This window comes from Delphinapterus leucas, chromosome 5 (genome assembly GCF_059928025.1).
Source record: "Delphinapterus leucas isolate spDelLeu-1000000601 "Yukka" chromosome 5, BTC_Dleu_Yukka2, whole genome shotgun sequence".
In the NCBI taxonomy this organism is placed as follows: domain Eukaryota; kingdom Metazoa; phylum Chordata; class Mammalia; order Artiodactyla; family Monodontidae; genus Delphinapterus; species Delphinapterus leucas.
In genome coordinates, this window is record NC_143133.1 from 52954456 (window position 1) to 53242813 (window position 288358).

General features: G+C 39.9%; 3 protein-coding genes and 1 pseudogene across 3 annotated transcripts; 2 read left to right on the forward strand and 2 right to left on the reverse strand.

Annotated features, from left to right (window-relative positions):
• Nucleotides 1-28611: 28611 nt before the first annotated feature.
• LOC111171549 (ras-related protein Rab-5A pseudogene) lies at nt 28612-30587 on the reverse strand (annotated as a pseudogene).
• Nucleotides 30588-58055: 27468 nt separating this feature from the next.
• Nucleotides 58056-63850, forward strand: LOC149749129 (uncharacterized). Its single transcript, XM_089911738.1, has 2 exons — nt 58056-61610; nt 61952-63850. Exon 1 carries the CDS (start codon nt 60694-60696, stop codon nt 61381-61383), a length of 690 nt encoding a protein of 229 aa, XP_089767864.1. The 5' UTR covers nt 58056-60693; the 3' UTR covers nt 61384-61610; nt 61952-63850.
• Nucleotides 63851-64036: 186 nt separating this feature from the next.
• Nucleotides 64037-231397, forward strand: STIM2 (stromal interaction molecule 2). Its single transcript, XM_022566409.3, has 12 exons — nt 64037-64615; nt 130775-130905; nt 169424-169538; nt 197553-197664; nt 201612-201727; nt 204623-204800; nt 205321-205498; nt 210604-210771; nt 211448-211548; nt 211793-212031; nt 225003-225273; nt 229966-231397. The coding sequence occupies exons 1-12, from the start codon at nt 64210-64212 to the stop codon at nt 230441-230443; spliced, it is 2493 nt and encodes an 830-aa protein (XP_022422117.1). The 5' UTR covers nt 64037-64209; the 3' UTR covers nt 230444-231397.
• LOC149749130 (uncharacterized) lies at nt 81051-82974 on the reverse strand. Its single transcript, XM_089911737.1, is given in 3 exon segments — nt 81051-82081; nt 82083-82938; nt 82941-82974. Coding segments are annotated over 3 exon segments (1563 nt in total). The 3' UTR covers nt 81051-81408.
• Nucleotides 231398-288358: the final 56961 nt, after the last annotated feature.

The following is a 288358-nucleotide window of genomic DNA, read 5'->3' on the forward strand; positions in this document are numbered from 1 at the left end:
GATGTAGAGAACAAACGTATGGACACCAACGGGGGGAAAGCCATGGTGGGGGGTGGGTGTGTGTGATGAATTGGGAGATTGGGATTGACATGTATACACAGATGTGTATAAAATTGATGACTAACAGGAACCTGTTGTATAAAAAAACAAATAAAATTAAATTTAAACATTAAAAAAAAACTAATGTGTTCTTTCTTTGGGCAATAAGCACTTGAAAAACAAAATGGGGAAAACTGTTTCTTTCACAATAAAGTCAAAACTTTTCTAGAAATAAATTTAATAACAAGGACACAACCATAAATCAAAGTATCTAAGCCAAAATCTTAACAAATAGAAAAATATTTCATAGTCTTAGTTTGAGAGGATAACGTAACTTAAAAATCCACTCTCCCACAGGAATAAAGATTCAGACGTAGAGAATGGACTTGAGGACACGGGGTGGGGGAAAGGGTAAGCTGGGATGAAGTGAGAGAGTGGCATGGACCTATACACACTACCAGATGTAAAATAGACAGCTGGTGGGAAGCAGCCGCATAGCACAGGGAGATCAGCTTGGTGCTTTGTGACCACCTAGAGGAGTGGGATAGGGAGGGTGGGAGGGAGACGCAAGAGGGAAGAGATATGGGAATATATGTATATGTATAGCTGATTCACTTTGTTATACAGCAGAAACTAACACACCATGGTAAAGCAATTATACTCCAATAAAGATGTAAAATAAATAACATTCTTAAAAAAAGAAAAAAGAAGAAAGAAACATCTATATAAACCCAGCCCAGCCAGGCCCACAGCCATCAATCAGCAGTGCAAGAATTAGCTTTAATCTGTCTAAGAGCACACATTTTTATCGCCATAAATTTCTATTAGTAAAAATAGAAAAATCAGCCCTCCTTTTCTTCTAAAGGACTGATAAATTTGGAGGAAGGAATTATATGTCTGGTGAAACACTGTATTAAACATAAAAATCCAGTCTCCCAAAATTAAGATATAAGTCTAATGTGATCACAGTTGGAATGCCAGCAGTGTTAGGAAGGTGAGGAATGGTTACAATGATCTTAAAATTTGTACGGAAGGATAAGTGCCTGAGAATAGCTAACAGAAAATTTTGAATAGGCAAAAATATTAATTAAAGTTAAGGGAAAAATTATACAGTGAAAACTTTTTTCCCATCCTTGTCCCACACCTGCCCAGGTCCCCCCCACCCACCCCCCATATCCTTCCAGAATTTCTTTGTATAGGTATAAGCAGATACAAATACAGAATCTTGTTTTTTCCACACTTTTTACATAAAGCGTTGCATATTATTCATTCTGAATCTTGGTTTTCTGTTTACTAAGTCTCCAAGGTATTCGTAGTATAAAAAGAGCTTTTCTGTCCTTTACTATGTAGCTCTTCATGTTCTATTGCATAAATATACCTTAATTATGTAACTACCCTCTGCTATTGAAAGTTGATGTTGTTTCTAATATTTTGTTACTACAAACAATGTTGCAACTGTGTGTGTCACACCTTTTCTCCTTAATGAAAATGTATCTGTAGAATAATTTCCCAAAAGCACAGTTGCCGGGAAGATGCATTTGACATATCGCCCGATTGCCTTACCTAGGGGTTATGCTCTTATCAGAAATGAATAAGAATATGTTTACCCATAGCCTCACCAACACAGCAAACTTTTGGATTATTGCCAATTTAAGGGGTAAAAATGGTATCTTGGCACAGTACATTAGGAGTGAGATTGAGCATCTTTTAAAAGATATTTGTATTTTCTTTTCAAAAACTCTTCGTATCCTTTGCTCATATTTCTACTGGGTTGAATAATAGACAAATAAATCAGTGGAACAAAGCAGCGTCCTGAATGGATCTAACCACATACTTATAGTTCCTGGTAGGACCAAAGTGAGTTTTCACCTATAGAAAAGGCAAATTTATAAACACAGAAAGCAGATCTGTGGTTGCCTAGGTTGGAGGGTAAACAGGCATTAAGAAAACTTGTTGGGGTGATGGAAATGTTCTGAAACTAGATTGTGATGATGGTTGCCAAACTCTCTAAACTTACTAAAAATCACTTAATGACGGGTTTATTTTATATGGTGTGTAAATTATACCTCGGTAAAGCTGTTTTTAAAAGTCATTTTTCAATCCAGTAGGGAAGGATTAGATATTAAATAAGGTTGCTAAAACAACTGACTCTCCAGCCAGAAGAAAATAAAAATGAACCCCTCTTTTATCCCATATGCAAAAATAAATTCTGGGTGGATTAAAGCCCTAAATGTAAACAATTAAATAGGATAAATAATACTAGAACATCACATGTAAAATCAAGGATGGGTGAAAGCTTTTTAATCAAGACTGGAAACTCGGAAGCTATCAAAGGACATATATACATATTTGATAAAATGAAAATCAGAAATATTTGGAAAAGATACCATGAACTAAGTCAACAGATAAACACTAGATTGGGGAGCAGGGGAGGACTGGCAACCCAGAGATCAGACAGAGGGTAAATGGCTATAATATACAAAGAACTCTTACAAAACAAATAAATAAGACAGGGATAAACACCACAACAGAAAATTGAGCCAAGAATATGAATAGGCAATTCACAAAAAAGCAATTCCAGGTAGCCAACAAATATGTGAAAAGAGGCTCAAACTCACATGCAATCAAGGAGATGTGAATAAAGCCACAATGAGACGTCAGTTTGCACGGGTCAGATGGAAAAATTAGACAGCAACAATCCTTATTGCCAAAGGGGATATGGGGACTTTCATAGTACATTTCTGGTTGGAAATATGTATTAATGCAGTCTTTTTGGAAAGCAATATGGCAACATCTGTTATGATTAAAAATACATTCATCTTTGACCAGAAATCCCACTCCCGGGAATCTGTCTCTTAGGAATGAAAGCTTCCAAACCGAAGGACATATTTACATGGAAGTGGACTGCATATGATAAAAACAAACAAACAAAAGCCGAAAACTGGAAACAAAGTGAGTATCGTTCATATGGGAATGGTTGAATAAATTATAGTTCTGTCACCCCGTAAAGTTATATGTGGTCATTAAAAAGAATAAGTTGGGGCTTCCCTGGTGGCGCAGTGATTGAGAGTCTGCCTGCCGATGCAGGGGACGTGGGTTCGTGCCCCGGTCTGGGAAGATCCCACATGCCGTGGAGCGGCTGGGCCCGTGGGCCGTGGCCGCTGGGCTTGAGCGTCCGGAGCCTGTGCTCCGTGACAGGAGAGTCCACATCGGTGAGAGGCCCAATTACCACAAAAAAAAAAAAAAGAATAAGTTGGAGCTAAACTGAGTGAATTAAGAGAGATTCCATGAGGTGTTAGAGATTTTTTTTAAAAAAAGCAATGATTATATGAACATGGAGAAAAAATAATGGAAGGATAAGGTCTTATTCAGCTAGGGCTGCTGTAACAAAATACCATAGCTTAATTATCAGACATTTACTTCTTACAGTCCTAAAGGCTAAAGTCCAAGATCAAGGTATCAAGAAAATCAATTCTTGGTAAGTGCCCTCATCTCACCCTAATTACCTCCCAAAGACTCCACCTCGTAATACCATCGCATTCGGAGTTAGGACTTCAACATATGGATTTGGAAGGACAGACACATCCAGTCCATAACAGATATGTCCTAAGTGGTCTATACAGGTTGCCTGGGGTACCAACAATGCACTGGGGGTGCTACAGTACAACTAAAAAAGAGAAGAATGGCAAAAGAAGAAAATAAATCACAAGGTTTATCTGTTAAAATAAAGATTTATCTTGTTCCAACAGATTTCAGGGCACCTGACTAATAGTTGCAGCCCGTAAGGTTTCTCCCTGTTTTCAACATGGAGAAAGGCTAGCTCAGAGAGGATTATTTCCTGAGCCAGGGCCTCACAGCAAGGCAATTACTGAACCATAAATACCACCCAAGCCTCCTGACTTTCCCATGGCTTGAATCGGAACTATTCCCAGATAAATATAACCAAGTCATTAGCATGAAATCGATGAACACAAGCATATAAATGACAAAGGCTTGGCTTCACAGCCTGGGAGTTTGGAATTGGCCCCGTGACTTCAGAGAGTATCCAGTGTCGCTTCGCGGGGTGGAGGTGAAAGTGGCTTGCCTCTGTGTGTTTCCGAAAGAAACAGAACAAATGCGGTTGTGGCTGGAGCTGCACGAGTCAGCTCTGTGGCCCCGCTGCCAGTTGTCTCCAGCCCATTTGTGGCAAACGGTGCATCTGGAGGGATTAACAGGGAGTAGGAGTGGGTGAACAGATGCAACAGATCAGAGAGGAAATCTGTTCCTGGGTGGCTCTTGGCAAGCTGGAGGGGGTTCTGGCAGAACAGCGGGGAGTGAGAGAGGCTGGGGAAAGGAGGAGATGGAAATGTCTCTTTCATTTTTGATTTTGCAGGGCCCTCTGAACAAGAATTTTTACTGCTTGCATGCCCTCAATAAACTGCAGCTACATTATAAATAAAGGGGAAGGGGGGAGTTGATTTAGGAAGGGTGAATTTTCCGGAATTCAATGGATTCAAATGAATTCAGATGGAATTCAATGGGCAGCCTCAATTTCTGTTTCAGTGGGCTTGTCTCAGAGGGCCCAGGGATCTAACTCCTACAAAAAAACAAAACAAAAACAAGTAGCTAGCTGCCTTTTTCTGGGTTATTAAAAAGTTGACAACTGGTTATCTCTGCCAGCAGATCATGGGCATTTACCCTGGCATCTGAAAGTGTACCTGGGACGTGACTCCCTCCCCAGCCTTTCACCTGGGGTGGGGGGGGGCAGTTGGCGGACCTCAGCTAATCAAGAGCACCCTGAAAGAGCAGGGAAGCAACCTTATCCCACTAAAACGGGGGCTGGCTCTGATGGGCCAAGACGACCAGGCACGGCCTCAGGACTGAACCGGCTTTGCCTGAGCAGCTGCAGGAGAGGCCAGCCCAGGCTTGAGGGCCCCTCTCCCCTTCCGTGCGCGCAGCCATCCACTTCACTAGCACTTGCGCCATGTGCGATAAATGGAGCTCTTAAACGGGAAGCAGCAGACACAGTCCAGAGGGCAAGGTTTATTTTTATTTAGAAACGTTGAAGAGGAAAAATTTAAACCTGATTTGTATATTTACTCAGGGAGGCGGACAGCTGAAACATTCTAACCTAGACTCAGGAGGAGAAGCTGAAGATTGCCTTTCTGCAGTCAGCCACTGGCCACAGAGAAACCCCCTGGTTGAAAGAAAGAGGGTGTGAAGATTCAGGAGAGTCAGGAAATCAGTTTACAGTTTGAGGTCACGTGGCCCAGCCCCTCATCGCACAGATGCTTGATTGGACTTGCCATGAGACTCTGGGCGAATTACTTAGCTGCTCTCAGCCCTGGTGTTTGCGTCTGTTATAGTTGGAGGGGGAAATGCCTAGCTCATAGAGCTCTTATGAGATTAAAAAAAAGGGGAATGTAAAGTGCTGGCATATAGGAAGTGCTTAATAAAAGTGAGCTATTATTCCCTAACTCTACGTTAGGCCTAGGAAACTACAGTTTCCTGGACCCTCTTATATGAAGACTCATGGGTCTGAGGAAAGGCCCAGGGATCTGTATTTTGAATATGCTCTCCAAGGGTTTCTACTGGGCAACCAGGTTTGGAGACCAGGGTCTCACGACCTCATGCAGAAGTGTCCCCAGCCCCTACAGTGGATGCCAGTAATATTCTCAACCCAGAGGTCCTCATTAGGAATCGGATGAGATGCCTAACAGACCAATGGATGCCTAACAGAAGTACAGAGCTGCGTACTTCCCCTCGAACTGCTCCTACCTCGCCCACACCTCCCAGATCGCAGCCTTAGCCACACAGTCTCTCAGGCCTCGAGCTTGTGCTCTCTTTCCCCTTCCCCGCCTCCTACCCCAACAAATCCCATCACAGCCTCTCCTCCTGACCTCCCCCTTACCTGATCTGTCTCCTGTCTTTCCCTTGTGCTCCACTGCTGACGCCCATGCACAGGCAGAGAGAGCTCTATAAAGATTAAATCAGGCCCCCGGGCCCCCTGCTCCCAAGGCCTGCATCTCTCCTCTCTCCTTGCTGCCCTGCTCTAGACTTCAGCCACAGCCACCCCTCTCTCCTGTGCACATGCTAAACTTGTGCCTCACTCCCGGCCTTGGCACTGGCTCTTGCCTGTGCCTGGAACACCTGTGCTCCCCGCCACTCACCCCCCGGCCTTCCCGCAGCTGCTTTCTCCTCATCCAAGTCTCTGCTTGCAGGCCATCTCTTCAGAGAGGTTTGCTCTGACCGTCACAGCCAAAGGGACTAACTCTGTGAGGTTTGGCAGGTCACTCAGCTTTTCTGGAACTCAGTTTCCTCATCTGTAAAATGGGGATAATATTAGCACCTGCCCCTTAGGGTTGCTATGAAGATTCTATGAGTTTAAATGTAAAATTAATTAATTTTTTTCCTGTTTTATTAAGATATAGTTGACATATAACATGGTATTAGTTTAAGGTGTACAACATAATGATTTGATATATGTATATATTACAAAGTGTTTACCGCAGTAAGTTTAGTTCACATCCATCACCTCACATTGTTACAATTTTTTTCTTGTGATAAGAACTTTTACTCTCTCAGCAACTTTCAAATGTACAATACAGTGTTGTTAACTATAGTCACCTTGCTGTATATTCCATCCCCAGAACTTATTTATCTTACAACTGGAATTTTATACCTTTTGACCACCTTTACCCATTCCCTCCACTCCCGCACACCCCACTGCTGGCAACCACCAATCTGTTCTCTGTAGTTATTTATTTATATTGATGTTAGTTGATTTACAATATTGTGTTAGTTTCAGGCGTACAGCGGAATGATCCACTTATACATGTACATATCTATACTGTACATGTCTATATTCTTTTAAAAAATTATTTTCCATTATACTTTATTACAAGATATTGAATACAGTTCCCTGTGCTGTACATAGTAGATAAATCCTTGTTTATTTTATATTTATTTTATATATAGTGGTGTGCATCTGTTAATCCCATACTCCCAATTTATCCCTCCCCCTGCTTCCCTTTTGGTAACCATAATTATTTTCTATGTCTGTGAACTTCTTTCTGTCTTGTGAATAAGTTCATTTGTACTATTTTTTAGATTCCACATATAAGTGAGATCATACAGTATTTGTCTGTCTCTGTCTGACATTTCATTTAGCATAATGCCTTCAAGTTCCATCCATGTTGTCACAAATGACAGGATTCTCCTCTTTTTTATGGCTCAATAATATTATATATAATAATATAATATTTTATAGAAATAAATAAAATAATATATAATATTTTATAGAAATATGTTATATAAATAAATAAATATTGTATATCTTACATTTTCTTTATCTATTCATCCATCTATGGAAAATGTACATTGTTTAAAACAGTGCCAGCCACTTAGTGCTCAAGGTGTTAGATCATATTTGTCTCATTGAATTACAATAATTTACTTATGTGCCTATTTCATCTGCAGATTGTGAGAATATGGGGGATCTTACTCATCTTAACATTCAGGCCAACTGGCAGGGTGTCTGGCATAAAGAAGACATCTCTACTGGGTTGAATAATAGACCCCAAAATTCATGTCCACACAGAACCTCAGAACATGACCTTATTTGGAAACAGTCTTTGCAGGTGCAATTAGGTGAGGTCATACTGGATTAGGGCAGGCCCTAAAGCCAATGACTTATAAGTTCACATGGTCCTTATAAGAGGCCATGTGAAGATACATACAGGCACAGACACAGACACAGAGGGAAGAAAGCCATGTGATGACAGAGGCAGAGGTTGGACTGATGCAACTTGAAGCCAAGGAACACCAGAGATTGCCAGCAAGTTCTGGAAACCAGGACGAGGCAAGGAAGGATCGTCCCCCAGAGCCGTTGGAAAGAGCGTGGCCCTGCTGACACCTGGATTTCAGACTTCTATCTTCCGGAATTGTGAGAGAAATTTCTGTTGTTTTAAGCCACCCAATTTGTACTTTGTTATGGCAAAGTACAAATGAATACAACAGCCAGTAGCTGCTGTCAGACAGAGAGAGAATAATTCAAAGACACACTGTTCAGATTCTCCCAGCACACTGACACCCAAGAGAAGGCAAACGCTACTCTTCTCCTTTTCCCGCTAACATTACCAGGGAGCTCTTCGGGGTGCTGGCAGACAGGGTCCCCTCGGGATATACAGTTGGGGACCCAGAGTCCTTCCCACCTTCGATTTGGAGGTGGGGAGACCAGTAACGGGCTTGCATCAGCCAAGGTCAGCCCAACATAAACCAAGCCGCCATCTGTCATCAAGACAATGGCCTCTGTTCAAGGTGGGAGGAAGGTCTTCCACAGCAAAAGCGGCTAAAACCCATCCATTGGTTCGGCGACACCGAGTGAGTACCCACCCACCGACGCGTGCCAGGTACAGAGCCTGACTCTGGGCTCCCACAACCACTGCTCTGCCCTCTCTTGGGAAACCTCTCACTTCCTCTCTGAATCTTGGCTATTTATATACACTGAGCTGCCTCATTTTCCCAAGGGGGTCATTTGGCAAAGATAAAAATGGCTCGGCAAAACCACAGACCAAAATACGTTTCTGATGAGAACCGCCCACCCATCAATGTGCCACTTGCGGGTTGAGTTCATTCTCTCCCATCCACGGGGGACATTATCAGTTCGCCCAGGACACAGCACGTAGCCCCGGTCGGTTTCTCTCTCTCTGGATCTTTGGCTTTTTAAGGTCAATCCCTATATTCTCTAGGCCAGGTCACAGGTTGAGACATAATTACAGACTATATCAGGCTGATAGGACAATGGAGACTAATTAAAATAATGACAGCTGGTCCTACTGAGGGCTTACTCTGTACCAGGCACCGTGAACTCTATTTAATGTTCATCACACCCCACAGGGGTAAGGACTACTATTAACCCTGCTTTGGTGATGGGGAAATTGAGGCATGAGGAGGTTGAATAACTTATCCAGTTACACAGTGAATAAGGGACAAGTGACAAGCCAGAGTGTGATGATGGTGGTCTGGCCCCAGAGCCCAGGCTCCCAGCCACTGCTGATAGCAGAGCTGAAGGACCCATTTTTGCAAGAAGCATATTATGCTATCATTGAGGACCCAAAAATGATTTCTCTGAGGACTTACCTTGTTTGTATTTCTAAAAATAACCAGTATCGACTTTCTTAGCAATAATCCACTAGAAACATTTATTGAAGCATAGAAGAATATCGAATTTGGAGTCAGTGAGACATAGACTTCATTCCTGCCTCTGGCCTCACTAGATGTGTAACCTTGAACAAGTTACTCAGTCTCTCTGGATCCTGGTTTCTCCACCTATAAAGTGATGGCATTTACAAGTTGCCTGGCACATGGTAGGTATTCAGCATTTTAGTTCTGTCAGCTCCCTCTGCCTAAGTAGATTTTACATGAAATTCCACAGTTAAGGAGGTACGATATACCCACTGTCTTAGTCCTTTCCAGCCTCTATAACAGAATACCATAGACTGAGTGGCTTAATAACAGCAGAAAGTTATTTCTCACAGGAGGCTGGGAAGTTCATGATCAAGGTGCCGGCAGATTGGGTGTCTAGTGTGAGGCTGCTTCCTGGCCCTGTATCCTCACACGGCAGAAGGGAGAACCCCAGTCTCTTCAGACCCTTATAAGGGCACTATTCCCATTCTTGAGGGCTCTGCCCTCATGACCTAATCACCTCCCAGAAGCCCCACCTCCCAACACCATCTCCTTAAGGGTTAGAATTTCAGCACATGAATTTGGTGGGGGGATGCAAACATCCCATCTATAGAACTACCTTAGGTCACATCTAATCTAAGCGAGCTCATTATTAAACTAAGCTATTTGAAGCTAAAAGGGACCTCCAGGAATCAAGAAGTTTGGTTACTGATTCTAAGCACCAACTAAACAATTATAGAAGTGTTTAGTAAACACTCAGAATATGGTCATTGCTGAGCGCCAATAACCTTATTTTCTGGGAGGACATAGTATACTGGGGTGAATGCTGGACTTTGAAGCAAAAGAGAAGATTTAGATTCCTGGCTCAATAGGGAATGAGTGTTGATACCTGCTCTGCCTAGCTGACCCAGTTATTTTGAGGCAAAAGGAATCTGGGGTCAATGTAAAGTAGCTGTAACTATAAAGAGCTCACAAATATAAGGCATTGTTGGGTAAAGCTGTGTTTGTCATGAAATGGTGAGTTTTCCAGCAGCATGGACACTATTCTGAACAGTGCAGGTTACGTGCTACATCCTGGTGGGATACAGGTGTGCTGGATGTTCTCTATTTGCCCCGCACGCGGACTGTGCTCTCCACTCTTCTCCTTGCTCTGTGCCCCTGGAGACCCTTCCTCTGGGACCTACCACATCACTGGGGCTTCCTTGTCCTCTGGCTGGGGGACTGGGCGAGAGAGGGGACACGGAGCTTCGGTCTTCAGCTCCCTGCCTAGCAAGCAGGGCAGGGCTGCAATTCTCTACGGAAGACCACACTCCTCTTGGACAACAACCTTCCCTGGGCTCTAGCTCTCCATGTCTCCCACCAAGAAGATTCTTGGGTTAAGAAGGACTGTTTAGGGGAGTAGGGAGATGCGCCGGGAAAGGGAAGGTGGCGATACAGGGAGCATCGATGAGCTGCTCGGCTCAGACCTCGGCGAAACAGTGTCTAGGCACCTCCACGTTGTCCCGCCTGAAGGGTGGGGAGGCCAGGGTCCCCCTTCCCGTCCCGGAGCGCTAAGCGGCTGCACACGGACGCCGGCCTCGCCTGCCCACACCTCCGCCCCCATCGTCCTTCCATGCCGTTCTCTTCGCTCACCCCCTGGGCGTGCCTTCTCTTCCCTGCCTGACTCCAAAACTCGCCATGTTTTTCCAACTCGTTCTACCTGCATAACCATAGGGCGCGGATGCTCGGGTCCCGCCCCTAACCTATCCCCCAGGTTCCGAGGACAGCTTCTTCGCACGCCTGCGGCTCTGCCTGCGGGCTTCTCGGGTTGCAGGCTCCGCTGGCGCTCGCACCGGGAGCCACAGTGTCGCGAGCCAAAGCCCCTGGGAGCTGCCCTCCAGCAACGACGCGGGAGCCGATGGACAGTGCCCCCCGGCGTCCTCGCCCCTCGAGTGGAATAACTCCGAAGCACGCTCTGCAGTTTTCCAGGGGTCTGAGCCGGGCTGATCAGGGCAGTAACTGCTCATCGGGGCCGCCTTCCCTTTCCCGGCCCACTTTCCCAACCTTTAACAGTCTTTCTTGGGATCGTCGCCCAGCAAAGCTGCTGGCACTTGAACCTTTGCCTCAGAGTCTGCTTCTGTGAGAGCTCAACCTAGGACCCCAGGTAATCAGGGGTCCTGATTAATCCTGACCTCTGGCATCATCGAGAGCCTTCTCTACCCAGGTCACTTACCAGCCACTATGGACCAAACTGTCTAAATTCCATAGCGAGGTTGCTAAGATCCTCTCGATCAGACCCCAGCTTCACCTTTCCCCAGTCCTTTCTCCACCCCACCCTCCTGCGTGACTCCCACATACCAGCTACCTGTCAGTTATGTGGGGCTCTTGGAGTATATTCCAATCCTCAAGCCTCTGGCCCGGTGCCATGCTGGTCTCTCTGCCAGGCACGTCCTTCGCTACCGTTCATTTGTCTCCCTCCCACTTGGCTGCGAGGTTGCCGGCTTCCTTGGCCACCCCGACAAGCAAGCACCCAAGCTGGGTGACCTGTCCCTCTTCTGTGCTCCCAGACCACTCCGTCCTCATATTGCCTGTTTTCTTTCACTAGACTGTAAGCTCCAGCACGCAGGAACTCTATCTTATGTATCTCCAACTTCTCAAGCCTAGCACCATACCTAGGCAGAATAGGTTTTGAAAAAATGCTTGATGACTTAATGGGGGGGGGGGGAAGTACTAAATGAACAAAGCTTTTAATTTTGAAAAGGGAATAAGACAATTCTTCCAATACAGGGAGGGATATGGTGAGAGTCATGAGGAAAGTCTAAACCACTTTGTGGGCAGCCAGTGTAGAGACAAGGCAGCCATGACTTCCTTGTAAAAGAGATGCACTTTGGCTTTGAAAGTCATCAAGGATGGTGATAGTTGGGCGCTGGAATTGAAGAGGAGGTGTTCTAGAGAGAACGGTGAGCACAAATGTCCTGAGGAATGATCCAGGCCAGCAGAGTGCAGAGCTCCCAGGAGAGCTTTTGGGGGGAGGCGGTGAGGAAGGGGCCAATGGCGGTGCTTCCTCTGACCATGTAGACACCATCGCAAAACGTGTGATTTTACTTATTGTTTCATATACTGACCCTCCCCCGGCACTGCCATCTTTCCTTCCTTCCTTAGCTTCCTCTGTTAGTGGGTGAGGCTTCCTGTTAAGTTGTTCTGAGAACTGTGGTTTTCAGAGCTTCAGAGACCAGGAATGCCTGCCAGCAACATTACCACTAAAGATCCCCACTGAATTCCAAGAAATGATGCCTCACCCTGCTAACCTGGGCACTTCAGGGAGTGCCCACCATCCAGGGGGATAAGCTGTTCTCCTCACTGTGGGGTCCCCTCCTTGACAGAGTATCCAAGGGCACTCAGGAAGAGTCCTGCACCACTCCGCTTCTTGCCACAAAGCCAATCTGTAATGACCGGGATTCTTGCTATTTAAAGGAATCCTGCTGTGAATCATTTCCAGGACAGAGACTCTCTTGTGAAGTGGATCACCATTCTCTTCTATTTTTTAATTAATAATTTGAAAAACCTATATCGGGTAAATTTCCATTTTTCTAGAGTCCAGACAATATATGTATATATAAATAACTACACAGTAACAGAAAGACTATAAAGGACAATCAATCAGCGTTCATAATAATGACAAAATGCTACCAACTCCTAGGATGACTTCTGAAAATTTAACTACTGGTTAATACTTTCTTACCGACAGTTCCAAAAATCATTGGATAGCAAAAATTGACCCGAACTAATGAGAAGTTATTTATATTCATTTATCTCACTTAAAGTAAATATTCATGCCTTTTGCTTCAGATACACGAATATATTTTATTACAGGGTGCTGCCCTAGACCCCGCTGGGGGCATTATATAATATATAGTTCATGAGAGTAAAAATATTCTCAATTCCAACACCTCTGGCCCAAAGGGCTCCAGATAAGGGATTATGAGCCTGAGCTCCTGTAAATTGTATTCATCTTTATTTTAGTGTTAGTGAGAAAGGGAATATTTCCTGCCATATCAGTAAACAAAGGATGTCACAGTCATCAGCGATTGCAGCCAGTGGTGAGCTGGTGAGCCCTGAGGGAACTCAGGAAGGAAAGAACACCTGCCATCTACCAGCCATCAGACTGCAGCCACTCCCTACAGTGAGGCCTAAGGAAACTCAGGATATGAAAACACAGGATACTGGCCCCAGATAGGTGAGGTGCATATCAAAGGAACGATTTCAGTGAGCCCAGACTCTTTCATCTTCCCATACATAGAAAAGCACTAAATTCCTTAACTTGGGATATCTGGTTTTCTTTAATTAACAATACTCCTTTGACATTCAGAATACCTGCCCTTTGTTGCAAAACTTCTATATAACCTGGCTTCCTCCCTCACCTCCTCCTAGCAGATGTCCTAGGGTTACTTGAGATGCTGCCTCCCGGGCTTGAAGTCCTAAAAACTCCTGCCAAATAAAACATAATTCTCAACTGTTAGGTTGTGAATAGGTTTTTAGTTGACATTAGACATTTTTTAGGGTATTTCAACTTTGTGACGTTGAAGTGCTGGCTATCCCCTTTTCATTGCCTGCCACCCTCCTGTCGCCTCCTGGATCCATACTTCACGCCCGGCTCTCTGTCCCAGGTGGCCACCCACATGGACGGCCTCATTCTGGCTGACCCTCTGGGTGGCCAGTGTCAGGCGCTGGCTGGAGAACCAGATGAGAGGGAAGCTGGGGTGTCTCCTCCCCACTGCACCCCGCTTCAGTGCCCGTTGCTGGCACTACCTGCCTCCTTCCCCATGTCAGCTCCTGCCAGGCAGCCCAATTCCCATTCACAGCTCCAACCACTAAATCCCTCACTCCTCCAACTCTTAACGGTAGTATCTGCTCCCCAATCTTGCAGGAGGTGGATGTACCCACCTCCGTGTTTGTTCTCTGTATCCTGCCCACACCTCGTAAGTGGCTCGTTTGTTAGAGTTTCTCCATTTGAACCATCTGGAGTGAACACTGTTTCCTGCTGTACCCCAACCAATACGCTGACAAATCAGAGAGTCCCTGTAATGCCCTGTAAAATGCACTGAGCTTGAATCAAGAGGCTTGAGTTTCAGGATTGGCTGATTTGGGGCAAGTCACTTCACTCTTCTCCTCCTTAGTTTTCCTACCTTAAAAGGGGGCTGATATACCTATTTCAGAGTGTGCCTTGATAATAAAACAAATCAGTGTATGTAGAAATGTCCAGGAAACTACAGAAATACTAAGAATTCGAGAACGCTTAGAAAACTAGAATATTCAATTATTCCGAATAGCCTATTCTCCCAAATCTTCTGGAGAAGAATGTTTGCTTTGTGTCTTAGTCAGTTCAGGCTGCTATAACAAAAACAACATGGGTGGCTTAACCAGCAAACATCTTGGGACGTCCAATATCAAGTCTCAGGCAGACTTAGTGTCTGGTGAGGAGGCCCTTCCTGGTATGCAGATGGAGATAGCCGTCTTCTCCTTGTATCCCCACCTGGTGGAAGAGAGATCCCATGTCTCCTCCTCTTTCCATAAAGGCATTAATCCCATCATGAGGGCCCCTCCCTCATGATCTCATCTTACTCCAACTATCCTCCAAGGCCCCACCGCCTACTATCATCCCATTGGGGTTAGGGCTTCAAAATATAAATTTTGGGGGGACTCAAACATTTACTTCATGACACTTTGTTAAAGCAAAGTATACCTATGCTGAGACCAGAGGTGACTAGAAAAAGGAAAGCCCCCAGCCTTCCCTCTCTCTTTCCTAGGTGTCCACCTTCTTTGCTGCCTGAACTTAATTTTTGTCATCCAACTTCAGTGAGTGTCTTAGCCAGAAGCTTGTGTGTTTTAACCTGACAGGGCTCAATCTACATTTTCTTTTCCATCTTCTGCCATTTTGTAATTGTTTGGGCTCCATTTTTATGATCTTCAATATTCTGTCCTGTTTTGAGGGCTTCTCTATCTGCTTTAAAGTCACATATTTCCGTAGAGTGTAAAGTAATAATTTTTAGTAAGGACTCTATCGTTCACTGAAATTCTCTTCACTGCCTCAAGCCAACACTATCTCAGACAAGAATCTCCTGTGGATGGTTTTTATCAATGAGAAATTGTTGCTTTGGCTTTAGAAAAATCTAGATCAGTTTTCTTGTGTGGCCAAAATTCAACAGAAAGTTATTCTACTCTCTATTTTACTTTAATCATATAGACGTGGCCTAAAAATTTGATCTTTTCCAGTAGCTGGTCATTCCAACACTACATGGGTGTTCCCCATAAAAGGGAACAATCAACAAGATTAAGTTACTTTGAGTTCTTAATTGGTTTGCCAGAACTTCCTCTTCCTATCACGAAATGTAGCCTGAGCAGCACATTAAATTTTGCCTAATTCCGCCTGGAGCTTTAGCAAACAAGATGCATTCTGGAAATGAAAGAGACTTCACATGTAAATGACCAGTTAATACTTTTAACCTCCCAATAACACTTATTATTTATCTTTACCAAATCTACTGCCAAAACAGCTTTGAGAATTGTTCAAATTCGTTGATCCCTGGAGTTTTGTTGTACCAAATATTTGCTAGAAATAAAGAGGACATTCTTACAGGACTTGGCAATACTTTGAGATGCAAAGATTTTGATCATGCTAATTATGATAATTGTATTTAATTGCTGTGATTTGGTAATAATTTTCCTTCTTGATAATTTATAATTATACTCAAAAAACAAACGAAAAACCAGAATTACTCTCTTTTAGGTAAGACATTGCATGACACCTCTGTAGTGTGTGTGGTAGCCCAAATGGGGAAGCCCTACACATTCCTAGGTTCTGGGGCAGGAATGCATGTGACTTGCTGTACCCTGCTGTACCCCTCAGGGCCTACGGAGTAGATGAATGTTGCCTTAAACAGAAGTCCAGTTCAGCAGAGCTCTCCCCACGGGCCTTTTTATCAAGGGTCAGCAACCTTTTTCTGTAAGGGCCAGGTAGTAAATAATGGTAGGCTTTGAGGGCTATGCGGTCTCTGCTGCATCTTCTCAATTCTGCCGCTATAGTGTGAAAATAGTCAGAAATAATAGGCAAGCAAATGGGTATAGCTGTGTTCCAATAAAACTTTATTTACAAAAATAGGTGTTCGGCTAGATTTGACCCAGGGGCTTGTAGCTTGCCATCCCCTGCTTTACTTTACCTCAGAGCATTTGCTATATTGTACTGTAATTTCCTGAAACTTGTCTGTCTCCTCCATAAACCCATGCACTTCTAATGCAGATTCTCCCCTGTTAAACACTTTCAAAAATAAAGACCAATTATTGGGCAACCCATCATAAAAATAATTGATTCAGGCAAGAGTCATCAGTGGATACTAAAACGAGTGAGAGAGTTTAATGAGAAACAAGATATTTACATAGTCTCTAAGTATCTCTCCACAACATACTTATTAATTACAAAGGAGAAAATAGTAATTTTACAGCGGAGAAACTGGGCAAAAACCCCCTCAATCAAGTGATCAAAGTTAAGACACCTTGTCATGGGGTAAATCAACACCATACGTCTCACTTCTGTGGGATTCCTGCCAAAAATAAATAATCCAAGTCCAGTTGTGTGAAAACATCAAAGAAACCCATACTGAGGGACATTCTGCACAATATTTGGACTATACTCTTCTAAATATCAGTGCCACGAAAGACAAAGGCTGAGGACTGGTCCAGATTGAAGAATCGAAAAGAAACATGACAAGTGAAGGCACCATATGATCCAGGATTTTCTTTTTATAAAGAAAAATTGGGCATTATTGGGAAGATTGACAAAATCTGAAAAAAGGTCTGCAGATTGAATAGTACTTTGCATCAAAATTGATTTCCAGATTTTGATAATTGTACAGTGGTTATGTCTATGATTTTCGTAAATACACACTGAAGTATTTACAGGTAAAAGGGCATCACAGCTGCAACTAGAGTGATCAGTTGTCCCAGTTTGCCTGGTACTGAAGGAGCTCTCAGATGTAGGACTTTTAATATTAAAATCAGCAAAGGCCCAGGCAAGCTGGGAGGATTTGGTCAACCCAGCTGCAATTGACTCTCAAAAGGTTCAGAACAAAAATGTGTATGTGTGTGTGTCTTGGTGTCTGGTTGTGTCTATGTGTATGTGTCTGTGTGTATGTACATATGTAAGACAAATGTGGTAAATGTTAACATTTGGGGGATGTGAGTGAAGAACCTTTGTACTATTCTTGCCACTTTTCTATGTCTGAAATTATAGCAAAATAAAAAAGTTGAAAGGAAATAAAGTCCAACTCAGTTTGAAGAAATGTCCTCCTAGGTAGATTCAAATGTGTCTTTGGTGTCATAGTAATAAGTACAGTGGCCCAACATAGGAACCACAGTGATCTGAGTCTCTGGGTTGTGGGGTGTTACTCAAAGAGCGGCCCCCTTGACTTCAGGGGAGGGGAAGCCCTGCAGCACCCCAGCTGGATCACTGGAAGCCCGTGTTAGATACCATGCTTTTAGACCCAAGAGTTAGAGGCGAGTTGGAAAATAACTGAAAGTCAGTTATTGTTTCATCATCGATTCTATGCTGAGCACAATGTTACGGACTCTCTTTCAGGTACACTCTCTCAGTCCGCAGAACAGCCTTGGGGGAGACTGTTAGAAACCTCATTCTACAGACGAAGGGAACTTGATTAATGGAACACAGCTACAAGTGGCCAAGGAGGGATCCAAAATCAGGTCCAAATAATGAAAGACAACACAAATGCCTAACAGTGGGGGTGGGAGAATGGGGGTGGCACTTAAACACTGTCTGCTGATCCCTACTGGGGAATAGGAAGTGGCTGTTTAAAAATATGGGTTATTGCTGCATATACTGATACAGTGTTATTGAGTCTGATTAGCCCGGCCACATTCACTTTGTGTTATATGAATCCCTTTGTGCAGGCAGGTATGTGTTTAATCTGCGTGTGTGTGTGTTTGTGTAAAACTATATGTACACACGCACATTTTGTGTTAATAGAAAGGTCAAGGACAATCGACTTCTCAAATTTTAGAGTCGGTAAGAACCGCCTGATGAACTTGTTAAAATGTATGTAGCAGCACGCTCTGCTTCTACTAAAGAGGTGGGGACCCACGAATCTGCATTTCCAACAAGCTCCTAGAATCTGGAAGGCCTCCAATCTAGCTGTTTCTAATGGTTTCACCTAGAGAGTAAGAATTTTTATTTTTTACTTTAAAAAATATTGTATTGTGTGAATATCTTTAAACAGGCATATACCACTTTTATACTTTTAAAATTTATTTTTCACCCCTGCCTGGATGCCAGTCCTCTTATCAAACCCCACGGCCACCTGACAGCTACTGGACTCAAGACCAGCCCGTTACTGGCAGCTGAGACCCAGGCCCCAGGGGAAGCAGGGAGCTGTGTGGCCATCCTGTAAAAGTGAGTCTTTCCAGATGCCAGGCTTAAGTTAAGCCCAGAGGCTAGCTCATATGTAGAAAACTCATCTGAGCTTCTGGAAACAGCAGCTGTGGCATCTCCGAAGAAATGGATGCCAGGGAGGCCAACGCCCAACAAAGGCAGGCTGTGACCTCCCAGGGCAGCTGCTGGGAACAAGGATAAAAGAAATTCCCAGCGACTAACTGGTTCCTAGAAGAAAAGAGTAACTAGATTTTTTTTCTTTAGTGTTTGTGAGCAACTTGTTCTAAACTTGGGCATCTGTTTTCTCTCCCAGTGTAGCCTCCCGCGGAGGTTCTAGGAACCAGAGATGGTGCATGGAGATTGAGGTGCCTGGGATGGAATCTCTGTCACTGAGAATGACTGGGATGGAAGGGGTGTTGGGTCTTCTGGGTCACCTATTCCTGCTCTGTTTTGCTTCTATTTACCCTGAACAGAGTAGGGAATGCTGGAGAGAGGAGGGAAGCACCCATACAGAGAAAAAGGAAAAATATAAGGTCTAAATGGATCCAACGTCTTATCGTTTCTCATAATTTCCATCACACACACACTGGTCCAAGCCGCCCACGTCTCTCATCTAGATGACTGTGAGAGCCATAGACTTGGCCATAGCAACAGCAAAACTCATGATCGCCCTGCTTCTGCTTTAGTCACTTTCAGTCTGTGCTCAACACTGCAGCCACGGTCATCTTTTCAATACTATGTAAATCAGATTGTGGCACACTGTTGCCTCCAGTGGCTTCCCATCTCACTCAGAATAAAGTCTAAACTCCTTACGATGACTCATGAGGCCCTTCCCAGTTTGGTACTCAGATGCCCCTCTGACCCTATCAACTACTAGTCCCTGCCTTAATTACTTCTCTGTAACTGTGCTGACCTTCTGCTCTTCCTCAAGCTACCCAAACATTTCATGCCTCTGGGCACCTGTGCTTGCCCCTCCCTCAGCCTGGAATGCTTTTCCTTCCTGCCTGACTTTCTTCTTCACCCATTTCAGCTCTTTGCTCAGATAACCCCTTCCCAGTGAGGCCTTCTCTTGCCACTATGTCTATCTAGAACTGCAACCTTCAGTGAACTTCCTCTGCTTTACTTTCTCCTTAGCACTTACCGCCACCGAACATATTATACCTGTAACTTATGTGGTGATAGTCTTTGGCCCCATTAGACTGAAAGTTCCATCAGTACAGGGACTTGTTTTCATGGCTGTATTCTGAGAGCCCAGAACATCTCCTGGAATATAGTAGAATATAGCACATAAACGTCTGTTGACTGGTCACTAAACGGACAGGAATCACTCTACTCAGGTTTTCGTATGCCCTGACCCTCGTGCTGAATTTGGTGTAGGGATGCATGGGTCCTAATGTGATGCATGGAAAGAGGACCTTTGGACTTAAGCATGCATGTGACTAAATACTCAGCAGCTTCAGACTGTCCGAAAGGTCTTCAGGTCCTAGCCACCCTTACTCTTGAAGATCCCACATCTTGGAAAATCCTTACATCTTAGAAAATCTATTTAAACACACCTACCTTTCACATTAAACATAATTTTAGCTTAAATTTTTTTTAAAGGACTGTTATCATTTTGCTTTTGAAATCATTTGGCAATGAGTGACAAAGTTAATTTACAAGCGGCTCTGACTTTCAGCAGTCATGCTCTTGGGATTTCTTTTGAAGTGAAACCAAATCTAACTTTCAAATGGTCTCCAAATGTAATGAAATTTTTCTGAATAATCAATTCAACAGTTAATGAAACGGGGATAATGCTGCGCTTTGTGAGCATTTATGTAAGCACCTGTGAATTCGGGTTTTGCAATGCTCCTTGTGTGTATGAGAACCGATCATTGTTTTCTTACTCAGGGACTCAGCCATGTTCATGGGCCCCTGGAATCTCATTGCACCAGGTCTTGGACCTAGAAAATCCAATGGATAAAATAGTCATGGCAGAAGTCAGAGATTAGAAAATGGAATTGTCCCTTTACTGCCGGATAATGTAGGTCCTTGGCAATGAGAGATGTTCCATGAGTGTGGTGGGGAGCCTGGAGCTGTGGCGGGGCTCGCTGTGGTTGGGCTATGAGTCTCTGTCCTAGGCTGCCGGCATGAATGAGCCGGGTACCCATTCTTGATGTGTGGTAGACCTCTGGTGGTCAGGCAGACCACTCCCCTTCGTGACCTTCATCATCTCGTAGGCCCTAGTGAAGGAAATGTTTTCACTGACATTTTATGACACTTTTGCAGAATTCCATTGACTCATGCGAGACAAGATGGGGGATTTTTCTGCAGCAGTTGCCACCTGGGAAAACAGATCCGTTAGTCATATCATACGTCAAGCCCCGCTGCTGTCTATGCAGAGCATTTTTAATCATGTAACTTTCAAAGCTGTCCCTCAGCTACAATGACATTAGCCTGGGTGAATTTCTTCCCCAACTTAAGCTGTCAGTGGCTGAGCTTTTCTTGCTGCTCTCTCTGGAAGAGACACATATATTTATCACAGAAGAGTGTAGCTCTGAAAGGACCCATGCAAGCTTCCTTCTGGAGCTGAAAAGAAAACATCTCATTCCTAGCCTGTGCCATCCACTGAAAACCTTTCCAAACCCAAAGCTAGTGACTGTCCTAGGGGACAGATGTCATCCAAAGCAGGCATGGATCATTTTGCTTGTTTTTCTTGCTAACCCTGCATGACTTTGAACCCACCCTGTAAATAAAAGAGACAGGAGCACAAAACTCCTTACACTTCCTGCTTTCCTCCCAGTGTGCCGACATTTCAAAGCCCCATATGTTTCCCTAAACAAAGTTTCATGAAAATATGTATTCAATAATAATACAATGTTTTTTAGGTTATTACAACCCAAGAGGAGTGATACTGCCTGCCTGTGGCTGTGTAGGGCAGTTTACAGGGTGCTCTGATGGCCTCTACCTCTCTTGGTAAACAGGAGGCATGTTGGAAAGGCTTAAAATGGAGATATGGTTGAAGACCTGTGATATGTGTATGCTTCTTCATTTAGCCATGTAAGTTAGCAATTTTCTGCAACTAAGCCGCAGGCAAGATATAGGTTTAATAAATATTTCCTGTTTAGAAATGGACATCTAGACAGTATTTAAACACATCAGACTTCTAAAGAGTTGTTATAGACATTTGCTAGTCACCCCTCCAGCATGAATTCTTCCCTTTCCCATGTTGACATTCCTTGGGAATACACACCTCTTCCACCCTCACTGGTGGTCCAGATGGGATTGACCTTGGCCCCAGCTTCAGGAATGAACTATAATTGGCTCAAGCCAATCAATGTATCCCATTCCTCAGGCCATATGGATTGGTCGGGGATGAGTTCATGATTCAATTTAGGCCAATGATTCATAGCGATAAACACCTACATTAAGAAAAAAGAAAGAGCGCAAATAAACAACCAAACTTTACAACTCAACGTACTAGAAAAAGGAGAACAAACTAAGCCCAAGTTAGTAGGAAAAGGGAAATAACAAAGATCAGAGCAGAAATTTTCAATGAAATAGAGACTAAAAAGGCAATAGAAAAAAAAGACAATAGAAAACATCAATGAAACTAAGAGCTGTTTTTTTGAAAAGATAAAACAAAATAGACAAACCTTCAACTAGACTTACCAAGAAAAAAAGAGGGAGGACTCAAATAAAATTAGACGTGAAAGAGGATTCCAATAAAAATTAAAAATTTTTTAATTAAAAAAAATGTGAAAGAGGAAACATTACAAGTAATACCACAGAAATACAAAGGATTATAACAGACTACTGTGAATAATCATATGCCAACAAACTGGACAACCTAGAAGAAATGGATAAATTCCTTAAGCATAAAACCCACCAAAGGTGAATCATGAAGTAATAGCAAATCTGAACAGACTGATTACTAGTAAGGAGCTTGAATCAGTAATCAAAAACTCCACAACAAAAAAAGTCCAGGACCAAATGACTTCACTGGTGAGTTCTACCAAACATTTAGAGAAGAATGAATACTAATCCTTCTCAAACTCTTTCCATTTGGGCCAGTGAGAGAGGTGACAATCACAGGACTTACTTGAAAAGTACTAAAAGAGATTCTCTGTCCCTAGATCACACCTGGTGGGTGGTGAGGATGAGCAATTCGCTACCCTGGAGAGAGAGCCCAGAGTTGCCAGGAGCCTTTGTGTAGAATCTGGAGCTGAAACTGTCACCGCTGGAGACACTGAAAGAGCCAGATCCTTGGGTAGCTTAGCCTTACTGAAGCCAGCCCAGATTTTTCAGTTATGTAAACCAATAAATTATCTTTGTTGTTTAATCCAAATCTAAGTGAATTCTCTGTCACTTGCAACCACAAGAAATCTAAATGATTCAAGGCTGCTAATGCTACTCCTAGCCATGTGTAGCCAGCCTCTAAAGAAACTGCAATCTTGTGGTGAATGTGTCTTTGTTTTTGTGGCTTTTACCTCACCACGTATTCCACTCTTCTTTTTTCACATGGAACCAACCCCACTGTCTCTTAGGGAAAACACCTTCCCCAACTCTCACTCCAGCCATCCTAGCTAACCACACCTCCTGGCTCCAGCACTGGGCATGTGACCCAGGCATAACCAATCACGGCATTCCATTCACAGAGCTGATAGGATCACAGATGGGTACACTATCCTCAGACGGCCAATGAAAATAAGATTCAGGACTTTTAAGTCTTATTGAAAAGGCAATTGGTGGATTTGCTGAGAGAGGAGGATATAAATAGATTTGTGAACACGTGTACCACCACATGGAGAGAACATTCCTAAAAACGAAGCAATAGAAAGAAAAGAAAGACAAGAGATAAAGAGATGGTGAGAGGTCTGAGACCTGGTCCAACCATGCCTGGGACATGTTCAGGAATAACTTCCTTCTTGTTAAGACAATTTGAACTGGGTTTTCTGTCACTCAAAGTTTAGCATCTTGATTAATATAGACCTGAAATTTTTTCCACATTAAAATAAATATTTTTATTTATTATAATATGCTTATTTTCCCCTAGTACAAAAGTAATACATGATTAATGAAGAAAATCTGGAAAACACAAAGAAAATATAGCAAAATTTACTTTTAGTACTACAACTCTGATGTTATGACTGCTAACCTTTTAGTGTATGTTCTTTGAGTCTTTTTCATGTGCATATTTATGGACGTCTACAATATAATTTCCAAATTATGCAGGTGCATTGTAATTTCTTTAATTTCTCCTTTTTAACAAATGAAGTCATTTTCTTTCCTTCTTTCTTTTCTTTTTCTTTCTTTTTCCTATTATTTACTATTTACTAGCATAAACATCTGTTTTGGTAAATCTTTGCTCACATCCATGTCCATTTCCTTAGAAAAAAATTGAATTGCCATATGCATAATAAATTTCTCATGAGGTTGCTCCCAAGTTTTTATTATAAATAATGTTTAAATAAACACATTTATGCATTCTTTTGTATAGAATTAATTCCTAAAAGTGGAATGGCCAGGTAGAGGGCATGCTTGTTGAAGGTTTTTAAAATTTTTTTTTAATTTATTTCTTTTTGGCTATGTTGGGTGTTCGTTACTGCGCGGGCTTTCTCTAGTTGTGGAGAGCTGGGGCTAATCTTCATTGCAGTGTGTGTGCTTCTCATTGCAGTGGCTTCTCTTTCTCCAGAGCATGGGCTATAGGAGCGCGGGCTTTAGTAGTTGTGGTATGTGGGCTCAGTAGTTGTGGTGCATGGGCTTAGTTGCTCCGCAGCATGTGGGATCTTCCTGGACCAGGGATCGAACCCGTGTTCCCTGCATTGGCAGGCAGATTCTTAACCACTGCACCACCAGGGAAGTCACCTTGTTGAAGGTTTTTGATACTCTGTCAAACTGCCCTGTGGAAGGTTATTTGACCCTGAACCTCTGCTGCTCCTCCCCATGATCACACACACTGCATGTTACTATTACCACATTACTATCAAGATGAACATTTTCTTCATACATCGTTTGGCTACTTGTATTGATTTTTTTTTTAACTTTTTATTTTATATTGGAGTATAGTTGATTAACAATGTTGTGTTAGTTTTGGGTGTACAGCAAAGTGATTCATGTATAACTGAGCAGAGTTTCCTGTGCTATACAGTAGGTCCTTGTTGGTTATCCATTTTAAATATAGCAGTGTGTACATGTCAGTCCCAAACTCCCAATCTATTCCTCCCCACCGACCCTTCCCACCCTGGTAATTATAAGTTCGCTCTCTAAGTCTGTGAGTCTGTTTTTTTTGTAAATAAGTTCATGCATTGATGTTCATGTATTGACTTGCCTCTTCAAAACCCAAAATTTGGAATTCTTTTACTTTTCTTTCAGGAGTGATGGGTAGATAAGGCAACACCTCATTTTCAGTTATTTTAGTTATTTTTCCAATGACATTTTCTGTAGGTGAGAGAAACAAAAACAAAAAAACAAATAACCCTTTAGGCTCTAATGGATGTATTTTGGTTAGAAACACCCATTGCCCATGGCTTCAAATTTTTGCTGACAATTTTCTGTATGCCATGAGTTAAGTACAATGACTTGAGAATTACTATTGTCTAGTCACACTACTTATGTAAAAGAGATTTGGAGCCAGACTTTCTGGGTTCAAATCCTAGCCCTCTTACTTAGTGATTTTGTGACATTGGAAACATTGCTCAAAATCTTTGTGCCACATTTTCCTTATCTATAAAACCAGGATAAAACTACGTACTTCATAAGATTGTTATATCATTAAGGTAAGATGAGTAAAGTACTTTTAACAAAGCTTCCTGGTACAAGTTCAGCCATCAATAGCATTAACTATTAGTAATGGAATATAAAATAGCTAAACCATATTGAATGTTCACTGAGATACAAAAGACAAAAACATCCCACTTGATCTTCATCAACTCTCTGAATCAGCTTCTTTTGTTACATTCATTTTATAAATGAACTAAGATACAGAGGGGTTAACTAACTTAGCCAAAATCTCCTTGTTAATATGTGGAACTGGGACTAAAGTCCAACTATATTGCCTCTGGAAGAATATAGAGGACAGATTGTTCACATTTAAAAATTGTTTTTTTTTTATTTTAACATCTTTTTTGGACTATAACTGCTTTATGTTGCATTAGTTTCTGCTGTATAACAAATATCCCCTCCCTCTTGCATCTCCCTCCCACCCTCCCTATCCCACCCCTCTAGGTGGTCACAAAGCACCGAGCTGATCTCCCTGTGCTATTCGGCTGCTTCCCACTAGCTATCTATTTTACATTTGTTAGTGTATATATGTCAGTGCTACTCTCTCACTTTGTCCCAGCTTACCCTTCCCCCTCCCCGTGTCCTCAAGTCCATTCTCTACACTGTGTCTTTATTTCTGTCCTGCCTCTAGGTTCATGAGAACCATTTTTGTTTTAGAATCCATATATATGTGTTAGCATACGGTATTTGTTTTTCTCTTTCTAACTTACTTTACTCTGCATGACAGACTCTAGGTCCATCCACCTCACTACAAATAACACAGTTTTGTTTCTTTTTATGGCTGAGTAATATTCCACTGTACATATGTGTCACATCTTCTTTATCCATTCATCTGTCGATGGACACTTAGGTTGCTTCCATGTCCTGGCTATTGTAAATAGAGCTGTAATGAACATTGTGGTACATGACTCTTTTTGAATTATAGTTTTCTCTGGATATATGCCCAGTAGTAGGATTGCTGGGTCATATGGTGTTTCTATTTTTAGTTTTTTAAGGAACCTCCATACTGTTCTCCATTGTGGCTGTATTAATTTATATTCCCACCAACAGTGCAAGAGGGTTCCCTTTTCTCCACACCCTCTCCAGCATTTATTGTTTGTAGATCTTTTGATGATGGCCATTCTGACCAGCGTGAGGTGATACCTCATTGTGGTTTTGATTTGCATTTCTCTAATGATTAGTGATGTTGAGCATCTTTTCATGTATTTGAAGGCCATAATTTTGTTTAAAAAGTTTAATTGAATTCCCACTGTAGGTAGAACTTCACATTCTGTCTCCTACCACAAATCTAGCATTAGAGCATTTTTACCCAGCAACCTAATACATATTTAATGATGACAAGTATCACAAAAGGCAGGATATATTTTTTTTTTGCGGTACGGGGGCCTCTCACTGTTGTGGCCTCTCCCGTTGCGGAGCACAGGCTCCGGATGCGCAGGCTCAGCGGCCATGGCTCACGGGCCCAGCCTCTCCGCGGCATGTGGGATCCTCCCGGACCGGCTGGCAGGCGGACTCTCAACCACTGCGCCACCAGGTAAGCCCAAGGCAAGATTTATTTATTTATTTATTTATTTATTTATTTATTTACGGTATGCAGGCCTCTCACCATTGTGGCCTCTCCCATTGCGGAGCACAGGGTCCGGACGCGCAGGCCCAGCGGCCACGGCTCACGGGCCCAGCCGCTCCCGGCATGTGGGATCCTCCCGGACCGGGGCACGAACCCGTGTCCCCTGCATCGGCAGGCGGACTCTCAACCACTGCGCCACCAGGGAAGCCCTCAAGGCAGGATATTTTTAAACAATTTAAAGTTGATATATATATCAGTTCCCTTACTGTCTGGTTATAGTAGATGAACATTTTTTAGAAAAAAATATATGAGTGACATTACTACTAACCATGTATAAATGCTTAACAGACTCTCCTTATTAAGGTAGCAGGGCTGTTACAATCCTAAACACTTCTTGTGGCTCTTCAATACCTTTGGGTGTCATTGTTTTAATTGATGTCCACATGTATTTTGTTAGTTTGGATTTAAATAGGTATTCAAGCACCCTAACCACAAGTCCAATAAAGCTTGGCCCAATGACAGTTCAAGGATTATAACCCTGTTGGTAGGCAGAAAAGACAGTGCTGCTTTTACTTAATAAAGATTAGTGCTCCGATGTTGGGTAGATGTTTATATTGGTTCAGGGTGTGGGTGGTGACGTAGATTGAGAGGACAGAGCAGAGAAAGTGGAGAGTAAAGTGTTATTAGAAATAAAAGATAAACACTTCCGGAGAAATAATAATACTTTTGAAATAGGAATGAACCTCCCAGTCAGGCAGTTCAACCCCCTACTGCGAGGTGGAATCAGGCAAGTCTCTCCCCTAAACTGGTTGCATAATATTTTTTTTCCCCCTTAGGAGGTTTCACAACCTCTTTTATAAACTGTTAATGTGCTTATTCAATCGTATCATGGGGAAAGGTAACTAATTTTTAACTTTAACCAGGATGGCTTGACCTTCCCATGCTAAGTCTGGTGAACAAATGCAGGCTGCTGTTCCATAACCTTTCTTTGACTCATCACAAATTCCATCACAATAAATGATAAATACAAAGATTGAAAATGCTTTGTTTTCCCTTTCACTTGATTGAAATACTCAGCTTTAAATGTATTGCTATTTAAATGATCTCTCATCTTAGTCACCAAATCCATCATTTGGATCAAAAACATTAGGCTGGCACCCACCTACCCAGCCCTAAATCCAAGCAAATGTTTTCGAGGAAGGGACCATTTCACTGGGGTTTGAGATGGTTAGAGGCCATCCAACAAATCCATATCGAAGATTCTTAAAACAAAGAACTTTGAAATGGTTCCTTCAAGAACGAGTTTGGCAGATGTTTTGATGCCTATATGTTTAAAGGGTGGGAAGGAAATTGCCCAGCGCTGCAAGTCCGAATACCTCAGCTCTGGCTCTCATTGTGTGCTGTCCCAGGAGAAATGTCAAGTACTCTGAGCCTCAGCCTCCTCTTCTCTAAAATAAGCTTGTCAGAGGATCCATGGGCTACATGTGTGAACACAAGGGATGCCCGTTATGATTATTACTTCCGGGTAGACCTAATGTACGTCACCTGGGGAAATTAACGTCAGCCTCCAAGGCTGTAGCTTCAACTGCCTTGAATGGAAGGACCTGACCTGTGAACCCTAACTTGGTTTATTTTTTCTAATTAAAAAAAATTTTTTTTGTTTTTTATACCACTGTATTCCAACCTGAGTACCTCAATATAAAACTAAACCCTGGTGAAATGTTTTCCTTACTAATTTTGAATTACTGTGAATGTACAAGTTCTGCTAGCAGTTCAACACTTAAATAGATTAAATCATCTCTGACACATGGTAGATTTCATATAATGAAAATACCTAAAACAATTAGTGCAAATATACTGACCTGATCAAAATAAAATGAACTTTGGAAAACAAGGCTGCAAGCTTGTTACTAACATATCCAATACTTATGTTACAAATTACTGGTACATTGTTTATTATGGTTCTAGCCAGGTTGGAACAATTGAAGTCCCTTCCTTTCAAAGGAGGAGAGAAGGGAAAAAGTAGCTGTTTTAGTAACTGTACATTTGGTATACTTTTAAGCAACTCTTAAGTATTATAGAAAAGTAATAAACATATATGGAGACTGCAATGCAGTACCCTATTTACAGTACAGCTGAAGATCGAATTTAAAATAATCAAGTTTGAATGTACATAATTGTTAGTGCGTTGACTCTGTTTATGTCCAAAGGGCACAAAAGCCCCCTCCCTGCTCCCAAACAACAAAAGCTATGTAATGGCCAGCAGTGATTAAACAGAAATCACAGACACCTGGTTTGTTTCACTTTTGTTGAAGAACTTACATGTTTGAAGGGAACACTATCCTTTAAGATGCATTTTATTAGTTTTCATGCTCCTAAAATAAGACGGGGTTACATTTGATTTTTTTTTTTACCCCATTTAAAAAATAACAGGACTAGCTATAATTTAGATGCCACTAATGTTCATTTTTTTCCCCTTGAAGATGTGGGACTGTTTCCTTGTGGCTAATTTGTTAAAATGTGGAATGTATACTTTAAATAAGGATACTAAGAGAAATTACAGGTTGCCTAAATATGGTAGCTAAGCATAAATATCTTTAGAACCTCCTTCCAAAGAAAGAATTTTTTTGGAAAAGTCCAAATGAGTAAGTTCCAAATCTTTTTCACAGAACTGGCTGGTTAACTGTGGGTTCAGAATCATTTGTTTATATCACTGGTGAAGAGAAATGAGTCCCGCTAACCTTCCAAGGAAACAAGGGTACACACAGCTCTCATTTCCCCCTTCCACTGCTAAAACATTAGTCAGAGGGTCACATGTATGTTATTAAAAATTAAGTTCAAAACACTTAAAATAATTCTGTATTAGAAACTTGCCTATTGTAAGTCTCTTCTTTTTGGAAGTCATACTGGGCTGGTTAAATGCTCCAGTTCCACTGTTATTAACAATTAGGAAGCAGAAGAACATTCCAGTTAGTTTAAACTGGAGGTTTAGTTACTACAGCACTGACTCCTGGTTGGCTGCGTGGGTTCAGTAAGGTCTACTCCTCTTCCTCTGGCAGAATGTGCTCCTGGATTCTGTGGTTCATTCTTTGGCAACTTTTTAGCTATTGCCATGAATATTTCATTTACATTCATTGATGTTTTAGCTGATTTCTCCAGAAATAATAAACTGTTGTCATCTGCATAGGACTGTGCTTCCTGGAAATTGACAGCTGTTTTATTGGCGAGGTCAGCCTTGTTTCCTGATAAAGCTATTACAATGTTAGGATTGACTTGCCTCTAAAGTTCTGTAACCCAGTTTTTGGCTCTGACAAAGGACTCCTCGTTTGTGACATCATATACAACTATGGCTGCTTGCGCTCGTCTGTAGTACATGGGTGCTAGGCTATGGTATTGTTCTTCACCAGCTGTATCCCACATTTCAAACTTTACTGTTGTGTCATCAAGACACACAGTTTGGGCTAGAAAAGCAGCCCCCATGGTACTCTCTTGAAATTCATGAAAGTGGCCCTTCACAAAACAAAGCACTAGGCTCGATTTGACAAAATCAGACTCTCCCAGAAGTACTAGTTTAAACTGGCATATTTTATTTCCAGTATTTGGCCTGTTAGGTCTTGTTGCTCCTCGAGTGGCCATGTCCAAATTTGAAAGAAGTCTCTAATTTCAGTCTCTTTAATGAACTTCCAGGATGCAAGGTATCAGTTGTTTTCTTTCTGGAGGTAAAGAAACCTGAGACCGCAGCGCCTGGGGCCTAGGCTCGGAAGCTTCGGGCTGCAGGTCCTGGGCGGAGCCTGAGAGGCTAAGGCTGAGGCTCCCTAACTTGGTTTAAAATAGACTCCTTCTGGCAGTTTTTTCAGAAATTCACTATGGGAGCAGAGATAAAAAGAAAGTACTGAAACATCTCTGGCTGTTCCATAAAATCTTGGAGCTGTTGCATTTATGCTGATTATTATCAGCATAAAAGATTACTAGGGCTTCCCTGGTGTCACAGTGGTTGAGAGTCCGCCTGCCAATGCAGGGGACACGGGTTTGTGCCCCGGTCTGGGAAGATCCCAGATGCTGCGGAGTGGCTGGGCCCATGAGCCATGGCCGCTGGGCCTGCGCGTCCGGAGCCTGTGCTCCGCAACGGGAGAGGCCACAACAGTGAGAGGCCCGCATACCGCAAAAAAATAAATAAATAAAAAGATGACTAAATGGAAGGATTATTAGATGGAAATCATTTTGTCATTCCAAATCATCTCTAGATTAGCCTTTGCTTGGATGATAAAATACTAGATGAAATGACATTTTAAAAACTTCTGTTATAAAACATTGCTTCCTGAATTCATGCGTGCTGAGTATAATGCCCTGTGGTAAAGTGGTTGAGAGTCTGAGCTCTGGAGCCCTACCACCTTCAAATTTTGCTTTTGCCACTTTTTAGCTGTGTGACCTTGGACAAGTTACTTAAGCTGTCTGTGCTTTAGTTTCCTCGTTGTTAAACAGAGATAATAAAAGTACCTGCCTTATAGGACTGCAGGGAGAACTTGCTAAATTAACAAATGTAAGACTTGGAATATTGTGAGCGCTATGCTTAGTGTTAGCCCTTAGAACAGTGTTTGGCAATTAGGCACTGGGTAAATGTTACCTTTTACATTACTGTTTTAAATGATAGAGGCTGTAATGCAGGAGAGTGGGAAGAACTCAGGAAGGGAGATTAGGACAAATCCATTTGGTTTATATGCTTTAGTCATTGTATCTACAGTGTTTATCAAACCAATTATCTTTCTTGAGAGCTACAATTTCCTGGGCATCTGCAGATGCCCAGAACTCAAGATTGGAAGGAAACATGAAGCTCTAATAGTGGGTAATTAGAAGGAGCTCACTCTAAAAAATGTTTGTTTTTTAATACATTTATTTATGTTTTTATTTTTTTTTGTATTTATGTATTTATTTATGGCTATGTTGGGTCTTCCTTGCTGCGCGCAGGCTTTCTCTAGTTGCGGTGAGTGGAGGGCTACCCTTCCTTGCGGAGCACGGGCTCTAGGCGCACAGGCTTCAGTAGTTGTGGCACGCAGGCTCAGTAGTTGTGGCTCGCAGGCTTCAGTAGTTGTGGCACGCAGGCTCAGTAGTTGTGACTCGTGGGCTCTAGAACACAGGCTCAGTAGTTGTGGCGCATGGGCTTATAGTTGCTCCGTGGCACGTGGGATCTTCCTGGACCAGGGCTCGAACCCACGTCCCCTGCATTGGCAGGTGGATTCTCAACCACTGGGCCACCAGGGAAGTCCCAAAATATGTTTGTTTTTTAATGGTGCTTTAAATGAGCTCATGGGAAGTTTATTATAAAATGCTTGCCTGCACCAAATGCCTTAATGGGAGAAGCCTTATTGAAATTCCATTGTTTAAATAATATACAGGCCATGTCCCTCCTGGAACTCTGTTCCCTCTGTGGGAGTCAAAGATTCTTTGAATGTCCCAAGGTATTCCAAAGCAATCACAAAATCACATTTCAGAGCTAGAAGGGGATTTAGAAACCATCTCCTCCTAAGCTTTCTTTTTACAGCTGAAGAAACAAACCCAATAGGGTTAAAGGATTTGCCTGAGGCAACTCAGCAACCTTGAAGCTAAAGTCGACCCCCAGTTTCTTTAACTCTTAGTCCAGCCCCTTGCTACTAACCTGTCCCCAATCTTAGAGAGAGAGGGAGAGGGAAGGAAAGAGGGAGGGCCAGAGGGGAAAGGACCCTGCTACTTGCAGACTTGCAGATGGGGAGTGCTCCAGTTTTTTCCCTTTCACACTGAAAAAAGAATAAACTGATCACATACCTGTAGAAACAATTATAATTTAGCAGAGAAAATATCAAGGCTAAGCAATGAATCACCAAACATTCAAGGCGAAAGTTTATTACCTTTCTTGTTTATTTTTACTTCATCAGGACTAAAACCTGTTGCTATGTTGGGTCTGGGCAGCATTTTGTGATGCCTGCAGACAAACAGCGTGGCCAACTACCCGGGTGGTGAGGCTTTGCTCTCCCGGAATATTCTAGCAAACAATGTAACCTGACACGGGTGTGACAGGGCACTCCGGGTGGTTATAGTTTATCTTTGGCAATTCCTTCTGCACCCCTTCCACACCCATAAAACCATACAGGAACCATCCAGGAGCTGCGCTCGGCGAACAGGTACTCTGTGATGTGGGCCACTCCATCCCGAGGAAGTTATGGCTCCCCAGTCTAGGGTGCCCACCGTCCACAAAATAGATTTCTGTAAGAAGTGGATCCTACCAGAGGAGCACCCAATAGCACATATTGAATTTGGAGGGAAGAACACATAACTGTTTACTCAACTTAGAAGGTACTTGCAAATCACCCGCTCTCTTCCGTTGGTGAATAAACAAAGCTTATATGCAAATGATGAACACCGGTTTTGGCGAGGACTCCTGAGCAGTGTGGGTTGGCACGCCAGTGGAGACTTCATCGGAGGGTTCCTGTCTCCCATCTTTAACTTGGTGGGTTATCATTTAGTTATTCCAGTTACTTTTTTTTTTAATTTTTAACTTTTTTATTTTTGGCCGTGTTGGATCTTTGTTGCTGCGCGTGGGCTTCCTTTAGTTGCGGCGAACGGGGGCTACTCTTGGTTGCGGTGTGCGGGCTTCTCATCGCGGTGGCTTCTCTCGTTGTGGAGCATGGGCTCTAGGCGCGTGGGCTTCAGTAGTTGCGGCACGAGGGCTCAGTAGTCGCGGCTCGAGGGCTCTAGAGCACAGGCTCAATAGTTGTGGTGCACGGGCGTAGTTGCTCCGCGGCATGTGGGATCTTCCTGGACCAGGGCTCGAACCCGTGTCCCCTGAATTGGCAGGCGGATTCTTAACCAGTGCGCCACCAGGGAAGCCCCTATTCCAGTTGCTTTAAATGTATGTGACATCCTACCTCTGCAGAGATATTTCTGCAAACTTGACTTGCACTGCACACTAATGGGTAGAGAAAACTGAAAGAATTAAGAGATAAGTCCTTGCAATTAAGGGTGGGGCCCATACGGAACTCTCAGAGCTGTGCAGTGTTTGCATATTTCTGGGACGTTTATCACCTGACCTCTGCAGTTGCCTTCTATTACTGGAGATTCCCTAACCACCAGATTACAGCTTCTGCAATTCAGAGGCTCACAAAGGTTTTTTTTTTTTTTTTTTGGTACGCGGGCCTCTCCCGTTGCGGAGCACAGGCTCCGGACGCGCAGGCTCAGCGGCCATGGCTCACAGGTCCAGCCGCTCCGCGGCATGTGGGATCTTCCCGGACCGGGGCACGAACCCGTGTCCCCTGTATCGGCAGGCGGACTCTCAACCACTGCGCCACCAGGGAAGCCCTCACAAAGGTTTTTGTTTGTACCTCAGATCATGTAGAGCCAGCATCCAAACACTAGTGTCTGCAGCCTAAATACCCTTTAAGGCTTTACTTTTATAAAACAAAGAGGCTGCCTCTGAGGTGTGATTTTCCGTGCATGCTGGGACCCTCCGCATCCCCCTCCTCGGACCAGCTCGTGCCTGGAGTCCTGCCTGTAGAGACTCATCAGTCAGTAAAAGAGTAATTTACCTGGACTGTACAGGTAGGCTTCAGACCTCTGTGAACGCTTGAGATTATGCACAGAGTTTGAGTGCATTTGCCCATTTTTAGCCCTAAGGGAGGCTCTTTAGGCCTTTGCTGGTAACCAAAAGAGTCGGTAACCACCAAAAGTTTAAGAATGATTGCTTTTTCTCATAAGATGTTTTAAGTTATTTACTATTGAATGTCCCTGAAAACACATAAACACATGACCATAAATTTTATGTCACAAAGAGGGCCAGCTGGAAACTTTGCCTAAGATATTTTCTAGGAAAACAAACAATAATTTTATTAGCTTTCTTCCTATTCTTTATTCAAAACAAAATATCTGTACTTTTTTTTTTCTTTTTCTTTTTTTTAAATATCTGTACGCTTGAGAGAGATATTCACAACACAGATGCTACCTTTTCATTCTTCACTTCAAAAGTAAGGCCCGAGTGCAGGACTAATGGGGATTCTGAAACTGACTATGGAAGATGTTACCTCTTAGAGGAGAGATGGTCAAACTTCTGTAAACAGTCAGTAGTAAATATTTTCAGCTTTTTGGGCCATGTGGTCTCTGCTACAACTTCACAGTTTTGCTGTTGTGTGGAAAGCAGCCACAGACAATATGTAAACAAATGGAAGTGGCGATGTTTCAATAAAACTTTATTTACAAAAACAAGTGGCAGGCCAGATTGTCCCATAACAGCAGTTTGCACCCGTCTTAAAGGTTTAAAGATGCTATTGAATGAAAATAACAAGGCTCACATATTTGCCAGGTTTATGATGCACACCAACTTCAATCTACTTTGCAAAATACGAAATGCTGGATTATATTATTCTATTGATTGTTGTGTTGGAATGAAAGCATTTAATAATTTCAGCAAGTTATTCTACAGGCTGGGCAAGCAATGGGTGACATTAAACACCTGACAATTAAAATCAATAACTCCACATGCCACCATCAACAAAACGAAAAGAAAACCTACTGAATGGGAGAAAATATTTGCAAATGATATGACCAATAATGGGTTAATATCCAAAATATATAAACAATTCATACAGCTCAATATAAAAAAAAAAAGATTTAAAAATGGGCAAAATGGGCTTCCCTGGTAGCACAGTGGTTAAGAATCCACTTGCCAGTGCACAGGACATGGTTTCGAGCCCTGGTCCAGGAAGATCCCACATGCCATGGAGCAACTAAGCCTGTGTGCCACAACCACTGAGCCTGCGAGCCACAACTACTGAGCCCACGTGCCACAACTACTGAAGCCCATGTGCCTAGAGCCCATGCTCCGCAACAGGAGAAGCCACTGCACCACAACCAAGAGTAGCCCCTGCTTGCCGCAACTAGAGAAAGCCCGCACGCAGCAACGGAGACCCAACACAGCCAAAAATTTAAATTAAAAAATCAATAAATGTTTAAAAAAAAGATCAAAAGACCTGAATAGACATTTTTCCAAAGAAGAAATGCAGATGGCACAGGCACATGAAAAGTTGCTCAACATCATTAATCATCAGAGAAATGCAAATCAAAACCGCAGTGAGATATCATCTCACACCTGCCAGAATGGCTATCATCAAAAAAAACCACGAATAACAAATGTTGGTGAGGATATAGAGAAAAGAGAACCCTCATACACTGTTGGTGGGAATGTAAACTGGTGCAGCCACCGTGGAAAACAGTATGGAAGTTCCTCAAAAAACTAAAAATAGAACTACAATATGACCCAACAATCCCACTCCTGGGTATATATCCAAAGAAAACAAAAACTCTAATTCAAAAAGATACATGCACCCCAATGTTCATAGCATTATTTACAATTGCCAAGATATGGAAGCAACCTAAGTGTCCATCAACAGATGAAGGGATAAAGAGGATATACATACATACACACACAATGGAATATCACTCAGACAGAAAAAAGAATGAAATTTTGCCATTTGCAACAATGCAGATGGACATGGAGGGTACTATGCTAAGTGAAATAAGTCAGACAGAGAAAGACAAATACTGTATGATATCACCTATGTGTGGAATCTAACAAATAAAAGAAATGAATGAATATAACAAAACAGAAGCAGACTTCCAGATATAGAAAACAAACTAATGGTTACCAGTGAGTGGGTAGTGGGAAGGGGGAAGGGGCAAGATAGGAGTAGGGGATTAAAAGGTACAAACTACTGTGTGTAAAATAAATAAGCTACAAGGATATATGTGTAGTACAGGGAATAGAGCCAATATTTTATTAAAACTTTAAATGGGACTTCCCTGGTGACGCAGTGGTTAAGAATCCACCTGCCAGCACAGGGGACACGAGTTCAAGCCCTGGTCTGGGAAGATCCCACGTGCCATGGAGCAACTAAGCCCGTGTGCCACAACTACTGAGCCTGCACTCTAGAGCCCACATGCCACAACTACTGAGCCCACGTGCCTAGAGCCCGTGCTCCACAACAAAGACAAGGCACCAAACTGAGAAACCCGCGCACCGCAACAAAGATCCAAAGCAGCCAAAAATAAATAAATAAATTTATATTAAAAAAAAAACTTTAAATGGAGTAGAATCTATAAAACTGTTGAATCACCATGTTGGACACCTGAAACTAATATAATGTTGTACCTCAACTATACTTCAGTAAAAAAATTAAGTAAAATAAGTAAAAGACATAGCTTTAAAAAAGAACTCCACATGTCAGATTTTTCCAGGGCATAAGACAAAAATAAAACCAGATTCTTTAAACCGATTTGTCTCCATGCAACTCAAAGAAATCATATTTTTGGCAAATGACAATGATAAAATAATCCTTTTACCCTCAGGCCTCACTCCGGGTGGGAAATCCCTCTCGATCCTCCACAGGTAGACTTCTGTTTTTTCTAGAAACCTGATATGCTTTAGAATCATAGGCTTTTGGCAGCGCAAACACAAGCAGGCAGCACCTGCCAGGCTTCAGGCTGCTTCTTGTCCAACTGGGGAGAAAAAGTCATCTTTGTGATGCTTCCAAAGTCTGCAGTTTCCTTCATTTCCAAGGAAGAATAGAGAAACTCTGGTCTTCTTTTTACTTTCCGCATTCAAAATAAGAGTCATTTTATCTTTAATATTTAGTTTTGCATGCTGTCTGGTTAGAACCTTCATATCCGCACAGTATCAGATCGCGAGGTTTGAACAAATGAACTAAGAGGAAAAGGGAAAGGGCTGGAATCGGCACCCTATGAACCAGAGGCAAGTCAGTCAAAAGATGATCAAAGAGCCCATCAAAATTGAAATCACTCCTCTGGAAAATAGACACCCTCAGAATGAGTGAGTGCTGACTTACCTACAGGAAAAACAATCAAAATGTATGTAAGCTCTGCCCACTGTCCACAGGAGCAAACAGCAGTTGCAAAAACACAGAGAGACAAACCAGGAAAGATTTTACACTGCCGGTAACAGATTTAAGTCGACAAGAGTAGCCAGACTTCATACATGCCAAGGTAGGAGGTGGTACAAGAGAGAAATCAGGGGTGCAATGCAGGTGCAAGAGTCAGTAGGAAGGAAAGTTTTTTTTTTAAAGTTAAGCTTATTGAAGCATAATTTACAAGCAGTTAAATCACCCTCTTGAGTGTATAGTTCTATGAGTTTTGACAAACACATACAATCATGAAAAAATATTTCCATCACCACAAAAAAATTCCCTTGTCCCCCTTTGTAGTCAACCCCTCTGGCAAATCCCAGCCCCTCCCAACCACTGATTTGATTTGTGTCCCCACATGTATATTTCTGTCTTTGCCTTTTCCATAATATCAGATAAATGAAATTATACAGTGGGTAGCAGAAAAAGTGGGATTTTAATCTCAAGCAAAGAGGAGTGTTTTAGAGATCAAATGTCTCTAAAGCATCTTAAGACAGATGAGGCAGTTGGTAAAGGTGGCCTGTGCTATAAAAACTGCCATGGATAGTGGAACTTCTGCAGGTATGTTATTTCCACACAGACTTCCTAAGATGAATACCTGAGCATGCCACATCCTTACTGGAAACCTTCAATGGGTTCTCATTGTCTTTAGGATAAAATCCAAACTGTTTCATGTTGGCTCGCCAGGCCTTTCTTTTTTGTTTTTAAAGAAGATGTTGGGGGTAGTAGTTTATTAATTTATTAATTTATTTTTGGCTGTGTTGGGTCTTCATTTCTGTGCGAGGGCTTTCTCTAGTTGTGGCGAGCGGGGGCCACTCTTCATCGCAGTGCACGGGCCTCTCACTATCACGGCCTCTCTTATTGCGGAGCACAGGTTCCAGACACGTAGGCTCAATAGTTGTGGCGCACGGGCTTAGTTGCTCTGCGGCATGTGGGATCTTCCCAGACCAGGGCTCGAACCCGTGTCCCCTGCATTAGCAGGCAGATTCTCAACCACTGCGCCACCAGGGAAGCCCAGGCTTTTCTTGATATGATGTCTTTTGCCTCCTCCAGCCCCATCTCTCCTCGTTCTCCTCTTTTCCATTCTCCACTTCAGAATTTCTGTGCCACTCCGCCCACACCTGGTTCTTCCTCCTGAAGTGCATTCTCTTTCACCTCTGGGCCTTTGTACATGGGTTTCTTTCTATCAAGTGCATTTTCCCATGACCCCTACCTCTTTGGTTTCAGACTTTGGCTTCCTCTAGAAGCACTTCCTGACCCTCCCAGTTTGCTTTAAACACCATTCTTGTGTGGGCTCCCACACATGTGCTTCCCCTATCTTAGTGCTCGTCAAGCTACATTGTAATTGCAGGTTTAACGGTGTGTTTCCCCAATGAGACTTTAAATTCCATGAAGCTCCAGGGGAACAGAAGCCTAGCCTGTCCTACTCATAGTTGTATTTTCAGCACCTAGCATGGTGCCTGGTACCAAGTGGATTCTCAATAAATATACTTTAAATTGAGTCAAAAGGACAAACAAAATTTAGAAAAAATTAAGAAGAGGGAGCGTTTCTTTTAGCTAGGGGTGGTGGAGGGGCCGGGAGGTAAGGAATCAAGAACTCCTTTAGGAAATGCATGCTATTTGAATGGGGCTCTTGTCCAGTTAATGCCTGTTGTCTCACAGCCCCACCTGCCATTCTGTACTATGTCTCGAAGAGGTAAGGCTGAGTGTCTGAAAACTACATTTCCTAGACTCTCTTATGTGCTGGGCCCAGAAGGGAATCCAGAGGCAGCAGAGAGAGGAGTCCTGCTCTGGCTCTGAGAGTGAGGTGCTGCTGGAGCTGCAGCAGGGGTGGGGATCCAGACTGTAGCAGCCCAGGCCGTGGCAGCATCATTTCAGCAGTTCCAGCCTGGTCCAGGCAGCACCCCTTTGGCACATCCAGAACTGACGTGCAGTACAGTAGCAGGTGTGGACTGAGAGGCTTTAGACCAAGGGTGCTTAGCTGTGCCTTCTCTTTTACTCCTTCAGCTCCCGCCGCCTCACCTTTTGCTATTCTAACACTTCCAGCATCTTTGCAACCAATTCCCTGTATTAAATTCCCTGTGTTTGAAATGCCTAGAGTGGTTTCCATTCTCCTGCCTGGACCCAGACCAATACTGCCTTGAAATCAGGATGGGGGTAAAGAGAGAAAGGGAGAGACCGCCATGAGCAAAAGTCCAGAGTTGGAAGAGTTTGAAGGGACTTTTGGAGAGCAGAAAACAGTCCAGTTTGGCTGGGGTGTAGTGATTGAATAGGAGAGTGGCAGAAAGAAAAGCCACAGAGACATAATAGGCTAGCTTTCCCACTATACTGCTTGTTGACCTTGGTCTACAACTTGACAAAGATGTTGGGTTTATGTGACATGATTTGGTAGTCATCGGCACAGAAGTGAGAATCAAAAACATAATGCTGGATGACATCACTAAGGGCGAGAGTAGAGAAGCCAGTCCCACAAGGATGCACGTGGGAGGTGGGTGGGAGGATGAAGTGTTGGAGGTGAGAGAAAGGACATGGAGAAGTAGTGGGAACGTAGGTGGCAGGAGGACCAAGACAGTTCTGCGCCACAGAAGTCAAGGAAGAAGAAGACTTGATGAAAAATGGGACTTGCCAAGACTGTCACTTCCTGCAAAGCGTTAAAAAGAGTAAAAGTTGAAGAAAAATCCATGGGGTTTGCACATGTCAGTCTTAGTGATGTAGCAGGCACAGAATTGAGATTTCTAATGGCTAGAGTGGTTGGATAATGAGGAAGTAAGACAGTGAGAATGGCCTCTCGGCCCCTTCTGCACCCATTTTCTCTGCCTACCACAAAGCCCTTCCCTCCCCACACCCTTAGCCCCTTACCCACAGCTCCCCACACCGCCTTCATCCAAGTCTAGGATGGGTCAACTGTTGGGATTATGTATACAAAGCCAGCTTGCTGACTTGCAACTTTGGACTTCAGGTAGAGAGTATCAGCTTATTGTGGAGGCCAAAGCTATTCAATAGCATCAAAGAATGGTGCTCAAAGTTGCAGACTAAATGCCCTTAACATTATGCTTTCAGTTTTCCTTAAAGATGTCTAGCAATTTATTAAATAAAGGCTGGTTGCTATCTACAACTTCATTAAAAACAAACATATAAGAATTATACAGTTCTCCCTTCCCCTCCTTTTTTTAAATGAAGTGTAGCTTGTCTCATGTACTTGACATCCACTCAAAGTCACAAAATCTCATCGACACACATCATTGTGTTGAAAGCTGCATATCTTACAAGACCCTGGTGAACTCTGCAGACCACACTCTAAACAGTTGGTGAGGGGAGGTCACAGAGGGAGTGAGCAGGCTTCCTGTATTTTGATAGACTAGCGGAAGCCAAGGTTAAAATCTGATTACTTTGCAAGGATTCCAGAACTTGACCTAAATCACCTCGCAGAAGTCTGTTAACAAATCAGAGCATCTCCAGTAGCACCGAGCAAGAGGCATTCAATCCTCACAATTCTGGTAAGTTCCACTTTGTGGGTAGGGTATACTTGCCCAAGTCAGACCTTTCATAAAATGTAGAACCTACTAAATCCAGAGCTAACTAGTTCATGATCAACTCTCAGCCTCTAAATCACATTCTGTATGGAAAAACAAGCCTGCAAAACATCCAAACAATGGTGCAGTAGGTGGAAACAGATGTCACCATTTATTTTAAGATTAGTTTATTCAACAATTGAAAGGGAGAATGTTGCTTAGTCTACACAACAGCTTAGGATCTGAGTAGTTTACCTGTTATTTTTTAAAAATACAGGGCTATCAGATAGTTTTCTAGATTTTTAAAGCAGAACCTAAATGTTTAACTCTGTGTTGTGCTGCTATATTAAAAGAAAAAAACAAAAAATAAACAGGTTAAATATTTTAAAGTAACCGTAAAAAGAAAAAACTCTGAATTAGTCTCAAATGAATTAGTCTCTAATTTTATTTTTTCTAACTGCCAATAAGAAGCAATAAATACTCATGATTGGTATCTTTGAGAATGACACTTTAACACGGAGCAGGAAAATCTCTGTTAATTTCCACTTCTTGTCTTGAACTAATTTTTTTTTTTTCCCAAAGTGTAAAAATTTCAAGCAGAGATGTTGCTTTATGTCATCTTGCTTTCTTTCTTTATTTAGTTATAGAGAGTGTGTGGGAAGGAGAAAGAGGGAGGAATAGGGATAGCTGGGTGGGTTCAAACTACTTTTCCATCACCCTCCTTTATGACAAAAAAAAGAAAAATGCGTGAAAAATTAGTCTTTACCTTTGCTGCCTCAACTTCATCACCTCCCATTCACTTCACAGCCCACTGCCATCTGGCTCCCATCCCATTTGCTCCATTCAGACTGTTCTAACGAAGATGTCAACAGTGTTTTCCTACTTGCCGAATCCAGTGACCTATTTTTAGGCCCCCTTCTACTTGACCTTCCTGCAGCCTTGGACAGGCTGTGGGACCCCGGTTTCTGATCTCGGCGCCCACGGTAGTTGGCTTGGGGGAAGCGGGGACCGGGTGGCTGCACAGGCAGAGCCCAGTGAGTCCTGGGAGGCTGGTCCAGCAGCAGCGATGCAGCCCTTGCAGGGTAGCAGCGGCTGCTCAACTTTGGTTGATTTTCGCCATGGCAGAGTGTAGACACGGTGTTGTTAAATCTCTTAATTTTTTAAAGAAAAGCTTTTTTTTATGAGAATCCTTCTCATTTCTAAATATTGGCTCAAATTTTTAAAATGCTTGTGGAACAAGTAACCATATCTGTAGAGCTCCCAGGAGAAGCCTCGGCTGGAGGTGGTCCTCCCCTTCTCTTGGCTTCTGCACTTACCTCTCTCTCCCTGTTCATCTCTGCCTTATTTATTTTTAAACATCTTTATTGGAGTATAATTGCTTTACAATGGTGTGTTAGTTTCTGCTGTATAACAAAGTGAATCAGTTATACATATACATATGTTCCCATATCTCCTCCCTCTTGCGTCTCCCTCCCTCCCACCCTCCCTATCCCACCCCTCTAGGTGGTCACAAAGCACCAAGCTGATCTCCCTGCGCTATGCGGCTACTTCCCACTAGCTATCTATTTTATATTTGGTAGTATATATAAGTCCATGCCACTCTCTGACTTTGTCCCAGCTTACACTTCCCCCTCCCCATGTCCTCAAATCTGCCTTATTATTTTTTTAAAAAAATTTATTAATTTATTATAGTTATTTTTGGCTGCACTGGGTCTTCATTGCTGCTCGCGGGCTTTCTCTAGTTGCAGTGAGCTGGGGGCTACTCTTTGTTGCGGAGCACGGGCTCTAGGCGCACGGGCTTCAGTAGTTGCGGCACGTGGGCTCAGTAGTTGTGGCTCGCGGGCTCTAGAGCACAGGCTCAGTAGTTGTGGCGCACGGGCTTAGTTGCTCCGTGGCATGTGGGGTCTTCCTGGACCAGGGCTTGAACCCGTGTCCCCTGCATTGGCAGGCGGATTCTTAACCACTGCGCCACCAGGGAACTCCCAAGTCTGCCTTATTTTTGCTCTTGCTTTTTTTTTCTTCCATCTACCTCTCTCATGCTGGAGCTCCCCAGTCTTCCTTCTTGGCCCTCATCTATTTTCTTATCCTCTTGGGCAATGTCACAGGCCTAGGGCTGGTTGCACGTGTTTGCGATTAGTACAGTCGCAAAGAGTCCCACGCTTGGGGTTTCATGCTGCTGTCCTGAGATTCTTATGCTGTCCTTGAATTCGTGTTCGGGAGTGAAGCTTGATGGCCAGCGGGAGCATGTGCTGAGGGCTTGGCATCTCAGTGTACGTGCTATCTTTCCTCCTGTGCCTCCCTGGGAAGTGTTCTTGGCCACCAGCTCTCTGACCCTTGCGCCCTGGGTCCTGCCTGCTCTCCCTTACTCCCCCTCTCCCCAAACTGCTGCCGCCCTCTGCCCTGGCAAGGATCTGAGTGCGGTGTGAGGAGGTTTGGGGTCACAACAAGTGGCATCTCAAGGGCAAGGCCCGGCAGCGGTGGCTGTCCCCACCCCAGGCTGGCAACACTGCAGCTCCTTCAGTGGGCGATTGGCTGGGGCCAGCCTCTCCTTGATCCAAATACCCGGCACATCCTGGCACAGAGGTTGTGGTACCCTTGGGGTCGCCGATCTGCTGTGGGTTGGGACAGATGGAAATGGGAGATGCCTGACATCACTTCCCAGCTCCCTCTTGAGGCACGGCACATTGGTCTGGGGGCTGGTGGGAGGGGAACACAGCATCTATCAGGTCCAAGTGCATGCAGATCTTGCCAGTCCCAAGGCGGAATCCCCAGCACCTTCAAGGCTCTGAACTTACCCTGCAAGTATCCCCAGATCCTTTGGGCCCATACCGTGCCTGGGGAAACCTTTTCTTTCTCCTAACTTCTCTGAATCTGGCTAGTATTCTTTTCATCTGAGCAGCTTTGAGGCACCTTCCAGAGTCCATCCAGAAATATGAATTGCATAATTTGAGTGATTCCATGTACACAGAACAGTTGAACGTTCTGATATCTACATTTAGAACTGGCATTGCACAATATAAAGATGAATGATAAAATTCATGCCAATAATTTAATATTTTTATTTACTTAGAAGAACATTAAATAGCAAATAAAAACCACCATGACATGCTGAGAGACTGTGGAAGGAAGGAAAATGCTTTGTATTTTAGTACAAGTTTATTTAATAACTTTAATGGCACCCTATTCCTGCTTTGTGAACAAGGGGGACCACATTTTCTTTTTCACCAGGCCCCACAAATTGTGTGTCTGGTCCTGTCCAGGACATCATTTGCTGATGGCTCCCACCCTTTTTCTTCAGTCGGGACCTCCCTCCTCCTCTCAGACCCACATTTCTGCGGGCACACTGGACCAGTGTACCTGGAGGCTTTTCAGGCAACTCAAATTCAACATATTCTCATCTGATCTCACCCCCCTAAACTGCTTCTGCCCTTATATTTCCTTTTTCTGTCATTGGAATGTCATCCACTCACTCTCTTGTAGCAGAGTAGGTAATAAAATTGTTAAATGAATGAGTAAAATCTTAGAAGCGTTTTCAATTCTCTCCTTTCTCTCAATTTCCAACATCCAATTGGTCATCAGGTTCTGTCAGTTCTACCAAATATTTCATACCCTCTCCTATCTCTATGCCTATATATGATGCATGCTGCCTGCAATACCCCTTTAATGCCCACTCAAAACCCAGATCGGGGCTTCCCTGGTGGCGCAGTGGTTGGGAGTCTGCCTGCTGATGTGGGGGACGCGGGTTTGTGCCCCGGTCCGGGAGGATCCCACATGCCTGGGAGCGGCTGGGCCCGTGGGGCGTGGCCGCTGGGCCTGCGCGACCAGAGCCTGTGCTCCGCGGCGGGAGAGGCCACGGCAGTGAGAGGCCTGCATACCACAGAAAAAAAAACCAAAAAAACCCCCCAGATCACATACTACCCTGTCTAAGAAGCCTTTTCATAATTGCCCAGGAAGAATTAGTCATTCCTTTTTCTGTGATCCTATAGCCTGCTTTTACATTTATTATGCTTTATTATGATTATTCGTTTATATGTCTGTCTCCCTTACTAGCCTGGGAACAAATCAAAGGCAGGGTATATTTATTTATCTCTATATTTTTTATGTCTGGCATAGTATACTGGAGACTCTCAGTAAATGATTAGATGGTGCAGGGAAAATAAGACAGAATTTATGGGCACCAGAAAAAGCAGAATCTTATACAGAATAAACCTATTTTCTAGGAATACCTGGGCCCAGGGGGACCGAAAATGGAGGCAGACCCCACATCTGTGTAGCTAAAGGTTCATTTCAAGCACAGACATATCATGAAGAAGAAACATAGAAAGAGAAGAAGCAGGAAAAAAAATTGTTTTGCCACTTGCAAAAACATTATATAATGGAAATTAATGAGTAATGAAATAATTCCTCTATTATTTTTTGGAAAGCATTAACATGACACTTTGTATTTAAAGAAATGTTTTGACATACAAAAAGCTATACATAATTAATGTATACAACTTGATGGATTTGTAGATAAGTATATATCTGGGAAACCATCACTGTGACCTGTGCCATAAACTTGTCCATTACCTCCGAAAGTTTTCTCCCAACCTCGTATTTATTATTATTGTTGTTGTTATTATTGCTATTATTATGTGATAAGAACACTTCACATAAGATCTATCTTCTCAGCAAACTTTTAAGTATTCAATATAGTACTGTTAACCACAGGCACTGTGTTGTACAGCAGACCTCTAGGACTTATTCATCTTGTATGACTAAACTTTATACCCTTTGGCTAATACCTCCCTGTTTCTCTGGCAACCTTTATTCTACTCTTTCTTTCCAAGAGTCTGACTATTTTATAATCATCTTGTAACTGGTATCATGACACTTAAAGCTTCACACTTATTTAAAGTTCACCCAAGGAAAAACTATCAAGGCCATGTCCAAGTAAATTCATGTCTCCCCAAACTTTTTAGTCATAGCGTACATTTGATCAAGAATTCTCTATGTTCATTACATGTTTTCCCCCAGTGTCTTACAAATCCAGATACCAGATGTTAGGATTAAACATCTTAAGGAATCAGACAAAGTCGATGTGGTGCCAAAGCACGCTGGTGAAAACACTATGATAAAATGTTCTACTGACCCCAAAGACCGTTAATAACATACATTACATTTTTATCAACATTAACTAAGAACTTCAGGACAAGGTCTATTGTAACCCAAACTTTAAACTTTAGTAATAGCAGAGAGAGAGTTCTTTAAAGTTAAAAAGAGGGCTTCCCTCGTGGCGCAGTGGTTAAGAATCGCCTGCTAATGCAGGGGACACCGGTTCGAGCCCTGGTCTGGGAAGATCCCACATGCCGCGGAGCAACTAAGCCCGTGCACCACAACTGCTGAGCCTGCACTCTAGAGCCCGTGAGCCCCAACTACTGAGCCCGTGTGCCACAGCTACTGAAGCCTGTGCACCTATAGCCCGTGCTCCATGAGAGAAGCCACCGCAATGAGAAGCCTGCACACTGCAACGAAGAGTAGCCCCTGATCGCTGCAACTAGAGAAAGCCCGCGCATGGCAACAAAGACCCAATGATGCCAAAAACAAATAAATAAAATAAATAAATTTATTTTAAAAATAAATAAATAAAGTTAAAAAGAAAATCATATGCTCAACATCCCTAATCATCAGGGAAATGCAAATCAAAACCACAATGAGATATTACCTCACACCTGTCAGAATGGCTATCACCAAAAAGAACACAAATAACAAATTTTGGCGAGGGTGTGGAGAAAAGGGAACCCTCTCACACTGTTGGTGGGAATGTAAATTGGTGCAGCCACCGTGGAAAGCAGTATGGAGGTTTCTCAAAAAAACAAAAATAGAACTACCGTTTGACCCAGCAATTCCATTCCTGGGTATATATTTGAAAGAAAACAAAAACACTAATTCAAAAAGATACATGTACATTAATGTTTACAGCAGCATTATTTACAATGGTCAAGATAGGAAGCAACCTTAGTGTCCATCAATTGATGAATGGCTAAAGAAGATGTGGTATATATATATAATGGAATACTACTTAGCCATAAAAAAGAAGGAAATTTTGCCATTTGCAGCATGAAGCATGAACTTGGAAGGTGTTATCCTAAGTGAAATAAGTCAGAGAAAGACAAATACTGTATGACATCACTTATATGTAGAATCTAAAAAATACAACAAACTAGAGAATAAAACAAAAAAGAAGCAGACACAGATATAGAGAACAAATTAGTAGTTACAAGTGGGGAGAGGGGAGGGGGGAAGGGCAATATAGGTGTAGGGCAATATAGGGTAGGGGATTAAGAAGTACAAACTACAATGTATAAAATAAGCTACAAGAATATTTTGTACAACACAGGGAATATAGCTAATATTTTATAAATGGAGTATAACCTTTAAAAATTATGAATCACCATTTGGTACACTTGTAACTTATATAATATTGTACATCAACTACATCAACTATACTTCAATTAAAAAAAAAAAACAGAATTGGGATTTCCCTGGCAGTCCAGTCATTAAGACTTCGCCTTCCAATGCAGGGGGTGCAGGTTCAATCTCTGGTCAGGGAGCTAAGATTCCACATGCCTCACAGCCAAAAAACTAAAACATAGAACAGGAGCAATGTTGTAACAAATTCAATAAAGACTTTAAAAATGTTCCACATCAAAAAAACAAAAAAACAGAATCATAAAACCTTAACTAAAGTCAGTACAGGTGTGATCCTCAACTGCCTTAAAAATGCAGCAGGTTATTTTGGGTAGGTTAGTATTGATACTTTCCTTTAATCTAACAAGTGAGGCTATCTACCTCTTCTTATGCAGAGTAGCAAGCATTAATATGTTCTGGGTTGGAGACTTGATAAAGCAGAGAATTCACTAGTAATTCCTAAATTACGTCTTCATAGCTTGCTCCCACTGTTTCAGAATGTCCAGAACACATCATCTGGGGTGTTTGTTAAAAATGCCAGTACTTAAGCGCCATCCCAGACCTACTAAATTAGGATCTTTTGAGGAAGGACTGAGGACACTGCATTTTTTTTTTTTTTTTTTTTTTTGCAGTACGCGGGCCTCTCACTGTTGTGGCCTCCCCCGTTGTGGAGCACAGGCTCCGGACGTGCAGGCTCAGTGGCCATGGCTCACGGGCCCAGCCACTCCATGGCATGTGGGATCTTCCCGGACCGGGGCACGAACCCGTGTCCCCTGAATCGGCAGGCGGACTCTCAACCACTGCGCCACCAGGGAAGCCCGACACTGCATTTTTAATAAGCCCTCCACCCCATCCCAAGTGGTCATTAGGCACTCCAGATTTTAGGAAAACCCAATTTCCAATATAAACACAAGAATTTTAGATTGTCAAATAAAATAACTTTTAATTTCTCTTTAACAATATTGGGAAAATGAGGAGTTCCAGCTAAGTGAGTTTCCCAGAAGAATTTAATTTCAGTTTACCCCCGGAAGTCCTGGAACTTCTCAGTGTTTTAAACATTTTAATGAAAATCCTTCTAAACTGTGTTATATAATGCACCACCTTCTCAAACAGAATATATTACACTCATTGGGCATCGTTATGGGTGACTCAGGATCATTATTACAAATATCCATTATTATAAGACTAGCTCAAAAAGTTATGAAGTCTATAAAACTGTCTGATCCAACCCTAAATTCTACAGCCAGCTGTGTTTTTATGGTACTACAGCTGCTTTTTTGTGTTTTGTTTAGATTACTTTCCTGTTTTCTCCCTTGCTGGTAGGTAACTTTTATTAATGGCACCATTACTTTTTCTACTTTCCACATTTCTCTTTAATAAGCTCTGGGAAAGCATGAGGAATTCTAGATGAGAAAGTTCTTGTGTGGGTGTAAGGATCTGTTGGAATGCTTTCAGGTGTCATAAAGAGCCCCAAGTCAGACTGGCTTAAATAATGAAGGATTTCATTATCTCACATAACAAGAATCCTTGCTTTTGCATAGTAGTCGAAATCAAACTGTATCTACAAGTTTTATTCTGCTTTTTTCACTTATTATATCAAACCATTTCCTATTTCATTAAAATCCTTAATAAATATTCTTATACGTAACATTTCATCATACTAATTAATTCAGTGGAACTGTGCTGGGTAGCTTCTAGGTGCCAAGCACAGGAAGGAGGGTGGAGATGAAGATGAATAACAGACATGGTTCCCACTGTTCTGCACTTCCACTTTACTAGGAATGTGTCATTATTTACTTTATCATTATTTTGTTTCCAAAGAATTGTTTTACAATTATAAATAACATTCTGATAAGCATTTTGCTTAAATTTGAGTTTATTTCCACATGAGTAATTTCTAAAAGTGAAATCACTGGGTCATTTTAAGGCCCTTAATATATACACACACGTATATATATACATATAAATGTATATATATATATTTTAAGTTTGTTTGTGGTAAAATACATATAAGTAAAACTTACCATTTTAGCTATCTTTTTAAATAAATATATTTATTTATTTATTTTTGCCTGAGTTGGGTCTTCATTGCTGTGCACGGGCTTTCTCAAATTGCGGCAAGCCGGGGCTACTCTTTGCTGCGGTGCGCAGGCTTCTCATTGTGGTGGCTTCTCTCGTTGCGGAGCCCGGGCTCTAGGTACGCAGGCTTCAGTAGTTGTGGCTCACAGGCTCAGTAGTTGTGGCTCACGGGCTCAGCTGCTCCGTGGCATGTGGCATCTTCCCGGACCAGGGCTCGAACCCATGTTCCCTGCATTGACAGGCGGATTCTTAACCACTGCACCACCAGGGAAGCCCCCATTTTAACTATTGTTAAATGTGCAATTCAGTGGCATTAGATATACTCACAATGTTGTACAACCATCATCAATAACCATCTCCAGAGCTTTTCAACATCCCAAATTGAAACTCCACCCATGAAACAGTAACCTTCCACTCCTCCCTCCCCAGACCCTGGTAACCTCCATTCTGCTTTCTTCCTCTATGGATCTGACTATTCTAGGTACCTCATACAAGTGGAATCACACAATATTTACCCTTTCGTGTCTAGCTTATTTCACTTCACATAATGTTTTTTCAAAGTTCATTCACAATGTAGCATGTATCAAATTTCATTCCTTTCTAAGGCTAAATAATATTTTATTGTGTGTATATACCATATTTTGTTTATTCCTTCATCTGTTGATGGACATTTGGATTGTTTCCACCTTTTGGCTATTGTGAATATCTCATTCTATTTTTAAATTTCTTTCTGAAATAAATTGTACCCACTTAAGTCTCCTGACAGTATATAAGTATTTTTTTCATAGTTTATTTCCCATAAAAATTTTTAAACTTTGTTAATTAATAGGAGAAAAAAATCTTAGCATTGTTTTAATTGATATTTCTCCACTTGTTAGTCAAGTAGATCATTTTCAACTGTTTATATTTCCACTTTTGTGAAATGTCTGTTCATGTTTCTCATCCCTATATATATTAGAGTCTTAAGATTTTTCTTATTTTAAGAGTTTTTTCAATTTAAAAATATTTCCCCATTGTCAAATTTACTGCACATGTTTTCCCAGTTTATTTTAGCCTTCAGTTTTGATTAGGCTTCTTTTCGATGCAGAGAATATTTTTCATTTTAATGGAGTCAAATTTATCATTTAGTGCATTTGTAAATTATATAATTTATTTTAAGCTTAGAAAAGTCTTTCCCATCAAGAGCATATTTCTTCACTGATTCTTTTCACTCAACACTTTATCCATCTGGAATTGGATATGTTGGTGTAAGATGATCTAAGCAATTTTTAGGGACACTTTTTATTGCCAGTCTTAATCTTTCTGCTGCATTGGCTCCTAACCACTCTTTCTGGAAGTATGTCTACAATTTTGTTGCTCACGCTTTCCTGGTTCTTCCATATTCTTGCTGTTGGTTTTCAGGTTCTTTTCTTGCACCTATTTTTCTACTTGTTCCTAAAATTGATTTCAATCATTTATTCTTCTCATGTTGTACATACTCTCTAACTAATCAGCCCCTTGGACCCATACGTGACTGACACCTTCCCCCCTTCTTTTAATCTTTGGCAGAAAATCCTACATGGATCTATATGTTCAGTCATTAATTCATTTAATATTCACCAAATATTACTTGAACATTTACTCTACCAGGCACTTTTTTAGGCTCAGGAGATAAAATGCCTACTCTCATGGAACTTACATGAGGGAGACCGACAATATTCTAAGTATATACAATATATAGTATTTAAGGGCTATAGAGAAGTAACGCAGGCAAGGAAGTTAAAAAGTATCTCTGGGTGGATATGAGGGTGCAATTTTAAATTGAGTGGTCCAGGAAGGCCTGCTGAGAAGGGGACATTTATGCAAAGAGCTGAAGGAGAAAGATGAGGGAACAACCATTGTGGACATCTGTTAGAAGAACATTCCAAGCAGAAGGAAAACCAAAAGCAAAAGCCTGAGGCAATGTTGTACCTAGTTTCTTCCAGAAGGAGTGAGGGAACTGAAAGGCTATGCAGATTGAATCAGGAGGAGAGCAATAGGAAATGTGGTCAGAGATGCAACTGGGGCCAGATCTGCCATTTATTGCTTTTACCCCAAGCAAAATGGGCTGTTCGAGAGTTTTAAGGAGGGAAATAAAATGATCTCTGGCAGATGTGCCAAGAATAGCCTTTGGGAGAGCATGGGCAAAACAGGGAAACCATTTAAGAGGTGCTTGCAATAATCCAGGCAAGAGGTGATGGTTGCTTGGACCAAAGTGCTAGCTGTAGAGGCTATGAGAAATGGGTAGAGTCAACAGGATTTGCTGAGCGATTACATGCGGGAGTGTGAGGAAGGATCTCAGTCACTGACTGAGTTGGGGAGTAGAGAGAAGCAGGTTTGGGGAGAATATCAGGAATATGGGTTTTGAACATGTGAACTGGAGATGCTAATTAGATATCCAAGTGGAGATGTCAGAGTGAGTCTGGAATTCACAAGACAGCTCTGAGCTGGAGAAATTAATTTGGGGGTCATTAAACTATGATGGCATTTAAAGCTATGAGATTGGCTGAAATTATCAAAGAATGAGTGTAGCTAGAGAAGAGTTCTACACACTGAGTTCTGGGCACTCTGTATATGTATAAAACCACTATTTTGATAGAACAGAGGAATAAAAACTGAGAGGAAAGAGTAAGCTCTTATATAGGTTTAAGCTCTTATATGATTATTGAAATCTCAGAGAAAATTTAGCTTTGAGCTTCCTGGAAGCTAAAGAATGAATATTGCTCATCAAATTCTCAGAAGCCTTATTACTATTATTATATCTTTCTTTTACTTTGCAATGATAAGCCACTAGCTTTTCTAAAGATCTTCTCCCACCCATTTCTGCTCCAGTGGGTGTACACGACTGTGGTTTTCTTCCATCTGTCCCCATATTGTTTATTAGGTAGAAATAAGCTTTTAGGTTTAGATCTTTCAACTCATAATGTTGTATTCTAAGAACTTCCCAAATAGTTCAATGTTGAAATGTGCATGCACACACACACACAAACACACACACACCATCGTGAATTTGAGGCCTCATGATGTCAAGATCTAATTATCTACATGCTAATGTTGAGTGAAGTATGGTTCTCCAAAGAGTGCATATTTACATTTTTATAAGAAAGTTGGTTTTTAAAAAAAAATTTTATTTATTTACTTTTGGCTTCTTTGGTTCTTCGTTGGTGTGCGCGGGCTTTCTCTAGTTGCGGCAAGAGGGGGCTACTTTCATTGTGGTGTGCGGGCTTCTCATTGCAGTGGCTTCTCTTGTTATGGAGCACGGGCTCTAGGCGCATGGGCTTCAGTAGTTGTGGCACACGTGCTCAGCAGTTGTGGCGCACGGACTTAGTTGCTCCACAACATGTGCAATCTTCCCGGACCAGGGCTTGAATCCGTGTCCCCTGCATTGGCAGGTGGATTCTTAACCACTGTGCCACCAGGGAAGCCCTATAAGACAGTTTCTACTTTCTTTTTTCAGCTGCTAGTACTTCCGACTAGACTATCTTCCCCTTTCTCTTTGTCTTGTTACCCTTTAACTGGTAACAGCTTCCTAACCTTCAAAGCCATCTTAATTATTGTCTTCTCTGAGACAATGGTCTCCTCTATTGTCCTTCCTAGCACCCCAGTAGGACTGTGGTTATACAGCATTCTCTTTTTACCCTTATTACTATATTTGTACCCCATTATGACATTTTTACTGTAAATCCTCATTCATATGTCTCCATCACTAGGTAGAGTTTCTTGGGAGCAGGCAATCTGTCTTTTTAACTTCTGATGCTCAGTAAGTAGCACAGTGACTGGCATTAGTAATCAATTGATACATATATGGTGAAAAAATTAATGCCCTTTGCAAATGAAAGAGCTTTAATGAACACAGAAAATCAAGGTTCTCTTGTTGTTGGGTGAGCTTCTAATCCACGTCACATCAACTTTAATTTCTAAATTATTTTCCAAGTTTTAGAATAACCCAATACACTATTATATGCAACTTTTGGTTGGCTCTGAGGGAGAGTGACATTTTCATTATTTTTACAGCCAGCTCATGTCTGGTACCATGTTAATAGAAGGTTTTGTTAAGGGCTTATACTTAGATCCCTATTGTTTGCCAAACCGTATTTTCTGTTACCCTACAAAATCTGATTGCCTACTATATGCCAGGTACTATATTAGATACTGGACTTATTTGAGCTTCAGGATAGTCTTGAAACCTAGGTTTATTATTTTCATAGGCACTGCATTGGGTTGAATTGTGTCCTCTTCCTAATTCATATGTTGAAGTCCTAACCCCTAGTACCTGAGATTGTGACCTAATTTGGAGATAAAGTCTTTGCAGAGGTCATCAAGTTAAAGTGAGGTCATTAGGGTGGGCTCTAATCCAATATGATTAGTCCTCATAAAATGAGAAAATTTAGAGACAGACGTGCGTAGACAGACGGGAATGTGAAGAGACACAGGGAGAAGATGGCCATCTACAAGCCAAGGAGAGAAGCCTAGTCAGATCTTTCTCTCACAGCCCTCAGAATGAACCAGCCCTGCTGACACCTTGGTTTTGGACTTCTAGTATCCAGAACTGTGAGAAAATATGTTTCTGTTGTTTAAGCCGGTTTGTGGTACTTTGTCATGGTAGCCCAAGCAAATGAATACGGACATGTATTAATTTTCTCAATGACAAAGAGAGTAGGCTGATCCCAGGGTTGATTGGTGTCACAGACTTTTTTGTTGTATTGTGAAATACACTCCTTGACATTTCAAACTTTGGGTGAGGGGTACAAGAATATAAACCTAAGCTACTGAATTTTCTTTAATAAACTCACTTTGGATCATTTGGCCATTAATTTAACAAAGGCTTTGCAGTTATTTAAATACTTATTTTATGCTACTTCTAAGGTTAGTACAGTCTATAAATGAGTTCCTTGCTGTAATAAGTACTTTTTCTTTTATTTGCACCTGTTCAGTGCACAAAGGACAAGATAGGATGGGTACATTTTGGTAAAGTGTGGATAATCTCATGGTTTTATAGTCAATCTATATGCTGATGACTTCTACATGTATACCTCCAGCCTGGGCTTTTCCTCTGAACTCTAGACCTGTATATCCAACTGCTCATTGATGCTTCCACTCAGAAGGCTAATAGCATCTCAGATTGAACCTATCCAAAGCAGGCTTTTTTTTTTTTTTTTTTTTTTGCGGTACGTGGGCCTCTCACTGTTGTGGCCTCTCCTGTTGCAGAGCACAGCCTCCGGATGCGCAGGCTCAGCGGCCATGGCTCACGGGCCCAGCCGCTCCGCGGCATGTGGGATCTTCCCAGACCGGGGCACGAACCCGTATCCCCTGCATCGGCAGGCGGACTCTCAACCACTGCGCCACTAGGGAAGCCCCCAAAACAGGCTTTTAATCTTCTCCACCACCCACCCCTACCCCTGCCCTGCTCTTCTCATAGTCTTTGCTGTCTTAGTTGATGACAACTTCACTCTTACATTTGCTTAAGGCAAAAATATCCGTGCTGTCCTTGACTTTGTTCTCACACATTGTTTTCAGTTGGCTCAATAAAGCCAGTTGATTCTACTTCCAAAATTCACCAAGAATTTTACTATTTTTACCATCACTTCTGCCTCTATTCTGGTCCAAACTGCCATCACTTCTTGTCTTGGTTGTTACAGGAGACTCCAAACTATTGTCCCTGCTCCTGCCCTGAAGCAACTGGAGTGATCCTATAAAAACGTACGTCAGATCTCATCGTGCTATTCAAAACCTTCCACTGCTTTCTTTTAAGATTTTTTTTTATGTGGCCCATTTTTAAAGTCTTTATTGAATTTGTTACAACACTGATCCTGTTCTATGTTTTGGTTTTTTGGCCGCGAGGCATGTGGGATCTTAGCTCCCTGACCAGGGATCAAACCTGCACCTGCTGCATCGGAAGGCAAAGTTGTAACCACTGGACTTCCAGGGAAGTCCCCTTCCACTAGTTTCTGACCTCATTCAGAAGAAAAAGCTAAAATTCTTACTATGACCTGGGAGACCCTGCACTTTCTGGCTCCTATTTCTAGGTTCCTATTACATCTACTATTCTCTCCCTATGTCGACTCTAGCCATACTTACCTCCTTGTTATTCCTGGAACAGGCCATGCTTTTGTTTCCCCCAAATCTTCTTGCTTCTGGGATCCTCTCTCCCCAGATACCTGCGTGATCGTCTCACCCTGTTCAAGTCTTTACTCAAAAATCACCTTCCTTCACCTTGCTTCTTTTCCTCCTTTATTACTTACCAGCATCTGACACTTGACACATATTTATCTTACATGTTGTCAGCTTCCCCAGCTAGAATGTAATTCCCATGAGGTGTGTTTTTCTTTTCTTTTTATATTTCCCCATAGTCCAGGGCCCAATAAATTTTGGACAAATAGCACTAATTTGTCCTGCTTAGAGAGAGAACACTGAACTGTCATCTTCTTCCTTCTGGATTTGCAGTAATGCTACAAGAATGTGCTCCTCCATAATCTGAACCTCCACGTCTCCAGGCTGTTTTCCTTCTTTTCCATGTCAGAAAGCTGGTTCCCAAACAAGCCTTTAATCATTCCACTCCTCCAAACATATTCTGGAACACCTTTGTGTAAATATTAAAACATTCAGACAAATGCCTAATTTTCCAGTTCCTGGCAGCTGCATTATGTGAAGTATGAGATCATTCATAAACTCACTTGATATTAATTTTTTGAGGGAAGAACTTGAAAAATGAACTGTTTTCTTGGAAGTTTTATCCACACCAGAGATTGTAAAACAATCATTTAATGATGGCAGATATTATTAAACAAAGCACGAATAAATGAATGAAACACCTATTTTTTTATTGCTGTTATGTGACTGTGAGCTCCTTAAGTCCTGAACGTAAGGATTGTTTTTTTCATCTTTGATCCTAGCACCTAATATATTACCTGACACTTAAATTCAACGTTTGATGCATGAATCATGAAGGGCTTCTCTTAGTTCATAATGCCCTTTATGCCTTGGTCCTCCTATGTCTCTGCCATTACTGTTATGTCGAATCCAAGTTATGTATCTCCCTGAGTTTGCTTGGTCATAGTCTTCTGTTTGATGCTACATTTGCCATCCTGGAGCATTACTGCACTGCAACAGCACCCTTCTAGGTTGCAAAAAGGATGCTTCAATCTTCCTTGGAAGGAGGCTTGTTGAAATCTGTGGCTGTCTTGGTGATAGTGGCCAAGACACTGTGATGCTCTGCTTGCTCAGGTCCCTCATGCTGCTTTGGGGCATGACTTAGTAATGTTTTGCTTAATGCCTTGAATCCCCAGCCTTTTTTTCCTGGAGCCTTTCTGTTGCTGCAGAGGTGGTAGGCACTGCTGGAAGCTGCAGGCTGCGGGTGGACAGTTGGGGAGTGCTGTTGGCTCCCATTCACTTGCCGCCTCAGCTCATGCATGGATAATGCCACTGCTGCTGAGAGCGTGGCTTCCCTGGCAGCTGCCTGAGGAGGCAGGAGCCTTGATTCAGAAGTATGGGGGGTCTCACAGCTCCTGCAGGAACCTTTGCCTGAAGGGAGCCTGGAGCTCCATTGTTCTACCTTCCTCTGTTCCAAAACACTGTGGTCTCCCAAGTCTGCTACGGAGAAATCACACGAGACCCAGCAGCCAGTTCAGGAGTTCATCCCCTTGAGTTTTTTCTACTTCCTTCCCTGCCTCATTTGTCCTTTCCCCTCACTCTTGCTTCCCTGGCATTGCACGCCCCAAGGAATTGTTGTTATATAAGCCTTTACCTCAGATTCTGTTTTCTAGAGAACTGGGATTCAAATACCATCATTGATCATCCCCTCAGGCATAGGCCCCGTAAAGATTTTTATGCGCTTACTTTTGTGGTATGTGCTCTTATCTTTTTCTTGTGTTCTTTCTTTCCATGTTCCTCTTTTGCACAATTTAAGTGAAAACAAGCTCTTGTCCTTAACACCCTTATGAGCTTAGATACTAATAGCTATTTATGCACCAGTACCTTTACAACCATTTTTACCTCACAGCAAGCCTGTCTAGGTACTATTATTATGAACTTTTTACAGAAGAAACTGAAGTTAAAATGTTTAGTGACTTGGCCAAAGTCACACAGTTAGTAAATGGCTATGTGAACTCCAGAATCCATATTCTTCTTCTTTTTTTTAAAATTTATTTATTTTATTTTTATTTATTTTTGGCTGCGTTGGGTCTTCTTTGCTGCGCTCGGGCTTTCTCTAGTTGCGGTGAGCGGGGGCTACTCTTCGTTGCGGTGCGCGGGCTTCTCACTGCGGTGGCTTCTCTTGTTGCGGAGCAGGGGCTCTAGGTGCGCCCCCTTCAGTAGTTGTGGCTCGTGGGCTCTAGAGCGCAGGCTCAGCAGTTGGGGCACACGGGATTTGTTGCTCCGTGGCATGTGGGATCTTCCCGGACCAGGGCTCGAACCCGTGTCCCCTGCGCTGGCAGGCGGATTCTTAACCACTGTGCTACCAGGGAAGCCTTTTTTTTTTTTTTTTTTAAAATAAATTTATTTATTTATTTATTTTTGGCTGCGTTAGGTCTTCGTTGCTGTGTGCGGGCTTTCCTAGTTGCGGCGAGCGTGGGCTACTCTTTATTGCAGTGCACAGGCTTCTATTGCAGTGGCTTCTCTTGTTGCAGAGCACAGGCTCTAGACGGGTGGGTTTCAGTAGTTGTGGCAGGCAGGCTCAGTAGCTGTGCCTCGTGGGCTCTAGAGTGCAGGCTCAGTAGTGTGGGCACGTGCTTAGTTGCTCTGCAGCATGTGGGATCTTCCCAGACCAGGGTGCAAACCCGTGTCCCCTGCACTGGCAGGCAGATTCTCAACCACTGCGCCACGAGGGAAGCCCCATAATCCATATTCTTAAAGACATCAGAGCTCAAATAAGCCTCCAGCAAGGACCTGGCTTTCCTGCAACCAAGATACAGGAGCGTCTCTCCTTACAAAGCGTTTAGATTCCAAATGGCTGTACTTATGGCCATGTTTTTATTCATTCAAACTTAATGAGAAGGGGTTTAAATTTTCAGTCTCCAGATGAATTTTCCACAAAAGGAAAGGGAGATGGGAAACCCTTTGAAACCTTAAAACCTTTTGAAACTTTGAAATGTCCTTGCTCATATATGTTGTATGGCATCTTTTCCTAAAATAGATATGTTTTGTATATAGTAAGTCCCCTTCATATGAACGAGTTCCATTCTGAGAGCGCGTTCATAAGCCCAATTTGTTTGTAAGTCCAACAGAATTAGCCTAGGTACCCAATTAACACAATCAACTATATAGTACTGTACTGTAATAGGTTTATAAAACTTTTCACACAAATAATACATAAAAAACGAACAAAAAATAAAGAAAACATTTAAAATCCTACAGTACCTTGAAAAGTACGGTAGTGCACTACAACCAATGGCATACAGGGGCTGGCATTGAGTGAACAGGAAAGAAGAGTTACTGACTGGCGGAAGGAGAGGAAGTGGGAGATGGTAGAGCTGAAAGATCATCAGCAATAGGAGATGGAGGGCAAGCTGCAATTTCACTCACGCCTGACGTTGATGGAACGTGCGTTCGCATCATCGAAAGTTCGCAACTTGAAGGCTCGTATGTAGGGGACTTACTGTACTTTGAAATTGAGTGTAGGTAATTTCCTCCTAGATAATCTCTTCAAGTATTGAAAGGAACACTTTAGCAGCTTTGTGCCCTGTAACTCACAGGTGTTATGAACATTTGATCAGTGCTTTGAGCCCATGGAACCACACTTTGCCGGAAAACAAAAAATTTACCATCCTAAGCTTTAGTTCTAGAACAAATACTTGGTCTTAACTGACTTCAGATTAGGTTAGTAGGTATCTGACTTAGAAGCTTATCTCTTGCATCATACTCCAAGGTTTTTCCATTCTATCAATCACTTTTCCAGTCTCTTGCTGTCAAGAGCATAGGTGTATCATGTTTTACCTGTTGCATAATTTGCCTTTTTATCTTCAGAATTGTCAGTACTATCCAAGGAAGTCATCTGTGTACAAATGAAGGAATTCTCATTCTCTCATCATTTTCAATTATGAATATCTCTTCTTTTATCTCCATCACAATTCCACTCTTTTTTACAGGAACTGTCAACTCCTACTGCTTTTGCACTTATCAGATACTACATGATCATTATTATTCATGTAACACCTCAGATTAAGCAGTACCAGAGCCAACATCTTTAATAATAGAAATGACCCCAGATCCTGCTGACTCCCATAGCTTTGGTGGGCAGAGTTGACTTGCTTTTGCTCTGATGGGTGGCTTTTAAAAAAAGTTATGTTAATACATTAAAAATTCTTAGTTTTTTATTTCCTACTCTGGATGCACGACACCTTTTAGGAGACTTCCTTTCTCCACTCAAGCAGAAAGATGGTATGAGGTTTACCACCTTCCCTGGATTAGGTAATATTCCATGCCTTATTGGCTTTAGGGAGAGGGAATCTTGCTAATGAGTTACTCCCAATGTGTCTCTTTTTTTTAGTGCTTTAATTTATTCAACAATTTGAGGGCCATATTTATACGCGGAGCCTTCACTGATCAGATACTGGAACCATCATCTAAGCAGTATCACTTTGGACGTGTTTCCAAAGTTCTCGGGGCCTTGATTCCCTTGCAAGCTAGTGTGGGGAGTCAGTGGGAACACATAGAACGGTTGGTACGCAACGGTGCTTCCACCAAAGGGAGCTCTTTGCATTTCTCCAAGGTGCTTAACCAGGATGAGCAAATGAAGCGGGCTCTCGGATGATGTTCAGTCAGCCTCCGATATTCCAGGAACACGAAGTCGAAGGTGAGAAATCCTACTTGCAACCGCCCTCCAGGTTACAGGCGGACCGGAGAAATTCCGTGGGCGGTGCGAGTAGCAAGACAAAGCCCCTCTCGGTTAACTACAGGATGGAGCTCCCCACTTCTCCACCCCCATCCCTGCTCTCGCTCCACGCCCACCCACGGCCCGCCCGCGTCACAACGTCATCGCCTGGCTGCCGGGTGCAAGGACGCACCGCCCACGGAGGGGAGCCGGAAGCCGGGAGGGCAACCGCGCTCGGCGTCCCGGAACCGCGGGAGTCTGAGAGTCCGAGAGCTCGCGCACCTGGGGAAAAGCGGCAGGAGACAGCGGGCATGCGCGAGGCTGCCGGGCGGCGCAGGCGCGCTGCTGGCCTCACTCGAGGGACCAGATCCGGTTCTCCGGGTTGGAGCGGGTGGGGTGTTGTGGGTTGTCCTGGCTGCCGGGGAGAAGGGGGGAAAAAGGTGATGCGGAAGGAGGCAGACTATTCAGAAGGGCGGATTTGCTTCTGGGATGGAGAGGGCCCGGGTGGACGGATCCTAGTGTGCGTCTGTGCTGGGCGCCCCACAGAGTTAGGGATTTGTCGGAAGATGAAATTAATCCACCGCGCAAAGTGCGATGCAATTTTCCTAAGCCAGGAACACGCTTAGAATACACGCCCAGAGCCTGGGGCCAGTTCTTCCCTGGGATGACTACGTATCTGTGTGCCGGGCACCAAGCAATGGCTGACCTGTTATTTCAGTCTCCCGCCGCCACCAACAGCCCTGTGAGGCGGGTTTATTACGTGGCCCCCAGTTTCCCCTTTGGAAACCCAGGACAGATTATCTTGTCTACAGGTCGCGCAGCTGAAATACCGTGGAGTTGCTCTTGCCACCAGGTTTGTCTGATTCCAAAGCTCACTGCTGCCTATCAGAAGCTTGAAGTCATGAATGGGTGAAAATTAGACACAGACATTCTGTAAATAAATGGTAAATCGTGAGGTTTGGAGTAGGTAGGTGTCAGGGAAAAGGGGTCAAAGTGGATTTTGAATAGGATTTGGCTGGAGGTAAGAAAAGGAAAGGAAAGGCTTGGAGGTGGAACAGGAAACCTGAGAAGAAAAGGAAGCGATTGCTTCAACTGGAGCCTTGTCTTTACGTTTGGCTTGCAAATTGTAGCATCTGTAATTCTAGAGATAGGCTTGTCTTCCAAAGCAATGGACTTTCTCTTTTCTGCACCTAGATTTCTGCTCGATGCACAGTGATAACTATTCCTCTGTTCAGCAAGAAGATGCATTCTGGCCACCCGTTTAACAGCCGGAAACTTTGGTACCCGTGACAAAGAAGATACGAGATGGAGGATGTTTTGCTGAACCCTGGCCTGCCTGAGAGAGGTCTCTTTAGTGCTTGCAGGTTCTTCTACCTGTGTAACTCCTTTGTGGCTCCAGTAGTGAGAAGAATAAACAGTCATAAGCCCCAATCCAGTACCATCTCAGTGCCAACATCTATCTTTAAAAGAAAGAAAGAAAAAAAGCCCATATCATCTTTGTTTAAAGAAGCTTGGACCCAGTGATTTGTTAATTTGTTCGTGGTTTCATACTGCTATTGAAACAGCAGTAACAGCTTGCTCTGTCCAATTTAACAACTGATTAACTACTACCTTGTATTAGCCTCTAATTGTTTAATGGGTGTAAATTTTATCTGCTAAGCAAGATTGTAAGATTCCCCACGCAGGGACGGTGTTCTCCGTCTTATATCTCTGAACTGACTTGACTTTTCCAAGTGTCTCTCTTATACCCCCTTGAATCCCCACTACTAAGTACTCTGCCTGGCACATGCTAGGCACTCAGTTAATGTTGAATGAAATGTTGCCTTCTGGAGAGCAGAAAACAAGCCTGCTATTTCTTTATATTTTTCTGGCCCTCTAGTACAATTATCTCCGTTTGGAGGACATTCAGCAAATATGTGACTTGATTGCTGTGCCTTTCAGCAGGGGAAATATAATCTCCCTGATGCCTTATAAAGAATTGCCACCTAAACACCGTGTCCCCAAGAAGTCTGTCAAGAATTCATTGTTGATAGATTGATTAGCCTCAAAGAAATTCTTAGTTCTTTTCTGAAGTGTGCATCTGTCTTTCCACAGTCAGTGACATTCATGGTTAATGTTGGTCAGACTGCCTAAGAAATTATTTGGGAGATTGTGTAATTTGAGTATCTTCTTGACTTGAGAAGACAAACCAATAAAAAACCAAATGAAAACCCTAACCCAACAACAGAAACCCAATAACAAACAGGACCTTTGTGCTTAAGAACTCTATCTGCAAAACAACTTTGTGCCTCTGGAGAGAGAATGTGTGTGTGTGTGTGTGTGTGTGTGGCGTGCTTCTTTTGAGGTACGTGAAGCCAAATGAAATCTGAAACGCCGTTTTTGTCAACCTATTCAGCTGACAGCAAAGACTCCTTAGGGTGGGGTGCGGTTAGGGAGGTGATGAGTTCAGGCAATGTCTTAACATAGGAGAGTAAAGGCTAGACCAAATCCTTTTCAATAGTTACATTCAGTGGCGCTAAATCTGGCACCATCTACCATTTTTTAGCTGTGGAAACTGGGGGCAAATAACAACGTTTCTCAGCCTTAGTTTCCTCTTTTGTAAAATGGGGATGAAAACGATATCACCACCTAACTTTTAGAGTTACAATGTGTAAATCTGTAAAGCGCTTAGGACATTGCCTGGCACACTAGCACTTAGCAAGAGCTTTAAGTCTTTGGTAAGTAAGTAAAACGCTATGACCTCCACTTCCATACTGCTAGCCTCTTGTAAGCCCCACCTATGCCGAAATTCTGGAGACGCCGCTGTTTCCGATTACAAGGTTTTCTGACCCATGCAATTATTTTTGCTGCCATCTGCACGGTTAAAAGTCGCCCAAACGATTTCGGATGTCCGTACTCTTCTCCCCGTCCCCTTGGTTCCGCTTCCCGCTCCCCCGCCCCCACCGCCTCAATCGCGGTGGGGGCGTGAATGGGGGAGGGGGACGTGAATGGGGGAAGGGGGCATGTCCGCCTTCCTCCCCACCCCCTATCTTCGCCGCTCAGCGAAAGCCTTGGAAACCACCCCACGGCTCTCGTCCTACCCGGAACGCCCCCGGGGGCGGGGCTCGGGTGCCGCGCAGGCCCAATGCAGCCCCGTCGCGCCTGCGCAGTGGAGGGGCTGAAGGAGGCGGGGGATTGGTATGCGAGCGAATGTGTGAGGGGAGGAGGCGTCCGGGCCGAGCGTGGTACTACGACGGGCGCGGGCCGGAGGGGGCGGGGGGATGCGCCGCGGCGGCGGCGGCGGTGGCGGCGGCGGCGGCAGCGGCGGCGGCGGCGCGGACGCTGGGACTGGTGTTTGGAGGCGCCAGAGCAGCGGATCCCAGTCTTGCTGCCGCAGCAGCGCGAGTGTCGCGCGCGGCCTGAAGACGACGTACCTTTTTGCTCCTCACCTTTTTTTTAAATAACCGAAACCAATGAACGCAGCCGGGACCCGAGCTCCAGAGGCCGCCGGTGCCGACGGGACCAGGCTGGAGCCCGACAGGAGCTCGCGTCTGAGGCGGCGGGGGCGGCCCGAGGAGTCGCAGGAGGCGGCGGCGCCTCGCGAAGCGGGCGAGCGGCTGGCGGCCGGGGCGCCGCCGCGCTTTCCCCCCTCTCCTCCTCCGCGTCCTCATCCCGCCACGACGCCCGGCCCGGCCTCAGGCTGGCTGCGGCGGCGGCGCTGGGCTGCCCTGCTGGTCCTCGGGCTGCTGGTGGCAGGCGCGGCGGACGGATGCGAGCTGGTGCCCAGGCACCTCCGCGGACGGCGGACGGCGGGCTCTGCCGCGGTGGCCGCCTCTTCTCCCGCCGCGGCGGGGGGCGACAGCCCGGCGCTCATGACAGGTGAGGGCCGGAAGGGCGGCGGGGCGGGGCTCGGCCGGGCATTGCGGGACCCCCATCCCTGGGAGGGGCCCGCGCCTCCTGCCCGGCGCCTGCTATTCGACGGCCCTCGTCAGTGTGCGATGCCCAGCCGGGTGCCGAGACGCCAGCGCCCTGGCAGCTGCTTGGGCGCTGCACTCCGGACGCCTTCCCTCTCCCCCCTTGATACCCCGCCCTCGTCAAAGCCTCTCGACGGCAGTCGCTTCCCCGCCCTTAAGTCTGCTCTCCGGTGCTCCACGCTGAGCAATGCGGTGGTTTCTCTTCCGTGCTGCAGAAGAGCCAGCAGGGTCTGCAGGGTACTGGACTGATGTTTTTTTTTTTTTTTGAAGCTGCTAGAAGAAGTCAGCAGCAGCAATGCGGTATTGAGTCCGCCTTTGGTGCTGCTGTTGCAAAGGCAGCTGGCAGCGAGTCTCACAGGTTCAGAGACCCGCTGAGCACAATGTCCCAGGGGAGGCTGCTGGAGACGATTCTTTGAGAGTCATAATACCTAGTGGTATTTAGTGGTTCCTTATTAGTTTGCGGAAACCTCTAAGTCTAATATGGACTTTTTGAGGAGTGGGGAGAAGACCGTTATAAAGGATGGATAGATAGTATTTGCTGGTGGGAGCATCACTGGGTGCAAAGGTGCAGAAAGCTGAGCAGGTTACCAGGAATATACCGAAAATTTACCAAGTGCAGGATATTCGGTGCTCGTATTTGAGCAGCACAGTTCTGATAGACTGCAACAGCACTTTTTAAAAGTATGGAACGTTCTTGAAATTATTGAAAACTGGCGAACATATGTGGTAAGGTGAGGTAGAAAATTGAATCCTTTTAAAGCTTTCCATTGTCATGTACTACTGATAGGTTGTGGTTTAAGTAATGATGTAAGGATCTTGAAATGATTTCTTTTGGAAAAGTAGTGGAGTTTAAAGTAAGCTTTTTTTTTGTACTTTATTTTTAAAAGTACTTTGTAGATTTTCTGCATAATTGCAAGACTAAAAAGGAAAATAAAGTGGAACAAGATGACCCATCATTAATTTAACCAAAGTGATAGTCCAACAGGCGTTTGAAAGTTACTAACAGCTGCTGTGAGTGGAGCTCAGGAGGTCTATTCTTTAGAGCAAAGCAGCTATTCACTGGGTTCAATGACAGGATGTTTACTATTCTAGAGAGGAGGGTGTTGGTAAACTTTCCAAGCTCTTTGGAAGTTGTAGTGTATGGAACATAATGATAGGAATATTTAGCTTGCTTTACCGTTTAGTATATTAAGCCCTTTAAGTGGAAATTGAAACATCAGACTTATAGCTGGGTAATTTTGATAAAACGATTACAGAATGATCAGTATTAGGAGTGTAATAGAGTTTGAGTGAGAGATTAGATTGTATAGTTTTATGCTTCAGTAGTCTTATAGTGATTATTGGGAAAGTAGCAAGATAAAACTAATGTGAAGGTTTAATGCCTCATGCACGAAGGGAAGCAGAATTACTTGGGTTTCTAGAAGCTATAGGAGTGTGGCTCTTGGTTTCTTGAGCAGAAAAGTTTGGCTAATAAATAATTGGCTAGTGTTTTATCAATATGTAATTGCTAAAAGGGCACATGATTCGGAAAATGTAGTATTAACCACTAACAGTATGTTGTATATCGTGTAGATTAGGTCAAGAAAATTACTTAAGATCGAATTTTATTTTAATAAGCTGTTTATAATCCTTCCTTTTGAAGATTTAAATTCCTCTGAGTTACTTATGGTATTGTGAAAAAGGAAAGGTGATTCTTATTGGATGAAAAGTCTGATATATCACACAAAATTAGTTTGTGCTGTAGTGCTTTAAAATAAGTTTACTAAAATAATATTGACCCTGGAATTTATTTTTAATATTCTTAATATTCTTTCCCTTTGTTAGAATATTGATTTTTTAAAATAAATTTATTTATTTTGATTTTTGGCTGCGTTGGGTCGTCTTTGTGCTCACGGGCCTTTCTCTAGTTGCGGTGAGTTGCGGTGCGCGGGCTTCTCATTGTGGTGGCTTCACTTGTTGTGGAGCACGGGCTCTAGGTGCATGGGCTTCAGTAGTTGTGGCTCGCGGGCTCTAGAGCACAGGCTCAGTAGTTGTGGCGCACGGGCTTAGTTGCTCCGTGGCATGGGGGATCTTCCTGGACCAGGGCTCGAACCCGTGTCCCTTGCATTGGCAGGAGGATTCTTAACCACTGCGCCACCAGGGAAGCCTGAATATTGATTTTTTGAATCATGTAAATCACTTGAAATTTAAGATAATCAAATTATACAGTATACAAATTAAATTGGGTCATTTTAATAAGTTTATGTAAATACAGTCCACAAAGTTAGAGCATACTGAAAATTTCTTTGAATTATATGGTCAGTATGGGGCTCCTTCCTATTCTGATTGTATGAATAGTGCTTTCTTTTGTGGTTTCCATTTGTAAATGTTGTGCTAAACCCAGAACATAATTAATTATTGCTGTTGTACACTTCAGGAAGGAGAACCATAGACTGAACTTAAAAAATACTGTGTTATCATAATCTAGGCAGTGTTACTGGATAGAAATGGAATAGAGAGTTTTAGTAATGAAACTGAGCTTCATGTGAATGTTGAAAATTCTTGTAAGAATTTTGAGAGAATTGCTATCTCTGGCTCTGTATTAAAGATGTCATTTAACTGTGAATTCTTAATAGCTCTGAAAATGACAACCAAAGTCACTTTATCTTCTCTTTTTCTCTTCAGATTAGTATTTTAAATACTTACCTTGAGGAACTTCATAAGAGTTTGCCTCTTACTAATAAAATCTAGAAAACAGTCTTTTCCACTGAAGTTTGCCACTCAAGGGTTTTACTTTAGAGGTTTAGTGTATTTTAAGAATAAATTGCCTTTAAATCATCTACTGCATGCTTAGTTTTGAGCAAGCAGGTGTTCTTTTAAAGAGAGAGACTGTCACATCAAAATAAACAGGCCCGTTGTCATAAGAATATTGGTTTATATTTCCTTTTCTTTTTTTATATTACCTTTTCAGGATTCAGTGTGTGCAAATGTTTTGATAAGGTGAAACCATTAACTATTTACAGTGCTGTGTAGTAAGGGCTTAAGTTATATATATATGTGTGTGTATATATTGATATATAAAATTTTAATAATTTAATAATAATACATTTATATTTAGGGTTCTTACTTTCAAAGTGATTGAAATTTAAAGCAAGTTAGGGATTGGTGATTGAGTGCTTGTTGATTATAATCTAAAGCAGTGTTTGAATAATTCAAAACATCACTTTTTTTTTTCTTTTTTGCCTAACAGATTCAGAGTCAATGAATTGATCCCAGTAGGCAGTGATTGATCTCATCCAGATATGGCCCCTGAGAAATAGCTTATGAAAGGGCACACATGTATACAATAGACATACACACATACATAACTATATCGTATGTTTATAGAACACAATTATTTATTCTGACAAAATATGTATATTTTGTCATATATGTTATATATATACATATACATGTTGCTTTGAGTAATATTTTGTGAATTTGCACGTGTTAATGTTTTCATTGTGACAATAGTTAAATTCATAGTGTACTTCACATAGTGTTAGAAAATGTTTTTCCTCCTTTTGTGAAGTTACTCTTTTTGAATTTAGCTTAGGATTTCCTGAAGCTGCCTTTTGATGGCTAGGTTTTCTGCTGTATCCTTTTTTTTTCCTTTCCCATAGTTATCATTTACCAGTCCCTTTCATTTTTTTAAAAAAAAAATTTTTTTTTTTTGATGTGGACCATTTTGAAAGTCTTTATTGAATTTGTTACAACATTGCTTCTGTTTTTTTTTTTTTTTTTTTGCGGTACGCGGGCCTCTCACTGCTGTGGCCTCTATCGCCGCGGAGCACAGGCTCCGGACGCGCAGGCTCAGCGGCCATGGCTCACGGGCCCAGCCGCTCCGCGGCATGTGGGATCCTCCCAGACCGGGGCACGAACCCATGTCCCCTGCATCGGCAGGCGGACTCCCAACCACTGCACCACCAGGGAAGCCCTTGCTTCTGTTTTATGTTTTGGTTTTTTGGCCACGAGGCATGTGGGATTTTAGCTCCCTGACCAGGGATCGAATCTGTACCCCCTGTATTGGAAAGCAAAGTCTTAACCACTGGACCGACTGGGAAGTCCCATACCAGTCCCTTTTTTTTTTTTTTACTAGTCTTTGGTCATTGCTCTAGGTCGTTTTTTTCTTTTTCCTGTTGCTGACTACAGAATTAAAGAACATACTCGTATCCCTTTTGATCTAGTCTATTCTGACCATTTAAGAATTGGTAGTAATCTTATTGGTCTGGAAACATTGCATCCCTTGGTACTCTTTTTGAGAATGCTATGGCAGAACTGAGTGGTCTCTGTTGGGAATCCCCTGACACAGGAAAAACTCAGAGGGCCAGCTGGAAAAGTGGGTTCAGGATTTAGTTTAATTTTAACAATAGGATCCACACAGGAATTCTTTAATTTGCTAAAGGCTTGCTTTGTGATTGGATACATGCTAATGTTTTTAGATTAATTTAGACTTTTGAGTAACTGTATCAAGTATTTTGGATATTGCCCTACTCATTGATAATAATGCAGTGTGGAACATTTTCGGAATGATGCATGGAGATCTATATTTGTGTATAGGGTAGCTAAAGTTTGAACTCATTAAGCTAATGTTAAAATTAACACCTAATAATATGATTAGCAAGCCATTTTTGATATTTACCAGAATTTGGACCTTACCTTATTAAGACCTACCTAGGAGATTACTTCTGAATTGATCAGATTTCATCAACCAAGCAATTATTAAGCATATGCCTATGCCTAATACCATGTAGTACGAATGGGAAAAAATACAAAAGAGACTAAGACATGGGTCTGCCTATTGGGAATAATAGGTATATTTATTAAACTATTACTGGCAGTCAGTATTGTGCTAAGTGCCTTATATACATCACTGTTTTTGATTGTGAGATTAATTCTGTTAGATAGTTGCTTTTTTCATGTAAGAGATGAGGAAACTGATTCAGGATGCTCTTAAGTAACTTGTCCAAGGTTACATTTAGTAAGTAGCAGAGTCAGATGTTGACCTGTGTTTCTCTGATTCCAAAGCTTTGATTCTTAGCTGGTATGTTGTATGCTTCCTTATACACACAGCTAGACATAGTAATGAGATAGACTGTGATTAACAGTAACAGACCTAAAAATGTTGGAGAAAGAAAGGCTACTAGAGACTATTACTTGGAGGAGGGTTGGTTTTGAGCTGGACCTTGATGTATAGATAGGGCTTGTTGTGGAGATGAGTGAAAAGGCTTTCAAGGAGGAAGCGTATGCAAGAATAAGGAATAAGTTAATAGTTTTCTTTAAAGTTAAGCATAGGTTGTATGTAGAGTGGGAGAAATGCAAGGAGAAAGGTTTGGCCAAATTTTCAAGAGCTTTAATATTCCTTTGTTTATTCCCTGTGTATCAAAATGTCAGCACATCTAAAACTGGGGTACTCAGCCAGGTGCTGGGGAGTATGGAAAGCCACAGGAAAGTTGTGATACATTTTCTTGGCATATTCATTTTACTAGATTATTTTGAAAGCAAACATTAAATATTTAATAGATAGTAATTTAAAACATTTAACAATACTAAACATGCACAAGTTATGGAAAATGTAACTTTACTTTAAATTTTAAGGCCAAATGAAAGGCTTAAAAAGGTATTTTGACCTTTCAGAATGTTTTTTTCATGAACTTAGAGTTCTAAATCTATTATCCTGTCAGGGGTTGAGAAGCTGTGGTTTTTAAACATGGGAGTGACATGACCTCAGTGTTTGAAAAGCTAAGTCTAGGTGGATGGAAGTGAGGAGATAAGAGAGATAAATAAAGAGGCCAATTAGTAAGCTATATAGAAGTGGAGGTCTTGAAAGTTTAAAAGATACAGTGGCTATGAAAATGTTTAGAGGAAATTTTATAAAATTTCCTTTATGGTTAGATTAGAAAGGAATCTATTTATATAAAGTCTAAGAAATAGAAATTGCCTTTAAACCTTTAAACTCCTAGAGTTTGTAAAATGACTTAAATTGGTACAAGTCCTTGAAAATAGGCAAGAAGGAACACTTTGTTGTAGAGCGTCTTTCTTTCAAATGTGCCTATTTAATTAAAAAATTACTATGTTTTTATATGATTGGACTTATGTGATGATTTACAAACCGTTATATGAAACTTTTTAGTATTCCATATTTAAAAATGCATGTTTATTCCTTAACAAAGGATAACTGTTTCCAGATTGAACTAACATTACAATGCGTCAGGGTTGAACTCCCCCCCAGCTGCCATTTGAATAAGTGTCTCAGAGTACTGATATATTATTTGTTTCAAAATTAACTTTTGAATTTCATTGTGTGAATTTCACACTTGATCTGTAGATGATTTCAAATGCCAAATCTAAATGATTTGTTCCTTTCCTTATCCTTCTAGATCTTTATATTAGTAGGTATTAGATATTCAATCCATCTTGACACTTTCTAATCCTACCTTCAGTAATGATTCTCCTTGACTGGTTTCATTGCTGCAGATTTGAGGTTGGTTCTCCCCTAAGCCTGTGTCCTCAGTCTGTGTTCCTCTAGTCTACCTGAACATTTCCTCCTCAGAGAACTTCATTACTAGGAAAGTTCTAAATTGGGGGTGGGGAACCCCAAGCCAATGATTGATTTGACTTTTGGCTTTATTTCATTTGGCCCTTGAGGTGATACTGCACAACCATCATGGCTGCAGTCCTGAGAGTAGTTTCCTTTCTGTTAGGCTTTATCAGCCATCTCGTCTAAAGTGAAACAACTTTAGGATTAAGGCTAAGATTAGTTTTAGAATGTTTAATAGTGACTTTTCAGTGTTTTCTTAAGATAGTGGTAACCGCCCCCCACCCCCCACCCCAGGACCAGGAAACCAGAGTATGACAAACACAGTTTACTTGGACTAGTTCATTTTAGAACTCAAGTGCCTGTATCTGTCCCAGTGTTCTTGCAAATGAATTTATCTTTTTGTGTGCCTGCATCTTGGCATCTGTAACTTACTCTTTTTCCTCTAGTCATTTTCACTTTCTCTACCTCTCTCTTTGATTTTCCTAAACTTGACATTATATGGAACTGAAAATGTCAAAGAAGATTTTACTGAATTAAGTAAAAACTGGATTTTAAATTTTGAAAATACTTGAAGTGAGTATCTTATTTAGGTAATTAAAAAATAGTAAGAAACTTCATCACAAACCCCCAGAGTAATGAAAGTGATTCGTAATTGTTTCTTAAGTGAGTCTCAATAAGTGAAAAAGGTTTTAAAATCCTTACTTGAAATTTTTTCCTGCTATTCAGCACAGTGTATGGGTCCATGTTATTGCACTCATGTTTTCTTTGCACTATTGTTTTTCTTTCCTTTAAAAAATATGTGATGTGGAGTAATAGATAATCTTAGTTCCCCTTCTTCTTTACTCCTAGTCTCCAGCAATAAATCTTTTAATTTTTCCATTAATGATAAGTATGTAATTTTTCCTCTTTTCCTGCTCTGTCATCTTCATCTGTTCTTTCTACTTTGTCACAAACATTCAGACTGTGTTAATCCTTGATATTTCTTTCTTCTGTATTGCTGTGTACCAAATTAAAAAAAAAGCTTCTCCAGATCTTTGTCCAGCTGTGGTACAGGTATCCTTTGCTGTTTCTTGAATTTGCTTTTTTAAATATACCTTGCAGTGTGCATCCAGTATTTGGTTCTAGGTCGGTCGAAATGGATCCTAAAAAACCCAGAGGCTAAAAGTGAGAAAGTCAGACTTCAGTGAATGTGTGTGTACGCATATAGTTTTGAACATTTTTTAGTGACTGTTTTGTGTCAGAATGATGCAAAGAACTGGGAATATAAAAATTGAACATTTTTACTGTTGCAAGAACAATATAAACTTGAAAATTGCTATAGAGTGGATTATATAATTTTAAAAATATAAATATCATTTAAAAAATTGAGGTATAGATGATATACAATATTATATATGTTTCAGGTGTACAGCAGTGATTCACAATTTTCAAAGGTTATACTCCATTTATAGTTATTATAAAATAGTGGCTGTATTCCCTGTGTATCCTTGTAGCTTATTTTATACATAATAGTTTGTACCTCTTAATTCCCCACCCCTATCTTGCCCCTTCCCCGTTCCGTCTCCCCACTGGTAACCACTAGTGCTATATATCTGTGAGTCTTTCTTGTTTTGTTATATTCACTAATTTTGTTTTTTATAATTCCACATATAAGTGATATCATACAGTATTTGTCTTTCTCTGACTTATCTCACTTAGCATAATACCCTCCAAGTTCATTCATGTTGTTACAAATGGGAAAATTTCATTCTTTTTTTATGGCTGAGTGGTATTCCATTGTGTGTGTGTTTGTGTGTGTGTATGTGTACACACGCATACATACACACCACATCTTCTTTATCCATTCATCTGTTGATGGACACTTAGATTCCTTCCATATCTTGGCAATTGTAAATAATGCTGCTGTGAACATTGGGGCGCATGTACCTTTTCAAACTAGTGTTCTTTTTTTTGGATATATACCCAGGAGTGGAATTTCTGGGTCATACGGTAGTTCTGTTTTTAGTTTTTTGAGAAATCTCCATACTGTTGTCCACAGTGGCTGCATCAGTTTGCATTCCGACCAACAGTGTGCGAGTGTTCCCTTTTCTCTATGTCCTCACCAACATTTGTTATTTGTGTTCTTTTTGATGATAGCCATTCTTTTTTTTATTACATCTTTATTGGAGTATAATTGCTTTACAATGGTGTGTTAGTTTCTGCATTATAACACAGTGAATCAGTTATACATATACAGATGTTCCCATATCTCTTCCCTCTTGCGTCTCCCTCCCTCCCACCCTCCCTATCCCACCCCTCTAGGTGTTCACAAAGCACCGAGCTGATCTCCCTGTGCTATGCGGCTGCTTCCCACTAGCTATCTATTTTACGTTTGGTAGTGTATATATGTTCATGCCACTCTCTCACTTTGTCCCACCTTACCTTTCTCCCTCCCCATATCCTCAAGTCCATTCTCTAGTAGGTCTGTGTCTTTATTCCTGTCTTACCCCTAGGTTCGTCATGACATTTTTTTTTCTTAGATTCCAGATATATGTGTTAGCATACGATATTTGTTTTTCTCTTTCTGACTTACTTCACTCTATATGACAGACTCTAGGTCCATCCACCTCACTACAAATAACTCAATTTCGTTTCTTTTTATGGCTGAGTAATATTCCATTGCATATATGTGCCACATCTTCTTTATCCATTCATCCGATGATGGACACTTAGGTTGTCCCCATCTCCTGCTATTGTAAATAGAGCTGCAATGAACATTTTGGTACATGACTCTTTTTGAATTATGGTTTTCTCAGGGTATATGCCCAGTAGTGGGATTGCTGGTTCATATGGTAGTTCTATTTGTAGTTTTATAAGGAACCTCCATACTGTTCTCCATAGTGGCTGTACCAATTCACATTCCCACCAGCAGTGCAAGAGTGTTCCCTTTGCTCCACACCCTCTCCAGCATTTATTTTTTCTAGATTTTTTTTTTTTTTTTTTTTTTGCAGTACGCGGGCTTCTCACTGTTGTGGCCTCTCCCGTTGTGGAGCACAGCCTCCGAACGTGCAGGCTCAGTGGCCATGGCTCACGGGCCTAGCCGCTCCGTGGCATGTGGGGTCTTCCCAGACTGGGGCACGAACCCGTGTCCCCTGCATCGGCAGGCGGACTGTCAACCACTGCGCCACCAGGGAAGCCCCATGTTTCTAGATTTTTTAATGATGGCCATTCTGACTGGTGTGAGATGATATCTCATTGTAGTTTTGATTTGCATTTCTCTAATGATTAATGATGTTGAGCATTCTTTCATGTGTTTGTTGGCACTCTGTATATCTTCTTTGGAGAAATGTCTATTTAGGTCTTCTGCTCATTTTTGGATTGGGTTGTTTGTTTTTTTTGTTATTGAGCTGCATGAGCTGCTTGTAAATTTTGGAGATTAATCCTTTGTCAGTTGCATCATTTGCAAATATTTTCTCCCATTCTGAGGGTTGTCTTTTGGTCTTCTTTATGGTTTCCTTTGCTGTGCCAAAGCTTTTAAGTTTCATTAGGTCCCATTTGTTTATTTTTGTTTTTATTTCCATTTCTGTAGGACATGGGTCAAAAAGGATCTTGCTGTGATTTATGTCATAGAGTGTTCTTGCCTATGTTTTCCTCTAAGAGTTTGATAGTTTCTGGCCTTACATTTAGGTCTTTAATCCATTTTGAGCTTATTTTTGTGTATGGTGTTAGGGAGTGTTCTAATTTCATACTTTTACATGTACCTGTCCAGTTTTCCCAGCACCACTTATTGAAGAGGCTGTCCTTTCTCCACTGTACATTCCTGCCTCCTTTATCAAACATAAGGTGACCATATGTATGTGGGTTTATCTCTGGGCTTTCTATCCTGTTCCATTGATTTATATTTCTGTTTTTGTGCCAGTACCATACTGTCTTGCTTACTGTAGCTTTGTAGTATAGTCTGAAGTCCGGGAGCCTGATTCCCCCAGCTCCGTTTTTCGTTCTCAAGATTGCTTTGGCTATTCGGGGTCTTTTGTGTTTCCATACAAATTGTGAAATTTTTTGTTCTAGTTCTGTGAAAAATGCCAGTGGTAGTTTGATAGGGATTGCATTGAGTCTGTAGATTGCTTTGGTTAATAGAGTCATTTTCACAATGTTGATTCTTCCAGTCCAAGAACATGGTATATCTCTCCATCTATTTGTATCAACTTTTTTTTTTTTTTGCAGTACGTGCGTCTCTCACTGTTGTGGCCTCCCCCGTTGCGGAGCACAGGCTCCGGACGCACAGGCCGAGTGGCCATGGCTCACTGGCCCAGCTGCTCCGCGGCATGTGGGATATTCCCGGACCGGGGCACGAACCTGTGTCCCCTGCATCGGCAGGTGGACTCTTAACCACTGCGCCACCAGGGAAGCCCTATTTGTATCATCTCTAATTTCTTTCTTCGGTGTCTTATAAAATTCTGCATACAGGTCTTTTGTCTCCTTAGGTAGGTTTATTCCTAGATATTTTATTCTTTTTGTTGCAATGGTAAATGGGAATGTTTTCTTGATTTCACTTTCAGATTTTTCATTATTAGTGTATAGGAATGCTAGAGATTTCTGTGCATTAATTTTGTATCCTGCTACTTTACCAAATTCATTGATTAGCTCTAGTAGTTTTCTGGTAGCATCTTTAGGATTCTCTGTGTATAGTATCATGTCATCTGGAAACAGTGACAGCTTTACTTCTTCTTTTCCGATTTAGATTCCTTTTATTTCCTTTTCTTCTCTGATTGCTGTGGCTAAAACTTCCAAAACTATGTTGAATAAGAGTGGTGAGAGTGGGCAACCTCATCTTGTTCCTGATCTTAGTGGAAATGCTTTCAGTTTTTCACCACTGAGGACGATGTTGGCTGTGGGTTTGTCGTATATGGCTGTTATTATGTTGAGGAAAGTTCCCTCTCTGCCTACTTTCTGGAGGGTTTTTATCATAAATGGGTGCTGAGTTTTGTCGAAAGCTTTCTCTGAATCTATTGAGATGACCATATGGTTTTTCTCCTTCAGTTGGTTAATATGGTTTATCACATTGATTGATTTGCGTATATTGAAGAATCCTTGCAGTCCTGGAATAAACCCCACTTGATCATGGTTTATGATCCTTTTAATGTGCTGTTGGATTCTGCTTGCTAGTATTTTGTTGAGGATTTTTGCATCTATGTTTATCAGTGATATTGGCCTGTAGTTTTCTTTCTTTATGACATCCTTGTCTGGTTTTGGTGTCAGGGTGATGGTGGCCTCGTAGAATTAGTTTGGGAGTGTTCCTCCCTCTGCTATATTTTGGAAGAGTTTGAGAAGGATAGGTGTTAGCTCTTCTCTAAATGTTTGCCTGTGAATTCGCCTGTGAAGCCATCTGGCCCTGGGCTTTTGTTGGTTGGAAGATTTTTAATCACAGTTTCAATTTCAGTGCTTGTGATTGGTCTCTTCATATTTTCTGTTTCTTCCTGATTCAGTCTTGGCAGGTGGTGCATTTCTAAGGATTTGTCCATTTCTTCCAGGTTGTCCATTTTATTGGCATAGAGTTGCTTGTAGTAATCTCTCATGATCTTTTGTATTTCTGCAGTGTCAGTTGTTACTTCTCCTTTTTCATTTCTAATTCTGTTGATTTGAGTCTTCTCCCTTTTTATCTTGATGAGTCTGGCTAATGGTTTATCAATTTTGTTCTCAAAGAACCAGCTTTTAGTTTTATTGATCTTTGTTATCCTTTTCTTCATTTCTTATTCATTTATTTCTGATCTGATCTTTATGATTTCTTTCCTTCTGCTAACTTTGGGTTTTTTTGGTTCTTCTTTCTCTAATTGGTTTAGGTGCAACTTAGGTTGTTTATTTGAGATGTTTCCTGTTTCTTAAGGTAGGATTGTATTGCTATAAAATTCCCTCTTGGAACTGCTTTTGCTGCATCCCATAGGTTTTGGGTCGTCGTGTCTCCATTGTCATTTTTTTCTAGGTATGTTTTGATTTCCTCTTTGATTTCTTCAGTGATTACTTCGTTATTAAGTAGTGTATTGTTTAGCCTCCATGTGTTTGTATTTTTTACAGATATTTTCCTGTAATTGATATCTAATCTCATAGCGTTGTGGTTGGAAAAGATACTTGATACAATTTCAATTTTCTTAAATTTACCAGGGCTTGATTTGTGACCCAAGATATGATCTATCCTGGAGAATGTTCCATGAGCACTTGAGAAAAATGTGTATTCTGTTGTTTTTGGATGGAATGTCCTGTAAATATCAATTAAGTCCATCTTGTTTAATGTATCATTTAAAGCTTGTGTTTCCTTATTTATTTTCATTTTGGATGATCTGTCCATTGGTGAAAGTGGGGTGTTAAAGTCCCCTACTATGAATTTGTTACTGTCGATTTCCCTTTTATGACTGTTAGTATTTGCCTTATGTATTGAGGTGCTCCTATGTTGGGTGCATAAATATTTACAATTGTTATATCTTCTTCGTGGATGGATCCCTTGATCATCATGTAGTGTCCTCCTTTGTCTCTTCTAATAGTCTTTAGTTTAAAGTCTATTTTGTCTGATATGAGAATTGCTACTCCAGCTTTCTTTTGGTTTCCATTTGCATGGAATATCTTTTTCCATCCCCTTACTTTCAGTCTGTATGTGTCTCTAGGTCTGATGTAGGTCTCTTGTAGACAGCATATATATGGGTCTTGTTTTTGTATCCGTTCAGCCAATCTGTGTCTTTTGGTGGGAGCATTTAGTCCATTTACATTTAAGGTAATTATCGATATGTATGTTCCTATTCCCATTTTCTTAATTGTTTTGTGTTCATTATTGTTGGTCTTTTCCTTCTCTTGTGTTTCTTTCCTAGAGAAGTTCCTTTAGCATTTGTTGTAAAGCTGGTTTGGTGGTGCTGAACTCTCAGCTTTTGCTTGTCTGTAAAGGTTTTAATGTCTCCATCAAATCTGAATGATATCTTTGCTGGGTACAGTAATCTTGGTTGTAGGTTTCTCTCCTTCATCACTTTAAATATGTCCTGCCAGTCCCTTCTGGCTTGCAGAGTTTCTGCTGAAAGATAAGCTGTTAACCTTATGGGTATTCCTTGTATGTTATTTGGTGTTTTTCCCTTGCTGCTTTTAATATGTTTTCTTTGTATTTAATTTTTGACAGTTTTATTAATATGTGTCTTGATGTGTTTCTCCTTGGATTTATCCTGTATGGGACTCTCTGTGCTTCCTGGATTTGATGAACTATTTCCTTTCCCATATTAGGGAAGTTTTCAACTATAATCTCTTCAAATATTTTCTCAGTCCCTTTCTTTTTCTGTTCTTCTTCTGGAACCCCTATAATTCAAATGTTGGTGCGTTTAATATTGTCCCACGGGTCTCTGAGACTGTCCTCAGTTCTTTTCATTCTTTTTTCTTTATTCTGCTCTGGAGTACTTACTTCCACTATTTTATCTTCCAGGTCACTTATCCGTTCTTCTGCATCAGTTATTCTGCTGCTGATCCCTTTTAGAGTTTTTTAAATTAAATTTATTGTGTTGTTCATCGTTGCTTGTTTCATCTTTAGTTCTTCTAGGTCCTTGTTAAATGTTTCTCGCATTTTGTCTATTCTATTTCCAAGATTTTGGATCATCTTTACTATCATTATTCTGAATTCTTTTTCAGGTAGATTGCCTATTTCCTCTTCATTTGTTAGGTCTGGTGGGTTTTTATCTTGCTCCTTCATCTGCTATGTGTTTTTCTGTCTTCTCATTTTACTTATCTTACTGTGCTTGGGGTCTCCTTTTTGCAGGCTGTAGGTTTGTAGTTCCCGTTGTTTTTGGTGTCTGTCCCCAGTGGCTAAAGTTGGTTCAGTGGGTTGTGTAGGCTTCCTGGTGGAGGGGACTAGTGCCTGTGTTCTGGTGGATGAGGCTGGATCTTTCTGGTAGGCAGGTCCACGTCTGGTGGTGTGTTTTGGGGTGTCTGTGGACTTATTATGATTTTGGGCAGCCTCTCTGCTAATGGGTGGGGTTGTGTTCCTGTCTTGCTAGTTGTTTGGCATAGGGTGTCCAGCACTGTAGCTTGTTGGTCGTTGAGTGAAGCTGGGTGTTGGTGTTGAGATGGAGATCTCTGAGAGATTTTCGCCATTTGGTATTACGTGGAGCTGGGAGGTGTCTTGTGGACCAGTGTCCTGAAGTTTTCTCTCCCACCTCAGAGGCATAGCACTGACTCCTGGCTGCAGCACCAAGAGCCTTTCATCCACATGACTCAGAATAAAAGGGAGAAAAAGTAGAAAGAAAGAGGATAAAAGGAAAGAAAATAAAGTAAGATAAAATGAAATAAAGTTATTAAAATAAAAAATAATTATTAAGAAAAAAATTTTTTTAAAAAGTGAAACAAAAACAAAAGCAAAAACGGACGGATAGAACCCTAGGACAGATGGTGAAAGCAAAGCTATACAGACAAAATCTCACACAGAAGCATACACATACACACTCACAAAAAGAGGAAAAGGGGAAAAAATAATAAATCTTGCTCTCTAAGTCCACCTCCTCAATTTGGGATGATTCGTTCTCTATTCAGGTAATTCCACAGATGCAGGTACATCAAGTTGATTGTGGAGATTTAATCAGATGCTCCTGAGGCTTCTGGGACAGATTTCCCTTTCTCTTCTTTGTTCACACAGCTCCCGGGGCTCAGCTTTGGATTTGGCCCTGCCTCTGCGTGTAGGTTGCCGGAGGGCATCTGTTCTTCGCTCAGACAGGACGGACTTAAAGGAGCCGCTGATTCGGGGGCTCTGGCTCACTCAGGCCGGTGGGAGGGAGGGGTACGGAGTGCGGGGTGAGCCTGCAGCGGCAGAGGCCGGCGTGGCGTTGCTCCAGCCTGAGGCGTGCCCTGCGTTCTTCCCGGGGAAGTTGTCCCTGGATCCCGGGACCTTGGCAGTGGCAGGCTGCACAGGCTCCCGGGAGGGGCGGTGTAGATAGTGACCTGTGCTCGCACAGGGTTCTTGGTGGCGGCAGCAGCAGCCTTAGCGTCTCATGCTCGTCTCTGTAGTCTGCTCTGTTAGCTGCGGATGATAGCCATTCTTAATAGATACTCATTTATAATGAGGTGATATCTCATTATAGTTTTTTTTTCTGTCCTTAGTCTTATATCTCTCTAAGTATAACAGGTATGAACAGTTCATAAATTGAAGAATTTTTAAAATTCCCTTTCACAATATCATAAGATGTAGAAAATACCTGGAGATGTTTAAGTTACCTGGAGATGTTTAAGACCTACGAACAGAAAACTAAAGAAGACTGCTAACAAAAATTAAGCAAGATCTAAATAAAAGGAGATCTATCGAGTTTATCGATTGGGACACTCAGTATTTCTTTCTAAATTGAAGATTAAATGCAATCCCAGTAAGAATTCTAGTAGGATGTTTTTGTGATGCATAAATTGAAAAGTGGATTCTCAGCTTCATATTGAGGAATTCCCTGGAGATCCAGTGGTTAGGACTGTGTGCTTCCACTGCAGGGGCCACGGGTTCAATCCCTGGTCAGGGAAGTAAGATCCTGCATGCCACAGCATGGCCAAAAAAACCCACCACAAAAAATAAATAAATAAAGTCTTTCTCTGGAAAAGCGACTAAAATGAGCAGAACAAGTCTGGAAGAATATTGGTAAATATTTCCATTAGAGGACCTTAATCAGTAATCCATGAAGAAACATCAAAACTCAGTAATTAAGATGACAAAATTATATGAACAGAAATTTCAAAAAAGAAATATGGCTGTCTGATTCACTTTGCTGTACACCTGAAACACAACATTGTAAATTGACTATACTCCAATAACAATTAAAAAAAAAAGAAATATGGTTGGAAATTAACACATGGAAAACCACTCACATTGTGTCAACAGGGAAATGTTAGTTAAAATCACTAGATACACCTATGACATCACAAATTAGAAAGGCTGAACATACCAAGTGTTGGCAAAAATGTAAAAAACAGGAACTCATGTTCTGCTGCTTCTCGTGAGACTATAAAAAGATACTACCATTTTAGAAAAGTTTGACTGGCCACATATAAGGTATACATTCACCTACTCTACTACATAGGAATTGTGCTGCTAGATATTAAGTGAAGGAAAGCGGAAGGCATTGCCCCAGTGTGAACTTTGTTTTTTATGAGCTTGGAGCTGCCTACAAAGAACTACATTCTTAAGGCTTTTCTCTAGTGTGGATTCTCTGATGGACAACAAGACGACTTCTGTAGACAAAGACTTCCCCACATTCACTGCACATATAAGGCCTTTCTCCAGTGTGGATTCTCTGGTGGACAGCAAGACTTGTTTTGTAAGTGAAGGGCTTCCCACATTTGCTGCATTTAAAAGGCTTTACTCCAGTGTGGACTTTTTGGTGCTGAACAAGTGTATACTTGCGCATGAAGGCTTTCTCACATTCATTACACTTATAGGGTCTTTCTCCAGTATGGATTCGCTGGTGCTTAGCAAGTTTAACTTTGCCGTTGAGAGCTTCCCCACATTCGCTGCACTCGTAACACCTTCGTGCAGTGTGAACATTCTCATGTCTATTGAGGGCAAAACTGCTTGTAAAGAATTTCCCACATTTGTTACACCCATAAGCCTTTTCTAAAGTGTGAATTCTCTTATGCACAATAAGACTTCCTTTGTAGACATGGGCTTTCCCACATTCACTGCACATGTAAGGCCTTTCTCCAGTGTGGATTTGCTGGTGATAAAGAAGCCTTTTTTTGAAGACAAAGAACTTTCCACATTTGCTACACCCATAAGGACTTTCTCCACTGTGGATCCTCTGGTGTACAAGAAGGTTATTTTTGTACAGGAAGCACTCTACATTCACCGCACTTATGAGGATTTTCTCCAGTGTGGAGTTTTTGGTGCTGAACAAGTGAACCCTTGGGAAGGAAGGCCTTCCCACATTCATTACACTCATATGGTCTTTTTCCAGTGTGGATTCTCTGGTGCTCCAAAAGTTTATATTTGTGGGCAAAGACTTTCCCACAGTTACAGCACTCATAAGGCCTTTCTCCTGTGTGAACTTTCTGATGATGAATAAGACTGGAGATGTGTCTAAAGAACTTCCCGCAGTCACTGCACCCATAAGGTTTTTTTCCAGTGTGAACTCTCAGGTGCTCTGTGAATTTAAACTTTTTACGGAAGGCTTTGCCACATTCGCTGCACTTGTGATGCCCTTGCCCAGGGTGAGAGACCTCCCTGCTCTGCTTGCTTCTACGTGGATGCTCTCCATCGTGGGAGGGCTGGTGCTGGGGAAAGCCCAAGCTGCCTAGGAAAGCCTTCTCAACCTCTCCGCACGTGAACATATTGTCAGCCAAGTACAAAACATCTTTCTCCGCCAGGACACTCGTATTGGAAGTCAGAGGCTTCAGGATAGATGGCTCCAGCTTTGGATTCCAGTCTTCTGTCACTTGTTCTACAGAAACACATTGTTCAGAAACGGCCTCCTCAGATTCTACTCCATGCCAACAACCCAGGGAGGCTATAAGTGACAGGTTCTCCAGCATCACGTCACAGTACAGGAGTCTCTGAGCATCGTTAAGGAGATCCCACTCCTCCTGGGAGAAGGACACAGCCACATCCTCAAAGATCACATGGCTCTGTTCAGGGACCATAAATGCTGCTGCTACCATGGGAACCTGAAACAATAACCGAATCCAAAAGGATGAAGACTCCTTTCCTGGAAAGGACTCAGCCAATGAAAAGCCATGGACTCTGGGCCGGCTCCTGCACCGCGTTGGTTGACATAGGACACTGTGGGCGCGGTGGTGCCAGGAGATGTGCAGGATAATGGTGGAGACCTAGGCCGAAAATTCTGGAAGTGGGTTCCGCAACCCGCTCACTCCTGGGCAGTGTGGACGGCGCCCCTCGGGCTCTTTCCTCTTTCCGGTTTCTCTAAGCTCAGCTTCACCGAGTGATCCTGAGCCTCGGGTCCTGCAGCTCATTATAGTTTTAATTTGCATTTTTCTGATGGTTCATGATGTTGAGCATCTTTTCATATGCCCGTGGGCTCAGTAGTTGTGGTGCATGGGCTTAGTTGCCTCGTGGCACGTGGGATCATAGTTCCCTGACCAGGGATCAAACCTGTGTCCCCTGCCTTGGAGGGCGGATTTCCAACCACTGGACCACCAGGGAAGTCCCTCCATACACATATTAAAACTATTTGTTTTAATTCTGTGAAAAATGCCGTTGGTTTTGATAGAGATTGCAATGAATCTGTAGATTGCCTTGGGTAGTATGGTCATTTTAACAATATTAATTCTTCCAGTCCATGAACGCAGTATACCTTTCCATCTGTTTTTATTGTCTTCAGTTTCTTTCATCAGTGTCTTACAGCTTTTCGAGTACAAGTCTTTTACCTTCTTAGGTAGATTTATTCCTAGATATTTTATTCTTTTTGATGCAATTGTAAATGGGAATGCTTCCTTAATTTCTCTTTCTGATAGTTTGTTGTTAGTCTATAGAAATGCAACAGATTCCTGTTTATTTGTTTTTTAAAAGGAAATGACTATGGTAGCTTATCTAGGAGTGTTCCTGCATTTACTAAAAATATCTTTTAGGATTTTTATTACAAGTGCTTGTTATACGTTTGCAGTATTGAAAATAAGTCTCCTTTTCCTTTTCTTTGGAAAAAGGTATAATGTAAACAAACATTCTTTTTTGTTCACCCCTTTGTATTACTTTTATTCTTCATTTACAAAGAAACCAAAAACTACAAGCAAACAAACAAAAATCTTCAGTGACTTTTATATGCCAGTCACCAAAATCAGATGTTTGGGATTCCAGGATTAATAAGCTATTGACTGTGCTTTGTTTTCCAGGAGGAGATATAACCACTTAAAGGATGACGATACATTGTGATGAGGGTGTATGGACATTAGGGCATGTGCTGTATTTAGTACAATTAAATACAAAGTTGGGAGTCCCTAACTTTGATGTGAGGAGGTGGGTTATTAATGAAGATGTCCCCTCTTCCTCACAGTAGGGGTATTCACTGAGACTATATAAGAGTTTGTCAGATAGGGAAAATTATAATGGTATCAGAGAAGTAAGCTGAGTGGGGAATGACATTGATCATACACATTGGCATTTGAGAATGCTGGATGGTGATTGTGAATTACCAGATACCCAGGATGGCAGAGTCAGTGGTCAGCCTGCTTGTAGTTTACGAACATTTGTGTGTGGGATTCAAATTTATGCCCGGCATTTGTATGTTTTATCTCATTTAATCCTTATAGAAGCCTTGTGAAATTGTCATCTCTATGATAAATTATTCCGTATAATGGAGATTTAGGATTGCTTTCAAATAGTTTATGCCTTAAAAATCCTCCAGTGCCAAGGAGTGTTACGACAAAGCCCAGGGTGTGATTAGAAGTGAATTAGGAAATGAGGCTGGAGAAGTAGCAGAATTAAACTTTTTGATTAATGTTAAATTCTAGATCTTTATTGTCCAAGGAACTTTATGAGTTCTTTCTTCATTTATCTTTGGTAAATAACCAGTTTTTCATTTTTTAAAATTTTGCTATTAAATATTCTGAACTCTTAAAAATACACATTTAAAATGTATGATTTCTGGGGCTTAAGACAAAGGACTTTTTAATAAAAATTGGTATTCTCAATAAGTGGGTAATTCCTACTTGTGCTTTGTTTTCATGAATATTCCTTAAGGATGGAATGTAATTTTTTTTTTTTTTGCGGTACGCGGGCCTCTCACTGTTGTGGCCTCTCCCGTTGCGGAGCACAGTCTCCGGACGCGCAGGCTCAGCGGCCATGGCTCACGGGCCTAGCTGCTCCGCAGCATGTGGGATCTTCCTGGACCAGGGCACGAACCCGTGTAACCCTGCATCGGCAGGTGGACTCTCAACCACTGTGCCACCAGGGAAGCCCTGGAATGTAATTTTTAAGAAACATAGCATTTTATATCTTGAATTTTTATTTGGGCCATAAGTCTGTTCCAACTAGTGTGGTTAAGAGCATAGCCTCTCAACTAGAGCACGATTTCCTGGGCTTGAGGCCCAGTCTGGCAGTGCTTTTGTAATTTAGGGTTGGTAATTTAACCTATTAGTACCTAAATTTCCTTATCTCTAAAATGGGTTTAAAGTAAAAATGAGTTAATCTATGTAAAGTGCTTAGAGTATGGCAAGTGTTAAGTGTTCAATTACCGTTGACTTTTTTTTTAATCTGTAGATATAGATGTAGGAAAGTTGTAGAAATGTGCTGTGATATATTGAGTATTATTAAAATGTTTTATATGCATTTAGAAAAGTAAGTAGGCATAGTTTGAGCCACTTCTGTGATCTAAACAACCATTAATGGTCTGATATTAGTTAAAACTTTGTAGAAATACAAAAGTTAAGTATAGGCAGAGATTGAGAAGTACTGTGGTGTTTTTAAAAAGTTGGTTGTATCACTATCTTGTTTTGTACCTTTATTATTTTATATAATTAAAAGATCTGAAGCATTTAGAAGTTGAAATATCAGTCTTAAAAATCTTTAATTTCTGAGTATAAAGATTTATTATAGGAAAGTTAGAGCATATCGAAAAGTATAAAGTCAACATGTCTACCTCAATAACTAGACATAATAGTTGTCACATCAGTTAGTCTTTTAAAGATCTGTATGTATATTTATATATATTTAATAACAGGCTTATAGAATGATTTTTTCTTAATGTGAAATTACTCAATAAATATTTGAATGTTAAGTATATAACAAGCATATGATAAGTATTCGGGACATAATGATGAACAGGATTGGTGAGGTCCTTGTCCCTGTGGAGCTTGCATTTTGTTTGGGAAGATAGGGGAAAAGAATAGTATTTTAATTTGTGAGAAATGCTACCAAGGAACAGAAGAGACAGACATAAGATAGAAAAGAATGTGGATGGTGTGGGGACACCTATTAGTTTAGGTAGCCTGGTTAGGGAAGGCTTCTGAGAAGGTCACATTTAAGGTGACATCTGAAGGATAATAAAGAGCCAAGTCTGTGAAGAATTAGGGATGAGCATTCCACACAGGGGTGATAGAATGGACAAAGACCTTGAGGCAAGAAGTAATTTGAATTGTTTGAGGAAGTGAGAGAGCATCATTTTGACTGAGCATCTTGAAGGAGGAGAGTAGCATGTGATCTGGCTGTACAGGCAGGAAGGACCAGATGGTTCAGAGCCTCATGGACCTTGTTTGGAGTTTATCAGTGGGTGATAGGAAGCAGCTGAAGCATTTTAAGGAGGGGAATGAAGTGATATGATTTACTTTTTTTTCCTTTGGCCTGCTGTGTATGTATGTTATGAAAAAAATATAACATAAAATTTACCATTTTAACCATTTTTAAGTGTACAGTTCAGTAGTGTTAAGTATATTCACTACTATCTACTTTCTGTTTCTATGAATTTGACTATTTTAGATACTTCATATAAGTGGAATTATTCAGTATTTGTCTTACTGCGACTAACTTATGTCACTTAGCATAAGGTCCTCAAAGTTCATCCTTGTTGTATATGACAGGATTTCCTTCTATCTTAAGGCTGAATAATATTCCATTTTATGTTTATACCGCATTTTTTTATATCCATCTGTAGAAGGACACTTGAGTTGCTTTTTTACCTCTTGGCTATAGCGAATAGTGCTGCTATGAACGTGGGTGTGCAAATATCTCTTTGAGACTCTGCTTTCAATTTTTTGGTATATATATACTCAGTGGTGGGGTTGCTGGAGCATATGGTAGCTTTTTTTTTTTTTTTTAAATTTTTTAAGAAAACTCTGTACTGTTTTCCATGGTGGTCGTACCATTTTACAGTCCCACCAGCAGAACACAAGGGCTCTAGTTGCTTCATGATATATGTTTTAAAGATTTCTTTGGCTGCTGTTTGGGGAATGAATTGTTGGGAGCAAGAGTGACCACAGGGAGATTGCCTAGGAGAGTAATTGTTAAGAGTCCAGTTGAGAGTTAATAATGGCTTTGATTAGGATGATAGGAGAAGAGGAAGGGTTAACAAGGTGTTTTGGAATTATTGAATAGAATCAATTTGACTTGCTGATGGATTGGGAAACAAGAGTGAAGGAAAGGGAGGAATCAAGGGTAATTCTTAGATTGGTGGTTTCAAGGTTCCTAATGACATCCATGATGCTAATGCAGGTAAGAAAGTTTCCCGGAGCCCTCAACATATTTCTTCTCATGTCTCATAGGTCAGGCCTGGGTTATTGGATAATGGAAATAGGATTCCCCTTGTTTAGAACAATCAAGTTTCATTGTCCCAGGCCTAGGGGAGTGGCCCACCTTCCTGAGCACATTGCTGGCCCATATTTGAACAAAATGGAGGTTCCCTTAGGAAGGAAGAATAGAGAGAGTGACACATAACTAATTAACTTTGTGAGCTTTGGGGAAGCATCTTGACTTCTTTGCTTCATTTGTAAAATGAGTATAACTATCTCACAGAGTTGTTGTGAAGACTAAATAAAATAGCGTATTTGAAATGCTTAGGAAGGAATAAACGCTCAACAAATGTCATTTTCTTTACGTCATTCTCCCTCCACCCCATCTTTTTTTGACTTTGTATTTCTTTTAATTATGCCACTGTTTTCTGATCAACCAAACTCACAGTCTTGGAATTGTATTTGACCTTTTCCCCACTCTTTTCATTCTTATTGCTGCCATATTTGTTCTGAACTAAATCACAAATAACTAAATTTGTGTTAGAGGAGGCAATAATCTTATAACTCATCTTGCATTCTATTCTAGTTTCATTAATAAAGCTTTTATTATTTTCCACTTATACCAAATTAAATTTAAACGTGTTATGAAGTTCATAGTGGACACAAACTCCTGCTGACCTTCTGCATGTTATAAATATACTCCTGCAAAATTAGGCTACTCCGTGTTCTTTGAACACACCTTATTTCCTCCTTTATTCTTTTCCTTACGTGTTTCCCTCATGCTAGAGTGTCCTCTCAATCTCTCAGGGTCCATTCTAAATGTTTGTTTATTCAGTCAGTAAATATTGATAATATTCTGTGTTCAGTGCACTGTTGTAAGAGTTGGAGATGTCATAGTTGGCAAAAATTGAGATGGCTCCTGCTCTTCCGTGTTTCTGTTGTCATAAAGTCTTTCCAGAGTCATCTTTAATTTGAGGGCATGACTTCTTCCACCTTGGAACTTTCTTAACGGACTTTTGATACCCTTCTTACTGCAATTCTGACAGGCAATATCTGTCTACTTATGTTGTATTATAGTGGTTCTTCTTTATTTTTTACTCAATTGGGGTATCTTTCTCTTAAAAGTTGTACCATAGTCTTGTAGATACTTTTTGACTTGAAGCTTTGTCTTTGATTGTAATCTGTTATAGTTGATGGTACCTTACATTTATATAGTGATTAATCATTTACAAATATCACTTTGATACAGTGTGTCCAGCACTTTAAAGTAAGTTTGGAATATTGCATGATTTAATCATTGGCATCTGTTCTGATCTAATATGTCTTTGTTGGTATTGAAAAATTTTGTGTGTTAGGTATTTTTGGGAAGAACTGTAGCACATCTTCGTCTGTGACTGCTAACTTCTAATGGAAAAATGTTACAGGATTAACTTTGTTTTTCACTTTTATAGACTGAGTAGTTATAATTAATATATTACTCAGTTGGCTTAAGTCATGAACTCTAATTGATAATTTCACATCTTTTTCACATCTTTTTGGAAGAGTTTAGGGAAATTTAAAATGATGTGATTATTAAAAAGGATGGAATTTTATTCAACCTGTAATCTTACAGACTTTAAAAACATTTAAAAAGTGCTGATTAATGTGAAATTAAGAGTAGTAGAATCAGTAAGTATTAGGCAGGGACTGTGAGATTACAGTGTGTTATTTAGTTGGGGAGTATATTCAACAGATGTTTGAATGCCTACTTCAAACTACTAGACACTTTTTAGGTGCTGGAGAAATATAGAGAACTAAACAAATGAAGTCTCTGCTCTCATTTCACTTTTAATGCTCTGGTTACTTGTCATGCAGTTGTAGTTTTGCTATATACAGTATCTGATCTTTGAACAAATTGACAACTTCCTCATTTTATGGTTGCTACTGATCCCAGTGTTCACTAGTTCCCAGACTCCTTTGTAGTTGAAGCTAAGTGGCACATTGATTTTATTTATCAGTCTTTTTACTCATTTATAATATATAAATGAGTAAAAAGATTTATACAAGTCACGATAAGTCTCTGAGTTTTATACAAAGCATATACAAATACATGTTTTCTGAACCCAGCTTTAGTACAATATGGTAGACCTCGAACTAGAATCCAGAATCTATTAACTCCTGGTCCTGTGTTGTTTTTGCCATATGCTATATAATATTTCTTTATGGGACCTATTTTTTTCTCACTGTCCCTCCCCCCATCCCTCCATCCCTCCCCTGTCCCCCACTGCTTCCTCCTCCCACAGTCCACCCATAGCTTGATGCAGCTGCCTCTACCTGACATGCCCCATCTGCTCTCCTCCTAATGTGTGCTTCTGCCCTCAGCTCATGCTTCTGCCTTGTTAAAGGTGTGTGGTTAGCTTCACGTTTGATGTCTCCTTGGAAGCCTCTTTCTGGGTAGTGCGGGTGTGTGCAAGCATTAGGGTATCCATTTTTCTGAGCCTGTATCTTTGTCAATTTTTGTACTTTTATTTGCAGCTCTTGGAGTTTACTTATGTATCTTTTTTTTAGCTTTTATTCAAAAATTTTTTCTATAGTCATATGTTTGTTACCATTTGTAGGATCTTAAAAAGAAACCAAAGTTCATATTTTGTGTCTTAACATATATTTAAAAAATTTTACTGTTTTTACCTTTTGACTTTTTGGGGGTTTATTTTAAAATGTCATAGAAACATGCAGATATGTTAGCCCTCTGAATTTAGTCAAAACACATATGAAAATATCTGATAAATTGTTTAAACTTGTTTATAAAATTATCAACTAGTTTTTATGGTGTACTGAAAATTTAGGTTTACATTCTGAAGTCTTTAAAAATTTGTTTTCAGGTACATGGTGATAGTCATGACATATTCATTATAAGCCTTGAATACTGAACTGTTAATAATTAGGACTGTTTTTTTTCATATTCTACGTTAGTAAAGGAGTACAAAATTGCTATGATATTCTAGAATCTCTAATTTATAATGAAGCAACATGGGAATAGACTCTGCTTAGGAAATAAAAGATAATAAGTCTTTTTTTGTATTCAGTCATTTTTTCCACATTTCTAGATAAACAGCAGCTGTACTTGTTAAATACAAATTCCAAAGCAGGACATGGTATGTTTATAGATAATTCCTTTCTAATCATGCTGAAGATGTTCCTGAAAAATCTTAACCCTACCACAATTTGGAATTGAAGAACTAAGATCCTGTGGGAAAAATGGGCTTTGAAGTGAGGATCAACAGACACATGAAAGTCTATTTTTTAAAAATAAATTTATTTATTTATTTATGGCTGTGTTGGGTCTTTGCGGCTGCGTGTGGGCTTTCTCTAGTTGCAGAGAGTGGGGGCTACTCTTTGTTGCGGTTCGCGGGCTTCTCATTGCGGTGGCTTCTCTTGTTGCGCAGCACGGGTTTTAGGCACACGGGCTTCAGTAGTTGTGGCACGTGGACTTAGTAGTTGTGGCTCACAGGCTGTAGAGAGCAGGCTCAGTAGTTGTGGTGCACGGGCTTAGTTGCTCCGTGGCATGTGGGATCTTCCCTGGCCAGAGCTTGAACCTGTGTCCCCTGCATTGGCAGGAGGATTCTTAACCACTGTGCCACCAGGGAAGTCCTCTAGTTCATTTTTATGTGGAGATAGTAAATAATATGTCATATTTTTATGGGTAATAGAAAATAATTTTACAATATCTGCTAAATACATACTCCTCAGTAGCTAATTATTTCAAGCTATATCTTTATTGAAACCTTTTATTTTAAACTTGCTTGATATGAAATAATGATAACTTCACAATTTTAAGAGTTTACTGACCTCCTTGGGTCTGTGATTTGTTGTCTTTATTTAATTTTGGAAAATGTCAACTGTTATCTTTTGAGATAATTCTGTTTTTCTTCATTGGGACTCCAATTAAGTGTATGTTAGACCATTTGATATTGTCCCACAATCATTGGGTGCTTCCTTCTGGTTTCTTTTTATTTTTTTAAACACCCTTGTTTTCTCTCTTTGTTTCACCTATAGTTTCCATGTCTCTGTTGAAATCCCCCATCTGTTCATACATATTATCCAGATCCTTTTACATACTAATCTTTTCCTCTAGGTCTTTTAACCTGTTAATCATAGTTATTCTGGCATCCCTGTCTGACAGTTCTAGCATCAGGGTCATCTCTGTGTTTGGTTCTGTTGTTTGCTTTATCTCTTGACAATTAATTTGTTTTTCCTTTTTTATGTGTCTCATAATTTTTGATTGGATGACAGAACAGTTGAGACTGAGGACATAAATGTTGCATATGTCCAGAAAGGGGTATGTTTCTTCTATTAGACAATTAGTATGGTAGTTTGAGTTAGTTTTGTCACTTAGTTGAGCTGGGTATGGCTCTGTTGTTACTATTGTCATAGTATTGTGGTTCAGTGCACCACAGACCTGAAATTTCCCCAGTGGAGTATTGCTTTTACTTGGTGTTTTGTGTGGCCTGAGTATTGTTCCTGCTCCATTGGCAGCTATCCACAGCATGGCTGTACTACAGAGCGGCCCTCTTTGTGTGTGCTACTGTGGGAGTGGAGGAATTCTTGGTTCTCCTGATTTGCCTTCAGCTTTAGGTAGAGCTTTTGAGCTTGGACCTTGGCAGTTGGGCAGCTAGACTCTGCCTTGTATCTGAGGGAGGACTTAGACTTGAGAGAGTTTCCTGTCTTTTGCCCAGGGGTAGCTAACTGCTTAGCTGCGGTATGGGATCCTGGGCCAAGTGGGTTTCTTGTCTTTCTCCTGAGGCAGTGGGATTTTACTGCTGCCTCTCCTTTAGGAGCAGTGGATCTTTGCCTGGGCCCTGGGGATAGGAGAATTTCTTAACTCTATCCCAGAGGTAAATACCTGCTTCTTCTGGTCTGTGCTTCTCTCTCAGACTCTAATACTGGTTTTTGGTATACGTCTCTTTGCTAATGCTTTCCTTCCAGGTTTTGGATTCTGTTCTCTTATCCTGGTACTCACTTGTATTCCCTGTCTAGGTCTTGACTTCCTGTTGATAATTCTCTGCTGCCCAGACCCCCAAGGTCTAACTAAATTCCTAGTCTTGTGCTCTCTCTGCATTCTGTTCAGGTTGAGTCCTCAACATTACTGAAGTAGGGTACTTACTGAAAAGACAATAAGGTTTTCAGTTAATTCTGTGATTCAGAAATTGCCAATTATTCTAGTTAATCTACTTGACTGTGTATTATACTTAACCCTCTGGACTTTGGATTGTTGTGTAATTTGTACCAAAAAGTTTCTAATGAGGATTCCATCTTCTCCTTGGTTGATTTCACAGTCTAACAGTTTTTATTACAGTTTTTATTCTTCATTGTTCACCTGTGGTGTAGAGTGTATGGTTTTGTAGAGATTGAGTCAGATGACCTGGGTTTAAACTCCTGTTTCACCATTTCTTTTATCTGCCTATTTATCCATAAAATATTTATTGACTAACTTCTATTCTGGTTGCAGAGTCATTACTATGACTTCTGGCAGATTTAATTTATTGAGCACAGTCATTATGTTAAATAAGTGTTTTTCATAGGTTCACATTTAATTCTTCCAACAGCTCTGTAAGAGCAGTAGGTATTTTTGTTTTTGTTTTGTTTTGTAGTAATTATATGAGGAAATATTGAGTAATTGTTTTAGGAAACTGAAGGCCTGAATAGTTAAGAATCATGTGCGCTGCCTCTAGATAGTAAGAGAAGCAAACCTTCCACAAACATTAGTAATGTTTATCTGATGGATAGTTCATAATATACTTAACTCCTCCTCTGTTAGAAACACACTTTAAGTTTAAGTTTTGTAAGTAATGATTCAGCCAGACTCCTAGGAGCTATACTTGATTGTTCTGAGTTCTCATTTCCCACATTCTGACCATCTGTCAGTAAATACTATGGGTTCTAACTACCCACATATGTTTTGAGTTTCTCTACTTTTCTCTATTCCCATTGCCATCACTCTAGTCCAGGCCACCATTACCCCCCACTGAGATTCCTGCAGTAGCTTCCTAACTTCTTGTTATTGCTCTTGACATTTGACAGTCTGTCCTCTCAGAAGCCTCTAAAAATGCACATAAGATCATTTTCTTCCCCATTCAGTGGCTTTACTTTGTAAGTATAATAAAATAGCAACTTTTTACCCTGGTCTGCAAATCCCTGCTTGTTCTGGCCCCTACCTACCTCTCCACATTTCTTTTTGCCGTTTTATCCCACACTGAGTTCCTTTCTGCTGCTAGAATATGCCAAACTCTTTCCCTGTTTCTAAGTCTTAGCACTTGAGGTTTTCTTTTTTTACTGTTCCTCTGTTCCTCATCAGCTTTTTTGCATGACTGACTTTAGTGTTTGGTTTTGCATCTTTTTCAGAAAGATGTTTTTTGGTGATCACCTATAGGGGCAGTCTCCTTCCTATCTTCAATAAATTCATAAGTCACTTTTAATACTTAGATACACTTATAACTAGAAATTATATTTTGATATATTTATTAACTTGCTATCTGTACTTGCCCATAGAAATGTAAGCTCCTAAAAATTGGACCCCTGTCTGTCTTGTTTGTATATTACCTAAATAGTGTCTAATATGTCATAGGTAATCCATGAAACTTTTTGGATGATGAATGTCTTGATTCATGCCTTTTGTGCATAAGCCTTTTTCTGTATTTTGATCTTTTCTCCCCTGAAGCTAGAAAGCCAAAGTAGAATTAAGCTAAGGGAAATGTTTACTGTATTTTTAACCATATGTGGTAATTTAAACATTTCAGAAATGATTTCTTCTCTTTTTATTTAGATCTTATACTTAAAATGAGTGCTGGGCCATCTCAATTTTCATTCTTCTTTTATTATGAACTTGGAAAATACAGACAAGTGTAGCAAAGAGAATAAAACAAACTTCACCCTCAGAACCACTTTGGTATTGTTCTTTTTTATATACAGTATTACTGTATGTATATAGTTGCAGTCCTCTTAGATGCAGTTTTGCATCTTGCTTTTAAAAATCTAACATTCTCAGCTTTCTCCTAACTGTTAAATGGAATAAAAGACATACTTACTTGTTCTTATTGTTGGATAGATTCCCACTGTTAAATAGATCATCTTCAGTTTTTCCACTAAAAATATTGTTGTAAACATTTATGCGCAGAAACCTTTCTGGCATTTTGGATTTTAAGGGTACGTTCCCAAAAGCATACTATTAGATTAAAGGGTATGAATATTTTTTTTTTTTTTTTTTTTTTGCGGTACGTGGGCCTCTCACTGCTGTGGCCTCTCCCGTTGCGGAGCACAGGCTCCGGATGCGCAGGCTCAGCGGCCACGGCTCACAGGACCAGCCGCTCTGCGGCATGTGGGATCCTCCTGGACCGGGGCATGAACCTGTGTTCCCTGCATCGGCAGGCGGACTCTCAGCCACTGCGCCACCAGGGAAGCCCCAAGGGTATGAATATTTTAAGATTTAAAAAATATGTGTTACTGGCAGTATATGTATATTTTTGCCTAATTCATATATTACTGCCAAATTGCTTTCTGGAAGGATTGTGTTTTTGAGTGCCCATTGGTGTTTTCATTGAAAAAGAATCTTTGCTATTTTGGGTGAAATATCATGTTTCATTTCTTTAATTATTATAGTTGGAATGTTTTCCCCTTTGTGTATTGTTAAATACATCGTCCCGGGTGATCAGTGGTCCTGACAACAGATCTCTTAAACTAATGAGAGGATGAAGCCTGATTCTTTCCTGACATTCCATTATTGTGACTCTTGTAGAAGTGTGATATTAAAAGGGTTGCACCTTCTGATAGATTATTTATGCTTCCATTTTTTCCAATTTTGTTAAAGTTTTAACTATTGATAGTTTCCCCCCCTCCTTTTAATTCTCATTTAACCCGGAACCTAGTTTCTTGAATTTCTTGAATTTAGCAACTCAAATTTCTGACCAGTAAGTTACCATGAATATTACAAATGTTGGTTGCCTTTATTTTCTGTTGTAAGCTCCTCTTGACTATTCACTACTTTCTAAATGGTGATGTCCATGATACCTAATTGCATAGTTAGTCTGAAGTTTGTGTTATTCATCTCTTTTTATGACTTGAACTGTAATATGTAAGTCTAGGAACTAACTGTGTGTCTCTTCCACCATGGGGACTGGTGATCAGAGAAAACTGCAGAGTGAGAAAAAAGAAGGGTAGGGAGTAAAGATAGGCTTGGAATAAAGGAAAAACTAGGCTTTAGAGTTGAAAAACTAGGCTTTAGAGTAATGTAAACCTGCTTTAATTGTGTATCATTTACTAACTTAAAGTTTCTGTGCCTCGGTTTCTTTCTTGGGGAAAAAAGGAGATGATAATTCCTATCTTTCAAGGTCACAGTAAGGATCAAATTATACACACACATAGTATGTATATACCTGTGCTGTGTAATATATTATATGGTGTTCAGTAAATAGCTGTTTTTTCCCTTTAGAAATAGAGGGATTGTCACGATGTCTGGGAGGACCATATTGTATAAACACAGGTGTGAGTTGTACGAGCATATGTTAGGACATTGTCTGAGATGCCGAACATAAACAGTAAGTTACGTTGTGGTGAGCAAACCACTTCAACAGATTCGTTCTCTGTAACCAAGCTGTAGTGGAAATAGAATTGTATAATTAAAGTATGAAAAAACTCTTTGAAGTTTAATTAAAAATGAAAACTTCCTGCTACATTTATTAATTTTTTGGAAGGAGACTTAATGCTGTATCAAATAATGCTTCTTTGGTAATTGAAGGAAAAAAAGCAGCATGTAGGATACTGGAGTACTGTTGCTGTACTGTGAGGCATGTAAATCTGCAAGATTGTGTCTTTTGATAGGATGTTGATAACTTAATTTCATATTAGATGCCCATCCAGTGGATCCTCAGCATTTATCTTATTCTCTGAAAAGTATTGATGAAATATGATTATCAAAATATCCCCTGGATTAACACCTGGCAAATGGATAACCGTCTCAGCAAACCAAGCAAGTTACCTCAAATGGGACTGGGATAATGGGAATTAGATGCTTGAGTTCTTTACATTCCTCTTCTGGAAGTTAGAAGATGCTTGCTCTAGAATTCACTCAAACGCAGCTGGGATTAAGAGTTACAACTTTTTTTTTTTCCCTAATATTTATTTCTTTGGCTGTGCTGGGTTTTAGTTGCAGCACGCAGGATCTTCGTTGCGGCAGCGTGCAGGATCTTTTAGTTGCGGCATGTGGGATCTAGTTCCCTGACCAGGGGTGGAACTCAGGCCCCCTGCATTGGGAGCGCAGAGTCTTAACCACTGGACCACCAGGGAAGTCCCAAGAGTTACAACTTTTTAATGAGCCAGTTCCTGGAGAACATTCCTGAGTCCCTTCTTTGTGCTGTACTCTCTGCCAGTTCTGGGAAAGAGGAGTTGAGGTATTTATAACCTAGGGAGGAAGAGCAGGTATAGCTACAGAACACTGTGATACCTGAGGTGTATATAAAGACTGAGAGAAAAAAATTGTGAGAGAATAAGGTGAAGGAGATAAATGTAAGAAAGTGGGCTCTGAAGTAAAATGGACATGCCATTTTAGTTAGGGTGAACACTATATAATACCTATTTAATAGGGTTGTTGTGAATAAATAAGATCAGTATAGGAAAAATGTTTGGCACAATATTTGCCACATAGTAACTCTTAACAAAGTGTTAAGTACTAGTATTACTTTAAATTCTTACAGTTTCTTTCTGTGATGATGCAGTGCTCTAAGCGGTTATTTAATTCTTAAAGCTACTTGGAGTAAAGGATTAAAAAAGACCCAGAATGGGACTGGAGTATGATTTGTTGCTACTATCCCAACTTCTTTGGGTAATTCAAATATGAGGAAAGCTAATAGTTAATGATCCTGTTTTATAGAAAGAGTGTGGTACATGTTATTTTAAGAAGGGGCTTTTTGTTGCATTCTGGTGCCCATCTGTCAGTTGGCTATGGTGGAAACACCCCACCCTGTTTATTTAGCATCATTGGGAGATAAAGTATGTCACGTGAGTGAAAAGCCAGCACTTACCTGAATACTTACTTTGTGTCAGATGCAGTTATAAATGCTGTACACAGAGTAATTCATTTGGTCCTCACCACAGGCTTATGAGGTAGATCTCCATTTCACAGGTGAGGTAATGGTGGCCCAGAGAAGTTAAGAATACATTAACGGAGCTGGCAAGTGGTAGAGGCGGGATTCTACCAACAGCTCTCGTATCCTTAACCAGTACTCTTTTGATTCTTGAATAATTGCAGCTTAACTCTTTTGAATTATAAACTTCTTTTATTTTAAACATTTTGGAATCAAATTATTTCTAAAATTTGTTACTTACTTCCCTGCCTGGTACTGAGTGCAAGTTAACAGGCACATTGTTACTGCTGGTGCTCATGCAAAAGCACAGGTATTTTTCAGGACTGTTGATTCATGTAGAGTTGTTCAACCTTATCTCTCATGGCCTTGAACAGCTGTACTATTTATTTCTTCATGAACTTTTTACTTAAGTAGAACAGTACAGAAAATGGCATGAAATCTTTAGACAGCTCAGCTGTTTTTCACAAAGTGAATGCTCCCATATTCCCAGCACCCAGCTCAAGAAACATAATATTGCCCTCACCCCTGTTGTCCCTCATGCCCCCTTATAATCACTGCCTGCCTCTGTCCAGGGTTAACCGCTACTGTCCATACTTCAAATACTGTAGGATCGCTTTCCTGGTTTTGAATGTAATATAAATGTAGAATCATCAACGTATGATTACATCACAGTTTATTCATTGGACAGATGTATTTTTAAAAAATTTTTTGGTATCTGCTAAGGCTGGAAGATGGGTGTCAAGGCTTGAGTTGTCATACCTATTGGTAGTGTAAGGGGTCCTCCTTTGAGTAAAGCATGTAGAGTTTTTATGTGTGATATTTGTGATATCTTTTTCATTTCTGAGGATTTATTTGTAGTTTTTCAGGTTTATCTGTGTTCTGCCTAGGTGAAGTCAGAAGGAGCTTTCAGGTAAATGAAGTTTATCTGAGTTTAACTCTGATTATCAGACTAAGGAGTTTAGGAGCAGAGAAACTCAAAATGTGAGGTTCAGTGTTACTTGCGTTTTAATTAATTATTTTAAATTTAAATATTAAAAAATAACTATAGGGGCTCCCCTGGTGGCGCAGTGGTTGAGAGCCCGCCTGCCGATGCAGGGGACACTGGTTCATGCCCCGGTCTGGGAAGATCCCACGTGCCGCGGAGCGGCTGGGCCCGTGAGCCATGGCCGCTGAGCCTGTGCGTCCGGAGCCTGTGCTTCGCAACGGGAGAGGCCACAACAGTGAGAGGCCCGCGTACTGAAAGAAAGAAAAAAACCCACAAAACTATATACATATTGAAATAGATTAATTTCAGGGAACTACTTGTAACAATTCCAGTTTTTCTGTAACTGGTCACGTGGTCGTAGTTGGTATTTCTGCTACCTTCTTCTACTACCCATTCCATATTCTGTTTGTTCTCAGCACCTTAGCTGCTTGTGGTTCTTTGCTTGGTGCGGTGACCCAAAACTTTATTCCTGAAGGATCTGGGCCATTAGTAGTCCTGCCTGGATTGGGTTGTTGTAGTTTTCTATTGACTTTAATCACAGGGCATGGTAGTACTATGAGTTACCTTAAGGGATTGCCTGTATTTCAGACTTATTCTTTTTTACCATCCTTGTTTAATACCAATCCAGTCTCCTCTTGGTAATCAGGATTCCTCACACCAGTCAGTAAAGCAGCTCTCTTCTTTGCCTGTTGATGTACAGGGAGGAAGCACCTAAAGTGGCCGTTGCAGTTTAACTTCCAGTTCAATGTAATCGTTGTGTCTCCCAGTGGCAGCATCTTCCCTTTGGAACTAAGACCTCTAGACAATCAGAACATAAAGTCATGGGGACAGGAAGCAAAAATTTTGCTAGTGGACCTCTAGCGGCAGCAGTGAGTGGTGCCACTCTCATTTCTGCTCTTAGATTCTAGGATCTGTGAATCCTAGCCTTGGGAGAAAGGGCACTATATATTGGATGCTGATTTAGAACATATACAACCTCGTGGAGGACATTGCCCCAACCCTGCAAGATATTGCCGCCTAAGTAGCACCGTAACTGAGTCTTCAAAAGGCCATTCTGTTGTTCTATCAGCCAGCTGCTTAGGATGATGGGGAACATGGTAAGACAAGTGCTCTTACCAAGTGATTTCCATGAGCATGAGCCCGTGGCTGCACTTCTTCTGCTGTGAAGTGAGTTCCTTGATCAGAGGTAATTTTGTGTCTAATATCGTGATGGTGGATAAGCCTTCTGTAAGTCCATGGATGGTAGGTTTAGCAGAAACATTAGATGCAGTGAAGGCAAATCTGTATCCAGAATGTCTGTTTCAGTAAGGACAAAACTTCCCCTTCTGTGATGGAAGCAGTCCAGTGTAATCAACCTGCCACCAGCTAGCTGGCTGATCACCCTGGGGCATGGGGCCATATTGGGGACTCAGTGTTGATCTCTGCTGTTGGCATATTGGGCATTCAGCAGTGACTCTAGCCAGGTCAGTCATCATGGGTTGAAGCTCATGTTGCTGAGCCCACGCGTAACCTTCCTTCCTCCCATGACTACTTGGTTCATGAGTCCGTTGGGCAATGATAATAGTGGCTGGGAAGAGAGGCTGACTTGTATATACAGAACAGGTCATCTTATCCACTTGATTATTAAAATCATCCTCTGCTGAAGTGACCCTTTGGTGAATATTCACACAGACACAGGCATTTTCATGTTTTTTGTCCATTCAGAGAGGTTTATCCTTATGTCTCCTCTCCAGACCACCTTGTCACCAGTTTCCCAATCATGTCCTTCCAGGTCCCTGATTGTCTAGATAAACCATTTGCTACATCCTATGAACTGGTATGCAGTGGCACCTCTGGCCATTTCTGCTAAGCAAAATGATCAACCACATGCACTGCTCTAAGTTCTGTCCACTGGGAGGATTTCCTTTGCCACTATCCTTTAGGGATGTCCTGGAAAGGGGCTGCAGTGCTGCAGCCATCCGCTTTTGGGTGGTGCCTGCATATTTTACAGAATCATTTGTAAATGAGGCCCAAGTTTTCTCTTCTTCATTCAACTGATGGTAGGAAATGTCGCATGAGGTCATAAATGTAGGCTGGGAGAGAGAAAATAATGTAGCAGGAATGGAGACCATGGGCATTTGGGTCACCTCTTCATATCTTACTTGTGTATGTGTAATCTCCATCTTGTATCTACTATTTACTTCCATTTGATGCTGGAGTACCGATGTGCATGCCTACTCTTATGGCTTGATGGGTCAGATAATACCCAGTTCATGATGGGCAGCTCAGTTCGCATGGTAACTTGGTGGCCCATTGTTAAGCATCAGTCTCTGCTGAAGGCCCAGTAGCATGCCAGAATCTGTTTCTTAAAAGGAGAGTAGTTATTTGCAGAGGGTGGCAGGGCTTTGCTCCAAAACCCTAAGGGTCTGTACTGTGTTTAACCTATATAGGCCTGTCAGAGGCTCTAAACAGCATCTCTGTCTGCTCTGACACTTCAGGCATCATTAGATGTGTTAGATCACATCGTCCAGAAGCTTGCAGGGCAGGCTGAATTGTCCCAGAGCCGCCTTTTCTTCTGGGCAATACTCAAAACTAGTAGCTTTTTAGGTTACTTGGTATGTTGGATAAGTTTTATGTGTCAGCTTGGCTAGGCTGGCCCAGTTGTTTCATCAAACACTGCTGTAGATGTTGCTGTGAAGGTAATACGTAGATGTGATTAACATTTACAATAAGTTGACTCCCTAAGTAAAGGAGATTCTTTGATAATGCGGGTGGGCCTCATTCAATCAGTTGAAGGCCTTAAGAGCAAAAACTGAGATTTCCCAGAAAAGAAGAAATTGCACCTCTAGATTGTATCTAGAAATCTTGCCTGAGCTTCTGGTCTGCTGGCCTGCTCTACAGAGTTTGGACTCAAGACTGTAACATCGACTCCTGTCTGAGTTTCTTGCCGAATGGTCCATACTACAGACTTCAAGTTTGCCAGACCCCACAATCGTGTGAGCCCGTTCCTTAAAATAAGTGTGTATTCTCAGTGTGTATTCTCTCTCTTTCTCGCCGTGTGTGTGTGTGTGTGTGTGTGTGTGTGCGTGCGCATGAGTATATACATGTTTATATCTCCCATTGCTTCTGTATATTTGGAAAACCCTGACTGATGCACTTGGTTAATGGGCTGGAGTAATACACCCAAATGAGGAGTATGTTGCCTCTCAAATCCAAAGAGGCCCACTAGGTGTTCTCTTTTTTTGTGTTTGTAGGAGGGACCAGATGCAACTTATCCTTTACCTTAGAAGGGATATCTTGACATGCCCCATACCACTGGGCTTCTAGAAATTTTACTTAGGTGGAAGGCCCCTGAATATTTGTCCAATTTATTTCCTACACTCTGACATGCAGTTGTCTTTACCAATAAGTCTAGAGTAGTTGCAACTTCTTGCTCACTAGGTCCAATTTGTAGACTATCATGAATATAATAGATGTGATATCTTGTCTAAGAGAAAGGCCATCAAGATCCCTGAGAACTAAGTTATGACCCCCATCAAAGGGCTGGAGAGTCAATATACCCCTGAGTGAAGATGTAGTGTTGGACTTGCCAGCTGAAAACAAACTGCTTCTGGTAGTCTTTATTTTTTATTTTTTTTGCATTTCTATATTTTATTTTAGTTTTTATCTTATTTTATTTTATTTTTTAACATCTTTATTGGAGTATAATTGCTTTACATTGTTGTGTTAGTTTCTACTGTATAACAAAGTGAATCAGCTATACGTATACTTATATCCCCATATACCCTCCCTCTTGCGTCTCCCTCCCACCCTCCCTATCCCACCCCTCTACGTGGACACAGAGCACTGAGCTGATCTCCCTGTGCTATGCGGCTGCTTCCCACTAGCTATCTATTTTACATTTGGTAGTGTGTATATGTCAATGCCACTCTCTCACTTCATCTCAGCTTACCTTTCCCCCTTCCCATGTCCTCAAGTCCATTCTTTATGTCTGTGTCTTTATTCCTGTCCTGCCCCTAGGTTCTTCAGAACCATTTTTTTTTTTTTAGATTCCATATATATGTGTTAGCATACGGTATTTGTTTTTCTCTTTCTGACTTCACTCTGTATGATAGACTCTAGGTCCATCTGCCTCACTACAGATAACTCAGTTTCGTTTCTTTTTATGGCTGAGTAATACTCCATTGTATATATGTGCCACATCTTTATCCATTCATCCGCTGATGGACACTTAGGTTGCGTCCATGTCCTGGCTATTGTAAATAGTGCTGCAATGAATATTGTGGTACATTATTCTTGTTGAGTTATGGTTTTCTCAGGGTATGTGCCCAGTAGTGGGATTGCTGGGTCATATGGCAGTTCTAATTTTAGTTTTTTAAGAAACCTCCATACTGTTCTCCATAATGGCTGTATCAATTTACATTCCCACCAACAGTGATAAAAGAAACTGAAGAAGACATAAACAGATGATCTATATTTCTGTTTTTGTGCCAGTATCTGGTAGTCTATATTAATAAGTATTGCAAAGAAAGCATTTGCCGATCTATATCTGTATACTAGGTACCAAGAGATATGTTAATTTCCTCTCACATCTGGAATAGCAGCTACTGTTGGAGTCACCACCTGGTTAAGTTTATGATAATCCACTGTCATTCTCCATCTGTTTTCTACGTAGGCCAAATAGGTGAGTTGAATGGCGATGTGTTGAGAATCACCAGCCTTGCCTTTAAGTCCTTGGTGGTGGCACAAATCTGTGTAGTCCCTCCATGAATGCGGTATTGCTTTTGGCTTAATATTTTCCTAGATAGAGGCAGTTCTAGTGGCTTCCACATGCCCTTTCCTATCCTAATAGCCCTTACTCCACAAGTCTGGGAACGAGTGTGGGGATTCTGCTAGTTGCTGAGTATGTCTTTTCTAGTTATGAATTTTGGAACTGGGGAAATAACCACAGGAGGATTCAGGGGCCCTAATGGATCTATTGTAATATGGACCTGAGCTAAAACTCCATCAATTACCTGGCCTCCATAGTCGCCTACTGTGACACATGGACACAGTGACATTTTGGGTCTCTTGGAATTAGTGTCAGTTCAGATCTAGTGTCCAATTGTCCCTGAAAAGTCTAATTATTTATTTTTCCCAGTGTATAGTCACCTTGGTAAAAGGCTGTAGATCCTCTTGGGAAAGGCTGGGACAAAGATTAACAAAATGAAATTTTTGCTGTGTAGGAGGGTCTTTCCTCAAGGGGGCCTATTCCCCCCTTCACCCAAGGAGTTCTGAGTCTGTAAACTGGCTTAAGTTTGGGAGGGCCTTGACTGTGTTTTGGTTTTTCAAGTTAGTCTTGTGTTCACTTGACCTAGAACTCTTTTGCCCATATAGATCAAATAAGAATTTAGTAGACAGCCGATCTGTTTCTTTTAGAGGTACCATGATCAACTACAGAATGCCACACATGGGTCTCTGAGTCAGACTTTTCTGATACCCATTTTTACCCTGCTGTCCATTGTGGTAACAAAGTCCACTTTGTATTTGGTGATTAAATACTGGCACTTGGCCCCTACCTCCCAGGATGCAGTTTTCCCCATTGCATTTCAGTATCCCAGTTCACTGGTATCATTTCCCACTGTAATTTCTGATCTGCAGAGAAGAGCAACCATGGAGCTCTTCAGCAATGCTGACTCACCTCACACGTTTATTTCTGGAAGTTGTGGTGACAGGTAGGTCTTCTGGACCATTCTGGTGTGGGTGAGCAGGTTTTACATGATAAAACCGTTTTTTACGTTTCATTTTCTCAAAGCATTTGGATACCACCTTCTATATTATACCAAGGCAGTCCTGGTATTTCAAGTTCATTTAATGTAGGCCACCTTTTGGGGCATGTTTTATGCAACTCACCAAACTGCTAGAGCCTTTTCTAACCCCTTGAGCTGCAACATTGACTGTAGAATATCTGTTTAATTAGTCTCATAAAAATAAATTCGGCCTCATCCAACTTTATGTTTTGTCCATATTATCCCACATCCATAATATTAAATCCCCATATTCCTCAGGTTTGTATCTATATAAATTGGAAAAGTCAGGCTGCTCTTTTGAGTTGTAGTACATCTAGAGGTCACACTTTGTATCGCACCTTTTGGGGCCAGTGGGACTTGAGTCTAGTTGTAGCTCTAGAAGCAAAGGGTCGGTGTAGGTCCTGAGGATAATCAGCTGTGTCTGGCAAGGCAACTACCTAAGGGGAGGTCATTATAGATTCTTCATGCATAGCATAGTTCACCTCCGTCAAGGGTAGAAGGTCTGCTTCTCCTAGCAAAGAAGACCCAGCAAAATGTAAGGCTTCAGTGTCCCCAACTTCATTGAGATCTGCCCACATGTGCCCATTCCAGTTTGCAGGATCCCATTTCTTCCTAATCAGTGCCCTTACTTTAACAGACAGTATCTTGTGAGGTCAGGAATTCAATGTGTGTTGGAATTCAGCCACTCACAGGATGACACTCTGGGTTTGGTTTTTAGAAATCTCAGCTCTGAGGCTTCAGGAGATAAGGGTTTCTCTCAGGCAAGACAAAAGCTTTCAGGTCATTTGCATAGCATTTGAGCTAGGCGTATGAAGGTGCTGAGCTTATACTTTTACTTCCCCACTTTACCCAGCCCAGTTAGGAGTCACCAGCTAATCTTATTGTAATTAATAATTTGACAGATGTTTGACAGATGTTCTAAGGTGTCAATTGCATGTTCACCTAGAGCCTTGGTTTTTGTAAGTATTGATTAGGAGTATCCAGTGGTTATATTTTGTATATCTCTTTTGCTGTATCATGCCATGGATCACCAGTGCCTGCTTTGCCTCTTTAGTGGAAATGGAGTCATCAGTGCCTTTAAATCTACTCACAGTAGAGAACCAATTTCATAAACCCCAGAACCAATTCAGAAAACTCATCCATAAGTTTCTGTTCCTCTAGAACTACTCTTAGTACCCAAGTCAGTATCAGTCAGGGTTCTTCAGAGAAACAGAACAAGTATATATGTGCACACAGATTTACACATTACTTCTGTGGTAATAATTTTCTTCCTTTTGTTTTTACTTTTACCATTTGTATATGTATACCTAAACAATATTGCTTAGTTTTGTCTTGAAGTGTATATTAATAGAATCCTTGTATGTACTTTTCTCTCTCACTTATGCTCAAGAAAAGTATGAGTTTTGTTCATTTTATTGTATTTAACTTCATTTTATTGCTGTATTATATTCCAGTTTTGAATACTCCACAGTTTAATACATTTTTTTAAATTGTTTCTAGTTTTGGCCTTTTGTGAATAATGCTTCTGTGAATATCCTCTTATTGTACATCTATGTGAGTTTATCAAGGGGATGTAATCAAGGAGGTTGCTGGGTCAGATGATATCATCTTTACTTAGTAATGCCTAATTATTTGCCAAAAGAGGTGTATCAGTTTATTTTCCAGTATCACCAATATTGGTATTATACATTAAAAAAAATTTCTGTGATGAATATGAAAACGGTATTATTTTATGCATTTAATTTGCTCTTTACTATTGAAATTGAGCATTATTTAATATTATTGGTTATTTGGATTTCTTCTTTTGGAGATTGTCTTTCAGGTCTTCTGTCCATTTTTCTTTTGGGTTAGTCGTTTTGTTTTTTCCTTATAGTGTTTTTGGAATTCTTTATATTTCTATTCTTTGTTACAAAGTATTTTTGGAATTCTTTATATTTCTATCCTTTGGTTACAGTTGCCATATCTTTTTTCAATTTATGGCTTGTCTCTTTATTTACTTTATGGTGTGTTAATGTTAGTATTATCAAATTAACTGGGCTTTTTATCGTTAAATGCTTTTGGTGTCTTAGTTAAGAAATTCTTTCATACCCTGATGATATTGTCGTACATTATCTTAAAGCGGTGTAATTTGTATTTCAAATTTAAGTTTTAAATTTGCTAGTAATTGATTTTTGTGTGTTTTGTGAGAATCGGGTCTGGTTTCCATTTTTTTTTTCTATATGTGGATGCTCAGCCAGTTCCAGAACCATTTATTTTATAAGTGAATTTTCCTCACCAATTTGCATTGCTCATTCTGTCATATATCAAGTGTCTGTATATGTGTGGATCTGTTTTTGAGTTCTTTATTTCTTCCACTGATTTGTTTTTTACTTTGACAATACTCAGAATTTTTAAAGTTACTGTTGTCTTATAAGTCTTAATATTTGGTATAGAAGGTTTTCTCGTTTTTTTCAAAACTGTCTGGCTGTTCTTTGCCCTTTGCATATTCATGTACATTTTATAATCAGTTTGTCCAGCTCTAGGGGAAAAGAAACCTATTGGGTTTTGACTGGAATTGCATTGATTCTTTCAAATTGATTTGGAGACAGTTGACATCTTTATAACATTGAATCTTTCAGTCTAAAAATTTGGTGTATATCTCTATTGGTTTAAATTTATTTATTTATTTTTTCTTTTTTGTGGTACGCGGGCCTCTCACTGTAGTGGCCTCTCCCATTGCGGAGCACAGGCTCCGGACGCGCAGGCTCAGTGGCCATGGCTCATGGGCCTAGCCGCTCTGCGGCATGTGGGATCTTCCTGGACCGGGGCACAACCCGTGTCCCCAGCATCAGCAGGCAGACTCTCAACCACTGCGCCACCAGGGAAGCCCGGTTTAAATTTATTTTAATGGCTCTCATAAAGTTTTATAATTTCTTTCCTTAGGGGTCTTGCACATTGTTGTATTTATTCCTAGGTACTTTATGTTTTGATCTCCCCTTCTGTCTGAAAAAATAGTATCTTTATTTTAAAAATGGGATTATCGGTTCTTACGCTTTAGGATAACAAGTATTATAGATTCATGATTGTCTTGATTGTCTTTGTACTTCAAGAAACATGAACTTGTAAATATTCTCTTTTCCTGAAATTTTTTAGCATGGGTAGGGAAAGGCAGGAGTTGGGGCTTAAGTTGGGTTTTGGAAACCCTCTATGGATGTGAAATGTGAAAAACAGGAATTTGGGTCTAACCAAATTTCATCAGTTTTAAGTCTCTGTCTTGCTCTGTTGTTTATGAGTTGTAATCACAACCATGGAACTCTTTGGATGGTTTGTTCATATGAAACTTTCAGCCAGAACATGAGGGCCTAAGGTTCAGACAAATTTTGAATTAGTTTGAAAAAGTAAATGAATCTATTTTTGGTTTTATCCACTCCTCAAAGTCATAGTCTTTGCATGTTTGAGGAATAATTGTCAGACTCAGTGTATTAGTTATCTGTATTGCTGCATAATACATTACCACAAACTCAGCTGCTTAAAACAACGCGAATGTATTTTATCCTGGAGTTTCTGTTGATCAGGTGTCTCGGCGTGGCTTAACTGGGGTCTCTGCTCGAAGTCTCTCAAGGCTGAAGTCAAGGTGTTGGTTGGGCCACATTCTCATCTGGAGCGTAGAGTCCTCTTCCAAGCTCGTTCAGAGTGTTGGCAGAATTCAGTTCCTTGTGGTTATAGTACCAAGGACCTTGATCTCTTGAAGTCCTTTGGCCAGTTGCTTTCTTCACAGCATGATGGTTTGCTACTTCTAGGCCAGCAGGTGAATCTCTCTTACATGTTGTGTCTCTTTGACCTTTTTTATTGGCCTTTTTAATGGATGAGGTATTCCCACCCAGGATAAATTCTCTTTTGAAGTGAAGTCAGAGTCAACTGATTGACGTAACCTTAATGACATCTACAAAGTCTTTTCTGCCATGTAATATAACATAATCACAATAGTGATATCCTATTATATTCACAACTCCTCACATTCAAGAGAAGTGGATTGTACAGGATGTATACACCAGGGAGCAGGAATCTTGGGAGACATCTTAGAATTCTGCCTATCACACTCTGATCCATATGTGAAAATTCCAGTTTCTCATATCAAATGATACCTTGATTCTTCTTCACACCTGGATTGCTTTTATTTTGAACTAATTGTAGACTCAAGAAGTTGCAAAACTTTTACAGAGAGGTTCTATATATCCACCCTGATACTGAATTTCCAATCTAAAAATTGGAAGTTTTCCCCAATGGTGACATCGTACATAAATATAGTACATTATCAAAACCAGGAAATTGATATCAGCATACTATGATTAAGTAGACTACACACTTTACTCCAGTTTCACCAGTTTTGTATCATTAATTTTAAAATTCTGGTATGTCTCTGTATAATTCTATGTATAGATTCATATAACCTCCACATTCAAGACACAGAACTGCTCTGTCATCACAAAGAAGTTTCCTTGTGCTCCCCCCATGTAGTAACACCCTACTTCTGAATCCCTGGCAACCACTGTTCTATTCTCCACTTCTATACTTTTGTCATTACAAGAATGTTATATAAATGGAATTTTAGATTATGTAACGTTCTGAGATTGACCCTTTTCACTCAGCATAATGTCCTTAAAATTCATTCAAATTGCTGAATGTGTCAGTAGTTGGTTTCTTTTTATTGCTGAGTAGTATTCCATTGTATGGATGTACCACAGTTTGTTTAGCCATTCACCCACTGAAGGAAATTTGGGTTGTCTCCAGTTTGGGCCTGTTAACAAAGTTCCTGCAAGTATTTCTGTTCAGGATTTTGTGTGAATGTGTTTCTCTTTTTCTAGAATAAGTGTCCAGGAATGTAATTGATGGGCCATATGGCAAGTGTGTGTTTAACTTTTTAAGAAACAGCCAGACTGATTTCCAGAGTGGGTGTACAATTTTACATTCTCATCAGCAAAGGATGAGTGATACAGTTTCTCTGCATCCTTGCCAGAATTTGCTTCTATTGGTACTTTTTATTTTGACCATCCTAATAGATGGTGTGGTAGTATCTCATTATGATTTTAATTTGAATTTTTCTAATTGCTAGCGGTATTCAGCATCTTTTTATGTGTTTATCTGCCATCGCTATATCTTCTGTTCATGCCTTTGCCCATTTTCTAATTGGATTTTGATTAGTTTTTACTGTGGCCATTTTCAAATAAATATTAAAGTTGAGACCGTGGTATAATGAACCCCTATTATCAAGTTTCAGCAGTTACATTTTACCCTTTTGTTTGTTTTGAATATTTCAAAGCAAATCAGATACATAGACTTCATGACATTTCACTTGTAAGTACTTAATTTAATGATAATTCCTTAATGTCTAATACTAATACCTAATGGTATTAGTATATACTTAGTATATATTAGTACTAGTATATGTTAGTAGCTAGTATATCCTTAGGATATGTCACTAATAGATAATAGACATCTAATAGCTAATACTTGGTCCATGTTTATATTTTTCTGTTTTAAACATGTATTTTTAAAAGCGGTTGGTCTGAATCAGAATTCAGATAAGACCACTTACTTATGTATTCTTTTTTCATAGCGCTCCCTCCTTTATTTTTCCGCTCAGGCAGTTGATTTCATTGGAGAAGTTGGGCCATTGGTCTTCTAGACAAATTTGGATTTGGCTGATTCCTTTCTCTTTGTGTCAGTTAACTTGTTCTATGCCCTCTTTCCTCTAAACTAATAGATTTAGTGGCTCAGTTAGATATGGGTTCAAAATTTTAGACAAGAGTACTTCACAGGGATACTCTATACTCCCTGTTGCATCACATCATGAGGCACATGATGTTTGATTTGTTCTGCTTTTTGGACTACTAAGTTCAATCAGTTGGTTCAGGTATTGTCAGCCCCATCTCTACATTTAAGCGTTTTTCATTCATCTTTCACCTAATGGTTATGGCTTCTATTGATGATTGTTGCCTAGGTCCAGTATTTCATTTGGGGTTGCAGAATGATGATTTTCCAATTTAGTTATTTCTGCATTTATTTGCTGGACTGTTGAGAACTTTCATCAACTTTTTGGTTTTCATTAAATACACTCATACAGGAAAGGTAGGAAAAAATGCTCAATTCCCCCCACTCCCCTTTAATTATCAGTTCTCAGAGTAATGACTTGCTGCCCACGTCATCTACAGAAGACACCAATGAGGTGTTTTTCCCCCACCATTTTCTCTGTGTATTATTTTGAATTTGTAGATTTTTTAAAAAGGTATTTGATGCTTTTCAATGACAAAATTTTTAAAAAAGGTATTGGATGCTTTTAAAATTTCACTTTCTAACCATAGGTGTTTAGAAGTACAATTGATTTGTACATTGATCTTTTTAATCCATCAACCATTAAATTCTTGTTCATTTAAATTTATTTTTAGATTTTTATCATTGCAGATGGCAGTTTTTTATTCTGCTTTTCAAGTCTTTATACCTTTCATTCTTTCTTTGTTCCTTACTGTGGTAGTACAGTACTCGAGTATTATTCGAATAGAAATGGATAATGCAATCCTTTTGTTATTCCTTACCTCAGGGGCAACACTGTCAATATTTCACTATTAATAATGTGTTTTACTCTAGGTTCTTTATCTGATTAAGGATGTTCCCTTATATACCTATACATTTTATCATGTATTGATGTCTAATTTGATGAAATGCTTTCCTGTATCTGTTTCTATGATTGTATGAGTTCTCTGCCTTTAATCTGTTAATGTGAATTATGTTAATTGATTTTCTAATGTTAAACCAATCTTTCATCCCTGGGATAAACTCAGCTTTATCATGACGTATTATTATCCTTTTTGTAGTTTGTTAAATTTAATTTGCTAATATTTTCAGATTTTTACATTTATGTTCACAAGTGAGGCTGGATTTGTAATTTTCATTTTTAGTACTTCTTTCTTGGTTTGGTACTGTTGTTAAGCTATCCTCATAAAATGAGTTAAGGAAGTTTCTATTCTTTTTGTGTTAAAGGTAGAATTCCCTTTTCCTTGATTATTGTTAGAGCTCACAAATGAAAACATCTGGGCTTGGAATTTTCTTTGTGGGAAAAATTTCCAGGTGGTTTAGTTTTTAGTTCTTTGAAGAATATAAGGTAAAAGTAGTATCTTCCTGTGGTGACAAACTAGTAGTTATAAGTGAAAAATTCATTTTTTTTTTTTTTAGGATCCTGTAAACCTTTAAAAAAATTAAAAAAAAAGTTCACAGGAGTTCTTAGTTTTCAATTTATGTATGTATGTATTTATTTAAATTGAAGTATAGTTGATTTACAGTGTTTGTTAGTTTCAGGTGTAGAGCAAAGTGATTGTTTTATATATACATATATATATAGTTATATATATGTGTACTTTTCCAGATTCTTTGCCCTTATAGGTTATTACAAAATATTGATTATAGTTCCCTGTGCTATACAGTAGGTCCTTGATGGTTATCTATTTTATGTATAGTAATGTGTATATGTTAATCTCAGACTCCTAATTTATTCCTCCCTGCTTTCCCCTTTGATACCCATAAGTTTGTTTTCTATATATGTGGGTCTATTTGTTTTGTAAATAAGTTCATTTGTTTCTTTTTTTTAAAGAGTTTTTGAAGATTTTTTTTTTTTTAGATTCCACATTCTTTGATTAATATTTTTTACTGAATGGTTTGAGTTGAGCTATTTTGTCTCCGTTTGTTGAGGTATTGCGTACATGCTTTTTGTCTGTAAGTAACTCTTATATTAAATACAGTTACATTAAAAAATAGGTTATCTACTATATTGCTTTACTACAGTTTAGATTTGTGTTTTAAGCTTCTTACGTTTGTAAGGTTTCTAAATAACGAACCTTTAAGGAATCTTTAGAGGACTTTGATCTAGATACCTAAGTTCAGCTTCTTGCTCTGCCAGTTACTATCATGAGTATATCTCTTACTTTTTGGGCTTCAGATTCCTCATTTGTAAAACGCATATCTACTTCACATAGTTTTCATGAGGATAAACTGAAGTGCTTTATAACCATAAACTATATATAAATGAAAGGTTTTAAAGGTAGTGAATATAGATAAAATGTTCCAAGAAAGAAAGAGGTTAGAAGGAAACAATATTACATAAGTTATAGATATGCAACATAGTGATTCACAGATTATAGTCCATTTATAGTTATTATAAAATATTATCTATATTCCCTGTGTTGTACAGTATATCCTTATAGCTTATTTATTTTATACATAATAGTTTGTACTTCTTAATCCCCTACCCCTATTGTGCCCTTACCCCCTTCCTCTCCCCACTGGTAACCACTAGTTTGTTGTTTATATCTGTGAGTTTGTTTCTTTTTTGTTGTATTTACTAGTTTGTTGTATTTTTTAGATTCCACATATAAGTGATATCATACAGTATTTGTCTTTCTCTGTCCAACTTAAGTTCACTCAACTTAATACTCTCCAAGTCCATCCATGTTGTTGCAAATGGCAAAATTTCATTCTTTTAAAAATATAGCTGAGTAGTATTCCATTGAATATATATACCATAATCTTCATCCGTTGATGGACACTTAGGTTACTTCCATATCTTGGCAATTGTAAATAATGCTGCTACGAACATTGGGGTGCATGTATCTTTTTGAATTAGTGTTCTCATTTTTTTGTTTGTTTCTGGATATATACACAGGAGTGGAATTGCTGGGTCAAATGGTAGTTCTATTTTTAGTTTTTTGAGAAACCTCCATACTGTTTTCCACAGTGGCTGCTCCAATTTACTTTCCCACCAACAACGTAGGAGGGTTCCCTTTTCTCCACATCCTCATCAATGTTTGTTATTTTGTTTGTTCTTTTTAATGATAGCTATTCTGACAGGTGCGAGATGGTAACTCATTATGGTTTTAATTTGTATTTCTCTGATGATTAATGATGGTGAACATCTTTTCATGTGCTTGTTGGCCATCTTCATTTCCTCTTTGGAAGAATGTCTATTCAGTTCTTCTGCCCATTTTTCAATTGGGTTGTTTGTTTTTTTGATGTTGAGTTGATGTTGATGTTGATTTTGACTATTAGCCACTTATTGGTAATATCATTTGCAAATATTTTCTCCTGTTCAGTAGGTTGTCTTTTTGTTTTGTCAGTGCTTTCCCTTGCTGGGCAAAAGCTTTTGAGTTTAATTAGGTCCCATTTGATTATTTTTGGTTCTATTTCTTTTGCTTTAGGAGACAGAGCCAAAAATTATTGCTATGATTTATGTCAAGAGTGTTCCTCCTGTGTTTTCTTCTAGGAGTTTTATGGTTTCTGGTCTTACACTTAGGTCTTTAATCCATTTTGAACTTATTTTTGTACATGGTGTTAGAGAATGTTCTAATTTCATTCTTTTACATGTAGCTGTCTAGTTTTCCTAGCACCACTTACCGGAGAAACTGTCTTTTCTCCATTGTATATTCTTGCCTCCTTTGTTGTAGATTAATTGACCATAAGTGTGTGGGTTCTGGGCTCTCTATTCTGTTCCACTGATCGGCTCTATGTCTGTCTTTCTGCCATTACCATACTGTTTTGATTATTGTAGCTTTGTAGTATAGTCTGAGTAAGGGAGCATGATTTCTCCAGGTCTCTTCTTCTTTCTCAAGATTGTTTTGGCTATTTGGGGTCTTTTGTGTGTCCACATAGATTTTAAAGTTATTTGTTCTAGTTCTGTGAAAAATGCCCTTGTTATTTTTAAATTTTTATTTATTTTAAAAATCTAATTAATTAATTTACTTTTGGCTGTGTTGGGTCTTTGTTGCTGCACGTGGGCTTTCTCTAGTTGAGGCGAGCAGGGGCTACTCTTTGTTGTAGTGCACGGGCTTCTCATTGTGGTGGCTTCTCTTGTTGTGGAGCACAGGCTCTAGGCGTGCGGGCTTCAGTAGTTATGGCTCGCGGTCCCTAGAGTGCAGGCTCAGTAGCGCTGGCACACAGTCTTAGTGACTCCGCGGCATGTGGGATCTTCCCGGACCAGGACTTGAACCTGTGTCCCCTGCATTGACAGGCGGATTCTTAACCACTGTGCCACCAGGGAAGTCTGCCCTTGTTATTTTGATAGGGATTACATTGAATCTGTAGATTACCTTGGATAGTATTGTCATTTCAACAACATTAATTCTTTCAGTCCATGAACACGATATGTTTTTCCTTCTGTTTGTGTTGTTTTCAATTTCTTTCATCAGTGTCTTACAGTTTTCTGAGTACAAGTCTTTTACAAATTCCTTAGGTAAGTTTATTCGTAGATATTTTATTTTTTTTGATGTGATGGTAAATGGAATTGTTTCCTTAATTTCTCTTATACTGTTTTGTGAGTGTTTTGAAATGTAACAGATTTCTGTGTATTAATTTTGTACCCTGCCACTTCACTAAATTCATTGAAGAGCTCTGGTAGTTTCTGGTGGCATCTTTAGGATTTTCTCTTTGTAGTATCGTGTCATCTGCACACAGTGACAATTTTACTTCTTTCTAATTTGGATTCCTTTTATTTCTTTTTCTTGTCTGACTGCTGTGGCTAGGACTTCCAGTATTATGTTGAATAAAAGTGATGAGAGTGGGCATCCTTGTCTTGTTCCCAGTCTTAGAGGAAATGTTTTCAGTTTTTCACCATTGAGTATGATGTTAGCTGTGGGTTTGTCATATATGGCTTTGATTATGGTGAGGTATGTTCCTTCTGTGCCTACTTCCTAGACAGTTTCTGTGTAAATGAATGTTGAATTTTGTCAAAAGCCTTTTCTGTGTCTATTGAGATGATCATGTGGTTTTTATTCAGTTTGTTAATGTGGTGTATCACATTGATTATTTGCAGATACTGAAAAATCCTTGCATCTCTGGGATAAATCCCACTTGATAACAGTGTATGATCCTTTTAATGTATTGTTGGGTTCGGTCTGCTAGTATTTTGTTGAGGATTTTTGCATCTATGTTCATCAGTGATACTGGCCTGTAATTTTCTTTTTTTGTGGTATCTTTGTGTGATTTTGCTTAGAAGTAACCTTTGAGATCTGGTTGAGTCCCTCTGGTTTATAGGAAATAGAAGCTACTAGTGTATGTATAGAGCTGTCTGCACAACCTAGGCTTCCTGTTTTCCAAATCATTTGTTTTTCCTAGTTTGTCTTCCTTCAAATTAAACACTGGATGCTTGAGAGAAACTTTGACTTCTTTAGGCACATAGTTGAGTGTGTCATTCCCAGGAGGTTAGGTAGAAAAGTACATGTGATATTAGGGAGAAAAAGGAATTTTAAGACTTCAGTTTCTTAAGTTACCAGTAATTAAAAGTGCTGTCAAAGTAGTTATTGGTTTTTTTTTTTTCCACCAGAGTTTAAACAAAGAGAACCTTGTTATACTTTTCAGGGATTAAAATTCATGTAATGCAGTAAGAAGTAAGGCTCTGTGTAGTTGCTGCATAACTTTGTACTTGAAATTCAGTTGAAATTTTACTTAAAAGAAATTACTTCAGTATAATTTTAGTAAAATTTTACCTTATATTTAACATGAAAACTTTCAAACCAGTTGTATTTGTAAGAGTTAGTTCCTTGAAATCTAACTTGTCTGCTTAATTCCATATTGTCACTAAATATAGTCTTGAAGAAAATTGTTTCCTTCAGATTTAAGTTCATACTCATAGTGGGAAGGGTTGTTTTTATTTGAGCTTTGAAGATCCAGTATACAGTAAGTCCCCTACATACGAATGAGTTCTGTCCGAGAGTTCTGTTCGGAAGTCCAACAAAGTTAACCTAGGTACCCAACTAACACAATCGGCTATATAGTACTGTACTGTACTGTAATAGGTTTAAATATATTGTCTTGTATTTGTGGTGTCTTATCCCCGGGACGGGCTTTTTCCTCCCTCTCTCTCACTGCTGCAGTAACTGGAGACCCCAGACTGCTACTCTCCTTTGCTCCAGCTTAGCCTTCTCTCCCCCTTCTTCTTCGTTAGAACAGCACATATTTCAGTTGCTAACCCCTATCTCCAGTTCCTGTTGTCTGCTCTCATTTAAGAATTTCCTCTTTCCTTCCTTTCTTACCCTTCCTTTCCCAGGAAGTTTATTCCTTATGAAATGATGAGACACACAGGGACATATTAAAAGGACATATTAAAAGGGAGGAGGCCAGGTTTGCTGACGCAACTTTAAAATACCAAATGTCTTTGTAGAAAATATGTGTCCCATATTTTAAATGAATTTTTAAAAATTTTACTTAAGTCATTTTCATCACGCTTGTATATTTTTTAAAGGTAATGCTGTTACATGCTAGATTTGTCAGTAGTTATTTTGAATAAAGTTTCTAGGAACTGAGGCTGTGTTGTTTTTGTTTGAATGCTAATTTCTCTGAAGATTTAATAAGCATTTATATAAAATTAATTGTAATTTTGTTGATTTAAAGTTGAAGGTCACATTTAACATGGCTTGTTACTTCTTTGCTCTGAAAAGCAGGACATTTTACTTAAATAAAACTCATTACATATATCCTCGTCACAAAAGTAGGGCATATACCTTCTATAGAGAAGGTTTAGTTCCTTTGTATAATACATGTTAGTTTCTTTTTAGGTTTTATGGGTGTTGTTAGCTGCACTATAGTTCTCTAGGTTTACCAAAACCATGTATTATTTTTTACTTATATTTTTCAATGCTACTCATAAGAAGTTATGAGGGTGAATATTTTATGCTAATTTTGCAGGTGAGGACGTTAAGAACCAAAGATGTTAAGAGGTTTGCTGAAGGTTACATGGTTACTGCAGTGAAATTGAGATTAGAGGTCATATCTGTTGCCAGAGTTGATGGTATTATGATTATTTAGGGAATATATGAGCTGATAGGTAGACAGTTACATGTGATTATAATAGTTATGCATAAAAATGCTGTGAAAGTGGAGAATAGGAAATATCTGTTAAGCAGTCAGGAAGGCTTTATAGAGGGGGTTAATCACTAGTGAAGTGATTCTTCAGGGATCAGAATGTGCTTTGTATTTCATGCTGGGTTGAATGGGCTTTATTCTTTGGGGGATTGGGAAGTACTGAAGGATTTCAGCAGGAGGGATGATGTGACCATCTTCATATTCTAAAGATATGGTGGCCGTAAAAGGGGATACATTTGTAGCGTGGTAGTACTAGAGATGGGGAGACCATTACAGGAAAGCTGTGGGGGAAGTGATGAGGTTATCTCTGATGGCAGCGGTGGAGAGGAGGAGAGGAGGGAACTGGATTTGAGCTTTTAATAGTCAGACAACATACAAATGTTTTTCTCACTTCTTCCATCCCCCACCCACCCCACCCCCATCAGAAAAAGAGCTAAAAGTTTGCGTTTAGAAAACTGACCCAGTTCTGATCATCTTCAGGTTGCTGATCTGCAAAGAGCTTTGCTCTTAATTGTTAAGGGTATAGCTACATTTAGGATAGAAATCATGTCTTTTAGTGACAAAGCTCTTTCTTTGGATGGAAGCTAAATTTGTGCCTAGATTATGGTAATAGTGTAAATAAGACTTTTCAATATAGGATCTACACAGTCACATCATTTCAGGAAGCAAAGCTAACATTACTTAAAATGATCAGTACTATTTTATGAATGGCTTGTTTCATTCCATTTTAGATCATTATAAATCATTTCTTAGAAATTTCTGATTGAGTTCTGTAGGCAGGAAGAATGCTGTAATTGTCAGTCTCTTTGATATCATGTCCTTCTAGGCCAGATTCTACCAATTTGATGCCACCCTGTATCTTGTCCTTTCCTCATATCCTGAAATGGAAGAGACCTGTTGCAATGTTCCCATCCGTCATGTGGTAGGTGGAGTTTTCTTGGATTGTCTGTAAGAACAGTCTTCCTATTGCTAATTGGGCCAGACTCATAATAATAGGAATTTAGTTTTTAGTATCTAATCATTCAGAGATTTAGTTTATATATCTTTCTCTAAAATTATGAAACACAAAGGAAAATGATGCATAGTTATATTTATGCTTGATAATCAATGAGGTCTTTTTCTGATTGATAGCATATCTATTTGATGGAGGCTGCATACCGTAGTGGAATGAATGAGAGTTCTAGAAATTAGTAAAACTTACCTTGTAAATATTTTTGTAATCTGCCCCATTCTATATCAGCTTATTAGCACAATCTTAGTTCGGACCTTGTGGCTTGGCATAATAAAATAACTTGTCTCTCTGCCTTCAGTCTGTTGTCCTCGAATCCACACTCTGCAGCTACCTGAATATTCTATAGGAAACACAAATCTGACACCATCCCACCCATGTATCCATGAGTCTGTTGTTGCTAGTGAGTTCTGCTAAATGCTTGAATTTGTGGCATAACCGGAGTGGCTCCTTGAATATTTAATTTCCATGAAGTCTTGCTAGCTCCAACAATTTGACACACACACACCCGCACACATACTTGACTTCTGTAAAATATTTCAATGCATTCATTCCTTTTTATGCTTTAAGTAGTTTACTTATTTACTTAATAACTTGTTGATAGTATTTATTAAAATACCTGATATAGATTGATGTTAATTGAGATGGGTATAAAATTATGAAAAGATAGAAAATAGGACACATAACTGATAGTAAATAAGAAAGCGGCACAGATCTCTGTCAACCATCTTCATAATTCCTTTTTTAAAAAAAAATTATTTATTTTATTTTTGGCTGCATTGGGTCTTCATTGCTGCTCGTGGGCTTTCTCTAGCTGTGGCGAGCAGGGGATACTCTTCATTGCGGTGCACGGGCTTCTCATTGCGGTGGCTTCTCGTTGCAGAGCACGGGCTCTAGATGCACAGGCTTCAGTAGTTGTAGCACGTGGGCTTCAGTAGTTGTGGCTCACGGGCTCTAGAGTGCAGGCTCAGTAGTTGTGGTGCATGGCCTTAGTTACTCCATGGCATGTGGGATCTTCCTGGACCAGGGATTGAACCCGTGTCCCCTGCATTGGCAGGCGGATTCTTAACCACAGTGCCACTAGGGAAGTCCCTTTTATACAATTTTTAAAGGTTACTTTCCATTTACCATTATTACAAAATATTAGCTGTGTTTCCTGTGTTGCACAGTACATCCTTGAACCTATCTTACACCCAGTAGTTTGTAGTTCTCACTTCCCCACCCATATATTGCCCCCACCCCGCCCAGGCACTATAGAGCAGACTCTATATCTGAGTCTGTCTGTCTTGTTATATTCACTAGTTTGTTTTATTTTTTAGATTCCACAAATAAGTGATAGCATACAGTATTTGTCATTCTCTGTCTCACTGATTTCACTCAGCATAATACCTTCCAAATCTATTCATGTTGCTGCAAATGGCAAAATTTCATTCTTTTTTATAGCTGAGTAGTATTCCTTTTTATTTATATACCACATTTTCTTTATCCATTCATCTGTTGGTGGACACTTTGGTTGCTTCCATATCTTGGCGATTGTAAATAATACTGCTATGAACATTGGGGTGCATGCATCTTTTTGAATTAGTGTTCTGATTTTTTTTTTTTTTTGGATATATACCCAGGAGTGGAATTGCTGGGCCAAATGGTAGTTCTGTTTTTAGTGTTTTGAGAAACCTCTGTACTGTTTTCCACAGTGGCTGCACCAATTTACATTCCCACCAATGGTGTACAAGGGTTCCCTTTTCTCCATATCCTCGCCAACATTTTTTATTTGTGTTCTTTTTGATGATAGCCATTCTGACAAGTGTGAGGTGATAATCTCGTTGTGGATTTGATTTGCATTTCTCTGATGATTACTGATGGTGAGAATTTTTTTCATGTGCCCGTTGGCTATCTGCATTTCCTCTTTGAAAAAATGTCTATTAAGTCATTCTGCACATTTTTTAATTGAGTGTTTTTTTTTAAATCACCTTTTAAAAATTTTTTTTATTGATTTTTGGCTGCTTTGGGTTTTCGTTGCTGCTTGCGGGCTTTCTCTAGTTGCGGTGAGCAAGGGCTGCTCTTCGTTGTGGAGCATGGGCTCTAGGTGCACAGGCTTCAGTAATTGTGGCACGCACGCTCAGTAGTTGTGGCTCACGGGCTCTAGAGCGCAGGCTCAGCAGTTGTGGCACATGGGCTTAGTTGCTTCATGGCATGTGGGGTATTCCTTGACCAGGGCTCGAACCCGTATCCCCTGCATTGGCAGGTGGATTCTTAACCACTGTGCCACCAGGGAAGCCCAAGTGGTTTGTTTTTTGATGTTGAGTTATATGAGCTATTTATATATGTTGGATATTAATCCCTTATCGGTCATATCATTTGCAAATATTTTCTCCCATTCATCAGGTTGTCTTTTTGTTGATGGTTTCCCTTGCTGTGCAAAAGCTTTTAAGTTTAGGTAGGTCCCATTTGATTATTTTTGCTTTTATTTCCTTTACTCTAGGAGGCAGAGCCCAAAAAATATTGCTGTGATATATGTCAAAGAGTGTTCCACCTATGTTTTCCTCTAGGAGTTTTATAGTATCTGGTCTTACATTTGGGTGTTTCGTCCACTTTGAGTTTATTTTTGTATATGGGTTAGAGAATGTTCTAATTTCATTCCTTTACATGTAGCTGTCCAGTTTTCCCAGAACCACTTATTGGAGAGACTGTCTTCTGCATTGTATATTCTTACTTTGTTTCTTATAGATCAATTGACCATAAGTGTGTGGGTTTATTTCTGGGATCTCTATTATGTTCCATTGATCTTTGTCTGTTTTTGTGCCATTACCCCACTGTTTTGATTACTGTAGCTTTGTAGTATAGTCTGAAGTCAGGAAGCATGATTCCTCCAGCTCTGTTCTTTCTCAAGATTGTTTTGGCTGGAGTGTATTTTTTTTTTTAATTTATTTATTTTTAATTTATTTATTTTTGGCTGCGTTGGGTCTTCGTTGCTGTGCGCGGGCTTTCTCCAGTTGCAGCGAGCGGGGGCTACTCTTTGTTGTGGTGCGTGGGCTTCTCATTGCGGTGGCTTCTCTTGCTGCGGAGCACGGGCTCTAGGCACGTGGGCTTCAGTAGTTGTGGCTTGCGGGCTCTAGAGCGCAGGCTCAGTAGTTGTGGCGCACAGACTTACTTACTCCGCGGCATGTGGGATCTTCCTGGAGTAGGGATCGAACCTGTGTCCCTGCATTGGCAGGTAGATTCTTTTTTTTTTTTTTTGCGGTACACGGGCCTCACTGTTGTGGCCTCTTCCGTTGCGGAGCACAGGCTCCGGACGCGCAGGCTCAGCGGCCATGGCTCATGGGCCTAGCTGCTCTGCGGCACGTGGGATCTTCCCGGATTGGGGCACGAACCCATGTCCCCTGCATCAGCAGGCAGACTCTCAACCACTGTGCCACCAGGGAAGCCCACAAATTTACTATTATTCCCATTTTACAGATGAAGAAGTTAAGGCAAGTAAGTTAAATAACTTTCCTGAGGTTATATAATAAGAGGCAGAATGAGAATGAATTAAAAGTTCTTTTTCCTCCTACGGAGTGCTCATCATTTCTCATCTGAAAAATTGGGATAGTGATTTTATTTTTGACTGTTGTTAAGTTCTCGCACTGAGAGAGAAGTGAAACAGAGAAGTGAAACAGTTGGATCAATGCCTGGCAGTAACAGCAACGTTCTCTTTATTTCCTGAGGTGTTGATATAGGGAGAATGGTTTTAATGGTCTTTGTTCTCCATAGCTTATGTTTTGCTTATAGCTTTTTAAAAAATTGTGGTAAAATATATATAACATAAAATTTACCATTTAAACCATTTTAAGTATATAATTCAGTGCCATTAAGTACATGCACAGTGTTCTGGTTGTAACTTTGAATTATCATTTTCTTCCCTCCAAAACAAATAAAAATAAGCAAAGCTATTTCACTACTCTGTGCACATAATGTTGCTAATCAAAATGTTAAGAGTTTAGGGCTTCCCTGGTGGCGCAGTGGTTAAGAATCCGCCTGCCAATGAGGGGACATGGGTTCGAGCCCTGGGCTGGGAAGATCCCACATGCCATGGAGCAACTAAGGCTGCATGCCACAACTACTGAGCCTGTGCTCTAGAGCATGCAAGCCACAACTACTGAGCCCACGTGCCACAATTACTGAAGCCCACGTGCCTAGAGCCCGTGCTCTGCAACAAGAGAAACCACCGCAATGAGAAGCCCACATACTGCAACAAAGAGTAGCCCCCACTCGCTGCTACTAGAGAAAGCCCGTTCACAGCAATGAAGACCCAATGCAGCCATAAATAAATAAATAAATAGATAGATAAATAAATAAAGTTAGTGTTTATAGCATCCTGGGAAATTAGGAGTCAGTAAATAAGTGTATGCATGCATCTGTTTACTTTTGATTTTTGCACCTAGTCAACAATATTTTTCTGCATATGACAGATACAGCAAAGTTATACTCAGATATAGTATTGCTTTCTAGGAGGTTACAGTATAAAACACAGTGGGAAAAATTAGGCAGCTGTCAATGAATCTAGAGATAAATACAGCTGCATAAATACTTCTCATTTATTTACATACATTAAATGAACATATTGGTTAACCACAAATGTAAGTGTAGATATTTTTGGGTTGAGGAATGTGTTGGTAAATGAATTGCGTATTACGATAGTTTTGAGACAGAGGCATCACCTTGTCTCCTATCTTTAGAGAGGCTCTTTGAGAAGATTAGTGGGAACTTTTTGAGGTGGCAAGGACAAGATGCTTTGTGAGGGTGGGGGAATAAGTGGGAGTGAAATAATCAGAAGATGGTAAGTTGAAAAATATCCCTGGAAAGTGGGAAAGGACCTAAGTAACTGAGTTTGTATCAGATAGTCTGTTTAAAACATTTGGAAGGTATAATTGAACTTAGCAATTTTTAAGGGAAATTTTTAGCTAACAGATGAGGGGAAAGTTCTTTCTTTTTACAAGAGTCAGACTAATTAATGAGGACTTTGTAAACAAAGTCAGTGATTCAGAGCTCCAAGAGGCAGTCATCAATCAGAAAGGGTTTCAAAATAAAGACTATTTTCTTTTCAGTATAATACTTAAGCCATAATTTGATATATCAGCAGTGGTTTCTCAGCCCTGTTGTTGGTGAGGTCTGTCTCCTTTGTTGAACTTTTCAAAAATCTGAGTTAAACATTTGAGATTCAGAATCCACCTGCATTTTTATAGCCTCCTGGTATAGCGTTGTGTATACGAGTTACAATTTTCCTTTTCTCATTTGTTGTTCTGGCATGTAATATACTTTCAGTAAATATTAGCATAGTTTGAATATCTATGAAATTATATTTCCCGGTACCATATACCGGGAAATATAATAGATTATGGGTTGAAACTTCTCTTTAAAAAAGTATGTGGCAGCCTTTATTATTTATTTATTAGACTTTTTGAGAAACATCCATTAATCCTCCTGTATGCCAGGTGTTGGTGATATGCTAGACATTGGGATAATAAGAGAAATAAGGCAGACTCTGCCTTAAAGAGGATATCAAAAAAGAAGGAAGACATTATTCACTTTCTTTTTGAGTTTGAATCAGATTGTTGGTTTATTGAAAAGTGACACCAAACGGTTATCTCTGAAGATTTTAGAGAAGATTTGCTCTCAAAATATTCAGATTGAAGTGTTTGATTTGATAAATGCTTGAACTATTAGTGGAAGCACCAAGTATGAACAATATTTGTTTAAAATTTTTCTCTCTGGTAGTAATTAAGAAAATCCTAATCATGAGACTCATAGAAGTCGCCAGCGTGGTAAGCCATGTTCTTGGCAGTATATGATGTTGCACATTGTTAATGGGCTACAGTCATTGGTTTGTGATGAAAAGTCGGCTGGCTCTCCTTCTTAGTTCTCTTCTGCATGAAATTTGCTGACCTCAAAGGTATTATAGGAGGGAAACTAGCTTTAAAGACTGGATTTACTTTTTCAGTTTCATTTATTTCTAAAGCTCTTATTTTCTTACATTTCTGAACTATATTCCTTGCCTATATCAATTGACTGGGACAACAGAATATAGAATATGGCATAAATATTTATGCCTCTAGTGAAGGCTTAATGGAATCACATTTGGCGCAGTTTGTAACTCTATGTTGTTTGGTTTCACTCAGCCAAATAGAAGTGTACTTTTGTTTTACCTAGACTTTTATTAGTTCATTCTAAAAATGTAAGTCATATTTGTCTCCTTTCTCTCAGTACACTCAGTTGTCACTTCAGTCTGACCTCTTCCATCTATCCTCACTGCTGTGGTTGTAGTTTATGTTGTTACTTCCTGCCTGTACTGTTGGAATAGGCATTCACTGGTAACAAGCATGTAAACTGAGACTATAGTTTTTTCTCTAGATTAAAATAAAACTGACTATATGGGAAAGCATTTTTTGAACTTGAAAGCACTACACAAAATATAAGTTGTGATTTCTGTTATATTTGCCATCAAGTCACAGTTCACGTAAAAATGATCAGTGGCTTCTTTTAGTCTCTTCTTTCTTGGTTCATTGCCATTCACTGACGGATAACCCCAAGCCATCTTTCCAGATTCACATCCTACTGCTCCTCCACCCATGCTTGCTAGTGTTTTCTTCCTCCCTCTGGGCAGTACTGTTAGCTGGCTAACAGTTCCTTGTTATGTGGGACTGGCCTCCCCAGCCCTCTGCTGAAGGCCTGCAGCAGCAGATGGAGGAGAGGTGAGCAGCGAGGAGCCCTGAGTAGCACTCTCAGTAGAGAGCCAGTCTGCTAGCCAGACTGCTCTTTGTGGGTCCCAGATATCGTCTTATTTCCTCTTTGGGTTTGTTCTTGTTTTCTCTTTTACTAACCCCACTTATAAAATCCAATTTCTCTTTCCTAATACCACCAAAAATGCAATTGCTTGCATGTAAAAGCCAGTCAGCCATAATTATTTATTAGGAGTAGTACTGTATAATAATAATGTACATATATTATAACATATATAATAATAGTAATAATATGTAGTCATGAATAAAACAAGCTTAGTCCTTGCCTTCATGAAATTTTATCTTTGCTGCTAAAGTATAAGGGCCTTGAATCTTAAATATTTTAAAGTTCCCCTCCATTATTTTTTTATAATGTGTTGTATATTTTGTTCATTAAGTATTTAAACAGCAGTATTTGACAGTGAAAAAATAGACTTTATACTTTAGGCTCTTGGGGGCCACTGAATACTTTTAATTGGAGCAGGAGTAATATTAGTAGATTTCTACTAACACTTAGAGTTAACTTTAGTACTATAAAGAGGTGAGGGGTTTTACTGTCACTTTCTACATCTTAGTTTTCTAATCAGCCAAGTAATTTCGTGAAAAGTTTTTCTCTTCCAAACATTTATACTGGAAGCCAGTTAGGTAAGTAATGCAGTAAACATATATTTTGAGCGCTTACTGTGTGCCAGACACTGTTCTAGGCACTCAGAAAAGAGCAACAATCAGAAAAAAGCCTTTCATCTCATGATTGCATTACAGTGGAGGATTGGACAGTAAGAAAGTAAATACATAATATATGCACTGTGATTAAGTGCTGTGAAGAAAAATATAACAAATAGAAAAGGGGAAGGCTATTTTAGATAGGGAAATAAGATGACCTCTGAGGAGAAACATTTGTGCTGGAATGAACCAACAGTGGGTGTACTTGGGAGAAAGAGCTTTTTAGGCCAAGGAAACTGCAAGTAGAGGGTTTCAGTGAGTAATTTATTAACATTTTTTCCCCTTTATTGTCACTTTAGAATAATCTGTAGATCCCTCTATAGTCTGACCCTCAATGATATTGTCAGTCTTTTCTCTTAATTACCTAGTCAAATGGTGGTAATAATGCCTATTTTATAAACAAAGTGATATATATAATTTATATATAAATTTATGTAATATGTTATAGACACTCTGTAATTGATAGTTATTGTCATCATTATTTTGTTAGTATAACTATTAGCAGCTTATGTTCTTGCCTATTCATGTCTTCCTAGAGAACACTTGCTCATCTTTCAAGAATCAATGTGTAAATATCACTTTCTCCTCAAATCTTCTTGCTATACAGGACTACTCCCTTAGTTTTACTGCCATTATATATTTATTACATGTCTGTCATTGTACTTGCCATATTTAACTTTGTTTTTACCCTTTGTATACCTGGCTACTAACCTGAAGTCTGGCATTTATGTATTTTGCTAGATAAGTAACAAATTAAGAAGTTTATTTAGTTGGCTTCTAATATTTATATTTGTTTAAACTTTCAACATATGTCTGTTACTGTGGTAGTATACTTATTGTAAAGGTTTTTTCAAGGGGAGTGTGAATTAAAGATACGTTATTCTCAAAAGGAGAAGTAATCTAAGAAGTATAGGTCTGTATTTCAGATTATGTCTGTCATTTATGAGGTATCTAGTGATCCCCTTCCTTGGGACACATTTATGCTTCTTGGTTCTCTCTGCTTCTCAGCCAGGTTCTGGCAGTATCTATGATAGCAATCCTTTATTCTTCTCTGACACTGGTGACACTGACGCATTTATGTTCATTATACTGACACTCGAACATGAATTGGAGTCTTGAAGACTGGTGTGAATCCCAGGTCTGTCATTTCTAGGGGTGTGATCTTAAGAAAGCAACTCATTAGTCTCATTTCCTCATCTGAAAAATGGAGATAATATGTTCCTCACACAGGGTTGTAGGGATTACATTATGTACATAAAAGAGCATTGGCTTCTAGAATATATCAGATGTTTCTTATTAGGTGAAATCATTTTAATTCAGTAACTCTGTTTCTGCAGAATCAGATTGAGCGTTTGTTTGGCTTTGGGTGGAGGAAAACAAGGTGGAATTTAACAATGGTGTTGATTGCTGACTTTGGTTAAGTCTTACTCTGTTTCAGCTGATTCCTTTTTTTCTCAGTGGAATGTGCTGGTCTTGATCCAGAGGAAAGAAAGGAATGCTCAGCATAATAATGCTAGAAAGATATATCACACCACATTGCATTTAACACAAGGTGAGGGCACCAAGGGGAGGAAATTTGCCTTAGTTCGGTGTCCAGCACCAAGTACAGGGCCTGGCACGTGACAGGCACTCCATATCATGTTTAAATGAACAAGTGATTCTGTTTAGATGAGAAACCTGTTCTGGCTATGGAGTACATAGTGCATTTGGGGTAGCTAAGGTAGATGTCTGTAAGATGTTGGCAAAGGAGACTGATTTTGGTATTTTAGCAGTTGTCTTTGAAACCATTATACCTGATTCATTATATGTACAGTTCTTTTATATCATATTGTATATTTTAAAAGAAATTTAGGTCAGTTAAAAATGATCACTTGTGCTAAAGTAACCTAGAAGGGAAACAACTGAGAAAAAGTGAAAAAGACCTTAAGACAGGTAATGGAGCTCAGAATTCACAACTATTCTAAGTTAGATTTCTAGGCCTTAAGTCACTGTACCAAAAGGAAATAAAATTTTATGTGGAGAAATGGATCACTCTTGCCATATCCTCAACCCCTGTCTTTCCTTTCCTTCTGCTGTTCCAACTTGGCAAAACACCAAGGAGCAGCCTTGATCATTTACCTCCTCCATTCCTTGGGGGCGTGGACTGTTGAGTGCGGCCAGGATTCCTGAAGCACTTCCCGACAGCTGTGGCTCCCAGGCTTGCTTCCATCTTGTCTATTTTCCACTGTCACCAGAATGGTCTTTCTGTAATGAATCTGGTTGTGTTGGTTCTCTCCTTGAAATCCCTTATGGGCTTCTCAGTTTTCAGGATAAAAAGCCAAATTCCTTAGTATGGAAAACCACTTTTAGAGATTTGACCCCTTCTTACCAATCTTCTCTTTTTTTTTTTCCACCCACATATTATCTGTACCAGACATATTAACCAGTTGCCTTTCTCTGAGTGTTTCATGTTCTTTTCATGCCACTGAACGTATGATGTTTCTTTTTCCAGGCACACTTTTCTCTCCTTCCCAAGGTCATCAACTACAGGTCCTTTAAAACTCCCCACAGTTACCTCTAGAAAACTTCTGACTTTTCCTTTCCCAATCTGGATTAGGTGCCCTTTCTCCATGCTCTCGTAACGCCCTACAATTAATGTTCTCAGTGGTACCTAACCCAATAACATGCCTTCTTCCTCCCTAGACTGTGATCGAGTACAGGATACTCTTTAATTTCTAATGCCTGTCACTGGTTAGCACAGTATAGAAGCCTAGAACTTTGTGATTTAGTTAATGTATGAAGTAACAATTTATCAGAGGTCCAGATTGTGCCCAGCTAAGTCCTAGGTATTATGAGCATGTGAGAAATGGAATAACATGGTCCCTGCCCTTTTCATAAGCTTAGTTGTATGGACAAAATGACATTAAGCAATTAAAGGTTAATTAAAAGTACAGCATTAAAAGATGATTTGAGAATAAAGATACAGTTGAAAATTTCAAATCCCTTGGCATTTCATTATCTGCTTTTTGCTCTGTTTTTCCTTAATATTTACCATTACTAACATGCTATGCCTTTTATTTATCTTATTATGCTCATCTCCTCCACTAGAATGTAAGTTTTATGAGGAATTCTTACCTCTTTTGTTTACTGTGGTATTTCTAATGCCTGACACATGGTAGGTGCTCAATAGATATTTGTTGAATGGGTGGAATGGTGTTCAGAGAAAGAAGTACTCACTAGGAGTTAGTATTTATGAAATACTTCATGGAGAAGTTACATCCAGAAGTAGACCCTAAAAGATAGTGTTTTATTAACTAAGTTAATTTAAGTAAAAAACTACCCATTTTGTTTATATATGAGTTTTTTCCAGATCTCATGTTCCTCCTGATTTTCTCTTAAGCTTTTTAATGTTTCTGCCATCCTCACTGTTGACTTCGCTTAGAGTCAGAGTGAGTGATGCTGAGACTTTCCTTATTGTACTAGTTGTAATAACTTTCACTTCATATGTTTGTTAGCAAAATAAATATGTGTTAAAAATATGTCTGCTGGAGGCAGTAGCATGTTGTATACACATCTTCTTCACACCATGTGTTGTTGTGATACCTGAGAGCTTATATTTTATTTTGCATCCATTTAGAATAACTTGTGGGCATATGAGGGTTCTGGATGTCTTGTGAATTAGGGATCGTAATTGACCATTATGCCTGTAAGTTCTTAGATTTTAGCAAATCTTAATCAGAGTTTTGAATATTTATACACATATTTATGTCACATAACTTATAATTTCATTTTTAGAGAGTTTCCTTTTCTGTTTCCTTCCCTTCTAAGATTAAAGGAATCAAAATTAAGTTTCAGATTAAAAACTTAAAACTATTAAATGTTAAATTGCCAAAATGTTCTATAAGTAGAACATGCAGGTAATATAGGCTTAAATTGTTTTTTTTTTAGAAAATTATTAGTTGGTCTCCAGGACTGGCTTCTTTCCTTGTAATTTTTTTTCCTAAATGCAGAATTAGATATTCTTAGGCCGTTATGGCTGCAATAGAGCTTAGTAAACATCTAGTCTACTTGCTTTATTTTAGAGAGGTAACTAAGATACAAGGATGAGTGATTTGTCCACAGTCAGTTAATTCATAACAGGACCAGATGATAAACTAGATTTTTAACTATTGTTGAGGAGATAGCCAAACTGTGGCTAACCCTTCTGTTATGCTAATAACCACTTTAAACTTTAAGACCATACTGTTCCTAGAAATACGTGTGGATCTGATGATGTTTTAAAAGGATATTATTTTAGTGACCTGGTAGAAGTCAGTTCCTGGAATTTGTCAATCCAGCAGTCAGCCAGATTGGGTGTGAGTGAAGTTTTGGCAGTACTTTTCCATTTTGGAATGTAGACTGTTTACTAATTGAGTCAACAGGAGGTAATTTTTACTAATCTCATTTTAAGCCATGAAAAGCCCCACATTCTCTTTAAATTGTTAGTTTTGACAACCTAGATGTGAGGATTCACTCATTTTCCATAGGAAAAGGTTTAGCCAATAAATGTATGTTAAGAAAAACATGAAAAACAAGATTTTTAAAAATTCAGTTTTTCCTTGTTGAATCTAAGAAGTTATACATTTTATTTTAAAAAGTCATATGGTGGACTCTTGGATTCTGTTAGATAGAAAAATGATAAAAAAAAATGTCTAAGGATCATGTGAATAGTCTGCATTTCTTTTTCTTGTATTCTTTGTGATGTTTCCCTAGGACTTACATTTTAAACTGGACTATATAAAAGTAGCACCTTGTACTCTGTGATGTTTAGTTTTTTCTTCTTTTTTTTAAAGGAGAGAGTTTATCTGTTTTGGGGGAGGAATAATTTATAAATATAATGATCTGGATAAGAAGAATGTAGACAACCTGAAATTAGTACTGGTTTTAGTTGACTAATATCAATTAAATTGAATTATTTATTTTTAGTCAGTGTGTTCATATATTATACTTTTGATGTGAAGAATACCCTACTAGACTTCTTAAAGCCTCTTAGTTTGACTTAGTCTGAAATTTAATTTGTTGGTTTTGTTTTAAATTACATTCTCTTGACTATAGCTTGTGTTTGGGGATTGCAAGTTAGTAATTGCCCTTTGTTCTATTTCAGATCCCTGCATGTCACTGAGTCCACCATGCTTCACAGAAGAAGATAGATTTAGTCTGGAAGCTCTTCAAACAATACATAAACAAATGGATGATGACAAAGATGGTGGAATTGAAGTAGATGAAAGTGATGAAGTAGGTGGAAACCCTTTTTCCCTGGTATTCTCTTAAAACAGAATGACCAAGTTTTTAGTCTTAAATTTTCCCATTATTCCTTGTATGACTCAACTCCTTCATCTTCATCATCTTTAGTTTTTCTCTTTACATTTTAATTTTACCCTTTGTATTTACATGGTTTTTCTTTTTTCTTTTTTTTCACATCTATACAAGTCTTCTCAGTTTTATAAGAATTCCCAGTCTGTGTACTTGGGTTTCTCAAACATATATCCTATTCTGACTATGTCAGTTATCTATTGCTGCTTTACAAACCACCACAAAATTTAGTGGCCTAAAACAACATTTTGTTATTTCTCCTGATCCTCTGGGTTGACTGGGCTTTGCTGAGCACTTTTTCTGTTCCCGTAGTTATGGCCTGAGGTCACTGTGGCAGTTGCATTCAGTTGCCACCTCTGCTGGGCTGGAATATCTCAGATGACCTCTTTTCCATCAGAGCCTCTCTCCATCCAGTCTCTCATCATTCAGGAGTCTAGCTCAAGCTTCCTTACAGCATGGCAGCCAGCTTCCAGGTGGCAGTGCCCCATGTGAAAGTGCTTATCATGCCCCTGCTTGCCAATGCCTGTTAATATCAAATTGGCTTAAAGCAAGTTATTTGGCTGAACTCAGAGTCTGTGTTGGAAAGGATTATACAAGGATATGAATACCAGGAGATGTGGTTTACTGGGGGTCACCAGTGTCCTCATCTACTGTACTCACCATACAAATAAATAGTACTTTATTTCTTAAGCATTCTCATCTTACCCCTGTCTATTGTCCCTTTTAGTTTTCTTCTTAGAGGTTGTTTTCTTTATTTGACTATGGTCTCATTCTAACCAAATTCCCCAGTCATTTTTTAGTTCTTTTCACTCTTTTTGTTGTATTTGTCACTGTTGAGATGCTTCTCTTTTAGTTTACATAATACTAAATTACACTATTTTCTACATTATTATCTAATGTTGTATAGCAGTGACATCCTCTCATCACATTTTTATCTAATCACATTGTTATGTAACAGAAACATTCTCTAAAGATCGATTTTTGACCTGCTGTATAAAACATTTACCTTGAGAATGCTCATCCACTTTTAGGTTACTCCTGATTCCTCCATCTCTAAGCCAGTCCAGATCCTGACCTACATATATTGCTTTCTGCCTGACATCTTTTGAGGGCTCTTTTGTTTTCAGCTTAGTTTATCTAAAGCAAAATCCCAGATCTTCTCTTTGAAATCCCTCACTGTTCAATGGCAATTGTGGACCTACTTCTCCTCAGTTTTTACTCTTTTATTTAATATTTTTAAAGTTCATTTATTTTAAATTTTTGGCTGCGTTGGGTCTTTGTTGCTATGTGCAGGCTTTCTCTAGTTGTGGCGAGTGGGGGCTACTCTTCATTGCAGTGCGCGGGCTTCTCATTGCGGTGGCTTCTGTTGTTGCGGAGCACGGGCTCTAGGTGCGTGGGCTTCAGTAGTTGTGGCACATGGGTTCAGTAGTTGTGGCTCGTGGCTCACGGGCTGTAGAGCGCAGGCTTAGTAGTTGTGGTGCATGGACTTCGTTGCTGTGTGGCATGTGGTATCTTCCTGGACCAGGGCTTGAACTGTGTCCCCTGCGTTGGCAGGTGGATTCTTAACCGCTGTGCCACTAAGGAAGTACCAGTTTTTACTCTTTTAAATTAGGAGTTTGCAGACTTTTTCTGTAAAGGGCCAAATTATGGGTTGAAATATGTCCCCCCCCAAAAAAAATATTTTGAAGTCCTAACCCCCAGTACCTCATAATGTGACCTTATTTGGAAATAGGTTCATTTCAGATGTAGTTATTTTAAGAGGAGTGTATATTGGAGTAACATGGGCTCTTAATCCAATATGACTGGTGTCCTTGTAAGAGAGGAGAACACCATGTGGACAGACAGACACAGGGGAGAAGATGATCATGTGACAGTGGATGCAGAGATTGGAGTTACGCAGCTACAAGTCAAGGAATGACAAGGATTGCTGGTGACACCAAAAGCCAAGAGAAAGGCATGAAACAGATTCTCCCTTAGAGCCTTTCAGAGAGCATGGCCCTGCTGACACTTTATTTAGATTTATAGCCTCCAGACCTGTGAAAGAATAAATTTCTGTTACTTTAAGCCACTCAGTTTATGATACTTTGTTACAGCAGCCATAGGAAACGAATATAGGCCAGCTAGTAAATAGTTTACATTTGTGTGAGCTGCATGATCTCTGTTGGATCTACTTAACTCTCCCATTGTAGTGCCCAGCAGCCATAGACAGCATATGAACTAATGGTCATGGCTGTGTTACAATAAAACTTTGTTTGCAAAGACAGCCATCAGTCTGTAGTGTGCCAACCCCTGCTATAAATAAAATTTTGTGTTCTTAGAATTTATTCCTTTTTCTTCCTTTTTCATTTACCTGTTTTATTTACTTATTCCATTTTAATCTAGGTATTTATTATCTTATGCCTAGATTATTACCTCTAATTTTTTCCTGTCTAATCATCATGCATATCACTTTGAGAGTGTCTTTCTCTAGCTAAGAAATTTAACAGTGATTTCTTAGTACTTATTAGATCAGATATTAACTCTTTAGTTTTTCTTTTTTTTAACTATCTCTGCATCAGCTGATTCATGCTTACTGAGAGATAATCTCTTCTCATTGTGGTTAAATCATTTTAATTAGAGTTCAGTTCTATTAATACCAAAATCATGGCTTTCACTTCAAAGTAGTCAAATTTATTTCTTTCATTTTTGGAACTGCAGATGACAGGATAGTCCTATTTTACATTGTTTTCAACTTAAAAAGTAGTTGAAGTATGTAAATATATTCTGTTGGTCGTAAAGTAGAGTAAATGAAATGAAGTTGATGATTATTAGGAGTTTTACTTACTGGAATATAACAAAGTAGTTGTCATTTATTGAGGGTCACTTTATTATACTGAGTAATTCATTCTCTCAACATCATCACCATTCCTTCTCTTTCTTCCAGTACAAACACACACATACACACAATAAAATCAAGCTATAAAACTACTTTTTAGAAGTAATACTCTGAATTATTAGTGATGAATTGTTCTTTCTAATCCTCCCAAGATTGTCTAAATTGTTTACTTAGTTGCTAATATGGTTGCTTAAGATTTTGATTATCAAATATTCTAACATAAATTCCATTTACTCCATAAATTTTTACTATCTATATGAACTATGGAGTCAATAGAATTTTATGTTCATATACTTGATGCTCTTTGTAGAGGAAATTATTCTCTAGACTAAACAGATTTTCTGAAATTATTGTTGTACATTTTCTTAGTCATTTACAGTATTAGTTTGATCAAATTCCATGTCAACTCAGAGAGAGCATAGTCTTCAGTAGATGAGTACTCTGTGCAGTTTCATAATTCTGTCCATCAGATTGGAGATAATTTACAACACTAATTCTTGTACTGTGTTGAAAGGTTATAATTTTAAGTTATTACACTGATGGTGCTAAGTTTTCCTTTGATTTTGGTATTTCTGAGGAACTAATCATTGCTTAGATTGTTTTAGGTTAAGAAATATATTAATTCAGAGGGATTATTATTATTTTTTTTATAATTCAATTTATTTTTTTGGCTGTGGTGGGTCTTTGTTGCTGCACGCAGGCTTTCTCTAGTTGCGGCGAGTGGGAGCTACTCTTTGTTGCAGCGCGGGGGCTTCTCATTGCTGTGGCTTCTCTTGTTGTGGAGCACGGGCTCTAGGCACACGGGCTTCAGCAGTTGTAGCTTGTGGGCGCTAGAGCGCAGGCTCAGTAGTTGTGGTGCACGGGTTTAGTTGCTCCGCCACATGTGGGATCTTCCTGGATCAGGGCTCGAATGGGTGTCCCCTGCATTGGCAGGCGGATATGGTTAATTTGAAGAGTTTTAGTATTATAAAATGTTTGAGAAGAGTGGTGTGCACTTTCACTTTTTAAAGCTGGAATAGTTTTAGGTAGCCACATTTCAGAAGTTACAAATTAACTTATTAAGATTGGTTAATTCTGAGCCTAGAATAAGGCTAGATTCTTTATATTAAAAATCTACTTAATAAAATTACTTTTGTTATTAATTGATATATCAAGTTATAAATATTACTACTCTGGGGTGTTTTCTGACACCAACCAGTTCTTCAGTTTTCCAACACCAACTGCATTTCCAACAATTCAATTCAATTCTGACGCTCTCTCCCTGATCCCACAAGTTAAAGGGCTCAGTCTCATAATACTGCCCTTACCTCAGATCCCAGTCACAAGTCTCTGGTTATGTTTTTGAACTTCTGACTGACTGGCGATAAATCTGGGGTTCCCATGGCTCCTTCCTCAGGTTTGAACATTTGCTGGGTATGTATCTGAAAAAAACAAAAAAACACGAATTCAAAAAGATACATGCACCCCAGTGTTCATAGCAGCATTGTTTACAATTGCCAAGATATGGAAGCAACCTAAGCATCCATCAGCAGATGAGTGGGTAAAGAAGATGTGGTACATAAATACAGTGGAATACTACTCAGCCATAAAAAGAATGAAATTTTGCCATTTGTAGCAACATGGATAGACTTGGAGGGGTGTTAGGCTAAGTGAAATAAGCCAGACAGAGAAAGAAAAATACTGTTTGATAGCACTCATATGTGGAATCTAAAAAATAAACTAGTGAATAATACAAAAAAGAAGCAGACTCACAGATATAGAGAACAAACTAGTGGTTACCAGTGGGGAGAGGGAAGAGGGGAGGGGCAATATAGGGGTAGGAGATTAAGAGGTACAAGCTATTATATATAAAATAAATAAGCTACTGTACAACACAGGGAATATAGCCAATATTTCATACTAATTATAGAGTATAACCTTTACAAATCACCATATTGTACACCTGTAACTTATATAATACTGTACATCAACTGTACTTCAGTAAAAAAAAAAAGAAAATTTGCTGGAATGGCTCACAGAACTCAGGAGAACACTTTACTTATGTTTACTGGTTTATTAAAAAGGATATAACTCTGGAACAGCCAAGTGCTGTATATGTATAGGACAAGGTATGGTAGAAGGCACATGGAGCTTCCATGCCCTCTCTGGGCATGCCGCCCTCCCAGCACCTCCCACACCTTGATATATTCACCAACCTGGAAGCTTTCTGAATCTCTAAGTTCAAGAGTTTTTACAGAGCTCAGTTTTCCCAGAGGTCAGGTAGCTGGGACTGAAATTTCCAGTTCTCTGATCACTTGGTCTTTCTCATGATCAGCCCCATCCTGAGGCTATCTAGGGGCCCCTCCCTTAGTCATCTCATTAGCATGAGCTCAGGGGTGATTAAAGGAGGAAAGGACACTCTATCACTGAGGAAATTCCAAGACTCTTAAGAGCTCTGTTCTAGGAACCAGGGATAAAGACCAAATATATTTCTTATTATATCACAATTTAAAAAATATTTAAATACGGAAAAAATAGCAAAAATTCATATTTTTAAATTATTAAAAATACCTTCAAGAGAAGGATCTGTTGCAATTGTGTATAATATATAGACAGAGAGGTATTAAGTAAGCTTATGCAGATATTTGACAGCCGATTTGAATGTATTTGATTGCATAATAATTCCTAGAATTACAAGTTATTTTAATCTTTTTATCTCATCATCAGATAGTAAATGCTCAAATGTGTGAAATATTATCATTATCACTGTGCCAAACAAAGTAATCACGCATGGCTGTATAATTTATACTTCAATGGAATTCTTATTGAGTCTTTTAAATTTTAGTGGAATTCCAAATATTTTGTAATAAAATAACTTTATGTTAAAAAGTAAAACTTATGTTAAAAGAACTTAGAATTCTATCAGTATAATAGGTGAACTTGAATGTTTAAAAACAGAAGATATCTTTCTGTATTTCTTTTAATATGAATATTTAAAAGCAAATATAGTATGCTTCTGTTTTATTAGTACCCCCAAAAATCTAGAAATCCATTGTACAGTATGGTAGCTACTAGCTATATTTGTCTATTGAGCACTTAAAATTGAGGTGTGTTATATGTGTAAAATGCACTTCAAATTTTGAAGATTTACATAAATATTGATTACATGTTGGAAATGATTATATTATGGGCATACTGGGTTACATGAAATATAATATAAAATTAACTTCACTTGTTTTTACTTTTTAATGTGACTCCTAGGAAATTTTTAATCACATATGTAGATCACTATTTATATTGGACAGGACTGATCTTAGAGACTATAGTGTGTTGCAGGCTTTAAGAGAATGGGTTTTTTTTTTTTTTTTTTTTTTTTGTGGTATGCGGGCCTCTCACTGTTGTGGCCTCTCCTGTTGCGGAGCACGGGCTCCGGAAGCGCAGGGTCATCGGCCATGGCTCACGGGCCCAGCCGCTCTGCGGCATGTGGGATCTTGCTGGACCGGGGCACGAACCCGCGTCTCCTGCATCGGCAGGCAGACTCCCAACCACTGCGCCACCAGGGAAGCCCAAGAGAATGGGTTTTTAATTCTGTAGTTCTTGGACCAGTTTGGTGCCTTCAGTTCATTATTGCTACATCTTGATTTGTATTTCTTGTTAAAGTGTCTTTTTTTTAAAGAAGTGAATATTAATACTGTTATAGGTCTCTAGTAGCCATCATTAGGAAACTTCATGAATTTAATAGGAAACCTTAGAAATTTAAAAATACTTAATTTCTTGTGATTTTTGAATGGAAATATTGCTTTTTAAAATTTTAGCAAAATATTTAGCATTTGAAAATGCTGGTTGGAAGCTTAATTTTTTTCTCTTTAGTACCTGTTGTTTTTGGTCATGTGAGAAAGCATTTACTTTTCTAGTTTATTCATTCATTTGATATTGAGCTAATATTTGAGGATCTATTCCATGCCAGATACTCAAATAGATCTTGAAATATGTCAGGAAAAAAACAGACAAAATCTCATATAAATCTTCAAGCCCTTAGGCTAACATTCTGATGGGGCTTGTGACTAAACAAAACAAAACTAAACAAGACTAAACAAAACAAGACTAAACAAAGCAAGACTAAACAAAAAGCTAAATAAGCAGGAGAAGGGGGATCAGGACAGGTAGATAATGGATGGCTGTAATTTTAAATAGGATGGTCATGGCAGGCCTCATTAAGAAGGTAACAAAGTGTGTACTGTTTGCAGTGCTTGGACAAGTAAGAGAATAAATATCTGGCAATTTTCCAGAGCTATTCTACAATTGAAATTGGAGGCCTAGGGGTGTTTCAGATTAGGAACAGGATATGCAGCTTTTGCTCTCTAGGTCATTGTCTTCTGATGCAAGATCTAGAAGATTAGATGTCAGTGTATGCTGAATTTGTGACCTGCTTAGATTGAGTTATTGATTACAGTTAAGTTTGCCTGTTCTGTCAATATTGAAGATATTTTGAACAGTGTAGGTACTTGATTAGCCAATAATTTAAATGAGAGTATTGAATGGTTTTGTGGCCCTGAGCACAGCAGTAGGAGGCAGTGAGAACTGACATTGTTATTGCCTACTTCATGACTGGAAGTTTTATTATAGTTCCTAGTGTGTATGAACCTTGTTTTCTGTTTTTATTTTTCCCCCTTTTTCTTTTATATTTTAAAAGGTTTCTTCCCCTTTTTCTACTTTTTCCTCCTTTTTATCCATTCTTCCCGTTCATTTATGTGATTCCAAATAGTTTTAGAGTGTTTGTTATCAGTTGGTTTTGTATACATATGTATATAAAACCAACTTTAAGGCCAACTTATGTGAAAAATCTGGTTGTACCTGGTATTTGTTTTTCTTATATTAGCTATTCTGCCTGAAAAACACCTTTGTCATCATTTCTCGGTACACTTCTCAGAAAACTTAGTTTTAACCACACAGATGAATCTGTCTGAAACAAAGAGAGTCACTTAAGAAAATAGGCAAAAGTAGGGTTAGAAAAAAATAGGAGAAAATACATTTTAAAAAAGGATCGCTGAGTTTTGAATACGTGGAGTATTGTTTCTAAAGGAATAACTGCGTCTGTTCTTTACTGAAGTTTTCTAAGTTAAAATTTCAACTTAGGTATTAGTTACCTATTATTGTGTAACAAATTCTTCCCAACTTAGTGGTTTACTAAGCCACTCACGGTTTTATCATCTCACGGTTTCCGTGGGTTCGAAATCCAGGAGCAGCTTAGCTGGTTCTTGCGGCTCTGGGCCTCTCACTAGCTGGGGTTAAGATGTCAACTGGTATTGCAGTCACCTCAAGGCCTGATTTGGGGAGGATTCACTTCAAGGCCTACTCATGTGGCTGTTGGCTCCACAGGTCCTCACTGGTTGCTGGTTGCAGATGTCGGTCCCCTGCCACATGCCCCTGTCCATAGGGCAGTGGTCTTCCCTGAGTGAGAGGGGCTGAAGGGGGTGGGGGGAGCACGGGGGTGGGAGAGAGAAAGTCGGGGGAGGGAGGGAGGGAGGGAGAGAGAGAGAGAGAGAGAGAGGGAAAGGACAACATGGAAGTCAAAGTTTTTTTGTAACCTCATCTTGGGAGTCATGTTTCATCACTTTTTGCCATATTCTGTTTGTTGGAAGTGAGTTGCTAGGTCCAGCTGATATTCAAGGGGAGGCAGTTAACACAGGAGCACAAATAAGAGGATGTGGGGATCATTATGAGCCATTTTATTTTATTTGTTTATTTTTGTCTTGTTATCTCATTTTATTTACCTTTTAGAACTCTTCCTATGAGCCATTTTAGAGGCTGCTTACCGTGGTTTGTTTTTGTACTCTGCTAGAGAGATTTGATGGGAAATTCTCAAGCCATGGAATTATAAAGTATAAAAGCAGTAAAGTTATATAACTTCCTTCAAAAGGCTTTGCTTTGGAAGTGACCCACAATAAGACTTTTCATGTTTATCTTTGTATTAGGATATGTCTAACATTTTAAAGCATGTTAAATTTGATTAAAATTATCTACTGAGTAGTACTTTACATGCACAAATGTACCGGTACAACTTATTTGACTGAAGGATCACTTGGCGTTCACCTGAAAGGACAGGCAGAGCAAAGGTAAGGTGAAGAGAGTAGGTGCTAAAGAATTCTTGCTGTTAAATTATAAGTATTGAGGTATTTTCCTGTATACTGAAATTTTCATAGTTTAATTAGTTAAAAACTTGATGCCGTAAAAGCAGGCTTTAATTCTTTCTGGAAAATAATAGCAATAAGCATACAACTAGAATAGCAGAGAATGTTAATAGTTATTCCATAGAAAAAAGGGTTAGATGGCCCAAACTGGGAAATGATGAATTAATTTAGTTTTGTTACTGGAGGACTTCTCAAACTTGTATTTATGGATTTATATACTAAAATAACAGAAAACATTTATTTAGCATTTACTGTTTGTTCCATACTGTAAGCACTTCGCATACACTATGGAATGGACTCCTCATAGCAACCCTGTGAACTAAGAATATACCATAATTATCTATTTGCAGATAAGGAATAGGCTTAGAGAGATGAGGCAAATGCCCAGGGTCACCAGCTTATAAATGATAGAACAGACTGAACCCATGTTCTTGATTTCCAGTCTGTGTTGCTTTTCTATGTTAATATATATCATTAATCTCCATCATTATGCCCTCCCTGATACAATTTATAAATAAATAGTTGTATATAAGTAGTATGTGTATATAAAAATATTTTTATTATATATACATTCTGTTATACCAGTGTTATGTCTTTTTTAAATGTTCATGAAAATATAAATTAAAAATGAGATAAAATTAAATATAAATGGAAGTTCTAATGTTTTCTCCCTCTAAAGTGGATTAGACTGTACATCCCTATGGGGTCTGGGCAACCGAATTTGGAGACCACTGCTGTAATGAATTGTAAAGCAAGGTCTGTTATTAGACACATAGGCTTCATTCCATTTTTATAAGAACAGGCAACTGTGAGAATTTTTCAAAAAAGCAATTTCCAGAAACACTGATAATGCTGATATTCTTTTCTAAGTTCCACATTTATTGTATACAGGTCTCTACTATACGGCACATCAATTACTGATACTCTTATGATGACCACTCTGCCTTTCATGACTGACATTAGCTCTGATACTGTGATATCTAGAAGAAATGATATTGTAAGAATAGAGGAAAAGTCACACTCATTTATAATAATTTAGAAAAAAAGGTAGGGAATGACTGAGACAGAAAATTTAGATATCATTTTGATGAGAGAAGGAATGATTAAAATCTACACTTTATTTCCTTTGTTTGAAAAATACCTTTTTCTGTACATTTGCCTATGATTTTTTATTTTAGCTGCAAATTCTACATTAAAAAATTTAATTTTTAAATTTAATTTTTATTTGGAATGTGTCTAATTATTGATCTGTAGAGCTCATAAAAGAAGTAATGATTTTGAACACCTTTAAGTAGGAGTCTGTGCAAGAAACATCCTTCTCGGGCTTCCCTGGTGGCACAGTGGTTAAGAATCCGCCTGCCAATGCGCAGGGGACACGGGTTCGAGCCCTGGTCCGGGAAGATCCCGCATGCCGCGGGGCAGCTAAGCCCGTGCGCCACAACTACTGAGCCTGCGCTCTAGAGCCCACGAGCCACAACTACTGAAACGCGCATGCCTAGAGCCCGTGCTCTGTAACAAGAGAAGCCACTGCAATGAGAAACCTGCGCACGAAGAGTAGCCCCCGCTCGCCGCAGCTAGAGAAAGCCCATGTGCAGCAACGAAGACCCAACGCAGCCAAAATTAAAAAAAAGAAAAGAAAAGAAACATCCTTCTTTTACCTAGGAGGAAGTCATCTCCTGGGGTTTGTGTACAGTATTTTGATCAAAATCTGTTAAGTACCTAATATCTGTTTGTCACTTTGCTTATTACCTCTTCTCTGTTTGCATGTTCTTAACTATGGCTGGAGCTATTCAAAATAGTGTGGAGGCTGTATACATGTTTTGGAAGTAAGGCAGAAGTAAGGTTGGGGCACTCTTCCATTCAATACTTTGTTTGCATTTAGCCTACAGAATGAGGAAAGAAAGGTAGTGAACCCGTAAGACAGAGTGGATTACTGCAGCCAAATCTTTGGGCCTCAAGGGAGAGAAGGGGAAGAAAAAGAAGTTGGTATAGTTTTGAAAGATTGCTCTAAGGAATAAATCAAAGTGTGCTTCTGGGACAAGCAGCAACTTGTTAGAATCGTTAGGCCCCCTCCCAGCCCTACTGAATCAGAAACTTGGGGGTGGGGCCCAGAAATCTGTTTTAACAAGTCCTTCCATGATTCTGATGCCTGCTTTGTACTTTAATAAATTTTAACAGCTGTTTTTGCGCTATACTTTTGTAACAGTTTTTATAATCTCAGGCATTATATTTGGCTATTGTGATGGTCTTGCAAGAGACATTTTTTCCTGCCCCTGTACTTTGTGATTTCACATTGGCCAAGTTCCACCTTAAGGAGGTCATGGACTTGCTGTTACTATAAAGCAGGGCTATATGTGTATTTTTCTGGGTAGAAGATTCTTTGCTTTTGTGAAAGTAAGATGGTTCTGTAGCCTAGAATGGTTAAGAACCACTGTATGAATTAATGGGATGTATCTTAAGAAAATATCTCATTTTATAGTTATATAAGCGTAGCTAGAATATTTCTTAAGTTCTGAATTTTCTATCCTGCCTCAGCATTTATTTACTTGAGTACCTGGGCTCTTATGTCTTCCCTTGACAATTATAGTACCTATTTACTAGACTTCATCCTCTATCTCTTTCTTTTCCAATTCATTTATCACCTGCTGTTGTTATCTTTCTCTTTATAGATATTTGATAAGAACTAATTCTAGAGTATTTCAATTCATATACCTCTGTCTCCTTCAAAGCAACCACCGTATAAACCAGAAGACTTTCTCTTTTCTTACCATCCAGACTGTCTCACCTCTACCTCTTCAGTCTCTTCTTGATGATTCCTTAGTCACGGGTCATTCGAGAGCACCGTTGGTACTATATAGTTCAGTTATATATAGATTAAATATTAGGCTTTTGTTGTAGGAACTTAAATACCACAACAGTTTCTGTAGAAAGATGTGTTTCAAATAGCAAATAATGCTCTTAAACGCAACTGGCTTAACTGGGAATGAATAGTCTATGGTTATGAGTTCTGTCTATAAAGAGCCAAAAACTTCTGAGTTATTTTATGGCCATGAAACATTCAACCCAGGACCTTTTGCCTCTTCCTGGGAATTACCACAACCCCTGCTTCAACTGGTACATATTTTAGCCCCTTCCTCCAAATTATATCTGCTTTTCTTAGTCATACCAAATAATAATCATTTAAAAATACCATTTCCCATTCCTGTTCCATTAATTTTTAATTTACCTTACAAAGAGTTTCGTATTAAATACCGTTATAGGCTGGAAGGGAGCAGAAGCATGGGAGTGTGCATCAGGACCTGCATGTGTACTCCTTCGGTTCCAGCCCGACCGGACTGCCAGTCCTGCCCTTTCCTCCCCCTCCTTTCCTGGGCATTTTTAGGATCACAGCATGGCATTGCATTTATGTAATTCTTTTTTTTTTTTTTTGAGAGTTTAGCACACTTAACATATTGTTTCATATTGTAAAAGGTCTCTGAGTTTGGGTGGGTACAGAACGTATTTATTCCCATTTCACAAATGAAAATAAAATTGTACCTTCACTATAACATTAACTCCATCTGCCTTATATTGTTATTATAGATAGGATGACCATATAATTCATCATCCAAACAGGAATACTTCTGAGAGTGAAAGAGGGTGCTATTAGTAATTATACCAGGACAACAGGTGTAAATGAGGAGTAACCCTGGCAAATGGGGCTGTATAATTACCTTACTATGTGTCTTATCTCAGTCTGCTTTCTATTGTACTGCTTATCTTTATCTTTGTTTTGCTCCTTTACTAAGTTGTTATTAAATTGATCTAAGTTTATGCCAAGGTTTGTTCTGTTAGTAAAGCTCGGCTGGATCTATTTCAGTTTATTTTATCGTCTTAGTCTTTTTACATGGTATAGTTTGTTTTCTAGTAACATGACAGAGATTCGGGCATTTTTCTCTTCCTTTTTCTTAGAGTTAAGTGATTTTGTCCTGTCTCTCTTTTCTTTAGAAATACTATAACTTAACAGTATTTCTTTATTAACTTAAAATAATACTCATTGACCCTTTCATTGATCTTTACAATTACTTTTTTTTAGTAGTAAGTTTTCTGGCTTTCCCTAATTTTCATATCTGAAGAATTTAGTCTGACTTTTCCTATGGACCTGTTCAGTGTTCAGCCTGCTAGGCAGAAGGGAGCAGAAGAAAGAAGCGGATTGGTTGTGTCAAGGTAACCTTCCTTTAGGGGACAGTTGTGGGTCTGTCGGGCAGCTTACCTCAGTAGTGCTGGACCAAGTGATTTCTGATTGACTGGTTTAAGGTTCCATTCTTGGGAGAGGCGAAAACTGTAATTAAATTAAGTATTGTCTTGGTTTGGTGATGTGGGGCTTACCGTAAGTGACTCCATTATGGGCCTGTTGTCCTGTTTTTAACAGTTCCCCCCTTTTGATCATGCCTCTCAGCCTGAGAGGTATGATCAAAATTTAAGGCATTAGTGCCACTGCCAGCTACTGCTCTGAAGTTCTTGCAGTTTTTACTGATCCTCTGTGTGGTATTCACAGGTCATGACTTCAGGTTCACGTTTTTTAAGCTGGTCATTCTCTTCATTCCTTTCTGATATTCCAGTCTTAGGGAGATCATTTGTTTGGTGGTTAGGGGCTGCAAACATGCACTTAAAGCTTTTGAGAGAATACAGCATACCAGGGAGACTATTGTGGTTATTATAAGCAGGAAAATTCTTAATACCTGGAGTGCATTTTGGAGCCATGGTCCCCAAGACCAAAACCACTCAAAGTCAAAGAAAGACCCTGTTGAAGGAGTCACTTTCTTAAGCCAAGTGGCTTGTTCAGTGATCTTACATAACTGAGTTTCAGCTTCCTCAGAAGTGTTAATCCAGGTGCAGCAGGTGGTGTTGGCCACAGCACAGGCACCTTCTTGCTCGGCTAAAAGATAATCAAGGGCTATCCCATTACCAAGAACAACTTTGGCCAGAGAGTTGAGGATTTTTGTTGGACAACTATTGGTTTTGCAGCAGATTCTGTAATATGTTCAAGAATTAAGGAGGGGTTCCTGATCATAACCTCATTTGTACTCACTCCTAACCAGGGAAGTAGGGACCTGCCAAAGGAAGCAAATCCTGAATCATGAATGCTTCCTGTTAGGTCCCTTCTAACTTGCTGATATAAATTCAGGGGAGTTGACCAATGAGGTGTCTCACTTTGTGGACAGTTAGGATTACAGTTAGATCACCTCAGAGGCATTGCTCAGTTATGTGCCAGCCATCTAGGCATAAATAGGTCCAAGGAGAATGATAACCACCATAGACAAAGATAAATCCTGTCAGGGCACAAACTGTTCCTGCTAAGCTGGTACTGTTAGTGGGTTCATTCACAGGGATGGTTGGATTTGCCTCTTCCAAGCCATGGGTCAGTTAGGTTTTCAGTGCATTTGGAAAGTAAATCTCCTAGCCTGAAATTAAAAAAAAAAAAAAAAAGTTATAAATTCCTTGCAAAGATGGGTGCTGCTGGTGAGATCTTTTCGTGATTGGGGGCAGATCCAATTTAGATATAATCATAAGAATGTGAGGTACAAATGTACCATGATTTATGTAGGCATTTGTGTCTAATTGGGAAAGTACAGTTATAATTGGAGAAAGGTTAAAACAAGGCAATGGATGTTCTGGCTATAAAAGTCGGGACTCTGTAAGTGACTTCCAATGGAGTTTGACTGTAGTTCATTTGTTCGTTCGTTCTTCCCTCCCTCCCTTCCTTCCTTTTTTATAGTTTATGGTGACATTGGGAATAGAAGAAAAATTGGTCACAGGGAGGACCAGGGGGTCTCTAGCGTCATGGATAAATTGGAGTATTTGATAAGAAATCTAGCAGTTTGAAAGGTTACCTCTCTTAGCAGTGGCTTGGGAGATACAGATGAGACATTATCTTCCCAGGCCAATGCCAGAGTAAAGGAAAGAAAGAGAAGAAGAAAGTGTTTTCATGTTTAGCTAAAGCATGAAGTCTTGACCCAGCATCTTGGGTGGAAGCAGTCTACTTCGATGTTGGCTACTTCTCTTCCTAGTCAGTTTGATTTGGAGGTTTCTAGTGTTTGTACAGGACCAGATGTCAGGTGGAGCCTTCTTCAGCTGTGAAATGTGTACCCAAGTTTTAATGCCTTCTAGTTTCATAGTAATGTTAGTGGTCAGAAGCACTTGGTAAGATCCATTCCAATGGGGCTCAAGGGTTGATGACATTTCCAGAATACCCGATCACCAGGCTTCAGACTGTGACCAACAGGATCCTTTGAATTGGGATCTGGGAAAGCTTTTTTAACCTGTTGATAATAGGCTTTAGCATAAGACATTAAAGACTTACATTAGGTAGTCATATTAGCATGTGATAACAAGGGATCAAAAAGTTGTATACCAGTAGCTCATGTGGAGTGAGGTAGTTTCCTAAAAGGAGTACTGCAAACAGTCAGCAAGACCAAGAGGCAGTACCTTAGGCCAAGGGAGACCAGTAGTTTCAGCAAGTTTTGCAATGTTTTTATTAAGGCTTGTATGATTTGCCCAGTGAAGTGGGTTCCCTAATTACTGGAGGTTGTGGAAGGTATACCCAAATGCGAGACACGTTTTCTAACAGTTTCTTTGCCACTGTGAGGGCATTAGCCGTGTGGCAAAGGAAGACTTCAGGCCAGCCAGAAAACATACATAAAATAACAAGAACATATCGATAACTCATTCGAGGTGCAGTTGAATGAAGTCCAGTTGCAGGTGCTCCAAGGGTCCAGAGGGATGAGGTTTGAAGCCTCTGGAAACAAAAATAGTTTTCCCAGGATGCAGATCTGACAGGTCAGACCTCTGTGGTAAACTGTTTTCATAGTTTTACAGAATTGTCCTCACTCATGTTTATTCATAATTTGAGTCATCTTAATTGCACCGTGGTGGGTAAAGGAATGTAAAAACTGAAAGATGGGGTTTGCCAGGGAGCCGGAAGAACCAAGTGGCCATCTTGGGTTTCCATAGCCCCAACTAGTCATTTAATTTGCAACCATTATTTGCCCATTGTGGTTTCTCTGATTCAGGAGCAGATTGTTGCCATGTTGCAATGACATCAGGATGGCAGAAGTATGGCAGCAAGGGGTCAGCTTTTGCAGAAGCAGAATGGACTTTATCCACATGTGCTGCAGTCTATAGATTCCATTGCTGCTGTCTGTGCAGGAAGATCAGCCAGGGCATTTCCCTGATAGCCAGGTTCAGTCGTTTTGGTGTGAGCCTCAGTTCTGATACAGTTTCAGAAAGTAAGAGAATGGTAGTAAGAAGGACATTTATGTGTTGTCCTTTTTTAAAAAAAGTAAATGTATTTATTTATTTTTGGCTGAGTTGGGTCTTCACTGCTGCGCGCGGGCTTTCTCTGGTTGCGGGGGGTTACACTTCGTTGTGGTGCGCGGGCTTCTCATTGCGGTCGGTGGCTTCTCTTGTTGCGGAGCACGGGCTCTAGGCGCACGGGCTTCAGTAGTTGTGGCACAGGGGCTTAGCTGCTCCGCGGCAGGTGGGATCTTCCCGGAGCAGGGCTCGAACCCGTGTCCCCTGCATTGGCAGGCGGATTCTTAACCACTGCGCCACCAGGGAAGTCCATGTGTTGTCCATTTTTGATTGGAGTCTCAGTGGATGTAAGAAAGCCCCTTTATTTCCATGACATCCCCAAATCATAGATGACCCCAAGGCACATCAGCTGTCAGTATAAATATTAACAATTTGTCCTTCTGATAATTGGCATTCTCTGGTAAGGGCATGGAGCTCTGCTTGTTGGGCTGATTTAGCTTGTGGGAGGTTTCACCTCTCAAGTAGCTCATGTCAAGTAGTAACAGCAGAGCCAGCTGGGAAATTCCCATTTTCATTTTTACAGTATGACCTATCAACAAACAAAATTAGATGAGGATTAGTCAAAGGGGCATCTCATAAATTGGTGTCATGAGATGGGATGTTATTATCTCACAGTCATGGGATTCACTCTGATCAGGCAGGGTAGTAATGAAGCAGAATTAAGGAACATTGCAACGTTTAAGAAACACATTAGGTGATGAAAGCAGAAGGCTCTCATAAGAGGTTAGACTGCTTGCAGAGAAATGCTTAGTCAATTCAGAATTAAGAAGACTTTGGACAGCATGTGGAGTTTGTAAGTAAATATCATTTCCTAGGCTTCTGAGGCTTCTACTAACTTTGCAGCTGCAGCTGTAGCCTGTAGCCTTAAGGCAGTTGGGATAGGCACAAACAGCTGAATCGAGTTCTATGCTATAATAGGCAATAGGCCTGTGTTTATTGCTGTGGTCTCCCATGAGCATCCCAGAGCTTGGTTATATTGTTCATGCACAAATAAGGTGAAAGGCTTTGAACAGTCTGACAGCCTTAGGGCAGGTAGCTCTTGCAGCCCTTGTTTAAGTCTTAGGAAGGCCTGCTCTTGTTATCTTCTCAAAGAAGGGGTTCAGGGGCTGAATTTTTAGTAAGTTCATAGAGTGGGGAAAGCTGATAGAGAAGAATTAGGAACCCATAGTCTACATTAGCCGGGCAGACCTTGGAATCCATGAAGCTGTTGCTTAGCTGTGGGCCTAGGAAATTCTTGGATTAATTTAATTCTTTTTGGAGATAGCTAGATTCCTTTAGTGCTTAGATTATGACCTAGGTGATGAACAGTATCTAAAGATAATTGTAATTTTTCCTCAGAGACTTTCTGTTTTCAGCTGTTGCAGCAAATTAATGGAATCCTTTATGGATGCCTCTTTGGTGACTGAACATAAAAAGAGGTCATCTACATACTGTAGAAGGGTTGATTTCCTGGTGAACTGGAGGGTACTTAAATTTTGGTGGGGCACTTGGGAGAAATGAGAAGGGACCTTAGTGAATCCTTGAGGTATGACTGTCCAGGTATATTGTTGATTGTTCCAAGTGAAGGCAAATAGTTATTGACTGTTAGAGTGGAGTCTACAGGGGTGCTGAAGAAGGGTGAATGTAGGTTCTCAACAGTCAACCATTTTGAGTCAGGTGGAACTTGTGACAAAAAGGTGTTTGAGTTTGGAACAACTGGGAAATGGGGAATAGCTTTCTTATTAATAGCTGTCAAGTCGTGGGCTTATAACCATCCCTGCCTGTTAGTTTTACAGACTGGCAAGATCTGTGTGTTACAGGGGCTGGTTCAGGGAATGATTAGCCCTGGAGTGATTGGGTCTCCTGTTATTGGTGTGAGGCCTTGTATGGCCTTGGGCTTTAATGGATATTGAGGCAATTTGGAAAGAGATATATGTGTATCTGAATTTTCATAGGTTCTACACTTTTATTCTTCTAGTGTCAGTATTGGAGGTAGCCCACAGATTTTTTTGTTAACCTTGATTAACTTAGGGCTTTTTGCTGGAATTCTTTCTCTTCCGTATCAAGGACAGATAGTAAGGAACATAAAAGATCAGGTGCAGATTGGTCAGGAAATTCTAAGGTGAGGTCTCCATTGGAGGCAAAATGTATCAGCCCTTTTAATTTAGAAAGGGAGTTTTTACTGAATAGATTAATTGGAGCTGTATCACGTAGCAAAAAAGGAATGTTTTTCAGGGAAAGGTCCCAGAGGCATCTGTACTGATTGAGATAGTAACTCTCTTTGGGTTTTATTAGATACACCCACTGTAGAAACTTCTTTTTCACTCTGAGTTATTTGTTGTTCTATGAGACTAGGGTTTAAAGTAGAGAGTGTGGCTCCAGTATCTACCAGAATTTGGCAAGGTTTTCCATCTATTTTAACTTTAGTTTTTTCTCAGCTGTCTACAGAAATTACTGGTAGCAGTTTACTGGAGAATTCCAGAGTCTTGTCAGTTCTAGGAGGGGTCCATAGGGGGGCCTTCCTTCTGGAGTACGCATGGGGGCATTGAAGCTGGTGATGAAGAATTTGCATAAAACCTTTGAGGACAATCTTTTTTCTGGTGTACCGGTTGGTTACAAATGAAACACTGATTCCTGGGCCTGCATTTTGATGATGAACCCCTAGGAGGGTACAGTGGGGGAGGCCCAGGTATTGTTTCTGGTTTCTGGCCTCAGAACTGTTGTAGCTGTAAGGCTCATAGCTTGGCGGACTTTTGTTTACAGTCTTATCCCAAAGTTCTTTTCAAGTGCTCAGCTGTGGTCATGAGTTCAGTCAGATCAGACCTGTGGCTTCCCATCCTATTTTCTGCCTTTTTATTAATCCACTTATCTCAGGAGATAATCCATTTACAAATAGCGCAGCTAGAGCAGGTCAGGTGACATCATTTTTTGTATGGAACCTAGAATGCTGTAAGAAGAGAGGTTCCAGATGGGCTTCAAGTCTGCCACAGATTCAGCTTTCTTTTGTAAATGACCATTCAGTGCAGGCAAGGAAGACTAGGAATAGCTTTGAAAAGATCGGTTGCTATTTTGTGAGCTTTTCCTGTTCCCTAAGGGAGAAGACCAAGTTGAAGATTGAGGATCTCAAGTGTCACGCTCGGGGTTATGCCATTCTCCTTCTTTTTTTTTTTTTTTTTTTTTTTTTGTGCGGTACGCGGGCCTCTCCCGTTGTGGAGCACAGGCTCTGGACGCCCAGGCTCAGCGGCCATGGCTCACGGGCCCAGCCGCTCTGCGGTATGTGGGATCTTCCCGGACTGGGGCACGAACCCGTGTCCCCTGCATCGGCACGTGCTGCGGAACAACTAAGACCGTGCGCCACAACTACTGAGCCTGTACTCTAGAGCCCACGAGCCACAACTACTGAAGGTGGCGCACCTAGAGCCCGTGCTCCGCAACAAGAGAAGCCACCTCAGTGAGAAGCTCGTGCACCGCAACGAAGAGTAGCTCCCGCTGGGCACAACTAGAGAAGAGCCCGCGTGTAGCAACAAAGACCCAACACAGCAATCAATCAATCAATCAATAAAAAAAAAAAAAAGGTAAATAAATAAATAAAAATAAAAAGAAAGATAAATAAATAAATAAATAAATATGTGTATATGATTTTGTCCATATAAGTCTTCCCTGGTTTTGTTGGTATTTTTTTCTATCCTTTTAAGCCAGAGTAATCCCTTACATTGCACTGTGTTTTTCCCTTCTGGTATTTGTTGGCTTATAGTTTAGCTTGACCCTTATTTCATTTTATTTCCTTCTTTCAACCAACTTTTTATGTTTTCCCTATCCCACATTAGCATATGTGTGTTGATTGAAGGAAATTAAGCTCCTTCTGTAGGCTATAACAAGGAGGCCTAACAAGCCAATATTCCTTGAGTACCAGTATAGGATTATCTTATTCAAAGAAATGGATTACAGTTACTACCCTGAGTCTCACTGATGGAAGTATTTTAAGCTCCTCTTCTATTCTCTTTTCTACAATTAAAAATCAACAAATGATAGAAAAGGACATTTAAAAATTACAGTATATGACAAATTAATGGAATCTCTTAAAGGTTGGCTTTCTTAATGATCCTGAGATATGAGCAGTACGTTTAAAGTACAGTATATGACAAATTAATGGAATCTCTTAAAGGTTGGCTTTCTTAATGATCCTGAGATATGAGCAGTACGTTTAAAGTAAGTATATTTTTAGTGAATAAAATTGTGCCTATAAAAGACAATGAGTTTTCTAACATTCTTGTTGGTTTAAATATTTGAGGTATGTTTTACATTCATTTTAATGCAGAGATTTTAGCTATCAGTTTGATGGATTTTGACAAATGTGTACACCCATGTATTTACCACCCCATTTGAAATACAGAACATTTTGCTTCTCAGATTTTGAAACTCCCACTTTCTTTTGTAGAAGACAATGAAGAGAAATCTTTGTGCTGCTTTAAATCTACTAAGTGTAATTGGTCGGTAATTTTCCTTTAACTTCCCATTGCTAGTTTATTTCCCATACTTTGTGGTATGTTTAAAATCTTATTCCAGTGATTGAATGACTAACCAAAGATATTAGGATTGGGGTAGGGAAGTTTTTTCCTCTCTCATTGTCAGAGCCACATAACATCTGGGGGCTCATCCACCTGTATTCGTGTCCATAAGCTCTATATCTTTCCTATTACTGTGCGTTGACTGTGCTCTTGAATTCCTCCACCTGTGCACTCAATCTCATCTCCTCTTGGCCACTCTTTAGCAATTTTCCTCTCTTCTTCAACAACCATATTTTCCACTTTTCTACTGGATTTTTCTCATCTGACTCAAACCTGCAGTTACTTTCCCACCTTATAAACACAAGAGAATAAAAACTTCTCTTGATTCTACTTTTCCCTTTGGTTATTGCCCAATTCCGTTCTCCTTCCTTTACAACAAGATCCCACAAAAGGACTCGTGTACTATTTCTCTCATCTTGTTCTTTCTTTAACTCACTTAAGCTTTTGCCTCTTACCCACCAGAGATGTTCATGTTGCTATGCAGTGGTCAGTTATCAAGCTTTATATCACTTATCAGTATCATGATAAAGTTAAACATGCTTTATTTTTATTTTATTTTATTTTTTTGCGGTACGCGGGCCTCTTACTGCTGTGGCCTCTCCCGTTGCGGAGCACAGGCTCCGGATGCGCAGGCTCAGCGGCCATGGCTCACGGGCCCAGCTGCTCTGCGGCATGTGGGATCTTCCCGGACCGGGGCACGAACCCGCGTCCCCTGCATCAGCAGGCGGACTCTCAACCACTGCGCCACCAGGGAAGCCCTAAACATGCTTTATTTTTAAACATGATGTTTTTCAGTTGCTTCCAGGAAACCACACTTTCTTTCTTTCTTTTTTTCTCCCCACACTTTCTTTATTTCCTTCTGTATTAGTTGCTTCTTTTCACTTTCTTTGCTGATTTCCTCTTCATCTCCCTGCCCTCCTAATGTTGAAGTGCTCCTGAACTTAGTCTTTACACCTTTTGCCTATTTATACTGCCTTAGTGATCTCATCTAATCTCAAGGCTTTCAAATATCTTTTTCTGATTGGAGTCCTGAGCTCTGGTTTTATATATCCAACTGCATCAGCATCTTTATTTGGATGTTTAATAGTAAACTTAGATTTAAGTTGTTCAAAATTTAGCCCTAATTTTCTGCTTGACTCAAATCTCTTCTCAGTTATCTTCATTTCTAGCAATGAAATTACTGTTTAAACAGTATATATAACAAACCTTGAGTGCCCCCCCAAATTTGCATCATCTCTAATGTTTTGTGATTTTATCCACTGTTGCTAATCATATCCGAGATCCATTAATCTATTAGAGCTGCAAAATGTCGGTATTTTAATGCCATTCTTCTTTCTTACTAGTTGGAATACTTCTTTAGTGAAAAATTTCAGTATATCTGTTATTGGGTTTCCTGTTTCTATGGGAAAGGCAGGATAAATCCTTGATTCTTTCCCCTTATTTATAGGTTTTCAAAATAACTAGGTGGTTTCCAAGGATTTACCAAAGGAGATAGAAGAATATATGTATGTGTGTGTGTGTGTGTTTGTGTGGGTGTCTGTGTGTGCGTAGTATCATGAACTTATGGATCTAAATGAATTTCAGGCTATTATTGTTGTTTTTAATCTATTTTGTTGTTTAAATTGTCCCATATTTGGCCAGTGGAAGCTTATTTAAGCTTTCATTGGATCCTTTTGACCCAACTTGAGTAGTCTTTGATAGGTTTCTTGCTTTCTACTAAGATGTACCAGGCTCTGTTTGTACATAGGGGCCCCAGAGTTCCATTTTCTTTAGCCATTTCCTTTAGAAGACTTGATTGCTTTTATTGGAAAACAGTATCTGACAGACCATAATCAAGATGCTAGCAGTGCTGAGTTAGTCATTGTTTCTATGTCTTTTCAGTGGACAGAGCCAAGAAACATTTTATTGTTACTGTTGTTTTTTTTTTCCTAAAGATGATACCCACTATGAATTCAGCTTGATACTTAAGATTCAAATTTAGTACTACAGGGTTTTTAACTTTATTGATCTCACCCCTACAGTCACAGGATACTCTTGGTGCTTAACAATACCAGCATAATTACTCATTAGAATTATCCCACAGTATGTACCCAACAGTCTCAGGATAACAATACTAATATTAAGTCCAAGGTATGGTCACTAAAAATAGTTTAAGCCTTTTTTCTTTTAGTTCTTGTTTTTGTTCACAGGGTGTATCCTACTAGGGATATATGATTAAAATCATTGGAAGATGGTTCCTAATTATGTTGTTATACTACTAACTGGATATACAGTTAGGTTCATTTGTTTTATTTTACTTGTGATTCTTAGGGGTTACATTTAAAAATTCATTTTTTCAGTAATTATAAAAGACATTTATATGATTCCACAATTCTATCTGTAAAACAAAGTATATGCAAAAAATATAGCTTCTGTCTCTGTGTCATAGATCATATTTCTTCCATTTCCTTTAAAGGAAACCTCCCCCCCCGCCCCCCCCCCCGCCGACTTTATGGTTTACCTGTCCTTTAATATTTTTAAAATAATAAGCAAATATTTACATATTTCTGTTATCTTCTTAAAAAATCAACCTTGTTTCAAGTAACAATATACTTTTAATTTTACTTATTAATTTCTGGGTTCCCCATGCTAGGAAGTATATTCTTTGAGGGTAGGAATTTTTTTTTTTTTTAAATAAATAAATTTCTTTATTTATGTTTGGCTGCGTTGGGTGTTCGGTGCTGCATGCGGGCTTTCTCTTGTTTTGGCGAGTGGGGGCTATGTTTGTTGCAGTGCATTGGCTTCTCATTGCGGTGGCTTCTCTTTTTGCAGAGCACAGGCTCTAGGCGTGGGCTTCAGTAGTTGTGGCATGTGGGCTCAGTAGTTGTGGCGCACGGGCTTAGCTGCTCCGCGGCATGTGGGATCTTCCCGGACCAGGGCTCGAACTCGTGTCCCCTGCATTGGCAGGTGGATTCTTAACCACTGCGCCACCAGGGAAGTCCCTTGTTTGTTTCATACTGTATATTCTCACAACTCAGAACAAAGTCTAGTTCATAATAGATACTCGTTAAATATTTATATGAATAATTGGTGCATTGTGCTTTCATCGTGTTTTATCTTAATGCAATTTAAAATTTCTGTGTTTATTAAAATATAATGCATTAGGATTCTTCAGTATATGCAAATCAATCAGTGTGATACACCATATTAACAAATTGAAGGATAAAAACCATACGATAATCTCAATAGATGCAGAAAAAGCTTTTGACAAAATTCACCCATTTATGATAAAAACTCTCCAGAAAGTAGGGATACAAGGAACTTACCTCAACATAATATCTTAAGGCCATATATGACAAACCCACAGCCAACATCATTCTCAGTGGTGAAAAACTGAAACCATTTCCTCTAAGATCAGGAACAAGACAAGGATGTCCACTCTCACCACTATTATTCAACATAGTTTTGAAAGTTTAGCCATGGCAATCAGAGAAGAAAAAGAAATAAAGGAATCCAAATTGGAAAAGAAGAAGTAAAACTGTCACTGTTTGCAGATGACATGATACTATACATAGAGAATCCTAAAGATGCTACCAGTAAACTACTAGAGCCAATCAGTGAATTTGGTAAAGTAGCAGGATACAAAATGAATGCACAGAAATCTCTTGCATTCCTATAGACTAATGATGAAACATCTGAAAGAGAAATTAAGGAAACAGTCCCATTTACCATTGCAACAAAAAGAATAAAATACCTAGGAATAAACCTACCTAAGGAGACAAAAGACCTGTATGCAGAAAACTATAAGACACTGATGAAAGAAATTAACGATTATACAAACAGATGGAGAGATGTACCATGTTCTTAGATTGGAAGAATCAACATTGTGAAAATGACTATACTACCCAAAGCAATCTACAGATTCAATGCAATCCTGGTCAAACTACCAATGGCATTTTTCACTGAACTAGAACAAAAAAGTTCACAATTTGTGTGGAAACACAAAAGACCGTGAATAGCCAAAGCAATCTTGAGAAAGAAAAACGGAGCTGGAGGAATCAGGACCCCTGACTTCAGACTATTCTACAAAGCTACAGTAATCAAGCCAGTATGGTACTGGCACAAAAACAGAATTATAGATCAATGGAACTGGATAGAAAGCCCAGAGATAAACCCATGCACATATGGTCACCTTATCTTTGATAAAATAAGGCAAGAATATACAACAGAGAAAAGACAGCCTCTTCAATAAGTGGTGTTGGGAATACTGGACAGCTACATGTGAAAGAATGAAATTAGAACACTCCCTAACACCATACACAAAAATAAACTCAGAATGGATTAAAGACCTAAATGTAAGGCCAGACACTATCAAACTCTTAGAGGAAAACGTAAGCAGAACACTCTATGACATAAATCACAGCAAGATCCTTTTTGACCCACCTCCTAGAGAAATGGAAATAAAAACAAAAATAAACAAATGGGACCTAATGAATCTTAAAAGCTTTTGCACAGCAAAGGAAACCATAAACACAACAAAAAGACAACCCTCAGAATGGAGAAAATATGTGCAAACAAAGCAACTGACAAAGGATTAATCTCCAAAATATACAAGCAGTGCATGCAACTCAATATCAAAAGAACAAACAACTCAATCCAAAAATGCACAGAAGATCTAAATAGACATTTCTCCAGAGAAGATATGCAGATTGCCAACAAACACATGAAAGGATGCTCAACATCACTAATCATTAGAGAAATGCAAATCAAGACTACAATGACATATCACCTCACATCAGTCAGAATGGCCATCATCAAAAAATCTCCAAACAATAAATGCTGGAGAAAAAGGAATCCTCTTTTACTGTTGTTGGGAATGTAAATTGATACAGCCATTATGGAGAATAGTATGGAGGTTCCTTAAAAAACTAAAAATAAAACTACCATACGATCCAGCAATCACACTACTGGGTATATACCCTGAGAAAACCATAATTCAAAAAGAGTCATGTACCTCAATGTTCATTGTAGCACTATTTACAATAGGCAGGACATGGAAGCAACCTAGGTGTCCTTCGACAGATGAATGGATAAAGAAGATGTGGCCCATATACACAATGGACTATTAGTCAGCCATAAAAAGAAATGAAATTGACTAATTTGTAGTGAGGTGGATGGAACTAGAGTCTGTCATACAGAGTGAAGTAAGTCAGAAAGAGAAAAACAAATACCATATGCTAACATATATATATGGAATCTAAAAAAAAGGTTCTGATGAACCTAGGGGCAGGACAGGAATAAAGATGCAGACATAGAGAATGGACCTGAGTACACGGGGAGCGGGAATGGTAAGCTGGGATGTCGTGACAGAGTAGCATTGACATATATACACTACCAAATGTAAAATAGCTAGCTAGTGAGAAGCAGCTGCATAGCACAGGGAGATCGGCTCAGTGCTTTGTGACCACCTAGAGGGGTGGGATAGGGAGGGTGGGAGGGATATGGGGATATATGTATACATATAGCTGATTCACTTTGTTATACAGCAGAAACTAACACAACATTGTAAAGCAATTATACTCCAATAAAGATGTTAAAAAAATAGAATGCATTACTTTATACTTCATTTAAGAGTGATAATATGCTGAAGAGCTCAAATTAGTATTCTAAAGTTTATTTTTACTGTTGTGTAATAATCTTTCCCAGGAACTAGTGAAAACAGTTTCTTAATGAAAGTAACAGAACATTCTTTGTAAGTTAACAATCACTGAATGTGTTTTTCTCATTGATTACCCAAATAATATTTCCCCAAACTCTGTGTCTGTTAAGTCTGTGCATATGTGTACATATGAACTGGTTTGTGAATATGGCTCAGTATAGATTTTAAATCTAACAGTGTATGGAGAATGTTTATATGAAAAAAAGCATGTACTGTGGGGGCAGAGGATATATGGGAACTCTACTTTTCTGCTAAATTTGCCTGTGAACCTAAAACTGTTCCAAAAAATAAAGTCTAAAAAAAATCATGTACTATTTTAGTACTATTAGTACTACTAATACTATTTGAATTGGAATCCATGGCAGATTTACAAAGTTACAGTGATATCATTTAGTTTTGTGCCAGGAGCCATGTATAAAATTGTTGTATTTGTCTGTGATGTCATTATTTTAAGTTGCACATGCAAAAATCATTTTTCTAATATTAGTATTAAAGTGAAACAAGTAAATGCATTTAATAGAACAAGTATCCCGTAAATAGAACTATGTGTATGATTAGGTTGAACAGTGTAAAAATACTGATATCTGACCATGTTTAATTATATAAAGGTATATTGTAGATCATTGGAGATTTTAAAGTTATTTCAATAAATAATACTTGGATAACTAAGATTTGGAGAAAAATAAAATTAGATTCTAACCTTTCACCTTACATCAAAAATAAATCAGATTAAAAAATTTAATAAAAGTGAAACCATTCAGGAGTTAAAAGAAAATATAGGTGAATACTTATTAAAAATTACTAGAACTTATGACTAAGAACCTGTCAGTTCCCTTAATTAGTCTGATTAAAACTTGGTTCTTAATATTGGCAAGGCAAAAAGAGTATCAGATGGAAGGAACTGTTCAATTATAGCTCTGGCTTTTATCTCTAGATATTTTTTCTCTCCTTAGGAAGGTCTCTCACTGTTTACTGCTGTGATTGCCTGGCAAACTTGTGTGTGTGTGTGTGCGCACGTGCGTGCGTGTGTGTGTATGCATGCACGCTTCTGTGTATTTGCACTTCTCTGCACTCTTCTTTTTCCTTTATCTAACTGTAATATGGAAGTATGCCTTTCCTTGAGTTCCCCCAAAGCTGAAACAAATTTTGGATGGCGTCATATCCTTTAGTTTTGATTAAAAGAATATATAGACAATAATATGCAGTTGGATAATTAGTTTATAAAGTCAATTTACCAGTTTGATTTTGTGGTTCCTTATATTTCTAATTCCCTATTTTTCTCTTGCTTTATTTTCCTATGTCAAAAGTCATCTTTGCTTATTATTGGTCATTAAATGAGTGTAGACTTTGGGTAATGAGTGCCGGATGGGACTGGCAAGCTACAGAAGTTTTGTTACTTGAGGATTGTATATTTTAGGATGATTTTGGCTGCAAGTTATATAATATCTGAATTAAAGTAGCTTTACAAGTAGGAGTTTAGCATTTGAAAAGAAATTACCATAAGTCTGTGACCAAATGGTTTCAAGGTTAGTTCAGAAGCTCAGTGATGTGTAGGACTCTGTGTTAGCTTTTTTTCATTTTCTTGGCTTTCTGCTCATGCTACAAAGCTCCAAGTTTTGTATATCCTCGCATGATAACATCAAGAGTGAGGAGATTGGAGGGCTGTTGTTTTGCCTTTATCTCAGTCTCTCTTTCTTTGTTTTATCAGAGAGGAGTCCAACACATATTTCCAGATGTAAATTAAGTATGTAATATTTCATAAAAGAAATACAGATGGTTAGTAAACATATATGAGAATTTTAATCTCATTAAGGCTCTGGGAATGCCTGATTTAATTCTGTGTTGTTCTTGGAAATTATCAGACAGTGCCTTGATGAATCTAGCTAACACCTTCCTGCATTAGGATAGGAGTTAACAGATAGTATGAAAATGTACATCAGAAGCTCTGATTGATTTGTTATAATTTTGTTTTTTAATGTATTAGGCATGTAACAGAGCTTCTAGTCAGCATGAAAAAATATGCAAGGTAATCATACTCAGTGAACATAATTTTATTAAGTATCAGATTTATTAAATGTAAGCTTCTCTTTTTTTAAGGATAAATAGACCTTATTTAAAATTTTACCATGGTAGTCCCATAATTTGTTTAATAATTCTCCTAATTATTGGCAGTTTGGGTGTTCTCAAATTTTTATTGTTGGTTAAACGATATTGCAATGAAAGTTCTTGACCTTTTTTATAGTTTTGGGAGTGTTGCTGTAGGATAAATTCTGAAAAGTGGAAATTCTGAGGTAAAAGCAATGAGCATTTAACATTTTAATTGATTTGCTAAAATTATCCTCCAAAAGTGTTGTGCTAGTTTGTACTCCCACAGATGTATGAATGTGCCATTTCCTACACATCCTGTACAGGCTTTGTGTTTTTTTCCACCAGCTTGAGGTATAATTGACTTACAATAAATTGCATATATTTTTCCCATGTAGTTACATTTCCAGCAATCTTTCTTCTGCTTATAGGGCTTGTTTTTTTTTTTTGCGGTACACGGGCCTCTCACTGTTGTGGCCTCTCCTGTCACGGAGCACAGGCTCCAGATGCGCAGGCCCAGCGGCCATGGCCCACGGGCCCAGCCGCTCCGCGGCATGTGGGATCCTCCCAGACCAGGGCACGAACCCGTGTCCCCTGCGTCGGCAGGCGGACTCTCAACCACTGCGCCACCAGGGAAGCCCTGCTTGTAGGGCTTTAAAAACATTTCTAGTGGTACAGGACTTCTTGTCTGAACAAACTCTTCTGGTGTTTGTATATATGAAAAAGTTTTTATTTTGCCTTCATTTTTGAAAGGTGCTTTTGCTAGGTAAGAATTGTAGGTTAACAAGTTGTTTGTTTTTTTTTCCATACTTTAAATATGCTGCTGAAGTATTCCTTGGGTTGTATTGTATATGATGAAAAGTCTGCTGTCCTCCTTTTCTTTCCCCTATACTTAATGTGCCTTTTTTCCCCTCTTCTAGATGCTTTTAAGATACTCTGCTTATCCCTCATTTAAAGCTGTTTGACTGTCATGTGGATTGGTGTAGTTTGTGTCTCTTGTCTTGAGGTTTATTGATCTTATGGAATCTATAGGGTTCATAGTTTCAATAAAATTTGGAAAAATTATAGCCATCATTTCTTCCAATAAGATTTTTTGTCACTCTTTCTTGGTTCCTCAGGGACTCCAATTACACCTGTGTTAGGCTGCTTGAAGTAGACCCACGGCTCATTATCCAGTTTGGATAGTTTTTTTTTTTTTTAAATAGAGTTTTTTGGCTGCGTTGGGTCTTCGTTGCTGCGCGCAGGCTTTCTCTCGTTGTGGCGAGCAGGGGCTACTCTTTGTTACGGTGTGCAGGCTTCTCATCGTGGTGGCTTCTCTTGTTGCAGAGGACAGGCTCTAGACATGCGGGCTTCAGTAGTTGTGGCATGTGGGCTCAGTAGTTGTGTCTCACTGGCTCTAGAGCGCAGGCTCAGTAGTTGTGGCGCACGGGCTTTGTTGCTCTGTGGCGTGTGGGATCTTCCTGGACCAGGGCTTGAACCCGTGTCCCCTGCATTGGCAGGCTGATTCTTAACCACTGTGCCACCAGGAAAGTACCTGGATAGTTTCTAATGCTTATTGTATTTAAGTTTGCTAATATTAGTCTGCCATGTTTAATCTGTCATTAATCTCATTTAGTGTATTTTTCATCTCATTCATTGTAGTTTTCATGTTTAGAATTTTGATTTGGGTCTTTAGAAAAGAACTTTAAACATGTCTCAATTAACATGCTTAATATTTACCCTAACTTAAATATCTAGAATATAATTGCAGTAGTTATTTTAATATGTTTATTAATTCTCTCATCTGTGCCATTTTTGGACTGGTTTTAATTGATTTTTATCCTAATTTGAGGTTGTATTTTTCTGTATCTTTGCATGTCTGGTAATTTTTCAGTGGGTGCCAGACATCGTAGATTTTACCTTGTTGGGTGTGGGTATTCGTAGTTATTCCTATAAATGTTCTTAAGCTTTGTTCTAGGACAGGTTTAAGTTACTTGGGAACAGTTTAATCCCTTTGGCTGGTACTTACAAGCTTTTTAAGCAAGACCAATGTGGAGCTTAGTCTAAGGTTAATATTCCCTAGTACTGAGGCAAAACCCTTTTTAGTATTCTACCTGGTGACACACAAATTACGGTTTTCTACTCTGTCTTGTAGTTATAAGCACCATTCCCCGCCCTGTGAAATCTTCAGGGATTGTTTTCACTAATTCTTTTGCATGTCTTTTTTCTTTGGCTTGCTGTAGCTTCCTTGCATGCATGAGCTGATCGGTAGTCAGCTAAAGACTCAAGGCACTCTTTCTAGATACCCAGGCTTCTCCCTCTGTGCAGCTTTACTCTTCTCTGGTACTTAGTCCTGTATTCTCTACCCTCCCTTAGTCTCCTCAGCCTTTCAGTTCCATCTCTTCAACTCAGGACTGCCAGTCTCTGCCTGGGTTCTCTCTTCCTGCACCTTGTTCTGGAAGTTCTCTCCAGGAACTAATTTAGGGCAGCCATAGGGCATACTTTGTTTGTTTCTTGTCTCTCAGAGATCACTGTAATTTGTTGCCTAGTGTTCAATGTCTTGAAAGCTGGTGTTCCTTACATTTTGTATGGGTTTTCAGTTGTTTTGGGGGAGGATGGTACATCTGGTCTCTATGATTTCATCTGTGGCTGGAAATGTAAGTTCTGACTTACTAAATTTTCACCAAAAAAAACAGAAGGAGATTTTTTGTTTGTTATGTCTTGAATGCTTATCACTACTTAAAGTGAAATTCACATATTTGTGTTAAATTTGAGTGACTTACTTTATATATATTACTGATGTTATGCTGATTGGATATAACTTTAATTTATGTGATCTTACGAGTATTGATCACACACAAATTCATGGATAGCAGAAAGACATGTATGTAGGTATATGGGTGTTCAGAGCTCTGGAATCTGAGACCAAATCCTAATGGTAGGTTTTGTCAGAGGAAACTAAGGCCAAAACTTGACTTTGGTCTATCTCTAGTTGGCACAGTACCTACCTGTTTTAACTCTAGTATATATTTTCACCATATATTTGTAAAGCTGTGCTCTCTTTTTTATCGTTATAACTTTGTGAGATATCTTTTACCTTTTATTTTCCAAATGAGAACACAGAAGGTAAGTCATTTTGACTCTTTTGTGTTCTTTTTAATGACAGTACAGTGCTATTTTCCTTTTTTAAACTAGTAGGCAGACTGATGGAATCATGGGTAATTTTGTTAGAGATTTTTGGGTTATGATCAATAATAATCTTGAAGAATAACCATGATATAGGTCATGCATTGGTTTCTGTAAAACAAATGGCAGGCCGACTTCAGTTGATAAAAACATTGTGTTTTACAAGTTTCTTTGTAAATTAGTTGTTTGACTCTGACCATGGGTCATCTCTCTGTCTATTAACTGGTCCATCAATTGCACCAGTGTCATAAATAATGGTTAAGTTCTACAATTAGCTTAAAAAAGGCTATGGTCTAGCTTAAATGGTGTTGACAGTAATTGTGGAACCAGTTGAACCCTGAGCTGTTCAGAGAACAGGATCCTAAGGAGGTCATCATTGGATTTATTATTTCAGGTAAACTGGGGATTGACTGGTGGTTTTTTGATGTTGGAAGCTCAGGGAATGGGATTAAGGGCTCAAATGGTACTATGGCAACACTACAAGGAGTTACCCTGGTGGGAGGTGGAGCAGAAATGTAAAGTTATGCTTGTATTAAAATGGAGAAACTATCCAAATCAGCCTGAATTTTTCATTAGCATATAATTTAGATGTTTGAATTTAGGATCTGAAGAAAATTTTTTCAGATGTTAAATAATTATACTGTTTTTTTTCATTCTTAACTTTCATGAAAACATATACCAGTTTGCCTGTGTTCTCTTGTGTTTTTGTCATCATCCATCTTAGATGATAAGATCAAGGTTATTAAAACAAGGAATGTGTTAGTATACTAGAAGTAGCTCACACTTTTGAGTGTTTACTATATACCGGGCACTGTTCTTTACACATCATATGAAATAAATTAATTTTCACAACCCTTTGACGTATGACTTTTATTACCATTTTGCTGATGAGAAAACAGGAGCACAGAGCATAAAGTAACTTACTTAAGGTCATTTGACAAATAGTAGATTTGGGATATCTGTGTGGTCTGGAGACTGAGTCTGTGCTCTCAGTCACTGTGCTGTTTGTTTTAACAATTTTGGGATGAAGAGAGAAACATAGGCAGCTCATGCTTAATTGTTAATGTTATCATTTCTGAGAGTTTGGGAATCAGTGAATTTTTACAGAATATCCAGGTTAGGATGATGGTGAAGAACTTACGTTTTAGAATTATTTAGAATTTACTTTCACTATTAGGTCTTCTAAATAGCTATATACAAAATAGAATAAATTGTTAACCCTCTCATTGCCTTAGCTTTTTCATTTTTAAAAGTTGAGATTAACAGTAGTTACCTTTCTTGTTATGCATTCTTTCCCCTCTGAAGCATTATGCTAAGCTATTTTAGTATTATTTTCAAGACAGGAAGACCCTGGAATTGTTTTCAAGGAACGCATCTGCTTTGACTGACTCACGTGTCAGACCTTGGATGATAGGTGTTGTTTTGATGACAGGTGTCCTTTGGGAAAGTCTCTGCTTACATTGTCAGTGAAAAGACTGGTTTTCCTCTCCATCTCTGTGTTACGTATTTTGTTTCAGAATATGTGAAATGGTACTTTAAGAGTATTGCACAATCTTTTCTTCATAAATGTCTAAGTTCCCCAAAATGTGTATTAAACCTACCAGTATAGTTGGGGTGAAACTCATTTATTTAGGCTTTAAACTTCAGCAGTAATAACATTGATATATAAAAACCAATTACTTTGGTTAGAAACATTTTTATTGTCTAATACTTCTGTGCACTATGAACGCATTTTTAATTTAACCTTTTTCATAACCATATGTAATGGGCAATTTTATTTTCCTCACTGTACAGAGGAGAAATATGAGGCTAGAGAGAACGTAAGTAGTGAAGTCAGATTTTGAATACAGTCTGTCGCTTCCAGAGTCTGAGTGCTTAACTGTGATGATAAATCACCTCTCCTGGGTTTTGAGGTCTTAAAATTGTGTATTTAAGAATAACAGAGGAAAGACAGATTTATCATTGTTACATCATGGCAATCAGGACAAGAATTGTATAGCCCAGGCCTCCGGAGTAACTGAGACTGGAAAGTCATTGGGAACCGAGGCAGTTCTGTTGCTGTATCTTTCTGTGTGCTCACTCCTATCTCTTTTATTATTTTCTCTCTCTGCATATTGGCTTCCTCCATTCTCCTCACCACCTGGCCCACCTTGACTGCTCATAAAATGGTACCTTCAACACAAGTGTCTTTACTACCTTAAAAATCCAGAACCTTGGCCAAGTGACGCAGCTTTTCATGATCTGATTTGTAGATCAGAATTTTGAGATAGAATTTTGTCATCCTGGTCAGGCTCTGGATTATTTTCTTCTGGGTCGAGTGTCTGTCCTTTGATCACATAGCTGTGGCGGGGGTGATAGGTTGAGGGAGGGGACACATTCAGGGATCTGCACTAATGTTGGTAGGTAGTTCTCAGGGAAAGAGGTAGAGGCTGAATAGAGTCCCAAAATATGTCTATATTAATATGTATCAGATTTTATTAAGCAGTATCATAAAAATACACAATACAAATATCAATACAAATGCAATAAATAGCATAAAAATAAAACAATAAAAGTAAATATAACAAAATAATGCACAAATACAAAATATAAATACAAATATAAAATGCAAAATAATATATATGTTACAGGCACAAGGAACTGAAATCAGTCTTTCAAAAGGTGACTTCCTGTAAGGTTGTGACAGTCAAGGAAAGACTTATGAACTGTTCTCAATTGAAGGAGACTAAAGGGACTAAATTTAACACATGGTCCTAGATTGAATCCTTTTGCTACAAAGAATATCATTGGGGCAACTGCACATATGGAATGTGTTCTGTGGATTAAATAGTAGGGAATATAGAGTATCAGTGTTAATTTCCTAATTTTTGTGGTCATACCATCACTATATAGGATGACATCATGTTTATAGGAAAACATGCTGAATTATTCAGTGATAATGGGACAACATGCCTGCAACTTATTCCCAAGTGATTCAGCTGGGGGGAAAAAGCTTTTTGTTTATTCTGCAACCTTTGAAAATATTTCAAAATAAAAAGTAAAAAAGAAAAAAAACTGTAACTTCTTTAAACTGGATATGTAATTTCTTTAATGGTACCAGAAGAATTTATATAAAAGAATCCTCTGGGTAAATGTTTTTGAATATTCAATAGTCATTTATTTATTGAGCATTCCTTTATTTGTATTGTCAGTGCAGACTTTCCTGCAGTAGGTTTGCATAATTGGATATGTTTACTAAGGAACTCTACATTGTTTGCTGTACGTTATTTGAAGATTTACTTCATGGGATTTCAGATTCTATTTTCAGATTTCTTAATTCACAGATTTTAATGAATAAGAAGTATTTATAATTTGCTCATGCATTTTCAGTTATTGGTGACTCTTTTTAAAATTTCTCTACTAGCCTCCCCCATTTCTAAAATCTGCAGTTTCCTGTGAAGTTATAAAGTGTGAGCAGTCAGAATTGTCTGCTCCTTTGTAGGATATTGGGAAAATGGTTTAATGGAAGCTAATGGTTTGTATTGTATTTGGTTTAAGTATTTTCCAACTCAGTGTCAACATAAAGTAATTCTAATTATGGTGCTTTCTAGTCATATTTTATGATCAAAATGTTGACGATATATTAGATATAGAGTATACTTTTGTTATATGAATATACTCTTGTTTTATTTTGAGGGTTATATTTTATTTTATTTTATTTATTTATTTTTTTTGTGCTATGCGGGCCTCTCACTGTTGGGGTCTCTCCCGTTGCGGAGCACAGGCTCCGGACGCGCAGGCTCAGCGGCCATGGCTCACGGGCCCAGCCGCTCCGCGGCATGTGGGATCTTCCCAGACTGGGGCACGAACCCGTGTCCCCTGCATCGGCAGGCGGACTCTCAACCACTGCGCCACCAGGGAAGCGCTCGAGGGTCATATTTTAAAACAGAAGTATGTATTAATTTTTGAATGATAATTCCAGAGAAAACATAATTCAGTGTATTTATTCAGTTTACGCTCAACTTTCTTAGGAGTCAGTTCTTTTATAGCAGATGTACTATAGATATCTTTATAAGCTTTTTAAATTGTCTTTTTTATATCTTAATTATTTTGTTAAGCACATATTTTGATAGATATCTATACACTCATTCTAGGCTTTCTAGAGTAATTCAGTAGCTGGAAAGCCACACCTAGTTTATATATGGTAATTAGCTTTATTTTCTGAAATATGTTGATCCTAAAGCCACAGAACTCTACTTCTGGGCTCTTTGTGTTCACGTGGTAAAAAGAATTTCCTAGGACATTGTTTTTTTAATGTGTCACATAAATGAAACAGTTGCCATTTGTTCCAACTGACTGGACCATTTCCAAGACAGGCTTCCTCTCTGCTCTGTCAATCATCATGTTTTTCATTCTAGAATTTCTCTCTAACTCTTGGATCTCTTCCAAGATAGGGGCAGTTTCTGAGCATCTCAGTGGCAGATATTTTCCAGGTATATCTACAGGTTTCAAAAAATGTCAGTCAGAAGAGGAAGAGGGATGGGCAGAAATAGGGAAATAGAAAATGGGAAATAGAAATAGACAGGAGGAGTGGAGGCAGTGAGGCAGGTCCCTTTAAAAATAACTTTAAAAAAGAACATTTAGGGGCTTCCCTGGTGGCGCAGTGGTTGAGAATCTGCCTGCCAGTGCAGGGGACACGGGTTCGAGCGCTGGTCCAGGAAGATCCCACATGCTGCGGAGCAGCGAAGCCCGTGCGCCACAACTGCTGAGCCTGTGCTCTAGAGCCCACGAGCAACAACTACTGAAGCCCGTGCGCCTAGAGCCAGTGCTTCACAACAAGAGAAGCCACCGAAATGAGAAGCCTGTGCACCGCAGCGAAGAGTAACCCCCGGTCGCCGCAACTAGAGAAAGCCAGCGCACAGCAGCGAAGACCCAACACAGCCAAAAATAAATAAATTTTAAAAAAAAGGGGGGGCATTTAGGAAAAAAAAGAGTAAGGCATTGTTTAGAACAATATAATATACAAGTGCTAAAGTGGGCCTTCTAGATTAGTGCTTTCCAGATTACCTCTATGGTGAAGAACCAGATATTTTGTTACCAGTTCATTATGGATAGGACCTACATGGCAAGTAAATTTACCTCATGCTTGGGGTCAGATTCCTTGAAAGCATTGTCTAATTGCTATAAAGGTTTCTAAATTCTGAAATTTCTTCATTTCTGTGTATATTCTACACCAGTGTCAGTTTGCTGATTGACACTAGTCTGCTGACCACATGCAGAGTAGTGGTTTTTCCTAAAACTTTGTTTCTTCATTGGTACCCAAGGTTATTTAGCTTAGAAAAGTGAAATGATTTTCTCTATATTTCTCTACAGCTATTAAAGTTTTCTTTTTTAGTTTCAGTAGAGAACAGCTCTACTCAAAAGTAAAATTTGGTCTTTTGTTTGAGGGTGATGTTCATTGTCAGGATATAAAAGTCAGAAAAATATGCCTCTAGGGTTTGGAGCTCTAAGAGATTTCTACTTTCTGCATTATGGATTTCTGAAATAAGCTTTTGTATGATCTTATAATTTTGGAATCAGAAAAAAAAATTAATAAAGATACCAAATAAAACAATACCAAAGCAAGAAAGATCAGAAATATTGAGGTAGAAAAAGCATAATAATTTATAAAAACTATTAGTTTTATATAATTAGAGTATTGGGTTGATTTGGGGAAAGTGTCAAGAGTTAAAGCCTAAAAGATTGTCAGGGACAAGATTGGGAAATGGTATGTAATTCTTAAAAAGTTAGCTTTTTATTTGCTAGACAGTGAAGGGCAGTTGGAGAATTTTATATAATGAAGCAATACGGAGTAGGTTGGTTTTTAGCAAAGAAAATTTTTAGTGTTTTCTCTCTGTATATACTTTAAAGTAAGATTAATAGAGGATCTACTTCAGTTTTGTAGAATACTTTAGTTCTAAACACTGTAATCATGTCTTTCAACTATAAGTAATGACTTAAAAGGCAGAAGAACAGAAATACGATGCAGTAATTGAGGTTAGTATTTAGTGTGTTCTGAAATACCCCTGTCACTAAGTATTTGGTAAAAATGTATAATAACTGAGGCCGTACATTATGCTGTTGAGTGTAACCAAACTGCTTGGGTTGGAATCTCAGCTCTGACCTTCATTATTTTTTCAACCTTAGGCAAATTACTTAACCTCTTTGGGCCTTGGTTTTCTTATCTATAAAATGGCAATACATAATACTTTCCTTATAGAACTGTCATGAAGTTAAATGACTGTGTGTGTGTGTAGATATGACATATTTATTATATAGTGTGCAATAGGACCTGATAAATAATGAGTTAAATAAGTACTTTTACTGCTGCTGTTGTTGTTATGATTAGAAGACATCTCATTAAATAAATTTTATAAACATTTAAGAATGTGAGTATAAAATACCAAACATGCACCAGTTATGATCAGAAAATTACCAGCTGCTGTATTTCACATTTTACTTTCTTCTGTTTGTAGAGAATAAAATAATGAATTTAAGTATACTTAACTTAGTGTTTTCTCTTTTATAGTTTATCAGAGAAGATATGAAATATAAAGATGCTACTAATAAACACAGCCATCTGCACAGAGAAGACAAGCATATAACTGTTGAGGATTTATGGAAACGATGGAAAACATCAGAAGGTAAGACTGTTTTAGTGATCTGAATCCCTGAGCTGCTTTTCTCAGCTCACTAATTGCATATGATTTACAAACAAATCAAAATAACATTTCTGTGAGGATATTTATATTTTAGTAAATAATTGTTCCATTTTTTATTTTGAAATATGATTTTAATTTTTCTTAGGATTTATTAAAGGTCAGCCTGTTTTCAGATAATTTGATACCTTATACTAGAATAAATAAGGTAACGCATGTCTGAGAGCTTAAAGTTGTAGAGCATTGTTTCATCTGTTAAATGGCATTATTATAAAAGGTTTGTCAAATAAACATGTGGATCCCAAAGTTTAATTTTTTTAAAAATTTATTTAATTAATTTATTTTTGGCTGTGTTGGGTCTTCGTTGCTGTGCGTGGGCTTTTTCTAGTTGCGGCAAGCAGGGGCTACTCTTCGTTGTGGTGTGTGGGCTTCTCACTGTGGTGGTTTCTCTTGTTGTGGAGCACGGGCTCTAGGCGCACGGACTTCAGTAGTTGTGGCATGTGGGCTCAGTAGTTGTGGTGCACGGCTTAGTTGCTCTGTGGCATGTGGGATCTTCCCAGACCAGGGCTCAAACCCGTGTCCTCTGCATTGGCAGGCGGATTCTTAACCATTGTGCCACCAAGGAGGCCCCACCGAAGTTTTTTTTTAATTACGGAGAACAGTTCCTAAAGTCTTTAGAAGGCAAAGTCTTCTGATGATAAAGACTGCGTGATACAGTTGTGTAATTTATATTTTATTCCTTTTTCTACCCTTAAGTCCTCAAGCTGTCTTACGGATAGTAATTTTTTAGGGCAGGAAAAGTGTATGGCCTAAAACCTCAACTTGATCCCCAATTGTAGAAAGCTACATTAAAAAAAAAGTCTGTTAAGTTTTTTTTCTTTTTCTTTTTTTAGTGGCAGTGTCAAACAAAATGTCTTCTTCCTACTGTTTCTATTCTTTTGTCAAAGTCAAGCAATTATATTGTAGCATATATTTTTCTCTGCCAGTTTGAATAGTGAAATGAAATTAAAAAGAATGTGGGACAGATTACCAAGTAGGAGTTATGAAAAAATAACAAAGTTTACTAGACTGTCAGTGGTAACATTTGGAAATGAGAAAATACAGGGAACTGTTCCATCAACTCAGTATTATTATTAATATAGAAGAAGGTTTGCTTGGGAGGGGAGGGATAAATTGGGAAATTGGGATTGACATATACACACTACTATGTATAAAATAGATAACTAATAAGGACCTACTGTATAGCACAGGGAACTCTACTTAGTACTCTGTAATGACCTATATGGGAAAAGAATCCAAAAAAAGAGTGGATATATGTATATGAAAACTGATTCACTTTGCTCTACACGTGAAACTAACGCAACATTGTAAATCAACTATACTTCAATAAACATTTTTTAAAAAAACGGTGTTCTTATGGTTTTGTTTTCACTTTCTAAAAGAGGCATCTGATGAAATACTCCGGGAAGAAGAAAAAGAAAGAAGGAAAAAAATACCACTGACTTTAATGAAAGATACATAGACTTAAAAAAAACCTCTCCATTTCCTTTCCCCATATTATTTTAAAGTAATATGAACTTGGGTAGGAATAGAAATAAATGAGTATAAGTTTCATGGGGGAAAGTGCTAGAATGGTCAAAAACTCAGTAAGACTATTTATATGAGATACCTCAGCAATATGTAGATATTAGTAAGGGACTTGGAGATCCAGTGGAGTCTGTTGCCACTAGTATATTCTAGATTTGGAGTTTGTGGTAAGCTGAATGGAGCCCACAAAACTAACTACGTTTGAATGAAGGAAAAAAAAATATTTGACCACTTCTCACCACCTGTTGTGCTACCACCCTGGTTCAGCCCTCATCCCTTTCCTGGATAATTGTGGTAGCTGCCTGAGGGTCTCCTTCTGTATACTTGTGCTCTTTTGAAATTTGTTCTTCACTTAGCAGAGTAATCTATTTAAGATATAAATCAAATTTGCTCAATACCCTGTAATGGCTCAGAGTAAAAGTTAAAATCTTTACAAAGATCTGTAAGGCTCTACATGATCTGTCCTCTCCTGCAGCCTCCTCTCTTCCGTTTTCTGTCTTTTCCATTTCTCTCACTCAATGTGCTCTGCCCAGATGGAATCCTTGCTGCAGGAATGCAGATGTCCTCCTGGCTAATTCGTTATCTCTTTTTCGGGCTCTTCTCTCCTTGAGGCCTACCCTGACCACTCTATTTAAAATTGCAAATTGCAAACCATGTCCCCCTGCCCCCCTCTTGGTCATTTGGCACCCTTGTTGATCCCTCTTACTTAGCTTCACACTTTCTTTACCCCATGTCAGGAATCAGCTTCTAAGTTATAATATAATTGACTTATTTGTTATGTTTGTCTCCCTTCTGTCCCCTACCCCTGAAAATGTTAGCCTCAGAAAGCGGGGTGGGGGGAGGCCTTTGTCTATTTTGTTTATTACTGTGTCCCAAATTCAAGGGGATTCTGTACTTAAACCCCATTTTGATTTCCCACCCTGGTGAGTTTTGTGGGATCTTTTGTGATTTATGAGAATGTATGTTTGTTTTCAGCTTAAGGTCTTTTCAAGTTAAATAGCTTCTTAAGTCTCTTTTTTCCTAGGCTTTCACCTTAATTTCCACCCCCTAAGATTTTACCATTATGGTGGTGAGGCGATTTCCCCCTAAGCCTTCAAAGAGTTGGCCTAAATTATCTGCTTTATGCTTCCTTTTCTCCAAACCCCAGTCTCTCACATAACCTTCTTAGAGGATTAGGGCTTGGGAGGAAGTATCTTAGGGCTCCTACTAAAACAGCTGCATGGGAGGGAAGAGAGAGGAGTTGAGTGAAATAAACCTCTACTAGAAGCTTTACGGTGACCTGATTGATTTTCTCAGTGTCATTTTTCTCAGTTGATTTTACCATGTCATAGTCTTTTTATTTATTACAGGCTTCATGTAAAAAGGCAGAGCATTGTTGTTAGACCAGTGGTTTTTAAATCATAGCCTGACAAGCCCCGGGTTTCCTGGAGATATCTCAGGGACAGGGATAAATGGGTAGAGTTCTGCTTTTATCTGGTATATTCTGTTTCTGTTTAAGATTTCTCTTGAGAAACAAAAAGTAATTCTTCTGAAAAGGTTTGGAAATTGTTGATAAAGAGATTAGAATGCAATAATATGTAATTTAAGATTGTTTAGTTGAATATGAATATAGGTACATACACACATATATGCACACACATGCATACACACACAAACATACAGTCATACTTTGCCCGTCATTGTTGTGTCTTCAGTGCCTGGAACAGTGCCTTATTTACTTTGATTTTCAGTAAAGATTTGTCTAATGAATTGAATGAATGAGCGTATAGTGCCCCATGAGCATTGCATTCTCAGTAATTCAGTTCATACTTGAGTACAGGCATTTCTGCCATAATGAAATATATGCACTCCTGGAAAACTTACGCTTTGCAAAATTATGAACTTAAAAATTAGAATTTATGGGAAAAATCGGGGTTGGAGCAGACTACTGAAAACCTGTGCAATGTTGTAATCAGAGCACTAACAGTACTAATAAAACTACAGGTAAAAAAGACGTGTTAAATCCCTAATCAGTAAATACTGTAGTAGATATAGGACTTTACCTTAAAAAATAATTAAAGATAACTTATTAAAAGGAGGTATTAGGTAGCGTTGAAGTTGCTAAATTATGGAGACAAGGGCAATGTGCACAAAGATGAGAACTGAGCAACAGCATTTCTAAGAGCCTGTGGCCAGATTGAGCTAAAAGGAAGAAGGAATGGTGAGCAGACATCATGTTCATAGCTTTGTTGTTCTGGTATGGAAGGACTAATGAACTCTCTGATAGGATTATACACAGAAGGTGGTGTTTGTGGTAGGCTGTGAGGGTTGACCAGGAGTTCTGGAAGGGGATAATGAGGTAGACCATAAATGGTAGCCCCCATATAGCTCCTCCTTCAGTTACCTGAAAATTTGCTAGAAATGGAAGTGTAGGTAGCATACTAAAGGAGACGTGTGGACTTTTAAGCTGTACAAATTTAAATCCTGGCTCTTCTGTTTATGAACATTAAGACATTTGGCACATTTAAAAATTCACATGTAAAATGCAATTCTTGTGTGATTTAAATGAGTAGTGTAGTAAAAGTGCCTGGCATAATTCCTGGCAACACTCGATAGGCACTAAGTAAGTGTTGACTTACTTACCTTTGTAATAATGCTGAACGAACTAAAATGTTCAGCTCTATTTAAAGTTTTGTAAGGTTTTTGATTCAGTCTCTTAATATTCATCAATAAAATGAATAGATATATTAGACTACATACTTACCATTGTAGTGTGCAATTCTCTGGTTGGTAAAACGTACCTGAGATCTTTATGGAATATTGTCAGTGGGGAAAAAGTAAAGTTGTGTTCCTCAAAAATTGATACTGATCTCATATAGAAAAATTTCAGCATGACCTGAATGTACTTTTGTGTGTGTGTGTAGAGAATGCTTGGTTAATTTGCACATGGCAACAGTCCAATACAAATGAAAGCTATTTAAAAAACTAGTATTAGATTTCAGACAGATTTTGATAAACTGGATCATTTGTTAAAATTAATGAATGAGCAGTTAAATAGTAGCCAGCTACCTCATGAAGGAAAATATAGATAGAAAATTATTGGTTATGTATAAGATCTAGGGACCATAGTAGATTAAAAAACTGATTAAGTAATGTACTGTTTTTTTTTTGTTTTGTTTTGTTTTTTGCGGTACACGGGCCTCTCACTGTTGTGGCCTCTCCCGTTGCGGAGCACAGGCTCCGGATGCGCAGGCTCAGCGGCCATGGCTCACGGGCCCAGCCGTTCCGCGGCATGTGGGATCTTATCGAACCGGGGCACGAACCCGTGTCCCCTGCATCGGCAGGCGGACTCTCAACCACTGCGCCACCAGGGAAGCCCAGAAATGTAATTTTTTAGTGTACGACACAAGAATAAATCATTGTTTTAATATTTGTCTTTTGCTATTAACATGTAGTGCTTAACCTTTCTGTGTCTTGGTTTTGTCATCTGTTAGGGGTAAAGGTTATCTATTACATCAAAGTGTTGAGGATGACATGAATTTGTACATGTAAAGTGCTTAGACTAGTGCCTACTACATAGCAAGTGCTCAATGACTGTCTGTTGTTACTATTTTTGTAAGGCAGGTGTGAAGGTGGCACATGGTGGGGATGTTGGAGACTAATATTTCTGAGTTGGGAAATAGTAGAAAATAGGGTTAGTTAGACAGGGAGACCAGACTAGTGAGCCTTGATGTTTAAGTCTGATGAACTGCTTTAAGAATGACAAGTAAGATTCCACTGATACACCAGTGCTTACCAAATGATAGTGATTGCCTGGAGGACTGTATTAAGGATGCTTGATCTGTGCCTGGTCTCAATAGCAAAGAAGGATATTACTGTAGAAATTACTGGTTGGCAATATTTACTACGTATGTGGGAGGTGGTGTAGTGTATTTTAACATTTTTATCATCCTTGCACTAAATATTAGGAGATATTACAGCTTCTTGTTTTAGAAAGTCATATAATATGGAAGAGTTATAGGATGATGAATTCACTATAGGCAGGAAAATCAGCTGTGGGTTTAATGTAATGTGGATTTGAGTGGGAAGAATGAAAATACACAGATACTGAAGATACACAGCTGAAGAATATGTTTTCTGTCCTCCACCTGACTGTAGCCTATCATTGGAGAAAGTTCTGTTGACAAGTAATTAAAGGATGTGATACTATCTGTAATCAAGATAGGTAGTAGGCACTGTGGGTTAATAAAAAAAGAAGTATGTTAGTCTGCCTGCAGAAGTCAGGTAAGGCCAGAGGAGTTAGTTGTGTATAAAGGGACATTTACTTTTTTCACCTTTTGTCACCCTTCCCTGGGAAGGACTCTACTGGATTAATAGCTTTCAGGATATTTGTAATTAATATAGCACATTTTAAAAACACAAGGCACTTAATATGCTTCAAATGCTTATGCTGTTTTATTAGCCCAGATGTTTAACAGTTTTCAACTTTTATACAATACTTTTAGTTCTAGGAGAAGCCGTTGTTGGCCATCTATAGAGGTGCTGGGTTTTCATTGTCCACAGAAAGTGGTTTATACAAGGGAAGGCCTGTCCTTGAGGTAGAGCCTGGTTTCAGAATGACAGATGTCATTATTTGCACCACTAACAAAAGTCTTTTGTTGTCAAAGTTTCTTTTATGTAGAGAGTAGTCGACATGAACGTATTGTTCATTTATTCTATCAACCAACATTTAAGTGTATTAACATGGGTTTTTTTCTATAACAGTAGCATAAGTATTACTTGATCAGTTGGTAAATTGATCATTTTGCAAACACTGCTTTATATTAATCAGGATTGATTTTTGTACTTTGTATAAAGTATGTTTTTATTCCTTTTAATCAGATAGCTTTCTTTGTATTATATAATTATCCAAATGAATTCAGAGCACTCGCAATAAATTGCTAATCTTTCTTAATCTTATTCTATGTTAGTATTTCAGTCTTTCTGTACCCTTAATTTCAGATCTCTTCGTCAGGACTGTTTTGGTTTTTATTAGTTTAGTTGTCTTCATTTCTCTCTCTTTCTCCTTCTCTTTTATTGTTGGCACTCTTCCTGTTTTACTTCAGGATACTTGACTTTTGGAGACTTAGGGTCATTGCATGTACTGATTTTCTGGGATTAATTATGACTTTTTAATCTATAGAAGATACTTGACTTTGAGATAGCTAGCTCTGTCTTCCTTTATAGTTCTTTCTTGGTTTTGTTCTGAAATAGAGACCACCTCTCAGAATAGGATGCAGCGACCGACTGCCTATTACATCTCTCTGTACTTTGGGCTTTAGAAAACTTGACAATTTCTATTCTGTGTGGACACATGAATTAGATACATTGTGAGCCTTCATTTTTTCTCAAATAACAAAAACCCAACTTTTATATATTCATCATATGATGACACTTTTCTTATAATTTAAGGAAGTACTATTCTAAAATTGTGAATTTGCCTTATGGTTTTCTGTATTCCTGAATTATTCTACATTTCTCCTCTGCTGTGTTCACAGACTCAAGGGATACCTCAAGTTTGGAGTACAGTAACAGAACCTTCTGCAGAAGGTAAAAGTGAGGGCTGTCCACTTTTCACTGTGATGGACTATCTAGAAAACAATAGGCTTTCTTGAACATCTTATTGTTCTTTCCTCCCTTACCCCACCAACTGGGAACCAGTTCCACATGGATGTGTGTTAAATTTTGCTTTACTAATCCTTGGTTTGGCAAGGGAGTGGGTAGGAGAACTCTGGTTCAAGTTCTGGTTGTTAAAATATATGTTATTGCGGGAGATTCACTATATCAAATTCTGCTTTAGGTGGAACAAATATTTTGTTCCTGCTCTTTTGGATGAAGAACTTGTTCGTTGGTAATAATATTTTCCTCTTCAAAGATGGTCAGTTTTACAAAAATCTTTTCTCAAACAAATTTTATGCTTACTTGGGTCTTTTTTTCAGTTCCACTGAATATTACTTAGCAATTTAGAAGCAACTGTAATAGAAATAATGCAAATTACAATGAAAATAAAGATTTCACAGATACTAGATAACCATTTCGATTTGAATATGACGTATTTCTAAAAATTCATTTCTATAATTCTGAAACATATGTATACATATAATCTGTTATATTACATATATAAATATGTCTCAGAGGGAATGTATGATTAAAACATAGTATAAATCACATAGCGTTTATATTATGTCTTAAAAATCTTTTCACTCTGTGGATGGTTATGTATTCAGATAGGGTACAAAGTACAAATAATGTTTATTGTCTAACTTTCTCATCTGGTTAAGGTGCTCTTAAATAAGAGGTCCTTAATAAGCATTCCTCTGACATTTGGCCAGTCTTCTGTTTCTCTTTAGCTTTGCATCAGTGTGAGTTCTTCCGAGGTGTTGAAAATGGTGGACATTTAGATACTTTTGATTCAAAGTGTTTAAAATCAGCTGCTTACTTAAGTTATTAGTTTAAAACTAAGAGTCTAGATCAGTCTAACAAAATGAAACAGCAAATGTCAGTTGCATTGAAGGAAATTAAGTTTCTATTTCCATCATCAATTTTCTTTCCTTACCAGGTAATAGCTAAAAAAAAAAAAAGTATAAAACAGGTGTTTATCACTAGGAGCTTATGGCTGCTTAAAGGCTATGTTCTAAAACAGAAATAACAATATAGAGTTGTGATTCCCTCATATAAAGGTAACATAGTTAGAGTTATATGAATTAAGAGTTCACTAAGAGAAGGAAAAGGAAAGAGAATAGCCCCTTGGGAATACTGCTAATAAGACAAAAGCAAAGGATTAGCTAATGAAATAAATAATGGCCATGAGAGACATGGGAGGTGAATCAGGGAGGTGCACTTTCTTGCAAGTCTGTAGAGGAGAGTTTTCAGGAAGTGACGGATGGTTGTATAGTTGAGGGCGTAGTCCACCATATTGCAAAGTATCTGCTGAGAGCCCTCATGAAGAATCTTTTTTTAGTTCTCTGTAATAAGAATAGTTGTATTCCTCAGGGGATGATTTGTGACTGATTTTATTTCCTTCTTTGTCTACTTTTTGTAGCTTTTATTAAGGACCTCATTTATATTTTGTGCATGCTTTTAGTTTGATTTTATTTCTCTGGTCCATTAACATCCTTCATGTTTAATTCTCTTTATATTATATGAATCTTTGTAAGTCATTTCTTCTCTCTCTCTGTCTCTCTCACTGGAGGATAGAGAGAGGAGAGATGAAAAGTGGCCAGTAGTGCTAAATAGAGAAATACAATGTATTGGAAAAAAGCCATTAGATATGACAAGAAGAAAATCATTGACCTACAGGATATCACTTTAAACATTGGTATGGGGAATTGACTCACATATACACACGGAATAAATCTTAAAAAAGATTTAAGTGGAAGCAACCCACATGTCCATCAACAAATAAATGGATAAACAAAACGTGGTATACAGTGGAGTATTATTCAGTCTTAAAAAGTAAGGAAATTCTGACATATGTTATGACATGGATGAACCTTGAAGACATTATGCTAAGTGAAATAAGTCAGTCACAAAAAGGCAAATACAGTATGATTCTGCTTATATGAGATACCTAGAGTAGTCAAAATCATAGAGACAGTAGAATAGTGGTTGCCGGGGGCTAGGGGGAGGGGAATGGGGAGTTATTGGTTAATTGGTACAGAGTGCCCATTTTGCAAGATGAAGAGAGTTGTAGAGTTGGATGGTGGTGATGGTTACACAATATGAATACTTAATACCATTGAACTATACACTTAAAAATGGTTAAGATGGTAAATTTTATGTTATGTGTATTTTGCCACAATAAAAAATGATTTGAGAGAATGAGTAGATAGGAAGTAGATATATGGGTAACCCCCTATTTAAGGGGTAGGCAAGAAAATGGAGGAAATTGAATGGTAGTTACAAACAGGTAGTATGATCAAGTAAAGGGTTTTCTTAAGAACTGGTAGATCTGATTATGCTTAAAGAAAAAGGGAAGTACTCTACTGACATTTTAAAAAGTTGAACATTTAAAAAAATTTTCATTTCAGCAAGGATTTTGTTCAAAAAGTACTACCACTATGTATAAGAGTTGGAAGTTGGGATTACATCTTATTACATCTTAATGTAATAAATGTCAGTATTTATTTTCTTTATGGATAATTATGTTGGTTATGGATTGAAAAGATATTGTTAGGTTAATAAAAAATGAATTTAAGCTAAGGCAGGCAAGAAACTAGTTGACAGAATAATTCTTCATTGCTAGATGGCACTATCACTAGCCATTTTCAAATCCTTCGCAGAATTTACTTCTCGTGAAGAACTTGAGTGACAGTTCTTTGCCTTGAACTTTTTGGAAGGGGATAGAGGTGACCTAGGAAAAGGGGAAATGGGAGGGTGAGTAATTAGAAAGGGGAGGCCCAAGAAATTCTTTACCCTTTACATATGCTTATTTGGTTTCTGAATTATATATTGTAAGAATATAGAATTCTAACATCCTTATTTTCCATGTTTTGACCAGTACCAAGTATTTTGTGGCAGAATTTTAATGATAGTGCTACAGCTCTACTACAATGAATAATAATAGGTTTCTGTGTGCTAGCTGCATACCCACTGATCCAGAGCCTGTGACCTTAGCAAAGGTAAGCATATCCCAGATTGCAGTGTGAGATAGTTGAAGATTGATCTGCTTTGGTAGTTGTTTAAATTTCTCTCATCTGTTTTTAATGAGCATGCTCAATTGCATGAATCTGACCATGACTTTACACTGCATTCTCTTTTAGATGTGTTATTGGAAGCTTTTGAAAAAAAAGGGAAGCTTAAGTTTTAAGTTAGTGGATATATGTTTTAGGACTGTGTCTAGACTCTTTGAGTGTTCTTCAGTAATGCCCCAAAAGTAATCACTCTAGTTTCTAATGGAACCTGCACTATATTAAGTACTGGAGGCTGAATTTATCACAAAACTAAACACTTAATAAGTTACTGTGCATAACTGATTGTTCAACATGCTTTGTTGATTGGCTTGAAATTACAGTATACTATGTCTTCTTTTTTTTTTTTTTTTTTTTTTTTACTACAGAGCTTTATTTTAAAGTTTGAGCAGTTTGTATGTCTTAATAAGTCTTTTTGTAGTGGCAGAAGTTAAAGAGAGAGACTCAAATTACTTCAAGTAATGGGATATTTGTTGCAAGGATACTCTGTCATCAATGATTTTATTAATTGCAAGTGACTCACTGGCATTATTCTGGGTTTTGGGGTTAGAGCATTGAGCAAAATAGATATCCTACCTTCATGAAGTTAGAACTCTTTTAGGAAGACAGATAATGAACAAGTCTGCGTGTGTGTGTGTGTGTACATATATACACACAGGACTGCTGGAACAGATTAGTGATATGATACAAGTAAAGCAGGGTAATACATGGTCGGTGACTAGGTAGGGTGGGGGCTATTTAAGTAACGTAGTCAATGAGGAACTTCCCAAAGAAGTGATATTTGATTATAGACCTGAGTGAGGAGAGAGAGTAAGTCACAGGATGGTCTGGATGAAGTATATTCCAGGTTTAGAGATCAGCCAGGCTAAGGCTCTGAGGCTGAAATGACCTCAAAGTATTTAGGGGACTATAGAAGTCTGGTGTAGCTACATGGTCATTAGGAATGGGGAGAGTGGTAGGAGACAAGCAAGATCACTGGGATAGACAGGGGCCAGATCTCATAAGGCCTTGAAGGGCCTAATAAAGAATGTGGGATTTATTTTAGGTATAATGTCAGTATACTTACTGGAAGTCTAGCTCCATTTAAGAGTTTCGAGCTAAGTAAGGATGTGTGGTCTATCTTTTGAAAAGATTATGTAGTTACTGCGTGGATATTAGACTCTGCAGAAAAGAGGCAGGAGTAGAAGCAAAAGGCCTGTTGAGGGTCTTGTGGTGAGCTGGTAGAGGGAGGTAGCAGAGAGGTCTGATTTGAGATATAGTTTGAAGGAATAGCTGGCAGGATTTGCTGTTGGATTAGATTTAGGAAGTTGATCGGGGTGGGGACAGGAATTAAGGACGGTGCCTAGGTTTTATGTATTATCTGTGGTATTAAAATTTCTTGGAGATGGAGGCAATTAGGGGAAAAAGAAGTTGAAACAGGCTCAGTTGGGCCTGATCAATAATGGGAAAAAAAAAAACAAAACGTTGAAAAACATGGAGATCACGATGCAAAGAAATGAAGGACTGAATGCTGAGAGAAGGATCCTGGAAAGAAGAAAGAGAAGACGTGACCAGTGAGGTATGAGGGGAACCGGGAGAATCTAGAGTGCTGAAGTATATGAAGGAAATATTTTAAGAAAGAAGGCATAGTCAGTGTCAGATGCTCCAGAAGTTTGAGTAAGCTCACGACAGAGACCCACCATTGGATCGGCAAAGTAGAGGCTGAGGTTGCTGGTGATCTCGACAAAGCAGTTGCACTGTAGTGGTGGAAGTGAACGTCGGATCGGAGTGGATAAAAGAGGAAGTGCAGACAGTAAATATATTGTTGACTTTTCAAAAGGAGAAGAGAAGTGGGGCTGTGATAACCTGAAGATAAATATGATATGAAGGCAGTTTTTTTTTATTTTTTAAAAGGTGAAAATATATAAAAGTGTGTTTTTTAATGGAATGACCCAGTTGAGAAAAAATTGATGTAGGAGAAAATCAATCTATATTAATTAAAAACTATATTTAACTTAAGGAAAGTGTAGGTATGTAGTCAGGGGCTTAATCTACCCTGGTTATCTGCATTTCTCTGTTTCTTTCTGGATTTTGCTTTTATTTTCTCCTACTGCATTTCCTAGAGGCTAAACTCTGTGGCTGTGGGCAGTTGTAAACTTACCTTTTCCCAGGATCTTGACCAAAGAGAAAGGAGTCTTTCCTGCCTGCTCTAGTTCGAAAAAGTTCAGGAAGTAACTGGCTTAGGTCGTGTGGCAATATTCTCTGATTACTTCCTTTTCTGACCCCCTTTCCCTGGTGATCATGAGTCTTGTCTCAGAAGATGACAGAGAGAAAAGGGGTACCTAGTTGACAAACAGCTATAACAGATTGATGAGCAAGAGAAACTAGACTTTGACAAGAGTAGGTAGAAGAAAAGCTTAAAAGGTTATTCTGGATCCAGAAGTAGGTGTGTGGGGTCTGGCAGCATGGGTCCCAAGATGTAAAATATAGCCACTCCTTCAGAAAATCTGATATGTTCTTGACATTTTCAGGCCAAAGTTTTTGGATTATAAATGGATTTTCTCATATACCTCTTTTTTTCCCCACTCTGAATTTTATGATGAGTATATTATTTCCCAAATATACATGCTTTATTAAATCCCATTTTGGTATTTTAATTAAATGAGCTAATATAACTCTCATCACTGGACACTATATCAGTAAATTTTGCTCTACTTCTGCCCTTTCCAAAATCTTCCTCGTGGGCTTCCCTGGTGGTGCAGTGGTTGGGAGTCCGCCTGCCGATGCAGGGGACACGGGTTCATGCCCTGGTCTGGGAAGATCCCACATGCCGCAGAGCGGCTGGGCCCGTGAGCCATGGCCGCTGGGCCTGCGCGTCTGGAGCCTGTGCTCCGCAACGGGAGAGGCCACAACACTGAGAGGCCCGCGTACCGAAAAAAAAAAAAAAAATCTTCCTCGCTGTTACAAATTTTCACCTCTGCACAGCTCTTTTTACTTTGACAAGGTGAAACCCTGACTTTGTTCACCTAGATCACCAGACATGTCTATACTGTGCAAGAGGAAACATAGGTGTTTTTAAAAGCATCATTGGAGGATCAAAGAAGTGAATTCGAGGAGGCAAAAACTAGGTGCTGTCATTCTGAGTTAGTTTGGAAATCTTGAGGAAGTGATGCCCTCCAGATACATGTTAAGTTTAGGGAATATATGATTCTTGGCACATGACCTAAACACCCCCAAAAGGCAAATAGTATTCATCACACTTAAGTAATATCTAAGAATACCAACTACTGTTCGCAACTACTGGTAACTTTACTATAAAGAGCCTAAGAATGTAGAAGGTTTTTGCAGTGCTGTGTCTTCATGATGTCCTAGAGTTCTTATCTTTTGAGTTACTCATGAATTTTTGCCAAGTGAGGTCTTTTCAGTAGGGAAAAGAACAAATATAACATTAGAGAGTCAATGAATATAAAGTTTCTAAAGGCGTCCAGAGAATTGTCTAGGAAGATATGCTTTTATGAAATTATAAAAAGAGTTATTAAATTGTAAGTAGTTATAGGCAGTACTTTGCTGTTATCAATTCTAGGAAAAGCGCTTTTATGAGATTTAGACTACTATAAGAAATGGAAGTTTTATTTAGTTTACGGTGCTGTCTTCATTTATTTGGCTACCCTGGGTCTTAGTTGCGGCTCATAGGACCTTTTAGTTGCAGCATGCATGCGGGATCCAGTTCCCTGACCAGGGATCGAATCCGGGGCCCCCCGCACTGGGAGCGCGGAGTCTTAACCACTGGACCACCAGGGAAGTACCTTCTATATTTTTTAATGAAAAATTTGGATAATATTTTTTCAGAAATTAATTTGATATTGTGATTGTCTTTCATTTTTCTTAATAGGAAGCAAGGAGCAGAATTCTCTGAAATACCAAATTGGTGTAATATTTTTATTAGTAGCATTTGTGTAGACTGAAGACATGGATAAATTATGAATAGATATGGTATTTGTATTCTGGACTGTAAGAATTTGTTTATTTTGCAAATAAATTGGCTAGGCAGGACTTAGAGGTCACTTCTATGGTTTTTGGTTTGTCAGCACTTCCATTAAAATAGATTATCAGGGCTTCCCTGGTAGCGCAGTGGTTGAGAGTCCGCCTGCTGATGCAGGGGACACGGGTTCATGCCCTGGTCTGGGAAGATCCCACATGCCGCGGAGCGGCTGGGCTCGTGAGCCATGGCCGCTGAGCCTGCGCGTCTGGAGCCTGTGCTCTGCAACGGGAGAGGCCACAACAGTGAGAGGCCTGCGTACCGCAAAAAAACCCAAAAAACAATAAAATAGATAATCATTACTCACTAGAAATAAGAGGACAATTTATAATTTAAGAAGAACTCTGAATTTAATTATTTGGAAATAACTTCTTGTTTTGTCTCCAACACTGTTTCACCAAAGTAAGCAGAATTACTTTCTTCCACATTGACACAGCTGGGGCCTGAAAAAAAAAAAAAAAAAAAAAGTTAAAGCAGGAAAGCGCTTCTGGATCTGGGAAATAAGTCAATTCAAGAGAACAAAGAAATATAACTGGGAATTATTGAATAGACAATTAGAAAAGGCAAAAAAAAAAAAAAGGTTATTTCAACTCCAGCTCTACTTTTACAGTAGTGAAATAGTAAAGTTTAAATGTTTTAGTGTTTTAAACGAATGTAATCATGATGTTCCTAAAAAAAAAAAACTACTTAAATTTCAGGTTATTCCTGAATGCAACCAAAGTTAAGAGAAGAATTGGTCTTCTTTAAAGCCTAGTTTTCAAAAGTATCATAAATATTTTTTTTTAATTTTTAAAAAATTTTAAATTTTTTTTGCTATACACGGGCCTCTCACTGTTGTGGCCTCTCTGTTGCGGAGCACAGGCTCCGGATGCGCAGGCCCAGCGGCCATGGCTCACGGGCCCAGCCGCTCCGCGGCATGTGGGATCTTCCCAGACAGGGGCACGAACCCGTGTCCCCTGCATCGGCAGGCGGACTCTCAACTACTGTGCCACCAGGGAAGCCCATAAATATCATAAATATTTTTGTAGTAATTTATTATTAGTTTTTTGCTAAATAAACATCATAAATCTGTACTAGAAATTTCCAATATTATGAACTTAGGATCTTACATCTTTTCAACCTGCTACTAAATGAATGTTGAACAAGAAGTAAATGTTTTATGGATTCTGAGGCTTTATAATCACTGAGGTCTCTCATCTTTTAGTTACTGGTATCTTGAGAAACTCCAAGGTACAGCTGTCCTTTCCTAGAGAGACAGTATTCCATAGAAAGTGTGGAGCTTGACTTCTTAGATTCAACTATTTGTGTAACACTTAGTATATTTTTTTTCCCCTTGGGCAAGTACCTTAATCTTTGTCTTTAACTTTCCCCATCTGTAAAATGTAGGTAGTAATAGTACCCACCTTAGAGGATTGTGTTGAGGATTAAATGAGTTAATCAATATATAGAGCTTAGAACAATACTTGACAGCTAATAAGGGCCTAATATTTGCTATTATCATTGTTAGTGTTAAAAGATTACCATACTTTCTTGAAGAAAACCATAAAATACAAAAGTAATGAAGAAGTTAGCAATTATTAGAACTTTCTGCCTGCATAATTGAAAAAGAAAGATTATTAATACAGTTTTTTTAATTGAAAGCAATTTCAAATTTAGTGAAAAGTTGCAGGACCAGAACAAAGAACTCATATACACTTTGTCCAGAGACCCTCATTCCAATTTTGCCTTTTATCCTCATAATGACTTTTATAGCCAAAGGATCCAAGAGTGTTCATTATACCCAGTTGTCCTGAATTTGTGGTCTTCTTTAATCTGGAACAATTCCATAGTATTTCCTTGCCTTGCATGTCTTTGGCCAGTAATTGTCAAAAGTGTCATTTTGTAGATTGTATCTAAATTAGGATTTGTTTGATGTTTTCATATGATTAGATCCCTGTTAGGCATTTTGGGCTGGACTGTCACAGAAATGATTCTTTTCATTAAATCCTTTTGAGTGGCACATGGTGTCAGTTTGTCTTATGTAGTGTTACCTTTGATCACTTGATTAAGATAGTGTCTACTCCGTTTCTGTAACTGTAAAGTTACTTTTTTCCCCCTTTGTAATTAATACCTTGTGTGTGTGTGTGTGTGTGTGTGTGTGTGTGTGTGTAGAGAAACTTGGAGACTTTGTAACATCACATTCCTCATAGCACTTTCACCGACTAGTTTCAGCATCTGTGAATGTTTCTTGCCTGAATTATTTATTACTCTGATGGTTGCCAAATTGTAATTTTTCAAATTCCATCATTCCTTCTATTTATTAGTTGCATTTTACTATAAGGAAGAAATTTAAACAGCGTATTGTCAACATCTTGGCCTGTGAAAATGGTGGGAGATGACAGACATATCTTGAAAATAGAAATTGGGGAAATAGTGAATCTCAAAATCTTATGACTGTTCTGAAGATTGATCTGCATTTATTCATTTATATCAGCATGGACTCCTGGATTTGTTGCTCTCATTATTTTAATGCTTAAATTGTCCCAACTATGGCTAGTGGGAAGCCTTTCAGGCTGGCTTTTCTGTTCTTTCATATGTATGTCTCTATCATTTTTTGAGCTTTCCTTGTATTCTGGCACAAAAAGATGTTCCAGGCTTATTTTGTTATTTCTCAGCCCTACCCCTGGAAACAACCATTTCTCCAAGGAGTTCTGGTTACTTTTAGTTGAGGTGGTATTTAGAAACCAAGATTTGCACACTAGGTGTTCTCATTGCTACTGAGGTATTATTCCCAGGCCTTCTTAGTGGACAGAGTTAAGAAACACACACACACATCTCTATTTACTTCTCTCTCTATATTAAAAGTCACGAGTTCTCACTGATACCTGATACCAGTTCACATTGATACCAGTCTAACACTACTGGATTAATTCTAGCTGGTTAATTGTAGTTAACTTCTTTCCCTATTTGTATCTCATTTCACTGACTATGAAACACCTAGCTCTGTTATCTTCAGTATATTTTCTAATTTGCTGAGTCCCCCTGTACATATTCAGTCCCTTGACACCATTGGGCTGCCCCCTCACTCAGAAGCCTGCCTTGAAGGGACCTAGTGTTCCCATTGTCCTCATTATGCAGACTCTGCCCACCACTACCTATCTTCCCATCCTCACATGGAACCCAGCTACTGCTGGGCAATTTGAGAATTAAAAAAGACTTTGGAGAGAAGTTGAGTGAGCACTATACAGTGACATTGTATTAAGGAGTTCATCTTTATGAATTTATTTTTATCACTGAAGCACATTATTCACATTTTTCCTTCATCACATAACTCTAGCTATTGACAAAGGTCCCCTGTGAATGGGAAGGCTATTTAGTATTTTAATGTTTCAGTCATTGTGTCAGTAGTACTCAGAAAACAAGTGAACTTTTCCTAAATTGTTTTGGCATTAATAGTAATGAGTTAAACCACTACTCTATATAGTAGTTGAAACCTAAATTGGAAAATGCTGTATACCAAGTAAATGCAGCTAATAGCATTTGTGAACTGTTAGAATTTTAAATGCTACATGTACTAGAAAAAGTCATATCAAAGTTCCTAGGTAATATTATCTTGAAAATGCTTTTACCGTTGGAATTGGTGAATTTTTCTATTCTAGGAGAAATAAGGATTAACACATTTTGCATGTGATGTCTCTTCTTACCTGGAGATGTGTGACAAGAAGCTGTGAAAGCTCCATTTTTAGCTGGCCTTTGATTTAATACCCTTTAGAAATAAGGTATTTATTAACTGGGCTTTGTGCTCATTTTTGTTGAACTTCCTCTTAAAGTCCATACATTTTCTTACATTGAGCTTTACGTTAGTCTTCGTAATAATTCCTTGACTCTGATGTTTTACGTTTATTTTATTTAGTGCCCAGGAGTAATTACTGTGCACTCAGTAAATATTTGTTGAATATAACAATCCCAGGTCACCTGTGCATAGATAGTCTTTTGAAGAAACTCCCAAATTCCAAGAGAAAAAAACTTGAGCATTTTTGAAATCTTAATAGAAAATTAATGCAGACATTTGTAAATATAATAATTATAATTATAGAATTGTTGTTCAACATATTCTTTGAAAAGTAGCATCCTTTCTTTTTTATGAAGCTTAGCCGTACTTTTGAAAAAGTTGGTTGCTTTATCTAGAAATGCCACTCTTTTTCAAAGTGAATGCAAAGGTGACATTTTCCTGGCAGCCTTGGTTAATAAATCATTTTGTAGTTCATTCACTCATCTAGCAAGTATTAATTGAGTTCCTAAGAAACATCTGCCATTCCACATTTGTTTAGTGCCTGCTGTATTTTTGGCATGGTATATAACATGTTGGGAATATACAAATGAATAAGAGATATTGTCTGCCCTTAACTTATTTTCATTTGATGTGAACTACTCTTTGTAGTCTCAGTTCAGTGTTTTAAAAAAAAGAAGGTTGAGGGCTGAGTGTCAAGTGGAAGATGCATAACCAGAGATTCAGCCACGCAGCCCCTAATGTCTTCGATGACATTGTAATGAGATGTTTAGGAAAACTTAATTAAACATTTAATTCCCTTATAGCTGTTGAGTCCACTGATTTTGTGGACTTACTTTTAAAGAAAGCAAATTCCTTGAATTTACTTATTTATTATAAGTAACAATATTTATTATATTATAATAATTGACATTTGTGGAACAGTTTTACCATTCCTAAGAGTTATTTCCACATACATTTTGTTCGTTAATCTTCAGAACAGTCATACAACCTTGAGACTCAGTGTTTCTCCAGTTTCTATTTTTTAGATATGTCTTTGTTATCTTTCATCATCTTCACGAAACTAGGTGTTGATGGTATACTCCGTTTAAATGATAAGAGTGCAATTTACAACAGGAAAAATATTAAAGCCTTCCCTTAGTGTCCATTATACCACTGTTGGAGAGAGAACACCTGGTAATTTTTGAGTTCTGAACATTCAGACATTTACCAATATTTATGTAGAGTGTCTAAAAATTACATGTAATTCTTGCATGGTAAAAGGTAAGGAGCTCATGAGAGAAAGTGTGTACTTATTTCTCTTTGATACACCTACTAATATCTGCTAATATCTAGACTTCCCAAGTTCAGGGTGTGGCTTTTAGGTGTCCAAATATAGCATGGTGCAGGAATTTAGTCCTGTTAACAGAGACATGCCCCACTGACCACTGTGCAGATGAGGCGCTCACGTGCTGGTTCTGTTCTAAAGATAAGCCTCTCTTGACTATGCTGAGCAGCTGATCATCTGAAGTCTCACTCAGAACTGATACCGCACGCCTGAGTTGAGATTAAGTGTGGAAAGCTTTAAACATTTTCATTTTTTATATTTTAAAAAGTTTTTTTTTTAATGTTTATATTACATTTAGTTAAAATTGCTTTTCATCAAAGTCCTGCTATGTTGAACCTTTGGTTAGTTGCAGTTTCCCCAGATAAATTGTCTGTCACTGTAAGAACTTCTGAGGCTTTTGTAACTTAAAATTCTTAGTTGAAATTGAATTTAGAGAAGCTGTGAATACTGGTCTGCACCTATATTTTAGAAATTATAACGTCACATAAACATGCCAGTAATTCAAATATTTTTCAAACGACAAATAATTTTTAGCTTGTGTATCAGAGTAGCTTCAAAATGTAGAACTTGTTTTACTAACCATTTCATATGGCCAACTTTAAGTATAGTTACTTTTGTTAACAATGTTTCTTCTTTCTCCTTCCTGACCCCCTTACCACACCTTTTGTTACTTATAAAGAAGTTTTCATACTTTAATAGAAAGTAGTAAGTGTGTAGTAACTGTACTGTATGTAGCTATATGGTACTGTATTAAAATATCACAAGTTGATTTCTTTGAAATACATTAGTTTCCCAAAAGAAACTGTTAAAGCAATGTTAGTTGCTTTCCTAACATTAAGAACATTACAGGGCTTCCCTGGTGGCGCAGTGGTTGGGAGTCCGCCTGCCGATGCAGGGGACGCGGGTTCGTGCCCCGGTCCGGGAGGATCCCACATGCTGTGGAGCGACTGGGCCTGTGAGCCATGGCCGCTGGGCCTGTGCTCCATGGTGGGGGTGGGGGGCACAGCAGGGAGAGGCCCGCGTACCGCAAAAAAAAAAAAAAAAAAAAGAACATTACAAATGTTTTTCTCATAAATTTAGAAGATAGCAGTTTTTAAAAAGTAGTAGGAGATATTAAGAAATGAAATGCAGAGTAAATGTAAATGGTGTGTCTGTTATACGCAAGGTGTGACAACAGCTGATGGTGGCTTTGAAATTTTCTCAGTATGCAGAGGAGGGGAGGAGGAAGTGCATAATGGTTAAGAGTTGGGGCTTTGAAGTCGATGTAGCTTTGAACCCTATCTCCACTGCTTACTTGGTGTGTGAATTTAGACAAGTTACTCATACTCTCTGAGACTCAGCTTCCTGATCTGTAAACCAAGATTATAATATTACTCCTAAAACCTAGTTCATAGGGTTGTTGAAAGGATTTCATGAGATAATTCATGTAAAGCACTTAGCACAGTTCCTGGAACTTGCCAAGTGCTCACAAAATGTTAGGTACTGTTTTGTTAACATGTCTGTACATGCACACTAATGCTTTATAATTAGAAATTAGTTTTCTCCCTCACAGTATTTAGGTGATTTCACAAATCATCTTTGAAGGCTTTTAGGACAGCATGTACTTAATATTAAATACAACAGATGAAAACTCACATCGTGGTACTTCACTAAGCTGTTTTGTATTTTTAGGCCTGTAACTTAATACAAGTATATGACTAAGTGCACTGGGTGCATTGGTTTTATAAGATTGCCTTCTGCAGATGAAATGAGCAAGTAAATACATATATTTAAATCTTCTGAAGTTTCTCTTTTACACTGTTCATGTCTGTCACATTTGTTTAAGGCAGAGATGGACTGGAAACACACAAATTCTCCTCTCATCCAGCTGTCAAACACATGGCAGTAAAACTAGCACCTTAACCTCCATTGTAAGTCTCTGTGATCCTCTTTTGGAGTCAGGGATTCTCTCTTTGAAATGGGATATCATGAAAACAGTATTGTTTGTCTTTCATTCCACTATGGGATAGCAAGTAGACACAAAAAACAAAACAGGTTCTTTAAGGAAGAAAAAAGTCAGTTATATTCAGCTAATACTTAAATGGCAACTTTATGCTGGGCTGCTGGAAGCTTACAGTATGGTAGGAACATAAGATGTAATTAAGCAAACTGTTACAAAATAAGGCAGCACATATGATATGCCATTTGGTAGAAATAGTAAGTACTATAGAAATTCAGGGGAGGGAGAGATCACTTTCAGTTGGAGTGTTTCTTCTACTTATAACCTAGTTTGTACAACTGAGCATGTACCTATGCATGACTCATGAGTCTCTTTTAGAAGGCTGATTTTGCTGGGTAGCCACAGGAATGCTTGATTCTTTACCTCTCTGTTACTGGGTATTTCTAGCCCTTACTATCTCTCTTTTTTTTTTTTTTTTTTTTTTTTTGCGGTACGTGGGCCTCTCAGTGTTGTGGCCTCTCCCGTTGCGGAGCACAGGCTCCAGATGTGCAGGCTCAGGGGCCATGGCTCACGGGCCCAGCTGCTCTGCGGCATGTGGGATCTTCCCGGACCGGGGCACGAACCTGTGTCCCATGCATCGGCAGGTGGACTCTCAACCACTGCGCCATCAGGGAAGCCCCCTTACTATCTCTTCAATCTCCCCATTACTATAGCTTCTACTGCTGTCTCCTCTGAGGCCCAGTTACTGTTTTTCATCTTTTCAAAGTGTTGGTCCAAACTAATTATATGGAGGTGGCATTGACAATAGCAAGTAGGAAGGGCAAGAAAGAGGAACTGTTTTGGTGTAGAATCAGGATTCTCATTCCCTATTACAGAAAGAGCCCTTTAGATAGCAGCAAAGGGAGCATGGAAAGGAGAGTCCTCATAGTGCCTCTGTTCCTGTGAAAAATCCATAAATGTGTTCTCCCACGCCCCCTCATCTCCTGGAGATTTGGTTCTAGTCACCATCCTGTCCCCACTCTCCCCTGTCCCACACTACTTCTTTGGCTCCAGAGCCCTGCTCCAGCTCTCAATCCCCTGACTCTTTGAAATCTTACCCTTCATGCTATTAGAGCCCCCTTTTCAAGTCCTAGGAGTCAGTCCCATGATGAAGAACTGGTGTAGCTCCATTGGGCTACTGTGTTACTACTCCAGGCCTTCAGTAGGCCATGATGCTTACTTAATGCCTTTAGTGGAATCCTGAATCCATTAACGCAATTACCCACAGCAGATTGCTCATATGTAATGTTTAACTCTTGAATTACTATTAGTACTGTACGTCTGGAAGCTTTTTTTCTATGAGAAAATGTGTTTTGAATTTTAACGTTAAATAGTGAGCTCTTCTTTTAAATCAGGAGCCACCTATATTGGCAGTGAACTTGGAGTCAGAAGATTTGAGTTCAGATGCTAGCTGTGTAACTACATTGTAATTACATGGCCTCTCTTGGCTAAGGTTCTCTCTATAGACTGTAGAGGGTAACAGCTGTCTCTCAGATGTGGTTTGGAGGTGTTAAATGAGAATGTATGTGAAAGTGTGTAGTAAAATGTAAAATCCTATATCAAAGGAATGTGGCATTATGGTGTTAATAATCACTGTGCTAGGTAAAAGAACAAGTTCCTGCCCACACAAGCACGGACAATTACATTAGAGTATGTGATAAATCCTTTGGCAGATATAGGTACATGTGATCAGGGGCGCAAGGAAGAGCAACTGTAATCTGGAAATGGATAGATGGGGAAAGCTTCGTGGGGGGGGGTGACTTCCTGATCTGAAGGCTAAGGAAAAGCAAGCCTGGCAAAGAAGGAAGAAGGGAAAGCCATTCCAGGTTGAAGGAGTGGCATGGGGGAATATGGCAGATTTAGAAAGCTGCATATATGGTTTCAAGTATGGAGCATAAACCGTCTGCTTGTAGTGCCTAATTTGATTATGAGGACCACTTACCTAACTCTAAAGAGGTAATGTTATTGTACAGTGGTGGACAATTCTAGAAATGGACTTGGTCTGAAACCTGGTTTGACCATTTAGTAATCTGTTTTATCTAATTAGAAACTTCACCTTCATGAACTTATAGGTTCAGTATGATGATGAAAATACCTACTTCAAAATGGTTGTTGTGGGCTTCCCTGGTGGCGCAGTTGGTGAGAGTCCGCCTGCCAATGCAGGGGACACGGGTTCATGCCCCGGTCCGGGAAGATCCCACATGCCGCGGAGCGGCTAGGCCTGTGAGCCATGGCTGCTGAGCCTGCGCGTCTGGAGCCTGTGCTCCGCAACGGGAGAGGCCCCAACAGTGAGAGGCCCACGTACCGCAAAAAAAAAAAAAAAAAAAAGTTGTTGCAATGGTGGTTTGAAATAAGTTTTGCAAATCTCCTGGTGTCTAATAAACATGTAGTAAATGTTAGGAACGGTTTTGTTGCTGTCCTAAAAGTTCTTAGAGTTACTTTTTCCCTCTCAGTATTCTATAATCTACTGTTCTAGGTTAACAGTTTAGCAATATTTTAAACGTTATCTCTTGTTCATTATAATGAAATCATAAAAACAGAATTTGAATGAATTTTAAAGATGGTCTAGCTGAATTTCATTATTTTGTGTGTGTGTTGAGAAACTGAGTCACAGTTAAATAATCTGGCTATGATATCACAATGAGTTAGTGACACAGCTGGGACTAGGATCAGGTCTGTTTGAGTTCCAGAGTTCTTTCTATTGGTCTTGGAATAAATTGCCAAAAATCACTCAAAGACACCAACCTATGGCACTGGCCACAATTTCTAGCAGAAACAATATAAGTTAACAATGTAGAAACTGACATTTCTGTAGCTTTAGATAGGTTTTAAAAATCTGTATTTTTAAAGGAGTATCATATCCTTCTCTGCCTGCCCTCTGGTGGGAATGGTATTTAGCAACAGCACATGTGAAGGAGCAGTGGGAGGCAGATAATAAGGAGCTGGATAATTCTGTTTTTTAAATTTACTTTTTTAAATTGAAGTATAGTTGATTTATGGATGATTCTTAAATGAATAATTCCTTTGCCATCAAAAATTTATCATACAGATTCTTATTTCTGTTTGAATCTCCTTTCTAAAATATGAAAATAGATTTTCATAATACTTCTCAATTAAACACGCTCTACTTTGTTTATTCAAGAGGATCCAATAGATAATTTGTTTAGTGCCTTTTGTGTACCAAGTGCTAGGGCTAGAATGGTGAGCAAGAAACTTATGCTTTAGTGGTATAAACAGATGTTGAAACAATAATCATACAAATAAATAATTAGTTAAATGCTATGCCTAAAAGTACAGTGATATATGATCATATAGTAATGTTTGAGGAGGCTCCCCTGAGGAATTAAAGTTTTAACTGAGATATGAAGGCTTCATAAAGTAAGTAGGCAAAGATGAGTCAGAAGGATAGAGAAAAGGAAAGAGGAAACAGCATGTGCAAAGGCCCTGAGGAAGGACATAGTATATTATCTGTCCTAAGAATTGAAAGACAATTTACTGTAATTGGAGCATAGAAAGCTAATATAAAATACAGCTCCTGCTCATGAGAAGTGAAGGTATTTCCTAGGCATCACCGAAGAAACCAAATAGCACAAGAAGAAGAAATAAACCTCCCCCCCACCAAAATAAAATGTGTGCTCTGTGTTAGAATTTTGGAGTTTTACAGATTCATTGAAAAGAAAATTACTTTAGAACCACTATAATATTCTATTTATTAGATGGAGTAATACTAGGATTTGTGTACTTTAAACATGTATTATTTTTCATTTGATTTTTCTTACTTTCTATCTTGGTTCATTGGGAATTGATGTACTGGAGTGTTTAGATCAGGGACTTTTGCTTTTGATCAGCTGAACAGCCATAGAAATGACAGAGAGAATCTTATCCTGTTTTCTTGGCTGAGGTTTTTGTGTGGGTGTGTGAAGTGCAGCTGCACCGTCGGTTTCTTGGCAGTCAAGGCAAGGCAATTCTCAATGCAGTTCATCTTGGATGGGAAGAAACTTAAGATAAAAAGGCTACTTTGCATGTATTAAATTCAGTGGAAAGCACCCAGGGCCTGAACCTTTGGCTGATATTTATTCTAAGTTATTTGGCTAAATGGATACAGCAGCCTCAGGCACATGCCCAAGCTTATGGCAGGAACACATGAAAGAGAGATCATTAAAAAAATAGTCAAAGCTTTATCTCAGTATAAAATTATCAAATACCATATGTAATTTAAAAATTAATTTTTGTTAATTTTTTGTTTATGATTTAGTTAATTAAGCTTTTCCTCTAAAGAACACTTAATGAAAAAGGCAGATTGCTAACACCCAGCTTTGCTTGTAAAAGTTAATTCATAATCAGAAAGATCTTATCTCAGATTTATCACAGATGGATTCCCATCTCTGCTTTTATTGCTCATTTGTCTTCTTCACTCTCCTTTGGCCTATTCTGTGATCTATAAGCATTTTGTTTCTCCACACCCTCAGATGAAATGCAGACGAATATGGAGCTCTTTTTTTAAGCACATTTGCATCCTTTCCTTTGGATAAACTTATCATTGTTCCTCCTACTCTTCAAGTATCAACAGAAATGTCTGAGTTGCTTCCAGTGTTTAACTGCTTGCTTATATCTCTACTATTATTTAATATTATTGCTCTTAGAGTAGTGTAGAATCAGGTCCTGAGGTCAGTTGGCCTGGGTTCAGATCCAGTTCAGCTACTGCTATCTTGGTCCCGTTAACTTCTCAATTTCTCATCTCCAAAATGGAGATAATCATGTTAGTGCCTCATAAGTTTTTTTTTTTTTTTTTTAAGGTTTAAAGGGAAAAATGCATATAAAGGGCTTAACTCAAAATAAGTGTCTAGGGCTTCCCTGGTGGCACAGTGGTTGAGAATCTGCCTGCTAATGCAGGGGACACGGGTTCGAGCCCTGGTCTGGGAGGATCCCACATGCCGTGGAGCAACTAGGCCCGTGAGCCACAACTACTGAGCCTGCGCGTCTGGAGCCTGTGGTCCGCAACAAGAGAGGCTGCAATAGTGAGAGGCCCGTGCACCGCGATGAAGAGTGGCCCCCGCTTGCCACACCTAGAGAAAGCCCTCGCACAGAAACGAAGACCCAACACAGCAAAAATAAATAAATCAATTAATAAACTCCTACCCCCAACATCTTCTTTAAAAAAAAGAAAAGTGTCTAGGAGAAGAGACATTAGCTATTCTTTTCTTCATGATTTAGAACCAATCTCCTAGAATCCATTAACAGCTATCTTCAACTCTTCTGGGTGATTTCATTTAGTCTAAAGACCATCTGTATGCTCATGACTTCTAATTTATATCTCTGTTCCTTACCTCACTCTTCCCCAAGCTTGAGATTTGTATAGCTGACTGCTACGTATATCTGCACTTAAATATCTAATACATACTTCAAACATAACATGTCTAAAAATAGAAGTTTCGACCTCTATCACCTGTCCCTACTTGCCTCCCCAGTTTGTTCCTCCTCATTCTTTCCTATCTCAGTTAGTGGCAGCACTCTCCACACTTTTTCTGACTTTCCTCTAGCTATCAGACCCCATCCATTTCATCAGAACATCTGAAAGCATTTTCCCCAGAATATGTCCTGAATCTGACCACTTGTCACCATATCCTCTACTAGTACCTTAGTCCAAGGGAATATAACCCCTTTTGCTTGGACAGTTATGGAAGGAATGGTCTCCTTATTCCTCTCTGTTTTCATCCTTGTCTCTCACAATTCATTCTCCACGTTGGATAGTGATATTTTAAAAACATAGATTATTTACGTCTCCTTCTTCTTATTGAAATTAGAAAAATATCCAGAATTTTTGAAAGTATTTTTTGACCTGTCCCCTCTGACTACTTTCTTTCTCTCAAACACAGCTAGTTCATTTCTTATCTTAAGGTTTTTACACCAGCTTTCTCCTGTGTTTGGATTTTTTCTCCTAGATCATCACAATGTTGACTCCTTGCTATTTTTAGGTCTTAATTCAGGTAACAGCTCCTCAGAGAGACTTTACCCTGACATCTTTTCTTTCTTAATAGCTGATCACTATCTGAAATTTCCTCCTCTTTTCTTCCTCCTTTTGTTAATTGCCCCTCCCCACTCCCAAGAGAATTTGTTTTATGAGAGCAAGGACTTTATCCATCTTCTTTATTGCCATATTCCCAGTGCTTAGAATGGAACCTGATACTCAGGTTTACAGTATTATATGGATGGATGGCTAAATGAAAGAATAAATATATATCTGGTAAGTTTACAACCAGGGAAATACTGGATTATTTCGTCCTGTTCAAACTTTGCATAGATGCTTGTTTTAGAATTAACCATGCTAATATTTTATCTTTTCCTTTATGTGTCTTCTCTGTTCTAGATTATAAGCCCTTAAGGGTAGGAGGTATGTCTCCATTGTTTTTAGCTTTCCATAGAATGCTACATATTATTGTAGTACTTATTATTGATTGAATTGAATTGAAAATTCAGTCTAACATCTTTATTTCCTCTGAAGTTATAGTATTGTTATACATATGTGTATGTATATAAATTTATATATATAATTTATATAAATTCTGAAAGCAGATGTGTTTAAAATATTCCTTCTCTTTTAATCTTTTGCAGTTCATAATTGGACCCTTGAGGACACGCTTCAGTGGTTGATAGAATTTGTTGAACTACCCCAATATGAGAAGAATTTTAGAGACAATAACGTCAAAGGAACAACGCTTCCCAGGTGGGTCTTTATTACTCAAATGTATTTTTTGTACTCCTGGAGAATAATGTTACTTTTCAAAGCAAAATCTACAAGTTACTTCTGTGGCTAAGTGCTCAAAGAAAATATTATAAATATATCCATTCTTTGATATCTGTACAGTGTGAATTTGCGAGCTTTAACCAATTTTTCTTGCCTAAATAATCTGGCCTTTTAAAAAAATTATTCCTAAGGAAAGTAATTTTGAAAATTAGAAGGTAGGTCAACTACATCTTTTTTAGGTAACATCAAAGGGCCAACCTCTGTGGAGCAGCTAAGCCTGCGATCTGCAACTACTGAGCCAGCGTGCTGCAACTACTGAAGCCAACACACCTAGAGCCCGTGTTCCACAACAAGAGAAGCCACCGCGATGAGAAGCTCGTGCACTGCAACGAAGAGTAGCCCCCAGTCACTGCAACTAGAGAAAGCCTGTGCACAGCAACGAAGACCCAATGCAGCCAAAAAAACCCCAAAAAACAAAGGGCCAACCTCTGACCCCGTTGTCAATGTAACAAAAGCTTATTCATTTGATATGGATCCACCTTTATGAAAAGACCTATTTGAATGGATTAATGTACAGATCCTTAGTCTTAATTGGTATTCTTTTAATAACAACTCTTAATTTTAGTGACCATATGTTAAACCTCAAAAAAATGAAGTTTAATAAATAAATTGTAAGTAATAACAACGATTTTTGAATGTATAGTACATAGAGGTACTGTATATTATCTCATGTAAGCTTCATGGTTAAAATGAAAAATTGAAAAACCAAGATTGAAAAAACCAAGTCAGAGAGAAGTTAAATATTTTGCCCAAGGTAGTATTTGAACACAGATAGATCTGATACCAAAGTATAGAATGCCTATTTATTCCTTAGATGTCTGGAATTAATTGTCACTACTTTTCTAAATTATGTTTTAAAAATTCCATTAGCTAACCTAATGATCGTTAAAGATTTAAATGTTAAAATTTGCATAATTCCACTGGAACTTGACCCTTACGAGATTCTTATGTTCCATTCCAACCTAGATTGTTTCTTGTACCAAAAAAGTCTGTCATAGTGCTATCTAATTATTATATGCATGTCATATTTCTAATCAATTTACTTATACATCCTATTTAAATAAGAGGCATTTGTTGCTTTGAAGTTTGTATTTTGGATCAAGTTGAAAGTTTTCATATCTTCTTAAATGTATTCTGAAAATCAACATCAGTATTTCTGATTTTACTGTGCACATGACTATAATGATGAAATTATGGAGTTAAGAGTCAAATCAGCAAGTGCATATTAAGTGTCTTTTATGTTCATGGTGCAACTAGATGCTGAAAAGAAGGAAAAAAAATAAAATAAAGTTCTTGCTTTTAAATAAGACAAGTTTCTAAGTTAAAACAGGATAGTAGAGCATTGATGGGATTAGGGTTTTTCAAGTTGTTTGTGTTACCCTGGAACGTATAGAATTTTTCTTATCCTGTCTTTTGGGAAGTTTCTTTATATAACAACAACATGAAATAAAATAGGCTGCTTGATTTTGTTTTTTTGAGCTGCATTGGGTCTTCGTTGCTGCACACGAGCTTTCTCTAGTTGTGACGAGCGGGGGCTACTTTTCGTTGAGGTGTGCGGGCTTCTCATTGTGGTGGCTTCTCTTGTTACGGAGCACAGGCTCTAGGTGCGCGGGCTTTAGCAGTTGTGGCTCGTGGGCTTTAGCAGTTGTGGCTCGCGAGCTCTAGAGTGCAGGCTCAGTAGTTGTGGCGCACAGGCTTAGTTACTCCGTGGCATGTGGGATCTTCCCGGACCAGGGATAGAACCCATGCCCCTTGCATTAGCAGGCAGATTCTTAACCACTGCGCCACCAGGGAAGTCCCAGGCTGCTTGATGTTTTGACCATAAATGTTATAGCCACTTTTTTCTTTTGTTTAAGTAAAGGTTATCAGAGATTACCTCAAATTCTGGTAGAATTGTTGAGATAACATCACACACTTAATCAAAAGATCAGTTTTTTAAAAATAGTGAACACGTTACTACAGAAGAAAAGCTTATAAATGTGGAAGTTCAGCTTTCAGGTCAGCCCACTGGAGGCTGTTTGAATGGAGGGGAAAGGAAAACTAGAATAGCCTTCATCAAGCCCCTTTTATATGGTAATAGAAATTAGATGAGTCCATTTAAAAGCTTAAAACTTTTATATGGTAATAGAAATTAACTTCACAACTTTTAAACTTAAACTTTTTTGTAGGGTAACTGTAGATATAAGAGCTATTTATAAGAATGTATAAGAAAATGTATTACATATTCCAGATGTACACATACCTACAATAATTCATTATTTTGTTTCCTTTCTGTGGCATTAAAATATATTGTTACATCTGCAGTAGGTAGGTAAAATTATGTTAGTTTTATGTCATGGTTATCTTTAAGCCTTTTATTGTATTTTCTATATTCTGTAATTCTTGTTACCAGAGCTTATATTAAGGCTCTCTTCACCTGACACATGCCTCCTCATTCCTTTCAGACCTGTGTGAACTTTCCTGACATCCTCACCCACTCAGGTAGAATTGCTTCCACCTCTGGGCTCAAAATGAACTTTGCATAAAATTCTGTTTTATAGTTTCCTTTTTACTACATCTCATTGTCTGTTTTAAATTTAGTCTACCGATAGTATTGCTGTTCATTCATGCATCCATCCATGCATTCATTCATCTGTTATATAAACATTTATCAAGCATCTGCTTTTGCCAAGCACCATGCTAGGTTTGGGGATAAAGAGATGAGACATAGTTTGCCTTCAAGCACTTTGGTAAGTGTCGTACTGAAGATGTAACAGGAGCATACACAAAAGTTTACCTGCAGAGATGATGAGGGAAGGCATTTTCTATAGGGCAAGTTAGAGTTCTTTACTCTCTAAAGTTTTGTAGAAACCTCACAGGATTTCTGTAACCTGAAATCTTCCTAAATAAAATATAGTGGTTCAGAGTACAGTCATTGGGATCATACACATTTGGGTTTGAATCCCTGCCTTACTTCTTACTAATTAGTAACCTTGGGCAAGTTGCTCAGCCTCGCAGTACCTTAGTTTCCTCATCTATAAAATGGCAATTTTACACATATTATAGGTTCTTTGAATTCTAAAAACCCTTGGCACAGTACCCAGCGCGTAGTACATGCTTGTTTTAATCGTCATTGTTATTAACAATTTTATTATTATTATTACGCTTTGTAACCTAAGATTCTTCTTGGCATCATAGTTGGTTGATAAGAAATCTTAACTACTGGGATACTTGGATTTGAAGTCCAAAACAGAGTGATTTTATTTCCTTATTTCACCTGTGCCTTTCGGCACCCTGCATACTTTCTTCATTGCTAATGAAATGGTTCAGTACTTCTTACTGCATCAGTCCCTCAGTTTACTCCCCCAGCCAGCGATGACTTTTTACTTTCCATTTATGACTTCAGTGGACTTTAACATTTAAATAGTTTAAATATTAGAATGTAAAGGTATAGGTGTTTTAAAAGATATTTATAAAGAAAAGCAATATGATCTAAATTGAGGATGATTTTTGAAAGTCTGCTATGTTCAGTAAATTACTTACAATTTTCTTGTTGTTTACGAAATGATAGTAAAATGCCAGAGGTAATTAATGCTTATAAAATATTTTGAATTTGATAAATTTCCAAATCATATTGTTATAGCATAAAGTAACCATAGAAAACAAAAACATCAATATAGCAACTAAATTATTAACATACAGGAGTGTTTGCACTGCTGAGTTTTCACTGAAAAGGTTTTCGATACATGTAACAAAGTGTTAAATTGCACAGGATGAGCTCTTAAAGTAATCATCACTAATATGTAAAGTGTTAAGTATGTTGCTGAAATATTTAAATTTACATACTAGTAATATTTTTAATATATATGTATTTTTTAAATGAACAGGATAGCAGTGCATGAACCTTCATTTATGATCTCTCAGTTGAAAATCAGTGATCGGAGTCACAGACAGAAACTTCAGCTCAAGGCGCTGGATGTGGTGTTGTTCGGACCTCTAACGCGTTAGTATTCTCTCTCACAAAATATGGTGTGAAAGAATAATCAGATCATCCATTGTTGTTTAAAGAAGGAAAAAGTAAGAAATGTGGTAGGCCAAGAAGAATCCTCTGTTAGCTATGAAAGAAATGTAATACTATCTTAAAAGATTTATAGGGTGAGATTTTCTGTCATTGAAATACGGAGTGTGGAATTTTCAAAGCTGGTTACTGATGTAGAAAGTTGTAAAAACTATATGCTAGTTGATGATTTAGAATTAAATTTCTAGATTTAAAGCTCTTTACAGCAGTTTTAATGTTGATGTTACTATAGCTGGATATTCACTGAAGAGTCCTTAAAAAAAAGTTGCAATCTAACCATCTTGATAACAAGAAGTAATAAATCCTAACCTGACTTTATTAATTACCAGGAAAAGGATTTTTAAGATACAGATCAAAAACAGAGGCCCTAGAGGCCTGCTTGAAACTGTACAAAGTAACAGACTATTCTGGCAGAAGTACAAGGTGGAGAATGTTATTTGATTGTTCTAAAGAAGAACATTTAAGAAATCGCTTTGTCATATTTGTACGGAAAGTGAACCTTGTTCTTCTTTACCGTGAGAGGAATACTTTCTTCCCAGAAGGGAAGTTTAATATGTTTACTTCATTTAATTTCAAATTTCAGAAAGCTTTGGGGGAAAAATGTTTGAAGAGTACACATTTTAGAGGAATTATATTTTATTTTTCAGAAGCTAAAAAGGGATAACAAAATTAATCCAAGAAAAATGGCTTTCACAAATTATAAATTAAGAAACGAATGTTAATTTTACCTCAGTTCTTGAAGTTAAGAGACTTGCAGGTTTCTATAATACCATGTTGGGGGTGCCCCTGCTAGTAAAGGGTTACTGGAGTGGTTGGATGGATTCCATGACTTTACGGGTGGTTCTTTTTTGGCTCAGGCTAAAAGGGCAGCTGGTGAAACAGCTGGAACTCTCCTTTGTGAGAGTTGGTGGAAATTACAAACCCTATGAAATAGAACACTGTTGAAATGCCAAGCATTCCATAAAGATGATACCCTTTCTAACCTTTTCCTTATCCTAAGTTTTCAACTGAATCTATTGGGGGTTGTCTTCTGTGAGATTTGATCTAGTTTTTTCATGTGAATGATTGGTGAAAATAGGAATTAGACTATAGAATTTGTCTCTATATACAAACTGGTCAGGAATATTTATATTTTATTACTCCAAGAACAAACCACTCTCTAAGCCAAACAGTATTATCATTTGAAAAGAAACCAAACTAGTCTCAAAGAATGTTGAAAACAAATGTTTTAATAACAAACCAGTTTAGAAGTTAATGATGCGTAACCTTTTTAATGTGTTTGTCTTAGAATTATTATTTGAGTGAATGAGCCCTACAGTTGGAACACCCACATTAGATTTATAAAAAATTAGCAGTGTCAAGTGAACAGAAATACATTTTAAAGGAGTTTTCACTGAAATCTTTTCCAGTTTGTGGTACTTACTGTACAGTTTGAGACTTGTCCATCTGTTTATTCCTGGTGATTATAGTTCAGCCTAAACAAGGCTTATATTTGGACTAGAGCCTGAGCTGAACCTCTCAGTCTGAGGCAGAATAAAAATAAATCCTTTTGAGACTTTAGCCTTCTGCCAAAGAGTGAATAGTGAATCTCTTTTCACTATAGGTGAGGGCGTGCACTCTTGAAATATGAAACACTGAGAGTCTCTGGCGTAGAACACATGCTGTTTATCACACAATGTAAATGTATACGAACGCTAGACTTGTAAGCATGAAAACTTTTCATTTCTATAGAGCTCTTCATCTCATCAAACATGCAGAATATCTCCTTACTTCTGGAGGTGTGGGCAGTTAGGCAGTTTTTCACTGAAAAACTGTATCTCTTTTCAACAAATAACACACTATATTGTATTAGTTATCATGTCTTCCCCCACTGAGCCTCCACACTCAGATCAACTAGGAAATTATTTGCCTAGCGGTTGCTGTGGTTTGTATTACTGAGGACAGTAGGCCTGGCTCCCGGCTCCTGACTTTAGAAAAAATGTCAGGGGTTACTGTCACGCTTGGTGTGCCACAGGGGAAGGCGATCCCGATGTTTCCCTCTAGTAACCCAGATCTCTCTGGCAGATAACCACCTAAAACGTTACTAGTTATGATCATTTAACCCATGGTTTCTCAACCTTGCCACTATTGACATTCCGGGCTGGATAATTCCTAGATGATTCTTTGTTACCGCCAGACTGGGGGCAGGAAAAGAGACTGTGTTATGCATCATTGGATGTTTGGGAACATCCCTGGCCTCCACCTACTAGATACCCATAACAGACACCCTTACTTCCACCTTCCAAATTATGACAAGCAAAAATTGTCAGATTTCTGCTGGAGGGAATATCACTCTTGGTTGAGAATCACTAATTAATCTCGTTACATGGCTGTGTGCTTGGGAAATTGCTTTTTGGTGAATGATTAGGATTTCAGTTTGTGTATCAAAGCATGACCACTGCCTAACTTGTCTGAAGGAGGGGAGCTGGTAATGGTGTTACTCTTCATGACTCCTTTCACCCCACAGAGGACCATCCTCTCTATGTGATTGGAGATACTGTTGCTTCTTCAGAGCTCCCCAGGAATTCTGTCACTAGCTCCTGTAGCAGCAGGGGGCATGGTGCATCCATGTGGGTTTATCACTGCCCTCCTGTAGGTCTAGTATATCAGGTAGTTATAATAAGCACATTGATTATTTGAGGAGAACTTGTATATGGGAGGGACATCTTCATATTTTGTTTTGTTTTTAGATACCTACTATTTTTTAAAATAAGTGGCTCTGTGTACTGAGATTCTATGATACTCAAAGATTAACTTAACCATCTGTAATTGTCTTCGTAGGCCCTCCTCATAACTGGATGAAGGATTTTATCCTCACAGTTTCTATAGTAATTGGTGTTGGCGGGTGCTGGTTTGCTTACACGCAGAATAGGACATCAAAAGAACATGTTGCAAAAATGATGAAAGACTTAGAGAGTTTACAAACCGCAGAGCAAAGTCTCATGGACTTACAAGAGAGGTGAGTAGGTAAAAAAGACTATAAAAGTGGGAAGATACAGTTTGTGAATATGTAATATGGGCATGTGCTTACCATTTATATTTAGGTTGGTACATACATCAGGAGTTAATTTCATGTTTTTGGAATAGTATCATATTGTCATAATTATAAATTTATTATAAAGGTATGCACTAGGGAATAAATGGGCAGAAGACCAGTGGAAATAAATCAAATATAGGTAGAATTATAAGTGAAGTTAAATTTTATTTTTAACATGATTTAAATAATTATGAATTTCTTAAAAGCTTCTTCCTGAAGAGTGTTTCCCTTCTATATCTTGTATTTTTAGCTCAATATAAATCAAAATAGCTATATAGTAGGTTACCTGATGTTCTTGTTGTCCAAATTTAAGATTAATAGAAAATGCTGTGAATTCTGATTGAAACATGTATCTTATTGCTTGATACATATTTATTGTTCATTAAGATAATGAAATTTTGGAAACTTTTGTGAGGAATTTTCCTTTTTATTGTTCTGTAAGGCTTGAAAAGGCACAGGAAGAAAACAGAAATGTTGCTGTAGAAAAGCAAAATCTAGAGCGCAAAATGATGGATGAAATCAATTACGCAAAGGAAGAGGCTTGTCGGCTGAGAGAGCTAAGGGAGGGAGCTGAATGTGAATTGAGTAGACGTCAGTATGCAGAGCAGGAATTGGAACAGGTATTTATGTTTTAAAAAAGTATTTGTGAGGATATTTGTATTGCTACCCTGAGGAGTTTTTTGGGTTTCATTCAATCTCCTACATTTAGTTCCATCATATACTCTTCCTTAGTTAATAAAAGAGTCATCTGTCTATATTGTTAGCATTGGTCAAAGTTCATTAGCAAAAAACAAAGTACCAACTAAAAGAAAAAGTTACCCTCATGTTCACTCATTCATGAAGTCCTATCCCATGCCATGTTAATTGTCTTGAGTGAATCTAAGATGTTTATGTAACAACTGTAGTATATTTCAGTTTCTGACTGTAACCTAGTAAAGTATATCTACTGTTAGAGTTCTCTGCAAATGTTAAGAATCTCTATTAAACATCCATTTGAATCCTGTTAAATGGTTTTAGAACATAATCTGCTACAAATTCTGAAGTTGTTCAAAAGGTGGGTCCTTTTCAATATCTGCTTCTACTATGCATTTACTCAGGATGGAGTTCAGGCATTGCACAGTCCTTCAGAAAAGGTGGGGAGGTCCTGGGAGAATTTAATTATAGGCAGATGTATTAGTTTTATAATTCTGCTGTTAAAAATTACCACAAACTTAGGGGCTTAAAACAACACACATTTATTACCTTAGAGTTACTGAAGTCAGAGTCTAAAATAGGTCTGCAGGGCTGCGTTCCTTCTGGAGGCTCTAGGGGAGGATCTGTTTCCTTGCCTTGTCCAACTTCTAGAGGCTGCCTACATTTCTTGGCTCATGGCCCCTTCCTTCATCTTCAAAGCATGTCACTCCAGCCTCTGCTTCCATGGTCTCATCTCCTTCTTCTGACTCTTACCCTTTCTTTACTGATAAAGAAGTTGAGGAACAAAATGAGGACGAGAAAACTTGTTCAAGTTTAGAGAGTGACTCGGTTGTAAAGCAGGGCCAGGAACCTAGGTATTCTGCCTCCCACTTTGCTTTATGCACTGTTGTCTTCTTAATCAAGTGCTAAGTAAGAATTATGTAATGGATGAGTTTCAGTTTCAACTCATGAGGAAATGTTCAGGGTACATTACTAATTCCTTCAAGATTGTCATTTTGGTAGGAGCTGTCTGACTGAATGCACCTATCTCTTTTGTTAACAGTTAACTGTTCTTTCTCTCATACCCCAGATACCTGTCTTTTGGGTCTTTTCCCTGTAAGGGGTTTGTTCTCTTAAGTTGACTCCTAGACCTATTTTGCAGTCTGGTCCTATTTACCTGACAGATCTTGTCTATGTAGAATGTAGTAAAGAGCCAGGGAGTTAACAAAAAAGGCGTACCCAATTACCAAAAAAGGCGTACCCAATTACCAAAAAAGGCATAGCCAAATTATACTGTGTCCAAGAATTAGATACTATGTCCTTTTCTCCTGTGAGAACTCTGTGCCTGTTCCCACCCAGACTTCAACTCTTGGTTGTTCCCAGTACTAAATAAACTAAAAAGCTTGTTAGCTGTTTTTCTGAACTTTGCAGATGAGAAAGAACAAATCAGAAAGCAATAGTGGGGATTCTTCTATAGAGACATAAACTGGTAGCAGTATTTTACAGGAAACTGCCTCACAGTGTGGGAAAAAGACACAATATAAAGAAGGACCCCTAAATCAGAAATATTCTAGTCTGGGGTTTGGGACATAGAGACCTTGCATCCCTTAATAGACCCTAAGATTACTATGATACTACATCCCAGCACAAACGTAATAATCCTAATGAGATCCTGAGTAAGAGGTGGTTTAAAGGAGAGAACTGGGTATTTAAAAAAACTCTGTCCAACATGATTACAGTAATAAGAAACACAATTTTATGAGTGCTTACTCTGTGCCAGAACTTTATGCTGTGCACATCATTGCAAAATTTTAATCCTCACTATACACAGACATTATTCTCATTTACAGATGAGATGTGTACAGGTTAAATAACTTGCCTTAGGTCACACAGCTATTATGTGGCAAAGGCAAGATTATGTGTGTTTTATTCCAAAGTCCATGTTTTCCCATACTGCTATTAAAAGCTTTGTTTATAAAAGTAAGCTTAACTGGGAAATTAATTTACATATGTCACATAATCCACAGTTCCACATAGTTTGAAGTATTATTGTATCTTGTCGAGTGGGTAATCAACTTCTCAAAGTTAGAAGGCAGGAAGATCTGGTACATATTTTGTATAATGTTATTTTCTGTTAAACAAAAGCTTTTGGGTGAATAATAGTACTGCTTTATATTTTGTGTGGCTTAAATACTTTTCACATAAATTATTTTGTTCTTAAAGTCTCAAGAAGCCTAAAGTTAAGGCAAGTCATAGTACCTCTGTTGTACATGCAACAGTAAGTCTCCGAAAGTAAAGAACTTGCTGAAGGAAACAGAGGTAATAAATCATAAAGTTGGTCCAGAAACCAGGTTTTCAGATATTTAGACTTTCTTCTGTGATGTCATGTTTTTACTTGTTGCTGTTTTATTCCTAAGACACAAAAATTATATAAATAATTATTGTATTTTTAAACAACTTAATAATTCGTCATTTGTAAAACCTATTAACTACTCAATTTTCACTACATCTATTTCCCTGTAAATAACAATGTTAATTTAGACTGAGGGTTGGAATTCAGATCAAGTGATAAACTTAAGAATAATGGCAGAGAAAATAGTTGCTGTTATTGGAAGTTCAGAATTTCCAAAATTTTGAGACATTATTTGACAGTCAATCAAAACATTGGTCAGCCTCAGTTTATACTAGAACTATATCAATTCTGTGTTAAATGTGTTTATTGCGCTTGTTTTGGGGAAACAAATTTATGGATATAACATTAAGGAAAATCTTTATGGTTAAAGAGAAAAACACGAGTGAATTTGTTCAGATTCTCTGTATACATCTTTGTCAATGAAAACTGTATAGAAATTTTAGCTTTAAAATCTTGTGAGAGCTTCCCTGGTGGCGCAGTGGTTGAGAGTCCGCCTGCTGATGCAGGGGACATGGGTTCGTGCCCCGGTCCTGGAAGATCCCACGTGCCGCGGAGTGGCTGGCCCCGTGAGCCGTGGCCGCTGGGCCTGAGCGTCCGGAGCCTGTGCTCCGCAACGGGAGAGGCCACAACAGTGAGAGGCCCGCGTACTGCAAAAAAAAAAAAAAAAAAAAAAATCTTGTGAGAAGAAGGGCCTGTGACCTACACTTTGTAGTGTTATATACAACTCTATGTCACAGGACCTGAGTTCAAATTCTCTCTTGAGAGATTAGCAGGGACGCCACACAGCTCTGCCAACTGTCTTATTAAGTGCAGTATTGTCCCAAGCACATTGCACAGGGAGTCGCGTCAGGCAAGTGTTGCTTACGATTTGTCTCAAGTGAGTAAGTCCTGTTTTACCCTTCCTGTTAATATTTTGAATTGTTTACTTCCTGTCTGACGGTTTTAGAGTTTTAAAGTTTTTAGAAAACTTTTTAGAAGTTTTAGAGTTTTAAAAAATACCTTTCTACATTTTTTTCCTGTAGTATCTGGCAGCTGTTCTCTTTATCAGAAATTTGTGTCTAGTACTCTAATTTAGTTTATTCTGGCACATGATAAGATTTATTTAAATAAATTGGGTTTGATCAGATCCAACGTTCTTCTGCACATTAGTTTAGGAATGAAGTTTTAGTTACTTTACTTAACTGTGGGGAAAATTAATTTGTGGTTATGGTGCTCCAGAAGCAGGATGCCCCATGGTTCATTTGTCACTTTGTCTGAAGGTCTTGAGTGTGTGTATGTAATTTCATAAATTCCATCATGTATCTTTTTATTTTTAAGAAGATGTTGGGGGTAGGAGTTTATTAATTAATTTATTTTGGCTGTGTTGCGCCTTCGTTTCTGTGCGAGGGCTTTCTCTAGTTTTGGCAAGCGGGGGCCACTCTTCATTGCGGTGCGTGGGCCTCTCACATCACGGTCTCTCTTATTGCGGAGCACAGGCTCCAGACACGCAGGCTCAGTAGTTGTGGCTCATGGGCCTAGTTGCTCTGCGGCATGTGGGATCCTCCCAGACCAGGGCTCGAACCCGTGTCCCCTGCATTAGCAGGCAGATTCTCAACCACTGCGCCACCAGGGAAGCCCCATCATGTATCTTTATACATCCTTAGCTTGAGCTCTTGCTAGTTTTTAAGTGAATCATTCCTACAATGGATTGTCTCTTAATTCTGTGTCATTTTCTTAGTGAGACTTTCCTTAAGAGTTTTTTCCTTAGCATGTAATACCACCTCATACACTAAGCATTTTAGTTTTCTGTTTATTGTCTGGCTCCCCTAAAGGGAGGCTAGAAGAAAAACTTCCACATTCTGACACTGAAGCTATTCATAGTTTCCCATGGAAAAATCAAGAAGACTCTCACTCAGAATCTGTTTTCTCGAAATTTACACTTGGTCTGCATATGCTAATTTATCAACTTTTTGGTATGTGAGAAGCAGGAAAAAATTAAATAGAGGTGATAAAACAGACTATAATAGGCAGATATGCTCATAACAATGAGAAATAAGTAGCCATAAAGATGTCTGTAAAACTTTTTAAAAATGGTATAATTACTTTAAAAAAATGAGTGTATAGTTAGGTAGCTACAGCAAGGTCTTTGGGGAACACTAGAAGGGGTAGTAGAACAGGTATTCACCCTATTTTGGATACTTCTTCATATCCTGTCCATAAACAAAGAAATACAAAAAATGTAATCCATTTCAGTTTGTACATGCCCTGCGTTTTTGTCTGTCAGTGAGTCTGGCTATTATAAAATATAAAAATGCAGTATTGCAACCTAAGATATATGCAAACTCCCTTTCACCCTCTGGCTTTACAAACTTGCTTAGTGAGTTTAAGAGGTACTTAAAAACTTCAGCTTTAGTTTTAATGTTAGAAATATTGTTTTAGACTGTGATTTAAAAAGATGTTTACAAAGAGCATAATTCAAATTGCCCTTTCTCTTAATTTTGGTACTAAAAAATCTTAGTTTAAATATCTTTTAAAAAGAGAAATTTCTCTTTCTCTCTCTAACCTCTACCGCCTTCCTCTACCCCTCTTTCTCCCTCCCTCCCTCCCTCCCTCTCTCTCCTTCTCTCCCACTCCTCCTTTTCTTTCCTACCTCCCTCCCAGGTTCGAATGGCTCTAAAAAAGGCTGAAAAAGAATTTGAACTCAGAAGCAGCTGGTCTGTTCCAGATGCACTTCAAAAATGGCTTCAGCTGACGCATGAAGTAGAAGTACAGTACTACAATATTAAAAGACAGAATGCTGAAATGCAGTTAGCTATTGCTAAGGATGAGGTACTCTATTATATTGCAAAATGTACTACGCTTCTGAAGGGATTAACCAGTTGGTATACAAAGATCTGAATAAAATTTTTAGTATTGCAGATTATTTTTATGAATTGGAACTTATTGCATAGATTGACTCTCATAAAAGTTTAATTTATTTAAGAGAAGTACATACCTTTCAGAATGACCTTAGTATCATTTAAAAATCATCCCTACTATCATTATCATAAATGTTTTATACGGAGCTTTTCTCCTCTAGGTTGCTGCCTCATATCTGATTCAGGTTAGTAGTTACTAGAAATTAATGTCTGACTCTTAATAATTGTGTGAAACTACTGAGTCTTAATCTGATTTCTAGTGAAACAACAACAACAAAACACTCGGTGCACTCACTAACACCTCCATTGCAGTAGGGTATAGTTTATGTTATTCTCCTAGTTTTAAATAGAAGATTCAGGTCTTTCTGATCCATAGAAATAAGGGAAAAAATTCTCCAGAACAAAGTTTGGCTTAGGAAAGCATGCTTTCTCCCTCATTTGTTTTCTTTTTTGGAAAATAGGGCTATATCTTGGCTAATAACTCCCCATTGATTTTATAATAATATATTCAAAATAAAATAAACCTTATTCGTATATGTGTATTTTATCCCAAACCTAGCCTTATTTTTCTCTCTTTGGGTTTCTAGGCAGAGAAAATTAAAAAGAAGAGAAGCACAGTCTTTGGGACTCTGCATGTTGCACATAGCTCCTCCCTAGATGAGGTAGACCACAAAATTCTGGAAGCAAAGTAAGAATGTTACTGTCAATATCTGTCTATTTTTATTGTGTTGAAATGTGTAATTTATAGGCAATTTATGTTTTAACTTGTCATTTAATTATGTACTATTATATCATTTATACTAATTCTGAAAAGGGGTAATTTCTTCTTGAAATTGGTTAATTGCCTTGGTCTGTTCATGTAGTTGACTTTTTTCAGTGCTGTATTAAAGACTCTTTGATGCAACAAGTAATTCCTATATTGGCTTTTCCAGGAAAGCTCTCTCTGAGTTGACAACTTGTTTACGAGAACGACTTTTTCGCTGGCAACAGATAGAGAAGATCTGTGGCTTTCAGATAGCCCATAACTCGGGACTCCCCAGCCTCACCTCTTCCCTTTATTCTGATCACAGCTGGGTGGTGATGCCCAGAGTCTCCATTCCACCCTATCCCATTGCTGGAGGAGTTGATGATTTAGATGAAGATACACCCCCAATAGTGTCACAGTTTCCCGGTAAGTGGTGAGTTCAAAAAAGAGAGTTGGTACAGTTTTAAAGGTAACTTTCTGCCATGCCTTTTATGAATCATTTGCTTTGAAATCTATGATAAAATTTGTGTTAATTCTTCATTTTCTCTTTTTTCTTGATCATTGTGTTTACTGTTTGACATACTATATGAGCTATGTGTGTTACACACATATATATATGTACACATATATAATAACACATACATGCTAAGTCACTGTATGAATGAAGTGCTGAGCTTTGAGGGAAAACATCCTTTCATATGGCAGCTTAATCTATAGTAGAAATTAAAAATTAGAGGAAGACCTTGGAAACCTGAGTTGCAATCCTAGCTCTGCCACTAACTAACCAACTGTGTGACTTTGAGCCAGTCGATTTATTTTAAATTGAGTTGCCTTCCCAGTAGGCATGTTTCATAGTATTTTGTTTTGCTTCTCCAGTTCTATCCTTTTATTGAAGGAGTATTATCCAGCTGTATTTAACTCATAAAGCATTAAATCCACTCACCTTTACACAAAATTAAATTGCGTTTATATTTAGAAAACATACATTTTTTTGTTGCTAAAAAGTGGAGCTTCTCCCAAAGGTGGTTTTTTTTTTTGTTGTTGTTGTTGTTGTTTTTTTTTTTGCGGTACCCGGGCCTCTCACCGTTGTAGCCTCTCCCACTGTGCTCCCGGAGCACAGGCTCCGGACCCGCAGGCTCAGCGGCCATGGCTCACGGGCCCAGCCGCTCCGCGGCATGTGGGATCTTCCTGGACCGGGGCACGAACCCGTGTCCCCTGCATCGGCAGGCGGACTCTCAACCACTGTGCCACCAGGGAAGCCCCCAAAGTTGGTTTTAACATGTACAGTTTTCATTATAATTGCTTGTTATGCAGTATTCTTTGAAGATGTTTACAGTGTAAAGAATACATTTTGGTAGGAAGGTGAAATTTTACTATTTTAGATTTTATTAATAAATTGTAGAATTTATTAATAAATATTTGGAATTTTTGCAAAGTTATAGAGAGTGTAAATTTAAAGTGGTGTATTTCTTGTATTAGAAATCATTTGAAAAACTGTTTATCCTTATTACTGCTTGCCTGATTCATTTTCCCAATCTTTGTAACCTTTTTGAAACAGTATAGCTAGAACAAGATTCCAAAGAATAGAGAGCAAAATTTAATCTTTAATCAGTTGAAAACTCACACAGAAATTTGAGTCTTTGAGACACAAATCATGATATATGAGCATTTTGCAGTTTGAAATTTTCTGTCCAATTGTTACAACTTTCCTAAAGTTATGATTTAGAAAGGGTTCTAATGTTAAAACAATTTTATGAAATAAAGCCCTAAGTTTGCAAATAATTGATCAGTGACTGTGTGCTTGTGTTCATTTCTGTGATTTTAATTATCTGGTTTAACGGCAGACATAATGCAAGCAGATTGGGGAGACACTAAACTCTTACAAGAGGAAGGGGGAGAGGACAGATTGTAAATGCAGTGAATACTGGGAAGTATGTGACCTCAATCATTTCACTTGCCCCATGCTGCAAGATAGTGATGGTTGCAAAGTTTTATCTAGATATGGGCTAGCTCTGCTGTTTGGATACTGTCAACTTGTGTTTATTTGAATTATGTGCCCTTAAGCTTACCATATATGCAGCACTGATTCATAAGTGTATGATTTTGTTTGAAAATGATAGCTTTTTAAAGTTGCAGTTCCTCCTTAGAAACCATAATTATTCGATATCAGAAGTGTGTATATATGTATTCCCTAAAATTAACTAGTTTTTTCTTTACTTTTTTTTAAGTACTTTTTGATGGGGCAAGATATCCACATGTGCATTAAAACACTTATAACTAAATGTGAATAATTTTTTAGTGATTGTGATACACAGAGAAATTTGAACTTTTTAAAATTCAGTATGATGCTTTAGAAATGCTGAAGTTTATTATCTCTGAAAAATAACTTTTGCCAAAGATTACACTTTGAGAGCTCTGTCTCCACCCAGTGGCACAAAAGTAATACTCCACTCTGTTTAGTTATAAAAGCGTAATTTCTGGACCTGACAAATAAACTCTTGGCAGTAGTACTAGGGTCTAGGGTAGGATGAAGGCTCTTCATTATATACTCTTTTAAGCAGTTTTAAATCTGCACCATGGATATGTGTAAATTGTCTAAGAGTGAAGGAATGACAAGGAAGCCTGCCTGTGGTATGTTAAGAGCGAAGTAAAAGATTATAAAACCATATACAGAATAATATTGTCTGTGTTTAATTATGTGTAAATAAAAAAGAGAAAATATTATCAAAGGTTAGCTCTGTATGGGTTTTCCCAGTACCTTTATAGTATCTACTAAATATTCATAGTGGGATTGTGGTAGCAATTTATTTAAAATTTCTTATAAAGCTCTTCAGATATGCTTAAAAATACTGAAAATAAATTGCTCATTTACTACAAAGATAAACAGATTTTAACATTTTGCTTTATTCATCTTTCTTTTTCTCTGAAAAAGAAAACACATCTCCTCCCCTTCCTACTAAAGTTGTATATCTTCTAAAGCCTGTTTTACTTGTATTACATGCAGCTATATTTATAAACAATAGATACAATTGTTGTTTGTTTAAAAATGTACATAAATGTTATCAAACTGTGGGTATCATTTTGCAACTCTTTTTGGTCAAAAGTATGTTTTAGAAAATTTCCATGTTTATATACAGATGAATTCACTAAAACTGTTTAATATGAGTCAACCACAGTATATCTATTTATCTTTTGTAATAATAAACCACAGTTTATCCATTTTTCTACTGAGATAGGTTCTTTCTACTTTTTTGCCCTTGCAAAAATGAGCATCCTTATCTCTATCTCCTTGTTTCTAACTTTGAGAGTTTCTCTGGGTGGACACCTAGAAATGGATTGCTAAGTCATTGGGAAGGCACCTCTTATTAGTCGTTGCCAAGTTGCTTTCAAAGTGGTTCTATCTGTTTACATACCCACTGTTTATAAGAATGCCTGTCTGCCTGTATCCTCACCGTACTAGGAATGATCTGGTTTGTTTTGTAACTTGAATGCGTGTAATATGATACCTTAGTGTTATTAAAATTGTAATTTCTTTAAAGACTACTGAGGTTGTCTTTAAAGACTAAAAAGACTACTACTACCATTTCATATTTATTGGTGTTTGTCATTCAGATTTTTTCCTCTCTGAGTTGCTTGTTCCTGCTGTGGAATCTCCCTCCGAGATTCCTTACTTACCTGGAAGAATTTTTATTATTATTATTATTTTCTGGTTATTTGAGGGTTGCAGATGTCTTTTCCTAGGCCTTGGCTTTTCTTTTTTACTGTGCTATGTTATTCATTTTCTTTTTTTAATCAAATGGTTTTTTTTCAAAAAACATTTTTAATGACAAATTTACAAATCTGGTTTGTGTTTTTATGTCTTTTTCATAAGGCGATAGATTGTTGTTTGCTCTACTAAAAGTTTTTAACTTTCACTTTAATCCTTTAGTCTTTTCATCTACCTGGAAGTTATTTTTGTTCCTATTGTGAGTGGAATCTAAAGATATCTCTTGATGTATGGATAAACAGTTGTCCTAGTCTCATTCCTGCTCTATCCTTGCTGGTTTGTAATACAACTTCTCTCCATAGATACATAAATGCTTCCAGGCTCTTTATTTTTGTTCCATTGATCCCATTTTGCTTTAGTTGCTATATGTAGCTTTATAGTAAGTATTAATATTTGATGGGTTTAATCTTCCTCTATTAAATTCAGAATTGCTACTCTTGGCAAGTTATTCTTATGAATTTTAGGATCAGCTTACGAAACGCCATGAAAACTTCCATGGGGCTTTTATTGGAATTTCTTTGAATTTAAAGATTAATTTTTAGCTTGTTTTTTTTTTATAGTTACATGTGTTACCTTTCTTTAAAAAGTTATACTTCAAATTGCTTGTTGCTGATATGTAGGGAAAAGCTGTTGATTTTGGTATGCTGATTTTGTATATAGAAACATTGAATTTTTCTATAAGAGTGTTTTGGATTTTGCTTTGTGGACAATAATAATGACATTCCCCCCCCCTTTCCATTCCTTGTGCTTTTTTCCCAAGGCAGTCTAAGACCTCCAGTAAAATGTTGAATAAAAGTGCGAAAGTGATTGCAGACAAATAGTGATCTCCATTTCTAACTTTAAAGAGAATGCTTATTTCATCATGAAGTGTGTTTTTTTGTTTATTTGTTTTGTTTTTTGCTCTGTGTTCGATGGGTTACATTTTTATTTTGGCCGAGCCACGAGACACGTAGGATCTTAGTTCTCTGACCAGGCATTGAATCCACGCCCCCCTGCATTGGGAGCATGGAGTCTTAACCGCTGGGCCGCCAGGGAAGTCCCTGATGGATTATTTTTAAATTAAGGAAATTAATCTCTATTTCTATTTTGCTAAGAATGATTTTTCTTTTAAATCAATGGATGTTAAATTTTACCAAATTATTTTTCTGCATAATTTGAGGTAATTGCTTGTTTTATTTTTCTTTATTCCGTTGAATTTTAATCTGTTTAAATAAATTCCTTTAAATGTCAGTGAAACTGTTTTAGTCACAATGTTCTGTTTTGATAATAATTAGATTTGGTTTGCTATATTATTTTATTTAGGGTTTTTACGTTTTTAATCATAGATTAGTCAATAATTTTCCTTCTCGACACTCTGATTTTGGTATCAAGGTTATATTAGCATCATAAAATAAGGCAAAGAATACCCCCTTTTTCTTTCATTTCATTTTTTTTTTTTTACTCTTATAGTAGTAGTTAAGAATTTGGTCTCTAGAACAAGATTGCTAGAGTTTGAATCCTTACTCCTCCATTTAACTTATATGTATGTAATGTTCTCTAGTATTTTGTTTTGTTTTGAATGTCCCGCAAAACATTATTATTATTTTTTTTTTTGCGGTACGCGGGCCTCTCACTGTTGTGGCCTCTCCCGTTGCGGAGCACAGGCGCAGGCTCAGTGGCCATGGCTCACGGGCCCAGCCGCTCCGCGGCATGTGGGATCTTCCTGGACCAGGGCACGAACCCGTGTCCCCTGCATCGGCAGGTGGACTCTCAACCACTGCGCCACCAGAGAAGCCCAAGACATTATTTTTTATTTGTGTAACTTTGTGGGAGGTACTCTCTCTGACTCTAAGCTTCCTTGTCTGTAAAATGTAACCTACCCTATGAGATTATTTTGTAATTTAAACTAAATAATATTTGTAAAACAATTAGAACATACCCTGGCCCATAATAATCCTCAATAAATGTTTTGAATTTTATTCTGTATTCTGAAATATAAGATACAGATGATTCTATGAAGATTTTGAAGAAATTGCCTATAGGCAGTTTGAGTTTGGTGTGTGTGTATGTTGGCAGAAGAGAAGGAGACAGATTTAAATTATTGATTCAGTTTCTTATAATGGTCGTAAGTCTAGATTTGTTAAATTATATATTTCTAAAATATTGCTTGTTTTATCTGAGTTACAAAATTTGTGGCTTAAAGTTGTCCATAGTATTTTATATGATTTTAAAAATCTCACATCTTTAAATTTTCTTTTCATTTCTCCTCCTTGATTAATCTGGTATGATTTGTCTATTATATTTCACTCTGTCATTCTTCAGAGAGCTAACTGTTGGTTTTGTTGATATTCTCCATTTAGTTCTGCTCTTATCTTTTATTTCCTTTATTGGAATTTGCTTCATTTATTTGTTTTTAATATTTAGACAGCTAGCTCATGAATTTTCAGTCCTCCTGTTTCCTTAATGTATGATTTTTATGGCTGTGAATTTCCCTCTAAGAACGACTTTAACTGAATCTACCTAAAGTTTGGATATGTATAGTTTGATTATCATCTAGTTTTAAAATGTTTCCAACTTTTAATATGTCTCTTCCTTGAAATATGAATTATCTCGAAGTATATGTTTAAGTTTCCAAATGTAGTATGTTTGTTTTGTTGTTTATTTGGTCATTAGTTTTTAAAGAATATCTTTACTTATCATTTCTAGTTGTATTATGCTTAGAGAATAGCATCTATATAACATTTATTCTTTGGTATCTTCTGAGACTTGCTTCATGACCTAGTATTTATTTGATCGAATATTTAAAAATTTCCACACATATCTGAAAAGTACATTTTCTTAATTGTTAGTTATAGGATACTATATTGTTGGTTAAATCATGTATTAGTTATGAAAAATCTCTATATACATTTTGGTCTACTTTTCTGTCATTTGCAGAAAGAAGTTTGTTCAGATCTCTCACATTTATCAATTTCTTCTTGTAATTCTGCTCATTTCTATTTTATATAGTTTAAGCCAAGTTATTTGGTGAATATAAGTCCAGATGTATCTTTTTAAAAGATTAACTATTCTTCTATGATTATGCGGAGACTGCTTTACAGCTAACTGTACTTTCTGCCTTTAAGTTTGTATTATCTGATATTAAAATAGCTATAGGAGCTTTCTTTTGATTAATATTTGCCAGCGTAACTTTTTCTTTACTTAAAATTTTTTTCTATCATCAGGCTCTAGATATGTCTGTATAAGAAATAGCAATAACTTACTATTTTGCTTTCTATTTGAGGATCTCTGTTGCCAGCGAAGTCCAATTTAATCCAATTACATTTAATCTGCTTGCTGATCCGTTTGGATTTCTCTCTGGCATATTATTTTGTGGTTTCTCTTTTCTATACCTCTTTTCAGCTTCTCTGTCATTCTCCTAAAGGATCTTCAGATGCTTTAATTTTAGACACTACCCTCCGCATCTTATATATTAATGTTGTCTAGTATTTTGTTTTGAATACCCTGCAAAAGTCATTTTTTATTGTTTTATTCAGTCGTTGTTCAGAAAGACTTATGTGTTTATCTCTTCATCATTGTATTTTGTTTTTTACTCTTTCCTTTCTTTTTGCTTCCTTGAGAATATGTTCTTTGGTAAAAATTCTTTCAGTTAGCAACTGGGAGTGGTAAATTCTCTGTCTTTGCCTGAAAATGTCTTTATTTTCACTCTCACTTGAGAATAATAGTTTAACTGGATATCAGATTCTAGATGAACAATTACTTTTCCCATAGTATTTTGAAAACATTTGTTGTTATTTTCAGCCTCTTATTTTTACTGTTGAGAAGTTTTAGTAAGGCAGATTGTTCCAGTTTCCTTTTAGGTAATTTCTCGTTTCTCTCATCACTTAGAAAATGTTATCATTTTCTTTTGTTACACGTTTTTACTATAATATAATTAGGTGTACAATTTTTTCCCTGATACTTGGTGTGCTCTTGAATCTGAAGATTATTATCTTTTTTCAATTACAGAAAAATTATTAGTTGTTTTCTCTTTTAATATTGTTTTTCTTTTCTCTCTTCACTCCTACTGGAATATTAGTTGTATAGAAATATAAGACTAATATTAGCCTATAATTATATGTTTGATTTTATTTTATCTTCCACATCTCTTAACCTTTCTTTTTATCTAATTGTGCTGCATTCAGAAAAATTTCCTTAGATCCATCTTTGAGATTACTTACTCTTTCTTCAGCTCCAATTTCGTTTAACCCATTCTTTGAATTTTTAATTTCAGTGACTGTTTTCATTTCTATTAGTTCTCCTTGATTCTTCATAAAATCTACTTGTTTTTTAATGCCTTGTCCTTTTTTCATTTTATTTTATAATTTAATGCCCTTAAACATCTTATATTTTAGTTTTATTTGATAATTGTATTATTTGATGTTCTTGATTGATTATTGCAGCTGTTTCTTGAGTTTGCAGAGCAGATTGCCTTCTCCTGTTTTATAGTGTTTTACTGAACTATCTTAAAGGAACTTCTTTTTTTTCTTCCCTCCAGGGAAACACTTTGTGAGGAGTAGGAGCGCTCCTCAATATGATTTCTCTTGCTTCTGGCAGTAGTTTCAAGGGCTTCACCTACTCAGGACCATCTTTTTTTTTTTTTTTTTTTGTTAACCTTTCGGATTTGGGTTTCACAGACCCTTCTGGTAGTATAAACTTGAACTCCAGGGTAATATGAGTTAGTTTGTATTGAGTTTGAGTATTGAACACCCAGCATATTGAGTTTTTCATAAGAACCTTTTTAAATTCCAGTATCCAGAGAACATTCATTGAAGGAAGTTCCCTTGTTCATTGGTCAGATTTCTTTTCAGTACACCCTCCCACTGAGGAGTGCAGCCATCTAGGCCCAGGCTTTTATCCAGAACACTCACAATTCCTATTCCTCACCTTCTGTGGGCTTAAGATGTCATTTATATCCCCAAATTAAAGCGCAAACCCTTAAATTACTGAGACCGAGAACCTCCCACAGCAGTTCCAACATCACTCACAGGCCTACTAGCTCTGACTTTTAGTCTTTGTGTTTTGGCACCCGAGAATTTTCTCTTCTTCCTTGCAAACTCAACTATGCATTTAAAACTGTTATATTTTATTCAGCATATTGAAGCACTTGAGGCTATTTAAAGTGTGTGGTTGGGGGTTGGAAATGGTGGTCAGGTTATCTTTGACTGCCATATTGCTGGAACCAGAAGTCCCTATATTACTTATTATTTTTGGTTGTTGGTGGTGGGGGGGACCCCCTTATTTAAAACCAAATTTTATCTTCTTTGCCATAAGAAAATACAGTTTGCAAAATAGTGTCTTATTAAATTGTTATGCTTCTGTATATAATTATTGATATTAGAATGAAAAATCACCTCAAATAAATTTCTGTACAGTGAACTTCAGTGTTTCATTTAGCTACTCTTATAAATCACAGGTAGGGATGGCTGTCGGCTTTCATTGGGAATTAATAATAGCCTGGAGATACTATTAAACATGTTCACCTTTTGTATAGGAGAGCTTGTTACAAGGTCAAAGTGAACTGCTTTTTAATCCTACATGAGTTTTATGGTGTTGGCAATATGTAAGAAGAAAATTTTTTGAAAGGATTGTAGAGTTGTAAACATTTTCTAGATGTGACCCATTTATGAGTCTCATCTTTATGTTATATTCTTTATTGGATTACTTAGATTTTCCTCATATAAACTATTTGCTTTGTTTTTAAACCTTCTTCATGCGGTATCTTTCCATCTTTGTGAGTAATACAAAAAAAATTTTTCCAAGCAGCGAATCCTGATTCTTCTCAGCCCTTCGCATCACACCTAGTCATGGCTGAATGTGGCTATGTTTTACTGTGTATACCAAGTAACCAGTGACTGATGAGAATGGCTGCATTATATGCTAAGAGTTGTAGAACTTAATCATCTGTGTCAGTCTGGACACATTCTTTTAGTATTTGTAGGATATTGTTTCTTCTTTGACAAAGTGAGAACATTGGACTAAAGATTTCCAGGGTTTCCTCCAGTTCTGTAATCTATGAATCATTATAAATAAGTAAGGGAAAATTCTAATGTTTGTCTACTAAATTATAAATAGTTTCATATTATATAATTTGTGTTTAGAAAAAGCCTTGTATGGTATTTATGGAGGTAGTCAAATATTCTGAAAATATTCCCTTTAATTTTACCCATTTTCTTTTTTTTTTCCCAGTCCGTCAAGTTATTTCAGTGGCTCTTTCTGTTTGAATTGTTTGTTAATTCACTCAGTAAATACTTACTGTACATCTACTTTTTTTAAAAAATAAATTTATGTATTTTATTTTTGGCTGCGTTGGGTCTTAGTTGCTGCGTGTGGGATTTCTCTAGTTGTGGTGAGCGGGGGCTATTCTTTGTTGCGGTACATAGGCTTCTCATTGCAGTGGCTTCTCTTATTGCGGAGCACAGGCTCTAGGTGCGCAGGCTTCAGTAGTTGTGGCTTGCGGGCTCTAGAGCGCAGGCTCAGTAGTTGTGGCGCACGGGCTTAGTTGTTCCGCAGCTTGTGGGATCTTCCTGGGCCAGGGCTCGAACCTGTATCCCCTGCATTGGCAGGTGGATTCTTAACCACTGCGCCACCAGGGAAGTCCCTGTATATCTACTTTTTGTCTGGCATTGTGCTAGTTGTGATTCAGTGTTGAACATGGTACACAATTATTTCCTTCATGAAGCATGCAGTCTAATGGAGGACAGACAAGAGCAGTGCACTAAGTTATGTCATAGGGAAATACACTTTGGTGTTGCCATGTGAGCACAAGAGGGCAAACACTGACCTTAAATTTGGAGGGGTTGGGAAACTTCCTGGAGGAACTGCTCTTTAAGTGAAATGAGAGGTCAAGGGAGAGATGAGATGAGGAAAGAAGGTATGGAGATACTCTGATACTTCTGGGAGCTGAGTGAGGTATATTGTTCCTAGTATTCCTATAACAGGGAAGAGGGACACTAGTTCCAAATTAGAGGCTAGATAAATAGGGCATTCTAAGCCATGTTAAGGAGTTTGACTTTATCCTAATCCTAGAAGTAATGGGAGCAACTTAAGGGTTTTAACCAATAAAATGTCATATTCCTTTTCCATTTTAAAATGATCATGCAGGTTGCAGTATGGAGAATAAGTTGGAGGAGAAAGATCAGTTATTATTCTGGTGCAGTAGTCCAGCATAATACAGCAGTGATTTGTTGAGGGGGAAGTGGAGAGATGTGAGAGATACCCAGGAGGTAGAACTGGAAACACTTTATGATTAACTAGATGTGGTTTATGATGGAGGAAGAAGAGTCAAGAATGTCTGCGTTTCCAATTCAGATAACTAAGTGAGTGGTGGTGTTTTTTTTTTTGTTTTTTTTTGTTTTTTTTACACCAAGGTGTAAGGAACATAGAAGAAGGAGTGGGTTTGGGAGGAAAATGTTGAATTCAGTGTGGGTATCTGTGGAACACCCAAATGTCCAGTAGGCAGTTGATTGTGAAGTCCTAAAGTTTATGAAAAAGATTAAAAGCTGGAGTCACAGATTTGGACTTCTATAGACTGCAAAGGGTAATTGGAGTAATGAGAGTGGATGAAATTTCTTGAGAAGAATAAGTGGAACAAGAATAACAAGGCCTAGAACAGAACTTCGGAGACAATTAAGGGACAGTAAAGGAAGAGGTGAGAATGTGGTTGGAGAGGTCAAGGAAAGGATAAACTAATAATGTCACGTGCTGGTCCAATGTCAAGGAAGGATGGAGATACTGAATTTAGCAATGAGGAAGTTTATCATAACTTTGTTAATGATAGTTGCAGGGAAATTGTATGGAAGCACTCTACTATTTCTTTGATGAATGAGTGAAGATAAAGTAGTGTAGAAAGCAATATAGATCATTTACATAAAAGGGAAGAGAGATGTCAGCTGAAAACAGTCTGAGGGTAGAGGAGGTTTTCTTGTTGCTTTTGTTGTTTATCTGTTTCTCAGGTTTGTTTTTTCAACTTTTTTTAAAAATAAATTTATTTTATTTTTGGCTGTGTTGGGTCTTCGTTGCTGCACGCGGACTTTCTCTAGTTGCGGCGAGCGGGGGCTACTCTTTCTTGCGGTGCGTGGGCTTCTCATTGCGGTGGCTTCTCTTGTTGCAGAGCACAGGCTCTAGGTGTACGGGCTTCAGTAGTTGCGGCACGCAGCCTCAGTAGTTGTGGTGCACGGGCTTAGTTGCTCCGCAGCATTTGGGATCTTCCCGGACCAGGGCTCGAACCCATATCCCCTGCATTGGCAGGCGGATTCTTAACCACTGCACCACCAGGGAAGCCCCCTGTTTTTTTAACTTTTATTTTTAAGTGCCAATGGGAAGTAGAAGAGGAGAAGATGAAAATAAAGGCAGCAAAAGGGATAAACAGTAGATAAGGTCCTTGAGTTTAGGGTAGAGAATGGGACAGATAGTGGAAGGAACAGAATGTGTGAACTAGAAAGGTAGGAATGTTAGAATCTAAATTATCTGATGTCTTAAGCTTATTATTTCAAAAATGAAGCAATTCTGAATGATGGCAAGACCAAGGCATGAGAGTGGGTGGTGGAGTAGAGTAGAGGTGAATGTCTTGTGAGAAGAGATGAAAAACATGATTGGTTAAGGTGTTCATCTTACAGATGAGATGGCTCAAGCTGGTGAGAGGTTGGATGGACTGGTAAGAGAGAGACTAAGCAGGAAGTGACTAGTGAAGTGGAGATGAGAGATTCACGTGGCTTAATAGTGTGAGTGTCAAGGAACATGTTTTTATAAAGGGAGTGAGGGTTTACAACAATATTGGGGAGTGAGAAGGCCATCAATCTGTTGTTCTGACGCTGCAGCATGTGAGGTATGAAGAATGAACGGCTTCAGCTTGAGATCAGTATTCTTAGGAGAGCTATGTTTCCATTAAGGCAAAGAAATGAAGTGCCCATTCAATGAAGATTTAAGCACATAGGGGAAGTTTGTCTACTGTCTGCGTGGGTCTAGACTGAGACTGGGAGCAGAAACAAGGTAATCTAAGACTTCTGGTTAGTTCCACAATAGTCAGTGTTCAAAAAACAAGTTTTTATCTGACCTTTGCCTAAAAAATAGTGAGACTATATATACAGTATTTAAATGATCCTTGATTTAAAATTTCTCAAAGTTCAAACAAGTTGTGCTATCTCAAGAGATACTTGTTGAAAAATCCATCCTGTTTTACTGAATAGTTTTCTCGTCTTTCAATGTTAAAATTCATTAAAATATTTGCAATAAAGTACAGATTCCTTTTAAATATGCTTTATGGATTTTTAAATATTAGAATTTGTTATCTTGGGTAAATGTTTAAGCCTTTATGGTTAGTAATGTCAGATTTTGTATTTAAAACCTCATGTGTTTATATGTTTACTCTGTTTATTTTTTAGACTTGTTTTTATTTTTGTTACATTTTTTTTTTACTTCTTAACTTTCCTGAGAAGCAGCTTTATAGGTGATAGAGGATGGTAATAATTGTACAGTTACTTCAACAAAGGTAGATTCAATGGTGACAAAGGTAGATTAATCACATCAGTTCTCTTTGGTGTGTCTCTGTAGTGTGCATGAAAGGAGCATTGGATTTTATGAATGTTTTCATTTATTTCCGCTTGGCTTTCAGGGACCATGGCTAAACCTGCCGGATCACTGGCCAGAAGCAGCAGCTTGTGTCGCTCCCGCCGCAGCATCGTTCAGTCCTCGCCACAGTCTCAGCGAGCTCAGCTTCCTGCACATGCTCACCCGGCACACCCCCGGCATCCCCACCACCCCCAGCACACACAGCACTCCTTGCCTTCCCCTGATCCAGATATCCTCTCAGTGTCAAGTTGCCCTGCTCTTTATCGAAATGAAGAGGAGGAGGAGGCCATTTACTTCTCTGCTGAAAAGCAATGGTATTGGCAATGAATGAAATACAGTATGTGTTGAGCTGGGTGGGTAGGAGTGGTATGTTGTGTTAATCTTCTACTGCTGCATAACAGGTTACAACAAACTTCAGTGGCTTCTAACAACACCCATTTATTAGCTCTCAGTTCTGTATGCCAAAGTCCAAGCTTGGTGTGGCTAGGTTTTCTGCTCAGGGTCTCACAAATCTAAAATCAAAGTGTTGGCTGGGCTTTATTCTTATCTGGGGCTAGGGGGCCTCATCAAAGCTCACTTGGTTGTGGCAGAATTCAATTCCTCATGGTTACAGTACCATGGTCCTGGTTTCCGTGCTTGCTCTCAGCTGGGGGCTGCTCTCAGATTCTAGAGGCTGCCTGCTCTTCCTTGCCATGTGTGGCCTCTATCTTCAAAGCCAGCAACAGAGAATTTCCCTTCTTTCAAATCCCTCCTTTGCTTTGAATCTCTGCTTTCCTTTATCTCTGATCTCTATACCCAAATTTAAAAGGCTTACCTGGATAATAATCTCTCTCTATATTAAGATCTACCAGTTTGGGCCTTAATTACACCTGCAAAATCCCTTCATAGCAGCACCTATGTTAGTGTTTGATTAAATAACTAACTGGGAGAAGATGTGTGCACACCAGAGCTGGGAATTGGGGGACCATCTTAGAATTCTGACCACCACACACATAGGATATTTTGAGATATAACTGCTTAGAGGCTATTGCACACAATTGACTCAAGTCTCAGAATATAAACTTGTCTAACGAACAGTTTCATATGTAAAATATAAAGGCATGAGCTTAAATATACTTGAGCACAAGGAAACATTAAATATGACTGACTGAGGTTTAAAAATATTTGTTGCCAATTAACGATTTGTTCTGTTATGTGCTAGTACTTGCTAGCAAGCAAGCAGTATCAGATGCAAAAGATTTAAGAAAATGTCAGGAACTTAAAGGAGGAAATTATATTCATAACACTTTTTTTTTTTTTCTATAAAGTAGATATAGCAGCAGTGTACTCTAGTCCAATGAGACCGGTTGCTGTTGGGGATCTCTCTAAACCATATTCCTCTTTTGGAGCAGTACGGTATTAAGTGACAGAAAAACTGGTATTGGTTTCTGAGTTTGCCACTTAGTAGCCATGTGGCCATGAAGTCTTTACTGTTCTTGTAAGAAAAACAAAACCAGAAGGAATGGGCTGGACACTTGCCATAAGCCCTGGTGGCTCTCTGTCATGTGATTCTTCACACATAATTGTTTCGTCTGCTAGTGAAAGTAAAATTGATGATTAGCAAGTGATCATTATAGCATATTCCTAAGGAGATAGTACAAGTTTTGTGTTGTCATTGCAACTGGAGAATCTGAGGCACCTGTGCTTGGTTAGCACTTTATGACCAGCTTTTTTGTCTAACCTTTGCAGTATAACTGTAGTCACCAGTAAGATGGCTCTATTGACAAAACTAAATTTGCGTGGCTTACGGAAATTAGTAGGAAAACTCTAGAGCTCTCCTGTCCAGTAGAATTTTTTGCACTGATGGAAATGTTCAGCCCTCATTTCAAAGAGCACTGTCAGAAATTCACAGCTAGCTCATAAATTTGAGAAGAATTTGGATTCAGACAACTTCCTCCTCTCCATTTTAGTCTTTTAAGTGTTGAACCACCAGAATCCTTACAAAATAATAATAATACAAACATTTACTGTTTACCAGTCTTTTATGTTCTATGCATTATTGCACATATACGCTCATTTAAACCTTACCTTGAGTTAAGCCTTGTTATACTTAACTTTAATGTAAAGCATTAAACTTACATAAATTCAACTACGCGTCACTGTGGGAAAAAAATAAAAGTAGAAAAATGACATAAATGGTACATATAATTAAATTCAATATTCTGAAGAATATATGCTCTGGGAAAAATGGGAGATTTTAAGGTGTACTAGACCTGTATTCCAAGTCTGACTAGTTATGCAGAAGAAGCAACACTTCAGATTATTATTTGTTTTGGAATTAGGATATTAGAACTAAAAGTAGTATTAGAGATTGATCAAATACTCTTACCTAGACAAGAAAATTGAGATCTGGTTAAATTAAGTGATTTGCCCAAGATTGTACAGCTAATTAATGGCAGGACCAGGACAGGAATCTAGGTCTCCTAAATTAGGTCAGTATTCTTTTCACACATTATTTAGATTTTAGAAGCTAGTTTTTAAAATATTTTTAACCTAGTTTAGAATTTCACACACAAAGTAGCCAAACCACATAACAGAATAGAAAGTAAATTCATAAAATTTTGACTAGATCAGCTTCTAGCTCTGGAAGCTGAAGGAACAGTGAACAGCTCCAGGGAACAGTGATATATGCTGTTTGATTAATGGACATCTACTCCAAAAAGAAGCCTTGCAGGAAAGTCCCTACCAGTAATTGATTTCTGAGTCATTTCTTCCTATCTGAACTGCCCCTTGCCCTCTGTTAGCACTATCCATTATCAATTGTAAGAGCATTTGAAAAATTATGCAGTACATGTAACTGTATAAAATGAAAGCATTATTTAAGTCTTTATTTGCCCAGGAGATTTTATACCTTCTGAAAGCTTGTAGTGTAATAAAGACAGTCTTCACATACATGTGTGAGTAAAGTTCATAGAAAAGACTAAATACATTTAGCAGTCTAATATATAACTGAAGTATGGTATTAACAAAATACATGTCAAAATCAATAAACATGCATATCATAACATGAATAATGATAGTAATCATAGGTCATCCAAGGTGAGAGAGCATTCAATTCATTTACTCTATAAATATGAATTTAGTCCTTGCTGTGTGCCGTGTACTTGCTAATGACTTGAGCTGCCAAGACAGGTGAGACAAGGTCCTGGCCTAGTTCCAGCTGGTAGATGATGATCATATGTGTTCCTGCCTTTCTGTCTTCAGCTCTCTTCCTTCTCTCACCTTATTTCTTTTGCCAGTTACTTTTTACCTTGACTCTACTTTTCATTTCGTAATCATTCTGTTCATAGAGTGAACACTATTCATCTCAGGTATGGTACATTCAAAAATGAATAAATTATTATCCCTATTCTTCAGAATTTTCCTCCCTCCCTCCCTTCCTTCCCCTCTTTCTTCTCTTCTTATCTTTTCTTCTCTTTTTCCTTCCTCCCTCCCTTCCTTTCTTTTTCCTTCCTCCCTCCCTTCCTTTCTTTTCCCTCCCTCCCTCCCTCCTTCCTTTCTTCCTTCCCTCCCTCTTTCCCTTCCTCCTTCCCTCCCTCCCTCCCTCCCTTCCATACTTACTTAATATCCACTATGAGCTTGTCACTATTCCAGAGAATACAAAAGTTAATAAGACTTCCTGCCCTCATTGTCTCCTTTCTTCTGGGGAAACTGACTATAAATAAGTTAATATAAAATATTTTAGGTAGTGATTAAGTTCTGGGATGCTAAACAAAGACAGGTAAAAGGAAAGAGAATGCTGCTTTGGATAGGGTAGTTAGGAGAAGCATCTCTGGAGAGAGAGCTTTTGAGTCATGTGGAGATGGCGGGGAAAAAAGATGAGGCAGAGGGAACAGCAAGTGCAACAGCCCTGAGGGAGTCGCAAGATTGGCATGTGGCAGGAACAAGGAAGAGGCAGAAAATGGTACACCGTGCAGCTGGAGGGATAGCCATGGACCTGACCATGCAGGGCTTTGCGGCCTTTGGCAAGGACTTTGGAGTTTAGCCTAAGTGTGTGAGGAAGCATTGGAAAGTTTTGAGCAAGAGATTGTGCTCTGATTGAGTTTTTAAAAACCACTTTAAGGGCTGTGCAGAGAAGTAACTCAGAGGGAAGAACAAGAATGGAAGCAGGGAGACGAATTAGGAAGCTATTGCGATCATTGAGGTAACTGGTAGCGCAGGAAGAAGGATGGTAGCAGTGGGACAGGAAGAAAAGGGTGGGTTTGAGGTATATTTTGAAGGAATAGCTGATAGCGTTTACTGTATGTTGGCTTTGGGGTTGTAAACTTTATTTCTTCCAGTCCTCTTTATTTCTCTTGCCACTGTGGAAAAGAGGGAAAAATCACAAAGGAATAAACTTGTGATAACTTATTGAATGTCTACTTTAAAAAAATAGCTCAGTGTCATTACCTTTCACCTGCCATCCACTCCCCACCCCAGTGTATCTCACCTCTCTTCCCTTCTGTTTTAAACTTGGGAGAGCTTATATTTTAGCTTAGTATATTCTTTTCTTCCTTCCTTAGGAAGCTATATTTAATCAATTTAATGACTAAACAGTAAAGGGAGAAGGTGGTGACTAGAATTCATCTTTTCAACTATATGTCAACTATGTGATTTAGAAAGAAAAATTTTCAGTGTTGAAACAAAACACAGAAGTAGCTGAAATGGTAAAAACCTGTAAAATTTAAACATTTTCATTTCTCTGACAATTGAAGAAGGTGTAACTTTAAGTTATAATATTTTCTAGATTGGAAGGTATCATTATCATAGTTTATGTTAAAAATTGAACATTTTGATAAGTTATATTATTTAAAGTAGTAATTTTCTAATTTTGTTGAAATGTGTATAGAATTTTAACATCTCTCCCTTTAATATTTTGATAGCTTAAACAGTGGAAGATGTTTTGGTTAGAATTAGTTAGAATGTCTGCCAGTACCCTTAAGAAACATATTTATTTAAAGTTTTACCTTTGCCTCTATCTCATCCAGGGAAGTGCCAGACACAGCTTCAGAATGTGACTCCTTAAATTCTTCCATTGGAAGGAAACAGTCTCCTCCTTCAAGCCTTGAGATATACCAAACATTGTCTCCACGAAAAATATCAAGAGATGAGCTCTCTCTAGAGGATTCATCCAGAGGAGATTCGCCCATAGCTGCAGATATCTCCCGGGGTTCTCCTGATTGTGTAGGTCTGACAGAAACTAAGAGCATGATCTTCAGTCCTGCAAGCAAAGTGTACAATGGCATCTTGGAGAAATCCTGTAGCATGAACCAGCTTTCCAGTGGCATCCCGGTACCTAAACCTCGCCACACATCATGTTCCTCAGCTGGCAACGACAGCAAACCAGTTCAGGAAGCCCCAGGTGTTGCCAGGATAAGCAGCATCCCACATGACCTTTGCCATAATGGAGAGAAAAGCAAAAAGCCATCAAAAATTAAAAGCCTTTTTAAGAAGAAATCTAAGTGAACTGGCTGACTTGGTGGAATTCCATTCAAGTGGCATCTTTAAACTTTTATCTCCCATCCTTCACTCCTCTTTTTTTGTTTTAATTTTAGGAATGTAACTCCATTGGGGCTTTCCAGAGTGGATGCCATAGTGGAATGTCCTTAAGAGCAACTGTCTACTGTCTGCTTATTTAAATGACTATATAATCAATTTGTCAAGCCAGTTATTACTGAAAAATCATTAAGAGATGAGACAGTTTACAGTCATTTTTGCCTATTTATTTCTGCTTTGTTATTAGTGATATATATACAACATTTTGTTGAGAGCCACTATGGACTTAACAAGCTTTAATGGACTAGTAAGCCAGCATGGGCTTGCAAAAATTTCTTGTTTACCAGAGCATCTTCTTATCTTTCCACAGAGCTATTTACATCCTGGACTAAAATAACTTAAAAGGAGTAAAACTAATTGCACTACTGTTTCTCAGACTGGAAAAATATCTCTGCAAGTGAAACTGTATAGAGTTTATAAAATGACTATGGATAGGGGACTGTTTTCACTTTTAGATCAAAATGGGTTTTTAAGTAGAACATAGGGTTTCTAATTAACTTGATTTCTGGAAATGAAAACCCACGCTTTTATTATGGGAAGCTTCTTTAAATGCATTTAACATTATAAAGTTTCAAGTCCTGCTGTAAAGACCATGTTGTTTTGTTTTTCCCAGGGCTTTCACTGTGATTTTCTGCATTGCAGGCTGTATGATAAAATATAAATAATTTAAAGAGAGAGGCTCTTGATCCCTTACACAAAGTGGAAGAGTTAAAACTTGATTGAAGGACTTAAAACATTCACAAGCATATACTAAACTAGGGGGATGTGGGGATTCAGGCACTTGTTTACAGACTCAGTAACTGCAAAGATTTATGGTTTGTGAAAAACTTGTACTGTGGAAAAGATAATAAATCGAAGACATTATTTTGTGGGACTGTGCTGATTTTTGTTGATAACACTCCACTAAGAACACTATATGTTTTTTGGAGAGCTGTGTAAGCTGTCTTCTTGCTTAACTGCAATATAAGAAATAGTGATGTTTTGGAAGTAAGTTGTCAACAAATTTCTTTCTATTTTATATTGTTTGTCATATTTTTATGTAGTTAGAAATGTTTAAATGTTCTAATATCAAGATTAACAAATATAAATTTATGGTACATTTAGATTGTATTGTATTTATAAAGTTTGGGGTTTGTTAAACTGATAGCTTATTATAAAGGTAACTTTTACTGTGAAGATTGTCACATGAGTAACAAAGTACATTAACATCTGGGGAGTTTCTGCTTAAACTGCTTCTTTTAAAAATTCAGTGAAAATGATCTGGTTAATGCAATGTGGATGGACATTTAGGTGAACAACTGATGCCTATTAGCTAGAATGGTTTTTCAGCTTTGTGGCTGAAATATATAATGTCCAACTCAGTCCTGTTTAGATGAAAATGCTGATTGATAAACAATCATCATTCAAGATTTGCTCCAAAGAAATACTTTACTAAGAATGTGAACAGTTTCCCAAAGTTTCCTGTAAATTTTGTGTACTTCAGTGCCGTCGTTTAAAACTGTTAAGGTCTTGAATGATATTTATATACGCAGATATCTATATATTTAATAGACAGTGCTTTGAGGGCAAAAGTTGTTTGACTGAAGTGAACATAGTGTTTTGGACTAATTATAAGGTAAGTTAACCTGAAAGGTCAAGAGTTGAGGAACACAGACCCACCCTAAAGCTGTTTAGGAAGGGGGAAAATTGTGCATGAAGAATTGAAAAGCGCCCTGGCAAGTTTCTTCAGAGTGAAGGGAATACCTAATCTTCTTTCTCCTTCTTACAACCAGGCAGGAATTCTTCCCTTTGAAAATTGCAAAAGGAATGAGAACCTTTTAGTTTGATGAATAGAGAAGGTAAAAGCCACAGAGCATGAAGTGGGGCTGGGAGAAGGAAGATCTCTAGGAGTGCCCAGCAAGGCTTTCACTTGTTCAGGGTAAGAAGGAATCCTGGATCAGAACCACCTAGATGCTAGAACTTGTGCCTGGGAGTGGGAGAGGCTGGCCTGAGTAAAATGTGGGCCATCTTAAGTCAGGGGATGCATTGTTTGTTCTAAATTTCACACGGTTATAAGCAAATTCAACCAAGGGATACTTGCTGCCTTATGTTGCTTGTAATATTTACTTGCATTAGTACAATGCTCTGTTTTTGTAAATTCAACAGAAAATAATTGAGTTTTGGAAAGCCACAATAATTTCTGTATCACATCGTTTACACACGAAGAGTTGGACGTTAATATAAATTTTTAAAATTACCCATTTCTTACCTTATTTTAACCTTATAAAACTATGGTATTTTCCTGATTTTAAAAGTCATACCTTCCTTATTGTAAAAAACGATTCATTATAGAAAAGTATGAAGAAGAGAAACAACAGCAATCAAATTCTACTGCCCACAGTAATCACTTTTAATATTTTGGCATGTTTTCTGCTAGATCATTTTCTATATACTGATATATATTTTACATAATTGAAATCATACTATATAGCTTTATATTATGCTTTTTCACTTAATATAGTATAAGCATTTCTCCAACATTATTAAAAACTCTTCATGAACATTTTAATGTTTCTGTGATATACCATTGTATTGATTAACCATAATCTTTTTAATCATTCTTTTATTATTAAACATTAGGCTGTTTACAAATTTCTAATATGAGGAATAATAGCATTTAACATTTATTGAGCACCCTATATACCAGGCACTGTTCTAAACTTTTTATATATTCTCATTGAACCTTGTAAGGTAGATGTCTTTTTTTTTTTTTTTAAATCACCATTTTACTGATGAGGAAACTGAGCCCAGAAAATTAATAATTTGCTGAAGATCACATAGCTAATAAGTGGTAGAACCATGCTAACTTTTAAGTCATACTGCATAAATTCTAGTGAACATTCTCATTCCTTAGAATATATATTTTTAGAAAAGCATCAAGATTTTTATTTTATGTATATGCACATGTTTTTATGTATACATACAAAGTCTCACGTATATACCTTGTTTTTAAAGTTCTTTCTCCACGTAGCTATGTTTGTATTCCCCTAACTACCTGAGGGTACAAGTGACCTTCTGCCTCAGACCATCATTTCTGAATTACCATTTGGTTAAAACTTTGCTATTTTAGTAAGTATTTTTTAATTGGTAAATAATGTCTGGTATGGTTGGAAAGTTTTTTTTTATGCCATGTATTTTTCATTTCTGTGAATTGTCTCTTCATGTCCTTTGCCTGTTAAGTTCTTAAGGTCCTAGTGTTATTTTTCAATCTTTCACACAGTCTTTCAAATGTAGCTATTCTTGTATTCTTCATTTACTAAAACTGATTTTTTATCAAATAGTATTTTTCATGTTTATTTTTAAAAGTAAGCCGAAGAAAACCTACATTTAAATTTTAGTCTTACCGCTCTCCTGTTTTTAGGTCTTCAGTGAGAGAGTAGATTCCCCTCCCCCCCCCAGTTACAGGTTAGAGACAATCAGAATCTCCTTAATTCATTCAACAAATATTAAATAGCTTACCATGTACCAAGCATCATGATAAGCTCTGGAGGTATAGAGACTAATGTGACAGCTACCTGCCCTAAAGGAACTTGGTATCTAATAGGGCAGACAGGTCATAAACCCTTCAAATAAGTGCAGTAATAGAAATGTAAACCAAATGTTGGCGAGAGAGATTATGTAACTCAAAGGTGTCTATTAAATCAAGGATAATTTAATGATGCTAATTTCCTGAGGATGTGCAGAGCACTTGGTGTGGCTGAAACATACAGGTCCAAGGGCAAGTTGCACCTAACTAGTAGTCTAGTTCCAGCAGGTGAGCTTGCAGTTACTGAGTTCCAGCAAAACACTTTGTAACAGCTGTGAGGGTGCTCATTCGGGGGTAAATTGTTTACCAGAGAGAAACAGTGTTTGAGCAACCCCACATAAGCCCTGATAGTACTGATAAAAGACTCTCCCTCCCCACGTCTCCAGCCCTGAAACAGGATGGTCTGTTTCAGGATGAAAGACACTCTCCTTCAGATTTACTCAGGTAAGCCTGATCTGATCTTGTGGCAACTCTATTTTTAGGTTTTTGAGGAACCTCCATACAGTTCTCTGTAGCAGCTGCACCAATTTACCTTCCCACCAACAGTATACGAGGGTTCCCTTTTCTCCACACCCTCTCCAGCATTTGTTATTTGTAGACTTTTTGATGATGGCCATTCTGGCTGGTGTGATTGTAGTTTTGATTTGCATTTCTCAATCGGTGTCAAGTGGGCTTCAGGCCAATTTTCAGATATTGCCTCAGTCCCATGATTGGGCTTTTCTGAGGTTATCTACAGGTCTCTGGATTGGCCCTCAAAGGGTCCTCTCCATGGCGATGTTTGTTGTAGGCCCAGATAGGACATTGTTGGGAGGCCTCAGTCCAGATCTTGATTTCCTATCAGCAAGAAAGGATTGAGGCAATGCCCAGGATCCCTTCATGAGCTAGAGTTATGACTGCCAGGGTCTCCATTATCCTGGTGATCTAGTGTTTACTGCTTATGTTGCAGTGCCTTCATCAGCCTCCAGAAGTGAGAGAGCAAGCGGGAGCTCCAGGTAAGGCTGGCAGTTGGCCTCTACTGGGTGAGAGCGGTTCTGCAGTGTGGAGTGGGGGCAATGGGGGGAGTGGGGGTCATAGTGGCTCAGCCACTCCAAATCCCCAGTCCTTAAAGCAGAGGCAGAGCTGCTGCTTCCCCTTCCCACATCTTGCCCAGTTGGCCCTGGCAGGTTCTAGTTCCCTGTAAAGCAGACCTCTAAGAAGTCTTACCTGGGTCAAACTTGTTCTTCATCTCTTGCTTCAGACTGCCACATTTGAGTTTCAAATAGTTGTGTAATATGGCAACCATCCCAGTATTGTGGTTCTGTTAAGAATACCTTGTGTCTATTCCTTAAGTACTGCCTCTTTAATTGCAGCATCTTAGTATTAAAATATCCACGTGGGCTGATTTCCCACATGTGAGAATGTTAACTTCTGAGATACTCTCACAGACCTCCGGTCCCTGGGATATGATGGCGTCAGATCAGAGGGAGATTGAAGGGCAACACCACTTAGGAACTGGAAAAGGTTTCTAGAAGAAGAATGTGGCTTTTTTCTTTTGTTTTTGAAATTCCGGCTATTCAAGTTCGGTGCTTCTCCTTTAAAAAGCTTTCTATTAACACTTGAGGTGTGCATCTGCAGTCAAAAAGCACAATGACAAGAAATTAAAAGAAAGGGGGGCTGGATGGTGGTGGAGGTGATGAAGCCTGGGTGTAACAGTGAACCAGAGGTTGCCTTTGATGTGTAATGGAGGGAAAAGGGGAGGGGAGGGAAAAGGCGCATTTGTTGTCACATCACCAAATCTTATCCATTTAATCCCTGAACATCTCAGCTAATGCCTCTACTGCCGTGGGGCCTTGCCTTCTCCATTTCTCATTAACTTTAAAGAGCTCACTGAACCCAGCCTTACCATCTTTCATCTACTTGTAGATGAGCTTTCTAAGCCATAGGATGGATTTTCTCTGATTAAAATCTTTCTATGCCTTTCCATTGCCTGTAGGATAAAATATAAACATAAACTAGCAAAAGACCTTGGTGTTCTGGGCCTGCTTACTTCTCTAGCCTCTTCACATTATGGACATAACCTAACCAGTTGCCCAGAACTTCATACAGGTTTCTGAAGAAGCCAGGCTGCTCCTTTATGCCTGGAATATCTTCTCAAGTCTTGGGCCACAAACTCTAAACCTTTAACTCAGCTCGGGTATCTCCAGGAAGCCTTCCATATAGGCCCCCGATCTGAGTGAGAAACCACTTCTGTGAATGTCCAGAACTTGGTGTTTATTACAGCACTTGTCACATCATATTACAAGGACCTGTTTACTTGTTGGCCCAATAAACTGAACTGCTTAAGAGCAGGGACTCTGCCTTATCTCGCTTTGAGGTCCCCAGGACTGGAACTTCAGGCACTGAATACATTACATGCCTGATGAATGAATAAATGAATAACATGTTATTTGCTGCCTTCAAGTTTCAGACTGTTAAGGGCATTCACAAGTTTAATGATTAGAAGACAGTTCAAGACTATTACCCAATACAAATGAGCATTGTATGGCTGTGTTTCTGTTGTCTTATAATATAGATTCCAAGAAAGGAAGAGATCAAGATGGCATGGAGTAACTAGTCCGTTTTCTTTGTGAACGTATTTTTAGAGCTGGACTCTGAATGGTGAGTGCTGTCTGAATAGGCCTAACAGAAATGGCGTCAGATTGATTGGATTCTTTCAGACTCTGTTGAGGTGTTTGCTCTGTGCAGTGGCTTAGCCTATCCACTCTGCTGCTCTACCCCCTCTCCTGACCTGAGCTTTTAATGACTATTCTACATATCTGGTAATTAATGAGATTTCTTGTCTTATTAGATCTTATTCTTTTAATAAGAATATGCTATAATATGCTGAGTGCTGGGCACAGAACCATAACTAAGATAAACATTGTCCTTACCTCACTTGTTGAACAAGTCAGTAAATAATTGTTTAAATCACCATGCCTGTTATTAGTGCTATGAAGAAAAAGGTCACGGGGCGGCTCTGCGAGTGCTTAATGGAGATCTAACTCGAAGGGCGGGAAGGGCCTTGCCGAGGAAGTGACATCTGTGCTTAACCCTGCAGAGTTGGTAGGAAACAGATGAGGAGGAGAGCAGGTTTCTGAGTGGGCCAGGCAGTGGTAACAGCATGTGTAGAAAGAGTCCAGGAGGAAAAGGATCCGGTGGGTTCAGGAAACAGAAAGAAGGCTGGATTGTAGGGAGGGAGTGAGAAAAGGGGGCCCAGTGGTGTAGGGCCTTGCAGGCCATCTCGGTCCTGAGATCAGTGGGAAACCACTGAAAGGGTTAAGCGTGAGGAAAATTATTCTTTTTTTTAATTTATATGAAGTATAGTTGATTTACAATGTGTGTGAATCTCTGCTGTACAGCCAAGTTACTCAGTTACACATATAGATACATTCTTTTTTTTTTATATTCTTTTCCATTATGGTTTTTCCCAGGAGATTGGACATAGTTCCCTGTGCTGTGCAGTAGGACCTCGTTGTTCATCCAGTCTAAATGTAATAGTTTGCATCTACCAACCCCAAACTCCCAGTCCATCCTTCTCCCTCCGCTCCCCAACCCCGTGGCAACCACAAGTCTGATCTCTATGTCTGTGAGTCTGTTTCTGTTTTGTAGATGGGAAAATGATTCTTCTTAAATTTATTTTACAGTTCTATTGCTTCCAGGTAGCTCGAGGGGTAAACACGTTTGTTTATATATCCTTACATTCCCTCTTAGCACCTGCCACTAAATCAGAGACTCAGTAAATATTTAGCAACTTGTTTTCCAAATGGAGGGAGACAAGTATAAGGGTGAGAATGAGTAGGGTACTTTGGGAGACTAGTAAGGACCCTAGAGAGAACATGGGGAAGTAGGGTGGTCACCTCCTTCGGTTACAGGCTTGTATTAGCTGTGGCTGCTGTGGCAGAATACCGTAGACTGGGGGGCTTTAACTCAGAAGCTTATTTTCTCACAGTTCTGGAGGCTGGAAGTTCGAGATCAAGGTGGCAGCATAGTCAGTTTCTAGTGAGAGCCCTCTTCCTGGCTTGCAGACAGCTAGCCGTCTTCTTGCTGTGTCGTCACATGGCAGAGAGACGGAGGGGAAGACGGGGAACGCTCAGGTCCTATCGGATGAGGAACCCACTGTGTGATTTCACTGAACCTTAATTACCTTCTTGTAAGCTCTGTCTCCAAATGCAGTCACATTGGGGGTTAGACCTTCAACATATGAATTTCAAGGGGACACAGTTCAATCCATAACAGGTTTGATAGTGTGAAACCACTGAAGCAGTGGTTCTCAACCAGCATGTAAATCAGTAGCACTAGGGGAGCTCTCTCAAAATTGAGGTTTAGGAGACCTGTCTTGGGTGTTTCTATTTCATTTAATTCTAGGCTAGGGACTCAATCTACATTTTAAAAATATCTGCCGGGGATGATCCTGATTGTATCAGGGAATATTGACTATCCCTCTGCATTTTATTCTTAGCCTGTAAACGAAGGGACTTCTCCATGTTTAGGAAGCATTTCATCCTCTCTTCTACTTTCTCTAGATGTTTTTTCCTGATTAGAGAAATTTGAGAGAACCCAACATTTGCTAGGTCTGCACAGGAAAAGCAGCCAGCCTTTCACTCTCTTGTGCTCGGTATTATTTGTCCTGCCACGATGGACTGGACTGTTAAACAAGCCATAATCTCCATATAGCTGGCTGAGTGGGTGCCAATCACACCTAGCTTTCCCACACATGGATGGCAAGGACTAGATTTGAAGGAGGGGGAAGTGGGAAGCACAATTCTGACCCTGGGGTTTACACAGGATTGCATTCAGCTGCAAGTCACAGAAAACACAGCCAAGCAATGGCTCAAAAAATTAGGGCTTTATTTTCCCTCATAGGACTGGATGTCCAGAGGAAGGTGGTCCAGGGTAGGGTAGTGGCTCCTCCCCTCTTTCCACTTTATCCACAGCCACTGCCTTGTAAAGAGCTTTTCCGGAAGCCTTGCCCAGGAACCTCCTTTTCCAGCCCATTAGCCAGGACGATGGCTCACAGCCATCATCAGCTAGAGAAGCTGGGAAATAGAATGGTTTAGCATTTATTTATTTATTTTTGGTATGCTGCTACTGCCCTCAAACACAATTCTACTGATAAGAAAGAAGGGGGATTTTAAGTAAAGAATTAGGAAGGTCTGCCACAGGTCATCGGGCACTTGCCTGACCTTGAGATAAATTTTAAAATATTTGAGCTTCTACCATGTGCCAGGAACCATTCTAGATGCTGGGAATGCAACAGTAAAAAAAAAATAAAAAAGAAAAAAGACAAAGTCCCGCTCTCATGGTGTTTACGTTCTAGTGGAGGATACAATAAACAAGTGAAATATGTGATATCTTAGATGAACAGAGTGTCCAAGTAGTGAGGGTTGAGGTGGTGGGTTGTAATTTTCAGCTGGATCCTTAGGAAGACCAGGGTTACGAAGCTGGTTATGAGTAATGACATGAAGGAAGCGAGGTACGTAAATACCTTGGTATGTAAATACCTTGAAAGGAGCCTCTGAGGCAGAGCAACCAGGAACAAAGATACAAAGTCCCTGGGTTCTTCTCTGTACTTCCAGTATATGTTTGCTTTATGGATTCTCAGTATTTTTTATCTTAATTGCTTCCTATGGGCAGTGATAGGTACAGTTGTGCTGTATAGGGCAATTCTAGGGGTACCTAGTGCTTCCTCCCCCTTTGGAAAAAACAAGGTGCCTGAATGTACATCTTGAGAAATTATTAAGTAGCTTTTCCCACTTCTCTCCCCTTCCTGAATCCTGTTCCCTTATTTCCTTATTTTCCTGGAGACTGTGCTGTAGTAATTATGAAAATGGACTTTGGCCTCTTGATAGCTCTGGGTATGAGCCCTGACATTTCCTACCTGCGATACTGGGCAAATAGCTTATCCTCCCAGAGCCTATTAGCTCATCTAAGAAGTTGGGATGCTAATATGCCTCTTTCACTATTACTGTATTGAATGAGATGGTGTGTGTGAAGGGCCCGCCGCAGTGCTGGGTACCCAATGGGTATCTCTACTCTACTCTTCTCCCCTTCCTTGTGGTCTTCAGGCTCTGGGTCACACAGAATATCTGGAAGAGGTCAAGCGTTGCCCTATGAAAAAAGAACTTCTTACTCTTTTACCAGTGTGCGAGAGCCTAGTGTCACCTATATATTTTTCAGTGAAGTCATATGTACCAGCCTGTCCCTACCCCCTACCCCAGTGTCTTCTGAAAGGTTGACCGAGACCCATACTTAACGTAAGTATCAGCCGCCACGAGGTAGATGAAACCTCGTCATCATCTGGAACCGTCCACCTGCAGCCTCCATCCCCAACCTCACCCTGTGCCTCTTTGCTGCTGACTCCTTTGCTCTATTGTGCCTCGCCAACCTTGTCATGGGGCCCAGTCTCTGCATACCGTCCACCTCCTCCACATCCATCAGCCACATCTTGGCTTTCTCTCTTGTGTTCTCCTCCCTGAATTCCACAATACATCACTGCAATCGTCTGGAACTTACTCCAACACATCCCTGATTCTCACCAAAAATCCCACATTGAGATTAGTACAGCCAACACATTCCCTTTTCACCTCAGCAGGGTTGTTTCAAACTGGCCCCCTTTCTCATTTCTACCAGTGACCATTCAAACCCTTACCATGCCTTCCCATTACCTACCACACCACCAAACCCTCAGTCTCAGCAACAGACAGCTTATGTGGTATGAACATCTTCAACTTCTTGCTTCTTAACTTACAAAGTTATCTATGTATACAACTATACTTCCTTTTTTCACCATCAGAGGAAAAGTTGGTCATTTTTCTAATCAAGAGTCATCCAGCCATTCACGTTTTGAATTTTGTGCTCCTTTTCTGGGATTTGACTCATTAATTGTCTCCTCTTGACTGAATCTTTAATAGTCCTCTTTTCATGGCTTCCTTTTTTTACATTGGGAAACAGACTTAAATATTTATTATCTTAAAAAAATCCTTAACTCTCTCTAGCTTTCATATTTTACCCAAGCATCTAGGAAGGTAGTCAATGATTATATATCTAAAATTTTAAAAAGTGAGTCTGTGTCAAGAATTTCTTAAACTCATTAATGAAGACTCAGCAGAATAGTGAAGCTGGTTCAAAGATAATTTGAGAGACTTAGGTATATAAAGTCATTGAAAGGATGCTGGAATCAGATTGCTAAGTTATATATAAAATAAGCCATAACTTTTGGGTTATAATATTTCCATTTGCATCTCTCCAGAGATAAATTTCATTTTCATTCCTATTGGACAAGAATAATTTACATCTCTGTTTTCTGTGAGTTAACATCTACCCTTACAGAGTCGAAAAATATCCTGAATAGTAAATAGCAAGTCATACAGAGGCACACACTCCTAGAGAATCAAAATAACTCTGGGCGGGTTGTTAGACTACACCCAACACAACACTGAAACACAGGCAGAAGCCCCTTTGTCTTTTTCCAGACTTTGGACACTTTTTCTAAAAGCCATCCTTGTGATCATAATTCCTAAAGATTATTTTTGATCACAAAAGCTAGTTTTATTTTATCTTGTTCTGATTCATTAACACTGGTGCAGCAAAAGGTGTTAGTTAAATATAAATTTCTTTGAAGTATGGTCAGCAAATCCAGTACCACGTGGACTTAAGCAATGACTAAGGCCAAAATATTAACCTCTGTCTGGAGAAATTACGTGGAATCTACTAGTGTCTTTTCAATAGGCCAGAAGAGTTTTTGTTGCTTTTATTTGCACTCATGATTTGAAGCTAGAAAACCAAACCTAAGAAATTCATTTCTATCAGTTTTTCCTGGAGTACCTGTAAATGTGAATGAATTTCTCTCTCACTGTGAAATTCTCCAAATCTACTAAGGGACCTGGTCTGTCAGGAAATGATCTAAAATTCCAGGATCCAGAAATCCACAAAACAGGTGTTAGACCGGTCTCCTGGGAGGGCTTTGTGAGCCTTTGTTCCACATATGAAGTACAACTCCTGTTCCTCAATGGGAGGCATATCATACCTGATTAAATGAGATTTATTCTCATTTGATACTTCATGCGTAGCTTTGGTTACACAATTGATTTTTCTAACTATATCCTGCTTAAACAAACAAACAAAACTTATTGATCCCTTGAAAAACTGCCTCTTTTTTTAAAAAAATAAATGTATTTATTTTTGGCTGCCTTGGGTCTTCGTTGCTGTGCGTGGGCTCTCTCTAGTTGCAGCAAGCGGTGGATTATCTTGTTGCGGAGCACGGGCTTTAGGCGCACGGGATTCAGTAGTTGTGGCTCGCGGGCTCTAGAGCGCACGCTCAATAGTTGTGGCACACGGGCTTAGTTGCCCCATGGCATGTGGGATGTTCCCGGACCAGGTATCGAACCCATGACCCCTGCATTGGCAGGCAGATTTTTAACTACTGTGCCACCAGGAAAGTCCACTACCTTGGTTTTAAAATCAAAAGACTTAGCAAAAAACATTTGTCTCTGAATTTGACAGTGTTGTAAACAATAGTTCATTTCAGTTGGCAAAGGCATAGTCTAAAACAAGGATCAGCAGACTTTTTCTATAAAGGACGAGATAGTAAATGTTTTCAGTTTTGCGGGCCATGGGTCTACTATAAGATTTGTGGTCAAATCTGCCAATGCAGCATAAAAGAAGCCATAGACAACGTGTAAACAATGGGCTCAGAGATTAGATTTGACCTGTGATGAGCTAGATTTGGCCCATGGACCATCGTTTTCTAATCCCTAGTTTAAAATAAAGGTTAGGCGTTGATCAAGAAGAAAGAGAAAGGGCTTCATCGTATGTCCATAAGAAAATAGAACATTAAAAGTAATACCAGTATACAACAAGAAGATAAATAATATCCCAATACAAATAACCACAATTGTATTCACCTTATCAGTTCATTCACTTCCATGTAACTAATACTTGTTGCACTGGATGTTGGGTCTGCAATCTGCTTTTACAAAGTGGCTGCTTCTGGACTAAAAGAAAAAAGTCCTGGAGATCCTGACTCAGTCTCCTGCTGCAATCTGCGGTTGTCTAAGTGGTGTCAGCTTGGCAGTTTGTACTCATGAGTCTATTACTTAAAGTATCAATAGGTAAGAGTGCCTTGTCCTTTTCATTGAGGCTCTGAGGATGTCTGTCTTGGTTAAGCACTGACTTTTTAACCTGAAGCTTATAGCAGAATCTTTAGGTAAGCATGAGAAGGAAGCCAGAAGTTGATGAGAAGTCCGAATGATAGTGATTTTTTTTTTTACAGTAATCGATACTAGAACGAGGAGAGCAAAATCACCTGTAAGGATGATGTCATGAGTAACTGTTTAACTATTTTATAAGATTTGGATCAGTGTTTCCCCTGAGGGTAAGAACATATCACAGACAGTGAGGACATGGACAGCTCTTCAGGCTATTCCGAAAATGTACAGCCTCAGAGAGAAAATTAACCCAGGCAAGACAGAGCTGCTGCTTCCCCTGCACAGCTCTTTCCATTTAGCACCTTTTGGACCTCAGTGTGTTGTGGAGCTTAGAGGTTTCTTCTGGGTCTTTAGCCGAGAGCTTGGCTGTACCTCCACAGGGTGAGGCTTCATGAGGCTTAGGAGAGAGTGACTGCAGTGAGCTAGCCGGTGTACATTGAAGTTTGGCCAATCCTGAATGGAATGTCTTCAATAAACACTGCAGGGCTTCAGCTGAGAACTCATAAAGGCTACATGCTAGGATTACGGACCATGCTCTAGAGCAGGGGTCAGGAAACGATGGCCAAATCTCACTTGTGGCATGTTTTTGTGTGGCCTGTGAGCTAAGAATGATTATTACATTTTTAAAAAGTATTGTTCAAAAGCAGCAGCGCAGCAGCAGCAGCAGGAGCTGGGAGAAGAGGAGGAAAAGAAGGAGAAGAAGGAAAAGGAGATAGAGACCATATACTGCTCACAAAAGCTAAAATATTTCCTACCTGGCTTTTACAGACAACATTTGCCAACCCCTGCAACAGACATAAAAGCCATGTCCTGGGACTAAGAACAAATATGAAACAGAACCACCCTAACAAGAATAAAATCAAGCCAGAGAAAGGAAATTTGCCAATAATTAGCTCCTTTGCAGAACAAAACCAGCCTTCCTTAGAGAAAATAACATAATCCAGACTCCTTAAACATCACCCACAATGTCCAACATACAATAAAAAGTTGTTAGACACGTGAGCAATCAGACTGTGTTACCTATGGTCAAGGGAACAAACACCAGTCAATGGAAATAGACTTTGATAGGACCCAAATATTGTACTTAGCAGATTAGGACTTTAAAACTGCCATTATAGGGCTTCTCTGGTGGCGCAGTGGTTGGGAGTCCGCCTGCCGATGTGGGGGACGCGGGTTTGTGCCTGGTCCGGGAGGATCCCACATGCTGTGGAGCGACTAGGCCCGTGAGCCATGGCCGCTGAGCCTGCGCATTCGGAGCCTGTGCTCCGCAACGGGAGAGGCCACAACAGTGAGGCCTGTGTACCGCAAAAAAAAAAAAAAACCAAAACCCTGCCATTATAAAAATGTTCAAAGACTTAAAAAAAAAAAAAAAAAAAAGATGGACACAATAAGTCAGCAGATGGGAGACCTCAGTGGAGAACTGGGTACTCTAAAAAAGAACCAAATGGAAATTCTACAACTGAAACCTGATTAATTCAAAAGAGAATAAGCCAGGAGAAATAGAGGAACAATAAGAACAAACAAGAAAGATTGAAAAAATAGAAAGCACATAGCAAGGTAGTAGAATTAAACCCAATCATATTAATTACTTAAAATGAATTGACTAAACTCTTCATTTAAGAGGCAGAGACTGCCTGCATAAAAATGCAGACTCTACAAGATGCTACGTATAAATGAAGCAATTTAAGTATAAGTATACGTGTAGTTAGAATGTGAAAAAAGGAGGGGAAATGCTATACCATGGAATAATAAGCACAAGAAAGCTGCTGTGCTTATATCGATTTCACACAAAGCAGACTTCCAGACAGAGATTATTGTTACATATAGAGACATTTCATAATGATATTTTAATTCACCAGGAAGGCACAGAAATCCTAAATATATAGGGGATGCACACGATACAGCTTTAAAATACATGAAGGAAAAACTCACAGAACAAATCCACAGTTATAATTGGAGATTTTAACACCTTGTTTTCATAAATTGATGCAACAAGAAGACCAAAAAAAAAAAAAAATCAGTAAAGAGAGAGAAGGGAAAGTTGGAGAGGAGATGCACCACCTTCACCCACACTGACCACTGTGCCCCTGGCCTCCCTGCTTCCTCCTGGGTTCTTGTGAACACACTTCTGAAATGTCCTTCCTTCACTCCTCTGTTTAGCAAAAGTGTGTGGAATCAGCTAAATATTAATAAATTATGAAACATACATCATGATTCTCTTTGTTCTGTGACAGTATAAACCTGTGATTATTTTATCCAGAGGGAAAACACAGAACACACAGAGCACCTCAGTACAGGATAACTGAAGAGTGCAAATCAATTGCAACATCCCAGCTTGCCTGATGCTTCACTCTTTACCTGCCAACGTTTATTTGCTCCATAGAGACATATGCAGAGCTTGGCATCACTTTGTATACCATTTTTGTTTTACTCTCTTTGAGTTATTTGATACTGTGGCCATAGTTAGTTATGACTTTTAACTTGTTCATTGCAATGATTGAAAACAATATCAAAATGAAAGCCCCATGTTTTTCTTCTTTGACAGTTTCTCTCTGCCTTTGGCATTTTTTGGGTAAGCTTTCTTCTCCTTCCTTTCTTTGCCAGGGTGTCTCCCATTTCCTGGGTCACAATTCTTGTGACGAGCTTTCTCAGCTGTAACCAGGGTTCAGAGAAACCAGCGTTATGGACGATTTTCCCCTGTGTGATGAGGTGGGGAAAGAGCTTACTGTGTTTGCACTTGCAAGATTGTGCACATTCCCTTAAGTCCTTTTCACAGAAGTCCATGAATTACAGTTGGAGAGCTAAGGCTACTGTTATGTTAGACTCTTATCTTCCCATGTGACTGGGCTGGAGTTTCTAGGTGTGGCCCCCAATCCCTCTTTATACATTTCCAAGCTGGCAACAACTTCCTAGGTTCTCTCTTCCTTTCTCCTTGGGTCAGGATTCACCAGTAATATTTTTTCTTTCATTCCAAGTGTCACAAACCAGTTGCCGTTGAGCCAAAGTTGTCCCGCAGACATGTTTCATTCGCACTGCACAGTTAAATTTTTTTTTAAGTTGCCAAGTTAAAACATCCGGAGATTTCACATACAAACTTTCAGATTGCCCTAAACAAATGCAAAAACAAAAAAGGGAGAACAGGCATTACTAAGCCTGGCCCCACTCATGTATTCAGTTTCCTGGCAGGCCTGGTCACAGCCCTCTCTGCCAGATCAGCAACCCTGCCCTCCTTTTCAGCCTCCCAAACACCCCAGGGTCCAGAGAAGTGAAAAAAGTTTGGAGAGCTCCACTTTAAGCCATGTCAGAGTAATAAGAATCTAGTTTTTAGAATTCCAAGCCTCCTTTTCCTATCCTTATCGGATATACCAGCAAACCTTTTTATTTTGCTTATTTTACATCTCTGGAATAAAGCAATCTGAAAAAAAAATTTTTTTTAAGCTGTAGCTTCCCATAGTTGCCTCTAGATGGCAGTATTGTACTGGTATTCTCTCAGCTATTCCCCATTCCGGCTGCCTTCAAAATGTTAATTATCTAATTTTTCAGTGGGAATAATTTTTGTTTCTAAATTTATTTCAGTATTTTTTCAATAATGTCAAATTTATCAGTAAGCAGGTAGAGTCCACAAGCTGCAATATTTAAAAGAACAAAACAACAATCTTTTTTTCCCCCCTCTTTGGAGCTTCCTGAGTTGATTTGCAGAAACGGAACATATTGCAACATATAATTGTCACTATTATGCAGGCTGTTCATTTAGAGTTTGTGTATGCACATGCATTCAGCTGCCACATCTGCAATGCATGTTGAAAAAATAGCCCCTTCTCTGTGCACTTTGAAACATCAAATGTTTCTCATTTGGAGCAATTTCTTTGTTTTGTGGATAATGAATGTTACCCACAAATACGGGAGGCAAGGGAGCAGGAAATAGTCTGTACTACAAGCAGGAGGCTCTTAGAGATATACATATACATAAGTAGACAAACGTGAGCTGTGTGCCGGCCTCATACATAAACGAGGCAAGTGCTGCGAAAGGGAAGTTGTGGGTGCTAATTAGATTAATGGTTTGAGAACAAATTCATTTCAGAGCAGCTAATTAAATATTTCATTATGAGTTACTTTGTGTAATTTGCTTTGGTATGCAACAGACAAATATTAAGTATTTAATTTTATCTTCAAGTACAACCCACTAATATTTCACTGATTTAATTCTTTGGTTTTGGTGCTTTGGGTTTTCAAAGTGCCATCTTTTTAGTCCTGGTTAATCCACTTGACAGCTGAGTGTGACACAGGGACCTGGCAGTTCCCTTTTGTAAAAGCTTGGTCAATTACACCTTGGACCAACCTGTTTGGTCATCACCTTGATTACATCCTAAAAGGTTAGAGTTGGAAGAACTCCATGAGGGCTTCTCTCATCCAATGTTCAAGGGTTACAATTTCCCTGACAGACAGGTCCTCCAGTCCCTGCAGGAGCTCCCTCAGGAGTGGGAATGTCTCAGACAGCATCGTGTCAATATTGGCCCCACTGAGGGACAGAGGTGACTCTGGGGACGTTTTTCCTCACAGTGAGCCAAGGGGAGGGCAGAGGCAAGAAGGAAATGCAGGTGGACAGGTGAACAGGGCTGCCGCCGGGAGAGTTCTGCAGGCTACAGTGAGGAGTGTGGGTCCTTGGCAACACAGCCCTCCAAGGCAGTTACTATGATTTCATCAGAAGTGGCTCATGGGATGGAACCCGTCTGACTTCCCAGGCTTGTTCTACATGCAGCGTGCAGAGGCCGCTGTGACCTCTCTCTGTTATGAGAGAGACTCCCTTACTTCTATGGCTCCAGACTCCTCCTCGACCCTGAACTGAATGCCTTGAACCTTAGATCCAAGTGCTGGATTTCACCTTTGTTCTACTACTTGGCCTACCCCTCTTCCCACATCCTGCTTGGAGTCTGGCTTTTGGGTCAGACTTGGTGGCACCCGACTAAGATGCCTAGAAAAAAGGTCGTCAGTAGCCTTTGCTTTCAGGAAAAGCACCCTTGTTAGCATGAGCCGGGTCCTACCCTGCAAAGTCTGAGCAGCAGCCCCACCTCCTCACGTACAGCTCCTTCCCTGCCTGACCACTGAGGCATCCTAACTTAGGCTATTCCTGCCCCTCCCAGACACCCTTCCTGACCCCTCTCCACCTCTCTCTCCCTTTTCTGTCCTTTGGGACCTAAGTTAAGACTGTACGCCTTTCACTAAGCCTTCCTGGACACATCTGTCTCCACAATAGAATTTTCCCTCCCTCTGAATACCTCCAGATCCTTAATCCACCCTGTTAGAGGGAGTTTGAAAGAGTCCTCAGAGAGGTATGCGGCCTGACTATCTTTTTGTCAAGGTTTTCAGTGGCTCTGACCCCTGAGTAAACGGAATCTGAATTAGAGCACATAAAATCCACCTTCTCTGGAGCATTTATGACAACCTTTCTAGTTTCAAGAAAAATTTCAAGGCAAGTTACTTTTTATACGTAGCATGTATTTTCAACACCATAGCCTTTGGCTGATGGGATCTTGTTACAGGAAGCATGAGGTCTGCATTTCCACCTTGGGACAATCTCATCTTGCCCCTACGTCTGGAAGTCCTGTGTTCAACCCAGCTCTCTGTCAAAATGCTTACTGCGTAACTTTCGGAATTTGCAAAGACTAAATGACTTGAGGGAACAGGAAGGAAAGAGGTGGGCTGAGAGGTGGGGCTGGTGGGAAGATGCCCTGACTTTAGACTTTGGGATTCTTCAAGGAAAAATAGTGTTTTCAGAGAAGATGAGATGATGGGTGAGTTCCAGGTAGAGGGAATAGTAGATGCAGAGAAGTGGAAATAGGAAACAGTTATCTACCTGCTCCCTTTGTTTCAAGGCTCAGCTAAATTCCTGCCTTCTTCAGAAATCTTTCTCCGATAATCTTAGACCACAGAGACGTTCACTGTGGTTGCCTGTCTCATTCCTACAGAGTGAGACCAGAAGCTCCTGGAGGCCAGAAGCCTCAGGAGACTGGCAGCCTCTGGAGACCGGAAGACCTGTTTCAGCCTTTTCTATAGCCGACCCAGTCCCCAGGACTGTGCTCCCTAAGTGCTCAGACACTGCCATCCTGTAGGGGGAGTGCAGGATGAATGCAATACACATTTCCAAGTTGCCAGTTTCTTACTGATTCTGCAACAAAGCAAAAGATCTTCTTTCATCCAATGTAAAAGGTAAAAAAAAAAAAGCTTGAATTTCTCTTGGTGGAAAACAAAGGGAAGTTTGCTTAACTATGACTCTGTCTCTCCAACATGCAAAGTGTTGTTTTTATGCAAAATAGGGTTTTTAATATTTGATAAGTTTTTGAGAACACTGCACGGTATCAGCTCTGAATGGTTGGGCTCAGTTCAAAGGCTTTATAAATATCGCTAAAGAAGAGCCATATTAAAGCGTCCACTCTCCCTGATTTGTGCTTTAACTTTACCTACACATAAATCTGCAGAAGAGTTCCTCTTCTCAACTTCACATTCCTCCAGACTCTAACACTGGCCTTTTTATGGACCAGAAATCTGGCCACTTTGTATTCCTTCAGTAGCTACAACAATAAAGCCACCCTCGTTATGGAATAAAATTGAAAACTGTCTCCCAACTGTGCAGTTGATTTGAATGAAATCTGTTCTGTCTGTCTTACTACGTTGTAGTCAATGATAGATGAAGAGGGGAGTTTGGGGGCTTCTGTGGATCCTGACACTGGGCCTGATAACTAGAGCGGTAACCCTGCCACCATCTATCATTCTGGGAAGCTTGAAGGTCTTCTCACCAGAAGCTGGCGTGCACCTCTTAGTGGGACGGGGTGGGCTTGCTCTGATTTGTCACACTATGTCTTTAATGCAGAAGGTTAGAAAGGTTTGAATTTGCTGAGAAAAATCATAGTTTTTCATTTGTGGATTTGCTTTAAAGAAAATATTTTCTGATGAGTGTGTGTGTGTGTCTTTGTGTGTCTTTGTGTCCCAATCATCACACCAAAAAAGGACATCCCATTTCGGTTCCCACTGCCTACCTAGTGTATTGCTTGTGTGCATACATTTGTAATCTGCGTGGCCCTGACTCCTTGGTCAAATATGAACACAGTTCTGTGGACCAACGGCTGCTGCCTCATGCTTTTTCCTCCTCTTTTTAAAATTGGAGAAGAGTCACCTTCCCCCTGGTGTGGTGACCTTCAGCTGGGCTTGCTCTCAGTTTTTCCTGATTCCTGCCTGGTGAGGGAACGTGCTAGGCTGGGGCTGGCTTGGAATTCGAACATGTTTTCTGTCCCCAGAGTCATTACTGTCTTAATTAAGCCATAAGACATTGCTGAGGGACGAGGGGAGCAGTGAATACTCATCTCTTTTTGATTTGCCCAAAGGGTATTTGGCTCAAAATAAAACGCAGGTGAATGTAATTTCTTTCCCTAAGAGCATGGAATTATGGGAATATTGTTGTGCTGAGCAGGGCTCAAAGCTGGAGGATATTTGAAGATTTGCTTCTGGTTTTACTCCAGCTGGTCCCAGGGAGGGGGTGATGGACAATTTAGGGGCTGGCTAGTCCTTCTCTGGGGCTTTTGTGGCTTAGGTGCCTGGTTGTGATATAGACTATTCTGGTAAAGAGCTAGAATTTTTCTTTGCTTCTTATAGGATCTTCTTCTGTATCCTTCATTTACAAATAGGTCAGAAAAAATGGCGTTTTCTCCAGAGCATGTGTTAACTCGTTATCCACTAGCTGCTATTTCACAGATGTCTGCCAAACTTTGCACTTTATGTGGTACATATTTTATTAGTTTGCACATAGATGGATGTTGGCGGTTACTCAAGGCTCTACTCAAAGCAAGCAAATCCTTTACCAGCATCACATGTTTATTCTCTTGGGTTCTTTTGTATCACGTTTGTATCCCCTTTTGGTAGCAACTTGTTTTATCATCGTCTGTCATTTCCTTCTGTCTCCTTAAATACAGAGTGACTTCCTTGCTTGGTAAATTTCTGGAAGATTACCTTCTAAAATATGGTTGTGTTGATTTGATCAATGTTTTGTAAGTATTTTTATAAAACAAATTTTATAAATTATAGAGTTTGATAATAAATAATGACGGTTTCTGACCTCCTGGTGACTGTGCACATGCAGATCAGTTATGATTCCTGTCTTATCCCCACGTCCCCGGCCCCCCAAGGCTGTGCCTCTTGTTTCTGTCTTTATTACCTTTGTTAGTCAATGTTGAGTCTACTTCCCTTTTCTTTAAATTATTCATCATCAGTTTAAAGGGCTAGTTGTCACTAACTTTTTTTTTGCGGTACGCGAGCCTCTCACTGCTGTGGCCTCTCCCGTTGCGGAGCACAGGCTCCGGACGCGCAGGCTCAGCGGCCATGGCTCACGGGCCCAGCCGCTCTGCGGCATGTGGGATCCTCCTGGACCGGGGCATGAACCTGTGTCCCCTGCATCGGCATGCGGACTCTCAACCACTGTGCCACCAGGGGAGCCCTATCACTAACTTTTATACAAAGCAGCCCATCCCCTAAGTCAAATATAGTTGTCTGAGCAAACTGCCTGGGAGCACAGGGGGAAGAGGTTGGAAGGCGAAGTAAAAAGAGTGAACATTTACTTGCTGTCAACTCTGTGGCAAGTGCTTTACCTAAGTTATTTTGTTTCTTTCTCACAGTGACCCTGTAAAACAGATATCAGATGCAAGGCACCAGACTCAGAAGCTAAATCTTTAACCCAGGGCCATGCAGCGGTAGAGATGAGATCAGAACCAGTCAAACATGGCTTTGGAATATAATCAAGAGAATTTAGTAGGTGAGGGCAGATGGGAGGGAAAAGGATGGGTTGAAGATAATAAATTTCATTCAGTAATGAGCAGTTACTGAGTGAAAACACATGTAAGGACTTATAGTCACCTGTCATACACAGATACACAAGATCAACCTCAGAACCCAGGGACAAAAAAGAAGAGAGAAATGAGCAAGTATGAGTGTGTGCTGGGGTTGTCCAGCAGGAACCTCTTGATAGGAGCCCAGAGCTGCAAGTGCAGGCCAGTCGCCTGACGCGATGGCACGCCCCCTCGTCCTGTGCCCCGCTCTGCTTGCGAACCGGGCAGCTGAGGTGATCCTACCACGACCTGGATGCGTGGGTAACACCACTTCTCTCTCCCACAAAGGGCAACCCTGCTAACTGGAACTCTACCGTCATGGTCCCCTTCCTTTGAGACCTGGAGAATTTGGGTCTTTCTGGAAGCCTTATTCAATTGTTTCCTCAGACAGAGTTCTGCTTTACGTCCTAATCTGCCAGGAATGGGACTCACAGCCAGGCAGAGCAAAAGGGCACGCAGGCCTGAAGGGGAGTGGGAGAGAGTTCAAGAAAATTAGGTCATTGAATATTCTACTGAGACTGCTGGCTTTGGGTACATCCCTCCAGAGTCCCAGAACAGGGCTTTCAACAAAGGAAATGCTCAACAAACATTTGATGTAGGAAGGAAGGAGGGAGGGAGGGAGGGAGGAAGGAAGGAGTTCCATCAGTTGGCCTAACTTTGACTGTATCCTGTCCAAAGAGTATTCCTCAAAGTTCCAGACATTACAATGCTCTCTTCCATTGAACTGACCCTGGAAGTCACCATGCTTAGTTACTCCTTCGTGGCCCCTGGGATTTTATGTCATCCAAGCTGTCTCTTCTCATGTGCCAGCAATGACTACAGCTGGTCTTGGAAGGCTCAGAAGGCTGGCTATGGCTTTCGTGGCCTCAACATTGGGGTGTTTGGCTCACAGTTTCTGAGTTTTTGATGTGCAGTGTAGCTCTTCTTTAGATGTGACTGGTTCTTGCTTCCCTGTACAAAAACAAACCCACTCTGGCTGGTTTCGTTTGTATGTGTGGAAAAACACATATTCAGGTAAGAGATACGTTTGAAAATAAACTGCAAAGGATGTCTGAAAGTAAACTCAAAGACTCTTCTGTAGCTCGTAGCTTTTTCTGTGGATGTGTTCATCTGCTAATGGAAGTGGACTCTAGTTCTCTGAGAGTTGGTGTAAGTGCAGTCTGTGTAGAAAAGCAAATCTGCGTTTATCTCCTAACTGCACGTTGCTGCGAAAATACGAGGCTCTGGTAGAGGCAACGGTCGCTTCTCCCCTCCTCTCTCAGGCCTCCTTTCACACTCTGTGAGCTGTTATGCTTCCCCTTTCAGTTGGGAGAATGCACGCTCTCCCTGCGTTAAGTGACGTGTCTGAACAAAATGCAAAAGTAATGCACTTAGAACCAACTCTTCCTGGACACCTAAGTGGTAGGCCTAAAACTGTGCCCATCAACACCAAAACCAAAAACAGAACAGGAAAAAAATGGACCCTCCCCCTCCCCCCAAAACACACAAAATGGAACAGCAAAATCCTCATGTTTGATCTGAAAAACTCAGACTTTTCTGAAATGGCTGGAACCAGCCCCGAGGAATTCCAGTGCTTCTGTGGGAGAGGCTTGCAGAATGAATGGTGAGGCTGGCGGAGCTGTGACGGTGTCCAGTGAGTCTGACAATGCAGTGACCTTGGGCAGAAGCTTAGTGTCACTTGGTCTCTGGCCACTTAACACATCTGTCAGAGACACATAATAACCCATCCTCATCTCGTGGAGGCTGAGGATTAATTAATAAGTGATTGTAAATTACTTGGTACTCCCCAGAGGAAACGCATTCTGTAAGTGCAAAGAATCATTATTATCCAACAATTCAGCTGGCTCTGAAGCACTAATGACTTCAGGGAGGCTGCTGGAACGCACACTGTGGTCTTTCCAGTTTAGAAACCGAAAGTTGAGGGACTATATGGGGCTTTATTTCCCCTATTAACCCTACTATAAAACAAGACATTCTTCCCCACAAAAATGTCTGCCCTATCATTGCATTTTATCCTCTAAACTATGAAAACAGATACCTTCCTGGATTCTGGCTGGGACTTCACAGCGGGAGAGTGGTGTTTCCCAAGGTCGATTCTCAGCACACCAAGCCCACGTGACACACAAAACCCAAAGGGCTTTGTCGGGATACCACACATAATGCACTTTAGTGCATTAGTGACCTGCAAGGGGTTTATGAGAACGTGTTGAACTTTATTTACCTCACTCCCAAAATTATTGGATAAAGTCCTGGAGATGTTTGCAGAAATTGCACATTCCACTCTGTGTGCATCCCTGATTTCAATGTGACTTTGAGGTTTCTCTCATCAGTGGATGGGGCTGTTTCCATACCTTTGAGCGTGGGCAGGCTTAGTGACGTGTTGTGGTCAATAGGATGTGGCCGAAATGAAGTTGTATCAGTTCTGAGCCTGAGCATCAAGAGGTTTTGCAGTTCTATTCTCACTGGTGGAACCCTGCCAGTCTCCATAGGAATGAGCCCAGGCCAGTCTGCTGAAGGATGAGAGAGATGTGGCCCCAGACAACCACCAGCCAACAACCAGAGCCATCTGACTTATTGGAAGGAGGCTGACCACAGACACGTGAGAGCGACCAGCTGCACACAGCCCAGCTTGTTGACCCAGAGACTTGTGAGCCAGATAAATGGTGGTTGTTTTAAACCACTAAGTTTGGGTGGTTTGTATGCAGCAATAGATTCATAGTACAATAATGGCATCCATTAAAAAACTCTTTTAATCGTCCCAGGAGTATAAATTGGAGTTACAAATTGGTGATGCATAGACGATTTAGCATTTGGCTGGATTGGCTGTGATCAGCTCAGCATCCGTGCTGCTTTTTTGTCCATTTTCGTCTGTGCTTTGGGGAAGAAGCAGGGACTTACCTCACAGTTCCTGTCCTCATATTGTTCTGGGTTCTATTCAGCCAGTCAGAGTCACTTGAGTGAGATTTGGAAAGTGAAAGAGAAGACGAAGCTATCATCCTTGGGTAATTGTGGGCAGAAGTGTGGGCAGATGCTGGTGTGAAGTTTGTAACAGCTTCTGGGTGAGCTCCTAGGAATCACCCCCATGGCCCTGGAACTTCTGGGTTTATGAACTCAGTCAGTTTCTTCCCCAGACCTTCCAAGGGTGTGGAAACCTCTGATGGGGGAGATTTCCAATTACATCAGAAATTAGAATGTGATGACTGTTATAAGGGAATTTCTAGGGTATAGCACGTGACTGTGACTGATGGCCATGAAGAACCAGGCTCCAGTTGAAAGCTTTACTCTGCTACCTTTTAAAACTAAATGCTTGCTAATGTATTATAAAGGATTCCACTCAGGAATGGCCAGGTGGGAGAGGTGTATATGGGGAGAGGGTGTCTCCAGGAGCTTCCCGGGCATGCCACCCTCCCAGCACCGGGGTGTGTTCACCAACCTGGAAACTGTGTTATTCCTTTTTACTTCAGTGACTGAGGGACCTTCCTGGACATTTTACTCAAGTGTAAAACGGGAATGACAGTTTTTACCCCAAAGAGTTGTTGTGAGGGATAGATGTGGTCCACATGCATAGATTTGTGGCACATAATCGTTCTCTGAATGGCAGTTGTCTGTTAGTTCAGGCTAGGTCCAAATTTTCAATGAATGGAACCTAATTACTGAGTTGTGCTCTTCCAAATGGCCCCATGTTGCTCCCTTCAGTTTTCTCTTAAAATAAGACACATTAGTACATCTCAAGGGAAGTACATCACTAACTTCCCGGGTGTCTCTATATGGCCCCTTGGCTCCCTGATCTCTACGTCTTTTGCACGGCTTGTTCCTGTTGCAAAGATTGTTTTCTAATAAGTCAAAACATTGACTCAGGTGAATTAGAACACAATTTCTTTGGTATTTCCCAGGGATTTGCCTTTGAAATCAGCAAACAAATCAAAACATCTCATTCCCCTGTAAGGATCTCAACAGGATTGTATCAGGCAAGGTGGGGCGGAACAGGAATGAGAAAAGCAACCGTCCATTTTCACTGGTACAGTAGTTGCTGTGTTGAGAGAGTTCCACAAGGAATCAAGACTGTATTGAAAACAAAAAACCCAAAAAACTTTATCTGATGTCTTGCTGTGCTTAGCTTTTTGTTTGCTTACTTGTAGGGAGGCAGGGCTGAGTGCTGGGCTTCTTGAACTTTCTTATGGAGGAAACTTCAAGTGCAGCTAAGAGGAAACCCATCTCCCCAGAGATCTCCACGTGTGGCCCAAACCCACAGACCACAAAGCATGGCATTTATTTGATCTTTACAATGCATATTAATTTTTCCTATATGTAATAATTTATTTTAATATGAAAATTATATTCCCCCTAAATCTCTGTAGATAACGGATGCTCCAGGAAGATGTGTGTACTGGGTTTACCCCTTGAATGGTAATACTGTAAAGAGAATGCAATCAGACTCAGACAGATATGGGTTTGAATTCTGGACTCCCCATTTTATAGCTGTGTGACCTGTGGAAAATGAGTTAATTTTTCTGAGCCATTTATCTCATCCGAAAAAAAAGAGATAGCAATATTTCTTTGGCAGGGTTGTTGTGAGGATAAGAAATGAGATAATGCATGTAAAGTGTCTAACAAAGTAAGTGTTAACATGTGCACAGGAAACAGAATTACAGTATTGTGTTAGTTTCAGGTGTACAGCAAAGTGATACGGTCATATATATATAATTTTTTTCATTTCTTTTCCATTATAGTTTATTACAAGATATCAAATATAGTTCCCTGTGCTCTACAGTAAATCCTTGTTGTTTATCTATTTTACATATAGTAGTGTGCATCTGTTAATCCCATACTCCCAATTCATCCTCCCTCCACTTCCCCTTTGGTAACCGTAAGTTTGTTTCCTATGTCTGTGAGTCTGTTTCTGTTTTGTAAATAAGTTCATTTGTACTATTTTTTACATTCCATGTATAAGTGATATTGTATAATATTTGTCTTTCTCTGTCTGACTTACTTCACTTAGTATGATAATCCCTAAGTCCATCCATGTTGCTGCAAGTGGCATTATTTCATTCCTTTTTATGGCTGAGTAACATTCCATCATATATATATATGCCACATCTTCTTTGTCCATTTATCTGTTGATGGACACTTAGGTTGTTTCCATGTCTTGGCTATTGTAAATAGTGCCACTGTGATCATTGGGGTGCGTGTATCTTTTCAAATTAGAGCTTCATGTTTTCTGGATATATGCTCAGGAGTGGGATTGCTGGATTATATGGTAACTCTATTTTTCGTTTTTTAAGGAACCTCCATACAATTGTTACTTACTCTTAGAAGGAGGAAAATGAAGAAATTTTTCTCATCTTCTTGATTGCTGGAAGATCACTTAACTTTAGTCTTCATTAAGGCTGAGATCTTACAGTGGACATTGTGAAACTTTTGCAGATGTGGGATTAAGGAGTCTGGACCAGCCAGAGAGAAGGAAGTACAACATAGGTAAAGAATGGGCTCTATTTGAAGAGTGACTTTGATTTCCTTCAGCTGGTGGTTGCCAACGATCTGTTCCTGAAAGACTTGCTTATATTTATGTGGATCTAAATGTTTATTCACATAGTCATGTGCTCAGGACCTTGGAGTATTTATGGCACATTGAGCTGCCTATCCCCATTCATTTGGTTCCTCTTATTTGCTTGATTTCTTTGCCTGAACAGATGGATTTCAGACATTCAAAATGCCTTGTCAAGTAAATATGGTAGGACAAAATTGGAAGATAAAAACCAAGGTTTTGCCTCCTGGTTCCTTTTCTGGTTTTCACTATTTTCTTTCTTTCTTTTTTTTCCTCTCTTTTTTGGTCACAAAGTATTTATTGCCCCCAGGGGAGGAGTGGGATGAAGGGGATCATTAAGGCATCTCTGAATGGCTTTCAAACAAGTATCTGAATGGAATTTGAGGGATAGTGGTGGACACAATTGTCTTGATAGCCCAGGCTATCAAGAGCTTTGTTTTTATTTTTGACAAAGGTGTTTTGCAGCCAGAGTTTGTCGTAAGCCTTAGAGTGATGTGGTAGGTTTAAGGCCACATCTTTAAATGGAATACAGCACATTAGATTGAATAGAATAGAATATGGCAGAAGTGATGAGATGTCACTTCGAGAACAGTGGCTTTCATCTTGGGAGCTGTCCCTCACTCCCTCTCGGTGTGCTGGCTCTGGGGGAAGCCAGCTGCCACGTCGTGAGGCAGCCTTGTGGAGGGGCCCACGTAAGTGAGCTGGAAGCAGGATTTTTGAGGCCTGCCACATCACGTGAGGGAGCTTGGAAGCAAATCCTCCCCCAGTCCAGCCTTGAGATGACTGCAGCCAGGCCAATGACAGATTGACTGCAATCTTAGGAGAGACCTTGAGGCAGAGACACTCATTTTAATCATGTCCAGTTTCCTGACCCATAGAAACCGTGAGATCATCAATTTTTGTTCTGCTGAGCTGTTAAATTTTGGGATCATTTGTTATACAGCAGTAGATAACTAATATATGTGGCCAATGCATGATGGTATAAAATCAGTTTTTCTTCCAAAGAGGTAATAAAGATCTGATGGCTTGTTGGTGGGAAAGGGTGATCAGAGAGAATGTCACCAGGGTTAAGACAATGATGGATTTCCATCTGGGGACATGGACAAATGCCCTGTCCTCCTAGAGGGGTGGATGGAAACCCTGGGTAAGTTTGAGGGGTTCTGCAAAGTAGAGAGGAATTAAGCCTTGCTTCCTGGGGAGGCAGCAAACTTACTACAGGAGAAAAGAATATCTGCTGCGTTGAAATAACAGAAAGAAGAAGTAACAGCCAGTGTGTCTAGGCCAGGGTTTGGCAAACGTTTTCTGTAAAGAGTCAGATAGTAAGTATTTTTGGTTGTGGGCTGTTCATTCTCTGTCACAAAGTCTTAACTCTGTCCTTTAGAGTGAAAGCAGGCAGCCCCCTCCTGGACCTGGAAGGGCTTCTCTGCGAGCATGAAGAGATGCAGAAGGAGCTGTGTGGACGGGAGGGTGGAGAGCGCCCTGCATTTCAGCTACATCTGTAGGTGGGTGAGGACTGAAAGGGAAAGATCAAAGGGAACTGTACCTCTCAGTCGGCTGGATGACTGCTAGTAAGGAGCCAGGAATTTCTTCCCAGATTCTAATCCCTCCCTGGGGAGGTGTGTGTGTGTGTGTGTGTGTGTGTGTGTGTGAGTTTACAGGGACAGTATCCTGAACTGATTGAATTCACACCCCAGAGTCACTGAGTTTCCTTGAATTGGCAATTTTTTTTTCCTCCATCAGTGGTTAATGGAGTCTCAAGAACTAAGTTTGCATCAGTTATGGAGACATGAAAAAGGTGACGTTTTTGCACACCCAAGCACTATGATTATGTAAAATCTGTGTGTGCTATGTGCATATAAATCGCTATAAGAAATAATATCAGAGAGATCCAGATTTTGGAGTTGGGGAAAAGCCAAAAGTTCAGAGCACCTGAGTAGAAATATCATTGCCTGCCGTTCCTGGCTAATTCTAGAATTGGGCCAGCTATGTCATTTGCAGGGCCCAGTGCAAATGAAAATGCAGGTCCTTTTCTTCAAAAGGCAGGAAAAAAGTGCTGTTAAAGGTGGTACAATATAAAACTTTTTCCTTTCTTCTATGGTCTCTTTTTCAACGTGTGATGGTGTTTTAACATTTGCTCTTTAGTGTTGTTCTAAGTAAGGAAAAATTAAAAATTTAATTATTAATAGCACTTTTACTGTTCCTCTTTATATTTTGCAATGCCTCTTTAAGAGTATTTAACTAATATAATCACCCAAATTACATAACTCAAAAACATTCTGCAGCTTATACGTGCGTATATATATATATATATATATATATATATAATACATACATATATATTTTTTTTTTCTTACTGGGACAGTAGAAGTGCTGCACAAAATGAACCCAGCTCTTTTAAAGCTGTTTTAAATTTCACTTCTTGGTACATGCACATTCCACCAACACTCTCTATCTCTGGCTGACAATCAGTCAGGAAGGACGGAAAGGAAAAGGGATTATGAGTTGCCTCTCTTTCCCTTTCCTTCTGTGTCATCATTTTCAGCATCTGTGGTTGACTAACAAAGGGAAGTAGCAGGAGGAAGAGAGGATATAGCAGGGTTCTGATTTACTTTGCTAGGGCTGCTGTAACGAAGTACCACAAACAGAGGGGCTTAAACAACGGAAATGTATCGTCTCACAGCTCTGGAGGGAGAAGTCTGAGATCAAGGTGTTGGCAGGGCCATCTCCCTCTGAAGGCTCTAGACAAGGCTTTTCCAGATCCCTCTGCAGCTTCTGGTGGTCCCTTGGCTTGCGGCAGCATAACTCCAATCTTCACATGCCGTCCTCCCTGTGTACCTGTCAGTGTCCAAATTTCCTCTTTATGAATAAAGATACCAGTCATACTGGATTAGAGCCCACCCTACACCAGTATGACCCCATTGTAGCTAATTACAGCTGCCATGACCCTACTTCCCAATAAGGTCACATTCTGAGGTCCGGGGGTTAGGACTCCAGCACATGAATTTGGGGGGCAGGTACACAGTTCAACCCATAGCAGTTTCCTTGGTTGTTCATGTTTCTTAAAGCTCATTGCCTCATTTGGAGCAAGTTCTAGTTTGAACAGAAAGCATGACCTCTTGGGGCTGGCAGCGACCCCCCAATCAGTCATAGACGTGAGTCTTGCTAAAGTCCCCTCATCATGGGCCACCGGCTTTCTGTGCTCATGGGGAGCCATGAACACTGTCTGGGGATGTGGCAACAAGGGACAGAGGCTGACACACAGCGTGCTTATCTCCTCTGCTCATGTGCATGTTCCATTGTCCCATCCTCCTTCACTTACAGAACCCAGGTTCCAGGAGAAAATTATTAAGCATCTAAAGATGGCAACAGTTGAGTATTAAACCAAGCATAGGGCTGTTTGAACCTAGGGTCCTGTGGACCATATAGGTTGCACCTCTACAAAGCCAGCTCTCTCCGAACTGTGACCCAGATCTCTTACCTGGGCTTCATCCCTGGTTCTCCAGATCATTAGCAACTTGTTGGTGATCATATCCAGCCACTGAATTCCTAGAATGCAAGGAGGTAAGTGCTTACCCAAGATTCCCAATGAGAACAGGCAGGGCTGGAGGCCCATTGTCAGGCCCCTGGGCCATTGTTTACTGTTTTCCATCCATCACCTGGCTCCCTGCTTCTCAGCTACCTGTTTGCTAAGAGTTAGCTCAGTGTGAATGCCTGGAGCACAGAGAGTTCTCTTGGGTTCAGTTATCCCCAGGATGTGGCAGGACGCTCCTTAGATGTGTGTGGAGAGGGGACTGACTCGCTTTACCTTCTTAGATGGCAACAGAGGCAAGTGGTGAAATGGCAGCTGTTTCCCATCTAAACGGAGTTCAGGGCAATGGGACAGTGAGCAAAGCTGAGATGTTAGAAGGATCTGAATTTTCCTGTCCACTGCTCAGTGAAAAGCTTTGAATTTTGAGCGGAGGGGCTGGGGAGTGAGGAAGCCAGAAGGTGGCCTTATCATACAGCAGGGGCACAATACATCTGGCCTAAGGCAAAATGCTCCAATGATGGAATTGATTTTTAGGGTTCCCTGGGTATTTCCTGTCTCAGTTAACTTTTGCCCGGTAACAAACCACCCCAAACTTAGTGCCTTAACATAACACCATTCATTTGACTCAGGATTCTGCAGGGAATTTGGATTGGGCTTGGCGGGACAGTTCTGGTCCAGCCCATCTTGTTCAGGCATTTGTGGTCTGCAGCTGGGGCTTGCTGGCTTGTGAAGGGTTAGAGTAGCTTTTGACCGTGTCATGCCACATTCTAGATGCATTCTAGAATGAATCTGCCTCATTTTGTTGATCAAAGCAGGTCACAGTCCAGCTCAGATTCAAGAAGTGGAGAAGAAATAGTTTCTACCTCTCTGTGGAAGGATCTATAAAGTATTGTGGCCATTTTGCAATTTACCCCACTCCCCCCGGACCCCTCTCAGCATCTCATGCCTTCCATCCAGGCCTGCTAAACTTCACCTGTCCTTGGTCTCACTCCTTTTTTTATCTTCTCCCTTGTTATTCCAGGGCTCTTTATTCGAGATCTTTTACGGGAAACAGCCAGTTCATTTTAGAATAATTTGTGCCGGATAATAGGTAACAGAAGTGGGAACACTAGTGGGTTACTCTGAGACCTTTCTTGTGGTAGAAGTTCTGGGCTTTTTGGAAAACCAGGCCTTAAGTCAAGTCTGTCTTAAACTTTCATGATCATAAGAAATACCTGGGGAGCTTGTTGAAAAATGCAGATTCCTTGATCCCATCAGAGACGTACTAATTCCGTATTTTCTAGGAGGAGCCCAGGAGTCTGTATGTTTTCAAGCTTCCTGGGTGTTTTTGTTTGTTTTTTTCTTTTTTTGAATAACTGGGTTTTGGAAACACCACCTTATTTCACTGTCCCCACAGCGTCTGGCGCCTATGATGTATTTGAGAGTCTTTCCATGTGTAACTGAATTGAGTGGAGCCATGGTTCTCACGTGTGGTTCCTGTTCCAGAAGCATCACTTTCTTGGGAACACATTAGGAATGCAAATTCCCGGGCCCCACCCCAAGCCCACTGAACCAGGGACTCTGGGGTCAGCGCCACAATCTGCTTTAACGAGTTGCACTGGAAGTGCGGAGCCTTAACCTCTGGACCGCCAGGGAATTCCCCCAGGTGGTTCTGATGCTCGCTCAAGTGTGAGAGCTGCCAGGGCAGAGCCTGTGAGTAGGGCCTCCTGGGCATCTGCACATGTGAGTGAGAAAGGCCCACCCAGGCCTTGGTCCCAATCAGTCCTGACCCTCTTGCCCTCCTGCAGAGTCTTCCTGCGGCTTCCAAGTTCCTTGAGCTGGTCCTTTGGCCCGTCCTCACCTGCGCTAAGAAACTCACAATTTGCTGAAATTCCTTCTTCTGCCTTCTGGACAGGGCCTCTGCCCCTGCTTGTTAGGCAAAGTCTCTGTGCTGATAGAAAAATGATGGTTCTTGCTGAGTGAATAGAGCTTTTAAGATGGTGTCAAGATTTTTTCCCCCTTTTCCTGAGCAGCTTTTAAAACTCTGTACCTTAGGGGGAGTGCTGAGGGTTTAGGCATTAAAAAGGAATTGGCACGACGGGGCCACCAATTCCTGCAGAGTTTCAGATACACACTTTATTAAAGTGGGTATACACAGCACACACACACACACACACACACACACACACACACACAGCCTGGGTATCAAGTTCCTTGAAGCCAGGTTCTGCTTCATTGTGGTTTCCTGGAAATCCCTTAGCAAGTAAGTCCTCGTCAGCCCAATTGGCCACTGGAGATTTTGTTCTATGAGCCGGAAGGCCCCCGGGAGAGTGGGGGGAGACTGAAGAAGAGAAGGATGTTGGCGTGGACATTAGGAGTACGACTACTTCTAGCCCAGATACACCACAAATTCTTGAACACATTGCTTCATCTCCCGAGGTGCAACTCCTTCTCTGTAAAATAGGACATATATTTAGATTTCACCTTTCCCTAAAACATTTTTGAAGGTTCTTACAAATATAAATGCACTTAGAAATACATAAAAATTAGGAATTCCATAAGAGATTTGAGATCAGTGGTGGGAAACTGGAAAGAGAAAAACTGAATATTAAATTCGATTCTGAGAGTTTGGACAGCCCAGGAGGCCTGGAAGAGGTAGAGTCAAAAGTTCTTTCTCACCCTGTCAGGTGAAAGAAGGAGGTGGGTGTGCGTGGGTAGGGAGTGCAAGTGGGCTTGGGGGTGGTCTATGAAGAGAGGAGGAGGAAACAGAAGTGAGGTTAAAACACCTGTATTCCAAGCCCCGGCCCTTCCGGAAAACATCAGTTTTCCCGGAGCCCATGCACACTGGCTTTCCTTGGCTCTGGTGTGGCTGACACTTTCCCCAGGGGATGTGTGTAGAGTCGAGCAGACCAGCCCTTCCTTTTCCTCCCTTGTGCTCACTAACGTGGTCAGGCAGTGTTTAGTTACGACCCTGGAATTGTCATCCAAATGCAAGTCTGCTAATGGGGTGTCTGTCTTCGGATGCGGCTTCAAATGGGAAGCGAGTCTTTCCATTCGAAGGAGCACAGAACATCCCACCCATAGCTGAATGTGCAAACTGAAAGGGAAGAGAGGCTGTTAGTGGGTTACAGAGTCAAGCAAGAAGCCAGTGTTGCGTAGACAGGCTGGAGGGAGCTGGATGGGAATGGGGCGCCCCACATGTCATGCTCTGCTAACAGACCTCTGAGAGGGAAGAACAAGGTGGGGGACTCTCCCTGCCAGCTCTCGAGACAGATCACGAAGCTATGGTGAGGACAGTGTGGTACTGGCACAGGCAAGTAGATCACTGGCAAAGGATGGAGAGCCCAGACACACTCCATGCATAACTGGCTGGTGCTGCAGCTCAAGGAAAAAAATGACACTATTCAATCAACATTATTTATTTATTGGCAATTGGTTATTACTATTGAGAAAAATACAATGACATCCCTAGCATCGTATAGGTTAAAACTCTATTTGTAGAAAGACTGAAATATAAAAATCTAAAAGCTTTTACAAGAAAATAAAACATCTTTATGAACTTGATGGAAAAAAGAATTTCATAATGTTCCAAACTCACAAACCATAGCAAAAATTGAAAAATTCAATTTGCATTAAAACAAAAAATTTTTTTGTCCATCAAAAGATACCTTTAAAAAAAGTTAGGAAGAAGTAAAGAATTAATAGCCAGAATACATAAAGAACTTCTCTACATCAAAGAGAAAAAGACAAACAGGTTAGTAAAAACAGGCAAAAGCGTTAAGATATAATTTACTAAAGTGGAAACATCAATTGCTAATAAACACATGAAAAGATGCTTAACTTAATTATTAATAAGGGAGATGCAAATTAAAACTAAAATTAGGTGCTGTTTCACACCATCCGATTGGCAAAAATGAAAAGTCTGACAGGACCGAGTTTTGTTAGGGTGTGGAGTGATAGGACCTCTTATCTACTGCTGTTGGAAATTGGCAACAGTAAAGTTGAAGATACGTATACACTATTACTCAGAAATATACCGCTAGATATATATCCTAGATGAATTAATATATACACACATACATGCATACACACATATGTATACATATATATGTACACACATATATGCAGGCATGTATATGCACATATACACATGTATACCTATGTATGCACACACATATATATGTTAGGAGACATGAAAAATAATAATCATAGAAGTATTGTTTATAATAGTAAAATATTGGCAACTTCCCAGTATCAATCCAGAGGAGAAATAAATTGTCATATCTCTAATGGAATTCACATAGCAGTGAAAAGGAATGAACTAGAGCTACATGAATCAATATGGATTAATTCCACAAACATAATATTGATCAAAAGAAAGCAATTTGCAAATGAATTTTTGCAGTATGATATCTACAAGAAAGTTCAATACAGGCAACAGTTTTATTAATTGAACAGGGAGAAATATATATGGAAAGAAAAAGGAAATGCAAATAAATGAAAAACCTGCAAAATCTGGACAGTTCCATCCTGGATAGAAAGAAGAAAGAGAAGGAACCTTGGAAGACACTGTATGTTGACAATGAGTTATTTTTTTAAAGCTGGGTGATGAGTTGTTATTCTTTTTTTTTTTTTCCTTAATTTTATTTATTTATTTATTTTTGGCTGTGTTGGGTCTTCGTTTCTGTGCGAGGGCTTTCTCTAGTTGCGGCGAGCGGGGGCCACTCTTCATCGCGGTGCACAGACCTCTCACTGTCGTGGCCTCTCATGTTGCGGAGCACAAGCTCCAGACGCTCAGGCTCAGTAGTTGTGGCGCATGGGCCCAGTTGCTCCGCAGCATGTGGGATCTTCCCAGACCAGGGCTCGAACCCGTGTCCCCTGCATTGGCAGGCAGATTCTCAACCACTGCGCCACCAGGGAAGCCCGAGTTGTTATTCTTTACGCTGTTTTTTTTTGTGTGTCTCAAGCATTAATAATAAAAAGGTGTAGCCCTGTTAGTTACTGACCCGACCATGTGTCCTTCCTCAGAGATGAATCAGAATTGATCTAATCCTGGCATGGCCATTCCATTTTCCTTTACCAGAGACTTTTTCCTAAATCCTCAGATTCTCCCTTATGTATGGGATTGGGCACATAACCTATTTTCAGAGCTAAGACAAAGTGAGCTGGGGGATTTGGTTCTGGAAAGCTTTTATTTTCTGATAAAAGAATCCTTTTGGCTCCTGCCTCTTCTTTCCTTCTTGGGACCCCAGATGAGGATGTGATGTTTGCTACTGTGGCAGCCACCATCGTGGGGTGACAAGCACCACGGCGGGAGGCCAGTGCTCTGAGGATGGGAGAAGAGAAGAATCGTCAGAGCCGGAGTATCTGATGATGTAACCAAGCCATGGAATGACCCCTGGAACCATCCAGAGCCCATAGATTTTTGTGAAGTAAACAATAATTGTCTTCATGGCTCAAGCTACTGGTGGTCTGACTTTGTTACTTGTGGAAAAATCTTCCTGATACAAAACCCAACAAATCATTTTCCTTTTAACTTTATTGCTGGGCTTGCCATTCTATGAAAACACTAAGCACTTTCTCTCTTTCAAATCTCTACTCTTTTTCCATGTACAAGACCCCTTATGTCCTGGTGAACTCCTCAGCTCTAAAAGCTCTTCTGAAATGCATTGTCTGTAATGCTTTCCCAGCGAGCCCAAGTCAACAGCACCCTTCCTTCTCGGTCGGCACCCACATCCCCTCGCTCTGTGTTACAGCCCTTAACTTGTGTGGCCGTGCATTCCACCACGAGTCCCTTTAAGGCAGGACCATGGCATCTTCATCACTATGTCTCCAGTGGTTGACACAGTTCCGGGTACAGCATAGGGACACAGTAGAAGCTGGGTATAATGAATGATTCTGCCTGTATCTATATCTTAGTGGGAAAACAAATCAAGTACTGAATTGGGTAACTGAGGAGGAGAGGTGTGGGGAAAGAGGAGTTTAAACGGCTTTTCCAGAAATGAACACTGCCAAGCGAGCCCTTTTCTTAACAGCTCTTGATGCAATATTCCATCAGTCACATTCACATCTACTAATGATTTTGTGTGTTCGATAGAATCACATTTAAGCTCACCAGCCTATTAAAATCCTGGTTTCCTTTCATCTCCCCGTCCTAATCAGGTTTAAGAGACAATTGCTAGGGACTTATTTTCTAGGAGATAAATGAATGCACAGGGGATGCTGCGCACTTACGAAGGGATTGTTATACCAGGACTTGAACTACGAAAGTGTGGGCAACCTTTTTGAGAGACCCCTGTGTGCTAGGCAATACAGAGACACAGGCAATGCATTATTTAATTTTAATGGATTTAAACATTTGCTCCGGTACACTTCTCTGTATCAGTAATCATGAGACTAGAACAGGAATTACATTAAATATTTCTTACTGTCTTCTGAAAGCCTTTTTCTTTTTTAAGTAGCTGATGTGTATGTGTGAATGTGGAGGGGAGTCAGAGAGAAATGAAAGACAAGGAGCATCAATATGCAGAATAAACTTGAGACTTCAGTGCACTGAAAGGTTGGCATTAACTCTTTATGTAGCCAGGGCGCTGGGACCATTAATTGGTACCTGTGTAGAAGAGAGCAGGCTTGGCTGAAAGAAGATTCTAGCTGCAACAGGAGTCGACTGAGACAAAGACTTTTTATGCAGATCTTCATTCTGCAGAGGGTCACTTGAAAAACGTTATTTTTGCAAATGTGGATGAATGATAATGATATCAACGTTTAACATAATATTTATCTAGCATGTGCATGCTTAGTGCTTTACATGCATTATCTTATTTAAATTAATAAAAATTATATGAGTTTGATACTATTATTATTTTCATTTTGCAGAAAAGAGACTTAGAAAACTTGTCCGGGAAATCACAGAACCAGTAAAACAAGGAGCTTCCCATTTTCCTGGGAAGAGTGTATAACTCTTGTTTGGTGGCTTCGGCAAATGTTGCCTCTCCCTTTGAGTTCTAAAGGGAGGGGACCAGTATGAATAGGGGCCCAGGAGCATTCAGGGCATGAAAGAACCCACGCCTCAACCTCTGAGGCACAGAAGTTGACATTAGGACAGGGCAATTCCAACCAAGGCTGGGGCGGTGAGGGCCAACAGAGTCCCTGAAAGATTTACCATCAGACTGGAGATGTGGGACAAATGGGCTGGGCTGGCCTGGCGCACGGTCAGAAAGAAAGACGCTGGTGTTGTGGTCCTGGATTGTGGCTGCTGGAACGTGGTCTAGAGTTTTTATGGAACTTAGAAGCATCTCCTGTCTTATTGTGGATGGCAAGAAAGAGAAAGTGCTTCTCCCTTGAGCACCTGGAATCAATGAGATTGCAAACTATAAAGCTCTTCTGATACTATTTTCAGTCTCTAAAGTGGGGCTGACAGTAGTCCTCTCACTGGATTGTAGGAAAAAATAGACTGAGGGAATGTATGGAAATCACCAAGCACAGTTGGCTTCTGCCATGGTTCCCTGTCACCGAGGCTGTGGAGAGTCAGAGGTTTCTAGTAATTCTCATACTGTATGTATTTCTTCTGCTGGGAGTGGTCCTTCCAGGGTTGCCAGATGTGATCAACACTGCATAGAAGAGGACTCCTGGCACCCACACTCTTCCATCTGCCTTGGGTGGACTCATGACATCACCCCCTCAGCCCTGTCTTCTCCCACTCTTTGTGGGCTTACCCTCCCGTGGCTGCTGGCCTCCTTTCTCTGGCCCTTCTTCTCTTTGCCCATCAAGATACAGCTGTTTTCCCTCAGGGTCCTCTCTCTTTCAGTGTTAAGAACTTTTCTACTATGCTTCAGTGCTTTAATTAAAAGAAGTTGTCAGTGGGATGGGACCCAGGAAGTTAGGAGCAAGATATCAGAGTGAGAAGGCTCTTTCCAGGGCGCCTGACAAAACGCTGACTGCAACTTCCTCTTTTGTGCGCTTAAAGCCCAACTGTGCTAAATGTCTCTGCACAATGAGACAGGACAGGGCCCAATGGTGTGATCCTCCTTGTTGTCGCCACACTTGCAGACTTGGTCCCCAGACATGCAAAATGTGGTGATTGGGCATGAGAGCTTAGCCTGTATCCTGTTTAGGTTTTGGAGAGAAACTGATTTTCTGATATTCTACCCACACCAAGCTTCCCCCAGTGGAAGTTAATAGGAAGAGAAGCGAAGGAAGGTTGGTTAGAGGACAGTGGAATTTGTGTGTACCAAAAGGATTTAGTTGACATTTCTTCTCATTGGAAAAAAAGGATATACAGTCTCTTAGTATCCAGTGGGGGCATTGATTCCAGGACCCCAACCTCCTCCCACTGATAATAAAATCTTTGGACACTCAAGACCCTTCAATAAAAGGGCGTAGTACTGTTGCCCCATGTCCCCACCCTTTATCCATAGGTTCCCCATCTGCTGATCCGACCATGCAGATACAGAGGTCGACTATATTAAATTTCATGGACATATTTTCTAGTTCATGTCTAGCTCTGGCCAGTTCAGCTCATCAATTAGCTCACCTTGACCGAACAACCCATGATTCCAGTGGCACCAACCAGCTGGAACAGGCTTGGGGATTTGTCTCTATTTTAATTCAGCTAAAGTGGAGCAGCTGTCCCTCTGCACTGCTGACCCTACCGAAGCTTCTCTGGGAAGGTCACCACAGTTCTATCCCCAATTCCAGTGTGTGCTTTTTTCTTTCTTTCTTTTTTTTTTTTTTTTGATCAAGCAATTCTCAGATACCAGCTGGGTGTCCTACAATTCAACTAAATTCTAACACTCACTATGAAGAGATTGAATCAGATCCCACAGGTTAAGGGCTCAGTCCCACAAGACTGCATGCCCCCCCTTCAGATGCCAATGTCACCTGTCCTTCTGATGTCCAGATATAGATGGAGGTTCTCATGACCCCTTCCTTGGGTTAATTAATTAATTTTCTAGAGCAGCTCAGAGAACTCAGAGAAACATCTTACTTGCTAAATCACCATTTTATTATAAAAGGAACTTGAGAACAGCCAGTTGGAATAGATGCCCTGGGCAAGGCATGGGGAGAAGGTGCTGAGGTTTCATGCCCTTTCCAGGTGTGCCACTCTCCCCAGATCGTCACGTGTTCACCAACCCAGGAGCTCTCTGAACCCCATCCATTTGGGCTTTTATGGAGGATTCATTACGTAGGCATGACTGTTTAAATTATTGGCCACTGGTGATTGAACTCATTTTCCAGTCCCTCTGCCCGCCCCAGAGGCCTGGGTGGGACTGAAAGTTCCAACCCTCTAATTAGTGGTTGGTCCCTCTGACAGCCAGCCCCCAGTCTCGGTGATTTCCAGTCACCTCATTTAAATAATAAGATACCTTTATTTCTCTCATCGTAGGAAATTCCAAGGGTTTTGGGAGCTCTGTGCCAGGAACAAGGACATAGGCCAAATACATATTTCTCATTAAAAAAAAAAATCACAATATCATAGTCACCAAAATTCAAGTTTCAGGGTCTGGGGAGGAAGACTCAGGAACTCCTCTCCCCAGGCCCCTCAGGGCCTGCATGTTGAAGACTGGAGATCTTGGCAAAGAGATCATAAACTTCCCACAAGTAATTTTCCGAAATCACTATGGATTCCAGAACTGTATGGGGATTCGGAATAAAAACCTCACCTCTCACCCCATCAAGAGTTGGTTAATCTTCGTCTTCATACACAAAAGAACACAACTGTTTCGTGAAAGAAGCAATGAAAAAATAACCTTATGGGATATTCTTGTAACTGGCTGTTGTCCTTTCGAGAGAGACTTTACTGTTTGTAAATGATGAGCTTGGCTGTGCACCCGCAATTAGCAATTGGTTAACGGCGATTCACTGAGCGCTTACTATATACCAGGCTGGTTTCTGAGACAATAGTGGTGTTATTCCTTCACTACAACATTCTGATTTGCTTGGTTGAGTTTGTTTGCCTTTTCCTTTGCTTCTGTCTTTTCTTTTCCCTGACCTGCTTTAATTACCCCCTCTCTTGGCTTTACTTACTGTTGCAGGAGGAGAGAGGAGACAATAGTGGCGCTGACCAGGGACTTGCGAGAGCTAATTCTAACCAGGGCTTTCTCTCTGGCTAGTAGTGAGACGGAGGCAAGCCCCTTCTCCCTGGAGGCTGGTTCACCATCAGTCAAGTGAGCCCGTTAAATTAGACGACTGATACTTCTTTCAGTGCTGACATTCCTGGCCTTCCTCTACCAACGGGAGCTTTTTATCGGCAGAAGTTCCTTCAAGAGGACAATTATTTGTTGTAATTTAATGCAGCTTCATTATGATAAGTGCCTCTAAGTAGTTCTGTTCTTATTGTGGGATTTTTTTTTTTTAAATGTGGCTTTTCCCTGTGATATAATCGTATCAGCGAGAGCCTGAGTCTCTGGCATGTACTCATGGGACTGACTACACTCTTAGTAATTTTCAAGGGAACACATATAAATCTGGGTGCATTAGGACTGAGCAGGGCAAACCTTCAAAGTCCACCCTCGTGCACTGACTGGCTGTCCATTCACAAGGCTGGCAGCCCGTGAGGATGTGGTGGCTCCAGAGATGCTGGGTCACTCAGGTGCTTTAGACAGTGTAGGACAAGCTCAGGGTGGCTGTAGGGGGTACTTCCTGGGTTAGCTGCTCAGCCCTCTGCTTTAAGAACTGCAAAAGTAGGTGACTCTTTACAGCCATGTTTGCCCCCTGCCTCTGACTGACGAAGGTGGGCATTTGATTCAAGGTTGGCTCATTAGAGAGCCTTCCCTGAGAATATAGAGTTAGGGTGGAGAAAGAGATCACTCTTTAAGGTAGCTGGACCACCCTACAGGAGATGTGGGCTGGGTGGATTTCTCCAGGCAGAAACAGAGAAAACTGTGCTACAAGGGAGAAGGAGGAAGCAGCTGTGTGGATGGGGCTGCGGTTAGAAATCATGATGACGATTTCCCGGTTCCTCCTCCTGCATCCTCTGGGGCCTATCCACATTTCTGTCGTTCAGATACGGCCACATGGCTTCGGTTAGTCTCCATCACTAACAAAGGAGCCCTTTCCAATAGGGTACTTAGATAGGTATAAGCTGGAGGCTCATATTGAAGAAAAACATTTCTTCCTATACTATCATGCCCTTCATCACTTGTCCATTAATTCATTCATTCACTCATTGATTCATTCAGTCATTTAATAAGCATATTAAAAAAATTTTATTTATCTATTTTTGGCTGTGCCGGGTCTTCGTTGCGGCACACAGGATCTTCGTTGCAGCATGTGGGATCTTTTAGTTGCAGCATGGGGACTTTTAGTTGCGGCCTGCAGACTTCTTAGCTGCGGCATGCACGTGGGATCTAGTTCCCTGACCAGGGACCCAACCCGGGCGCCCTGCATTGGGAGCGTGGAGTCTTACCCCCTGGACCACCAGGGAGGTCCCTAATCAGCATATATTGTGCTGGGCGCTGTGGTATGCGCTCTGGCGGGACTGGTGTGCAGTGCAGATAGAGTGCCTGACCTGTGACCTCGTGGAGCTCACGGGCTGTCCCTGTGGCTGTTGTAACAAATTGCTACAAACAAGGTCACTTAAAACAACAGAAGTTTATCCTTTGACAGTTCTGGAGGCTAGAAGTTCAAAAAAAGGTTGTCAGGGCCGCAGTCCCTCCAGAGGCCCCAGAGAGGGTCCTTCCTGGCTGCTTCCAGCTTCTGGGGCTCCAGACGTTCCTTGGATTATGGCCGTATCCCTCTGCCTCTGCACATGGTCTCTCTTCTTCTCCCTGTATCTCTCCTCTGGGTGTCTCTTCTAAGGACACTTGCCATTGGGTTTAGGGCCCGTATGGATAATCCAGGATGACCTTATCTCCAGTTCCTTAACTTAATTAAACCTGCAAAGACCCTTCTTCTAAATAAGGTCACATTCACAGGTCCCAGAGGTTAGGACGTGAACACATCTTTTTTGGGGCCACCATTCAACCCACTACAGATGGTGAAGAAATGTTAGGAGCGCGTAGCATGTTACAAAGAAAATGGTGCAATGATTTCTTCTTGGAGGGATCAGGGAAGGCTTTTCAGAGGAAGCTGACATCATCTGAAACTGGAAGGGAGAGCAAGAGCGTTATAGAGGTGGAGCCTTACAAAGGAAGGAAGAGGGAGAGCTAAGGGAGGAGGCGCTTCCCAGGGAAGAAAGGAGAGGTACTGGGTCGGGGGAGGGGGGCGGTGGGGGACGGATGGGCAGAGAGTGGGCAATAGCCTGGAGAGGCTGGAGGGTTCGGATGGCACTGCCCCAGGGCTGCCTTGTGGTTTTACCTGGAAGAAAGTGATCTGATTTGCATTTTAAAGAGATTTCTTGGTTCCTTCCTTTTCTCTCCCCAGCCTCCAACTCCCTAATTTTCTGCTGATGGCCAACAGCATCATTGGCGGGAAATCCATGACAGTCCCCGTAGGCTTAGGAGAGGGAAGGTGTATAGGCTGGAACACATCAAAAGCCCCTTACCGGCATCAAATTTGCATCCCCCCCCCCCCCCCGTCCCCATCTGCCTTAATTTTGGTTTTGCAAATTGTAAGTCAGTAAAGTATTACCTCAAGGTTTAAGATACCAAAGGCAGTTTAATATTGTGAAAAATAAGAGGCGTCTTTTCTGTTCTGACATTTATTATTACAGGGCTCGTTATTTCTTCCTAATGAAAGTTTCTTTCTCTCCTTCCGCTTATCGGTTTTAACACATGCCATTCACCTGCTAATTAGGGGGCTGGACACGGGCTTACATCACTGTCCGGGAAGGAGAGGAAAAATGGCAAAGTAAATGGCAAGAAGTTGACGGGACAGCGAGCAGAAAAATCTGCCGTGCTTAGGAGAACGTGGGACCCAAAAGAAATTCCGCGGCTCGGGGCGGGCGAGGCGCTCGGGCGCCACGTGACTGATTATTCAAATAGGCAGATGATTAACTCGGTTTATATTGATGCAAATAATCCTGCCGCAGCCGGCAGCGGCTAATGCATTTTGGAACTGTGGTTTTCCATTGATAGCGCAAAATAGTGTAGAGGAAAGCCATTTTCATAATATTAATAATGGAATTACAGAATCAGGTCGCTTAAAGGAACAGCGCTGACTCAGCGAAAGCAGCGTCGACTTGAATGTGGAGATTAATACTGAGCAAAATGAAACACAAACCTTCTGCAGCTATCTCATGGCATGAAACACACGTCCCTTACCGTTTTCTTTTTAAAAGAGAATGAGCTTTAAAAATGGCTCCGGCTAAGTACAATTCTCGGATGAATTTATTGCTAAGGAAAGAACTGTCCAGCGTGCTCAAAGAGCTTCTTCTGAGGTGCTTTCCCCTTTTTTCTTTGCTTAAATATTGGGTTTACTTTCCTTGCTCATGCCCTAGGTTCAATGCCCATGTCCTAGAACACTGTCTGTAAATGCTTCTTGAACAAATGCTTAAAATTGCAAATGAAGATCCGTAAATGCCCTCTAAAGATATGAATATATTTGCCAATGAAGATCTAGTCAGGTTGAGGGGAAATTCTGGGGAGATCTCTCAGGATCTTCTGCTGGGTAGAGTGAGCCAAGGTGAGCTCCTGGGAGCCTTGGAGGGCAGAGCTTGGGGACAGAGTGGTGGGGACAAAGGAGGTGGCTCTCTCTGTGAACTCTGAAAAAAAATCTTGAAAATATTTAGAGGAGGACACAGAGGTGTACCTATGATGAGGTTCACTGCAGTGCTTTTATGAAGGTGAACCAGCCAGAAATGGAATATTATGCAGATTTTGAAGATCATACTGAAGGGATAGGAAAAATGTTCATGGTATATTAAAGGAAGAAGCAGGTTACATATATTTTAATTTATTCTTTTGGTAAATTTATTTATTTGTTTTTATCTTTGGCTGTGTTGGGTGTTCATTGCTGTGTGTGGGCTTTCTCTAGTTGCGGTGAGCAGGGACTACTCTTAGTTGCCGTGCGCGGGCTTCCCATTGTGGTGGCTTCTCTTGTTGCGGAGCACGGGCTCCAGGCACGCGGGCTTCTGTAGTTGTGGCATGCAGGCTCAGTAGTTGTGGCTCAAGGGCTCTAGAGCGCAGGCTCAGTAGTTGTGGTGCATGGACTTAGTTGCTCCGCGGCATGTGGGATCTTCCCGGACCAGGGCTCGAACCCGTGTCCCCTGCATTGGCAGGTGGATTCTTAACCACTGCGCCCACCAGGAAAGCCCTACAAATATTTTTAAAAGAAAGTTGGGGGGCTCCTGGAATGATCACTTATCCAGTGCCACTCACCACTCCTTCTAGAGGCTTGATGACTTCTTAGAATAGTGTAGGAACCACCTGGGTAAGAAGCCAACTGCTTCTTCAGAAATACCTCTTCTCAGGCAAAGCAGGAGACTGGGGAAGAATTACGGGGCAAAAAGGAACTTGGAAGGGAATCAAAAGCTGTTAGAAGTTAATGCTTGTCATGTTTTTTTTAAACAAAGAAAAATTGTGGCAAAATATACATAACAGAAAATTTATCATTTTAACTGAAGTGTACAATGAGTAGCACTTTTACATTCACGGTGTGTAAGCATCAACACTCTTTCCCAGTTTTGCTGTTCCTTGAAAACTGAGAAACTTTCCTTTGATATATGCATCCAAGGAATTGAAACAGGACTGAAGGCCTGTTAAGCACAGGTTAGAGGTTGTCTGCTAGTCTAGGCTCATCTCCATGCATCAGCCAATAGCTGGGTTATTGCACTGTGAAGCCACCTGCCAGAAATAGCAGAGCCATGCTGTGGCAGGGATCATGGGCTGGAGAGCCAGATCAGTGTTCTTGGTTTATCCATCTCTTTCTGTCACTTTCCCGTCTTGTTACCACAGCTGGATCACTTATGGAGTGTTGGAGGAGGTCATCGGGAGAACATAACTGCAGGTTGACCCCATTAGCTGGACCCGTCCTTGGAATGTACTTTCTGCCCACCGTTCCCACTGTGGAAGCCCTTTGCAAAGACACAGCCTTGAGAGAGAAAAGTGGTGTTGAGACCACCTTTATGGTACACGTGACTGAACCCTGTTAAGGCCTCTAGATAAACTTCTAAGATTCTGACCGGAGGGCGCAAGATCTATTCATCTTGTGGCACCCAAGACAAGTATCGTATATAAGTCCCCTTGCTAATTAAAACTGCCATCTACTAGTCTGGAGTGGTTGTCTCTTTCTCTGGTCTCTCCTTGTTCTGCATGAATGGGGCCAGTGATACCCATTCAGGCCAGGCTCTGAGCTGGGTGCAATGCTCCTCCCGGACGTGGATGGGGAGAGGAAGTGGTAGTAAGTGCGTCGTTGGAATTCTCTTGTCAAGAAACGTATTGAGCCGAGAAAGTGGAGAATCCTATGCCCATCAGGATTGTGTGGGCAGCAGAGGGAAAGGAGCAGGCAAGGGGAAAATCCAAAGGTTAAAAGAGGAGGTTCAACTTCCTGGAAATATTCCTTTTGTTGTCCTGCACAGAGGGAAATTTTTCCACTAAGATGCTTTTATTTTTTAAAAACCACCAGTATCTTCCTTCCTCCTTCATTACCGTGATCTATGGTTGTTTATTTTTTGTTGTTGTTAAGGTGCCCATTGGGGGGGGCACTGTATAAACATTTCACCTGGTGGTGCTCCTGGTACACTACTGGGTGCTACCCAGTCCCCTGGCAGCTTTGCTAACACAAGTTTAACCACCTTCAGGATAATGGGAACACTGGGCTTCTTATTTTTAGCAACCAGAATGGAATGCAGTCAGCAAAGGGTGATAAATACTCCTTTATACTAAATGTTTCACAATAATGAAAAAAAAAACAAAAACCCTCTGCCTTAAAGTTGGGCATTCTTCAATGTAATTTTTTTTCTTTTTCTGGGTAGACAAATTGGCTAAGTTGTGGTGGGCAGATGTAGCTCTCATCAGCCCTGGATAGATTTCCTGGTGGCTCGCCCAATGGGCCGTGCAAAATTTCTGCCAGTGGTCCTCTGCACACATTCACCATTCACCAGGCATGGGGAATGTTGCTGGTGGAAGCAGCCCAGGAGAAAGAATTCACCTTTGTGAGGAAATAATTCCCAGGCCGGGAGCCGCTGGGATGTAAAATCCAAGCCCCCACCAGGGATCTCCACTGACCTGGGTCATTTACTCTTGAATATGAGCTTTTAAGGAGGGTAGCAAGCTCACTGCGATTAAGGAGGGGCCCCAGGCTCTCTGATGGCAGGAGCGTAGTGCTGGCAGCTCCACCTTGGGGACTTTGTACTTGGGGCTGGTGGTCTGGTTATGGGACCACCATGCTGGGGCCTGGGAGGTACAGGGGTGATTAGATTTGCCAGGCTGACATTTGAACTGTTCTCACTGTGATGGGTAAAGGCCATACTTACTTTCATTCCAAGGGAGGTTCACAGGGTGAGTGTCTTTTTTTTTTTTTTTTTTTAATTAATAGACTTTATTTCTTAGAGCAGTTTTAAGTTGGTAGAAATATTGCGTGGAAAGTACAGTGAGTTCTCACAGACTCCACTCCCCACTCCACCCCTGCCAATTTCTCTTATTATTAACTTCTTGCATTGATGTGGTGCCTTTGTTACAATTGGTGAACCAATATTGATAAATCGTTATCAACTAAAGTCCATATTTTACATTAGGGTCAGCGTGCTATACAGTCTTATAGGCGTTAACAGCGTCTAATGGGAGCGAACGCCTTTTCCCAGAGTAGCAGTGCCTTCCTGGGAGTGCTTACGACCTCCTCCAGACAGTGCCCAGGCTCTGGTGGAGCTCTTGTGGGCTCGGCAAAGGGGACACGAGGGTCAAGCGGTTTGAGGACAGTGTTGCTTGTCCCTGTCCAATGGGGCAAGAAGGTCTGGTCTCAGACATAAGGAGGGGTGTCACTAACCCCTAAGAGAGGCCACTCAGAGAGGTGTTAGGTTTGCTCTGCAACAGGCGACGCAGCTGCCTGCAACCCCATCTCCCAGCTGGATGGCTCTGCCCCTCAACCTTTAGGTTCACATTTCCTTGGGCTATTGGAAGGGGTTTGTGTATTCACATGGGGCTGTTGGATGATGCCAGGCAGCCCTGTGACCCCCAGGACCACTGGCTTCCAGAGGCTCTGGTTATCCCACTGCATTTGATGGCTTCCTGTGGCTGACTGGGATCAGAGGAGGTGGGATGTTCATGAGGCCTTAAAAACTGGGTTAATGAAATGAGCAAAGATACAGAAGCTGGACATAATAAAAACAGCCAACGTTTTCTGAGCACTGACTATATGCCAGGAGAGTACTAAGAGCTTTGCTCTCCACAAATTGACTCATTTAATCCTCAAAAGAACTATATCGTTTATTATTATTACCCCCTTTTTATGATGAGAAAACAGCTTCAGAGAAGTTAAGTAGCTTTCCCCAAGTGAGTGGGTCTAGAGCCTTATTCTGAATTACTGGAAGCTTGGTCAGGGCTGAAGCTTAACACTGTATGTTGATTGAGACCCGCTGCACGTAGGGCCAGGCTCCTGCACAACACTCTTAAATTTAAGCCTCACCCCAACTCTAGAGGGAATGCATATGTCTTTGACAGACAGAGAAACTGAGTCTCAGAGAGGTCGAACAACTTAGGCTCTGCCACACAGCTTGTAAATTGCAGAACTGGGGCTTGAGCTCAGATCTGTCTGAATTAAAACTCGGACCCTTCTCTCATACCTAGAAACACATCTGAATAACCCAGGGAGCAGTTAATCAAGTCACCCTGATAATTTGAGTTGACCTGGGGATCTGAGTTGCCCTGTGAGCTGCTCATCTGGGAAGCCAATCCATAAGCAGATGCCACTTTACTGATTTGCCACGGGGTCCAGGGGACAGGGCACACCTGAAACCTGCATTCCCATCCGTTCTGCGTGACTAGTCTCTCCTATCCTGTCCATAGGAGGACTGGGAGGGAACCCAGATCACCAGCCAGAAGGTGCCTTGGTGAGATCTAGAGCGTGAGCGACGGCCATCATCTCGGTCAGTATTCCTCAGCCCTGGCTGCACATTGTCCTGCTTTGGGGGGACTTTTGAAAGAAGACTAATGACTGCTCCACCCCAAACCAATCGATGCAAACCTCTGAGGGTGGCGATAGGGAATGAGTATTTTTTGAAAACCCTATAGGTGACTCTGATGCAGGGGCCAGGTTGCAAAGTGCCGATTGGATGAAGCTGTTTAGTTGACTCTCTGATGTTTAGTTCCTTTGAGTGATTTCTTTGCTTTTTCAAGGGCTGTGGGTTAAAATTGTTTTTCTTTTAATTTAACTAATAAACTTTATTTTTTACTACAGAGAGTTCCCATATATCCCTGCTTCCACAGATGCACAGCCCCATCAAATGCTGTTTTTAATAGAAATGTACACGACTTGAAATAACCAAAGGACAGCACTTGATTTCCTTTCCTGAAAAGACGCTTCCTAAAATCACTTGGGCACAAACCTCGTGTTGGCAGAGGTTTCACGGCAACTGCTTGAGTGAATCCCTGGCTTCTCTGTGGCCATAGAATCAGGCTGGGCTGGCTGTTCCTTCTGCCTGGCTGCAAGCAGGCTTGCAGGATTTCTCTGGTGGATGCTCTGTTGGTGAAACCTTCCTGTCTCACGGATGAAACTGTCAGGCACTCTGCTTGAGTGAGCACATAGAAAAAGGCTTCCAAATAGATTTTAAAAGAATCATATTCAAATCCCCTTGAAACGAGGGAGCAATTCCCCTCAGCCCCACTGTTGCCCCCATTTCTTTCTAAAATTCTCTTCAGCTCTCTGAAAAGCTTCTCTTCAGCTTATTTCTCTGCTTCTTAAATACAAAAACATTTCACTAGGGGGCACTTTAAGACTGAGTAAGGAAAAAAACCCAGCAACTTGCTGACAATAGATTTCACTTTATCATTAACTAGGTAAACAGTTCTGTGCAAAACAAAATATAAAAAATACATAAGGAATTAAATATGTATTTAGCTGAAACTGATTCAGTTTCTGTGGGTTGTTTTCTTGAAAGTGGACATGGGAGGAAAGTGGCTTTCTTGGACTTCCTGGTAATTTTGACTTGAATATTAGAATAATAATAACGATAATGATAATAATAATAGTCCCTTCATCAGGCTTAAGATGGACACCTTGCCTTCTGCAGTGTTTTACTGCAACTGAGTGATCAAGCTTTTATTCAAATTTACGTTTAAGAGACGTCTTTTATCGACATTCTCGGAGAGCGTTATGTGGTTGCTAGCAAGTCCCTGCTGCAGGGCTGATGGAGGATTGCCTGTGGAGGAGAGGAGAAGGTCTGCAGGTGCATTGCAATCTGAGTTCTGGACCTGGACTCCTTCCTTCCAGCAGTGTGACCTTGGGTCAATCATTGCCCCTCTTTGGACCTCAGCATCCTCATTTATAAAATGGATCTCTTTCCGATCGAACACGCTGTAAGAATCTCCTTTTGTGATTGGAGCGTTCACACTTCCTTTCTCCTGAACTTTGGCATGAACAGTTAAACAAAGCCAGCCTCTGGGAGAAAGGCAGAGAGACAGAGGATAGGGGTGTGAGTCCCAGTTCTATACTTGCTGGCCATCCTTGGGAGTTGAGTAGGTTGAATTGTGTCTCCCCAAAAGATGTTGCAGTACTAACGCCCAGTACCTGTGAATGAAGGACAGTGTTGTGAATGTGACCTTATTTGGAAATAGGGTCTATGCCGGTGATCAAGTTAAGATGAGGTCATTAGGGTGGGCTTTAATCCAATATGACTAGCGTCCTTATAAAAAGGGGAAATTTGGACACAGAGACAGACACAGAGAGGGAGAACACTGTGTGAAGATGAAGGCAGCAATGGGGTGATACTTCTACAAGCCAAGGAGCACCAAAGAATGCCAGCAAACCCCCAGAAGCTAGGAGAGGGGCTTCGGACAGATTCTCCCTCACAATCCTCAGAAGGGACCAGCCCTGCCATACCTTGATCTTGGACTTCTAGCCTCCAGAATTTTATTTCCCTATGGTACTGTTAAAATTTATTTAACAGTAAATAATTTTCTGTTATTTAAGTTACCCAGTTGGTAATACTTGGTTACAGTGGCAGCCCTAGCAAACTAATACAGGAGGATAGTTAACCTGTAAGGATGAGATTAAATGAGATCACGTATAGGAAAGCCCCTAGCACACGGGGCCTAGCAGTTAGTGGGCGTACCTTAAATGTTATTATAAGAAAGGAATAGGGCTTCCCTGGTGGCGCAGTGGTTGAGAGTCTGCCTGCCGATGCAGGGGACAGGGGTTTGTGCCCCGGTCCGGGAAGACCCCACATACCACGGAGCGGCTGGGCCCATGAGCCATGGCCGCTGAGCCTGTGCGTCCAGAGCCTGTGCTCCCTAACGAGAGAGGCCACAACAGTGACAGGCCCGTGTACTGCAAAAAAAAAAAAAAAAAAAAAAAAGAAAGGAATAAAGGAGGGGGGAGGTAGAGGATGGAGGGATGAGGAAGGAAACTTCTGGAATTAAGTACCTGTTAGGTGTTAGGAACTTTACATATTTCTCTTCAGTTCTTGCTAATAACCATTTGGCTGCTGAGGGAATGGGGGATCCCAGAGGTTGTCATTTGCTGAAGGTCACAGCTAGAAAGTGGTGGCAGCAAACTGGGCTGCCTGACTCCCAAATCTGTTCTCTTTATGCTATGCTCGTCGTTGGGGCCAGGTGTTATTTATCCTGCCAAGATAAATCTCAGTCATCATTCATTCATTCATTCATTCATCTGCTTAAGAGACAGAAGGAGATGGAGCTGGGTCCATCCCAGTGAGTCAATGGCAGACTCGGCTCCACAAAGTCGTGGAATTTCTAGAATGGTTGAAGTGAATTGTCCCAAAGAGTCTTCACTGCTACAGGCCAGAGTGAGGCTGTTTGGGGTAAGCAGATCTCAGAATCCAAGCCATGAATACATGGGAGTGAAGCACTCAGTATTTATACTTTTTCAGCTTCTTTCCTAAGTAAACTTGCCCACACTCTTCTAAAGGTCATTGACAGATGACTCAAAACCAGACTCCTTCCAGGCTCATCCCTGAAGAGCCCAAATCAGTCCTGATTCGGTACTTCCCCTCTTTGAGTCCTCCCAACACTCATCCTCATGCTTCTCTCCTTTCTCATCCCACTCCATCCTCACCCCAGTCCAGTTAAACATTCACCTGGAGTTTATCTGGAGCATTCCTTCATTTTTTCGGTCTCCAGACAAATACCTATAGGGTGCCTACTTTCTCATAGGATCCAGCCCAGCGACGGGGAGTGATTTATGTGCTTCTCCTTCTTAGGGAAGGCATTTAAAGATAAACCAAAGATTTAGGTAGGCTGGAGGAGGACTATTTTTGGACAGTCAGCCATGCCCCCCCTTGGGGGCTGACCACGATGTCATGTGGCTGCCCAGGCACACAGCAGTGCCAGCCTCCTCCTGGACCATGACGCCCTCCCCTTGTCTCAGTCCCTTTGGTGCCTTGATGATGCTCTTGGAGATGCCTTTGTTAAAGTGGACATTTCCTGGACTCTGCAGCAGGACAGGTGTGCCCTGACCATATGCTGCCCAGGTGGGATTCTCTTGGTAACTTCAGTGCATCCCTGTTGGGAAGCCTCTTTGGGGCCAGCTGTGGATATCCGCATCCTCACCAGAGAGCTCCTACCAGCACTGGCCTCCAAGATTTCCCTTGCTCATTCCTCAGCTACCTCCATGGGTCCTGGGGTGTATTAGTTTCGTAGGGCTGCTGCATAAATTACCACAAACTGTGTGGATTAAAACAACAGAAATGTATTTTCTCACCGTTCTGGAGGCCAGAAGTCTGAAATCAAGGTGTGGGCAGGCCATGACTTCTTGAAGGTCCTGGGGGAGAATTTTTCCTCGCCTCTTCCAGTCTCTGGTGTCCTTCAACTTCTGGCAGCATAATGACAACTCTACCTCTGTCTTCCTGTTGTCTTCTTCTCCGTGTGTCTTCAAATCTTTCTGTCTTTATACGGACACTGGTCATTGGATTAAGGCCCACTCTAATCCAGGATGACCTCATCTTAGCTTGATTGCATCTGCAGAGACCTATTTCCAAATAAGGTCACAGTCACAGCACTGCCTTCATTCACAGGTACTGGGGGGTTAGGACTTCAACATCATTTGGCGAGACATAATTTAATCCACTCACCTCTCAAGGGTGACCAGCGGGTACAGAACCGGGACTCACACCCTTATCCTCTGTCTCTCCGTTTTTTTCTCCCAAGATCTGCCTTTGGTGGTGTTTTAATGCCAAAGTTCAGGAGAAATGCAGTGTGAACAATCGAGCCAAAGGAGACAGTTTGAGAAATTCTTACAGCATGTTCGATCAGAAAGAGATCTTAAATGTCTCCTAGTGCAATACTGCCATTTTACGAATTAGGATATTGAGGCCCAAAGAGTGGCAGTGACATTCCCAAGGTCACATCACTGGATAGAACAAGGCCAAGTCCAGAACTCAGGCCCTGATGCACCTGCTGACCTTCCCCTCTCCTCTGCAGAAAGTCTCCCATTAATCCTGCAGCAGGGACTGGCTAGCTCCACATTAATGCACTCCAATATGTTCTTAATGTCTTCCTGAGAAAAACCGTTTCTTAAACGTAAATTTCTGAGTATCAGCTTCAAATACTTAGTTGCACTAAAACACTGCAGTAAGCAAAGTGTCCACGTTAAAACAGATGAGACTATGATTACTATCGTAACATCATTCTTCTAATCCTCAAGTCAAAATTGTCAGTAAATCCAAGTACCAGGGACTAGAGCTTCAATGTACCTTTTTGGGGGACACAGATCAACCCACAATATGGGCTGTGACACGCAAAGCTTCCTAGGGAGGGTCATAAGCCAGGCTCTCTTTCTCAGCATAAGAAGCCAAGCTCCAGGTGTCTCCCAGCATTTCTCAAGCTATTAAGTCCCCTGCGTTCTCTCTGCCAGCTTGGTCTCTGACTTCAGGGGCACTGTGGATGGTCCTGCAGTCTGGGCAGAAATGAAGATGGGTCTGGTGACCGCCAGGATGTGAAGGCGAGAGAGAATGAGAGTCTCTCTCTGCTCTCCACACTCGTTTTATGCAGATCCGGGCTGAGTTTGCAGAGCAGGTAGTGGCGAGGTGGGTGCCCGATGCTGGGTCAGAGTATATATTCCCATTCCTGGGTGGTCAGCTCTGTTCTCTGCACCTGCCCTTTCTCATTTCACTATTTGGTTCCAAGTGATGCCTCCAGATGAAAAGTAACCCAGAGGCATGTGGGGAGGCTGAGGTTTGGTCAGCAGGGCTAGGAGCTGTTTTCTGACTGCAGATCAGCTTAGGGGAAGAAGAGACTTCTGTGCACTGACTTGAGACCCCAAAGCAAAACATAACAGCTTCCAAGCGCAGCCTCTCTAATGTGCAGCCTGCTGCCTGACGGCCTAGGAAAGCGATGGGTCAGAACGATCAGTGTCCTCTTTCTAGAAATGCCTAGGAAACATCTGGGATGGTATAAGTGGTCTGAAGCCAGAAAGTACTTTTGCTTCTCCGAGTTGAGTGTTTACCAGATTTTTTTTTTTTTTCCATAAAGCCAACTTTGTTGATTTGGATGCGATGATCTTTCCTTAAAAGAGTGTCCAGTCGTTATGGATTCAGTTCTGAGAACATCCACTTCTCAGCCTTTCTCCTGAGCAGGGCGAGCCGTGGGTGCAAGTTTGAGTGTGACACACATCAGCAGCGAGCGAGCACGTTTTGTCTTAGCGAAGCCACTTTTTAATGTGTCTCCACGAGAGACGCTGCTCAGAACACCTCCACCCGGGCACTTAGGCGCCTCGCTGAGATGTTAAGTACGGAGGATTGCGGGATGTTTTTGTTGCTGTGCTAGGCAAAGCCGACTGCTTTTTACAAACACATTAAACATTAATATCTACAGAATGGGCAATTTTAGAATGCACAAGCATGAGTTTCCTGGACATGGATTTATTTATTTTTTATTAATGTAACCTAAGCGTGCCACATATTTCTCGCGGAGCTCCAGATCTGAAAGGTCTTGGCTGGCCCCAATGAATACTTCATGATTCCATTTAAGACCAAGGGAGCCAATAAACTCACCCCAATTTACATTTCAGTGGAGTCTTATAAGTAATGCATGCCGCCCGCCTCCCAGCTCTCTCCTGGACGGCCTAACATCTCAGCACATACGTGGCCTTTTTGGGAGAACAAAAAGAGAGAACAGAGCAGTATTCTCTTCAAACTGTTTTCTGTTTCATCAGCTCCTTGGATCCCCTCTTGCGGTCCTGACTAGATAATAAGAAGGGGCTGGCCGCCAGAGAGTGCTGTGCTCTCTCTTCTCCCCCTTGATCAGCCCCTCGCACCATGATTTCAGCCATCACCTCTGAGCCAAGCCTTCCAGACGGTGGTGCAGCCCTGACTCTCCTACTGCTTTGATTCAAGACAGTTGAACAGTTTTCATCTCGGACCTGACTTTCCTAGAATGGGAGCCCAATTCTGCTTTCTTCATTTCTGTTCCACGGCTGATGCTGCCGGCAGAGCACAGGCCGCCTTGCGTTGTCCCCCTTCGTCCCCTCCCTCCAGACCCCTGATCTGGGGAGCTGCTAACTCTGGGTGGCCCTTTCCCCAGCCTGTGCCCTCCGACTGCAGACGGCGCTGGCTGAGTGTGAGTCAGCACATACCAATCACCCTGTGCAGAATCTTCCAGTGGTTTCCAGTCGTTTAACGCCTGCCTGAGTTTACAGCTACCGGCTGCCCTATGGATTGCAGACTTGCTGCTTCCCACAAATGGCAAAATTGACACAACTGCATGTGCCACTCCATGTGTATGTGTGTATATATATGTGTGTGTGTGCATGTGTAATGCATATATAATATCAGTATATATAATATATATAAAAAAAGAAAACCTCCTCTCGGTTCTGTTTCTCTGGAGAACCCTCACTGATGATTCTGGAGCCCCCTTTACTAACCATCTGGTGTAAGAGGCTTTCCTCCCACATCATTCTCTGTGATATCTACACATCCTTTGATGTTCCTCTCATAGAAAGGCAGAGACTAATTCCTCTCCCATCAAGCACTGGGCGGCCTTAGTCACGCTCTCTTTCTCTCTCTCTCAGAACCGTTGCTCTTGGAGCCTTCCCACCACTTTGTGAGAGAGCCCAGGACATGAGGAGAAGCCACGTGAAGTTGTTGCAGCCAACCGGCCCAGCCAAGATGCCAGCTGCCAGCCAGCATCATCTCCAGATGTGGGAGAACAGCTCTGGTGATCCAGCCGCCTACCGGTGAGCTGCCCCAGTTACGCTGAGTGGAGCAGAGATGGGCTGTCCCCCCTGAGCCCTGCCCAAGCTGGGAATTCATGTGCAACACCAAATGATTATTATTCCTTAAAGATATCGTTTGCTCGTTGGTTTTTATACAGCAAAAGATAACTGGAACATTCTCTCTCTGCGTAGGCTGATAGCCTCTTATTTTTCTTATTGCTCACTATTTGGGATAAAATTATTTATTTCTTAACTTGTTTATTTTCTATCTCCTCCCTTAAATAGAAGTTCCATGAAGGAGGGGACCTTTTCTATCTTATCTATTTGTTCATCCTAGTAAGACTGCTTGGCTCAGAATAGGCACCCAGTAAATATTTCTAGAATGGACACTACTCCTGAATCTACTAAATTATATTCTTTGTATTTTTCTTCTTTCCTCTCTTCCTCCCTTCCTTCTCTGCTCAATCTGTCTCTTCCTTTCATCTTTTCTTTTTTCTTTCTTTTCTCTCTTATTTCTGCCTTTTTTCCTTCCTTTCCAATAATTTTATTACCTCTTATCACTCAAGTACTACATAAATAATTTTCCTTGTAAAAAATAAAAATATTTTGGATAAAGCTAAATTCTCCTTTGCTCACAATCCAGCCCCACGCCTGGCCTCCCTGCCGCCCCACCCCGCGTTTGTCTCCACCGCCCCGGTCCTTGGAAGAGAGGAGAGGCCTTCTCCCTTTGCCCAGTGCCGCAGCTGCCTGGGCTGTTCCTCTGCCTCACAGCCTCGCTCTCCCAACACTGCCTTCCTGTCATCAGATTCCTGTCCCCAAGCTCTGCTCTGAGGGGAACTTGGCGCCTAAAGCTTTCAAAGGGTCCCTGTTATCTAGAAGTCAGGGTTCAAATTCTACAACCCGGAGCTCAGACGTCTGCAGTCTGAGCCCTTACTGGGCTTCTGGTTCTTCTCCTCTTTCTGAATCAATCATCCACTCCAGCTGCCATGGTTCCCTCCCTGCCTCCAAGGGTCTTTCTGGTTTTCCTACTTCTGCCTTTCTGCTGATTCTCTTCATCATGTCTTCAACACCTTCCTAATTCTACCCATCCACTCAGATGCTACCTATTTTCTAAGTCCTCTGGGGGATGGTCCCTGCCCTTCTCTGAAGGGTCCTCTCCTCTGTGGGCTTTAACCACTCGCTGCCTTCTCTCTGTTGTCCTCTTCCACGGTTGCACGTTGGCTCTCTGTGGTGTCCAGTCTCCTGGGCTGGAGTTGAGGCTCAGTGAAAATGGGGACCATGGTGTTTCTGCTTCATGTGTTCAGAGATCCAGGACATCTGAGAGTCTTCTAGAAGGTCCTGCTCTTGCCTCTATGGTCACTCAGGGAGAGGACATGTTTGATGCCCTCAGGATCCACGTATATGTTTTCTGGACATTGTAACAGTGGGCAGGTGGATAGTAGGAGGTGGCAAATTGGTAGGATTCTTCTCAGTAGTTCTTTTCCCCGGTCTCACTTGCCTGGGGTTGGGATCTTAAACTCTATGGGCAGGTGTTCTGCTCCTTGGCGGCTACTATCAGGTGCGTCAGAAGAGTGACTTGTTGACGGCAGAGCCATGGCTGCAGGCTCTACATTCTTTGATGGGGAACAGCAGGAGGGTATGGGACCAAGGTGGGGAGAGGACCCATCTGGAGTGATTAGGCTGAGATTGAATTGGCTGTGAGTGGTTTTCCCAGAGCCTTATTCATTCGATCATTTATTCAACACATTCAACAGGTATGTATTGAGCACCTGATGTGGGACAGGTACTGTACTTTGTGCTAGGGATGCAGTGGTGAATAAAACAGACACTGAATTTATGTCTAGTGGGAGAGATAGGCAGATAAGTGGCAAGTAAACCATTCTAATTCAACATGATCAGGATGA

Coding starts and splice junctions, on each gene's coding strand:
- LOC149749129 (XM_089911738.1), top strand. CDS start 60,694: ATGATGTTCAGTCAGCCTCCGATATTCCAGGAACACGAAGTCGAAGGT.
- STIM2 (XM_022566409.3), top strand. CDS start 64,210: ATGAACGCAGCCGGGACCCGAGCTCCAGAGGCCGCCGGTGCCGACGGG. Junction 205,499..210,603: donor CAGAGCAGGAATTGGAACAG/GTATTTATGTTT, acceptor CCTCCCTCCCAG/GTTCGAATGGCTCTAAAAAA. Junction 210,772..211,447: donor TAGCTATTGCTAAGGATGAG/GTACTCTATTAT, acceptor TTGGGTTTCTAG/GCAGAGAAAATTAAAAAGAA.